Source organism: Rousettus aegyptiacus, unplaced genomic scaffold (genome assembly GCF_014176215.1).
Source record: "Rousettus aegyptiacus isolate mRouAeg1 unplaced genomic scaffold, mRouAeg1.p scaffold_m13_p_1, whole genome shotgun sequence".
In the NCBI taxonomy this organism is placed as follows: Eukaryota; Metazoa; Chordata; class Mammalia; order Chiroptera; family Pteropodidae; genus Rousettus; species Rousettus aegyptiacus.
The window spans coordinates 92,274,593-92,480,900 of record NW_023416284.1 but is presented as its reverse complement, the minus strand read 5'-3'; the positions used below and the strand labels follow the sequence as shown (position 1 = coordinate 92,480,900).

The 206,308-nt window shown below is 40.7% G+C and overlaps 4 protein-coding genes and 6 pseudogenes across 7 annotated transcripts; 7 read left to right on the top strand and 3 right to left on the bottom strand.

Annotated features, from left to right (window-relative positions):
- The first annotated feature begins 12,768 nt into the window (after positions 1-12,768).
- Positions 12,769-18,042, top strand: RPS10 (ribosomal protein S10). Of its 2 annotated transcripts, none has more exons than XM_016146953.2 (6): positions 12,769-12,847; positions 13,648-13,797; positions 14,022-14,193; positions 15,604-15,681; positions 17,135-17,190; positions 17,952-18,042. In XM_016146953.2, exons 2-6 carry the CDS (start codon positions 13,648-13,650, stop codon positions 17,991-17,993), a joined length of 498 nt encoding a protein of 165 aa, XP_016002439.1. In that variant the 5' UTR covers positions 12,769-12,847; the 3' UTR covers positions 17,994-18,042. The 2 variants fall into 2 exon arrangements, with proteins under 2 accessions (XP_016002439.1, XP_016002440.1); XM_016146954.2 differs by lacking the exon at positions 12,769-12,847 and adding an exon at positions 13,285-13,307.
- Positions 18,043-35,182: 17,140 nt separating this feature from the next.
- LOC118606527 lies at positions 35,183-35,301 on the bottom strand (annotated as a pseudogene).
- Positions 35,302-37,962: 2,661 nt separating this feature from the next.
- NUDT3 (nudix hydrolase 3) lies at positions 37,963-137,058 on the top strand. Its single transcript, XM_016146952.2, has 5 exons — positions 37,963-38,348; positions 88,334-88,444; positions 124,529-124,573; positions 125,743-125,827; positions 128,969-137,058. Exons 1-5 carry the CDS (start codon positions 38,250-38,252, stop codon positions 129,145-129,147), a joined length of 519 nt encoding a protein of 172 aa, XP_016002438.1. The 5' UTR covers positions 37,963-38,249; the 3' UTR covers positions 129,148-137,058.
- Positions 75,938-76,056, top strand: LOC118606842 (annotated as a pseudogene).
- LOC118605497 lies at positions 103,191-103,307 on the top strand (annotated as a pseudogene).
- Positions 127,288-127,406, top strand: LOC118605253 (annotated as a pseudogene).
- A 3,890-nt stretch (positions 137,059-140,948) lies between the features above and the next one.
- Positions 140,949-141,064, bottom strand: LOC118605343 (annotated as a pseudogene).
- Positions 141,065-144,198: 3,134 nt separating this feature from the next.
- LOC107511938 lies at positions 144,199-147,154 on the top strand (annotated as a pseudogene).
- Positions 147,155-147,549: 395 nt separating this feature from the next.
- On the top strand, positions 147,550-150,209 carry SMIM29 (small integral membrane protein 29). 2 transcript variants are annotated; one of them, XM_016146963.2, is made up of 5 exons: positions 147,550-147,648; positions 148,704-148,887; positions 149,024-149,049; positions 149,442-149,547; positions 149,744-150,209. In XM_016146963.2, the coding sequence occupies exons 2-5, from the start codon at positions 148,777-148,779 to the stop codon at positions 149,807-149,809; spliced, it is 309 nt and encodes a 102-aa protein (XP_016002449.1). In that variant the 5' UTR covers positions 147,550-147,648; positions 148,704-148,776; the 3' UTR covers positions 149,810-150,209. The 2 variants fall into 2 exon arrangements, with proteins under 2 accessions (XP_016002449.1, XP_016002447.1); XM_016146961.2 differs by lacking the exon at positions 147,550-147,648 and adding an exon at positions 147,655-147,928.
- A 189-nt stretch (positions 150,210-150,398) lies between these two features.
- On the bottom strand, positions 150,399-159,442 carry HMGA1 (high mobility group AT-hook 1). 2 transcript variants are annotated; one of them, XM_016146959.2, is made up of 6 exons: positions 159,312-159,442; positions 158,955-159,071; positions 155,603-155,748; positions 153,776-153,859; positions 153,050-153,100; positions 150,399-151,636 (listed from the first exon to the last, which is right to left on the bottom strand). In XM_016146959.2, exons 3-6 carry the CDS (start codon positions 155,702-155,704, stop codon positions 151,583-151,585), a joined length of 291 nt encoding a protein of 96 aa, XP_016002445.1. In that variant the 5' UTR covers positions 155,705-155,748; positions 158,955-159,071; positions 159,312-159,442; the 3' UTR covers positions 150,399-151,582. The 2 variants fall into 2 exon arrangements, with proteins under 2 accessions (XP_016002445.1, XP_016002443.1); XM_016146957.2 differs by having other exon boundaries at positions 155,570-155,748; positions 159,312-159,441.
- Between the last annotated feature and the right edge of the window lie 46,866 nt (positions 159,443-206,308).

The following is a 206,308-nucleotide window of genomic DNA, read 5'->3' as shown; positions in this document are numbered from 1 at the left end:
AGCTGTTAGAACATGGAAAAATGATGGATGTCACTATCATGTCTATGTTTGTTATAGAAAACTCCATCTTAATAGACTGGAGGGAGAGACTCTCCTACTAGTCTTAAATAAGAAAACAGCCATGCCGTCACATCCTATGGAGAGGGCAAGAAAGTTTGGACAGCTTCTAGAACCCAAGGCATCTTCAAGCAACAGCTGGCAAACATCAAGGGCCCTCAGTTATGCAGCCACATGGAAATGAGCTCTGCCAACAACTTGAATGAACTTAAAAGTGAATTCTTCCCCAGTCAAGCCTCCAGATGAGAAAGCGGCCCACCAAACACCTTAACCACAGAATGTGAGATCCTGAGCAGAGGACCCAGCTCAATCTTTTGACCTATAGATGCTGCGAAGTAATAAATGGTTGTTGTTTTAACCCACTAAATTCGTGATAATTTGTTACGCAGCATAGAAAAACGAATACGGAGAAAGGATCTATAGATTAAAAGAGATTTAAAAGACATATCATGTTTTTCCCCATCATTCTTTTTATTTGTGCCTTGTTTGTGTGTGTGTTACACATAGATAAACCTTGAGGACATTACACGAAGTGAAATAAACCAGCCCAGGAAGACAAATAGTGTATTATTTTACTTAAATGGGGGTACTTAGTCAAAAACATAAAGACAGAAAATAGAATGGCGGTTGCCAGGGGCTGTGGATGGGGGAAATGGGAAGTTAGTGTTTAATGAGTACACGGTTTCAGTTTTGTAAGATGAAAATAGCTGTGCACATGGATGGTGGCAATGGTCGCACAATATAAATATACTTACTATCATTGAACTACACACTTAAAAATGGTTAAGATAGTAAATTTTATGTTATATGTATTTTACCACAATAAATTAATTGGGGGGAGATACCTGCAAAAAAAAAAAAAAAAAGACATGTTGGAGGAGAAAAAAATGGTGTAGATGATAGAGGCTCTGTTCATTCCTCTGGTGACCAAATCAAAGTTGTGATGGAAACGAAGAGCAAACAGCAAGGAAAACTGCTTGGGATCTAGATGAACAAGCCATATAACTAGGGAGAGAACTAAGAAATCACTCTGCAACAGCAGAGGGTAGGACGGGGCGAGGACACGAGGCTACCTGGTGCCCAGCGGCTGAGCAGGAAGGAGGCTGTGGCAGCAGCTACAAACGCCTCTTAAAGGGGCCAAGACCGGACATTCATGGTCCACGGACCTCCTTACTCTGGACACCAGTGCCCAGTTGGCTGCATGGGGAGGGCACCAGGGACTTACAGGGGTACACTGAGTTGTCGGAGTGAGGGCCAGAGGCGAGGGTCTCTCCTGGACAAAAGTGCCCAAGGTATCCATTGTTTCTCTGTTGAGCCCTCCCCCTTCCCAGTGTGCTGACGCAGCACTTCCACAGCTCAAATGGTCATCAAACTGGATAACAGAGGTTGCTCTGCCCAGAGGATTCATTGAAACTGCCTTGCCCAACTTTAGGCGCCACCCAAGCCACATGCAGGTGTATCCTCCACGAGGCAGGTGGTCCTTGCTGAGCAGAGCCAAGATTCACACTAGTGGCAGCTGGCCTCAGTCTCTGGTGTGGCCTTTTGAGGCAACTACAAGCACAACATCTGTGGAGTGCTTGCTGAATCTTAACAGGGGGTCCTGGAGAGGCTTGGGCTAAATTTGGCCTGCAGCTGAACCCCTCTCAGGACTGTGCCACTGGACACCTACCACACAAAGCTATGCTAATAAGACCAGGAATCTTAAGAGCTTTGTTTAATACATAGAAACAGATACAGAAAGGCAGCCAAAATGGGAAGACAAAGAAGCAGAAACCATAAAACAGAACAGAACAGAGATCCAGGAATAATAGAGTCAAGCAATCTAACAAAGGCAGAGTTCAAAATACTGGTTATAAAGATGCTCAATGAACTTAGGGGGAGAGTAGATAAACTCAGTGAAAACTTTAACAAAGAGATAAAAAACATAAAAATGGAAATGGAAATTATAAAAGAGAACCAATCAAAAATGAAGAACACATTATCTGAGATGCAGAGTGTATTAGATGGAAAAAATAGTCGATAAAGAAGAGGATCGAACCACTGATATAGAAGATGGGGAAGCTGAAGACACTCAATCAGAACAAGAAAAAAGAAACCGAGGCTATGACAATAATTAAAAGAGTCTATGGAACACTATTAAATGTAAAAGTAATTGTATCACAGGGGTACCTGAAGGAAAACAAGAAGCAGAAGAGCTATTTGAAGAAATAATGATGGAAAACTTCCCTCGCCTGGTGAAGGAAATAGACATAAATCCCCAGGAAGCTCATAGAGTCCCATAAAAGATGAACCCAAAGAGGCCCACACCAAGACACATCATAATTAAAATGTCAAAGTTTAAATAGAAATAGAGAATCTTAAAAGCAGCAAGAGAAAAGCAGTTAGTTACCTACAAGGAAGCACCTATAAGACTGGCAGCTGATTTCTCAAGAGAAGCTATGCAAGACAGAAGGGCTTGGCAGAAAATATTTGATACGATGAAAACCCAGGATCTACACCAAGAATTCTTTATCCAGCAAAGCTATCATGTAGAGTCAAAGAACAGATAAAGAGCTTCTCACACAAAAATAAGCTAAAAGAATTTATCACCACCAAGCCTGTATTACAGGAAATGTTGGAAGGACTTCTTTAAGAAGAAAAAATACGTGTCGAAAATTGGCAAAAAGAATGGTAATAACTACATTCCTATCCAGTACCTAAAATAGAAAAAAATGAAGTGCTCCAACCAAAAGATAGAGTGGATGAGAATGGATAAGAAAATAAGACCCCTACATATGCCACCTACAAGAGACTCACTTCAGATTAAAAGATACACACTAGAAGGAAGGGGATGGAGAAAGATATTGCCTTGATGGGCCTAAAGGGTATTGCGCTGAATGAAATGGGAAGGATGGATAAATACAAATATCACGCGATTCCATGTATATGTGGAATCTAAAGAACAAATAAATGACAACAACAAAAGCAGTAATAAACTCATAGATACAGAGACTATTTTGAGGGCTACTAGATGAGAGTGGGGTTGGGGGTAGAAAAAAGTCAAAGGGATTAAAAGGTACAAATGGATAGTTGCAGAATAGACATGGAGATGTAGAGTGTAGCATGAGGAAGATGATTAATAATAAAATATGGAAGGGGAAAAAACCTCATTGAATTGTACAACGTAAATATGAGCAACTAATTGTCTATTATATTTCAACAAAGCCAGGAAAAACATATTTTTAAAAAGACATATTATGTTTTTTTAATCTTCTCTCATTCTTTTTTATTTGTGCCTTTTCTTTTTTTCTTTTTAATAGACCTTGTTTTTTAGAGCAGTTTTAGGTTTATAGCAAAATTAGGCAAAAAGTAGAGTTCTGATATACCCGATGCTCCTCTCCCCACACCCTCCTCGACTATCACCATTCCAGAGAGGTACTCCTGTTACAATAAATATTTGTACATTTTTTAAAACTTTATATTTTGAAATAATTTTAGATGCAGGGAAAAGTTTCAAGAACAGTACATAAAGTTTCTTTATATTCTTCGCATTGCTTTCCTTAATGCTAATATCTATATAACCAAAAATAGGAAGTTATCATTGCTCCAATATTATTAATTAAACTACAGATGTTACTTTAATTTCATGAATTTTTCACTAATGTCCCTTTTTGTTTCCAGGATCAAACCTAGGATGTTACATTGCTTTTAATTGTTATTTCTTCTTAGTCTCCTTCAATATGTAAATTTTTCTTGTCTTTTATAACATTTATAAAAAAAAAATTAATGAATAAGCCAAAGCAATTTTTTAAAAAGAATAACAAAGTTGTAAGACTTACACTACCTGATATCAATACTTTCTATAAAGCTACGGTATCAAGAAAGTATAATATTGGCATAAAAATCGACCTATATATCAATGGAAGAGAAAGAGAGTTGAGAAGTAGACCCACAAATTTGTGGTCTACTGATTCTCAACAGAGGTACCAAGGTAATTCAATGTGGAAAACAATAGTCTTTCAACACATGATGCTGGAAGAACTATATATCCATTTGAAAAGAAAAGAATCTCAATTTTTTGCTTACACCATACACAAAATTTAATTTGAAATGTATTATAAGGGTAAGTGTAAAAGTTAAAACTTAGAAACTTCTAAAGGAAAATAGATGGATATCCTTGTGACCCTGGGGTAGGCAAAGGAAAATTTCTCAGGACACAAAAAGCATGGATCATTATAATTTAATAAATTAGAACATTAATAAATAATTAATTTAAAACATCTGGTCTTCAAAAGACACTATTCAGAAAATGAAAAGACAAACCATATCTAGGAGAAAATATTCATAATACATATATCTGAAAAAAGGACTGGTATACTGATTCTATGAAAAACTTCTACAACTCAATAGTAAGAAGAAAAATGATTGTTTTAAAAATGACAAAATATTGACTATACACTTAAAAATGGTTAAGATGATAAATTTTATGGTATGTATCTTTTACCATAATTTAAAATTTTGAAATGGGCAAAATATTTGAAAAGATATTTTTTTAGAAAAAAAGATATCAAAGCAAATATATGTAATGTTTATTTGTCAATCATATCTCAACAAATTTGGGAGGGGAGATGATAACCCTAAAATTTACATAGAACCTCAAAAGACCCCAAATAACCAAAGCAATCTTGAGTAAAATGAATGAGGTTGGAGGTATCATGCTACTTGATATTAAACTATACTACAAGGCTATAGTAATCAAAACAGCATGGTACTGGCATTAAAACAGACACGTGGATCAACAAAATGGAATAGGAGAGCCCAGAAATAAACCCAAGCCTATATGGTCATTTAATCTATGACAGAGGAGGCAAGAATAAACAGTGGTGTAAAGACAGTCTCTTCAATAAATGAAGTTGGGAAAACTGGACAGATACATGCCAAAAATGAAATGAGACCACTTTCTTACACCATATACAAGAATAAACTCGAAATTGATTAAAGACTTAAATGTAAGACCCTAAACCATAAAACTCCTGGAAGAAGACACAGGTAGTAAATTCTTTGACATCACTCTTAGCAATTTTTTGGATATGTCTCCTCAGGCAAGGGAAACAAAAGAAAAAAAAATACACAAATGGAACTACAGCACAGCAAAGGAAACATCAACAAAATGAAAACAAAATGAATAGGAGAAGATATTGGCCAATATCAACCAATAAGGGGTTACCATTCAAAATATATAAAGAATTCATAAAGAATTCATACAACTTAACACACACACACACACACACACACACACAATTCAATTAAAAATGAGCAGAGGACGTGAAAAGCCATTTCACCAAAGAGGACATACAGATGGCCAATAGACACACAGAAAGATTCTCAGCGTCACTAATCATCAGAGAAATCCAAATTAAAAACTACAATGAGCTATCACCTCACACCTATCACAATGGCTATCATCAGTAAATCAATAAACAAGTGTTGGCAAGGATGAGAACAGGAACTCTTAGGCACTACTGGAGGGAATGTAAATTGGTGCAGCCACTGTGGAAACAGTATGGAGGTTCGTCAAAAGATTAAAAATATAAACATTATGTGACCCAGCAATCTCATTTGTGGGTATTTATCCAAAGAAATCCAAAACACTAATTTGAAAAGATATATGCGTCCCTACATTCATTGCAAAATTATTTACAATAGCCAAGATATGGAAGCAACCTAAGTGCCCATCGATAGACAACTGGGTAAAGAGGCGAAATATATGTATATAATGAAATGGTACTCGATTATCAAAAAGATTGAAATCTTGCCATTTGAGACAACGTGGATGGACGTAGAGGGTATTATGATAAGTGAAATAAGTCAGACAGAGAAATACAAATACCATATGATTTCACTTATATGTGGAATCTAAAAATCAACAACAAAAAAAATGAACAAACAAAACAGAAATAAACTCATAGATACAGAGAACAAGCTGATGGTCGCCAGATGGGTGGGAGATTAAGGCTGGGTGAAAAGAATTAAGGGATTAAGAAGTACAAATTGGCAGTTACAAAATAGTTACGGGGATGTAAAGTACAGCATAGGGAATAGAGTCAATAATATTGTAATAAGTATGTATGGGGCCAGGTGGGTAATAGACTTGTTGGGAGGATCACTTTGTAAGTTATATAAATGTCTAACAAGTTCGGTGTACTGAAATTAATACAATATTGAATGTCAACTATACTTGAAAATTTTTTAATTATTTATTTTTTTTAAAGAAAGAAAAAATATGTGAATGGCCAACAAATACATGAAAAGATACTTAACATTATTGGTTATTAAGAAAATGCAAGTTAAAACTATATTTAGACACCACTATATACCTGTCAGTATGGGTAAAAAAAAAAAAAAAACACCTGATTTTTAAAAAGCTCTGATAATTCTAAATGCTAACAAGGACGCAAAGTAACTGGAACTCTCATATATTGCTGATGGGAACATAAAGTTGTGTAGCCACTTTGGCAAACAGTTTGACAGTTTCATATCAATTTTAACATGCACCTCTTATACAACCTAGCAATTCCACTTCTGGTTATTTACCCAAGAGAATGAAAGCATATGTCCATACCAAAATCTAAACACCAATGTTCATAGCAGATTTATTTGTGATAGCCCAAAATTGATAACGACCTAAATGTCCCTCAAAAAAAAAGATGCATGAACAAATTTGATATATTCATTCAATGGAATACTACACAGCAACAAAAAGAAATACTGGTGCAGACTACAACATGGATGAATTTCAAAACCATTAAGCTGTGAAAAGAAACTATTCACAAAAAAAGATTATACCACATGATTACATTTATCGGAAATTTAGAAAAAGGAAATGTAATCTATCGTGATAGAAAGTAGATCAGTGGTTGCCCAGGGGTGATGGAGGAGTGGAGTGTAAAGGAGCACAAAGGAATTTTTGGGGTGATGGAAATGTTCTTATATCATGACTGGTGGTGACATGACTGTCAAAACTCATCGAATTGGATGCTTAAAATTTTCTTCGATGTAAATTATACCTCAGTAAGTTTGATTTTTTTAAATGAGCAGGACTGAATCCTCATCTAGAGATGCACTCATGGGTGGTAACACTTCATGGAAGTGAGTGCTATGAGTCAGGATGGTGGGCACATTTGGAGGGAGCCACGGGCTGCACTTGGAATGGAGCAAGGAGGGACCTGGGGGCCACAGCGAAGTTCTAAAATTCTAGTTCTTAACACTGGTGGTGGTTATAAGGGAATCTGACTTATAAAAATTCATTGTTATACCTTTATTTTCTGTGGTTTCTTGAATCTGATTTTATTTTATAATGAAATGGGAAAAAATTAAGAAATTTAAATATTCATAACTAACATTTCTGGAGCCCTCCCAAGGCACTGCTCCAAACATATCACTTGTATGAATTCTTTGAATCTTCCCCACAACTCCATGAAGTGGGTACTAGTGTTATTTCTAGTGAAGAGATGGGGAAACTGAGGTACAGAAAAGCTCAAAGATTGGCCCAAGGCCCCACAAGTACGAAGTGACAGAAGCGAGTTTTGCAGCAGGCTGTGTCACTTCTGAGTTTGTGCTCTTGACTACAGAGGTAAAGAGAGGCTCTGAGGGGTATGGGAGGGGAAACTCTCCAGAGGGAAGTGTGGCTACCTTGCTTGTCCTGGTGGACTGTGCTGAGGAAGGAGGCTCCATAGGAAGAGGACATTGAGGTAGGAGTTTTAAAACCAAAATGCACCATAGGCTTCATTCATTTCCTTAAGAAATCTTTACTGAGCCCCTCCTGTGTGCCAGACACTGCTTGGGGCCCCTGCCATGAGCACCATGGGCAGAAATCCTTGCCCTCACGGATGTGACATTCCAAACCTTCCAGCTGTGAAATGGGTACTTGAAGATGTAGTTAGGCAGTTAAAAAGAAAACGAGAGTATAAGAGATGCTCAGAGGTTTACAGGTGACAATGGATGAAAACCAGCCCCTGACAGCAGTGCGGATCATCTCTACAGCATCATCAAGAGCAGGGACACAAGGCAACAGATCGAACAGGCTGTAAACACATGGCGGTCCCTGAAATGTCTGCTGTTTTTGCCTCAACACTATTCATTATCAAATAATTCAGGACGATAAACACTGCTGCTCCAGGCAGGTGAGGTCGGAAGAGCTGCCCCAAACAATGACAGCAAAGGAGGTGGCAGTCAGTGAGGGAGAAGTTGTCCATGGCATGGTTTGCCACATGGAGATGGTCAGGCTTCATTTAGGTGAAAATTACACCTTCAGCTCCATGGTGCCAGATGTGGGTGACGTGTGTGTGTGTGTGTGTGTGTGTGTGTGTGTGTGTATGTGTGTGTGTGTGTGTGTGTGTGTGTATCCAGGAATGTATCAGCAGCCATCTACCTACTTATTACAAACTCACATATGCCATGGAGCTAAAAATGAAAATTCATAGCACAGATGGTTCTTTTGAGGAGGTTTCTTCAGGAGTGGGAGGGGGTGATATGTGACAAGAATAGGAAACTATTCTAGATGTGGTGAAGGGAGGCATGTGGAGAGGTGAGGCCCGTGTGCCTCTTGAGGAATGTCTGGTTTCCTGTATGTTATAGCCACTGCATCACCCTTCCTGGGCTATGAAATGGTGCCCTCCACCCTGTTCTCAGAGCCTCAGAAATAGAGGCTACTGTGCGGACCATAGGAGTCACTGCTCCCTAGATCTCTTCCCCCTTGCCCATTCCTGCTGTACTAGATTTTTATTTATTTATTTATTTATTTATTTATTTATTTATTTATTTATTTATTATACCTACAGCACCTGGTCTTCCTAGGTGGTCTCCCATCCAAGTACTAACCAGGCCCAACCCTGCTTAGTTTCCGAGATCAGATGGGATTAGATTTTATTAAAGGTTCTGCCACCTCAAACAGAAAGTAACTGCAATTAAAAAATCTTTATAAGCTATAGTTTACTCATTTCTGACCTGGGAGTACTCTCAGGAATCCCTGGGACCTAGGTCCTGTCTTCCATTTCAGCAGTGGCCCTCAGGAGTTTATAGATTCCTCAAAGTCAGTGGTGTTTTTAAAAAAAAATTTAACAGAGTAAATTTGGAGATCTCATTGGCTTTATTTAGCAATTCAAGAATTGGGTAGCATCTCATATAGCAACTTAAAGGGATTGTATGAAATGAAAGGCTTTTATGGACAGAAAGAAGGTGGGACTAAGAAGTTACCAGTGGATTATTTCAGGCAAAAGCACTCTCCTTTAGGGGAAGGCGGGGATCTTATCAGTCAGATTACCTCACTAGTGTAGGTTTAAAGTTCCACAGCTGAGAAAGGCTGAAACTGCAATTAGATAACATTAAATCTAGGTTCGGTATCATGGGCTTTTAGCATAAGTAACGCCATTTTGGAACTGTTTTTCTCTTTAACAGTGGTTCTCAACGATAGTTGCCTTAGAAACTGCAGCTGCTCAATAGCCATGTGTGTTGCTGCAGATTCACAGTTCCGAGCTAAGGAGTACGAGACTTGAGACTCGGGCAGTTTGAAGAAAATGTGGGGAGCCGTAGGCAACTGCGACATAGCTCTTCATTCCAACAAAGGCACAGCCCGTCTCACAGGGCAGCAGGGTTATCCAGCAAAGTCTCGGCACCCCCTCGCATGGCAGCGGCACCTTTTATACACAGGTTAAACAATAATGGCACACTGCCAGGTAATGGGAACCTGCACAGGCTTCCTGGGCACATGGTTACTTAAGGGGAGAGGTGCTGAGTTAGCTACATGTGTGGGAAGGAAACTAACTACGGTTATCTTTCTTTCTCCACACACTATATCCACCAGAGAACACACTTAGCAGCTGTATTTTTAATAGCCAAACATTAGAAACAACTTAGATGTCCATCAACTGATAAATGGATAAACAAATTGTGGTATATCTATACAATGGAATTCCACTCAGCAACAAAAAAGTAAGAAACACACTGATGCCTGTGACATGGATTCTCACAGACTTAACGAAGCAGGTAGCCAGATACAAACAAATACATACTGTGATGACGTCAGTCAGAACAGTGTGTTCCTGGAAGTGGGAGTGGGGATTGAGTGGAAAGGGAGACTTCTGGGGCATTGGTCATGTTCTGTCTCTAGATCTGGATTACCGTGGATTTACACACATACATAAAAATACACTGAGTTGTAACCTTAAGACCTGTGTACTTTCACTGGCTATATATTACACATCGAGAAAAATGAAAAAGCAAAATATCTGCCCCGCCTCTTCTCCGTATCTGACTTAAGAGATCTGGGGTGTGGCCTGGATGAATGGATTTTTAAAAGCCTCCCAGAGGACTGGGCAAGGATGAGACCAAACTCCAGGAAAGCTGGAGCCCCTCCTCTCACTACTCCTATTCTAGGCTCTGGCTCCCTACCCCTGACTTTGGTTGCTACAAGAAGACCCGTTGCAGAGGAGAAGCCTAAGGCAGTAGGGAAACCTGAAGACTCTGAAGTCAGAATCCAGATCCATCATTTCTTACCTCTGTGACCTTGGGCAAGACACATCTATTTCTCTAAACCTGTTTTACGTGTGTGTGTGCGCGCGTGTGTGTGTGCGTGTGTGTGTGTGTGTGTGAGACATGGCACGTGATATACCTATACTTCATGCGCAGTATAGAGTGGGAGTGGTAAAATTGCGTTGGTACTTATAAAGGTAATCTCTTTAAAATATACATCTGATCCTGTCACTACTGCTTGAAATCTTTTTGTGGCTTTTTATTGCACTTTGAATAAAATTCTAACTCCTTCCTGAGGTACTGTGCCTGTTCAGGTTCACCTTGTTAACCATGTCCTAGCCACGCTGTCTGCCTTTCTGTTCAAGCCCGCCTCTGTAATAAAGCCTTTTATAGGAATTGTCCCTCTAGCCTGTTCTCAGCCCAAGCTTGACTCTTCTATAGGTTTCAGCTGAAATGTTACCTTCTCACTCCCCACTACTCTGTCACCACACCCTGATCATTTTCTTCACAGCTTGCAACACATAACAAAGGTATTTATTGCTTGGTGTGAGAACCATGTGTGTTCCTGCCCCGACTCTTGCCCCACCATCTGGCCCAGTGCCAGGTGCTCAGTGCCTAACAGCTGAATAGAATTCAGCAAACCCAAGGATGCACTGTCATTTGAGAAGTCTTTCATAGTTGTCAGAGGGTATTATTATTCACCCTCCTTCCTTACTCAGTAACCTCTATTCTGCTCTCTATGAGGTTGCTGTTTATTCCTGAAACATTTATTAAGTATACTTAACATGTGTGAAACGTTGTGCTAACTGCTGGAGAGGATACTGAGAGAGAAGAAATTCATGGTCCCTGACCATAAGGCCGCTCCATCCAGGTATGGAGGTGACCACAGGAATACCACCCTAGAATGATGTGGGAAGTGCCATGGAGTCTCTCCTAATCCTCTTTGCACTCCACACCCTCTCCAGGTGATCTCAGATCCTCAAAAGAGTCTTAGATATTTCCCTTACCTAAGTTAACTCAGTTCTCTCAGGACAAATTCTGAGCTCTTTATCTAAAATTATCCTGGGTATTTTCACCAGTGTGTCTCATAGGTATGAATGCCACAAAATCTAAAACTGAATTTATCTCTCATGAACAATGTAGTGTCATTTCAGATAAATAGAAGCATAGCTTATTGAGGAAATGATGTTGAGATACCACTAACCTTTCAGAGAGACATTTTATATCAGAAAACATTCCAGGAAGATAAAAGATTTAAACACAAAAAATTAAGTCACATAAAGACTGAGTATTTTTTTAAGTGAACTGGGGAGTCATTGGAGGATTTTAAGCTGGAGAGTGACATGGTCTGATGTTATAGCAGGACCACTCTAGCTACTGAAAGGTAAGAGACCTGGAAGACTATTCAGCAGATTGCATTCCAGTGTTGTTGCTGGGAAGTGAGCAGTCATACCTTCCTTTTCCTGATGACTACTTTTAAGATTTCCTCTTTGTCTTTGATGTTTTGCAACTTTATTATGATGTGTTTAGGCATGGATCTGTTTTTATTTTTCCAACTTGGGATTCGATGAGCACAATAAATCTGATGTATGCCATCTTCCAATAATTCTGGAAAATATGGACAGTGTCTCTTTCCTAGATTCTCTATTATTTCTTTATGAGACTTCATCTAGACATATATTAGAATTCTTCACACCTCTTATCCTTTCTTTCAAACATTCCCTCTCTTTTACTCTCTGAATTGTATTGTGAATGTTTTCTAAACTTCTATCTTCCATTTAACTGATTTTTCTCTTTAAGTGTGTCAAATCTATAGTTTATTCTTTCTTTGCTTTAAATTGCAATCATTTCAGTTTTCACTTCTATAAGGTTTTTTTGTACTTTTTCAAATCTGCTTGACCAGTCTTTTATTATTGTTATTATTTTTTATGTTCTCTCTTTTCCTGCTCAATGAGCATGTTACTTGCATAACAAGAAGTTAAATTATCGGTGAAAAAGAAGTAGCGTGTTTCTAATTAGCCTGACCAAGCGTAAAGATGACCATTTACTGACAAAGCACGAGAGCGCAGAGGCTCCCACCTGCAGTTCCCACGTGCCCGTGTCCACAGGGGAGTCAGAGCTCGCGGTCGCGGGGAGCCGCCAGTCTTTCAGGCACCGCCAAGGCCAGCCCAGGTAGTGCGCGGGCCCTGGCAGGGGGCGGGGCACGCCAGGCCGGAAGAGACGCCGCGCCGCGCATGCCCCTTCCTTTCTAGCTCCGGCCCCGGACGCAGCAGCAGTCGCGGTGAGTTCCTCTGGAGTACGAGTTCCATCGCCCCCCATCCTGGCCTCCTCTCCTCCGTAGTCGCTACGCTTTCACGGGGTTGAGGCGGGAGGGCCCCTCTCCTGCTGCCCGCACGCCCATTTTTGAGCAGTGAGAGGGGTCGGGGGCGCACTTTGGAGGATGGTTGTTGAAGATAGGCGTCCCGATGGCGGAGGAGGGGAGAATGAAACCCTTGCTCGCGGGATTATCTAGAGAGGCTAGGGAAACTGCACCCCGTTTGCACGCTTTTATTTTTCGGAGAAGAACCCTCTAACCCCCGGCTGCCTCCTTGCTTGGCCCTGGAACTCTACTTTGAGGGAAGAGTGTTAAGTAAGAGATGACGGTGTGAAGGCCTTAGCCCTTTGGGTTTGGGTCGGCCTGTCATAAATCAAAGACTTTTCCTTTGTACCTGACAGTACAGATGGCGCCGTTTCGCACTTAGGTACAGTTGCTAATGCAGGGTCTGCGGCACCCCCCCTCCCGCTATACCTTTGTGGTTGTGAGCGTGAAAGTTTGGAGCGAATATGTACCTCCTCGCCCGTTTTGTTTTAATGCCTTGGCAACTTACCTGAAGTGTTTTTCGGGTCTGGAGGAGGGAGCTGAAAACTGGTGGGTTTCATCTTTGCAGAGTTTGAATTCCTCCTTCCTGCAAGTGTGTTGTTTGTGTTTGAGATTTCAGCCCATTGGAGGGTGATTTTGGGTGGTCGTTTTGGGAGCATGAACTCGGTTACTGGGCCCTGACCACAGTGCTCAAAGTGCTCTTGCTGATTGCTTCCTTGTAGATGTTGATGCCCAAGAAGAACCGGATTGCCATTTATGAACTCCTTTTTAAGGAGGGAGTGATGGTGGCCAAGAAGGATGTTCACATGCCTAAACACCCGGAGCTGGCAGACAAGAATGTGCCCAATCTTCACGTCATGAAGGCCATGCAGGTAGCCGGGGGGCCGCTGGAGTGGGGTGCAGATGGAGGGATTTTCCTCTAATGTTCAAGGGAGATTCCAAGAAGAGGTCAGGAGAGCCAGAGCTGCTTGCTACCTTGAAGGGCTGTGAGGTAGATACACTGAAAACTTGCCTACTAGCAGTTAGTGTCCCCCTGCATCATGATGCCAGCTTCAAACCTCTAGTTATGCCTTAACAGCAGTTTTCTGTCTTACAGTCTCTGAAATCACGAGGTTATGTGAAGGAACAGTTTGCCTGGAGACATTTCTACTGGTACCTTACCAACGAGGGTATCCAGTATCTCCGTGATTACCTCCACCTGCCTCCCGAGATTGTGCCTGCCACTTTGCGCCGCAGCCGGCCTGAGACTGGCAGGCCAAGGCCCAAAGGTATGGTGCCCCAATAAATACTTCCAAGAGCCTTCTGCGGTTGCTCTTTCTTGGGGGAGGGGTATATGTGAAATGATGGGGGTTTTGTGTGTGCATGGAATGGAAGGTGGCAGCGTTAGAGGAACTCTGGCGTGTAAGATCTTGAGTCAAGTTCTGCAACCTTTGTCTCCTGGTATGGGACTTGTAATGGAACGGAATACAGGTCTTCAGGCTAACCTGGGAGATGGCAACATTAAACACAAAATATTAGTCTGTAGCCTGACACATGTGGTAGAGCATTGAATAACTTTTCCAGGAGATGAGGGTGTGCTTATCCCCAAGAAGTCCAGAGCAAAGCTGTTAACCACATGTGAAGGAAATTAAGTTTCATAGGGTTTCTTGGCAATGGGAACAATAATAATCTGAAGTCAAATATGGGAGAAGAGATGTATATGTAATTGTGGTGTGAAAGGATATGCTTCTGTGGGGAAGGATTATCAGTTGACTCAAGATCATTGCTGGTTTGCAGTTGCATTTTTGTCAAGGTCATGGTTTCCTTTTCCTTAGGTTCCAAAAAAAACTTGTTATAGGAACTTTGTAGGAGGAGCAGTTTGTAGGCTTAGATGATGAGATGCAAGATTCCTATACACAGATGAACATCACACTGTCCAGGTTCCCCTGGAGAGAGACTTCATGGAGCTTATAAGTCTGTTTTTTATGAAAGCTCCCTAGGAGATTCTGGTGGTTAAGTGGGGTTATGTAGTTTGGAGGAAAATGCTGCTGTCTTTGCCCCTGTAGATTCCTATTTAGTTGGCCTGTCTGGGACCTGGCATTTATTTTAGCCATTTTAGGTTCTATCTTTTTCCGTCTAACTAAAAAAAGTTCATATTCTAACCATGTGGCCTCTGGGCATAGTCCAAGGTAACTGGATAGAGGGAATATTAGTTTAAAATTCAGTGTTTTTGAGGTAGCTTTTAAAAATCTGTCTTAATATATGTTCCACAGCCTGAAGGAGGTATGTGGAGAAGCCAGAGGGAGGACTGAAGGATTCTTGATGGCCTCTATGTTTATATGCTTACCACTGGAGGTAGGGCTTTCAGCTTATGATGCCTCCTTTTATTTGCACAGGAAGTTTGGCACTTCAGAAATGAATCAAGTGATTGGAAAATGTACAGTTAAGTAGAATAGAAAAAAGCAATCTGTTTGCAGCTGTGTGGAATTTTAATTAAAATATGAGTTTTCCAAGGCCTTTGTGGAACCAAAATAAATGACAAGTTTCTAGCTGGCAGTTCTGAATGTAGAAATTCTGTCCCCATTAACCTGTTAAAACTTTGTTGTCCAGTGAGACCAGGAGAGTGATTCCAGTTTTCTTGGCCTGAAGGGAACAGTTCCATGATGCCCTGCATTCACAGTGTGGTTTACTTTGCATAGGTCTGGAGGGTGAGCGACCTGCGAGGCTCACACGAGGGGAAGCTGACAGAGATACCTACAGACGGAGCGCTGTGCCCCGTGAGTAACACATCATCTGTATCTGGGGTGTTGGGTTAGAATCTTTGGATTCTCTATCAGCCCTGGCTGAGACTCAACCCTGGAAGATTGATCCTTGGTTTTAATATCCAGATCGTCTCCAGCTAAAGTGTTTTGTGCTTGCTTTATGCAAAGATATGATGGATGGGGATTAGGAGGAATACCTTCTGAGCTGGGGACACAGAAGATTTTAGTTGAAGACCTTTAACTAGAGCAAAACTGAAAACTTTTAAGGAAAGCAACATATGCTTTTGTGGCCCACTTCAATTACCTTAGTTTTCTTATTTCAAAAATAGTGTCAAATTTTGTTTTTAAATAGCAAACATTTGCATTGACTTGAAACAACAGATATTGCTTCATTAAACAAATGTATATTGAGTGCCCGTGGTGTGCCAGGCACTGTTTAGGAGCTGGGGAGATAATAGTGTACACCATTATGCATTTTAGTAATAAACAAACAAATATAAGTACATAACACGTCCAGTGGTGTGGGTGGTACAGGGCGGGGGCTGTTGTGATTTTCAATTGGGTTTTCAGGGGAAGTTGAAAAAGTGAGATTTAAGCAAATTTGGAGGTGAACGGGAGCTAGCCACTGGCTGGGGGAAGAGCATTTCAGGCAAGAGATCAGCCATGGACAAAGATACGAAGATACGGACGACAGTGTAGTTTACTGGTCAAAAGGGAACAGGAGTAGGCAGACAAGCCTGTGGTCTGAAATGGTCCAAAAGTAGACTGTTATTTGAACAAGGTTTACTGAAACCATACTTATTGACCCTGTGCCCCTACCCCCACAATAAGAACCATAAAATTTTCTAGTGGCCACACTTAAAGCAAATGGAAATAGTTCACATAAATGTTAAGTTTTTTAACCTACATAAACATGAATGAGAATTTTGTACTTATCCCCCCTAATTTTGCATTCTTTTAACTTGAAATCTGATACATATTTTGTACACATCTCAACATGGACTAGTAACTGCCACATAGGACATGATAGCACTAGCTTTTATATCTTCCTTGATTTTCCATGGTCATGGTAAAGTTGCTTTTTGCTTTTTTGGGTCCTTGTGTCCTTACCTTTTAGTTCTTCCTTCACTGAGCTCCCTTTGTAAGCTAGATGCTAATCTGAAGCGTGTAAGTAACTCAGTGGTGGAAGTGAGGGTACTCTGGGGCCATATAGGAAGGGCACATAGTCCAGACTTCGGTCAAGGCATCCATTTTGGAGGAGGCAATAGTTCGATCTGTGAGTTTTGAAGGATGACTAAAGGAGTGCTGCCCTAGGAGAGGGAGGGGACAGAGAAGGCTCAGAAGGTATTTCCCTTTGCTTGTACTTCGTGGGGTATATTTGCTGACTTGGTTTTTCCCACAAGATTGATTTGGGTGATTTATCTGCAGTGGATCAGATCATGTGATGCATTGGTGTTTCTCATTCCAGCTGGTGCCGACAAGAAAGCCGAGGCCGGGGCTGGGTCAGCAACTGAATTCCAGTTTGTGAGTATTCCCCTGTTCACTTTCCATGAGCAGTCACTGTTCTGGCCTCAGCCCTTTGGGCTCTGCAAATTGTAGGGATGTAGTATAATACAGTGGATCCCTCCCAAAACCACAAATTTCAAATAAGTTTTAATATTAGGACACAGCATGCAAACTTTTGTAAACATGTAAATTACTGAAATGAGTCTCACAAATCAATACTAAATGTAGCATAGTGGTGTTTATTTCATTAGTAATGGTTGAGAACCTGTCACCAGAGATTTACGGGGCTCTAGAACCAAGATGGTCCAGAATCAAATTATCTTCCTTCAGAAGGTACAATCTTGGGCAGGTTCTCGCCTGTGCTCCTGTTTGCTCACCTATAAAATAGGTGATGATTGTAGCTATTTTAAGGTAATCGTGAGATTAGTTAATCCAGGTAAAGTGCCTGCATGGGACCTGGTGTATCACTGCTGGGACAGCAGCTGTCCTTTGGCAGGTCTATGCAGCACAGTGAAGAGGAGGTGTGTATAACAGACACAAGATCGTGTCCTGTGCTAGCTACATGCTTCCGTGTGTGTGTCTGAGCATACTCTTGAGTGGTTATCCATATTCCTGTTTTACAAATGAGGAAACAGGCCTGAGAGGTGAATGTGGTTCTCCAGCCAATAAGGCAAGGCTAGGATTTATGGCCTCCACTCAGACGGAGGACCTTACCAGTGATAGGGAGGCTTACTACTCAGCTTATTGCAAATGCTGATGTTATATGCTTTCTCTTGCAGAGAGGCGGATTTGGTCGTGGACGTGGTCAACCACCTCAGTAAAGTTGGAGGGAGTATTTTGTGTTGAATAAACTTGTGGTCAGAAAAATAATCTTGTGTGCCCCTGTTTTGTTTTGTATTATATAGCCTGAACAGGAATGGTTTAAGGGTCAGAATGTTAATGGGGCAAGACTGAATTGGTTTTGGGAGTTGTCTTACCCAGGGTGACATCATTTGTTGTTTTTAGAACTGTAGTACTTGGCTTTGGCATGGGTTTTCTTTGTTGTAGCAGATGTCTCCCTGCAGAGTCATGTCCAGTGTGGTTACCATTCTGGGAGGTGGTTGGAAAGCTGGGCATCTTTACCAGACCAACCGTGCTAGCTCAGCTGTGTGTGACGGGAAAGTTGCTATTTTATGGGTCTTGGAACTGAGATTCTGCGTCTGCTATTTGGGAATATCTAAGAAGTGCTGAGGAGGTAGGATGTAAGAAAAACCAGAGTTATACTGTTCTTACAGAATCCTTACAGACTAACTTATGGGGAAGAAACTACAGGGTGACCTTAGGTCAACAGTTCTACTAATCTCAACCTTCAAAGCTCAGGGTTTATAAGAATCAAAGAAAACAAGTGTACAGAAACATCTGAGAGGGGCTACTCAGCTATCTGAAGACTTACAGGATTTTTGTCCTTACATAATCAGAATAAAAATTGGAGTTCTTGATATCTCAGGGCTCTTTGCAAAGAAAATGCATTGTTCACTTTTCCTAAAGCCTTTGTGAGTGGTGACAGAATACGACATCAGTAAATGGACAAGAGCAGTGTGTTAAGCATTTTCTGTATGTGGGGCCAAGTGGGGTACAGGTACCAGAGGAAGGTTTGATGGGGTCATTTATGTAGTCCTGTACTAAAAACATGTACCTGGCACAGTGTCGGGAAGGGGCATTGAAAATGCAGTCCAGTGAGTTCAGGCAAAAGCCTGCTGATGAGTTTGCTGGGTGAGATGCTGACTGGCTTGCAGAGCCAACCATGACTATATATGGTTGCAGTAAATAAATGCTTCCTATGCAGGGGTCAAAGTTTTTGAGATAGCTCTGGGCCAGCGGGCAAGATCAGTGGCTAATAGAAGTAGATCTAAAGGGGTGTAGGGACTTGAGGATTATACTTGTGGAGTACTGTGGGCTAAGTATTGTATGGAGATGGACATTATTAGCCAAGTGAGATAAAAATCCTATACAGGTGGTTTTGCTATGGTAGCCACCTATTTCAGTCTTCATAGGCAGGTGTAATTTTGGACCACAAGGTGGCAGCCAATGGCAACTCCAATTGCACTTAAAACTTCATCCTAGGAGGCGTGCTTTGGAATCTGAACCACCAATAAGTAGAAGCTTGCTTTGGCAGAAAGAGGTAGTGTTTGAGGAAGCTATTTCAGTGCTGCCTTGCCAAAGGTTTCTTTTTATCCAATTTTTCTGCTGGCTCAAGTGATGTCAAGTGGTTTGCCTGTGTTCACACGCCTTGTGATTGTTTAACCTGGATTTCACTGTGAAATGTTAGTAGCTCCTGGCCTTTCTGTTTTCTATCCAGGCCAGGGAGCAAGAAGATGGTTTTTCTACATAGCCGTGGTGGTTTTCTGGTGCTGAAACCACTGTTTTTCAATTAGGGCTTTTTGCCAACCCTTTACCTCGTGATTTCAATTTATTCTAGAATGTATTCTCCAAAATCACCCATGGACTAGGAAAACCTGAAGAATCTACAAGAGGCAGAGCATGTGGATAAAAACATGCAGATGGCGGTGGTTCTTGCTGCCTGCCGGTCCCCTCCCCTTGTCTTGGTAGATTGGTCCCAGCAATCAATAATCATTGATTAGCTGCTCGGGGATCAGTGCTAATAAGTGCCCTGGGAAACAAGCATGGAAATTTGCCTTCAAGAACTTCACAGTCTGGTTAAGGAAACAACCAAAAGTAAATGTTGAGTCATAATGTCAAGTGCTATGTCAGTTGTAAATCATTACATCCAGGTTGAATTCTAAGGAAGGGGGTAGGGCAGGGGTGATGAAGGCTTAAGTGACCCAGGTGGTTTTGTGGAGCAGAGAAGTGACCGGGGCGTCTTAAAGAGGTTTTATTGGAAAAGAAAAATGCTACGTGGTGTTGGGTTATGAAACATCAGAAATTAAGGGTTTTTTTTGAATAAAGCTAGGGAAGAAATGTTTACTATTAAAAGTGCCTGAGAAGGTCGCTTGGGTGGTTGGATTATGAGGGGCAGAGGGAAGCCCACCTGGGCACCTGCATGGGCACATAGCTGGACAAAAGTTTTGGGGAAATTTTGGCCCATAGCTCACCAGCTAATCCCCACCACCACTATAAGCAAAAAAGTCTCCAAAAGAATTTTAAAGAGATTTTGGAAGCTGACAGCTAAATTTTCCTAATTTAACAAACTTCCCGGTATGGACACAAATCCCGTTTTCCCTGAAAAATGTAGTCTCCTTACAGGCAGCTTTAGGTCTCTGTGATTCTTGAAGCCCTACTTCTTATTTGATTAATTTAGTAGATCTTCAGAAGCAGCTACATGTATGACTATGTTAGATGCTGGGAGACAAAGATGATTTTGAGAAGCATACATCCTCTAGTCCTGAAGATATGGGGGCCCACTGGAACACTCCTTACATTAGTGCCTGGCATGGGCTTCCAGCAGGGGTTGTGGGCCCACTGAATGGGCTAGGAATTACCCATTCCTACCTTGGTCTCCAAAAGCCAGGCCTGCTAAGTGAGAACTAAAAGGTAGGCCCACCTGTGCCCAAACTGTTCAAAGTTTAGGAATGCAGCCAGTAGTAGCCCCATAGCGATGGGTTCCTGGGCTCCTACCACATCTGCTTTAATGCTGAACCGTTAGAATGGATTTATCAATCCTTTTATTTCTTAGACCTGGGAGAAATGAAATGGGAGAAAGGAGTCTTGCCGATAGCACTAATTAGGACAATTATTTCAAAGCCCATGTTTGAAGGAGACCCTGATGTAATCACTCTGTTTTGGGACAAAGTTTGGCCAAGTTTCCAATGAGCATAAAGCACTCTTGGCTCTCAGAGGCAGGATCAGTTACCTAGGTGAGAGATGGGCTTTTTGGGTAGGCTTTCAGGACAAGGACTTGGTCTTGGGATGCTGTAGCAGGAAGCCAGTGGTCTATAGGCAAGTAGGTGACTAGGCTTGGAGTCCGGGCAGAAGTGTAATGGGTCCTCAACCCTTCCACTCAGTCTTTTCTCATACTATCATTTCTCCAGAAAAAAATGTAGTCCTTAAGAGGTCCCCCACCCTAGCTTTGCCTCACTTCCAACCACTCTCCACACCGCGGCCAAGGTTATTTTTCAGAAATGCAAATATGAATGAGATATTCCTCAGCTTACAGTCAGAAGCTTCATATTGCCTTCTAAAGACTTCTAGAATCTAGACAAATCCCAAACTCCTTTCATGGCCTAACAGGTTCATCAGAACTTTGTATCTGCCTACCAAAACAAGGCTCCAAATTCCAGAATCCAGCTAAACTGACTCATGCTCTTCCTCAGCTTCAGGCTTTTTTGCATGCAGCATTCCTTTTACAGAGCAACTGTCCCACCCCCACCTACCTGGGGCTCTTATTCATTCTTCATTATTCAGATTAAATATCACCACTAAGAAGCCTTTCCTGACAAAACCACTCCTACTTCAGAGTCAGGTTAGTTCCTCCCATCAATGCCCACAGTATCTCTTAGCTCTGTAGGCTGTATTGGAAGTGCATGGACACTTGTCCACTCTCTGTCACTGAACCTCACTCTGGGGACCTAGCTTAGTGCTTCACATGCAGTAGCTTCTTTGTAATTGTTAGCTGCATGAATGGTGTCCCATAAGGAGTTGTCTCTGAGATGCTTTCTGTCCTCTTCTATGGTAAAAACACATGTTAAAAAAAATCTCTGCAGGCCTCAATTGGGAAAGCAAAAGTGACATACATGCTTGCTATGGAGGTTCTGCCAGAACTAAGGAAGGCAGACTTAGAAATATATACTAAGTGGTAGGTGGCCTAGTGGCTATAGCCGAGTTTTATTGGTGGCTTGTGGGAGGAGAGACCAAATATTATCCAGAGGAAGGCCTCCCATAGTAGGTCACTGTGACCATCTGAGCTTAATCTTAACAGTTTGGACTAAAACAACATGAAGCAATAAAGGTGGCTGACCCAGGAGTTTGTATTATTTTTATTTTATTTGTTTTCTCAGCTTTATTGAGACATAATTGATATGTTGTAAAGTTCATATATTGAGCATGTACAATAGGATAAATTTTAACATGTATACATCCGTGAAATCAAGATAATGATACCCGTCACGCCAAAAGTTTCATTCTTTGCTTGTAATCCATCACCCTACCCCCACCACCAGGCAAAAACAATGATTTGTCTTCTGTCAGTATGGATTAGTTTGTACTTTCTAGAGTTTTATAAAAATGGAATTATATAGTATGTACTCTTTACATCCTGGCGTCCTCATTTTGAGCATCGTCATTTTTAGATTCATCAGTGTTGTTGCATGTATCAGGTATTCCTTTTGATTGCTGAGTAGTATTCCATTGTATGGAAATACCACATTTTTACCCATTTACTTATTGGTGGGCTTTTGTGTTGTTTCCCATTTTTGGCTATTGTGACTAATGCTCTTATCAACATTCTTGTATGAGTTTTTGTACGGGCATATATTTTCATTTCTCTTGGGTATATACCTAGGAATGGAGTTGCTGGGTCATATGGTAACTCTATGGTTAACATCTTGAGGAACTGCCAAACTTTTTTCTAAAATGACTATATCATTTTACATTTCCCAACAGCAGTGCATGAGTTTCAGTTGCTTCTCATCTTTACCAGTGGTCTCTTCGGTCTTTATTTTAGCCACTCTAATTGGTACAAAGAGTTTAAATTTTATCCTTTGGATGAGAGCCCATTAACAATATAGAAATGAGGCCTGACATGACTAGTAGTCTGGCTGCTTGGCAAATACTTGAGCACCCACTGCAGGAAATGGTTAACTTGAATTTGGGTCTGTGCAGTGACCACATTGGGTACTGAGTGGTCATGGGTAAACCAGTCAATGGTGACCATAGTACACATTCAGCCTGCTAACGGGAAAAGGAGCGGGGGAAATCCATCATTTGATTGCTCAGTTTCAGAAAGGGAAACTAGGACAGAATGAGGCCATTAAGGGAAAGAAATGAAAGGAATTGTTTAAAAAGTTAGAGCCCATAGAAAGCCTGGAGCCCATTTCTATTTAAAAGTGCTTTATTGGAAGCCCGTGATAAATGCATGGCACAAATCCAAAAGAACAGCCTCTTGAAAAATAAGCCCTGCATGGTTTACTGACATATCAAAGGGGCCATTGTGAGGAAAAAGGCATCTTTAAAAATAAATAGTAAATGGGAGAGGATACCCAAGCTGAAGGAATAGGAGACCTTAAAACAGCAAAATTTGCGGAAGCTACAAATCAAATGATGTTAAAAAAAATTAAAAAGCACTAGCAGAGATGTCAAAGTAAATAGTTCTAGTTTAAGTGCGTGGAAAGCAGGAGGTCAGTTTGAGAATCTAGGGGCATCAGTTCATTAATGTGCAAAAAGTGTACTGATGGGATGAACAGTCAACTCACTGACATCTTTTCCTCTATTAAACAGATTTCTCTTTTCATTAAAATTAAAAAGAAAAACTTTATTATGGAAAATTTCAAACATATATAAAAAACATGAGTATAATAAATCACCATATACTCACCACCAAGCTTCAATAGTCATCAACGTTATGACTCTTATTTGCTACCTACACCCTCTCTCCTCTCACCTTTAACTTGATTGTTTTTTTTTTAAGGTTTATAGAGCTATAATTTACATGCAGTAAAATTCATCCTTTTTAGGAATACAGTTCTAAGTTTTGATAAACAGATATGGTTGTATAATCACCATCACAGAGAAGCTAAGAACCTTTCCATCACCCTAAAGATCTCCATGCTGCCTGCCCCCTGTGGTCAATACCCTGGTAACCACTGTTCTTGGTCTCTATAATTTTGCCTTTTCCAGAATATTAGAAAATGGAATCATATAGTATGACCTCTTTTGTATCTTGTTCCTTTTGCTCAGCATATGTTTTGAGATTAATCCATGTTGTTGCATGTATTGGTAGTTTTTCCCATTTATTGCTGAGTAGTCCATTGTGTGGCTGTACTACCATTTGTTTATTCATTTTGATTTTTTTATGCAGGCATTTTGGGTAAAATTGACATTGAAAAAAATACATATCTTAACTCCACCCTTTGACGAATGGATACAACCATGTAACTCTCACATCCCTGAGAAAGAGAAAAGCAGCCCCTGACCTTCAGGAACTGGCCTGACCCTTACAGCTAGACCTTGGCATGTTTGAAGTTGGCCTGGCACTTACAGAAAGGCCTGTCATTCTCCTATTTGACATAAACAATGTCATCAAACATCAGCATGTCACTTCATGACTGATAAAATAGACAAAAAATCAAGACCACTTTATAATCTTGTCTAAACACTGACAAAAACAAGTTCACTGTGCAAACTACTACTAAAATATAAAGCATCAGCCTCTCTAAGCCAATGTGTGACTGCTGCTTCCCTACCAGTTTTAACTTTAGTCATTATCATCCCTTCCTCCTTCTAACTAAGATTGTTTAAGATATTCAGTCCCAGAATTACCCTGCTTCCTGATAGTATCCAATCCAGAGCAAAGCCCTGCTTCCTTAACACCTCCTCCAAATCACCTAACACAACTCAAATCCTAAAATAAGTCATTCTTAACACCTTACTGAGACTCTGTGCTTCACACTCTTTGCAATGTATTCTTCATTGGAAAGAGCAAAAAACTCAACCTTGTTCAATTGCAAGGTTTTTGGCTGGAGGACATTGACTCCCCTATCAAGATACAGCCTATTTAACTCTTCATAATATTCTTAGCTTTTATCCTGGTTAACCTACCCACTATCACAGATGGACATCTGTGTTGTTTGGCTACTGTGAATAAAGCTGTTCTGAACATTTTATACAAATCTTTTTTTGTGACGTTTTTGTCACTTTTCCTAGGTGTAATATAGTCCTATTGTTGCCATAACAACTTCTTATAGACTTAGTGGTCTAAAACCTCACAAATTTATTATTTTACAGTTCTGATGGTTAGCAGTCCAAAATGGGTTAGCAGGGCTGCGTTGCCCTGGCAGCTTTGAGGAAAATCTATTTTCTTGCCTTTTCTAGAAGCCACCTGCATTCTATGGCTCCTTTCTTCATCTTAAAGCCAGCGGGGTAGCATCTTTAAATCTCTCTCTGAGCTTTACTTCTGTCATCATATCTCTTTCTCTGCCTCTGACCCTCTTTTCCTTATAAGGACCCTTACAATTACATCGGGCCCACCCAGATCATACAGGATAGTAACATACTCATCTCGAGATCCTCGACTTGCATTTTCAAAGACTCTTTCCCCGTGTAAGGTAATATATTCCCAGGTTCTGGGGATTATAATGTGGATATCTTTGGGGAGCCATTATTCTGCCTACCATACTGGGTAAAAACCTGCAAGAGTGAGATTGCTTGGTTATTAGGTAGATATATGTTTAACTGTATTAGACACTGCCAAACAGTTCTCCAAAGTGTACTATTTAATATTCTAAACAGCAATGTATGAGAGTTCCAGTTACTCAGCATCCTCACCAACATTTGATGCTGTCAGTTTTTTTAACTTTAGCCATTCTAATAGAGATGTAGTGGTATCTCATTGTAGTTTTAATTTGCATTTCACTGATTACTAATGATATTGAGCACCTTTTCTTGTGCTTATTGGCCATATTATTGTATATTTTTCTTTGTGAAGTATCTGTGCAATTACATTGCCCAGTTTTAAATTGAGTTGTCTTTTTTATTTTTAAATGTCAGGAGTTATTTATATATACTGGATATGTCATTTATCATTAATACATTTTATGAATAATTCCTCATAGTCTATGGCTTGATTGTCCATTTTATTAAAGGTATCTTGATGCGCAGTTTAAAAATTTTGATGAAGTAGACTTTATCAAATTTTTTTTTATTGTTACTGTTTTCTGGGTTCTGCTAAGAAATCACTGCCTACCCCTAGGTCGAAAAGAAATGTTCTGTGATTTCTTCTAGAAGCTTTATGGTTTTAACTTTTACATTTAGGTTTATGATCCATCTCAAATTGATTTTTGTATATAGTGTAAGGTAGGTGTCAAGATTATTTTTCATATGAATAAGAATATCTAATTGTTCTAGCACTATTCATTGACATATTTTTCTTTCCGCATTGATTTACTCTGTCACTTTTGTTGAAAATCAGTTGATTTTACAAGTGTGGATTGATTCCTGAACCCTATTCTACATAATTCACATCTATCCTGAGATCAAAATCACAGTCTTGATTACTATGACTTTAGAGTGTTAAAGTTAGGTCTTATTTTTTTCTTTATCAGGCTATTTTGGCTATTCTTGGTCTTTTATATTTCTGTGTAAATTTTAGAACCAGATTAGCAACTTCTAAGAAAAGCTCGCCATGGTCATGATTGGGATGGCTTTGAATATAGATCAATTTGGGGAAAATTGACTTCTTAATATCTCTCAATGTTTTATAATAGTGCAAAGTCTTTTGTTAAATTTCTTACTAAATATTCTTATGGTATTTTAACAGGAATTGTTCAATTTTAATTTTATTTTCTAATTGTTTTCTGCTGAAATATTAAAATGATTCATTAGATTTTTTACTTAAAATGTAATGAACATACATCACATTGATCTTAGATATTCAGTTCAGTGAGTTTTGACAATTGCATATTCCTGTGTAACTACTGCCCCAAACAAGAGAAAAAACATTTCATACCCTCAGATCATTTTCTTCTGTCCTTTTCAGCCAATTCTTTCACCAACCCTCTTACAACCACTCATATTTCTATCACCACCCACAGATGAGTTTGGTCTATATTTAGATTTTATATAAATGGATTCATATATTTTTCACATTTCACATTTTTGCGATTATCTGTAGTTTATTGGTAGTTTTTTATTTTATTGTTGAGTAGTATTCCATTATATTCCATTTATTCTACAAATAAACCACTGTTAATCTATTTTCCTTTTGACATTTGGGCTACTTCCAGTTTGGGGGTATTATGAATAGGGCTGCCATAAATATTCCTGTGCAAGTTTTTTGTGAATGTTTGTCTTCACTTCTGTTAGGTAAATACCTAGGAGTAGGATTGCTGGGTCATAACCTGGGCTTATCTTTAACTTAATAAGAATTTTCCAAATAGTTCTTCAGAGTCATTGTTTCATTGTACAACCAGTACAGAACCATTGCATCACTTTCAGTTGTTCCACATCCTAGTTAACATTTGCCGTTATCTTTTTTATTTCATTCATTCTAGGGAATGTGAAGTCATATCTCATTGTAGTTTTAATTTACAGTTACATAATAACTAATGATCTTTTAGCATTTTTAATGTGCTCGTTGGGCATTTTTATGTCTTTTATTTTGTAGAGCATCTGTTCAATTATATTTTCCATTTTTTTAAATGTTTTTTTTTTTATTGTCGGTTTGTATAAATTTTAAAATATATTTTGGATACCAATCACCTGTTATATATATGAGACAAATGTTTTCTAGGCTTCTCTATTCATTTTCTTAATGGTATTTTTTGATGAACAGAGTGTAACTTTGATGAAATCCATTCATCAAGTTTTTCCTTTTATTGTGCTTTTTGTGACCTCTAAAAAATTTTTGCCTACTCTAAGGTCATGAAGATATTCTCTTATACTTTCTTCTAGAAGATTTATGAGTCTTGGTTTTACATTTAGGTCTATGATCCCCTCAGATTAATTTTTGTGTATGGAGTGATATAGAGGTCACGGTTCATTTTTAACCAACATTTTATAAAAATACAGCCATTTATTGTAAAAATCAATAAAGAATTTTATAGTGAACACTTACATTTCCACCACCTAGATTCTAACATTAAAATTTTATTACGCTACTTTATCACTTATTTCTTTACTATCCATCTATCCATTCATCCATATATCCACCTACCAATATACCTTATTTTTAAAATACATGTCCAAACAAATTGTAGACAGTAGTCTTCTACTCCCTAAATACTTCAGCATGGATATTATCAATTTATAGATCAATATTATTTATACACCTGAAATACACAAATCTTAAGTATACTTTCATTGTAGTGTGACATGACCTGTATAATCCAAACCTCTATTAAATTGTAAAATTTTACTATCATTCTAGAAAGTTCCCCATTCTTCCCAGTTAACCCCATCCTCTATACTCATGAAGCAACCATTGTTCTGCACCCCCCAACAATAGATTAGTTCTCCATGTTCTAGTACTTCGTATAACGGAATTATATAGCATGACTCTTTTGTTATAAGGCTTTTTCACTCAGCATAATGTTTTTGAGTTTCATCCATATTAATATATGTGTATCAGTAGTGAGTTCCTTTGGATGGATGAATAATATTCTGTTGTATAAGATATACTACAGTCTGTTTAGGGTCACCTGGGATGTTGACAACGTTATGAACATTCTTATACAAGATTTTTGTGGACATATATTTTAAATTCCCTTGGGTAAATACCTAGAAGTGGAAATGTTGGGTCCTAGGATATTTTTAACTTTTTTAGAAATTGTCAAGAGGTTTTCAAAAGTGGTTGTATCATTTTATATTTCCACCAACAATGTCTGAGAGTTACAGTCCACATTCTCCCAACATCTGATGTGGTCTATCTTTTACATTTCTCTATTTTAAGATTTAGCTCTTCTGGTGTATTTCATGTGGTTTTAATTTGCATTTCCTTGATGAAAAATGATATTGAACACTTTTTAAGGTGCTTATTGGCCATTCCTTATATTTTGTCTGTGAAGTAGCTGTTAAATATTTTGCTCAATTTTTTAAAAGTTGAACTTTAATAATCAATGACACTTCAATAATTTTTAATAAAAAATAAAATAAAAATAAAAGTTAAACTTTTTAATGTCAACTACTTCCACAAAGCTAGAAAAAATAAAACACTAAAAAAAATTAATCATTTAATTTTAAGATATTTGTAGATTTACATGCAGTTGTAAGAAATAATACAGAGAGCTTTTGTATACCTTTTACCCAGTTTCTCTTAACGGTAACTTCTTGCAAAACTGCATCTTTTTTTTTTTTTCTTTTTAAAGACTATAACACCTGGTCTTCCTAGGTGGTCTCCCATCCAAGTACTAACGAGGCCCGACCCTGCTTAGCGAGATCAGACAAGATTGGGCTTGTTCAGAGTGGCATGGCTGTAGATGCAAAACTGCATCTTGAAGATAAAGTCCTACAAAACAATATCACAACCAGGATACTGATATTGACACACTCAAGATATAGACTATTTCATCACCACAAAGATCCCTCAAGTTGCTCTTTTATAGCCACCCCAATACCCTCCTAACCTTTGGCAACCACTAGTCTGTACTCCATTTCTATCGTTTTATTTCATAAATGATATTTAATGGAATCATATAGTACGTAACCTGTTGGGATTAGCTTTTTTTCATGCAGCATAGTTCTCAGAAGATCCATCCAGATTGTTTCATGTTTCAGTAGTTTGTTCCTTTCTATTGCTGAATAGTATTCTTTAGTATGGATGTACCACAATTTATTCAACCATTCATTCATTGAAGGACATCTGAATTGTTGCCATGTTTTGGGTCTCACAAAGATGCTATAAATATTTATGTACAGGTTTTTGAGTTAACATAAATCTTCATTTCTCTGGGATAAATACCCAGTACAATTTCTCAGTTGTATGGTCGTTGCATATTTAGTAGTTTTTTTTTTAAACTGCCCATTTTTCAAACTGACTGTACCATATTACATTCCCACTAACAATGTATGAGTAATCCAGTTTCTCTGCATCTTTGCCAGAATTTAATGTTAGTCCCTATTGTTTATCTATTCATTCTCATAGGTATGTAGTGAGATATTGTGGTTTTAATTTACATTTCCCTAATGGCTACTGATGTTGAACATTTTTTCGTATGCTTATTTGCCATTTGTATATTCTCTATAGTGAAATGTCTTTTGCCAATTTTCTAATTGGATGTTGTTTTATTTTTTGGCTGTTGTGTTTTGAGAATTCTTTATTCTAGATACTAGTTCTTTGCCAGCTATGTGGTTTGCAAATATTTTCTTCCATTCTGTAGCTTGTCTTTTCATCTTTTAAACAGGGCATTTCACAGAGCAAAGTATTTAAATTTTGATGTTTTTGTTAATACTAAGAAGTCTGCCTAGCACCAGGTCTGAAGGTTTTCCCATGTTTTTTCTAAAAGTTTAATAGTTTTATGTGTTACATTTAAATTTGTGATCCACTTTAATTTTATTTTTGTATGAAACTTAGATCGAAATCTGTATTTTCGCTTATGAGTGTCCAATTGTTCTAGCATCATTTGTTGAAAAGGCTATCTTTTTGTCAAGTTTAAAAAATTAGTTTTTTTGTCTTTTTATTATTGACTTGTAGTAGTTCCTTATGTATCCTGGATACTAGTTCTTTGTCAGATGTGTTTTATCAATATTTTCTTCCCATTGATGGCCTATTAACTTTCTTAATAATTTCTTTTGATGAGCAGAAAGTTTTAGTTTTAATGAAATCAAATTTATCTATTTCCATTTACAGTTATTGCTTTCTTAACCTTTCTGCCTTTTAAGTCATGAAGATGTCTTATGTTTCCCACAAAAGTCTTTAGGGTTTTAGTTTTTATGTTAATGTCTATGATCCATCTTGAATTAATCTTTGCATATGGTGTGAGGTAGGGGACATGGTTCATTTTTTTTACATGTGGATATTCATTTATTTCAGCACCATTTGTTAAAAATCTGACCTTTTTCCTTTAGATAACTCTGGTGTCTTTGTTGAAAAGCAAATAATCATAAAAGTGTTGGGTTTATTTCTGGGTTCTCTATCCTCTTCCATCGATCTGTTAATTTGTGCGTACGCCATTATTCTACTGTCCTATTTACGGTCACTTCACAGTAAGTATTGAAATTAGGTAACATAAATTCTCCAATTCTGTTCTTTTTAAAGTTTTTTTGGATATTGTATATATTTTCATTTCCATATATATATATATATATATATATATATATATATATATATATATTAGAATCGCTATGCCAAGGCTAGGTCATAAAAGGCATTTAGTCTTGGAATCTTGTATCATTCCCTCTGGGAGGAATCCAGCCACCTTATCATGAGGATGCTCAAGTATCCCCATAGAGAAGTCCGCATGGACAGGTATTGAGCCTTCTTCCACCTGTCAGCCACATGAGGGAGCCACCTTGGACTGGATTCTCCAGGTCCAGTCAAGCATTCAGATGAGTACAGCCCGAGCCAACACCTGACTGCAACCTTAGAGACACCAAACCAGACAGCCAAGCCACTCCAGGATTCTTAACCCTTAGAAACCATGAGAAGTAATAAATAATTTATGTTCTTAAGCCACTAAGTTTTGGGGATATTTGTTGTGCAGCAATAGGTAGCTAATGCAGAAACAAAGACCAGAAACAAAAGGTGCTCCTGGAGAACTTGACAGGATGGGCAATGTAGTCCTGGGGAGATGGGGAGACTGAGAGGCATGTTAAGGGAGCAGGGTCGAGTAAGGAACCTATTAAAACCAATTTTCTGTATATTATTTGTGATTTTATCCAGGATCAGCCCTAAAAAGTTACTACAGATGATCGCTGAAATGTTGGACTGGGAGAATTCTGTGCGATCTTCATTCAGAAGAGACTTTAGGTGTGTTATATGGGGGTGTTCCTTTAGATAAGTAAGTCTCATTCTATACTGGGCAGGCGATTGAGCTCTATACTGAAGATCAGGTTCTGGAAGGGCAATAGCTGTTCTTTCATTAACAAACTTTTTTTGAGGTGTGTTCTATGTCAGGCCCCAGGGGAAATGCTGAGTGAAATAAGCAAGGATAAATGAGACAGAGACCTTGCCTTCAAGAACTCTGAAACATGAGGAAGAGAAAAAAGTGGCACAGATGATAGAGGCTCTATTCATCCTTCTTACAACCAAATCAAAGTTGTGAGAGAAGGAGCAAACAGCAAGGAAAATCACCTGGGATCTAGATGAGCAAGCCCTACAACTAGGGAGAGAATTAAGAAATTACCCTGCAACAGGAGGAGGTAGGACGGAGCAAGGATGTGAGGCTGCCCAGTCCCCAGTGGCTGAGTGGGACAGAGGCTACAGCAGCAGCAGCAGCAGCTGGCAGCTGCAGATGCCTCTTAAAGGAGCCGTGACTGCGAGCGGACTTTTGCGGTGACAGACCTGCTCACTCTGAGCAGCAGCGCCTGGTCAGCTGCCCAAGGGGCACCAGGGACTTACAGGGGGACACAGTGAGGGCCGGAAGTGAGACTTGCTCTGTACAGAAGGGCTAGCGATATCCATTGTTCCTCTGTCGAGCCCTCCCCCACTCTCAGTGTGCACACACAGTGCTGCCATAGCTGAGATGTCATCAAACTGGATAACAGAGGTTGCTTGCCCAGAGGATTCCCTGAAACTCCACCTTCCCCAACTCATGGCCCCACACAAGCCACATCCAAATATATCCTCTGTGAGTCAGGTGCCCCTTGCCGAGCAGCACCTAGACTCACACTGGTTTCTGGCATGGCCTCTTGAGGCAACTATAAGCACAGCATCTGTGGATTGCTTGCTGCATCTTAACAGGGGGCCCCGGAGGGGCACAGGCTGGGGCTAAACTTGGCCTGCAGCTGAACCCCTCTGAGGACTTTGCCACTGGACACCTACTTCACAAAGCTGCACTAATAAGAACAGAAGACTTAAGAGTTTTGCTTAGTACATAGAAACACAGAAAGGCAGCCAAAATGGGAAGACAAAGGAGAAACCATATGACAGAACAGAACAGAGATCCAGAAATAATGGAGTCAAGCAATCTCACAGATATAGAGTTCAAAATGCTGGTTATAAAGATGCTCAATGAAATTAAGGGAAGTGTAGATGAATTCAGTGAGAACTTTAACAAAGAGATAAAAAAAAAACATAAAAATGGAAGTGGAAATTATAAAAGGGTCGGAAATGAAGAATACATTATTTGAGATGAAAAGTAAATGAAATAAGTAGAGTAAATAAAGAGGAGGATCAAATGACCTATATAGAGGATGGGGAAGCCAAGGACAATCAGAACGGCAAGAAAAAAGAAGCCAACACTATAATATTAATTTAAGAAGCCTATGGGGCACTATTAAATGTAAAAATATTTGTGTGATAGGGGTACCTGAAGGAAAACAAGAAGTTGAAGAGCTATTTGAAGAAATAATTATGGAGAACTTCCCTAACCTGGTGAAGGAAATAGACATAAAACCCCAAGAAGCTCAGAGAGATGAACCTAAAGAGGCCCACGCCAAGACACATTATAATTAAAATGCCAAAGGTTACATACAAAGAAAAAATATTAAAAGCAGCAAGAGAAAAGCAGTTACCTACAAGGGAGCACTTCATAAGACTGGCAGCTGATTTCTCGAAAGAAACTGTGAAGGACAGAAGGGCTTGGCAAAAAATATTTGACATGATGAAAACCCAGGATCTATGACCAAGACTACTTTATCCAGCAAAGCTATCATTTAGAGTTGAATTGCTTCTGAGACAAAAAAAAACTAAAGGAATTTATCACCACCAAGCCAGTATTGCAGGAAATGTTGGAGAGACTTCTTTAAGAAAGAATATGTATCAAAAACAGGAATAAAGAATGGCAATAACTACATTCCTATCAACAAGTACCTCAAATGGAAAAGAATGAAGTGCTTCAATCAAAAGATAGAGCAGCTGAATGAATAAAAAAACAAGACCCCCACATATGCCGCCTACAAGAGACTCACTTCAGATTAAAAGACACACAAACTAAAAGGAAGGAGATGGAAAAAGATATTGCCTTGATGCACCTAGAGAGTATTGTGCTGAATTAAATGGGAAGGATGGAGAAAGACAAATATTGCATGATTTCATGTACTTGTGGAATCTAAACAAAAAACAACAACAACAACAAAAGCAGAAATAAATTCAGATACAGAGAATATTTTGAGGGCCACTAGATGGGAGGAGGGTTGGGGGACAGCAAAAAAAGGCAAAGGAATTAAGAGGTATAAATGGATAATTGCATAATAGACATGGAGATGTAGAATGCAGCATGGGGAAGATGGTTAATGTAATAAAGGGGAACAGGAGTACTAAATTTAGTAGGGTGATCACTTTGCAAGTTATGTGGATCACTGATCACTATGCTATACAACTTAAACTGGTATATTGTATGCCAACTATAATTGGAAAACTCATTGAATTGTTCAATGTAAATACAAGCAACTGATTGTCTATTTCAATAAAGCCAGGGAAAAAAAAGTCTGAAATGTGAGACTGGTAAGAAAACAATGACAACACTATGTGACAACGTGATAAAGTAGGACACACCCAGGTCAATAGAAGGCATGGAGGCAATAGGGAGCGCTTTCAGGAAGCAGTGACTTTTAATCTGAGTTTTGCAAATATAATTTGGCCTGTCTCTGGGTGGGAGGGCAGAGACAATGCAGTGTGTGAGGATCCTGGAAGAAGAGCCCTCCATATAACAGGGAAGCATGTTCAAGACTTGGAACGTTGTTTAGAGGTTCAAGAAACCATAGGTAGTTCAGAATGACTAGACTATAGGGTAAAGTTGGCAGTGGTTAGCTCCTGCAGAGTCTTGTATATCCTGGAAAAATCTGGATTTTAACTTCAAACCACTGAGGAGCAACTGTGGGTTTTAATCAAGGCCATGACCTAGCTCTATATTTGGGAAGGATTCCTCTTGCTGCAGTGGGTGAACGGGGCTGAAGGGAGATCTGGATGGGAGCCAAGAAGAAGTAAGAGGGAAAATTTTAATGAAATAATGGCAGAAGACAAGGAGAGAAGGATCTGGGGTTGAGGATATCAAGAAGGCAGAAGCAATGGAGTTTATTATTAATAGATAGAAGGTAAGAGATACATCAATGACTCCTGGGTTTTTTCTGGCTTAGGCAACTAAAGAGACAGATACCTCTTTACTGTGGTCATAAGGAAACAAGCAACATTTTACATATTAGGTTTTTGTTGCAGGACTTTCAAAGAAGTATTTAACTGGAATAATATATATATCTATTTTTACACCTACAGCATCTGGTATTCCTAGGTGGTCTCCCATCCAAATACTAACCAGTCCCAACCCTGCTTAGCTTCCAAGATCAGATGAGATCAGGCACATTCAGGGTAGCATGGCTGTAGACCACTGGAATAATATTTTAATCAGTACAGGAGTTCCCTCTTGTCTGTGGGAATACATTTCAAGAGCCCCAGTGGATGCCTGAAACCATAGGTGGTACCAAACTCTGTATTCAATGTTTTTGCTATATGGTACATACATACCTTTTTACTTAACGGAAGCACTTTATGGCTTCTCTTAGCATATCCAAATTGCCAGTATGGGTACAGCAAGTCATCCCTTAAAGTTGTTCTATGACTTTAAGCGAAAAGACGTATAACAAAACCATTTTATATAAGCTAGTTGATTTAAACAAGAGTTAAGTTCCTTTCACACCTCAGCAACGTTATAATGAAAAGATGTTATTTGAGGACCTGCTGTATTCTTGCATTTTGGAGTCATTATTAAGTAAAAGAAGGGTTACTTGAACACAAGGACTGCTATACCGTAAGTTGATCTGATAATTCAGACAGCTACTAAGTTACTAACAGAGGGTGGTGAACAAAACATGGAGATAGTGGACAAAGGGATGATTCATGTTCTGGAAGGTGTGCAATTTAAAACATTTATTTTTTGATTTTTCCATTTAATATTTTCTGAATGTAGAAACTGCAGAAAGCAAAACCATGGGTAAGGGAGGACTAATGTGTAATTTTAAAAATGGATTTAAATGTAATGTGGTATTTAACCATTGTCTTCCAGGAAAGGCTGGAATCCCTTGGTTAATGTCTTCTGAACAAGAGGAAATAATTATTCCTACTAAGGCAAGAGATCTGAGACTGATCTGTGGGCTCTTTCGACTAAACAGGCCCATAAAAGCTGGGGAAATAATTAGAAAACAATGAAAAATTCCATCCATTTAATCAGCATTTACTGAGCTCTTATTTTGGACAAGGCCTTGTGTTTGGAGATAGAGACATGAAGGCAAATGACACAAAACTGCCCTCAAGGCAGGTTACAATCTAACCTTCTTATTATCTTTACTCTTATGTACTGAAATCTGAAATGCCATTTGCAATTCTGCTCTCAACCTTAGGAAAGTGGCAGACAGTACAGTGTAGCTCGTCAGCTGCTAGTGTGATTGTATTCCTACAACTTCTCTGTGAAAGCTTTGGTAACAGGCAGCAAGAGCCATAAACATATTCCTACCCCTTGGATCTGCCTCTGGGAATTTATCTTGAATTATGTGAGATACAGAGGATTTATATATAGGGATGTTCACTGCTGTTCTAAAGAAACAGGATACAACATAACCTACCAATGGGAAAATGGTAAAATAATTGATGGTACATCCCTATAATAGACTATTAGGAAGTAATTAGAAGTGGTATTTAAAAAAATGACATGGGGAAAAAGCAGGATACAGATTTCTACAGAATGTGCTCAAAGATATCCATGATTTAGTATTTTTGGGCCCTCTGTATTTTTCAAATTTTTGACAATGTATATTATAGTATTTCTACAATCATAACTTTCATCCCCCCTCCCCCCACAACTTTTAGAGACATAATGGAGAGAAGAAAGCTAGAAAGACAACTAAAATGGCCAAGATTTGGGAATTCTGTTATGAGGACTCACCAAAATTAACTGAGATTCCACATCTCACGTGGTAAGGGTTGAGTGAAATGTCAATAATAGTAATTGCGATGTACTGAGTGCCTGCTATGTGCCAGGTGCCAAGTAGGTTTATTATCTATTTTACAGAGGTAAATAAATGATATAATGGAGATTCCATCCTAGGTTTGTTTGGTTTCAAATCCTGATCTTTTTTGACTATGCCAAATACAAGCAAATTCAAAAAGGGTAATAAGCAATTTACAGACAAATCCTACACAGGATTTTCAACATGTTTAAGGCATCGGCACATTAGATTTGGCCTGGGCTGCTGATTACATTCACAGGTCTTACTCCATTTGTCCTTGCTAGAGAGTGTCTGTCTGGCTGTATATATTTCCCTGGTGAATTTGTTTGACATCCACAATGTATACTCATTTACTACCAGAAATGATGCCTTATGATTTACATTGGCCCTCGTGTTTACCTTAAGAGGACGCAGTTGCTTTATTACACGAATAAAAATTGCAGGATAAACATTTGTTCTTTCTAATGGACTAGATGCCCCGGCGCGTAAGACTTCCAGCGCTTATGGCTGTCTGTGAAACTTGTACCGCCCCCGCTGCGTTCCGGCCTCTCGATCTCCACCTCTGCTCCCATTTCGTTGCAGTGCTTAATACCGGGCATCTCGGGCTGAACTCTGTTGCGTTTAGTTGCATCCCACTTTTTCCTCCAGACCTTCCCCCACTCCCTCCCAGATGGACAGGCAAGGCCAAGGTCCGGGCGGCCTGACCTTGGGTCCCGGCGTGACCTTGCGAATGTCCCCGCTTTCCCTCCAGCCGAGCTGCACAGCTGGATACCCGCGTCTCCATCTGGGCCGGTTCCTCAGCCAGGATGGTCAGCCGTGCTCCTGCATCCCTTTCAACTCCGGCTTCCTCCGTGTACGCCTTACCAACCCCACCCCTACGCTCTTGGCGTAGCGGCCGCCTCCAGTCGCGCGGCTCGCTCATTTCAAGCGCTCGTTTACGCCGCGCGGACTGGGAGGGTTCGATTCCCGAACGCGGTCTGCGCTGCGAGCGCGTGGCCGTCCCGCAGGCCGGCGCGGCTTTACGCCGCTGACGCAGCGCGCCCAAGATGGCGGCGCGGTCGTCGTCGGGGGTGGTAGCGGCAGAGGGGGCGGTGGCAGTGGCGGCATCGGGGACGGCAGCCCTGAGGGCGACGGTGGCGCGGGGCCTAGGACGAGGGGAATGAGGAGGCCGCGGCGGGCCAGCGGCGGAGTTGTGTAGCGGATAAGCGGCTCCCCCTCCCTGCTTCCCTTGGTCGAGTCGGGGGCGCGCGCGCGAGCGCGCGGCCGTCCGGAACGGGCTCCCCACCCTCTACTCCCGCGACCCGCACGGCACCCCCACCCGGGCCCGGAGGATGATGAAGCTCAAGTCGAACCAGACCCGCACTTATGACGGCGACGGCTACAAGAAGCGGGCCGCGTGCTTGTGTTTTCGCAGCGAAAGCGAGGAGGAGGTGAGGCGCCTGGCCTGGGGTTGCCGGGTTTGGCGGTCGCTTGGGGCGAAGGCACGGGGGGCGCTGCCGTCGGGAGACTGTGCGCCGGGGCTCCGGGAAGGGCCGCTCGACTCGGCCCAAATGAAGTTCCGACGGAATTTCCTGCGGTGAAGAAGAGAGGGAAAGGAAAAGGACGGTGGGAGGAAGGGAAATGGGTCTGAGTGTGGTCATTCGGCACCGGCCGGCTCGAGGGTGATGCCAGTCTGCAGCCGGGGCCCTTTAGAGCCAACCGCCTGTCATTGGGGAGAGTGGCTGCGGGGAGAAGGCAATGGATGGGAAAGGCTGGCTTTCAGTCCAGGCCTTCAGCTTTGAATACAGGAAGGGCAGCCCTGCACTTGTCAGCCCAGCACATGTGTGCAGAGGCCGCCGTGCACGAGGCGCTGGCCGCCCCTTTGTGGCAGAGAAATAGACCACTTCATTGGCAGATTTGGGGTTTACCGAGGGATTATGTGAATCTGTGAGCTCAAGGAGGGGGTTCTTAGGAAGATTTAGGGCGTTGTGCAAAACCCAAAGCCAGTTGTTTATTTTACAGTGCTCTGGATAGCCCTTTTGTGTAGCCTGAGAAGAAAGGACGTTTGATAAGATAATCTTTGTGGGCTGAAAAATTTTCTTTTAATTGGTAAGGCCAAAACTGGTATTTAAGATCTTTGCCCTGACATTCCTCCCTTGCCCTATAGGAAAGCCCTTAGGATTAAATGTGATAGCAAAACAGAAATGCTTCGAATCAGTTTCTTTTTGCATAGGGTACTTGAAAAGAAAAAGAAAAAAGAATCTCAGCTTCTCAAAGCCATTCTGTGGTGATAAAGGGAATTCGGAGAAGGAACATGTTTTGTAAGTCCACAATGAATAGCGCTTTGGAAATTCGTAAGATGCCTGTGGGAGCGCATTTCTCTTGTGCATGGTGGTAAAATGGCAGTTAAACTGGAAACAATGAAGGACAGTGAAATTCAATATGTTATAGTTCGGCATTCAGCAATGGGCTATAGTAGAAGGCCTCAAGTACAGTGCATCGTGTTGAAATGGGCGGGGTGGGGGGGGAGGAAATTGACCCGTTAGTTATGAAAAAAAGCTATGATGAAAGAGACAGACGGATTGGCAGGAGCGTCTCTCCAGATATATTTAAGAGGAAGTGGGAATTTAAATTATTGTCTGAAAAAAATTAAGAAAGCACTAATTGTGCTGTTGAGGGATCTGTGTGTTCCCTTTCAGCAAAACAGAAGGAACCAGATTTGGAAATGTATACATCATGTCCTAGCATATGTTGTTAAAGTCCTCAAAACAGATGCATTGTAGTAGGAGTATTAAGCAGAGCCATGCTATAAATTATGTACTGTGTAGGAATATTTATGAGTAAAGTAAAATTATTAGTGGTGTTTACTGCTCCAGAGTCTTTGTTCTCTTCATTATCATATTATGGGAAATCAGATGGGATCACAGGCTGTTAACTGGAGGGATAACCAATTAGTGTCATAACATGTCTTACTACAGTACTATGGTTAAGTCTGTGAGCACCCCAGTTATAAGTAGAAGAGTATATAATTTAGTTGTGAATGATACAAAACTTTTTTAAAAATCTTACTAGACATTGAGGATGTGAGGATTTTGGATAAGTGGAAACCTTTATAAATCATAAGCAAATTAACGAAGACTTGATTTTCCATTTTCTTTTAAAAGTTTTATTACTGATATTAGCAGCATTAATGTTAATACATTTGACTGACCATGGAGTTTCCTCTACTGATTCCTTTTTGAACACTGATTAATGAGTAGAAGATACGTGTAAATCTTTAATTACAGAGTCAGTGGATGTTACCACTAAAGCCTAGGAGGAAAAAGAAAATTAATGAAATGGGCTGATTTTAGATTTGTTCAGTTCAATTAAACAACCGTGTATTAAGACACTACTATGAGTGCAGCCTCCGTAATGTGGGATTTAAAGAAAAATATCCCTCTCTGCCATAGTTTTTGATGTGGCCCCTAATTGGGAGAGATTTTGGACCAGAAATAATCTCTAGGGTGCTGCTCAACTCTCACATTATGTAATTGTGTTGGATGGGAAGGATTTGTTAGTTCCAGGAGAACTCGTATGTTCTCCATAGAAGTGCTAGAAATTGGAAGTATTGCCACATTCTGAGAATGTGAGATTCAAACTCAATAGGACATTTCAACCCAAATGTATTTTTTAATGGACACTAATGGCTTTAGTCAAGTTGGAATAGTTTATTATTAGCATTAATACAGTAGTAATGTAAGTATAAATAGGACCCTGATTTATAAATTTAATTAACCAGTGTCAGAAAACATACATACAATGTAAAGAAAACTAGATGGAAAATATTAGCAGATATTTCAGCCCCAGAAAATTTTATTTATAGGCCTGCAGTGATAGCAGCTGAAATACTGATCCAGATTAGGATGTGTGAACATATTCAGCAAGTTTACCATGCAAGTTTGTTTAGCACTTAGAGTGTCAGGTTCTGTGATACAGTTACAAAGGAGACAGGCATGCAGGAAGCTTAGAGTCTAGTGGGAGAGATAGAAGAGCAAACACCCAACAACATGATGAAAATGGGTTCCCTTTCAAATCTCTGGCTGCTTTTCCTATTGATAAACAAGAAAATTCCCCCACTTAAAAAGTTTTACTAGTTGTGATTGACATTTTGATAAGTTAAAATCTTTTAATTTGGGACATTAATGATAACTTACATTCATTACAGTACTTTGAACCTGATGTACAATGAACATTCTCTTAACCAAACTACACTTTAACCAGTTTGGTGCACTGAACATTTAACAGTGCTAATCACTGGGTCCCATATACCCTGACAATGTGGCTTCTCGACCAATTGTGTGCTTACAAAGAGTCAGTTGTATTAATTTTTGTATCTGTTCATGTTTATGGTACTTGTTATTATAATTATTCAGTGTCATTAAATATGCCGTAAGCCAGTGAAATTTGAGTTTAAAAAGGATGGTGGTGTATTTCAACTTCTTTGGAATGATTCAGTAGTATCAAATCTCTAAAAGAAGTTACTGCTCAATTATATGGGTAAGCAAACTGAAAAAGATGGGGAAAGAGTCTTAAAAGTCTAGCAGGACTCTGCACATAGATCACTTCATGAATGTTTTCAGGTTTTTGTTTTTCTTTATAGAACTGGAAAACAGGTTATGAACATTGAGTGTGGTATATGAAAGAAAGACAACTTGCAATTCAGCAGTAGACCCACAGTCAAGACAGAATCTTGGGCCTACAAAGATTAGCAAATAAATATACATTTATATTTTTAATTTGCCATATCTTCCAATTAATATTTTATCACAAACAATATAGAAGACTGAAATGTATTTCTTGAGTAAGATTTTATTGCACTAGATTGGGTAATATGACATTCATCTTTGTCATGTTATTCAACTTTGGCCCTCCTAAAGCACTTCCAGTGAGATTTTTCCCCTCTTCCCCCACTCCTTTCCGTTTTTGGGACCTCTGATCACAGGAAGTGAGAGACTTGCTTGTACTCTGTACCCGCCACAGAGTGGGGTGAAGGACTGAAGAAGGCATTTATGACAGTTGAACTATCTAGCAGAATGAAATACTAATTTGGAAAGGCCAGTGATACAAACTGTATACCAGATGACATCAGAGTGCCAGTTAAAGCTGGCCCTAAGGGATTTGTTTGTATGCCGAAAAAAATGAGTACTGATAGGATCATCTCAGCTAGCTTTCCACATGCATTAAAACTTTTTAAAAAGAAAGGACGAAACAGCCCTTAAGGGTGTTAGTTTGTTGAGCTATTGCATCAGGAGCCCAGCATCTTTTGGCAGGGGGCTCCCGCTGCTTATTTTCTCAGATCCTCGAGTTCACTAGGTTGAATGGGAAGATGGTTGATATTGAAGGTCCTCAGCGGGCAGAGACTCTGGTGGCCTGAGTGTTTGTCAGTAAGAATGCCACAGAAGAGCAGATGGAAGGACGTCACTGTAGACCACACCTTCCTCCAGGCTCTAGAGAGGAAGGCACAGGTGGCAATCCCAGAGGTGATAAGCATGACAAAGGGCTTCTAACAGATCCCCCGGCTGGTTGGGTAGTTCTTTTGTAACATATCTTGGTCATTCATTGTCCAATATTACATTGCTTTTGTAAAATCACGATAGGTGCACTGATCCAGTCATCTGACTGGACATTTCTACTTCTCATTTCTCTGTTTTTCCTGGAGGCTTTTTTTTGGCATGTGTGCTTTCCCTTGTGCCTACTTAATAATACTGGTTGGTCTGTTAAACATTTCTTCCGTCACCTCCCATTCTACCTGCTTCCTGAGATGTGAATTCTGATCTGGAATTATACTTATAGCAATCTTCATTTTTCTTTTCCATGCCATGCCTTAATGTTATTTGCTTTTGGGTGATTCTCATTTCTCAATATAGTGTTGTGTGTCTACTATGTATGAAGCAATCTGTATTTTTCGTCATAGCCTAGTACAAAGAGGAAGGGCCCTTGTTCAAGAATACATGTGTTTATTCATTCCTTTAGCACACATTATTTTGAGAGCCCTAGAATGGACTGGTCTCTGTGTAAGACCCTGGGAATACACTGATAAATATGACCATGGTCCCTCATAAAGCCAGCCCCTCTGCCTGTTCTGCATTTTTGCCCATCCCCTCCTGCCTACCCAGTGACCTCATTCTTAGAGTTGTCCGGTCTCTTCTGCCTCATCACATTTCTTTCTCCACACTGTCATTCCCAGGGAAACAGGCTATAATATTTAGCATCTTAAAAAATAATGCTTTCTTGACCCCAGATTCCTTCCAGCTACCATCCTTTTTTTTCTCTTTCCTTTCGCAGAAAAACTTTTTTGTACTTGCTATCTCCAGTTCCTCTCTTCCTGTTGTCTCTTAAACTCATTGTAGCTTGGCACCCTTCTATGATTCTGCTGAAACTACTCTTCAAGGTAACCTACAAATTACCAAATCCAGTGGTCAGTTCTCAGTCCTTATGTTACCTAATCATTTGTCTTGAAACACTCTCTTCTTTCTTCCAGGTCATCTCTAGTTCTTCCCTCCCATTCTGGTTGTTCCTTCTTAATACTAGTGTATTCATCCTTATTTTTATGACTTCATTTCATTGCAGTGCATGAGGGCACAATCTTTGAAACCCTCTCCCCACCAGCACACACTCGTACAGTAGGTGATCTTATCCAATCCCATCTTTAAATACCATATTTATACAGATTACTTTCATTTGTCTATTTTTAGCCCTGATTTCTCTCCTGAAATCAAGACTTAAATATCCTGCAATCTATTCAATATTTTCTTCTGGATATCTGAGAGCCATCTCAAACTTAAATGCCCAAACCGAATTCTTGTTTCCATCCATCAAAAACAAACAGCAACAAAAGCCCACTTCTTCCACAGTTATCCTTCTTTCTGTAAATGAAATCTCCATACTATCAGTTGCTTAGGTTAGAAACCTTGAAGTCATCCTTGACTTTGCCCTTGTCCTACCCACATTTAATTTGACAGCAAATCCTGAATAACCTCTCTTCAACCTCTACTGTGCTATTCTAGCCTAACGTATTATTCTCTCTTGCCTGGAATATTGCTGTCTTTTCCTAACTCGTCTGCCTGCGTCTGTCAGTACTCCTCTAGTCTTCTCTACCACAGCTGCTAGAGTAATTCTTCACACACAGAAGTCAGATCATGTCACTCCTCTGCTTCAGTACTGTTTGTCTCAATAAATCCAAAGTCTTAACTATGATCTCTCAGGCTCTGGATGATCTGGTCCCCTGCTATGGCTCTGACCTCATCCTTTATCCCTCTCTCTCTTATCCCTCTCTTCCAGTCACACTGGCCTCTGTGTTCTTTCTTTCCCGTTACCTACATGACTTGCTCCCTCACTTGAGGTCTCTGCTTAATTTTCACCCTATCAGACAGGTCTTTATTGATTACCCTATATAAAGTAAAACTAGTCCATTGTCACTGTGTGTCTCTTATGCTGTTTTTCTTGGCAGCACATAACATTACCAGACATGTATTCATTTGTTTGTTGTCTTTTTCCTCTCACTAGAATGCAAGCTAATCCAAGAGGATAGGGATTTTTGCCTGTTTTATTCACTCCTGTATCCTCAGTGCCAACAATATATGTCAAGCCTAGATTCTAAAGTTTAGTTAATATTAGACTACTTAATTTGAAGATGAAGTTTGACAGAGATGGTCATAAAATTTCCCTGTCATCATCATTTTGTTTGTTCTTTAGGTTAAAGTGAAAGAAACATGATGTAAAGTTTATGAGTGTTGCGTCTTGAAGCATTTGATTTATGGTGGTTAACATATGAAACAGAACAAAAGAACCATCTTAGGGAAAAAAGATAATATGTGGATAAAAGAAAAATAATTTAGTGGTAAAACATACACACCCAAAGTCAACTTTCTGAGTAAAATCCTCTCAGCACCCTATAAAACTTTCCTGAATCCCGCTTCAGAATTTCTATCTCAAAAATTAACATGGAAGCTGCTCAAAATTGTTTGCATTCTTGGATTCCCAGCCTTCCTGAAATCTTTACTTTCTTAATAGAGAAAAATGTTCATTGTTATGTTCATTCTTTCATTTATTCATTCCTTCTACAAACTTGTATTGAGTGCCTGCTTCTAGGTCATACACTGTTCTGGGGACACAGTGGCGAACAAGGCAAAATGGAAGCCCTTACTCTTGTAGAGCATTTGATAGAAATGCAGAGAGACAGTAAATGAACAAAAATATCAGTGAACTTGATGAATTTAGGCAGCAGTAGGTGCTGGTCAGGAAGTAAGTTGTGTAGTATGACAAGGGGGTTCAGGTTGGCAAATTTTGGTTGAAGTGATTCCTAAACGGCAAGGTTGAGGAAAGAGCAGCAATTACAGAGGCCCCAAATGGGGAAATGAGCTTGGCAAGAAGGAAAAGCAGGAAGCAGGTCAGTGTAGCTGGAGGGCTGAGTCAGGGAGAATGGTGGGAGATGTTGGAGAGGTGGAAGGGAACTAGATCCTGTGGGGCCTTGTTTCCTTTCCAGTTTTCCTGATTCTTCTTTAGTCTGTCCTGCCTGTATTACTTAAAGCAAGCCAGCAAACAAACCAGTAACATTTCATGAAACCACCTTCTTTCCTTTGAATGTGAAGAATAGAAGTGAATTGGATGGTGAGAGTGTATTAGACAAAACTTAAGTAATGTACAGGTGGAGATAAAAGAAAATAGTGTAATCTTTTTAAGCTAAGTCTAAAAAGACCAAAGAAAAGACCCTAAAATTTCTTTACACTCTTCTTAGGGTGGTTTAGTCAGAAAGACTACTTTGAATAGCTAATATATGCATACAGTACAAAATTCAAAAGGCACAGAGAATACAGAGTGAAAGGTAAATCTTCCTATATGTCTTCCTTAGCCACCCAGCTCCTAGATTTGCCCTAGATTCTTGAGTGGAGTGAGGGAGGGAGATAGAGAGAAAGAGATAGAGAGCCTAGAGATCAGTTCTTTTGAGGCTGGGTATGTGTTGGTAGGGGGCCACATGTGTGTTAAGAAGAGTGCTATGATATAGAAGCTACTTGACTAATGCCTTAAAGCCCCTGAAAAGCATCTCAGCAGTTTTCTAGGTCAGACTGGATTTATTGATTTCAAACCCATCTCATTGTTTAGACTATTCAGAGTTGACCTTTTAAGCCAAAGTACTTTCCTTCTCAAGGTAATGTATGTGCCTAAACCTGGTAGGAAGCTGTTCACTTTAGCCATATGCTTTTGCCCGCAGCTCTGGAGTGGGGGGCAGGTAGAATTCTGAGTGGAATTGTGGCTTTGCAGCTAGCTCTTCCTGAGGCAGACCATGAATTAAACTTCTTTTCTATCTCATCCCTCCAGTCCCCCAAATGCCAGAGCTGGGTGTGGGAAAACTTGACAGAAAAAGATCATCACAGTGCAACCTCCTTATTTTATTTGAAATAGAAAAAAATTACTAGAATGGTATACCTATATTCAAATGTGAGCACATAAAGTATTTGCAAAGCAAACATATTTTTGTGTTTTTTTTTTTTTTGACATCATTTAAATTGTGTGTACTGTAGCTTCTTAGTTCAGTTAACCAAAAGTGGACTGTTTCTGCAAATTTCCTTACATATCTGAGGCAGGGTAAGATCATGCCTTTTTTGTATGCTTTATCCAAATATACTTAAAAAGAAAAAAAACTTAGACAGTTTAGGATGTTTTAAAACTCATTTTCAAAATGGGAATTTAATAACTTGAGTGTCATAAAACGAGATCTTAAGTCCATATATTTTGTGAGCACTTCTGAAAGGAGATAAAAAGAATGAATGTCTACTTAGTGTAAAAAAATTATCACAAAGAGAGTAAAAATTTAAAACAAGTAGAAACAGAAACAAAGAGAAGGCAAGAATATTATAAACTTAAAAAAGAAATGATCTCATTTCTTTCTTTGTATGTAGTTAGTTGATCTCTGTTCATAAACTAGTAAAGCCCTTTTAAGAACTACCTGAAAAATCTTTTCTGTGATTCAGTTTTTTTAACACTTTTCTGATGTACTTTATAAGAGCAGCTTAGCAGTGATGAACAGAAATGGATAGGAACTCAGACAGACATTGCTTTGACTTCTATTAAAAGGAGGAAGTATAGTAATTTTTCTTCGAATATTTAGGAATCATAATAAATATGCGTTAAGAGAAGTTATGCGCTTTTTGTAAAACACTTTTTAATACATGAGTTACTTGAACTAGTATATTTTAAGTAATTGGAACTTTAATTACTTAACATTTTCATTTGTTGCTTCTTTGCAGAAATGACTCGGTCGCTAGACTTAGATTCAGACATTGACTAAATGTGCTGAGCCCTGACATGGCTTTTACACCTATCACTGCGGTGCTCATTTCTTCCCGGGAGGTTTACAGTTTTATAGATTTTATTTGTAAAATGAAAAATGTAATCCAGAGAGTTTGTGTGTAGTAATTGTATTCCTATGGTATTTTCTTAAGTTCAGCAACTATTTAATAAGGAACTAGCTTGGTAGTATCCTTCTGCCAAGCATTATGAGTGATTTTTCTTTCAAAAAGGAATTAATTTTTTTATTACCTAAGTAATTTTATCCATTAAAAAATACTTCAAATTGAGTTTGAGATGTGTAGAATGCAGAATCAGAGCTCTTAAGGAGCTTTAAACTGTTGGCAAGAAGTAATTTAGAGTGTAAAATAATTAGAGACTTGATGGAGGGGAGTTATAGGAATTTGGAGGAGTCTATGAAGATGAACTGGAGTGTCAGACAATTTTGTGGAATGCAGGGCTTCACCTGGGTGTCTTGGTTGGATTTGTATAGCCGATGAAGAATATTCCATCTGGAAGACATGAGCCAGGTAAGCCATGAAAGTCAGAAGCCTGGATAGATAGCCTTTGGAAGCCTATTAGTCCTAAAATATTGTGAGGACCGCAAACTGATGGTTTACTGCTGTGTTTGGGCAGCAAAATGATTAAAGGATTTTAAAAAATTAGTTGCCAACATTTTAATATAGAAAATTTGCAATAAGAAATATGGACTTTAGGTTTCTCTTGAAAAATCAGAAGATCTGGCAGCTAGGCTAATGTTCCTATGTAATGACTAGCCAGAATTGAGTGGTGGCTGCCCTTTGCACTGTTGTTCACTCCTCAGTTGGCCACAGTTTTACTATTCTCTGTGGTTTCGGTGCTACCAAGGCCCAGTGTCAGCTGCCATTTATTGTGGTGGCTGAGGTGTTATTATTACCTTTTTAAGGTAGAGTTAAGAGGAGGTCAAATACTTCTTATACCCTGCAAATTCCTCTCAAAAGTGGGAATATGAAAGATAAAAAGGGCTACATGTTTTAGGAAAAAGGGGAGAGTGCTTATTTCTTTCTGGAGATGAAAATATAGTCTGACTGACTTGATATACTTATGCTCCACTGTTGGCATTTGCATTTTGATGTGTGCAGTAGTCAAGAGCTTGGACCCTGGAGTCAGAGAGACCTAGGTGGGAGCCTTGGCTCTTATATTTACTAATCTGTTGATCTTGAGCAAATTACATCTTTTTACCCCATTTTCTCACTTGTGAAATGGAGACAATAATAGTAGTTTCTTATTTCATTGTATTGTTGAAGGAGTAAGTGAACACAGTCCAATGCCTGGCATGTGTAAAACATTCAATGTCAGCTATGTAAATAATAAGCTAAGAAAAAGGCAGTTTCTAGCTTCATCGCAACATGGGCTTACAGTAAGGTGGTTATGGAAATTTCTGAGCCCCAGTTGTTTGTGTTTGTTAGTGAACTCGGCTAGTGCTTCTTGAACAGTAGGCACAGTGCTGTGTTCTAATAAACAAGGCAGACATAGTCCCTGCCTTCATGTTGCTTACAGTCTGGCAGTGGCGATAGATCTAAGCTAGCACTTGCAAATACAGTGATACTTGTAGTAGATCTTAAAGTAGACTAGTTCAGTGATTCTTTGGTTTCATCTTTTATGACAATTTTGGTATTAAAGAGAGGTACCAGACAAGGCAGAGTACTTGCCGATGGTGGGCTCTGTTCTAGGAGCATGGAATTATAAGTGGTCTACCATCTATCCTCCTCCTTCCTTCAGGTAATTTATGGAGCACTTACCATCCATTAGGCAGATGTTTGAGGCTGGCAAAAAAAAAGAGTGAAAGAGAAGCTTTTCTTTGGATAAAGAAAGGTCTTGGCCTCTGCCTGCCTCCCACCTCTGCCTCCAGTCTGTGCTGGGAGAAAAGAAATTAAGAGAGTCCAGCCCAAACCAATGTCTGCAAGAGGGATAAAGACACTACTTCTTATCCCCAAGAACTTTAAAATAAGGCCAACAGGGAACCCTACCAGTTTTGAACCTTGCAGCTGCCACTGGGGAAAAGAAAATCCTTCCAAATTTAATCTACTTTTTGTTTTATGATAGTGAAATATGCACTCTTAAAAATTAATGCTTTATTGCATGTCTAAGAAATTATTCTAAATGCATAAAAATGATTTATTTTAACAATTTGTATTTTATTATTTTAAATAATTTTAGTGCATGACTTTTATAATAAAACTTTTTTACTTCATTATTTTTTTTTTACTAGAAATACAGTGCTGTGGGAGCAGGCTTTAACGTTTTTCTTTTTGTGTGTGGTAAAAAATTTTTTCATGCTAAAGTTTATTAAACTGATTTAATAATAATGAAAACAGTCCAGTCAGATTAGAGCAAATGTAACTAATACTGGCCTGAATGAAGGCTTATCTTTTTTATGAAATGCTTACCAGCATCATCAAACTCTCTCACTCTTGATACTTATAGTTTCTCATTTTGGAATTGCCCTAAAGAATATTTGAGGATGTGTGAATTCTTAATATTTTAAACCTGCGGGTGTCAAGGACTAGATAAAAAAAAGTGAATTTTAAAAATGTGAGTTTATGAAAACTGTAGGATGCTTCTTAAAGTACACATCTTGCAGTCTTCAGGTTCTATCTTAGTTAACAGGAATTTATTAAGTCCTTATTAACTCTTCTAGGTACAGTGATGATTTTAAAACTGCTCTTGAGGAAGAATGATTTTCTAAAATGAGTTAAATTTTCTTTAGCCATTTCAGTACAATTTAACAGGTGGCTACTATGTGTCTTATGTGGGCTCATAGAGAAAAATTGAAGAAGCAGAACATAAAGTACATGAAATAGTTAGAAAAATGTATAGAGGCTGTACTTTTCAGGTACTTCATTTTAGAGGCGAAATACTGAAGTACCTAATATTGGGCGTTAAAAAATGGGCACGGTTTAGATAGGAAGGAGGGAAAAGGGTATGCTGGGAGAAGGGGACCCAGCATGATTGAGGGTGGGAATGAGCTTGTTGCCAGAGACTCTGTGAGCACATGAGCCTGGGTTGGGAACAGTGGTATGACAGGACAAGAGGGGAATGGAGATAGAGAGGGGATTTGAGGTTATAGAACCTTGATTTCAGAGGATGAGCAGTTTGAGTTTGATCCCACAGTGGGGAACCACAATTGTCCTTTAAAGGATTGTTGTGAAAAGGCTTGCTTGAGAGTGGAATGCTAGATAAACTTGATGGGCTTTTCGCCAGAAGGAATGGTTGGAATAATGCTATTCTATTCTAGAGTCGAGAGCCATGGCAACAGGGGAATGGAGTGAAGTTGTAAATTAAGAGATGTTGCAATCAAAGGACTGTCAGATTGTGTGACAGATAGTATGACTTTTAAATTTTGATCCTGGGTGACAGAAAAAATGGAAGTTTACAAGAGAGGTTGGGTTTAGAGAGAAGACGGGACTTTGGTTTCTGTCTTGTCAAATTTGAACAAATGAACTGATAATAGTTGGAAATGTGAGACTAGAGGTGAAGTGAGAAATGAGGAGTATAGGTAGAGAGTGTTGAGTATAGGTAGAGAGTGATGGGGAGACTGGAAAGTCAGCTTGAGAGAAAATGCACAAAGAAAAGCCAAGGGCCGGGCTTGAGCTCTGTGTGTCATAATGGACAGAGAGGCAGTATCACACAAGCTGAGGGAGATGAACATTTCAAAAGGAAAGGTGAATGATAGTGTCAGACCTAGAATAGTCAGATATAATGGAGAGGATGGAGCAAGGGAATTAATGATGACTTTAGAAAGAGGTTCCAACAGAATGGTAAGATGGACACATGGATTTCAGTTGAGTAGGAGAGATTTTAGGAAAGAAGCACATTTTCTTCTGAGATTGGGGGGTAGATAAAAGAAAAAACTTAGAGCCTCAATTATATTATGTGAATTTGAGAAAACTTCTAGATGGCCCCATTCTTCTGAGAAGTTAAGTGTATTTACTGAAAGTAGTCTGGTGATAGGAGTTTGAGAGACAAAAAAAAAAAAAATCAGTTGCTGTGGTATCGTTGGAATTGGAATAATAGTTTTGTAAGGTTGGAGGTTGACTGAATGGTGTCTAGCCTCATGAACAATTATGGGCCTACCGCGTATAGAGCCCCACAGAGGATAAACTGAGAAGAGACCATTTTAGAAGTCTGGTATATAATCTAGTGGATTCAAAAGAGAGGATAGAATTTATATAGTGTTTTAAGTTTTATTTTCTTATCCCTTTGCATGTGGAACTGGAGAGGGGAAGGGGACAGCAGAGATGTTCCAAGGTTGGGAACTGACTCAAGAGCATCATATAAAGTCAGAGAAATGAGAAGTTGGCTGAGAGTCAGTGTTTTCATCCATAAAATGGGAATAAATAGTACTTCATTCATAAAGTTGCTATGACTTGAATGAAGAAAGGTAAAGTGCCTCCCATGTACATATTGAGCACTCAGAAATCGTTAGCTATCACAGTGGTTGACAAATAATTATGATATAGTGAGATGTGTTGTAAAAGATCCCTGTCCAGCATGCTTTCGAAATGACGGATTGACTAATGCCGAATTGGGAAGTTGGAAACACTGGGAAAGGAGTAGATCTGGGATTTGAAGGGTGAGTAGTAGTTTGCTTCCACTACATTAACACAGGTCATGTAGGCATTAAAAAATGTTAGATCCTGATCATAACAGCCTAACACGACTGCACAAAGATAGATTTCAGTGTGGCATGTGATCCCAAAGTATAGAAACTGGGAAATAAAAGGAGCTGTGTGAGTTTACTTTGAAAGGGTTTTATGGAAGATCAGATCTGATGTTATAGAATCTTTAAATTTGTAAACCTGAAAATGACCTTAGACATGATCTATCTAGCTACCTCAGTGAGATAAAGGAAATAAAACCCGAAGTGTGTCCAAATCTGTCTGCTGTGATATTTCTGGTAAACTAATGTATACAAAGGCAGAAAGAACACGGATTTCTTCTGACAGATCCACAAAAGGAGGTAAGTAGACTGAAGAAACTTTAATAAAAATATATTTCTAAAACTGACTCCCAGCATTAGCATTAAAACAAAACAAAGCAGGTGGGAAGAGAGGCTGTGATACAATTATAGGAGCATAATCTATACCGACTTTATTGCTCTTGTCACAATTAGCCGAAGCTAGTCACAAATCTTGGAGCTAGTACATATGTGTTGTGGGAAGAAGCTGAATTTATCAAAAACACAGATATTTTTGGCAAAATTTGAATGGGAAAACCAAATATTTTTGAAGGCAGTTTATTAGTCTTGCATTACAAAGATATTTCACAGTCAATATAGCAAATTTGGAAAACAGCCCCACTTTTGAGCCTGCTAGATTGTTACCAGAATTCTAATGTCTCTCTCCATATAGTTGATCCTTCATGGTGCTCTATACATAGGCCCACAATTGTGAGGATAAATTCTTCCTTCAAATAATTTCCTCCAAAACATGTGGAGGAAATTCCTTTCTTTAATTGTAGTATTTAGTTTCTATAGCATTGCGATTGATTTATATACAATTTAATGTTTTTTCATGTATAATATTTTTTCCTAATTTGACCTAGTCATACACATTTTTAAGGGCTATGTGCCCATTGAGCGGATGAAAGAATTTATTTACTGTTGTAAATGACATTGTTAAATCACAGGAGACTATAGTATTGGTGACACAAGTAATTATTGGTTTATCCTTCTCCCGCCTAACAAAGTACACATTTAAAAAAATATTACTACCAACTGTCTTAAAGAGTTACTACCCTCCATTTGCCACTTCCTCCAGCACTCGCTAAGACGAAAGTGTTAGAGATTTAGTGAAAAGAGTGGTAGTATTTTATGTTTTTTAGAAATCTCTTTAATGTCTGGATTAATTGAAGATAGCCAGGTTTTCATATCTGCTAGATTCATTGTCTTGCGATATGTTTTTTTGAAGAATTAAGAAAATTGAGTAGCACACAGATGTGTAGTGAATTATTTTGCAGAATGTCCATTAATTTGGGTTTGATGCTTCTTCATGATTAGATTGAAATTGTGTATTTTTGGCAATACTTCATGGAAGTGTTGTGCATCATATCACAGGGTACATGATGTCAGTATGTCTTATTACTGTTGATGTTAACCTTGATTGCTTCCTTAAGTTAGTGTCTGTCTGGTTTCTCCACTGTAGCATAGTTATAAAATTATTTTTTCTTGTGATGAGAGCTTTTAAGATTTACTCTCTTAACAACTTTCAAATATACAATACAGTATTGTTAAACTGTAGTCATCGTGCTGTATGTTAAATCCCCAGAACTTAATTTATCTTATAACTGGAAGTTTGTACCTTTTGACCTCCCTCACCTACTTCTGGCAACCACTAAAATATTCTGTGTCTGTGAGTTCAGTTTTTTAAAATTCTGCATATAAGTGAGATCAGACAATATTTATCTTTCTCCATTTGACTTATTTCATATAGCATAATGCTGTCAAGGTCCATGCATGTTGTTGCAAATGGCAGAGTTTCCTTTTTTATGGCTGAATAACATTCCTCTGTGTATCCATTCATCAGTCAGTAGACACTAGGTTGTTTCCATGTCTTGGCTATTGTAAATAATGCTGCATTGAACATGAGTGTGTAGATAACTCTTAGAGATTGTAGTTTTGTTTCCTTTGGCTGTATATCCATAAGTGGAATTGCTGGATCATATGGCAGTTTCATTTTGAATTTAATTTAAATTTTTACCATACCATTTTCTGAAGTGGCTGCACCACCAGCGGTACACAAGGGTTTGCTTTTCTTCGCATCCAGCACTTATCTCTTGTCTTTTAAAGACAACCATTCGAACAGGTTTGAACTAATACCTCATTGTGGTTTTAATTTGCATTTCCCTAATGATTAGTGATGTTGAGCTCCTTTTCATTTACTTGTTGACCATTATGCATGTCATCCTTGAAAAAATATTTCATTTCTTCATTTTTCAATTGGATTGATTTTTTGTTGTTTTGCTAATGAGTTATATGAGTTATTTATGTATTTTGAATATTACCCTTTATCAGATATATGATTTGCAAATACTTTCTCCCATTTGGTGTGTCATCTTTTCATTTTGTTGATAGTTTCCTGTGCTTTGCACAAACTTTTTAGTTTGATGTGTTCTGGACACCAAGGAAAGATTGATTCCAGATGGAGTGAATGTTAACCATGACAAAGACTGCTGCTGATGGGTTAAGTGGGGTGAAGACTGAGAATTGACCATTGGATTAGCATTGGGAGGAAATTGGTGACCTTGATGAGGGGATGAAATTCTGTTTGCAGTATATTCAGGAGAGAGTGGGAAAAGAAGAATATAAATCAAGAAGGATAGACAATTTCATTGAATAATTTTGCTATAAAGGGAAACAGTAGATAGAAGAGAGATATGGAGTAAAGAGAGAGTTTTGTTTTATTTTTTTCTTATGAAGAGAAATTTTAGTATGTTTTATGTTAATGGAAATGATCTGATCTGGTAGAGAGTTAAAATGTTATGATGCAGGAGAGAGAGTGGGAGGATTGTTGGAGCAATGTCTTTAAGTAGGGCAGAGAGAAGATCTTGTGCATAAAATGGAGGGGTTGGTTTTCACTCAGGCACAAATAGTTTCTGTACCAGGAGGAGAGGCAAGGTGTATGGGCATGGATACAGGTAGGTAGATGGATGTGTAGATGAAAACACATGAATGTTCTTTTTAGATTGCTGTATTCTCAGCAAAACAAAAACAGAGAGAGAGAGGATGGGGCAATTAAGGGTAATATGCAACATCAAGTATTGCTGTGAAATGGCAAAGAAGCCACAGAAGGACAGTCTGGGGCAATGTAATATAACAGGTTAGGGTATTTGTGAGTTTCACATCTGGTATTGCAAGTGAATTCTAAGATTAACCATTACAGAGCTTCCATTTTGGTTCCAGATTCTCTCTAAATGAGTATACTTATATTTCTTTATTTAAATTTCTTACATCTTAACTTTCATATTAAGGAATATTTTTAAGTGTACTATCTGATTAGGGTTTTTTGTCTTTTATGTGCTCACATGATTAGCTTTCACAGTCTTTTACCTTAGAATTTTTTTTGTTTTAATGGTCACATCGTTCCTTACAATTCTTTTGCAAATAATATACAAAGCATTAGAACAACTTATTAACTGGAAAGTAAAAGGGTAGAAACAGTTAATTGTATCAGGTCTCTTTTATATGCTAATAGCACCAATGAAAACAGCATCCCTCAGTTATGTAAAATGTGTTAATGAACTTTGATATAAGATGCAGATCTGTAAAACCAATAGCCAGCTGGTTTCTAGTGAAGGAAGAAAAGCAAACAAATTCATAAAGCACATTTTTGTCAAGTCATCCATTCCTAGAATTGCTTAAGGACTTTGCCTAATCAGAGTGATTTATTATGTATTTGAAAGTTTGCTGCTTAATATTTGCCCTTTTGTGTGAAACCTAAATTTATCTTCATTATTAAAGTATGTAGTCAAAGCTAGAGCATTATACAGTTAACTTCAGGAGAAGCAACTCTTCTTGTGGGTCACCTCTTAGTGGTAGCACAGTGACTGTGCTTGGACCACTACTCTGTGAAGTGATCAGGCTGTGAGTGTTACAGTTGTTTCCCTGCATGTTAAAACTCTTACGTTTAGTAGTGGGTTGAGTAGTTTTGGTGCGGTTAACTTGCTTCTTTTGCATTCTGGGACGCCGATCAGGAGCTTCTTGATAATAATTGCCTTGGTTGTGTACAGGAAGATCACACAGCCCATTCTGCAGAATTAGCACTTTGTTGTGGACTGACAGTAATCCTGCAGATGGCTTGGGTTAAAGCTCATACTTTAACAGAAAAATCATGTGTACAGCAAAGCTTTTCCCTGGAAGTACAGAACTGGAAGCTGTCGCCTGATTCCATTGTAGCAATATGCTGACAGATAAAGAACTAGCAGACAGATAAAAATATATGCGTTTTGAGAGATTGGTAGGTAAATCGTACAATGAAAATGACACATCAAGTTCTGGACCAAAGGAAAATTCTATGCAACAGTAGCCATGAACAGTCTTCTCAGGGGCCCTGGTACTTGAGGTGGCATAGACACACCGAATGACTTATTAAACATTTGGTCAGTGTCACCTAGGAGCCATATATACTATTAATTGGCAATACAGGTACCATTTTAAATCATCTCCTAGTAACTACCAGATAAAGAGCCACACTTACAGAAGGCAAAAACAGAAGATAGATTACTTAATAAGTGGCCCGATATATATATAACCAGCTTGCTCAACCTCCAGTAAACACCAGAATGAGACTAATGATAACAGAAAGAATTAGTTAAGTACAAGGGCAAACATCTGAGACTAGTGATGATTGACAAATAAACACTGTAATAGGCTATCAAATTCTTTCTTAAAGATAGGCTCCATCTGTCTGAAATTGAAATGTAGTCCTTTTCCTGCAAGTGGAGAATGATCTAATTTTCAGAAGGTCTGCCCTGTAGCCCTGGCTTTATAATTAGCAAATGATAAAGCAGTCTTAAGGACTTTTCTTATTAGACTAGAAGATAAATTCAGTTAAACTTTTTTTCTGGAACTTGGCAAAAAAAAAGTTTCTAAAAAGTGCATGAAGATCTTTGCTCTTATTCAATTTTGAGTATACAGTCGTCTTACTCTTATAATTTCAGTAATTACTTAAAATTTATGAAGAATGGTTGCCCCAGATATTTAAAAAGGAATTTTAAGGTTTATCTATACTCTCCTGCTTTGGTATTAGAGGTCGGTTTTGTGTTTAAAAATATAGTAGGACTTTCTTCCTCTTTTCATATTTCAGGGACCTTCTTAATTCAGATTTATATGCTGGTAATAATGTCAGTTAATAGTCTGAGCTACATATTACGGAGCTTTCTTTATTCATAGATACATATATACATAGGTTTAGACTATTTCCTAGTGAAGGTTCTCACCATCCATCTTTAACTGACAAGAGGTATTTGTAGTTAACATGGATTATTTTCATATAAACAAGTGTTTAAGGATATTTGAAATTACTTGGACTCTACTACTGATTTACTTAGCATGTCACAGAATAAAAGTTAAATTTTTACTTGGCTTCTCAATTTTAAATTTGGATTAATGATGTCTGTATTAACTGGTGAACCCTGTACCAGATGCTTCATACAGTTTTTGGTTTAGATGATATTTTGATGAATTTAGTTTTCTGGCTGGCCATTTATTTCTTAGGGTTCTAAGTACTTAGGGTCTTTAGTCCCAGCCCAGTAGTTCTAAGAAGTATTAAAATTAATGTTCAAGATGTCACTCTGTAGTTATATGAATTGTTAACACTGAATGTTAACATGATAAAATAATCAAAGTTATTTAAGTCAAATTTAATTTCTAGTCTCTTCTGCTTTCTGCCTATCCCCTAAAAGTTTTGATAAAATAAAAAGATAAGCTCATTTAATGTCACTTTGCCACATGATACAAATTAAGTGGCATTGCGATGATGCCTATAACATATTGCAGAAGGAATGTTAGTGGTGATCACAGGGAGTCCAGAATGGAGCGAAGTCCTGGGGCTGAAGCATCTCTAATACAAATCTGCTGGCCAGACATCTGGAGTAGGAACTGAAAGGAAGTTCCTGGGGTCTGGCAGGGGATTTATCCCCAAGTGTCTTCTAGTCCTTTGATGTTGATTTGGGGGAGGGAGGAGGAGAAGCAACTATAAAGAAAAGTGAAAAGAGACCAGGGTGTGTGGATTTATGTGGTTATTTTTGGTTGGTAATCATGATACTTCCATAAGGAATGTTGAGGACTCTAGTATCTCAAAGGAAAGGCTCTTCAAAGGGAATAATTATGAACAGTTTCTCTGTAGCAACTTATTTGAAACTGGGACCAAAATAGCAAAATAATATTTTGAATTTATTATGTGTTTTGTTATAATAATTTGAAAGCAGTTGCTTTGATAGTGTTAGATAGTAATATATCATTCAACAACTAATTTTAAAAGCGATTCTGCCAGGCCCTATGCAAGATATTTGATATTCACTGATAAGCAAAAATATGGACTGTTCTTATGAAGTTTACAGTTAATCACACTCAGAAATATTTGATCACAAACTGAGGTGACATTTAGGAAAAGAACATCAGTCAGTGAGTGCATTTGACAAAAGACCTTGATATGGTCATGGTGGACAGGGTGTCTTAGGGAAGGCTGCCCTAATCAATGAAGGAAGAGTAGGAATTAATTTAGCATTGGGAAGGGCATTCCAGATTGAGAGAACAGCAAACAGTGTAGCAAAAGGGAGTGTCATGTATTTGAAGAACTGAAATTAGGCCAGTGGGATTAGAGGTGCAGAGCACAAGCATGAAGTAAGGTCAGTGTGGCCAGATTGTGGAGGTCCTTGTCAGCCATGGTCTTTGGCATTGGGTCTTTGTTTCTTTGTTTTTTGGTTGTTATTTATTTTTAAGCATTTTATTGTGGAAAATATCAAACATATACAGAAGAGACCAGTATAATCTCAGTATACTCATCATCCAGCTTTAATCCATCCTTGGCCAATCTTATTTTATCTGTATTTTCACCCATTTGATTATAGTTATGATTTTAAAAGTAATAGGAAGTATTTGAAGCATTTTAATAAAAGGAAGGGTGGGTGGAAAATTTGACCATATTTTTGTTTTGAAAGGTAATTTTGGCTGCAGAATGGAGAATAGATTGGAGTGGGGAGAGTACACATATTGAAAGACCAGTCAGGCAATTTACTGTAGTTGTCCTTTCAAGTAAATACCTTGCATCAGGTAGTGGCAGTGGGGCGGAGAGAAGTGGACATATTTCAAAGATGTAGAGACCCCTCGGGCTTGATAACAGGTTGGATACAGGGGTGAAGGAGAGGGAGAAGGTGGCTCTCGTGACTACTAGTTTCTGACTTGAATCCAGGATGATTGGTGGCGATGCAGTGTGAACACCAAACACAAGAAGAAAAGAGGCAAATGATTTTGCCATCTTATCTTCCCCTCAAACTTCCAATTCTTTTCCTTTTTTCCAGATTATAGGACAATGTGGCTCTTCTCAGTAAAGCCAAGGAACTAAGCTGAACTGTGCTCTCCTAACCCTTCTTTGGAGCAAAGGGTACACATGTTGGGTTCAAAGAACACCCTGGAGACATAGAATGGTGCCAAGACGGTAGCAAAACCAAATTTATCCATTAGGGCAGGTGCAAGTTGTCGGAAGTATTCTATGGATAATCTATTTGGATTTTGAGGAGTCACCAGTTCTTAAAAATAAGCCACAAAAAATATGTACACTTTGTAAATATTGTGTTTCAGGGCCTCTTTTAACTGTTTCTTTTCTTTTTACTCTTTCAGGTAATAGAATTATAGTAAACTGCCCCTGGTTAACCTCAGACTTGTCTCCAAGATTATGAGTGTTATGTATTTTAGCACAGGCACCTGTATTAGTCATTTCAGAAAGAAGTCAGGATTAGAGTCTCCCATCTTTGGAGTCTCTCTACCAGCTAGCTGCTTAATACTGCACAAGGTTCCCAAGATGACCCTCTGAGCATCCGCCCAGCTCATAGCTAACGTTAACCTTCTGTAGGAATTTAAAAATTTTTGCCATTCTGAAGTAACATGATAAATAAATGATTTTAAGTAAAAGGAATCACTTTATATCATTATATTGGTTTTTCTCAAAGAGACCTTTACTGGCTCTCTCTTTGATACAGCTCTCCCAAGTCATACACTGTCACATCATGCTCTTTCATTTTCTTTCTAGCAGTTATTAATGCCTGATATCACCTTACTTGACTCCCCTCCTCTCCACTGACTCTTATGAGATCAGTGGTCTTTACTGTCTTGCTCACGAGTGTAGCTCTAAGCTCTAGTTCCTAGACAAGAGTCGGACACATATATATTCCCAAGAAATAGTTTTTGAATCAATAAATGATGTCAGTATATAAATATATTTCTACCTTTCCTTCATTTACCAGATAATTCCTGTTGTTTTAATTTAGTTTAAAATAATCACATAAGTGTGCTTTGTCAACCAGTAAATTATTTAGTAGTTAATGCGTATTAAAATGCACATCGAAGTGTAACTACGCATTATGGTTTATAAAACAGACGTTGCTTACATGGTATTATGTTTAGAAATTTTACTTTTGAATTTTTAAAAACTACTGGTTTTTTCATGTTAGAATAATTTTTTTTCAGAATGATGAAAGACAAGATATCAGGGTGCTTTTTTGCAAATCTCTTTCAGTAAATAACATCGAAGATATGAGTAAACTTTAATTACCACTAATAAAAAGTCAAGATGGAGAGATCATTATATTTTTCTTTGGCTATTAGCTTTTGAGGTGTGGGACTATACTCATGTTATATATAGTGATTTTTATCAGTTGCATGCAACCTGTAAATGTGGTAGAAATCATTTTGCAAGAAATTTGTAGAATTACATTATAAACATATTTCTATACTAAGTTCCCTCTATATCCATTATTCAACTAATGATGTTATAGATTGTGACACAATAATCATTTGTCTTGAGCCTCAAAGAATGGGTAGGATTTATGTATTGATTCCCTGTTGTTTAGTTTTAGTGACTATCATTAAGTTTTTTTGGTTTGTTTTTTTTTTAGAAATTGTTAGTAGTAACAATACAAGTATTTTAAAATACAAATATATATTTTTAAGTTTCTACAGAAAGGAAACAACAGGTGGAACTGCTGTTGGGAATATTGGAAATGATGCGGGAGTTTTTTTCAGTGCTAGAGAACAAAGGAGTTGGGCTTCTGGATGAGAGCAGAACCTTAATAAGTTTATCAAAATCAGTTATATTTGCAGTGATTGACAAATCAGTCAATTTAAGAACTATTACTATGTCCTGTGCCAGTCTTGTTTTCTGACTTTTTATGGTCATGTAAAACATGTTTCTTTATTCTTGATGTCCAACAGAAGTGGATCAAAGCAGACTTTGTAATATAATTTGACAGCAATAGAAGATACCAGCAGAAAAATTCATGATCTAAAACAAGGTGTGGTGAAGTTTAGTTTTACTTGGGAGCTTGACTCAATGTGGTTAGCTAGCAGGTAGCTTCCTTGTTTAGTTTCCCAAGGACGAAGCTGAGAACAGATATTGGGAGACCATCGGGAATCTCTCTGCCACATTTCTCTTCTTCCTTTCCTTCCTGCTTTCCTTCAGCTGCCCCACCATTACACCCACCCACAAATCAAATGTAGATTATAAAGTTACTTTGACCGGAGGCAGGGATGTAGGGTGAGTGAAGTGATAGGAGTGAAAATTAACTGTCAGGGTGGGTTTACAAGGTTATAGGACAGTGGCAGAATCAGTACTGGGCTTTGAATAGGTGTTTATTCCCATTGTGGGGATGATTGTGGGCGTAGGAACGATTTTTATGGCATTTCAAAAGATTGATAGCTAGACTAATTTTGAACTGGACATGTGAATGTTATAAATGTGCAATTACTAAAAATATGTGCTGATCAGAACTCTCACCTAGCCCTGTATACATCTATTTTGGGCCCTCTTTTCCCACTGCCAAGACACTCTAATCTCCCATAACTGCTGAGTTTGCTTCTGACCCTTAAATGACAAGTCTGCTTTCCTCACTCCTTTTAATGGTCTAGGATAACAATTCAGTTATTTTTCAACACTGTGGGTAGGTGAGAAGTTAAGTCTGCTCTTTGTGTTTTTATTTCCCTTTGATTATTTGCCAACTTTGGCTAATTTATTTTGTGTTCCTATCTTCCTCTAGTGGAAGTGAGGAAATGGCCATTACTTGTTAACTTGCAAAGGGACCCAAGTAACTAACTCTTTACTTTCTTGAGGTAAGTATGTGAATCTGGAGGATTTTCCAAGCTATGTTGGCTTAGTGAACACTGGGATGGCTGCTAGCATGTAATGCAGCTCATAAACCAGCTATAAACATCTGTCAGCTTTCGGTTACCCAAAAAAGTAGAGAAGGTGATATTCTTGCTGGTTTGAGTATTGTGATTGTTACTGTATATACGGAGCATGTTTTGCAAATTTAAACCATGTACTATAGAACTAAAGCTACAAGGAGCGTAATTTGCTCTTTATTTAGATACAGACTCCCAAGATTCTCATTATGAGTTTTAGCTAATGGTGGATAGTGCTCTAGCAGTCAAAAAGAGTCAGGGGTGTCATGGAAAGAACATGGTGGTAGAGTCAGGTCTGTAGTTCAGGTCTGAGTTACCCTCTTTAAACCACAGTTTCTTCAAGTGTAAAATGGAAATACGTCCACTAGCTTCGTCTAAATTTTAGCTTTATTATGAGAATTAAGTTAGATTATATTTACATGCATAGCACTTAGGACATTCTAAATTGTTATAGAAATATTAGTTATAACTGTTATTAATAATTCTATGAGCTGAAATTGAGCCTTTAACTGATCCTTTAATCTAGCACACTAGCATTTTAAGATATATCCAGTACCTTTTAAAAATATTTTAATACTTTTTAAAATAGACTATTTTTTAGAGCTATTTTAGGTTTACAGCAAAATTGAATGGAAAGTACCAAGAGTGGCCATATACCCTCTGCCCCACACTATCATATCAGCATTCCCCGCCAGAGTGGTACATGTGTTACAATCAGTGATCCTACATTGGCACATCATTATCACGCAAAGTCCATATTTTACATTAGGATTCAATCTTGGTAGTGTGCATTTTGTGAATTCTGACAAATGTATAATGACATGTATCTACCATTATGGTATCAGAATAGTTTCACTGCTCTAAAAATCCCCTGAGCTCTGCCTATTCATCTCTCCCCACAACCCTTTTAACTATCTCCATAGTTTTGCCTTTTCCATAATGTCATATGGTTGGAATCATACAGTAGTATGAAGCCTTTTCAGATTAGCTTCTTTCACTTAGTAACATATATTTTAGGTCCCTCTTTGTTATTTCATGGCTTGATAGCTCATTTCTTTTTAGTGCGGAATAATATTCCATTGTTTGGATATAGCACAGTTTATTTATCTGTTCACCTACTGAAGGTTGTTTTTAATTTTGGCAATTATGAATAAAGCTGCTATAAACGTTCATGTGAGGTTGTGTGGACATAAGTTTTCGACTCCTTTTGGTAAATACAAGGAGCAGCATGATTGCTGAATCATATGGTATGTTTAGTTTTGTAAGGAACCACCAAGCTGTCTTCTAAAGTGATTGTACCATTTTGCATTCCCACCAGCAATGAATGAGAGTTTGTTTCTCCACATCCTCGCCAGCATTTGATGTCAATGTTCTGAATTTTGACCATTCTAATAGGTGTGTACTGATACCTCTTTGCTGTTTTGATTTGCAATTCCCTAATGACATCACGATTGAGCACCTTTTCATATGCTTATTTGCCATCTGTATATCTACTTTGCTGAGGTGTCTGTTCAGGTCTTTTGCTCGTTTTTAAATTCAGGTGTTCATTTTCTTACTATGAGTTTTAAGAGTTCTTTGTAAGTCCTTTATCAGATATGTCTTTTTTTTATTTATTTAAAAAGTGAAAAATTTTTTTCCATTACAGTTGACATTCAGTCTTGACGTGGCTTTGTTATATCTTTACTTATAGGAGTTCTGTTCAACTATCTTGAGGTGGTTCTCAAGGGTGGTGGTTCTGTAATTTAATTGTAATTTTGATGCGGTCATGGAAGAGGTGAGCACAGTATTTACCTATTCCGCTATCTTGACCTGAACTCCCAGGTATGACTTTTGCAAATGTTTTCTTCCAGTCTGTGGCTTTTCTTCTCATTCTCTTGATATCCAGTACATTTTTACTTAATTTCTGGGAGAAAAAGTCTAGTTAGTTGCGTTTTCTGGGGAGTGTTGAAGGAAGGAAGGAAGGAAGGAAGGAAGGAAGGAAGGAAGGAAGGAAGGAAGGAAGGAAGGAAGGAAGGAAAAGAAATTGGAGTTTAATATTTCTCATTCCTACTGTTGAGGCATTCTGCCTGCCTTTTGAAGTTAGATAATTATTTGGACATTCTTAAAACTAGTTTTAACTCTCTACACCCACTAAGGTGGCTATAATAATAAAAAAAAAAAAGTGGAAAATAACAAGTGTTAGTGAGGACATAGAGAAATTGAATACCTTGTATATTGCTGGTGGGAATATCAAATGGTTCCTGTGGAATCAGCTTGTTGGTTCCTCAAAAAGTTGAACATAGAATTATGTTTTGCCCAACAATTCCGTTTGTAGGTATATACCCAAAAGAATTGAAAACAGGTACTCAAATATTTGTGCACAAATGTTTAACGTTATTCATGATAGCCAAAAATAGAAACAACCAAATGTCCATCAATGAATAAATAGATAAATTGTAGTTTATACATTCAATGGACTATTATTAGCCATAAAAAGTAATGAAGTACGGATACATGTTACAATGTGGAGAATCTCAGAAACGTGAAAGAAGCCAGACATTTTGTTCACATATCATCTAATTCTGTTTGTATGTAATATGCAAAATAGGTAAATCTGTAGATGCAAAAAGATTGATAGTTAGTAGGTGTTAGAGGTGGGGGGCTTGGGATGAGAAGAAACTGCTTAATGGACATGAGGTTTTATTTTGGGACGATAAAAGTGTTTTGGAACTAGAAATGGTGGTTTCACAACATTGTGAATGTACTAAATGCCACTGAATTGTTCACGTTAAAACAGCTATTTTTATGTTGTGTATTTCACCTCATTTTTCTTAAAGCTAGTTTTAAGATTACTGTAATTTTTAAAAAGTATTCTCTCATAAGTTTTCAATTTAGAGTGGCTTGTTATTAAATAGCAAATTATAATTCATTATAATTTCATGGGTAAAAAGGCTTTGTTTTCTACATACTTCATTGGGTGGATGTTCTGAGGTTATTTCATTCTCCAGATGCTCTGAAGTACAGCTGAGAGATAAATTTAGGATCAAATTGCTAACAGCTTTAGAGGCACTGCAAATATGTGGCCAAATTAATTGTTCAGGAAAGATGCTTTTCCAGAGTATAGCAGAGTAATTTTGCCCTCTTAATGGTTCAGAAAAAGGAATGTCAAGAGCAATTTATAATTTTTGTTTACTTTAAGGAAAGAAGTTATGAGATCTTGCATTTAAAATATATGGAACAGATCAGCTAAAAATTTAAAAATTTCAGTGGAAGAGATGTTCCAGGAATGGGCAGTTGGCCACAAAATCTAGCTCTTTTTAAGGGTTAGCTAAAAAGAAAGAGGAAAACGTGATAGGACTAAGGGCTTTTTTTAGTGACTGATAAAAGAACACATATATGTAGTCTAGAAATAGACTGCCTGATATTATGTTTTAAGATACATTTATACAGCAAATTCTCATTTGTAGGGAATTTGAGTAGTATAATGACAATATCTTTATACGTGCTTTGTAGAAGATTCAGAATTGTTCTTTATTTCAGTGAATTCTTAAAATTAGTTGTAGTTTTGAATAGGTAATACATTTACATGGTTCAAAATTCAGAAGGCACAGGTGAGATATAGTCAGAATTCCCCTTCCCATACTCGTCTCCCCAGTCAATCAATTTCCTTTCCTATAGACAACTAGCATTGTCAGCTTCTTATGATTTCTGTAACAGATGTTTGATTATATACGATTTACTTATATTAATTTTCTATAGAGTTGGAATAATTAAAACATCTTGGTCTATAATGAACCATCTCCCGCCACATTTACTTATGTTTATTTTGAATCTTAGAGCAATTGTTTGTCTTCAAGTAAAGAACTCTCAGCAAAGAATTGTCAGTCTTACTAAATGCAGTCGCTACCTAGTTTTCGCTGTGATTTCTAGTGATACTCTCCATCTTCCTAAATAGAGTAAAAGTATAATTTGTAGTAGAATAAAAGTTTTACAGATAGATTTAATTTGCGAAATATAGTACTTGAAATTACATAAAAGTATTTTCCCTATAAAGTACTCTTCCCATCCTAATTTTCTCCTATATAATTAAATATTTGGCTTATTTCTAGTACACCATATATGTTTGGCCCCTTTTTTGTTCTCATTTTTGTAAGAATTATAAGCCAGAGTTCACACAAACATGGTCAGAATTGCAAAAGAACAGTTGTTTGTGACTTGAATGCCCCCTGCTAGTACTACTTCTCTGCCCTTCCCCCGCCCCTTAATGCATGGTTTTCCTGTACATCTATCTGCTTGTGGCTATAGCTGTGATGTAACCTATAATGGTTTATAGAATATTGGTGTAAGTTTAAAATTTCTCTTTTACTTTTGGAATTTCCTCGTAATCATTTGATTGAACTTATGTATGGAATGAATATTATTTTAGTAGTAACCTATAAAAATTTGGTGTGACTAATTTGAAATAATAAGCTGTAGAATAGTTAGGACCTCCGTTATAACAGTAACAAAAAAGAATAAACAGAAATGTGTAAATTTTTAAAATGTTACTGAGAGGACTTAAATAAATGGGAAAATGTACCATATTCTTAGGAAGGTTCAACATCATAAAATGTAAATTCTTGCTAAATTAATCTATAAATTTAACTTGATCCTTGTAGAAATTACAAGTTGTTTTCTTTAAACTACTCAAGCAATTTCTAAAGTTTAAGTAGATAAGCAAACATGAAAGAATAGTCAGATTCTGAAAAAGAAGAGTGAAGGGTAGGAGTGGTGATGTCTAGTCCAATTAAACCATGTTGCAAAGCTATGGTGCTTAAAATAGAATCCTGGTAAACTGGGTCATGAGTAGGCAAGTGAATCAATAGAACAGAATAGATGGTCCAGAAATAGACATCAATGTGTATAGATTTCATCTAGAAAAAAGCATAGTTGGATTCTTTCCTCATGTTTATACCAGATACTTTGCATTGTAGATAGGAAATATAAACATTTGAAAAACAAAACTGTAAAAGAACAAAAATTAGGTAATTTCATTACTATCTTGGATTAGAACATTTGAATTATGCTATCTAATTCAAGTCATAAAATAGATTCGAAGGACCTATGTAAGTGGAAAGTTAAACCTTGTTAATGGATTAGAAGACATTACATTTCTCCCCAAGTTAATGTTAGCTTCATATTACTAATCAAAATCCTAGTAGTTTTTTTTTTAATGGGCTCATTCCAAAAAATATCCGGATGCACAAAGGACTAAAAATAACCAAGACATTAAAAAAAAAAAAACAGACTTTTATTATGAAAAGTTTTAAAGCTGTACAAAAGTAGGCTGGATAGTATAATGAACCTCTTTGCATTCCTCACTCAGTTTCAGTTATCAACACTTGGTCGCTTTTGTTTCATATATATCCCTAACCATTTCTCCAACTCCTGTATTATCTTGGATCAAATCTGAGACGTCATATAGTGATTTCATTCAAAAATTTTCAGCAAATACTTCTAAAAGAGAACACTCTCTTTAAAAAACCACGATATCGTAATCTTGCCCTGAGAAATTGATAAGGGAAAGGTAAAACAAATGATATTTTACCTTCAATTTACCATTATTTTCCAAATAAATGAGTTAATATATATCAAGCATGCTTCAATCTATTAGTTTATATTGATAATCTAAAACAAAACAAAACCGGTAACTAATGAAGGAAGCCAATGAACCAGCTCATTAATTTGGGAATAATGGTAAATCGAGGGAAAAATAGCAGTCATGTACTTGATGATTCAGTCCATTGCAGTTTTTCGTATTGGCCTATTTGACCAGTAGGAGCCAATTCAAGTTGACTTCTTAGCCCTTTCGGTATAACCCTAGAGATTGTTGATAGCTTCCTTAACAGCTGGTATAACAAGTTGTTTCAGATTTGTTTGTACATTTCCTAGCTCAGTCATAAAATTAGCTGTATCAGAAATGAAAGTATAGTATTCCGCAGAAAGAATCAGTTTACATTCTACAGATATTAATAAGGGAATATTATTAACAATTTTAAGACAGTAAGTTGATACTTGAAATGAACAAATTTCTTCAAAGCTAAGAACTACCAGTGCTCACTCAAAAAGATAGATAAACTTGTACTTACTATAGAAATTGAATTTATAGTTAAAAACTTTTCCACAAAGAAAGCTTGAGGCCCAGATGGCTTCATTGATGAATTCTAACTGATATTTAAAAAAGAAATAAAATCCTACACTAACTCTTCTAGAAAATAAAAAAAGAGGTAGCAATTGTCAGACATTACAAGAAAACTCTGGATCATTCTCTTCATGAACATAGTAATCAAAATCCTTAACTAGAGGAGAGAAGAAAATAGTGTAGATGATAAAGACTTTGTTTATCTCTCTGGCAACCAAGTCAAAGTTGTGACGGAAACAAGGAACAGCAGCAAGGAAAAATCCCAGGGATCTAGATGACTAAGCCATACAACTAGGGAGAAATCCATGAAAGCACCCTGCAATGGCAGAATGTAGGATGGGGTAAGGACATGGGGCTGCCCAGTCTTGAGGGGCTGAGTAGGGCAGAGGCTGCGGCAATGGCAGAAACCTCTTAAAGGGGCCACATCCATGAGCGGATTTTTGTGGTGATGGACCTGCTCACTCTGAGCACCAGTGCTCTTTTGGCTTTGCACAGGGAGCACGAGAGACTTACAGGGAGATACTGTCGGAGTCAGGGTCAGGGGGAGACTTGCTCTGTACAAAAGTGCTTGCAGTATTCACTGTTCTTTGTTGAGCCCTCCCCGCTCCCAGTGTGCTGACGCAGCACTTCCACAGCTCAAATGGTCATCAAACTGGGTAACAAGTCACTCCGCCTAGAGGATTCCCTGAAACCCCGCCTAGCCCAACTTGTGGCCCCACCCAAACCACATCCAGGTATATCCTCAGTGAGTCAGGAACACCTTGCTGAGCAGTGCCTAGATTCACACTGGGGGCAGCTGGCCTCGGTTTTTAGTGTGGCCTTTTGAGGCAACTATAAGCACAGCATCTGTGGATTGCTTGCTGAATCTTAACAGGGGGCTCTGGAGGGGTAGAGGCTTGGGCTAAATTTGGCCTGCAGGTGAACCCCTCTTAGGACTGTGCCATTGGACACCTACTTCACAAGTCCACACTAATAAGACCGGGAGACTTAGGAGCTTTGCTTTAGTACATAGAAACAGAAACAGAAAGGCAGCCAAAATGGGAAGACGAAGAAGCAGAAACCATATGAGAGAACAAAACAGAGATCCAGATATAGTGGAGTCAAGTAATCTAACAGATGCAGAGTTCAAAACACTTGTTATAAAAATGCTCAGTGAACTTTTGGGAAGTGTAGAGAACTGCAGCAAAGAGGTAAAAATGAAGGTGGAAATTATGACAGAACCAGTCTGAAATGGAGAACACATTATCTGAGATGAGAAGTATATTAAATGGAATAAACAAAGGAATAAACAAAATGAATAAGGAAGAGGATCACACGCCCTATCTAGAGGACAGGAAAGGCACTCAGGACATTCAAACGGAATGGCAAGAAAAAGGAGGTCAAAACTATAAAGATGATTTAAGGAGGATATGGGACCCTGTTAAGGCTCCAAATATTCGTCTGATCGGTGTAAGTGAAGAAAATCAAGATGTTGAACATCTGTTTGAAGAAATAATGATGGAAACTTTCCTAACCTGGTGAAGGAAATGGCCATAAAACCCCAGGAAGCTTAAGAAAATTCCAAAAATCAGGGATCCAAAGGGGCCCACACCAAGGCACATAATAATTAAAATTCCAAAGGTTAAATACAAAGAAAGAATATCAAAAGCAGCAAGAGAAAAACAAATAATTACATATAAGGGAATACCCATACGACTGGCAGCTGATTTCTCAAGAGAGACTATCAGGACAGAAGGACTTGGCAAAAAATATTCAACAGGATGAAGACCCAGGATCTACAACCAAGAAAAATTTTTCCAGCAAAGCTATCATTTATAGTTGAAGGACAAATAAAGAGCTTCCCAGACAAATAAGCTAAAGGAATTTATCACCACAAGACCGTATTACAGGAAATGTTGGAGGGACTTCCTTAAGAAGAAAAAACATGTATCAAAAACAAATAATGATGATAACTACATTCCTGTCAATACATGCCTTAAATGAAAAAGAGATGGAGTGGCTAAAAGGATAAGGAAACAAGACCCCCTCTTTTGAAAAGGAAGGAAATGGAGAATGATATTGCTGTAATGAACCTAAAAGGTATTTAAGTCAGACAAAGATAAACACTATGTGATTTCACTTCTATGCGGAATCTAAGGAATAAAAAGAACAAAGTAATCAAAAACAGACTCACAAATATAGTGGACAGTTTGGTGACGGACAGAAGGAATGGGTGTTTGGGGGGCTGTGAGAATGGGATGAAGGATTAAAGAAGTATAAATTAGGAGCTGACCGATGGTCACGGAGATGGGAAGTATGGCATAGGAAATGCAGTTAGCATTAATACATTGGTTAGGTGGAGGGTCAGGGGAGGGAAGAGCAATTGGAGGGCTCGTTTTACAAACTATATAGATGTCTAACCAATGTGCCATATACTTGAAACTAATTAAAATTTAGAGAAAAGTTATAATGATGCTCAATGAACATAAATGAAGAATAGATGAACTCAGAACTTTAACAGATTAAAAAAACATAAAACTGGAAATGGAAATTATAAAAAGAAACCACTCAGAAATGAAGACACATTATCTGAGATGAGTATATTAGAGGAAATCGACAGAGTGGATAAAGAAGATGATTGAATCACCTATACAGAGGATGAGGGCGCCAAGGACACTCAATCAGAATGGCAAGAAAAAAGAAGCCAAGACTATAATAATAACTTAAGAAGCCTACGGGACGCAATTAAATGTAAAAATATCTATGTCATAGAGGTACCTAAAGGAAAACAAGAAGCTGAAGAGCTATTTGAAGAAATAATTATGGCGAATTTCCTTCACCTGGTGAAGGAAATAGACATAAAACCCCAGGAAGCTCAGAGAGTCCCAAAAAAGATGAACCCAAAGAGGCCCACACCAAGACACATCATAATTAAAATGCCAGAGGTTAAACAGAATCTTAAAAACAGCAGGAGAAAAGCAGTTAGTTACCTACAAGGGAGCGCCCATAATACTGGCAACTGATTTCTCAAAAGAAACTATGCAGGACATACGGGCTTCGCACAAAATATTAAATGTGATGAAAATTCAGGACCTACAACCAAGAATACTTTATCCAGCAAAGTTATCATTTAGAGTTGAAGGACAGATAAAGAGCTTCCCAGACAAAGATAAGCTAAAGGAATTTATCAACACCAAACCAATATTACAGGAAATGTTGGAGGAACTTACTTTAAGAAGAAAAAACATATATCAAAAACAAAGAATTGTAATAACTACATTCCCATCAACAGCTACTTCAAATGGAAAAGAACTAAGTGCTCCAACAAAAAAGGTGGCGAATGGATAAGAAAACAAGACCGCTACATATGCCTTCTACAAGAGACTCACTTCAGATTAAAAGATACACACTAGAAGGAAGGGGATGGAAAAAGATACTACCTTGATGGACCTAGAGGGTATTGTGCTGAATGAAATAAGTCAGAGAAAGACAAATGTCGCATGATTTCATGTACATGTGGAATCTAAAGAACAACAAAAGTGGGTATAAACTCAGATACAGAAAATATTTTGAGGGCTACTAGATAGGAGTGGTTGGGGTGGTAAGGTGAAAAAGGGCAAAGATATTAAGAAGTACAAATGCATAGTTACAAAATAGATATAGAGATAAAAATGTAGCGTAAGGAAAATAATTCACAATGTTGTAAGGGGGAAGAGGAGTACTAGATATAGTGGGGTGATCACTTTGTGAGTTACAGATCTCTAATCACTATGATGTACAACAAACATTGTATGCCAATTGTAATTGAAAAAATCATTGAATTGTACAATATAAATACGAGCAACTAATTATTATATTTCAATAAAGTGGGAGGAAAACCCTTCACTAAATATTAACAACTTGAAAAATGCAAAAAGAATAATACATCTTGACTAACTGAGTTTATTCTAGAAATGTGAAGCTGATTTAACATTTGAAAAGCAATCATAGTAATTTACCACATTAACAGACTTAGAAAAAGCATGTCCTATCAATAGATTCAGAAGAAGCATATGACAAAATCTAGCATCCATTTATTATAAAAGGCCTTAGTGAATTAGGAATAGAAAGGAACTTCCTCTTCATGGTAAAGGGCATCAACTCAAAGTAGCTAACATATTTATTATTGAAGGAGTAAATACATTCCCCTAAGAATGGGAACAAAATAAGGATGTCTGCTCTCACCACTTCTGTTTAACATTGTTCTTGAAGGCTCAGTAATTCAATTAAGACCAAAAAAAAAGATATATAAATTAGAGCAGAAGTAAAACTGTCTCTTTGCATATGACTTGATCATCTACGTAGAAAATCCTAAGGAATCTATCAAAAAGCTACTAGAACAATTAAGCAAATTTAGTATAGGCTCAGAGTATAAGATCAGTATACAGAAATCATTTGACTTTCTGTATACAGGCAATTAACAGAAATTGAAATTTTAAAAGTATTGTTTAAATAGCATCAAAAGATAGTGGACAGATTGGCAAACGGTGACTCATTTTTGTAAGTAAGTTTTTATTGAAACACAGCCATGTTCATTGGTTTACATATTGTGTTGTCTATGACTGCTTCCATGCTACAGTCGCAGAATGGAATAGTTGCAGCATAGGGTAAAGTACACAAAGATGAAAGTGTTTACTGTCTGACCCTTTACAGAAAGAGTTTGCTGACCCCTAATATACAAGAGCTTTATAACCTCTAGATAGGGGAGGATTTCTTAAACAAGAAACCGAAAACACTAACCATAGGGGAAAAAAATTGTCATCAAAATTAACAACTTATTTTCATCAGAAGATACCCAAGAATGAATGAAACGATCTCAAGAAATAATATATAACAAAAATTATAAACAACTACTACAAATCAGAAAAAGACAACAGAGTAAAAAAAAATGGACCCTAGACTTGTCTGATCAAGCTCTTGATAAAAGATGAAACCCAAATGGCCAGAAACATTTTTTTTTAAGTACTTAACTTTATTAATAATCAAAGAAATGCAAAGTAAGACTTCTAGTCAAGATAGCATAGTAGGTAGACACTGCTCACCTCTTCTCACGGCCACTTCATAATTCAACTAAACTACAGAACAGTCATCATTGGGAGTCTGGTGCTGTGGACATCTGGAGACAGCAATAACAACTCACCACACTACCCACATGGGGAATTGCAGCAATATTTGGTTGCGGATAGAAGGGTGAAATCAGAACCAAGACTTCCTGAATGGGGATGCCAATGCTGCCCCTGACTTTCTGTGGGCATGGAATGGGGCACGTTGGCAGGACGTGAAATAAGGGAGGCCTCCTTCATTATGTTTGTTTCTTTCCTACACACAGTTCATGGAAGCTATGTTTACAAATTCGATCAGATCTTAAGGCTGTACGTACCCTGTTTTCTGGCAGATTTCTGAACTGAGGTTAATCAGAACAAGTGTGCAAGGAGGCAGCCTGTATTACTTATGCTGTTTAAGAGTGATATAGTGAAGCTTTGTCCTCTGCCTGTCTATGCCATGTGATCCAAAACAGGGATGTGTATTAAAATAACAGACAGTAGAGTCTTCCCATTATGATGATGTGAGTTTCAAAAAAAAATGGCATTGAATAACTCATTGGGAGTACAAACACTTACCATTGATATTAACAAAACTAGACTATTAAAAATGGTGTAGCATGCTTTTTTCCAAAAAACTTAGAAAACGAAACTCTATAACTAGAAATCTTTAATGATTACTTTGTTATTGACAGAGAAATCCATGGATAAACAAGCCTTACATGTATTTAATGTTACTTTAATTTTCAGTGTATTACGAAATTATCAGATTAAATGACATAAAAAGTAAAAAAGAAAGAAAGAAAGAAAAACTGCAAAATAAAGCCACAGTGAAATACCATTAAACACCAGAGGAAATGTAAATTGGCACAGCCATTATGGAGAACAGTATGACGATTCCTCAAAACTTTGAACTACCGCATGATCCAGCAATCTCATTTCTGGGTATATTGGAAGGAAATGAAATCAGTACGTCAAAAAGATAATGTTCATTGCAGCATTATTTAATATAACCAATACATAGAAACAACCTAAGTGTCTCTCAGTGGTTGAACTGATAAAATGTGGTATGTGTGGGCACACACACACATAAATATTTTTCACTTATAAAAAAGAAGGAAATCGTGCTATTTTCAACATGATGGATAATCCTTGAGGGCATTATGCTAAGTGAATAAGTCAAACAGAGAAAGACATACTGTATGATCTCACTTCTTTGTAGAATCGAAAAAGTTATACTCAAACAGTAGAATGGTAGTTACCAGAGACTGAGGAGTGGACGAAATGGGGAGATGTTAGTTTTTAAGAGTACACACTTGAGGTTATAAGATGAATAAGTTCTGGAGACCTAACATACATTATGGTGATAGTTTAAATACTGCATTGTATACTTGAAATTAAATGTTCTCACCACACATACAAAAAAATGGCGAATAACCGAGGAAAAAAATGGCATAGGTGATAGAGGCTCTGTTCATCCCTCTGGCGACCAAATCAAAGTTGTGACAGAAACAAGGGGCAATAACAAGGAAAAATCACCTGGGATCTAGATGAACAATCCATACAACTAGGGAGAGATCCACAAAAGCATCCTGCAACAGCAGAAGGAAGGACGGGGCAAGGACATGAGGCTGCTCAGTCGTGAGTGGCTGAGTGAGATGGAGGCTGCAGCAGCGGCATGAGCCTCTTAAAGAGGCTGCATCTGCAAGCGGATTTTCAAGGTGACGGACCTGCTTGCTCTGAGGACCCATGCTAATTTCGGCTGTGCAGCAGGGGGCACCAGGGACTTACAGGGAAGCATTGTCGGAGTGAGGACTTAGGTGAGATTCACTTTGTACAGAAGTGCCAGCAGTATTAACTATTCCCTGTCGAGCCCTCCCCCATACCAGTGCACAGACTCAGTGCCACCATAGCCATGATGTCATCAAACTGGATAACAGAGGTCGCTCCACCCAGAGGATGCCCTAGGTGAGTATAAATCCCCTCCCCCAGCCTGGGCCCCCATGCAAGCCACATCCAGGTGTATACTCAGCAAGTCAGGTGCTTCTTGCTGAGCAGAGCCAAGACTCACACTGGGGTGGGGGGGCGGCTGGCCTCAGTTTCTGATGTGGCCTTTTGCAGCAACAGTAAACAGCATCTGTGAATTGCTTGCTAAATCTTAACAGTTGGCACAGGCTGGAGCTAAGTTTGGCCTGCAACTGAACCCCTCTCATGACTGTGCCACTGGACACCTACTTTACAAATCCACACTAATAAAACCGGTAGACCGAGGAGCTTTGCATAGCACATAGAAACAGACACGGAAAGGCAGACAAAATGGAAAAACAAAGAAGCAGAAACTACATGAGAGAACAGAACAGAGATCCAGATATAATGGAGTCAAGCAATTAAGATGCCCAATCAACTTTTGAGAAGTGTAGATGAATTCAACAAAGAGATAAAAAACATAAAAATGGAAGTTATAAAAGGGAACCAGTCTGAAATGGAGAACATGTTATATGAGATGAGAAGTATATTAAATGGAATAAACAAAGTGAATAAAGAAAAGGATCAAAAGTCTACTGCCGTGCTACCCTGAACAAGTCCGATCCCATTTGATCTCATAAGCTAAGCAGGGTCAGGCCTGGTTAGTACTTAGATGGGAGACCACCTAGGAAAACCAGGTGCTGTAGGCGTAAAAAATAAGGGATTGTAAAGTGTCAAGGTTCTTGCAATCTGTAAGGTCAATCAAGGGTAGCCGCGCCTAGAAAAAAAAAACAAAAAACAAAAAAACTAATGTCCTATTTAGAGGATGAGAAAGCCAAGGACACGCAGTCAGCATGACAAGAGAGAAGAGACCAAGATTATAAAAATAATTTAAGGAGCATATGGAACACTATTAAGGGTCCAAATATCCATTTGATTGGCATAACTGAAGAAAATCAAGATGTTGAATGGCTGTTTGAAGAAATAATGATGGGAAACTTCCGTAACCTGGTGAAGGAGATGGACGTAAAACCCCAGGAAGCTCAGAGAATTCCAAAAATCAAGGATCCAAAGAGGCCCACACCAAGACACCTCATAATTAAATGCCAAAGGTTAAATACAAAGAATATTAAAAGCAGCAGGAGAAAAACAGATAGTTACTTATAAGGGAACACCCATATGACTGGCAGCTGATTTCTCAGGAGAGACTATGCAGGACAGAAGGGTTTGGCAAAAAATATGCAAAAGGATGAAGACCCAGGATCTACAACCAGCAAAGCTATCATTTAGAGCTGCAGGACAAATAAAGAGCTTCCCAACCAAAAATAAGCTAAAGAAATTCATCACCACCAAGCCCCTATTACAGGATATGTTGAGGGGACTTTTTTAAGAAGAAAAAAACATGTATCAAAAACAGGAATAAAGAATGGTAACAACTACATTCCTATCAATAAGTACCTCATATGGAAAAGAGTTAAGTGCTCCAACCAAAAGTGGATGAATGGAAAGGAAAACAAGACCCCTACGTGTTGCCTATAAGAGACTCACTTCAGATTAAAAGACAGACTAAAAGGAAGGGGATGGAAAAACATATTGCTTTGATGGACCTAGAAGGTATTTAAGTCGGATAGAGAAAGATAAACACTATGTGATTTCACTTCTATAAAGAATCTAAGGAATAAAAAGAACAAAGTAATCAAAAACAGACTCACAAATATAGTGGACAATTTGATGATGGAAAGAGGGGAGGGGTGTGTGGGGGGCTGTGAGAATGGGGTGAAGGATTAAAGAAGTACAAATTAGTAGCCGATGTATGGACACAAGGATGGGGGAGTACGGCATAGGTAATGCAGTTAGAATGAATACGTTGGCTAGGTGGAGGGTCAGGGGAGGGACACAGCAACTGGGGGGTGAATTGTTTTACAAACTATATTGATGTCTCACCAATGTACTGTATACTTGAAACTAATTAAAATTAAAAATCTCTCTCTAGACATCAGTTTTCTTAGTTTTAAAATGAGGTGGCCCAAATTATTTCTAAAACCCTACTAACATTAACATTCTATTGTTCTAAATCTACACAGGTGTTATATGTCTAGAATTTTTGGTTAGTAATTCCACTTCTTTTAGAATCTATTTTTTCAATACTACATACTGCACCAGCCTTATCTTCTAGTTCTGTCCTCACAGGAGCTTCTTACAAAGACTAAAGATATTCTAGCATTGAGTATATTCTTTTCTTTCCTCTCTGTTAACCCAAATAGTAAACCATCATACACATTATTCTACCTTACTTTTTCACTTAAATATAGAGATAACTTCATCAGTACATACTGAAGAACCTCCTGTTTTCTTAAAAATGACCATGTGGTTACTTCTTTATTTAGAAAATTCCAAACTTGTACAAAAGTAGAGGGAAAATACAATGAATCTCCAGGTATCTATTACTCAGTTTCGATGATTAACATTTTAAGGCAAATCCCAGATATCAATATATTTCACCATTAAATACTTCAGTTACATATCACTAACAGATAGGGCCTTTTAAAAAATATACCACAATGTTATTACACATGGCAAAATTAATAATTTCTTATAATCATGTAATACTCAGGCCATATTCGAATTTCTCCAATTGTCTCAAAAATGTTATTTTACAATTGGTTTATTTTAATTAAAATTCAAACTAGGTCCATATATTGCATTCGGATTTCTGTTCTGTTCTCTCATATGGTTTCTACTTCTTTGTCTTCCCATTTTGGCTGCCTTTCCATGTCTGTTTCTATGTACTAAGCAAAGCTCCTAAGTTTCCCGGTCTTATTAGTTTGAATTTGGGAAGTAGGTGTCCAGTGGCACAGTCCTAAGAGAGGCCCAGCTGCAGGCCAAATTTAGCTCAAGCCTCTGCTCCTCCGGGGCCCCCTGTTAAGATTCAGCAAGCAATCCACAGATGCTGTGCTTATAGTTGCCTCAAAAGGCCACACCAGAAACTGAGTCCAGCTGTCTCCAGTGTGAGTCTAGGCGCTGCTCAGCAAGGAGTACCTGGCCTACTGAGGATATACCTGGATGTGGCTTGGGTGGGGCTGTGAGTAGGGGGAAGTGAAGTTTCAGGGAATCCTCTGGCGGAGTGACCTCTGTTATCCAGTCTGATGACTTCACAACTCTGGCGGCACTGTGTGGAAGGGGGCACGGCTCAGCAGGGAACAATGGATACTCTAGGCACTTCTGCACAGAGTGAGAAGTGCCCTCACTCCAAGTCTCTGGTGCCCCCTGTTGTGCAGCTGAATCGCCACTGGTGCTCTGAGCAAGCAGGTTCGTCGCCTCGAAAATCCACTTGCAAATGCAGCCCCTTTAAGAGGCACCTGTCTCTGCCATAGCCTCTTTCTCATTCAGCCGCTGAATACTGGGTCTCCCCACGTCCTTGCCTCGTCCTACCTTCTGCCGTTGTACAGTGCTTTCTTGGATTTCTCCCTAGTTGTATGGCTTGTTCATCAAGATCCCCGGCAATTTTTTCTTGCTGCTGCTCCTTGTTTCCATCACAACTTTGGTTGCCAGAGGAATGAACAGAGCCTCTGTCATCTATGGCATTTTGGTTACCTCTCAAGCAAGATTTTTTTTTTTTTTTTGACTGGTCTAAGAAGCAGAATTGTAGTCAAGTCTCCTGACTGTCCTCTTTAAAGAAGACAGTGTACAACTATGGTTTAAATTTTAACATTTAAATTGGATCAAAATGTGAACAATATGTCAATGCTACTTTGGTGACACAGTACCTGTCTTTTTACAGTGTATTCCTATTGTTCTAAGACTGTGTATGGGAAAATGTTGTTTATGGATGTCAGGAATGCTGTCGCTGTGGCTTTGTTTTAACCCCAGGAAACTTGAATGTTCTAAATATTTCATTCACTGCATCTGGCTTTCAGAAATTTCCTAAGGAATAATGCTTGGCATTATTAAAAGTCTTAAATGTTCTAAAGTATTCAAGCTATACACAGGGTTTTAAAGTGAAATGCCTCCTCCTCCGTATGCCACCAATTGTACTGTACAGACCAATCATTGTTTCTTGGGTAAAAGCTTTCCTAGTGGTCATTTAAATTGAAGTTTCCCATCATATTCAGAGAATGTAGGAAGCCTAACTTCTGTACGTACCTCAAACTTTTTTCTTTTCCACTTGATTCCCTCCTGTATTTCTCTCTTGAGAAATAGGTATCTCTTGTCCATTTGTTGACCCCAGGAGAAGCCAGAGCCTCTGCATCCCTTTCATGGCACCATCCTCCCTGATTAAAAATTCTTGTCATTGCTGTATCCTAAATATGACTTGAATCCACTTGCTGCTTCCTATCTCCAGGGATGCTGATTATATCCAGCTCCCTTGTCTTCTCTAGCTGACCTCTCTAGCCCACCTCCAGCCTATCACTCATTCATTCTCCAGATTGAGGCTTCTGAATCACAAGTGAGATTACTGTTTTCCTCAAAACCAAGGATTCCTAGTTGCCGTATCTCTTTGGTGCACTCGCTATGTGAATTTTTTATACTGATCCTAGTCTAATTTATCCAACTCCTCTGTTGCCCTCTTCCTTCTTCCCATCATGTACCCCTACACCATATCAAACTACTTGAATTTTTCAGCATCTTCTGGATGTACTATACCGTTTCCTGCATTTGTGCCTTTGCAATTGCAATGTACCTTGCCTAGAATACCTCCCCTTTCTGGGCTCAGTAAATTTTTTCTCTAGTCCCAGCTCAAATGTTCCCTCTTGAAAAGTGTTCTGGGACCCTCTCAGAACCTTATTTCCTCCATAATATAGTCCTTGTCAACATGATGTTGTAGCTGCTCAGGTCCTTTATTAGATCAGAGCTGGCAAACTTTCTGTAAATGACCAGGTAGTAGATACTTTTGGCTTTGTGGACCATGTGATCCATCCAGTCTGTCAAGATTACTCAGCTTTGTCATTGTAGCTTGAAAGTAGTCATAGACTATAGATAAATGAATGAGCATGGCTGTGTTTCAATAACTTTATTTATGGACACTGGACTTTGAATTCATATAAATTTACATGTCACAAAACATTTTTATTTTGAGTTTTTTCAACCTTTTGAAAATGTAAAGTCAATTTTTAGGTTACAGGCCATGCAGAAACAGGTGGTAGGCTCGATTTGGCTCAGGGGCCACCATTTCCAGTCCTTGAATTAGAGCGTGAGCTGTTCAATGGTAGGCTTTATATATTTTTGTACATCTCTGCCCTCTACACCCACTGTCATGCTTTAGATCATTTCTAACCAAATAATAACAGCAGTTTGTGGAATAAATACTCAAGTTAGGAATTACTTGATATATGGTAGTTTCTAAACAAATGTGAAAAATAATGGAGATAATACTGAGATTAGGGGTCATTTTTTATATTTATTAATAAACATTTTCAGAAAAGAAAGTATAAAAAGGTTGCATAATCTAGAGGAGTATCCCTCTATGTAGAAGATCTGCCAGAAAAGATCTAAGAAATAAGCAAATAGTCTCTGCTTATGGAAGAGAATATTGAAAAGTGCTCCACATCCTCGATTTGAGTCAAAGATTAGATTAAAATGCTTTCTCTATCTTTTCCTTTTCCTTATACCTGTCCTGGAGAAAATCATATTGTGGCTTTTATCTAGTGGCAGTTAAGTTTGCAGAGGTTTGTTTGTTTGTTTGTTTGTTTGTGTTTTATGTGGGTCTGCCTACATTGTGGATGTAGGCAGTGGCCTTGTGGTTTGAATCAGCACATAGACTATGTTTGAGTCCTGGTGCAGCACTGACCCCTCTGCCCTTTGCTTTATCACAAAATCATCTAAGGCTCAGTTTCCTCATTGCTGTAATGGCAAAAGTTACATAATACCTGACTTGCATGAAAAGTAGAGATAATATATTAAAAATGGAATATATAATGCCAGCATCTGGCTTAAAGTGAGCACCAAATAAATACTACCTGCTGTTATTTATTTCCCCTCAATATTAGTCTATTTTTGTTGTTGTCGTTATTTACAAGAGTTGTAGGAGGGGGTTTACAGGAATACCTCGAATATTTCAGTAAGTTATATTCAAACAGTTTAATCCAGCAACTTTCCATCTTTGATTTTATTCTTATATAACCTGCAAATACTGCCAACTTTACTGGTTTCTTTAGTCTCCCTTTTTTTAAAAAAAATTTGTTTTAAAGATTTTTATTAAAATATAGCTAACATACAATAGCGTGTTAGTTTCAGGTGTACACCATAGTTATTCAATGTTTATACCTAAAGAAGTGATCACCATGATAAGTTCAGTAATCATCTGACACCATACGATGCTATAATTTAGTCGTCTTTTTAGAAATAAAAAAGTCCTTGAATACCAGGCAAAAGAAAGTATTATGTGTGATTATCTTAACATTTGAACATTGATTTGGAAAAGGAGGGCAGGGCATTCTTACTTTGAAGTCTATTATCATACTCCATACCCTGGGACTCATAGTTAAGAATGATATGTTTGTATAATACTTTGTGTCTGTGACTTCCTTTTCATATTGTTCTTAAAATACCTTATAGCTCCTATAAAAATTGTCAGAATATCTGTTCACAGCACAATGTGTTGTGTCTTTGGACTAGGCGAGGATTGTCCTCTTTGGTTAAATAAACAACCCGATTAGCTAGATAAAGTGAAAGGATGTTTATAAGGCATTTTATAAACTGACTTTGTATCTACTTATTCCTCCTGTGTAGGAAAAAAAAATTGTTAATGGGTAAAATGGCTTTAAAACTCTAGGAACTGAAACTACTAATGCTTGGCGTTGTGATAATTTACTGATTTAATTTGAACAAGTTATTTTACCTCACATTCAGCTTTTCTTTTAAACAGAGTCATTGCGCACAAGAACTTGTGGCAGCTGTTCTATAAAACATTCTATGAGTAAGCTATTTATTTGGAATCCAAGCAAATGCAGATAATTACTATTATGTTGGTCTTACTTTTAAGAAGGGATACACACTATTAGGATTTGTCTGTAGAAGCAATTCGCAGGGCATATCACAAAGATGATAGGGCGCAGTCCTTGTGCCATCTGGGTTACCATCAGAGCTCTCTGGCAGTAATGGCAGTGCTGAGAGGCTGTCAGATGCTAAGGGAATGAGATCACGTTAGGTGCATTACTGCATGCAGTTTTCTGGAAATTAGTAATATGTCTAAGACACATAGCTTGCTTCAGAATCTCCCATGATGTAGATTATCACCATAGATCATCTAATTTTTTAAGGAAAATATTTCCAGAACTTTAACCTGGGGTACCTGGAATATATCTACCACTACTGTACTCTTGGTGGTGGGAACGGAATCTTGTATGACATCAAGGGGAGTGGAGAGTAGGTAGAGGGAATGGGGATAGCTCCTCTAGCTAGAGCTTGCAAGTGCTCATATTCTCCTTCGGTTAGTCTTATCTTGGCTGGAAGAATCTGAGACTGTTGTTTTCCAAACTTAGTCTCTCCCTCTTCTTAGCCCAGATCCACTTTTATGATTGTCCACCAGAAATATACATTAGACATCTCGTTGAACTCTGAAAATCATATGTTCGAAGGACAACTTCCCTGTAGTTATTTCTTCCATTGACCCTTCCACATTCTCCTTGGAGGGCAGCCCACATCCTGTTAGTCACCTGGGCCTGCAGATTCTTCCTTTTGTATAACTGGAAACCTGTCACTTCCTTCCAACTCCAGTTTCTGTCCCCGTTCTTTCCCAAACTGAATCAACTGCAGAAACATTCTGTTACCAGGCTTGTCCATCTCCAGCCTAAGTTAAAGTGACTTTTCTGAAACCCGCGGTGCAAACCAAACTCTTTATATTGGACTCCTCCCTTTTTTTAACTTCTCTAAGTAACCCCTTCTGTATGTTTTCTGCATTCTTCCCTCCCCTTTAATCCCTTCCCCCACACTACACACACACACTTCTACCCTTGACCTATGGCTGTTGCTGTTTCCCCTTACGAACTGGATCTCTGAAGGTGGGGGTGTCTTCTCCCACATACTCGCGGCATGCACCTGGGGCCTGGTGCACCCGGGGTATGGTCCATGGCTCCACCTGGGGCACAAACCCAGGACCTTCTGTGTGTAAAGCAGACGTGCTAACTGCTACGCTATGGAGCCACCCCTCCATTTTTTTTTAAAGCAATTTTTCATTCAGTTTGGTCCATTCTTTCATTTACTCATCAAACATTTATTGGCAATTTATGTGGGTCAAGCTGTATGCTAGGGGATTGGGTTTAAGGCAGTCAACAGAACAGATCTTAGACATTTCATTGACCTTGCACATGTTAATCAGGATAGACTGGGTTATGCTGCAAGAACAGATTTACCCTAAAATCTCATTGTTTTTACACGAGTTCATTCCTTGTTATGATAGCTATCAGTCATGAGTTTTCAGAAGCTCAGCTCCACATAGGAACTCTCTTCCATGCAGGGACTCAGGTTTATAGCTATACCAAGTAGAACTCACCATGTCCTTGGACACTGTGACAGAGGAAGAGAGAATCTGGATGTGCTTCTCCCTGCCTCAGCCTAGAAGCGACACGTGTCCCTTTTGCTCATATGTCATTTGCCAGAACTAGTCAAATAGCCCCAACTGACAGAAAGGAGGTCTGGATACTGTAGGCAAGAACATGAAATACCTAGTGAGCATTGTGGTCTCTGGCAGAGTCACTGAAATATATTTAGAATATATTTAGTCACCTGACTTCTTGTTGGTTTCATCCACTGGACTTTTAATTTCTCAAAAGCTGAGGTCGTATCTGCCTTGCTATAATGTCCCGAGCACATGATCACACAATAGGTTTCTGATAAGTTTTCTCTTTCTTTCTTTTCTTTTCTTTCTTTCTTTTTTTTTTTTTTTTTAAATAAATGTTCTTGAGCTTGGATTCAACTCAAGTCATTTCCTTTAAGAAACCTTCCCTTACCATCCTTGTACCGCCTCCCTCAGCCTGGGTTAGGTGTCTCTTTCAGTGTCATTGTGGTATCCCGGGAACACCTCAACCAAAGCACTCCTTACTCTGTTGTTGTTTTTTCCCTTTCTTTCTCCACTCAGTTTCTTTCAGTGGCTTTTTAAAATATTCTTTTGAAAATTTACATTAAGTAATGTTAAAGCATTTTTTTAAAAACTAAGAAATAAAACATTACTGTGCCAGTTTAAGTCCTTTATGTAAATCATCTCCCATTAAGTTTATCATTCCCACACATTTCTTTATTCTTTTCCTCACACATGTTCCTAATAATTATAATGATTTTCTTCTGTGTCCATGTGGATAACAGGTTGTTTCAGCAGGACCACCTATATCATGAATCCAAGAGTTCATATATTGGTTGAGTATGTTCTGTGGGTACATTTATCCATCTCTGCATGCACCAATATCACCTGTCTTGATGACAAGAGCGTCATAAAAGATCTGATACCTGGTCAGCTAGTTCTCCACCTTGATCTGCCTCAAAATTGCAGAGGTTTTAATTTCTGGCTCATGATAATGCTTAATGAATGTTTGTTGAATAAATGACAAACTTCTTTTTTTCCTTAGTATGTCATTTTCAGAATCTTTTAGGAGCTTTGCCATTTAATTTTTTTAGATAATTTTATATTTAAAAATGAAGCATCAGAATAAAAGTTTAGTGACCAGAATACTACTTACTATTTTACAAGATAGAGAAGAAGTTAAAGCCTCTGACTAACATAAGGAATATATTCCCCCCCCCCCCTAGTAAATTGTTCATGGGTTGTCAAGGAAACGTACTGAAGAGAACTATTACTGGTAATAGTGTCTGCTTTGAAATGTGACTACAAAGTAATGAGACTTGCTTTCTCCAGCCTCAGTTTTACATATGGTCTTACCTCATATAGTCATGCTTTGAATGTGCAAAGCAATAACACTTCCTAGATTTACTAATTAATATTTCACATTGATTGAAATTTAGAAATTATACCTTATGTTAGAGATTTCTATTGCTTTAGATCTGAAATGCCCCTGTAAAGATCTTTTATTTGGACTATGACCTGATTGGATGGCCCTAATCAGCCTTTGAAGTAAATGCTTAGGTTTACAGTGGCTGGTTAAAAACACTTTGCCAGGAAGTGGGAGAACTCTAAAAAGAAAGACTATATGTTACTTATATAACAAATCAGTGAAAGATTAACCCCCTTTTCTACTCTTTTCTTCTTGAATCTTCCTTGCAGATTAGCTAATGACTTAAATGCCATTGTCTAGAGTTATTTTTGGAGGACCTTTTTTTATTAACTTTTTACTTTGAATTAACAAACATGATTATATCTGGGTTTATTTTTCTTTTGATAAGGAATATTTTTTAATGTGCCATTGGCTACAGTTTTAGAGGAGAATGGGTGCAGCAGTGATCCCCTTTTTTTTTGGAAATAGTGTATTATTTTAGCTTTTTAATTTAATATTATAAAACTAAGGATAACATTCTGGAAGATCACTTGCCTGGAGTGTAGACTTTGAAAAAGAAAGACTCTTTTAGCTTTAAAAAAAAATTACTGTGATCTTAAAACTAGTTTTATTTTATTGCGATGAAGTTCATGTAACATTAACCATTTTAAAGTGAACAAGTCAGTGACATTTAGCAATCACCACTTTTATTTAGTTTCAGAATGCTTATCATTCCAAAATAAAACCCTGTACCTGTTAAGTAGTTACTCTCATTCTTTCCTTCTCCCAGTTCCTGGCAGCCACCAATCTTTCTGTCTCTGTGGACTTACCTATTCTGCATCTTTCATATAAATGGAACCATACATTATGTGGGACTTTTTGAGTCTGGCTTTTACTTAGCATAGTGTTTTCAAAGTTCACCCTCCATGTAGCATAAATCAATACATCATTCATTTTTATGACCGAGTACTGTTCCATGTGTGTATATGCCACGTTTTGTTTATCCTCTCATCCATTGATGGACATTTGAATTATTTCTACTTTTTGGCCATTGTGAATAATGTTGCCTTAACATTTGTGTATAAGTGTTTGAGTACCTGTTTTCAGTTCTTTGGAGTATATATGTGGGAGTGGAATTGATAGATGACATGGTAATTTTATGTTTAACTTTTTGAGAAACCACCAAACTCTTTTCCACAGTGCTTTCATTCCTACCAGCAATGTATGGGAGTTCCAATTTCTCTACATCCTTATCAGTACTTGTTAATTTTAAAACTATAGCCATTCTAATGAGTGTAATGTGGTATCTCATGGTAGTTTTACTTTGTACTTCTCTAGTAACTCATGATGTTGCATCTTTTCGTGTGCCTTTTGTCTATTTGTGTGTTTTCTTTGGTAAAGTGATGTTTGTCTTTTTGTTATTGAGTTGTAAGAGTTCTTTATATATTTTGGATACCACTCTTATCAGAGAGATGATTTGCAAACATTTTTTCCCACTCTGTAGATTATCTTTTTACGTTCTTGATAATGTCCTTTGATGCACATAAGTTTTTAATTTCTATGACGTTCAATTTATCTATATTTTCATTTGTTGCTCATGTTTTTGGAGTGATGTCTAAGAATTTGGCATATCTTGCCAACAAATCCAAGGTCATGAAGATTTACCTGTTTTATGATTTTAGCTCTTACATTGAAGTTGTTGGTCCATTTTGCGTTAATTGTTGTGTATGGTATGAAGTAGGAGTCCAGTGAGGACTCCTATTTAAAAGCAATAGCTCATGAAACCTCCACATTGTAGTTTTAATATTCCTTGATTAAGCATTTTTACATACCAAAAAAAAGCTACCACAGAATTTATATTATTTTAAATTATTTTGCATTGTATTAAAGCAAAACTTACATACATTTAAAAATAGTACTTGCAAGTATAGCATATTTTCTCAGTCCACAGGCTGTGTGTTGGTGATTATATATGAATTCATGGATTTCCTTCTTGTAAATCTGGTCTCCTCTGGGCCTGCAGATCACAGATTTTATAGAGGAGCATCATGAGTCTCTATGATGACAGGAAGAAAAGGGTAGACTTTCCAAGGGCTCACAGTTGTATATACCTCAGGGAGAGAGAAGAGATGACTAGAAGGTAGATAACCAGAAGTCAGTGGTAGAATCTGTAGGGCTAGAAAGGAAGTAATATTTTCAGGGAATAAGAATGACTGCAAAGTAGAAGTTAAGTGCTAGGGGATGAAGGAGGGTGGAGGGTAAGATAAGGAATATAGTTTAGAATAAGGATGGAGGCTTAAAAGACATCATCAGAAATTAATGGTTTAGGGAGCAGTTGAAGATTCCTTTAATTTTGGAAATAATGCCAGCTCAACTTTACCCCCCAATGAGGAGTCCAGCCGTTTAGCATCATCTGTCCTAAAGAGAGGAGTAAGGAAGACGGACTAGGGAAATTCTAGATTTTATTTTAGCCATGACTAGAATGCTGATTAAGTTCGAATTAATAAACTATATCAGTATTTTGTATGTTTGTTTGCTTTGCTTTTTATTCCTTATTAAAATTTCCTACTAAAAATATACCAATTTTATCTCAGCTGAAAGCATGATGAAAAGAACTTTTTCTACTTCTCGTGTAGATAAGAGAATCATGTTTTCAGTGTACACTTAGAGCTTAGGATGGTACATTGTATTGGCCTGTGGCCCTATGATGGAGCAGGAACTAAGACACAGGAAAAAGAACTTGAAGAGAAAGTGATGGAACTATGGTGCCAGCCAGGGCTAAGCACTTCTTCGCTTCTGGCCAGCCCTTAATAACAGTGCTCACAAGCTCATCATAGACAATGTTGCTTGTTTTTTGTTTATTGGGGTTTTTTTGGTTTGTTTGTTGTTTGTTTTGTCTACTTTTTCAAACCGAAATGAAAACTGCCTTACAAGATGTGATTTGGAGAGTTATAAACAAAGGAGTGTTTAGGTACTTTTACTTTTGTGATGTTTAAACACTGAATTTCTATGAATGTATCTGTTTTCAGTTTTTAACTACCCATGTGACCTCTATGACTTTCAGGTGCTACTTGTGAGCAGTAGCCGCCATCCCGACCGATGGATTGTTCCTGGAGGAGGCATGGAGCCTGAGGAGGAGCCAAGTGTGGCAGCAGTCCGTGAAGTCTGTGAGGAGGTATGCACTGAGAAAAAAGATCATGGCCTACCCTGTAATTGTGAATCTGTCATGTCTGTGTAGTTCTTTAATTTATCACCACTCACTGAATAACAAACTCACTGTCATAGAAAGAAGGCATTTAACAGTTACCATGTACCTCCTTGATTAAAGGGGAGATCAGCCTGTATCATGATGTTTCTCAAGCACCACTCTATGTAGGGAGAGGGCTCATAGTAGTGACTGTATCTAATTTCACCAGACCAGCCCCTAGTGATTGCCCATGGATCTCTTCCAACATTGCCTCTGTTACCCATGGCAGAAGATCAAGAAGGAGATAGTTCATCAGTTCAAAGAAATAAAAACAGGCAGTATTGGTATAAATGGCTCATTCTCATTAATTGGATGAGGAGGAGGCAGCCCATGTTCACCTATGGTTCCTGGGTCCTGGCCATCAAGCAGTTACTAAAGCACAGTTTCATTAGGCAGAAGCTGTTAATGGTATAGCTCAAGAAGTACGTTGTTTTTGTTTGTTTGTTTTAAATTTAATCACATGATATTCAACATACATGTGTTGAGTTTCTAGACCATGCCCAGTATATCTTAGTAGATAGTCTAGAATAAGTAGTCTTAGACCCTTAGTTCCCTTACTTCAAGAATTTACAGTTTGGTTGGGAAAATGGAGAAAGAGATTACAATTCAAAACCAGGAAGAAGGAACTACTGTTTCTCCATAGCCTCCTGTGGTGATACCATGTTCTGCTCTGCTTATGTTATCATCTCATTTGGGACTCTTAATCAGTGGTATAAGTTTTATCATCCCCATTTACTTGCCTTTGGCACATGAGTAGTGCTTTTAGGTCTGTTTCTTTGTTCCAGAGGGGATTTAGGACTGATTCTAAGAACATATAAAATAGTGCTTAGAACAAGTCTAAATTCTACATTTGGGCCCAGCCCTTGCTGAAGTCCTCTTAGACCAATCTGACGCTTGGAATACTCAAGGAATTCTTTCCTTGTTCTCAACTCCTACAGACTTACATTGGCTTGTGTCACATTCATTTTATCATACATTTGTTATTGATAACTGAGGATAAAGATTATGTTTCCCATTTTAAATCCTCCTTTCCTGTGCCTAGTACACAGCTTAGATGAACAGAAAGTGATTCATACATGCTTCTGCAACAGACGGAACAGTAGATGGAACAGTAAACGTCCTAAAGAAATGCCCCAAATGGAAATTCTCAGCATTCTTTCTGGAGGATCCCAAAGATTTGACTATTCAAATAAGTGTGATAGAGTCAGTTGATGGACCTAAACTGCATCCTTTTGATTTAAATCCATTTGGTTCCTAGAGGTTCTAAGGCACCTTAGGCAAAAAGTGATGTTTGACAGAGTTACCATGGCATTTGTGGATTCAGACAGGTTATTGGAAGACCTGAAATAAAGTGATGATTCTAGAATAGAGAGAAAGGAAAAAGTTCACAGACCTTTGGCAAAACTTGCTGCTTGGTTTTAGGAGTCGGGGCAGGGGTGAACCTCTGACAGATCTACCTTTGTGGAGGACATTTCGATATGACTGTGTCTTGGGAATGCTTATATTTGTTGTTACAATCTTGTTTTGTTTTTGAGTGTTACGGTTGAATTCTTTCTGGGTTATACAATTGAAGCTAAGATGTAGAAAACTAGATGATTGCCATAGAAAATGCAGCAAGGGAGTACGAAAGGATATAGGGCACATTGCTTACCCTTTTGTTCCCTGGAAATTGCACATCATTATCCTTTCATAGGTAAAAGGGAGAATAGAATGAAGTGGGAATAAAGCGCTTGTGATATGAGAAGGTAAATGATGTAGCACACATAATTAAACTATGCTCATCATATGTTCAGTGTCTTACCTACCTCCTGTCTTGAAGGGAATCCTGAGCTTCAAATTAAACTCAGTCTGCCATTCTGAACCCTGAAGAACCTGCCTAACTTTGAGTGCAGTTTTCCCCTCCAGTCAAGGGAGAGTCATCCCATACCCTGTACTTTATCCCAGCATTGTTGAGAGGATAAAGAAATGTCTGTGGACTGACTGGAACTTTAGAATAAAGTATCAAAAAATGTTTGTACAAACAGTAAAAATTAGAGAAATGTGACATTACAAAAAACAAACATTTCAATGGCTTCCATCAAAATAAAATGGAGAGTGTGACTTTTCTAAATCCTGTCCATCAACAGAGAATAAGACTTGGAATCAGAGAGGATATAGGCTGATGTGTTTTATTGCCTTAGAAGGGTAGCTTTTGTAAGCAGAAATTACTATTCAGATGTTTATTTAGTTTTCTTAATGTTATGACTTTTTTAGTGTGTATTCAAAAACTTAATTCTTTCATAATTCTTACAGATCTGATTGCTCTGTAAGCATAGGAGATTTTATTAGTCACCTTTAAGCGGCCTTTGGATGATACCCAGACCAGTTAATTGAAGACTTTGAGATTGCATTTATAAATTTCATATATTTGATTGCTTTTTAGAGACTTTCAGTTGACTTAAAAAAAGAAAAACGCTATGAAACTCTTTAACAGAAAGTCCTGTGAATCTCACATGTTAAATTTACAAATAAGGTCAGTCTTAGATTCTTTAAATATATATTGTATATATAAACTTAGGATTTTCAACATAAAATCATATGAGAAATAAATTATTTGATTATATTTTCAAAACTGAGGTTATAGTTTAATAGGACACATTCTTTTAAACATTACAAAATCTAGTCTCCTTAACATAGAAATATTTATACTATGCTTGATTCTCTTACACATGTCTATATTTCATTCTAAATATTTCCAGTGTTGAAAAATGCTTACCCACCGAAGAAACCAACCGTCCCTGTTAAATGAGACCAGGACCCTTGGGTGGCGTGATGGGAAATGCTAATCCAGTCACAGCTGTTCTGTTAAGATTCTTACTTCACAAGGCTGGTGGCCATGGAGTCCACATAGGCGGGAATGGGTATTGAGTGAGCAGTCTGCAGTATCTGGCATACCTGGCTAATTTTGTGCCTCAATCTGAAGGTTACTTTCATGGAGTCTTTGTGATTCCACCCTGTAGATTTGTTTTCTTCTTGTGTTTCCATTGCAGTGTGTACTTCTGGCATCATGGTATTTAGCATCTTTTATTAATACTGCTTGTTTGTCTTCTGTGCTAGACTTTACACTCTATGTCATCAGGTACCATTCATTCTTGCTCCCTGTTGAATCCTCAGTGCTTAAGTAAATACTGTTTTTTGTTTTACAATTACTGATGTGACCACTAGAGCAGCCACATAAGTGCAGGTGAAATAAGCCCTTTCAAGTTGTTAGGAGTAAACATACCTACAGATCTCTCAGTTACATGAGGAAGAATATGGCAGTATCACAGCAGCTGCCCAGCCAGGCTGTGCGGAAATGAAAATTTGGTCATAGTACACAGGCAGGCCTTGCTCAAAGCGGGTGAATGAACAAGAGTGGGAATGCAATGTAGCCTGGTCACTGCACCAGTGGCCTAGCCCTTCCCTTCCACTGTGGAGGAGCTGCCTTTCTAATCTCTTCTCAACTTCCTAGCTTCTGCTCACCACTCTTTGTTTTGCATTTTTTCCTCCGTTATGTACCACTCACCTGTCTGTTGACTCTCTGTGCATCACACATTCAGCCTTCCCAAGAGAGAGAATCTGTTTGGTTTTTCCTACTTATAACCTTTGGGAAGAGCTGCCTGGCCACATCATTAGCTTCTGACAGTTTTGAAGATTTTGGCCTTACCTTTGCATCAGTTGCTGATTTCTTATTCCTTTAGTTGTGCTGAGAGTGGCAAGTTCATGTGCTATAAAAGCATAGCAATCTGTGCTTATATATTGCCTGTAGCAGCTTTACCGAGGGTCCTGTTTATGTAGTAAAAAGATGTTTACTAACACAGGAAGTTGTTTTTACCCCATTCCTAAGTGGTGAAAGTGGGTTATAAAATAGTATATGTGAATTAAACCATTTAATTGGGACAAAACGTGTGTAACTAGGTATAGAAAGAATAAGTTACACCGCTTGTATACTTACTATGTGCCAAGCTCTGTTCTAAGCATTTTACATATGTTGCCTCTTTGAATCCTTGCCAGATCCTATGGGATAGGAACTGTTATTATCTACATTTTATAGGAAAGAGAAAAACTGAGGTTCAGTGATATTAAATAATTTGTCCAAACAAATTGTGCCCAGCTAAATGTGCTCAAGTATTCAAGATAAGATTTGAATCCACAATATCCACACTACTCATGCTGTGCTTCTTGAAAAAATGTTCACCCAAATGTTCCACCCAAATGCATGAAATGAGATTATTAAGTAGTTCATCATGGCATTGTCAGGCCTCGGTGCCATTAAACTCAGCTTCTTCTGAAACTTTGTTCAACCCAACTTAAAAATTTCAGCATAGTGGCTGAATTGCAGAAACAGATAAATCTGTAGTACTTGATACATCTGCAGTTACATTTAACGGGATAAAATATTCACTTATATAAACTGGCCTCCATTTTTTAGTTGCTTATAGTCAAAATCCTATTTTAGTAGCCCTCAAAGGGTTAGAGGGAGGAGGCTTTCTCCCAGGGCCAGGCAGGGGCCTTGGTAACAGCATCTGTAGTCCAGGGCAACAAAGGCTTGCGTGTGCCAACCATGTGACACTCTCTCTGTAATAAAAAAGAAAGGCACCTCTTTGTGTGGTTTTCCGAGCTATTCTTACTTATTCAATGGGAAAAGTAAAACTGTTTGGCTGACAGGAAAAAAAGAGAAGCTGGATCTGAAGCTGTTCTGTCTTCTATTCATCTGTTATATTACCATTTCTTTTCCCTGGTCTTACCTCAGCGAAGTCAAGAGCATTATTACAAAGATACAGAACGTCTGAAAACAGAAACAGAAGGAGAAAATTATGTTTGTACCTTCATTGCATTCTCTTCAAGGGTTACAAAGTTGGATATCTTCTGCCTTTAGAGGAATGTAGTCAGTGATGATTATTGAGAATGTGTGGCCAAATGCCAGTTCCTTTTATCTGCTGCTTCATGTCTGGGCAACGCCCATATCCATAGAACAATTTCTAGCAAATAAACTATAAAATAGGTAGCCTGATAATTAACCTGTGACATAGGCCTAGCTTTAAAAAAAATGTAGCTTATTCTCTGACTTCCTCACTTCTGTCCCAATATATCACACTTCTCTGCTACTCCTCTGGCTCTTACCACTTGTTGCATTGCCACATAAACCCACCATCTTGAAAATTAGGTTAGTAGATTTCCCTGTACTTTGATTCCCTCCCTCAATTATTGATAACACCATCATACACGAAGTTAAAATTATATAGCATGCCTGACTTAATTCACCTTCATTTAAGAAAGTTTTTTGAATGTCTGCATGCCTTAATGTATTATCAAGGACTGTGGTTGCCTCAAGAGTTCAGAGCTTTGTAACGATCTCTAGCCTTACTAACTTAGGTTAGCCTATCAAGAATTTATTGTAACCTTGCTTGATCTCATTTGTATTTTCAGATAAGAACATGGAAAATGCCATAGTGAACTTTATTTTGAAAAATCTGTATCTTTTTATTCCAGTTCTTGTACTATGTGTTCCCTGTTCCTGCAAAAAGTGGTCGTACTCTATAATATATGTATCATAGCAACCAGAAGTCTCCACAGGGTATCTCAGAACTGTTTCTAATAGGGAAGCCATTTTTCATGTCTCTTGTTATACATACATAGAACATTTAAAAGGCCTCAGGAATAATTTAAGATAGCGTTTTGTCAATTTTTTTCTTTTTTAGCTCATAAGTGTTTGACTCTATTTGAAATGGAGAAAAAAGTTAAACCTCTGTATGACTGTATTGTATTTTCACCCTTTCTTTTTAGCCCAGTCTTAACAGTTGTGAATGGAAGGTCAGGATAGGATATCACAGAATTAGAAAAGTAACATGATTTTTTTAAAAATCCAGAACTTTAATCATAAAATGTATATCATAATATAATAAAGATATTTTCAGTCATTTCAACATAGGTAAAACAGGAGGAAGTAATGTAGACCAGGAGTCTCCAGCTCATACGCTTGTAGGGAAGGGGATAGGCAGTTGATAGTGAGTATGTATTTGACAGAGTGAGGAGAGCCTGTCCTAGTCGGGAGTCAGTCCCTGTTTAGGTCCAGCCAGTAGTTGTCATGTGGCAGTTAAGACCCACTGCGGCTCTCATGTTTTAAGAGAAACTTGAATGCTGGGTTCTTATGTGAGATTTCCTGATCTTTTAATGTAGGCAACTAATTTTACAAAGTTTGTTAATCAAAATAATACTTCCATATAGATGAAAAGAAACAGCAATAGTAGTAGTACTAAAAGACTCATAATGAAAAACAACCAAAAGATATGTTCTTTATTAGGTAAATGAGTTGTGTTCCACATTTTTACTTTATTTTAAACTGTAAACTAAGTTCCGACTTCTTAGAAGAATATGATTTTATTGTTTTAGTCTCCTAAATGATAAATGACAGCCAGTAAAAGTTTTTAACCTTGGGAATGTTTTACTGTTTAATGGAAATATTCAGAAGAGAAAGTACATTCAGATGTAAGTTACTATAAATCAAAAAAGATCACAAATCAAACCCGTTTGTTGAAAAGCAGGCTTCATTTAGATAGCCTTCTCTGAATTTCCATTATTTAATTTTTAAAGAATTTTAAGTCACATAAATATGAACTATTAGTAATAATGTACATGTATGGCTATATGCACCTATATATTCATAAAAATATATACAAAAATAGAAAAATTTTCTATGTGTTTGAAATTTTTCAAAATAAAAAGTTGGGCAGGAAATAAACATAAATACTTATTTATGTGCCAAACATATTCAAGATCTTGAGGAGGAAACTACGAAGTGCAACAATATGGCGAATGCCACTTTCCCTAAGACAAATTGTGTTTTTGTAAATACCACCATACCATGTCTTTATTTCTACTTGGTAAGAAGACAGATATTTTTAGCTCCTTTGGTGAAGGAGCTAAAAATAAAATGTAAAATTATAAAATGTAAAAATTACCATGTCTCAATACACATGTAATGATTTTATTCTGATGATTTATTCTTTTTACATAATTTAATGGGAAATGTGGTTCAGTAAAAATTTCAAGAAAGTCTTTGTTCACCCAACATGGACGTACGTATTTCTGTGTGTGAAATCATCTTTATGCTGCTCACCTAGGAAAGCATGTACACAAAAAATATAGCAAAAGAAGTTAGGAGCTTTTCCTTAGGAAAAATTATTTTGAACATATAAAATGAACAGAGAAAATATGCCAGGTCTTAGCCTGGAAGCCGGTGTGAGGCCATTTTATGTTAAAGGGCAGAATGAATCCTGCAGATCTCTGGCAAAGGCTCTTAAGTAAATCCGTATTGAATCTCTTGTTTCTGGCAGCTGAGAACTTAGAAAGGGCCTTTCCTCTCAGTTACAGTTCAGGGATGAAAGGAGACCTTGGCAAAGACACTGTCTCCTGTGAAGGGCCTGGCTGTGATAATCCCTGTGCTCAGTTTTTGCTCCGTGCTCACATGGCTGAGAGTGTAATTCAACTCTGACCCCAGAGCTAGGAGGCCTCTTCTTTCAGAGGAGGGCGCCTCTGCTCCAAGGCTGTTATGAAATGGTAAATGGCTACTCCTGGCTTACTTCCATAATTACTTATAGAGTCAGCATCAAATTGAGAATTCTTGGTGACTGTCATTTTGGCGTTTGTAAAAAATACTTAACATACTCTTGGCTTTATAAAAAGTGGTATTCAAAATGTTACTGCATATTTCTTTTAGTGACCATTTTAGTTTAAATATATAGGTGCTTTTGACTAGGTATTTCCATTAGGATTGTTTGTAAAATTTTTAACCTTAAAAATAGAAACAATATAATCTGAACAGAGAGAGCTCTTATTCTGAGGGCTTTTGAGTTTTCCTCCTAGCACGTAGTTTAGCCAACTTGATTATTTGATTAAGTGCTGACTACTATAGCTTACCTTTTTCTGATTATAAAAGTATCCGGAAAGCACAAAAATGACAGTTTATTGCCATAATTCCATGGCTGATTATTTTTTCCCCAACTTTTTCATCATGAAAATTTTCAAACTTGTAAGAAATATTTTAAAATAGTAAATTAAACACATCACCTCTAAATTCTCTTCTTCAGCATGCATCTCTTTGGAATAAGGCCAGTTCCCTAGATAATCCCCTACCATTGTCATGCCTAAGAAAATTCATAATTTCATAATACCATTCAAATATCCCCAATTATGATGAAATGTCTGTTATATCTGTCTGTTTCCTCATCATAGTGTAATCTAGATTCACACATTACAATTGGTACTATGTCTTTATAAGCTATTTTATTTTAGAACCATAATCCCAGCCTTTCTGTATCCCCACTCCCCATGATACTGACTTTTTAAGATAATCCAGGTTAGTTGTCTAACAGAATGTCTCATATTCTGAGTTTGTTTGATTGTGTCTTCTTGACATCCTTTAACTTGTTTCCTTATCCCTTGTATTTCCAGCAACTTAGTCTAGAGCAGTGCTGCTGTCCAGGAGAACTTTCTGAAGTGATAGAAATGTTCCATAGCTGCACCATCCAGTATGGTAGCCATTAGCCATAATGGCCATTTAAAATAATTAAAATTAAACAAAATTTAAATTTAGTTCCTCAGTCACTCTAGCCACATATTAAGTGCTCATTAGCTGCACATGGAAAACGGCCACCATGTAGAACAGCACAGGTCGAGGCTCGATTAAGAGATTTAGGGTGGACATTTTTTGACAGGTTGCTGCATAGGTGATGCCCTGTGCTTCCTAATACTTAACATCAGGAGGCTTATGTCAGGTTGCCATTAGTGATAAAATATTTGATCAGGTAACAACTGACAGAACTCTCCATTATAGAAATACATTTCTCCCTCTGCAGCAAATTGGTAAGTTTATCTATTGAGCAACTCTTCTGCACTGTGAATATCCTGTTTCCCCACAATCATTCAACTAATAGGCATAGAAATAGTAAAACAAATTAGGAAACAACAGCCTAAGAACTTGGTAGGAGGGTTTTGTGTTGCTTCTGTGTAGACCTTTGACTTGCAGGTGTACTTTATAATGTAAGTTGATGAGGATGTTGACATTACATGGTGGGCTCTTGTATGCATAATTAATCATTTTTCTTTTCTCCTACATTGGCAAATGATTACTTAGATCAGTGTGGTTCTCGGCCTTGTCAGGCTTGACACCTCCTTTCTATGATAAATTTATATATTTCTCTAAATATATTTTTATACTTTTTATATGTATGTATATATTTTGTTTTTATAAAAATAATCTCCTGTATTTAACATTCATAGACTAGAAAAGAATTGAGTTCTGGGCTCAGATAGTTAAAACCAGATTTCCCACCCACATAGATGTGTGGCAGGATTTTGAAAAGTCATGCAAACAGTTCTTGGACAAGACTATTATTCTTCCTATTGCAGGATATCTAGCATTCCTGGTCCCTTCCTACTAAGTGCCAGTCATTCTCTCTAATCATCATCACAACTCGAAACACTCATATATTTCCATAGTGTCCCATGGGGCAGTCATGCTTGTGGAAAAACGACTTCGGATGATCTGCGAGTTTCTTTTGTCCCCCAAATTCTAGTTGCTTAGTTACTCATGCTTAAATGGTAACTTATTTGTCAAGTTCCTGCTGTAGGCTCAGTTAGGGTTGGGGGTAGTTTCATGAACATGGCAGATAGTGCAGAGGGAAAGAACAGGTCATGTACAAGAACAAGTACATAGGGATGGTAGGGAGCTTTGTTGGCCTGGCAGAGGAGTATACAGTTGAGTTTTCAGGACCTGGATACATTGATGAGAACGTACCCATTGTATCACTGCTCAGTGACTTGCAAACTCATGGACGGAGAGGGAAAGACAGTGATGGTTGCTGTTCTCTAGGCTTTTCTACTTTTAAGTGGAGAGGAAATGATAAGTAAAAAAAAAAAAAAAAAAAAATCCATCTCACTAGTCATCAGATAAATGCCAATTAAAATAAGCTGGTATCTTGCTCTTATCAAATACACTAAAATTTAAAAAAATAATAATTTTATTGATGATGATGAAGAAGGCAGCCTGTATTAAGAGTCTTAAAAATGTCTAGACTCTCTTGGACACTGTACACATCATTCCATCTGCTTTCCATTCGGGACATTCCACATATCCAATATAATGTATGTGGTTGCCTCCAGCTAGAAAGCCTACCCTATCCTCTTATACAAGCACACCTCTTGTAAGTTTTCAACTCAGTCACGTTTTATGGATGCTTTCATGACTTTCCAGGGTAACGTATAAGTGTTTTTTCCACCATACCATTGTAATGTAAGTTCCAAGTATGTTTTTACTATATATTTTTATTCAATGTGGACATTTTGAAAAACAAAAGTAAAAAGAACAAACTTAAAATTTTCATACTTCCTACTAGTAACATTTTGGTGTATTTCCTGCTGTTTTTGACTGTCAGCCTTCTTACTTGACTGTGGGCTTCTCAACAGTATTCTCAAACATCAGATATGAAAGTGAACTGGGAGGTTTGTAAAAAAAGATAAAATGGAGAAGAGGAGGTGGCAGAAGTTTTCCGACTTTAATCTTTGCTGTTATTTTTTATTATCCCAGCCCTGTTCTCACCACAGGCTTGAGACCTGGACCAAACCTTGTAACTACTATGCTTCTTGATTTGTATTTTGCCCAGCATTTTTATTTCTAAGTCTCTGTAATATGCTTATTCATGGTCACAAAGAAGCATTTATAAGTGGTTCATCACAGCTTTATGTGTAATAGCAGAAATTGGAAACAATCTAAGTATCCATCCATAGGAGAATGATTTCATCAATTATGGCACAGTCATATTACCTATTATCATCCAGCAGTTTAAAAATAATAAAGGAACTCTATAAATCCCAATATGGAGAGTCCTCTAAGACATTTAGTTAAATGAAATGGCGGCTATGATCGATTTGTATAAAATGGCCTAAAATATATTCACATATGTTTATATATATGTAAATGTTTAGAATAGAGTCTGGAAAGAAAAACATGAAACCGAAAAGAGTGATTACCTCTGGAGATGGAAGTGGGACTAGAAGAAAGCCCATGGGAAATTTCGCCTTATCTAAATGTTTTGGTTTTTTTTTTTTTTCACAACCCCATCATATTTTCCAGAGTCTGGGCAGAAATGGGGATCCATCAAGTAGTTGTAAAAGTCAGTATTTAAAGTTCTTAACAGTATAGCCCCAATAACCCAAGGAATTCTAAAGGGATATATTTGCTCTCAGAAAGATTAAAATTAGAATTGCTGATATTCTGTTCTGTATTGTCTTTGCCTTGGCTGCAAGGAAATGAAGGAAGAGCCATCTCTGGGGCAGATGACACAGCTTCAGTTAGGTTTTTGTTTTTTCTTTTGATGCAAGCTTATTTTTAGCTTTGAAACCTGATCTTGCTATTAGAATTTTTATTTTGTAAAATTTAAATTAAAATGATTGGTGAAGATAAGGTACAGTTTACGGTGTTTCCAGATGTCCAGATTACTCTATCAAAGAGTGTGAGTAGAAGTAATCCATGAAGAATCGTCAGATGTGCTAATCAGCCTCACAACTAAAAAGTATTGCTGTCGGATTTATTTATGTTGCTGATGTTGACTGTTATAAGTTTAGAAATAGTATGTTATTTATTGCTGCCTAACAAAACCTAAACCCAGAATAATCCTGTTGTCTCATAGTTTCTGTGAGACATGAATTCAGGCAGGGCACAGCAGGGATGACTTGTTCATGATGTCTGGGGCCTCAGCTGGAAGAATCAAAAGTTGGAAACAGAATATTGTTGGGAAAAAATCTTGAATAACTTTTTCTGCTAGGCTTCCAGGACTCCACACTTTCCTAATTTTTTCTTGCATCTGAGTTATCTTTGCTAATCTTTCCCTTAAGGTTAAATGTCCTCGAGTTCATTTGTCTTTTCTTTCCTTGTCATTGTCTCTTCTAGTCTTTGATGGTCTCACCCAGGCTTAAGGCTTTAAATACAGTGGATGGGTGGTTGGGTTACTGGGTAGGTAGGTAGATGGATGAATAGATGACTCATCATTCATCCCCATCCACAGTTCTCCTTAACCTGCTAATTTGGATGTCCACTAAGCATCTGAAACTTAAAATATATGAAACTAAACCTGGGATTCCACTATCTTCTCCCAAACCTGCTCTTCCAGCAGCCTTCCCCATCTCAGTGAATGGCAACTCCATGCTTTCAGTTGCTTGACTCAAAAAGCTAGTAGTTACCCTTGATTTCTTTTTTTCACATACTCAGTATCTAGTTTATCAACCAATCTTGTTGGCTCTATTTTCAGAATACATATATCCAGAATCCAACCACTTCTCACCATCTGTGTCACTACCACCTTGGTCCATGTTGCCATCACCTCTCACATTGATTCCTCTGCCCACCCCCCTGCACTCTTACCCATTTCGGTCTATTTTCAACATCACAGACAAAATGATCCTATTAAAAGAAACCAAGTTAGATCACATTCTAAGATGAAACCCTTAGAACAGACTATAATCTCGTTCCCTTTGGGACTCATTCTCACTCTCCTCTCTCTTCTTGTTCATGGTGCTCCATACTGGTAGCCAGCACCCTTACTGCTTCTCTAAAGCCAGGCCCTTTCCCTGCTCAGGGCCTTTGTACTTGCTATTCTTTCTTCTTAAATCACCATGGTATTGACACAGTCTTAGACATTGAATTTGGAGGGGAGAGACTTCATCCTGTTGGTTTTTCCTAATGGTTTATATAGTAATTGCTTTTTATTTGTGAAGAAATGCAATGCTATTGAGGATGGGAGATAAACAGTTTCAAAGATAGGTTTAATGTATTTATACTATAAGTAACAGGTACATTTACATCAGTGCCAAACGAAATACTTTTTCATCCATCTACCTACCATTCTTGCTCATTTAGATCTCTCTATACTTAACAGTCCTGTCCTTCAGATAATGTGGCAGTTGTTAGAAGATTCCTTGAATGCCACTAAAATGTTCATTTCATTTGGCTTGTTTTTATTCCTCTTTACTCTGTTTGGGGTTGAGGAATGACTTCAGGACATAAGGGGGCAGTCTGGGGATATCATATGAACAGCCTATTCTGTCAGTTGAGAGACTTGTTAGGTCTCCATATCAGGCCCTAGAACAGATGCAGTTTTGGTTTCAAAATAAGGGCTAGGCTTTTGAAGGGAGTTTTTGGAACGGAGAGTGAAGCAGCTAAAGAAGTGAAGAGTAAGTATTCTCTTCAACCAAGAGCTCCTCCGTGACATGCTTTCACTGAGACTTATGAGAGCTGAAAGAAAGACAATCAGCCGTTTATGGCTGTGTGACCAGCAAAGTCCTGGGTGCAAAACTGAATGAGAAGATCTTTACACTCAAGAAACCTGAGGGGCAGTGTGCCTGTCTATAATAGGGACTATGATTTTAAGTGGAATTAATTTTTATAGGGTCATAAAAAGACATCGTTGAAAAGAAAGCAAGAGGTTATCTAGTTTAAATTTGCACTTTTGGTCAAGCAGATCTAAACATTTACACCATCCAGACCTTCATTTCTTTTGAATATGTATGAAAGGTACTAACTCTTTCTTGTATGTTATCTAAATGAATATTTTTTAAGTGTTTGGTTTTTTAGAAGTTAGCTTTAATGTCATCCAACAATAAGATAACTACACATCTGTTATAAATGCATGATGCTATTCAGCAGCAGTCGAGAGTGAGAAATATAATCGTAGTTTCTTGCTGCTTTCAAATAAACTGTTATCTTGGTGCTTTCAAATAAACTGAGGAATCAAATATATGCTATATTAAATGTTTCAGAAAGAGCAAGATCACCTTAACGATGATATTTGGCAAAATTAAATTTTGTTATTTCGACTGAAATTGCCAGTTCTGCCTTTAAAATAAAAGCTAAATTATTAAGAAAATTGAGGTTCCTATTGGGTAAAGAACATCACAGTCACTGAAGATTGCTAGACTATCTTTTCTTAAGCTTTTGTTGCCCTACCCCCTTTTTAAAGCTGGTCCTTCATGCTGATTTTTTAGATTCTCAAGTGGTCTAGAAGGCATTGGACTCAGACACCTAGTTCAAATTCTGGTAATGCTTAACTACATGGCACTGGCAAATTATTTATTGTCTCTAAGCATCGTTTTTCTTGTTGAGAACATAGGAACCATGATAATACCTGCTTCATAGGTAGACATGTAGTAAGAACTCAAATACTAGTTATAATCAGAAGTAGAAAAGATGAATAATTTGTCCTGAATCACATAACAGAGCATGACATGGCCACTCAGGAGTATCTCTAGAAGCCCTGGGCTCTCATCTCCCCTTCCTACCCTAACCTAGTACCTTCCTCAGGAGGATCCGAGTAAAGTTAATGAACCGTATGTACATTTTAGGTTACTTTAAATATGTGGTTAGGAAAGGAACTTTATTTATATTTTTGGCATTGGGTTTATTTAATTTTTTTTGTTGTTGCTTTTTTAAAATGCTCACGTAATTGTAAAAAAATGCTGTTGCCACCACCTTGCAGTATCTTCTATAGCATATTTTGTGAAGTCTCAAAAATATTGAAGTGGGAAGGGGGAACCTACCTTACTTATTTTTAGGTTCTAAAATGATTTTTTTGCCTAAAAACTTTCAGGATTAAAATTTATTCCTTATGGCCACACCACCCTGAACAAGCCTGATCCTGTCTGATCTTGGAAGCTAAGCAAGGTCAGGCCTGGTTAGTACTTGGATGAGACCACCTGGGAATACCAGGTGCTGTAGGTGTAAAAAAAATAAAAATTAAAAATTAAAAAATAAATTTTCCCCACTATTTTATTACAAAAAATTTTAGACTCTTTGCCACATTGAAAGAATTTTATTGTAAACACCAATATACCTGTGTATTAGTTATTAGTAAAGTGCTAATTGGTTCTACCATTAGCACTTTACTTGCTTTATCATATAATCTATATCTGTTATTGAAACTTTAAGAAATAACTAATACACAGTGAATAAAGTCATTTGTATTTCGATCACCTAAAGTTATCCTTTGTTAACATTTTAGTAATTTCATATACACTTATACATCCATAAATGTGTGTGTGTGTGTATGCACACACATGTGTATTTGAAAGTAATACTGGAATTTAGCCATTTAATTAGCTTATATTGTGAACATCCTTTTAGGGTAATAAATATACATGTGATTATTCTGAAATTATTCTTTGGTCCAAAAGAAAATCAAAACTGTAGTCTCAAATGATTCAGTAAGTAATTCATCATGATGAGAATGATGGAACATGGCCTATAAAATCCTCTTGAGGAATTTATTAAGAAAATCTTTTTGTCAAGTATATTATCAGTTGTTATAAACATTTTATTTTATAACATTCAGAAGTTATATAATCTTTGTTCATATATACAGATAGTTTTTATTGTTCCGTTATTATATATCTGTATTTTGTTGATTTGAGCTATCAAATTCTGAGATGCTATCTTTCTATGTAATTGTGATTTTTGTCTGTTTCTCTTTAAATTTCTAATATATATGTTCTTTGTATTTTTCTTTGTTTATGTAATTCAGCATGTAAAGAATGATGATTGTTTTAGTTCCATAATGGATTACACACAGTGTAATCAGTATAAAATTACCTTATCAGTATAAAATTACCTTCTTTGTCCCATTTATTCTTTTTGCTTTGAATTTTAACCGCCTCTGCTTTTTAAGGGTTGGTGAGGGGCAGCCATTTGCCTGATATGTAATTACTCAGCTCTTTACTTTCCTACCTTTCTCTGTCATTTTGTTTAGGTATGTTTTTATGGCTGTACTTTGTTTTTCACTCAGTCTGAAAGTCTTTGACTTCTGAATAATGAAACCTTAGCTTTACATTGATTATGATAACTTTTTAAAAACATTCCTTCCAGCCTTTTAAACCACACTGCTCTTGCTCAGGCCCGCTTCCACTTCTGGAAGTGTACTTTCCCTTCTTATAAAGCTTTTTTTTCTGCTCTAAAAAAACTAAAAATACATAGATTGTAATTGTAACAATGACAATATTATTGTGATAATAACATGTTATCACCCAAAGTTTATAAATTATATTGGAGTTCACTCTTGGTGTGGTATATGCTGTGGGTTTTCACAAATGTATAATAATAATATGTACCCACCATCACAGTATCATACAGGATAGTTTCACCGCACTAAAATTCCTCTGGGCTCTGCCATTCACCTTCCATCCGCCTTAACCCTTGGCAGCCACTGACCTTTGTACTGTCTCCATAGTTTTGCCTTTTCCAGATGTCATATAGTTAAAATCTTACAGTATGATTACATCTTACTGAAGGACACCTTGGTTCCTTCCAATATGAATGAAGTTACTGTAAATGTTCATGTACAGGTTTTTGTCTGGACGAAGTTTTCAGCTCCTTTTGGTAAATACAGAGAAGCGTGATTGCTGGATCATGTGATAGAGTGTGTTTATTTTTATAAGAAGCCACCAAAGTGGCTACACCATTTTACGTTCCCACCAGCAGTGAATGAGAGTTCCTTTTGCTTGGTATTCTCCCATCATTTGATGTTCTCAGTCTTCTGGATTTTGGTTATTGTAATAGGTATATAGTGGTATCTCATTGTCGTGGGGTTATGGAGGGGTTGGGAGTATGACCTTTATTGAGCTTATCCACTTCGGTGGTAAATAATGTCTGTACAAAAGTAAATGTTTGTTACTATAGCTTCTCCATCACAATTACAGTGTTTTAAAAACCGTCAACTCAGTCAAAGCTCGCTACTTCAGTATAAATAGCTTCTTTGAAGCCACAGTAACACTTAAATATGGTTAAGACTCAAATGTAGAAATGTGGTTAGTTGAAAAGCTAATTAAACTTTCAACTTGCTCAAAATTACTAAAAGACAAAATTGTGTTTTTCACAGAGATACAGTCCACTGGAGTCACTTCCACTGAATAGCTGTTAGAGTATTTAGAGTCCCAGGAATCCAGGCATCCTCTAGACAGTTTTCTGTTATCCCTTCTTTCCAATCAGAGATTTGTGGGTGTGTGGAGTGACAATACCACTAGCAATTGTGGCCTCGAAGGGGGTGTCCTATTCTCCATCTCCACGAATAGCAAGCTGTAAGTGAGGAGGGGGAATATGCTTTACCTTCAAGTCTTTTGATGCTTTCCCTGTTCTTTTTCAATATAGAGTTAATTTATTCTGGGTCTTTTTTCCTCTCCATATGAACTTCAGGATCAGTTTGTAGATGTCCATAAAAAGTTGCTGGGATTTTTATTGGAGTTGCGTCGAATCTATAGATCAAGTTGGTAAGAACTGATAGCTTAACAATATATTCATGAACATGGAATATCTCTCCATTAATTTGGTTCTTTGATTTCTTTCATCAGTTTTATACTTTTCTTTATATATATTGGGTACATATTTTAAATTTATACATAGATATATACTTATACGTAAGTATTTCATTAATGGGGTGCGAATTAATGTATATGGTATTGCGTTTTTGTTTAAAATTCCACTTCTTTATCACTGGAATATAGGAAAGCAATTGGCTTTTGTATATTAAACTTTGTATCCTGCAACCTTACTATAGTCACTTATTAGTTCCAAAAGGATTTTTTTTTTGCCAGTAATTTCTGATTTCCTATAATTATGTCATCTTCAAACAAAGACAGTTTTATTTCTTCCATCCAAGCTATATATTTTATTTCCTTTTTTTGTCTTACTGCATTAATTAGAACTTCCAGTATGGTGTTGAAAAGGCGCGGTGAGAGGGAACATCTTTGCCTTGTACCTGATCTCAATGAGAAAGCTTCGAGTTTCTCACCATAAAGTATGTTAGCTGTAAGTTTTTGTAGATGTTCTTTATCAAGTTGAGGAAGTTCCCCTATATTCCTAGTTTACTAAGAGTTTTTCTCATGAATAGGTGTTGGATTTTGTCAGATGCTTTTTCTGCTTCTGTTAATGGGATCTTGTGGTTTTTCTTTGTTTTAGTTTGTTAATGTGATAGATTACATTAACTGATTTTCAAATGATGAACCAGCCTTGCATACCTGGGATAAATCCCACTTGGTCATGATGTATAATTCTTTCTTAATACATTGTTGGATTCTATTTGCCAATATTCTGTTGAAGATTTTTGCATCAGTGTTCATGAGAGATACTGTCTATAATTTTTTTTTCCTTGTAATGTCTGTCTGATTTGAGTATTAGGATAATGCTGACCTCATAGAATGAATTAGGAAGTATTCTTTCTGCTGAAAGAGATTGTAGAGAATTGGTGTGATATCTGCCTTGAATGTTTGGTAGAATTCACCAGTGAAACCATCTGCGCCTGATAACTTTTTTGGGGAAGGTTATTAATTGTTGATTAAATTTCTTTAATATACATAGGCCTATTTATATTGTCTAGTCTTGTGTAACTTGGCAGATTGTGTTTTTAAAGGCATTGTTTCATTTCACCTGGATTGTTGAATTTGTGGGTAGTATTCATATTGATACATAATGTTCCTTTATTCTTTTGATGTTCATGGAATCTGTAGTGATGTCCTCTTTCATTTCTGATATTAGTAATTCATGTCTTCTTTTATTCTGGTTAGAGACTTTTTATTAATCATTTCAAAGAATCAGATTTTAATTTTGTTTATTCTCTTTTGATTTTATGTTTTGAAATTTATTGACTTCTGTTCTAATTTTCCTTTTGCTTTCTTTGGATTTAATTTGCTCTGCCTTTTCTAGCTTCCTAAGGTAGAAGCTTAGATCTTTCTTATCTAATATGCATTCAGTGCTATAAACTTCCCTTTAAGCACTGCTCTTGCTGCATCTCATAAATTTTAAGTTTCTCATGACATCTCTTCTTTGACCTGTGTTATTTAGAAATATGTTGTTTAACCTCCAGATATTTTGGATTCTCCAGTTATCTTTTCTGTTACTGATTTCGAGCTTATTTCTTTCAAGCAGGTCTACTGGCAACAAATACCCTCAATGTAGGTTTATCTAAAAAAGAGTCTTCATTTCTCCTTCACTTTTAAAGGGCAGTTTTCACAGAATAGAGAAATCTAGGTTGGTGGTTTTCTTCTGAACAAGTTAAATAAATAATTCACTCCATTCTCCTCTTGCTTGTATGGTTTCTGAAAAGTCGTCATATATTCTTAACTTTACCCATCTATAGGTAAAGTCCTCTCTGGCTTTTTTCAGTATTTTTTCCTTACCTTTGATTTTCTGCAGTTAGAATACAACGTCTGTATGTAGTTTTTTGTGTACTTACTCTGCTTGGTGTTCTCTGAGCTTCCTGGATTTGTGGTTTTGTATCTGACATTAATTTGGGGAAAATTCTCAGTCATTGCTTCAATTATTGCTTTTATATCTTTTTCTTCTCCTTGTGATATCCCTGTTACACAATGTTACCCCTTTTATCATTGTCTCACAGTTCTTGGGTGTTCTGTGGGTTTTCGTTGTTGTTTAGCATTTTATTTTATTATTAGTTTCAAAACATACAGTGCATTGGTTAGACATTTATATAGTTTATGAAATGATCCCCCTGATTACTCTGTCTTCCCTATGGCTCTACACATAGCCATTACATTACTGCTGACTGCATTCTGCATCCCCGTGACCAGCTATCAACTACTAATTTGTACTTCTTTAACCCTTTACTGCTTTCTCCCAGTGGCGTTTGGAGAGGTCAGTCTTTTTTTTCTTTGCATTTCAGTTTTGAAAGTTTTATTGATATATCTTAAAGCTCAAGATTCTTTCCTTAGCTGTGTCTAATCTACTAATGAGCCCATCAAAGATTGTTAATAAAGTGTTTGATCTCTACCATTACTTTTTTATTTTTTTCTTAGTTTTCATCTCTCTGCTTAAATTACCCATCAGTTTTTACTTGTTCCATTAGAACTCTTAGCATAGTCATCATAGTTGTTTAAATTCATAATCTGATAATTACAGCATCCTTGCCATATCTGAGTCTGGTTCTCATGCTTGTTTTGTGTCTTCCTTCAGACTGTTTTTTTCCTTTTAGTATGCCTTGTAATTTTTTGTTGAAAGTGAACATGATGTACTAAATGAAAGGAACTCTGGCAAATAGGCCCTTAGTAATGGTAAAGTGTGCAAGGAGGAGAAGCAGTCTATCATCCTATGATTAGGTCTCAGTCTTTTAGAGAGTCTGTGCCCCTGGGCTGTGAACTTCACAGGTGCCTCTCAGTAAGTCCAGCTCCTCTCCCCAGATCCTCCTCACCCCTACTTTAGGTGGGACAGGATGGCAGGAAGAGGCTGGAATTGGATATTACCCTTTCTCTAGGTTGGCCAGGCTCTGATAAAACCCCAATAGGTTAGGCTCTGATAAAGTAGTTTCTCTTGAAGATAAGCTTTTTTAAAAAGTACAGAATGCTCTGGAGTTTTCAGACGGCTCTCTCCTGCATCCACTGAAGCAAGAAGGGACTCTTCTCCAATATTTACTGTGAAACGTGGTGGAACTCCTGTAGGTAAAACACACAAAAGTATGGTGGATTCCCTGAAGTTTTTAACTCTCAGACTTGTCTGCTGAGCCTCCAGCAATTCATCAGTGTAAATTTAGATTTTCCAGCCTGCCTCTCCCTACCCCTGTTTTCTTAGTGGTTTCTCCTCCTTTAAGTTGTGATTCTCTCTGTATCTGCCTTTCTCACTCTACAGTTTTGTGGGCAGCAGTTTGCCGTGCGACTTCACTTTTTTGAAGAATGTAAGAACTGTTAACATTTCAGTTTGTTCAGGTTTTTATTTGTCGTTAAGACAGAGTGGCAATTTCTTAAGCTCCTTACATGCTAGACCAGGAACTAGAAGTCCCTTTTACTTTTGAATAGCATATTTCAACAGGTGTTTCTTTTTCCAGCCAAACAAAAGTTTACTCACATGCACACACTCCCAATCTAAAAGACAAAAATTAGTGTTCCTTTGTTACCCAATTCTTATTTTGTGTAAATTTGTAACTTTAGGTATAGTTTAATCATTTTTAAGGTATTATTTTTGAAAATAGAGAAATTATCATTTGTTTCATTGATAACAACCACATCGACAATAATTATTTAAATTTAAGGCCAATAATTTTTACTGCTTTCATTGATCACAGCTATTTTTCTTTTTGTCGCATCTCACCCTCATGTAATTCCCTTTCTTAGGTGTTTTTTTCCTCATTTGTTATTGGTTAAGTATAGTATATTGAGTAATTATTTTTAAGAAAAGTACAGTGAGTCATATATAATGAATGGTTTGCCTAATTATACACTCCTTGAATATCAATTGTTTTCCTCAGGACTTGACTTCCAGCCTTTGGTACTGTAAAGGAAAAGTCTGGTATCAAAAATTTTTTCTGCTGTATAAACACATTAAAACTTTTCTCTCTATCGAAACTAAAATGTCAATGTAGTATGCCTCATACTTGGTAAGCCCTTTTGATAGGAATGTTTGTATCTTTACTTAGCTTTGGGAAATTTTCTTCTTTTTTCTTAAGTTATTGTCTCACCATCAGTTTTTCTTCTGCTGAAAATCCTTTTACAAATAGATGCTCCTAGATGCTCCTCGACTTAATGATGGGGTCCTGTCCTAATAAACCCATCATAAGTTAAAAACATTATAAGTTACAAGTGCATTCAATACATCTAACCTACTGAACATCATAACTTAGCCTAGCCTAACTTAAATGGGCTCAGAACACTTACTTTAGCCTGCAGTTGGGCAATTATCTTTAGTTTTATCTCAAGAATAATTGAGTTTCACCTCAAGAGTAATTGCCTTCCTCTTTTTCTCACCAGAAGCAGGAGACACAGATTGGCATTTTTTGGACACAATAGGATGCAAAAACACAAAACACAATATCCAAAGAATGCTGGCAGCAGAGTACACTAGAGTATCAGTTGTTTACCCTCACGATTGCGTGGCTGGCTGGGACCTGCAGCTTGCTGCTGCCGCCCAGCATCACAAGAGAGTGTCATACTGCATATCATTAGCCCAGGAAAATGTCAGATTTCAAAGTACAGTTTCTATTAAATGCATATCACTTTTGCACCATTGTAAAGTCAAAACATTTGAAGTCAGACCATCATAAATCAGGGACCATGTGTATATAGTATTCTCTTATCTCTTCTTCTATTTTTGATCTCTGCGTTTTTACTCTGAATGCTGGCAGAATTCTTCAAATTTTGAACTTCTTTATCTCCACTTTTCTGTTGAATTCAGTTAACTGTTCCCTTCTCTCAAGTTATTTTTAATAATGTGATGTTATTTAAGAACTCTTCTGTTTTCACATTGTTCCCTGTTTGTGACAGCTTACCATTGTTTTATAATTATAATGTCTTCTTGAATCTTATTGAATAAGAATTCTTTTATTTCTTGCAATAACCCTGTTTTTTGAATTATTAGATTGATTCTCTTTTTTGAACTATTGACTTTTGACCTTTCTCTGAGTGCTTGTTTTTAGACCGAGGTATAAGTATCTTTAGTAGTTATAACTTAAATACTTCAGTGATTATAGATTTTCTTTAGGGACAGTCTCTTCTTCATGGCTATCTTTGCTTTTCTTCAGCTCATGTGCCTAGGAGTGACCACATTCCACCAGCCTGCTCCTTATAAAGTCATTAGTCTTGTAGGACTTCTGTTCTCCAAACACTGTAAGGTTAGAGTTCTGCTTACTGTTCAGTTCCTGGTTCAGGCCTGCCTAGTGTGTAGTAGGACTCTGTATGTCAGGAGTGATTATGGGAGTGTCAAGGGCTCTGGGGCAGAAGTTCCTTTACTCAGCAGTTCTTGTTTTTGTTGATGCTTCTCCATTCACTCCACTCTTCTCTTCCAAGATTCAAAGTTTCTTGTATGTTGGTTGGTATAGGAGGAAATTTAACCAAGGGAGTCAAATATATATAGGGCATAGGTTTATTCCTCTGGTATATTTCTTTTTTAGGATAGCCTTTTCCCCTGAGTTCTCAAATTGTATCAAAATCATACTTGTGCCCAGTACATCAGTTCAAAAATAAAATAGGACTAGAAGACTTAAAATGAAAAGAAACATGTCTTCATTAATTCCCTAAGGAAAAATACATAGTAGTTAATATCTTACTTCCTGCCTCACACTTTCATTGTCTCTCTGAAAGTTTTACTAAATAGATTTTTTCTAATCAAAAATCACTCTCTCTTAAAATTAAAAGTATAATTATTAAGGTTGCAGAGAGTAAGTCTAATACTAGTTTAGTTATTATTCCCTGGAGATAACCTGTTTTTTACCTTGGTCCATGACTTTTTGAAATTTCTCAGCGATTTGTCTTTAATTTTCATTAGATATTAGACCCTCTAGATTGAGCCTTACTCTTATTCTTTGTTTGGTCATATTTTTCATCTGTTATACACATTTTGATTTTGCAATGCTGAATGGGAGCTCTCTGTAAGTGGGTAGACATATAGAATGACCTGGAGGGAAGTGAAGCTGTTATGCCAGAGGCATGTTAAAAGAATGCCACAATGGGAGTTTATTCTAGGGATGTTTATAGATATATAAGCTACAGTACTTCCAGTTTTTCTGCTTCATTTAGATCCCTCAGAGTTGACTGGGTGATAGGTCCCTGGCTCCAGGCCTTTCTCCTACTATGGGGATAGCTGTTTGGTATTTAGACGTTTGGCTTTCAGGACGCCTTCTCACTTCCACTCTCTGTGTTCTTGCCATATCCTATCCTGGATCCTATCCAGAGTCTGGAAGCTGAGCTAGCTTCTTCTGCTTTTCTTCATCTTTCAACTCTCATTCATCACTTTGCATCTTCTTGGAATTTTTTTGAAATTGCTTCTCTTCCAGTAGCTTCTTCCCAGTCTTATTTCTCTGCTTCCATTTCGATGGGGTCTCAGGATGAAGAGGTAGTATGTTTAGTCAGTGTACTATGCCATTTTTAATTTTTTTTTTTAATTTTTAGAATTACAGTTCCTCTTTTTTCCTTTGACTTTATAAATATTTTTGTTTCTCTAATCATCTAAGATACTAAACGGAATATCTTGCTTTCAGTAGATTAAAATTTTTAAGTAGGTCATATTTTTGTAAATTCAGTCATCTTTATGTGTGATATATCTTAAACACTTAAAGCTTTTTTAAAGAATCATTCTTTAGTCACAGAATTGATATATGTTATTTATTCTTTCTTATTTATTTTAAACTTACTGGAAGGCCCTAATTTAAAGGTTAACTCTCTTTTATTGCAAATAATTACTCCTAAATTACTTTGCAACCATTTTTTTTTTAACTGGAATAAAATTAAAGATATCTTTTACTCAGTTTTATCTGTCTACATTATCACACATAATTGAATGCTACTCATTGATAAAGAGTTAATTCAGTGGCTTAGTGTAGAGATTAGAATCTGCCCTCTTAGAGAATATAGTACTGTATTTGAGCTGGTTTGTGTTGGAACTCCAAATAGAGACTGAATTACTGGGAAAGGAGCCAATTGCCTGCTGCTAAATGAATTGAGTCCAGATGACTCTTCCAAAACAGTTGTATTTGCTTTCCCACCCAGCTCCACATTCCAGGAAAGGCTTTTTAGTCATTAGGAAGTATATCCACAGCTTGCTTTTCCATTGACTTCAATACAGTTCACAGTGGTTTCAGCAAATGGTAAATGCAACCCTCGCCTCTAGAGATTCCACAATTTTTAAACTACGAACAGCCACTGGACCTGGGCAGGTCTAACTTATCTGGATGAGGGCCACTTAACTTCCTCTTAATTCAGTGAATTTGCAAATGCAAACTGCCTAACACAGAACTTGCTACATAGGAAATAAATTTAAGGACTCTGATTTTCTCTCATGTTGAAGAGAGACACCGTGTGGTTCAATGAAAAGCTAAGTTTCAGGTTAAATCACAATAAATGTAATTGATTACACTTAAATTTACTAATAGACATGCACTTGGATTAAAAAAGAAAATAAAACTTGCTAACTGTTTTCAAACACAGTAATACTGAATAACTAAGAATGAAGGGATGGAAAAAGGTGTATCAGGCAAATTCTAACCAAAAGAAAACTGAAACAGTAATTTTAGTATCAGATAAAGTAGAATTTAGGTTAAAAACATTTAAAGGGACAAGAGGGACATTTAGTATTGATAAAAGGAACAATCTACCAAGATGTATATCAGTCCTGAACTTATGTGTACCTATCAAACTCTTGACATAAAGCAAAACTGACAGTTATGGGGAGAAGTTGACAGATCTACAGCCATATTGAAGACTTTAAAACATCTAATTTAGAAACTGAAAGAAAGCAGCAAACAGTAAGAAAAATAGGGTTAACACCATTAACAAGGTTGATCAAATAGCAATTTCGAGGGATAACCTTGCATTCAGCAGAGTATATGATTTCAGGCACATTTAAAAGAATTATAAAAACTAACCATGTATCAAGCCATAAAAGAAGTATTAAAAAATCCCAGTGCATCAATAACATAGACTATTATATATACTGACACAATGCAGTAAAATTAGAAATCATCACTAGAGCCATCTTGACAGAGGGAGAAACATGTATTTGGAAACAGAAAAAAATGTTCTTAATAATCCTTAAGTTAAGGCACAAATCACGATAAAAATTAGTAAGTAACTAGAGCCGATCAATTATGAAAGCAGTCCATATCATAATGTATGGAATGCAGCTCATTCAGTTCTTTGAGCCTTAGAGGCTTTTATTAGAAAGTAAAATAGACATTAAATAAACTAAGCAATCTAAGAAGCTAGGAAAAAAAACTGGATATGCTCAAAGAAAGTGAAAGTATGGAAATAACTAGGAAAAGGGCAAAAATTGAGAGAAAAATAGAAATGATAAAAAAAAAAGTAGGTTATTTTTATTTGTCTAATAAAGTAGGCAAACCTCTAGCAGGACCAATAAAGGAAACTAAGGGAAAGGCAGAAAATAAGGAACAACCACAGGTATACTAGAAACTTTTAAATTAAGAGAGTACTATGAAGAGCTACAAACAACCAAAAATAATTGAAAACTTTGATAAAAGTTTTCTAGAAAGAAACTACCCAAATTTACTTAAGAAAAATTTAAAGACCTGTATACTGATCATTAATGCTTATAGAAATGAAGTTGTAATCACCCTTCTCACAAAGAAAAATGCCAAGATCCGACAGGATGAAATTTACCAAAATTTTCAAAAATATACTTAATGAACTGTGCTCAAAAAGGATAACGACATACCTCTTGTAAGGCTGGTATAATCTCGATCAATAGTCAGCAAACTTTTTTGGTAAAGGGCCAGGTAATAAATATTTTAGACTTTAGAAACCGTATGGTATCTGTCACAGATATTCAGCTCTGCTGTTATAATGTGATTGCACCCATAGACAATACATAAATGAGTGTGGCTATGTTCCAATAAAACTTTATAAAAACAAATGGCAGAACCAATGGGCCATGGGCTATAGTTTGCTGACCCCTGATCTTAATAATCAAAGAGTAGAAAAGAATAATAAATTCTCATTTATGAGCATGGATGCAAAAATTCCAAGTAAAATAAGAGCAAATAGAATCAAAAGCTTTCTCAAAGTATCACACAACTAGATTATCCCTAGAATGCAAGCATAGTTCAGTCTTAGATAACATGTTTATATAATTTACTTTATTTAAAGAGATTAAAGTAGAAAAAATTCTCAGTAAATGAAGAAAAAGGTTTATTAAATTTTAATATCCAGTTATTTTAAAAACTATTAGCAAGCTAAAAATAAAAGGAAATTTCTTAACCTGATAAAGTGTCTAATAAAACCTGTACAAACGACATATTTTTTGAAGTTTTCAAAGTATTTCCTATGGCAGACAGGTAAAAGGCAATTTTGTTTGCTATCATGCTGCCATTTAATATTGAACTGGGGTCCTAGCTACTGCAGTAAAACAAAAATAATTACAAATTATAAAAATTCTAAAGGAAGAAACAAAATTGTCATTATTTGCAGATGCTGTGATTCTAACTTAGAAAACCAAAGGAATACAACAGAAACTAGTAGAACTACTAAGAACATTTGGAAAGGTTATAAAATATAAGATTAATGTACAAAAACCAGAAATATTTCTTTAAACCATCATAATAAATTAGAAAATATGTAACTTTAAAAAAGATATACCATTTACAATAGCAACAAAACTAAAACACCTTACTATAGATTAAAGGAAGAATCTTTACAGTAAAACTTTGATAAAGGAATCAAAAAAGACTTGAGTAAAGGAGAGGTATATAGTCTATTTTTGGATGAGAAGACTAAATATTATAAAGGTGTAATATAAAATTCAATAATAAAAATAAACATCCCAAAGGATTTTTTAAGAGATCCTAAAAACTGATTTCTGAAATTTATGTGGAAGAATAAAGGTACAAAAATGGCTTCACAGTTTTTGAACAAGAAGAGAAAAGGAGACTACTCTTCCAGGTATTAAGATAAAGCTGTATTAGTTAAAACCATGTGATATTAGTACATAACAACTAAATTAGTAAAACAGAATAATATCCATGGGTCTACTCTGGAATCTCTCAACCATTGGCTATTTGGGAATAAATTCCCAAGTTTATTTTGGTGGATCCTCATATAAAACTCTCAAACTATGGAAAAAACATGGGATACTAACTTTATGTCATTTGGGATAGTAATATGTTTCTTTCTTTTTTTTAATATGTCATTTAAAAAATTTTTTCCAGCTTTATTGAAATATAGTAGACATAGCTCATATTTACCTTTTTAAAATTCAGTGAGTTTTTTTCAAATATAGTTGGCATTCAATAATATCTTCATTTCGGTTGTACAGTATAGTGATCAGAGATATATATAACTCACAATGTGATCACCTCCCTTACCTCCCTTACATGTTTATTACAACATTATTAATTATTTTCCTTATGCTACACTTTATATCTCCCTGTCTATTTTCTAACTATCCATTTGCTGGTCCCCTTACCCCCCTCCCATCTAGTAGCCCTCAAAATATTCTCTGTATCTATATTTATTTCCACTTTTGCTATTGTTTATTTTGTTCTTTAGATACCACCTTTATGTAAAGTCATATGATATTTTGTCTTCTCTGACTTATTTCATTCAGCGAAATACCCTCTAGTCCATCAAGGCAATAACTTTTTCTATTTCCTTCCTTTTAGTCTGTGTGTGTCATTTAATCTGAAGTGAGTCTCTTGTAGGCGGCATTTGTAGGGGTCTTGTTTTCTTATTCATTCAGCCACTCTATCTTTTGATTGAAGCACTTCATTCTTTTCCATTTGAGGTACTGGTTGATAGGAATGTAGTTATTACCATTTTTTATTCCCGTTTTTGATACATATTTCTTAAAGAACTTTCCCCAGCATTTTGTAATACTGGCTTGGTGTTGATAAATTCCTTTAGTTTTTTATTTTGTTTTGTTTTGTTTTGTCTGAGAAGCTCTTCAACTAAATGATAGCTTTGCTGGATAAAGTATTCTTGGTCGTAGATTCTGGGTTTTTATCATGTAAATATTTCTTGCCAAGTCCTTCTGTCCTGCATAGTTTCTTTCGAGAAATCAGCTGCCAGTCTTATGAGTGCTCCCTTGTAGGTAACTGCTTTTCTCTTGCTGCTTTTAATATTCTTTCTTTGTATTTCACCTTTGGCATTTTAAGTACGATGTGTCTTGGTGTGGGCCTCTTAGGGTTCATCTTTTTTGGGACTCTGAGCTTCTTGGGGTTTTATGTCTATTTCCTTCACCAGGTTAGGAAAGTTCTCCATTATTTCTTCAAATAGCTCTTCAACTTCTTGTTTTCCTCCAGGTACCCCTATGACACAGATATTTTTACATTTAATAGTGTCCCATAGGCTCATTAAATTATTATTATAGTCTTGGCTTCTTTTTTCTTGCCATTCTGAGTGAGTGTCCTTGGCTTCCTCATCCTCTGTATGGGTGGTTCAATCGTCTTCTTTATCCACTCTGTTGATTCCCTCTAATATACTCATCTCAGATAATGTGTTCTTCATTTATGATTGCTTCCCTTTTGTAATTTCCATTTTTATTTTTTTATCTCTTTATTAAGTTCTCACTGAGTTCATCTATTCTTCCCTTAAGTTCATTGAGCATCTTTATAACCGGTATTTTGAACTCTGCATCTGTTAGATTGCTTGACTCCATTATTCCTGGATCTCTGTTCTATTCTGTCATATGATTTCTGCTTCTTTGTCTTCCCATTTTGGCTGCCTTTCTGTGTCTGTTTCTGTGTATTAAACAAAGCTCCTAAGTCTCCTGGTCTTATTAGTGTGGCTTTGTGTAGTAGGTGTCCAGTGGCGCAGTCCTGAAAAGGGTTCAGCTGGAGTCCAAGATTAGTCCCAGCCTGTGCCTTTCTGGAATCACCTGTTAAGATTCAGCAAGCAATCCACAGATGCTGTGCTTATAGTTGCCTCAAGAGGCCATGCCAGAAACAGAGGACAGCTGCCCCCAGTGCAAGTCTTAGCATTGCTCAGCAAGGAGCACCTGACTCCCTGAGGACACAACTGGATGTGGCTTGGGTCAGGCTGCAATTGGGGGAGGCAAAGTTTCAGGGAATCCTCTGAGAGAAGCGACCTCTATTATCCAGTTTGATGACATCTCAGCTATGGCAGCGCTGTGTGCGCGCGCTGGGAGTGCAGGAGGGCTCAACAGAGGAATAATGAATACCACCAGCACTTCTGCCTGGGAGAGAGCCTCGCCTCTGACCCTCACTTGGACAGCTCAGTGTCCCCCTGTAAGTCCTGCACCCTCCCTAACCCCCTTCCCCACCCCTCCCCATGCAGCCGACCCATCGCTGGTGCTCAGAGCGAGCAGATCCATCACTGCAAAAGGCCACTCGCTGACACGGCCCTTTCAAGAGGCATCTGCAGCTGCCTGCTGCCCCTGCCGCAGCCTCTGTCCCACTCAGCCAGTTGGGACCCAGCAGCCTCACATCTTGGCCCCCTCCTACCTTCCATCGTCGCAGGTTGATTAATTCTCTCCCTAGTCATAGTGTTTCTGTTTGTCTAGATTTCAGATGACTTTGCTTACTGTTTGCTCCATGTTTCTGTCACTACTTTGATTTTATCACAAGACGGGTGAACAAAACCTCTATCATCTACACCATTTTTTTTTCCCCAGAAGCCCAGGAAAAAAGATACTAAACACACAAAAGGAAAGATCAGTAAAATTAGCAATATCTTATAAAACATGTTTGGGAAAGGACATAAAACAAAGATAAAACAGAAGTACCAGGTTAGAAATAAACATTTCCCACATAGGATAAGTAGCAAAAAGATATAAATCATTTCCGGCATTAAGATTATTATAATCATCAACAATCAAATAAGAAAAATGGATATAGAGTATGAATTCCAGAAGAAACATGAATGTTCATTAAACATAGGAAAAAGTGCATAATTTCAGTATAAAAATTACACAGTATAGTTTTATAGTCATTATATTGACCCAAAATAAAAAGGCTGATAGTAAACATCGAGTTAAGAGAAACAAGAGGGATAAGAACTTGCACACCACCTGCGTATTTGGAGAATATATCAGTTATCATTGTATAACAAACTATTTTAAAACTCAGTGGCTTAAAATATTAAGTATCGATTATTTGCTCGCAAGCCCATGGGTCAGCTTCTGGTGTCACCTGGACTGCTTGGATGTCTACAGCCAACTCTGGATCAAGTAGGCAGCTCTGCTGATCTTGGTTAGGTATTTTCACATTTTGGCGGTTGGCTAGCTGTAGGCTGCTTTGTAATATCCACAGCTAAGATAAGTTTTGCATCCTGTAAGAGACTGGCTCACATGGCAAGGCAAAGTTCCGAGAGAGAAAGTGGAGACTGCAAGGCTTCTTAAGTCCTGGGGTCAGAACCGGTATACCATCTCTCTGTACTCTGTTGCCCAAAGCAAGGCACAAGGCCAACCTAGTCCTGGAGTGGGTAAATAGATTCTAGCTCTTGAGAGGAAGAGCTGAAAATTACATTTCAAAGGACATAGATACAGGGAAAGGTGGTGAATTGCAGCCATTTCTGCAGTTGATCTACTTCAGAGAGCAACTCAATATGTGGGAAAATTGGAGGTATTTTTGCCCTATGGTTCAGAAATTTGACTTTTAGAATAGATCTTAAACTCCCACACATGATAGTTAACAAGAATATCTACAAGGAAGTTTTTGTGGGGTTTTTGGTAGTTTTTTGGTTTTTGTTTCTTGTTTTTTGTTTTTAAATAATAGCAGGACTAAATGTCTGCCAGCAAGTGAATAGATTAATAAATTGTGATAGGTTCTTAAAATAGATTACTGGTCAACAATTTAAATGAATTAATTAGAACTACATATATCAATATAGCTAAAACTCTGAGTTTTATTAAGGAGAAGTAGAAGGGGATATAACCATTTTTTTTAACCAAGTTGAAAATGTGCAGAAAATACTATATACCATTAATAGTAGATATATGCCTGTGTTGTAAAAGTATAAAAACATTCAAGAGAATGATAAACACCAAGTTCAAGTGAGTAGTTACCTTTGGCAGGGTTGGGAGTACAGAAGGGGTTTCAGTTGTACTAATAGATTTATTTCTTTAAAAAAATAATAAAGATATAGAATGATACATTACTGTTTGACAAAGCTGGCTGGTAGTGACCTGAATTTATGATTTTCATCACTTTTTTGATGTTTGAAGTATTTCCTTTAAAAACAAAACAAAACAAAAAACCCGGAAAGGGATTTCACTGGACTTAACACTGGCTTCCTATCAAATTCATTCTGTCTTCACTGCGATTCTTCTCTTCTGTAATTGCTAATTTTGGCAGGTACCAGAAAGTTGTGCTCATTGAAGACCATATGTTTTTGTTCGTGTGTTTCCTCATAACCGATACTTACATTAGAGTTGCTCCACTGAGCTCCTTATAGGTCTGGGCTTATTGCCTTAATAAAGGAAGCTTTTATTCTAGTGCTCCCTTGAACGTTCAGAATTTTTGTTTTGGGATAGTCTTTCTCCCTCACAGAGCTACCTTTTAAATCAAGGGAAATGGCAGGAAGCTTTCAGATGCAAGTACCAGAATGCCTGACTAAATGTGGCTTCAGTAGCACCCGTTTTTTTTTCTCATATAAGAAGGTAGAAGTTGGCCGTTGTTGCTTCAACAGCTCAGCAGTGTCAGAGCTTTGGTTTAGCTCCTCACTGATTCTCTTGGCTTTCCCCTTATGGTCACAAAATGACTATAGCAGCTCCAGGTTTCAGGTCCCCACTTGACAAGCAAAGACGTGTAGGGTTTCTTTTTGTGTAACTCTTTTTATTATGGTGGGAAATCTTTCTCAGGAGTCCCTGAGAGACATTTATTTATCCAGAACTGGAATACACGCAGCATCCCTGAACCTGTCACTGCAAAGGGAGGCAGAATTCCATATGCTGCTCCAAGTGTGTCATAGCTCTCACCTGACAGAATCTGAGTCTTCCTGGGAGCAAGGTGGTGAAGGAATGCCTGAGGGCTAGACAGCCATCAGTGTCTGCCAAAATGTCAACCTTAGAGTGAAAATTTGTTTTCAGAAGGTGATGGTCCTCTTTGTACCCATCCAAACTAAACAACAAAGCCAGGATTCTTTGTGGTGGGAGATCATTTTTAGGGGCAGATTCAAAGACCCATCCATCCACATTAGTGCCTCTGCCTGAGCCTCCTTTATATTCAGGAAGGCTGCTAGAGGGAAAGGTGAGATCACTGAAGTCTCCCTGAGTGGTCCAGCTTTTTCCAGATAAATACCTCCAGTATCGGTAAAACACCCTAAAAGGAAAAAAAGCATTTGTGACATTTTCCTTTTAAAAAGTAGGCAGTTGCTCAGATTATTTTCAACTAGACCTAAATTGCTAGAATTAATATTGTTGTGTACTTTGAAGTTCTAGGAAGCACTCACCTATATACGGTTGAATAATAAAGACTAATAGATACTTTATTTGGAATTTTTACTGCCAGCTAAGATGGGCTATTAAATAAAGTCACCTCTGGATTAGGGCCTTTTGATGTATAGAATGAAATTATAACTCCTGTCAAATGCTTTTGAGAAAAACAGGTTCATGCCAGCACCCTGACTGGACCAACAACCTGAATTAAATCTTAACCCCAGTGTCTGAGCCAAATTTCTGTCAGATGTGACCCTGACACCTACTCCATCCTACATGCAAGAATCATGTGAGAGATAAAAATAACTGTCCAATTGCTTGTGGCAGCATCTGAGAAAGAGCTGGGAAATGAAAGTTGGAAAATTATGAAAAAGTAAAGTGGTTTCAGTGAACTCTGTTTTGGGGGACCTTGCTTGTGAGGAATCTTTGTCTTTTTCAGCACTATGACTTTTAAGAACCGAAATCCTATTTCTTACTAAAGGAGAGCCTTCAATGAAAACTTCTCAGTCTCAATTTTAAGAACTAGTGAATATAGGAATATTTCTTTGCTTTTTGCTATAGAATCATTAGTATGATCACCTTAGAATTCTCACAAATAGATCCTCCTCAGTGCGAAAGAAACATTAAGAGACAAATAAAACTATTGTTAGTTTCTACAACTTGAAGATTAATGAGAAGTGAAAATAAATGCCACTAAAATTTCAGTATACAGATGGCAGCATTATTTGATTTATACTAGACTTTATAAGAATGTGCATATTTCATAAAGAAAATTGCTTTTATATTTTTCCCAACTGCCTCCAACACAGAATAAATCATAGATATTGTTTATGTTGACTGCAAAAATTACTATTATTCAACAAGTTTTAAATTATATTGAATTGTCATATAATATTAAGTTGATTTGTGCTCTTAAAATTTGAAGACCATTTTCTTTTCTAAACTTGTTTTCTTAAGATAAAAAAATTGATTGGAGAAAAACTGATAAAGAGAACTGTTTCTCCACTTTGCAGAAAACTGAATGGTGGCCTCTATGAACCTCTTTGAATCTTTCCTCACCCCCTCCAACCCAGCTCAACCTTCGCTCTCCCCAAGCATGACAGCTCTACTCCCAGGGCTGTTAGTGGAGACTTGTGACAGAGGCACAGGTGACACATCTCAGGAGTTAGTCTGAGCATGTTTGGGCTGCCTGGGATCAGAGTACAGAATTGGCTTTCCATACCAGGTTGGCTTACCAGCCTGTCCCACTTGTATTGGCAGCTTCACTAGTTAATTCATGAAGTACAATTTAACTAGTCTTGGTGGTTCTGGAGTGCAGTTATTTCTAAAAGTGTAGAGAAGCAATTTAAGATAAAGTGGACATTTCCATTCAAGTAGACCAAAACCACATGGGGACAGGAATTGGATGGAAAAAAGAATGGGAAAAGAAACAGGCACGTTGGCAAGAGAAAGACATAGAATTCTTTGACAGATAATACACAAAAATTAATTTCAAAATATAGCTCACCCAAGAGTTTAGGCCTTTAAATTGACTTCTATTGTTTCTATTATTAAATATCTCTTAAGAACTTTTAGAGTACTTATTATAAATTTATGTTTATTCTGTACAAACTTATTGATCACCTACCTTGTTTAGAAAGTATTTTTGCCTTAATTTTATGTTTATTATACAAATAACAAGGCTGTAGTAATAGAAAACAAGTTACAGTATTCCCCAGGCATTTCCAGGGGGTCATTTTTCCCTCAGCTTTCATCCTTTCTGATCTTAATGGAGACAGATGTAAAAAACAAACACTAAAAAGAAATAGCCTGGCTCAAAACTAAGGTGGACAACACCTCCATTGATCAGAAACAGAGCAGAAGTGCAGGACAGCACAGAAAAACTACATAACTGGCCTTGGGTGGCTAATGGTTAGACCCCTTGGAGTAAGGGGGAGCCCAAGTGCCCAATAGAAAGGACACTAGGAGCTGAGATTTTCAGAAGATGTGGGCCTAGGAAGGGAGAGGACACACGCAATACAATATAAAGTATGGAGCCACACCACCCTCTGATTTAGTGGCTCTGTCTGCCGTAGTCTCCATATCACTTTGGAGCAGGAGCCTAAAACTGTCACTTTAGGACCTGCCTCTGGAGAGCCTAGTGGAAGCTGCCTTATAAGTAGGCCCTTCACCAACTGGAACATGAATTTACTTCAGATTAAATGAATTTTATAACATGCCCTGATGACAAAGAAATATGTCCAGATGTTCAAAAAGTAAGTAAAGAAATGACTTCTATTTTAAAAAGAACAAAATATGGAAACAAAGATGTACATAATGAAAACAGGTATATATGTAAAGAATAGATAGAAATGAAAAATAGCAAGTAAAAAACAGACTAGGGATACGATAATGCTAGCCTGGATACTGTTTAAAAGAAAATCAATAAATTGGAATAGACTGAAAATTTCACATAGAATGCATCAGAAAGACACAGATCTAAAATAAACACCAAAGGGTTGATGGGAAATACAGAATATATACACAAAGGCCTAATCACTGTGATGGGAGGTTCTCACTCTCCCATCACGGGGTGTCCATCACTATGTTCTGTGCATCTCTCTCAGTACCTGTCCCTGGAAGAATCAACAGTTTAATGGTTTTGTTGACCTATGCTTTACTAAGCTCCTATGGGGTACTGAGGTCTGTATACAGATATCCAACAACAATTCAGATGTGGCTCTCGCTGTTGTGGATCTGCTGTTCTAGCCTATTCATCACTATATCTCTGGTATCTACAATGTTATCTGGCTCAAATTAGGCATTCAGTCTTTTTATTTGTTGTTGAATAAGTGAATAAATGAGTGATGTAATTCATAGCCTTGATTATCTGTTCTGTTTGGCCAGATTTGCAATGGAGAGAGAGAGACTGGGAGTAGATGAGAGGAATTCTCCCTCCCAAAGCACACCCTGCTCTTCTCAGAAAACATTGGTGTGACCGCCACCAAACTGGAGTCTGCCCAACCTGTGTCCTCTTGTTTATTATTTCTATTTTACAAACTGCTCAAGAAGATTCAGCATGAGACCAGTATTATAAACAATATCAATTTGTTAATTTTTTTTTCCTCACTTTTCAGGCTGGAGTAAAGGGGACATTAGGAAGATTAGTCGGAATTTTTGAGGTAAGTCTATTAAAATCTTTGGTGCATTTGCTATCAATAACCAGATACATTTTTGTCCTAGTTCATTCACGTTACTATAACAAAATACCACAAACTAGGTCACTTATAAACAATAGAAATTGTTTTCTCATGCTTCTGGAGGCTTGGAAGTCCAAGCTCGAGGTGTCAGCAGATTCAGTATCTGGTGGAAGACTCACTTTTTCGTTCATAGACAGCTGTTTCCTTCTGTGTTCTCTCATGGTGGCAGAGGGAAGGTTGCTCTCTAGGTCTCTGTTACAGGGAACTGATCCCATTCATGGAGATAAGTCCTCATATTCTAATCACCACCTAAAGCCCCCATTTTGGGATTAGGGTACCATCACATTGGGGATTAGGGTATCAACATGTGAATTTTGGGGAGGACATAAATATTCAGTCCATTGCAGTCTTAATCTAGGAAAGATGCCATCTTTGTTTCACCAAGTTTTCAAAAACAAAGCAGCACCAACAGAGAATAGCTTGCTTTCTTTTTAAAATCCCATAGTTTCCTCCAAATAGCTAAAATATTATTCATAAGTATTATTTATCCCATCCCTTCCTTTCTTCCTTTTCTCCTAAGATATAAAAAAGGGGTACATAAGTGTAGAGAAGAGCAAAAATATAAGATAAATAACTAATGTAAAGGAGAGAGAAACAAGGAAATAGACTGGGGTGGAGATTTGGAGGAAGGGTGAAAGAAGTGAGAAACTAGAGAATAAAGATGAGTGAGATTGGTCGGAAAATGGGCGATGTGAGAGGTAATCAGCTTTCTTGCACTGATCATGCTCATCCACTGCTCTTCCTCCTTCTGGTGTCTCGGCTAGTTAAATTTACTTGGTGCCTTTTTCTTGAGAGGTCATGAACTTCCTCCTTACAGCATTCCCATGAAGTTGCTCTTAGGGGAAGGGGAGGGGACAAGAGAGTAAAGCTTTGCTTTCAGAAATGCAGCCAAAGAACACACCCTCAAATGCACAATTGGCATGTTTTAAATAGGCCATCTGGTACTATTTCGTGCTTGATTGTAGGACAATAAAAAGTCAAAGGAATTCTCGTGTCTAAGTTCCCTAGACATATGTATAAGGGTGTACCTCATTTAAGTAATCTCAGCTCTGTAAAGAAAAACTCTTCTTCTGTTCTGTCTTTGCCCACAGAACCAGGAAAGGAAGCACAGAACATATGTCTATGTGCTCATTGTCACAGAAGTGCTGGAAGACTGGGAAGATTCAGTTAACATTGGTAAGTCATCCCAGACAGTCTCCAGAGAGCTCCCCATAACCAGCCCTTGCCCCACCACAGGTCGTTACTCGAACCAGAAACAAGAGCCTGATAAGAAAAGAAATAATAGGATATGTTTAATAAAACAAGCATGTCCATTTTTGAACTTATGAAAGTTAGTATTTTGAAATATTTACAAGGAAGCTGAAGTTGGGTGCATGGTCAACAAATAAAAACATGGCCCGTAAAAATAAGAAATGTCTCTAAAATCAGACTGGAGTCTTCTCAGCAGATGCTGATCAAGGGCCTCCACAATGCAAGGCCCACTGCTGGCCATGAAACCCCAGGTAAGAGCAGGACCTTGGTGGATCTGGTGAGGCTTACTCTTATTGTTAGAGAAAACTATTGGTTTGGTGGTGTAAGCCCCTCTCCAGAGTCATTTAGTAGATGCAGAGTAGTAAGAGTAGTTCCCAGTTCTAACCATGTTACTCTTCAGGGGCACCTAGCTTTTACCATTTTTATTGATCTCTTAGATCACCGTTGGGCTTGTATCTTTTGAACTAAGAACCGAGGAGATATAATCGTCGGTTCATGCATTAATCTTCTACCTCTGAAGGAAAGCACATTCTCGGAAAGTGCTATATTAATTTAATTTGTTATAAATTGAAACGAACAAAATTCACTTGCCAAAACCTCTCCCTTTATTGTTGGTATGTGCTTTCACCTCATATCCCTCACACTACTGATCTGGGCATTTCATAGCCCTTCAGCATTGAATGGCTTTGTATCTAGTAAGAATGCAGTATGCTTAAATATGTAAATTCAGTAAGGGTTTATTAAAAATAGAGTGCTTGACAGCTGCTGTTGGGGTCTGAAAAGGAGACAGAGGTAATGTGGTGTGGCCCTATCCTCAGAGCACTCTGTCACACGGGAATCACACACGTGGTATGAATTTTTAAGATCTCATTGCTCCATTAGTATCCAAAAAGCCTTTCAACTTGTACTCTCATTTCTGAGAATTGACCCTAATGAAATAATCTAAAACATGAGGAATAAGCTTTGAGCCTTCCTTCAGATGAGCCTTTTTCAGATGAAAAATTGGGTCTTAAATGTACAACTGAGGGAATAAGTGATTTAAGGTACATTCATCTGATGGAATGTTATGCAGCTGTTAAACAGATACTTTGAAAGATACATACCATGGGAAAGTGCTTATGAAAAAGTGTTGATGAATGAAAAAAGCAGGGTATAGAATTACACTAGTTGAAACTACGTTAACATAGGAATATGAAATTTAACAAAAATGTGATATTGGTTTTCACCTAAAGAATTAGCGATGACCAAGAAAAGGTAACATTGCTGGCAGGGGTGTGGTGAGACGAACGTTTTGACACACTCAAGCAGGATTGGAGATTGGTATAGCCTTCTTGGAACGCCATTTGGCACTCTATATTGTGAGTCTCCTAAAGTTCAACTGTTTCATCTACGGCCATGCTACGCTGACCAAGCCCGATCCCGTCTGATCTCAGAAGCTAAGCAAGGTCAGGCTTGGTTAGTACTTGGAATGGAGACCAACTAGGAATACCAGGTGCTGTAGGTGTAAAAAATAAAAAATAAGGATTGTAAGATGACAAGGTCCTTGCAATCTGTGAGGTCAACCAAGGATTGCCTTGCCTAAAAAATAAAAAAATAAAAATAAAGTTCACCTGTTTCATTCTTATACTCTCAATTCTAGGGATCTTTCTCTGGGAGGTTAAAAAAGAGAAAGAGAAAACAGATTTTTTATGTTGTAGCATTTATAATAACTAAAATTGCAGGATATTGATGTTTAATGATAGGGAAATGTTTAAACGAATGATAGTACAGATGTGATGTAATGCACAGCCATTAAGTGTTATATTTTTACAACATAGAAGAATGCTTAAGAAACAGTGTGAAGTAAAAAAGAAACTAACAATAATAGTAATGATAAAAAGCAAACTCTTATAGCACATACTGTATGCCAGGTATTGGTCAAATACTTTACATATTAATCCTCACAACAGACTTTTGAGATAAGTACTATTTATTATCTCTATAGATCAGGAAAATGGGACACAGAGAGGTTCAGTAACTTGCCCAAAGCTGCACAGCTCATTAGAGCCAGTGATGTGTTTGGAGCCCAGCATATTAGCTTCCGTATCCATGTTCCTAAGCATGACACTCTATTTATCAGAGCATTTCAGGATTTGGAGCACCTTAAAGCATGATCCCAGATGCAGTTGTTCAAATAGTGTCTTTTTCAATATGATGAAAGAAAAGCAGACACTAAGGTATTAAGAATTGTCATTTCCGATTTATTAAATTATGGGTAATTATATTCTTTATACTTTCCTCTGTTTTCCCAATTTTAAGCAACAATCTTTCATTATAAGAGAAAAAATGATAAAGGATTTTAGAATATGCATTAAGAGAAGGACCACATATGAGATGGATTGAATTTGTAAATGAAACTATCAGTGTGAGTCTACAGGAACTGAGCAGAGCTGTTGAGGGCAGGACAGTGTGGACATCACTCATTCATAGGATCGATCGCCAGGAGTCAGAGCCAATTCAGTGGCACCTGACACACGTTTTTAAAAAGAAACAGACTTAAAAGTTAATAGTGATTGTGTTGAGATTATTTTTCCTCTTTGTATTTTCTGCTCTATAGCTATATCACTCATAAATTTTTTAAAATAAATAACTGATTACAAACGAGCCATCCAGGTAATTCTGGGAGTTTGATGTTCATGTTGATTTTTGCAGAAAATAGGGATACTGGCTGAATGTTAGACACTTACATGCAAGCCCAGAAAAGCCCAGAGGCTCGGGAGTGCAAGAGGCAACCACTAGCAGTGGTTCTCTCTGGAGGATGGTTTCATACAATTACTGTTGATGCTTGAATTTTCCTATTTCTTGTGTATATTTTGCATTACACATATGTACAGTATTTAAAGCTTATAAAGTGTGCTTGCATTATTCTGAGGAGAAAAAATAAGGAAAATATGTTTATAACGTATTTTTAAAATATTAAAAACCATTACTTTCATTTTTTCTTCTACATTTTCTCAAAAGTTTTAAGATTAGAAACCTTTTGTTGCTTCCCCTTTGTACTGATTTCTTTTTTCTCTGCCTCCACAGGAAGGAAGAGGGAGTGGTTTAAAATAGAAGATGCCATAAAAGTGCTGCAGTATCACAAACCGGTGCAGGCATCGTATTTTGAAACATTGAGGCAAGGCTACTCAGCCAACAATGGCACCCCGGTCGTGACCACCACATACTCAGTTTCTGCTCAGAGCTCTATGCCAGGCATCAGATGACTGAAGACTTCCTGTAAGAGAAATGGAAATTGAAAATTAGACTGAAGTGCAGATCTTCCCTCTCACTCTTGCTCTTTTCACCTCTCTTCACAGGCCTCCTCTTTCAAATAAGGCATGATGGGCAGCAGAGGAAGGGTTTATTGATAATGTTCCTGTTTGGTGTTAAGTGATGGGGCTTTTTCTTCTTGTTTTTTTGAGGTGGGTGGGGGTTGGGTATGTAATTTGTAAGTACTTTTGTGCATGATCTGTCCCTCTCTTTTCATACCCCTACAATTCTCTAAAAAGAGGCAGACAGCCTTCCCTTTGCCTTGGATTCTGAAGTATTCCTCTTTGTCTCATCCCAGCCCTGGCCAGACATTTTTCTTTGATTTTTAATTTTTTTAAATTAAAAGCTACCAATATGAGATGAAACCTTTCAAGAATTTGTTCTGTAATATGCTGTTCAGTCCAGTAGGTTGGTCAGTTTCACTGCAGGATACATTTATCTACACATTATATCCTGGGCATATAATATGTAAATAAATGACTTTTAGAAGAAGAATTTAACAGTTTAAATTTTTTTCAAGTTTTTGTTTTGTTTTTCAAATTTGGGGTGTTTCTGAAATAGAGAGCCTCGCAATTTACTTCTTAATTTTTCTGCTAGTGTCTAGATAAGTCTTCCTGTCCTTTCTCTTTTCTCTAGTCATTGTTGTAGTTATGTAAGGTAAGGGAAGAGTTTAGCTACCTTCCTAGTGCTCCTAGGACTCGTAGCCTTCTCTTCGCAAGCTGTGTTTCCATGCCAAGAAAGACATAGGAAGAAACCTATTTCCTTTTTTATTACCAAGCCAGGAGCAAATGGCCTCAGCTCAGATCTGGAGAAACAGTGATAGCAGTTGAATTCCTCCCCTGCATGTTGACAATAGGGATTTGAACTGGATTCTTGGGATTACTATCTAAAAAACTGGAGCATCAAGCACTGTTTCTATCCTGCTGGTTTGGAATTTTTTCCATAATGCTACTTACTACCGACAACAGCCTCTCTCCTGTGCATACATGCCTTACAGTGTGCCGAACTGGATATTGTCCTTGTGCTCTGAAGCATCTAGCAAGTGCATCTGTACAGCCCTGTCCCCATCCCGGGTAACCTTGTTAAGTTCCTGAAAAGTACACATGAGGAAATTTCAGGTGTTTGCTGATCTTCGTAATGTTATAGCTCTTGTAATTGCACCATGGAGCATGCGCAGAAATACTGAATTTGCCTCCCACTGAGATGTGAAAGGTCCATCTTCTGCTGAGAAGTGATATGGGAGAAGCTTAATCATTTACTAGAACAGCTACATAATGCATTAGCTCACTGCAAACTGTCTTGTTGGTTTTTGGTACAGGTTTCATGTTGGTTTCATTTGCCAATTGAGTTGTTTAGTTGGGAAGTAAGTAGAAAAGGGTATTGAGATCTGGGGCTGTGACTGGGAGTGGGGGAGACACTGATCAATCCCTGGCTTGGGACAGGAGTTTGTTGCTATAACTCTTAGTGGCATCTCCTTTGTCAAAACATAGCCAAGATGTGAAATTAAAATCGTAGTTCTCCTTATTTAAAAATTCTAATAAATACTCAAATTTTGAAAAGCTTTTGCTCTTCCCTCCCACTATAAGAAATGTATGTATCTGGTAGGCTTTTGTCATTTAGTGTTCAACATTTTGGCGGACATCAGTTGGTAAATTTAAATTTTGTTATCTATTCTTAGTTTGCGTCTTCTCTCCCACTCATAAAACACAGAACCAAAACAGTGCTGGCACTTTCCTTAGGATACCATCCTGTCTCTGGGAAAGGAATTCTAGCCCCAAGTAAGGGTCCCAGTGGATAGAAACAGCACCATGGGATTTGAGTCTAAATCTAACTCGCTGTTCACATGTCCTACTTAAAAATGAACACACTGCTGCTTGTTGCCTGTTTAGAGCATTCTAAGGTTCCATTCAAATACATAAGAAGATCAAATAAGTTCTAAGCACTAAGTGGAATCCCAAAAGCACATTCTTCCAAATAAATTCTGCCTTTATGATACAAATTGAAAGTGCTTTGCAGGAAAACAGTCAGTACTCCTGAAACGGGAACTGCAATGTTAATAGTAATTTGTGTACTTTTTAATGATCTGAAGATGTTTTTACTGGGCTGGTGTAACAATATACTACCCTACAAAGTCCAGTTTGGATTGTTGTTGGCATCTTTGAGTCAGGAAAGTGAATGATGCCAAGAAGTATTTTTTAGTGACATGAATGGATCCTATTAATGCAGTTAACTGGAAAGATTATGCTGATGCTTTCTTGACTGACAAAAGGAGGCTTTGTTCAATCCCAGAATTGTTGAAACTGGTGATCTTTTCTGTTAAACTGGGATTCTGATGAACAGGAATTGATGTTTTTCCCTTGTCACCATAAATACCATGGCTACCTTTCCAGATGTATAGTCACAGCCATTGTGTGATAGATTACTTAAACCCAAATTGCAGTAAACTTTATATCTCTCCAGAGAAAACAAGGAGAAATGAAAGCGCAGAAATTACCCTACTTTCAAACTATTTATTTCATTGACACTGATTTACCATTAATTCTGCAAGTATTTATTCAGGCTTGACAAAAACAGGTTCCTGCGTTCAGGGAAAAAAAGTCTCTTTCTCACAGCAAATTTGCACATCTCAGATTCTGGTTATTACTGGAGCATCCATCAAAGTCCACCATCTTCAGGGTAGAGAAAGATAGCAACAGATTTTTTAAAATTAAAATTTGTATATAGTTTATAAATTATAGCCATTGGGGAAACACCGGTGAGTTCATGTCATCTTTTTGGACCAGGACTTTTTCTGTGTGAGAGAGTGGGGAAGAGAGGAGAGAAGACAGATAGGGGTCTGCCCTCAGGAGTAAGTCATTTTAGATTTTTTTGTAGCCCTCCAGAACAGTGCAGCCCATGAAACAGGAATCTTGATTTTTCTTGTAGCAAACATAACACGATGGAAACGTTTAATGAATTGACTGTGTTTTGTTTTTACAAGTATCTGTGGCCCCATCTGTCCTGTATGGAGTGGGCTGTCTCACAGGCTATCTGGAGGGATCAAAAAGTATGAAGGTATTTTACCCACTCTGAGGTCATGGAAAGCCAAGAAGGTGGCCTCCTGCAGGATTTCCACCTTCCGCATCGCAGTGTTGAGTGCTATGGAGTAATGAGGTACTTAAGGCCTTACTGCTCATAAGGCCTCTGGGGACAGAGTGTGTCACTGCCCTCTGGGTGTGTTTTGCAGCAGTTTTGTAGTCACATTGCTACATGGCAAAAAAATATTTTGTTTCGATGTTAAGAGCCGTAAAGTCTCCTAGACTTGCTTAGAAGAAAGAAGTCACCTTTTGTTTTTAGAAGAAAAAAGTTCCATGCAGAACCATTCTTCCTCTTTCTCTTTTCCTTTCTCTTCTCCATGTACAGTGCTCATTAGAGGCACCTTCTAACCCTCTTTAACCAGAAGATCAGTCTTCTGTTGGACCTGGGTGCGTTTCACATGTTGTACTTTACATATTTGTCATTTCCATTAAGTGTTGTATTAATGCCTTTGTTGGTCTCCCTGCCTGATCTTTTTTCACAACAGCTTAGCCCAAGCCACATTTTTGTAGTTCACAAAAAGGATTTAACCACAATGTGATTTTTGCCACAACTGTGATTTTTTAATATTTCCAAAGTGTTTTGTAAGCTTGTCCTAGTTGAGAGTAGATTTAGAATTAGAAGAAATGCCTGGAAAAATCACCACAGTGGCATGAATTTTTGCTTTAAGAGAAATGAAGGTTAGCTATATTGACACTATACCTTCATCCTAGTTCCATCTGCATTTCAGAAAGTAATCCACATTTTTATTTTGTGTGGACACACACCAGACAGTTAATTCATGCAGTTCTGGGGCAAGGAAATTATTTAATAGTGATTGAATAGTGGAGACGGCTCTTCTAGTTCTTATTCTTGAAGATAAAGAGGGCAAACAAGGCTCTGCAGTTCACACCTTCCAGTTGAGGTGGCAGTCGTTTCCTCAGAGCCCCACTGGGGTGGGACCTCTTCCCCAAAGGATGGGGAGGCTTCCAAGCAGTGCCGCTGTTCATCTTCGTGGCCTCAGCCTTGCTCCATCAGGGCACTCACCTTACTCGGAGTAGATGGCAGAGCAGCGAGACATTTGAGATTTTTAGGTAAATGGTAAATTGGGAAGCATTGACTAAAATCCCTAAAAGATACTGTTGGCCTTAACATCAGGTTGACTTGAAATCACACAGGTGCTAGGGTCCTGGAGATTTTAGGCAGACACTCCTTTAGAATCTAGCAGCCTTCCACTCCTTCTACAAGGGCAGTTTCACATTTTGACCACGTTCTTGCATTAGCTCATAACCTTTCAGGAATGTGAGAATCCTAAACAGGACATCTGAGAAAATGATACCCCTCACCTTCAGATTAATCAAATAATGTGTCCTCCTAAGTCCCCTTAAAATTTAATAAATAAAATGAGAATCGCATTTGTTGATTTGGACAGATTCCTTGAGGTTAGCAGTCACATGATTTTATATAGCCCTGCAGTATGAAGATTTCTAAGTAAAAAAGTCATCTCTCTCCCATAAAATTTTGTAGTGATAATTTGGTGAGCTTGAGCTTGTCTTAGAAAACGAGACTGTCCATGGCAAGACGTGCTCAAAGGGAAGCCATACAAACTTAATTCAGCACACCAGGAGGGACTCTGCTAAAGAAGGAAGTGCTTTTGGCTAAAATAAGATTGATATCTAACAGGCAAGGGTCATTGCTTCTGTGCCTCCAGCAATCAGTTGTTTAATTAATTACTCTACGTTTCCTTTGGTTTACATTCCTAGCTCTTAACCCCACACAGGAGCCACTGAAGACCAAAACAGGCATTTAAAACCCTGGAGATAGGCTTTAAAAGATACAAAAACTGCAGCATTGTCATTTTCCAGCTTCATCACCATTTTGATGTGCTACTAATTCTTCTACCACCATTTCAGCCATGCCAGATGTAAAATTTTTATTAACCATTGACTTGAGGAACATAAATTCTGCTTCTGGGACAGTTACTTACTAAATTGCTTACTATCTGCGGGTTGTACCTTTCAGAGAACATCTCGACAGTACAGTAAAATCACTCTTCTAGGCTCGAGGCCCCCATCAAGCATTTAGATCAAATGAGTCTTTGCAACTCCTTAGGAAAAAAGCAAGATGCCTTAGTCCGGATACTAGGCCTTGAGATTGTACTCGCCTCTCTGTAGTATGGGGTGCAGTGTCTCACCTCCAGGAAATCATTTTTCCTATGAGATTTCCTATAAATCCCTACAGAAGTCATACTGATAGGAACTGGTCTTCCTGAGCATTTTTGTGCTGAATTGAAATGTTAACCTAAAGCAGCAGCAGTTCCACGTAGCCTCTTTTACCTCTTTATTGTCCTATTGGGAAAAAATAACTTTTCAGGCTCAATTATAAATGACCAAAGATGACATCTAGTTTTGGTTACTTGATTTCAGCAGGATAACAGATATGAGTTATGCCAAGGAAGATAGAGGCTGATTATGAAGACACCCAGTAACCAGAACAATGGATCTGCTCAACAGAGAGCCTCTACCTGGGGCAGATCTGAAATTAGGTCTTAGAGAGCTTCCCAAGTGCTAAACAGAAGGGAGGGTCTTTGCTCAGGGAGCAGGCAGTGCTGTTGCTCCCAAGAACAGAGGAGTTCTGAAGGAAAAGAGAGGCATCTAAGCCACAGCGCACAGGCACAACCCTGCCCTTTCACCACATGGCTGTGAGCGTTTCTGTTCAGGATTTAAGGGGACTGACCCTTCCACAATCTAATTTGCTTCAGGTGTTTTGTTTAGCCTTTGAGAAGCTCACCCTTTCACTTCCACCTGTGAATGGACGTACATAGGTTTGTTGCTCAGGGCACAGATGCTTGAGTGAGTCCAGGGCCCAGTGACATAGTGTTGCATTTAGTATTTAAACAATTGGTCCATTCTATTGTAAAAGAAATAGTATGTGGTGCAGTTTTGTAAATGTCAGTTCTGTTTTTATTGTTTTGTGGTCTGAAAATATTCAAACTAGTTAATAAAAGATTGATTTGAAAAAGTAAAATTTGAGTTAGTGCATCCAAAGAAAGACAGCTACCAGTTTGCCATGTGCTTAAGGAAGTCAGGAGCATTTGAGGCTGTTGGGAGCTGTTGTAAAAGTTAAAAAAAAAAGTGTCTCTGGCCTACCAAGTGTACTATTCCTCAGAGAGAGAAAGTGGAAGCCCAGTAGTAGCCGTTTTATACTTAACAGCCCAGCTTTTATTTTAAGGACTTCATCTCCCATCCAGTCCAGTAACGTTGGTAGGGGGTGGGCTCATCAGAGTCAGTGAGGCCCCAGCTTTGTTTGTTCAGCTGCAGATTATGGTCTCCAAATGGCATAAGGTTTAAGGTGTTTTCTCCCTATGACCACCTCCACTCCACTCATCTACCACTGGCAGCAGAAAGATTAAAATCATTCCAGTTCTACAACAGAACTGTCACAAGTGTATCGCCCAGATGCAGTCTACCTTTGGCCAAGTCCAACAGATATTTCCAGGGAACCACTTGGATTGAGGCAAAATAGCCAAGATGTATTGAGTTTAACTTTTTCCAAAAGATAGAAGTCCTTCCTCCCTAGTGCTCATACAGTTTAGCTGAGGCTTAAATGGCCAAGTGTAGTAATGTCTTCAGACCTGAGACAGAGAGTCAGGGGCCCACACACCCAGGGATCCCTTGGGGATCACACAGGCGGAAGCTAGACTTCTGTTCCCACCCAGAACTCTGCTGCTGTCCTGTTACGTCAGGATCACTCAGAAAAGCAAACAATTTAGCCTTCCTGTCATAGGTCGCCTAGCTCCTTGACCATTCTATGGAGTGTATGTGTCACCTGCTTAGACAGTGTGTTTCATATTTGTAGGAAGTGTAGAAAATAGAGCAACCAATGGGCTGAGTACTCACATCCTTGGAGAGATTGGCAGAAGTAACCCAGAATGAACAAAACTGGGAACTCGAGGAACAGCACTTATATGAGAAGAAGGATTGGTTATGGTCATTTAATCTCTTGGGACCTGGTGCTGCGGTATGAAATGGGTTTGGAATAGTATTACCCTTACCCTAATCCAAATGCACTCCAGGACTTAAGTTCCACCCTATGGGTACATGGCCTTGTTTCCCTTTTTTTTTTTTTTTTTTTTTTTTTTTTGCTTGTTTCCCTCCAAAACAGCCTTGCTTGGTATTGCATGGAAAATCAAGTTGACCTTCCTACCCACTTGGGCCACCTGCCCAAGCCTGACCTCTTCCCCAGTATCTTCACAGCACTCCCAAGGAAGAGATTCTCAGTGCTTTTAGGCACTGAGGGGAGTGGAACTTAGTCCAGAGAAAGCAGAAGGAAACAGTTTTCAGGTTTCCTTTTCTCAAGAAGGATGTTCAGGCTTCCTTCACACTTCTCTTTCCCATGAATACAGTTGGATTGAGGAGGAGGGCTGAAAAGAAAGGGGAACTGGGTCCAACTCTAGTTTTGAACCCGAGACAGGTGCCTAACAGATATGAGTTCCACTTTCCCCTTTTAATAGCAGGCCAGCTGTATGTAACCATTCCCATTTTTTACTAAAGCATCTGCTTACGTGGTGCCTGCAACAGAGGACAGACAGACCCCTCCCCCATGGTCTAGGTAGAGCTTTGGTACTATCCCTGAAATTCTACCACCCCCACATCCTACTTCTTTTTGTACAAACAAATGCTTAAACCTGTGAGCATGCTATTCCATTCTTTGTGTTAGTTTCCCTCCATTTGAGCTGTGTGGGAGGGAAGGGCTTTGGGATTGTAGGTTGTAATCTTGTGCCAACCAATAAAACCAGTATTTCACACACATTCCTGCTTAGTGTCTGGTCTCTTCTTTCTAGAGGTTTTCCTTGGGTCCTCTGCATCAGACTCAATTTTACTCCCACTCTCTGCTGGGTTCTTGGGAGTTGCCCCAGAAATCATAGGTGGTCCCATGGAAGATTTGCTGTTCAGGGAGTTCGAGTAAGGGGTAAATTAGAGAAGCGTGTGGCAGGCAGTGAAGTGAGAATCAGTGTTTTGTTTTCTCTTGCCATCACTGCTACAAGGTTCCCAAGAAGATCCCTGGGCAGACTGTTAGTGCCCAGTGCTAAGGAGCGGGCCTGCCCTCAGCCAAGGAGGCTTTCCTAGGAGCCCAAAGGAGCATGAGGGGACAGAGGTAAGCACATCCAAGATAACAAGATATCCAAGATAGCAAGAAGTTGCTTTCCTGTGTGGAAGCAGAAGTTGGGCATGGCAGAGTCAAGAGGGCTGGAGTGGCAGTTTGGAGATGTGTAGTGGTAGGACTTGCAAGCAGAGGGTAACAGGCAGGGCATCGTCAGTGAGAGAGCAACATTAAGCGAGCTGTGTTCCCCAGGCCCAAAGATGAAGAGCATTTTGAGCTATAATGAAAAATAAAGCATGATGAGGTTAAATTATAGAAGACCACAAAATTCAGGCCAAGGAGTTTGGCTTCGCACATGTGAAGCATTCTTGAACAAGGCAGTCATACGTCAGCCATATTTGTGGAGGATCCCTCAGGAGAATTGGAGATAGGCAGTCTGAAAGCTTGTGATAACTGTACATGAGGTGATATGGACTCGGTGGACCTGAGGATGAAGAGAGGGGGGATAAAAGTAAGAATAAGCAGCATATCACAATCAGATAAATGTGTTCATCCACTGAGGCAGGCTGGCCTCTGTGGGGCTCTGTTGGCATGGCCAAGTTTTGTAAGCCAAGAAACCCGATGTTGTCAGTGTACGCAGAATGTCACTACTAGGACGAGGCTCGCATGACCCTAATTCCAACTGAGAAGTGTGTGCCTGGGTGACAGCTCATTTATATGATGATGAATGTCAAACCAGATTACCTGGTTAGTGTACCAGCTGTCTGAGTAGTCAAAAATAGGCAGAAAGTTGGTTACTGAACAATAATAGCTTGATGACTTTATTCCACTGCAGGGCAAATTCCCTATCAACTGGTCAGGGTACTCTTTTCCCATAAAATTCTAATTCTGCTGGCCTCCTTTGTCCATATTATGATATTATGATTATCCCTTCTTCCTCTATCGAAAGATTCTTTGGCCGGATTTAGTGTATGTAATGAGGCTATGAGCTTATGAATGTGAATGCAAGTGATAAACTTAGGAAACCAACAAATGGCCACCTCTACTGGGACCTGGGGTTCTGGAAACTATATTCACCCATGTCAGATCATGGTGGGCCATTCTACAGATGGCCCATCAGAGGGAAGGGGGGAGAGGGATTGAGAGAAGCTGAGCATGGGTGACGAGAGAAAATTAGTCCAAAGGACACTATTGCAGTTCTGACATTGCTGGGACCAGCACTGGGGACAGTGTGCCACAACATGCATTGCACTTTCTATGCCCTTTGTTTTGCTGGGTGGCGACTCTGACCATCCAAGCCAGATGTGAGATTCCTGCTCATCCCCCAGTCTGTCACCCATCCTTTCCAGAAACTTGATAATCATGCCCAAGAAAGCTTGGTATTATAAACCATGGACTTGTTTGCTTTCTGGTTTCAGACACACTTGAGGTGTGAAAGGTTTATTTTATCTCCTTGAACTTGTGACACCCAGCTAACATCTCAGCATCTGAGGATGCAGCCATGAGGCTCCATGTTCAATGTCCTGAATACCAGAAATGAGCTAAACCCAGGACACTCAGTCCTGACAGTGGTACCTGCTGGGATGACAAATGGCATAAAATGGGAGAGATGACAGCCTGGGGAGGTGAGCCATCGGAAGCAGGGTGAGAGGATGATGGGGAGAGCTCAAGTAGGAGGATGATGGAAGGGTGTGATGGAGTACAAGATTCAGAAAAGGGAGGAGGAACAGTCATTCATCGAAAGGCCGCTTGCTATAATGGAACCTGTGAGCGTTGGAATTAGACCAGGATTCAGGTCTCAGTTCAGTTGTCAGTAAGCTCTGTGATCTTAGACAAGTCATCATCGCTGTTCCTTCCTATTCAGTGGGAGAGAAGTCTACTCTGGGATTGTTGTGAGTATTCAGTAAAGGAGGGTGTAGGATAGCAGAGTCAGTGTGTGATCATTAAATGGTGGCTGAGAGTGAACATCTGTTTGGGAAATGCTAAGGGCTGTGCTAAGTTCATTAAAACAAGTCACAACAGACACAAATGATCACAAAGTGACAAATGCAATCAACTGAGAGACCATCAGGATTCATGAGGGATGAAGGAATTCTCAGCTAAGGAGACAGCTTGTGCAAGGTCAAGGCGCTGCAACTGGGTAACAGTGAGTTTGCTGGGGCTGGAACATGACAGTGATAGTGAGCAGGGAGATGGAAGAGGCAGGAGGTGCCACAGGAAAGGTCAGCTGGGGTCCAGTGGCTTGGCTGGCTATGTGAACTTTACTCCGCATGACTGGGAAGCCAACAAAGGTTTTAAAACAGAGCAGTGACTGAATCTGGGAATTTGGGGAAGATGATACTACTGTCTACTGAGTGCTTTTTGTGTTCTAGGCCTTTAATGCCAGAAAGTGTGTCCACTGCTTTACATTCAGTCTTTGGAGTTCTGTAACACTGACCTGTGGTCATCATCATTTTGTGGTAAAGGAAATGGAGGCTTAGGAAAGCAAACTACTTTTTAAAGGAATTGGCAAACTAATTTTTAAAACCATAAGGTAAAGTGCCAAAGATGTCTAAGACAATTTTGAAAAACTACAAGGAAAAACACAGGACTAAAAGGGAAGTCCTGTGTTCTATCAGTATCAAGACTTAATATAAAGATACAGTAACTAAAACAACCTGATAAATGGGAATAACTAAATAGAGGAATAAATTAAGAAATAGAACAGAGGAGACCAAGAACCAGACCTACGCATATGTGGGAATATGGTAAGAGACAGAAGAAACATGCACCTGAATGCAGAAAGGATGGGTTATTCAATAAACAGTAGAGGAACAAATGACTAGCAAATGGAAAAAATAAAATTAGATCCCTACCTCAAAACATATATGAAAATAAATTCACAAGTGTGTAAAATGAGTCATAAAACTTTTAGAAGAAAATATAGAAGTTAAGTAATATATCCTAGGTCACACAGGTTATAAACGGAGAAACTATAGTCAAACCTGAGAGTTCTGATACCAGACCTCTTGCGCACTCAGTAGTGCTGTCTCCTGGTCACTTTAGAGTGTAAGATGAACCAGAGCAAATGGAAACTGAAGGTAGGAAGCTGGTGAACAAAGGCTGGATTTGCATCTGGTCCCCAAACACCTCCCATGAAGGGTTGCTGGGGAGGCAGAGGGAGGGACTTACTCATTGTATCACCATAACTCAGTCAACAGGCTGGGCGCTGATGACGTACCAAGACACTACCAGGTGTGTGTGAGAGAGACCAGCAGGACCTCAACAAATATTTACTGAGGGTGTATGGATGGTCATGGCACTTGGATAGGTGTGAAGAGGATAAAAATAAGGCAACAGTAGTGAATCATTGCATGGTGAGAGTAGAAGGATTTTAGGGGTTATTTAATCTAATCCTTTCATTTTACAGACTGGGAAGTAGGCACAATGAGAAGGGACTTCGCCAGTGTTCTGGTTTGGAATCCTGAGGAAAGAATACAGATCTCTGGCCATGCTGGAAATAGCCAGCTCCTCTGTCTCTGTTGACATAAAAATATTTTATTTATTTATTTATTTATTTATTTATTTATTTATTTATTTATTTATTTATTATTCTTTATGCCTACAGCACCTGGTCTTCCTAGGTGGTTTCTCATCCAAGTACTAACCAGGCCCAACCCTGTTTATCTTCCGAGATCAGACATTGGGCTTGTTCAGGGTGGCATGGCCATAGACCATGGATCATGGCTCCACTGAGGCACAAACCCAGGACCCTCTGCATGTAAAGGAGATGCGCTAACTGCTACACTATGGAACCATGTCCAAAATCTTTTTAAATATGGCTATCCCGGCCACCAAACTCTATCCAGCCAGTGCCAGGTCTAACCCCATGTCCATCACTTCATCACTCACTCATCCATCACTCTTTACTCCATGTTTCTTGTCCCCATGTTCTTCCCCTGCAGCCTCCCTTCACAATCCCAATCTTGAATTATTCCATCTATTCCTATCCCCTCCTATGCAAGAGCTGAGCCTACCCAGAGAAAACCATAAGCTGTGGAGTCACCGTAGGTCTGCGCCTCCCCTCCGATGAGCCTCCAGTGCCACCCATCAACGGCCGGTGACTGCAACATTGACAAGTCCGAAGGCTACTTGCCTTATTTGACTTCACTGACCCTTCCCTCCCACCATGGTGTTCCTGACAACACTTCTAATTCTCTTCCTACCCATAGCTTTCAGAGTAAACTTCCAACTCCTTAGATTAGTACCCAATATCTTTTGTGATTTGGCTCCTGCTCACCTCTGCAGACTCATTTCTTGCCACCTGCCTTGCCCTTATTTTCTCTGGCCTCATAGAACTTTTTGCAGTTCAAATGCACTGTACACCATTACACTGCTTCACAATTCACTTGGGCTGCGTCCTCCTTTGGGAAAGATCTCCAAGATCCTCTTCCCTAGGTGGCACCATGTAATTCTTGTACATGCCCCCATTGTGAATGCCCACCTTCTGAAGGCTGCGAGAACCTCTGTTCTTGGTATCCAGCTGAGTGGTTCCAAGCAGGTACCCAGGAAATGTAAGTGGAGGAAGCAAAGCACCAGATGGCATTTGGGGAATGTCTACAGCACAGGGAATGTATACCTAATGTCACCCTGTCCTCTCAAAACTCCCCACCCCAACACCCCCCTACTTTCTCCCAAACCTGGAAGCAAGTATGGGACTGCCTCCAGGGATATAGGGAGGGAGAAGTTTGGAACAGGTGGAGAGGGAGGGGGCACACCATAGTAAGCAGGCTCTTCCCTTTGGGGTCAGGGTGATATTCAACCACCGGGCCACCCATGGATCAATCAGGACAGATACCTGTTGGAAGCCTGTCCTCGGAGGCCCCTTCCCCAGCTTTCTCTTTCTGCCTTGAGTTTGGGAGTGAGAGGGGCAGAAGGGAAGGTGCTTCTTCAGGAAGAAGACCCCTTGGCTCTCAGCCCAGGATCCTGTGAATTTTTCCAGGCCTAGGGGAGAGGCTAACTGCAGGCCTAGGACAGGGTCGCTTCCTGCAGGGCCTGCATCTGAGACTGACATGGGAAGCCAAGTTGGGGGTGAGACTGGAGAAGGGAGGGGCAGTGATAGGGATTTGCAGTTTCGGGGGTGGAGTCAAGGGGAATTTGTTTTACTTGGAGGGAACTTGATCTGAGAAAGTTGATTGGGCCAGTTATAAGAGCTAACATTTGACTAAGGCTTTCCAGTTTCCAAAATACTTTTCTGTCAGTTCAGACAATGCCTTAAACACCTATACTGCCTGTATAGGGCCAGGGGCAGGGCCCTGACCTTTACATCTACTCAGAGATGCAAGTACTTTGATCCCCATCTCATTGTTGAGGGAGCTGAAGTCTGGAGGAGACTGGAGAACAAGGGGAAAAATAGTTTGGGTGTGGGTCAGGTTCAGAAGGTGAAGGAAATGGGATGGAACGGGGTGGGGGGGGGGCTGGGGGAAGGAGTAAATACCTTGTTAGGCCTCCATTTTGTCCAGATTCTCTTGTTGGCATACAGCTGTTCATAGCATTCTCTTAGAATCCTTTAAATTCCGTAAAGGCAATGGTGATGTACCAGCTTCCATTTATGATTTTAGTTATTTGCATCTATTTTTTTTTAGTCTAACTAAAGTTTTGTCAATTTATTATCTTTTCAAAGAACCAAATTTTTGTTTTGTTGATTCTCTCTATTGCTTTGGGTTTTTTCCCCTTCTTTTTCCTCTACCTTTTCTCTAATTTTTATTATTCCTTCTGTTGACTTGAGGGCTAGTTTGCTCTGCTTTTTCTGGTTCCTTAAGGTATAAAGTCAGACTGTTGGTTTGAGATCCTCTATAAATTTCTCACCGAGTACTGCTTTTACTAATCCCATAAGTTTTGGTATGTCTTAATTTGTCTTAAAGTATTTTCTAATTTTCCTAGTGGCTTCTTCTTTGACCCATTAGTTTTTCAAGAGTGTGTAATTTTCCTGTTATAGTTTCTAGCTTCATTCCACTGTGGTCAGAGAAGATACTTTGTATGGTTTCAATCCTTTTAAATTTACTGAGAATCCTTTTATGGCCTAGCATCTATATTAATAAGAGAGATTGACCTGTAGCTTTTTCTTTTATGTCTTTGTCTGGCTCTGGTATTAGAGCAATGGTGAGTTCAAATGAGTTCGAAAGTGTTCCTTTTCAGTTTTTTGGAAGAGTTTGAGAAAGATTGGTGTTAATTCTCCTTTAGACATTTGGTAGAATTCACCAGTGAAGCCATCTGATCCTGGGCTTTTCTTTGTTAGGAGGTTTTTTTAATCTAATAAGATATTTTTTGTGACCTAATGTATGATCTATCCTGGAGAATGTTCCACGTATACTTAAGAGTAATGTATATTCTGTTGTGGGGTGGAGTGTGCTGTATGTCTGCTGGGCCAAATTGGTTTAGAGTGTTTTTCAAGTACTCTATTTCCTTACCCATCTTCTGTATAGGATATTCGATCCATTACTGAAAGTAGGGTATCGAAGTGTCCAACTATTATTGCAGAATTGTCTATTTCTACCTTCAATTCTTTCAATGTTTGTGTCACATATTTTGGGACTCTGCTGATTGGTGAACATGTAATTATTATAGCTTCTTCGTGAATTGACCCTTCTATCAATATCCTCCTTTGTGACTTGTAAGGGTTTTTGACTTAAAATCTATTTTGTCTGATATTAGGATAGCCACTCTAGCTCTCTTGTGGTTACTCTTTGCATGGAACATCTCTTTCATCCTTCACTTTCAACTTATTTGTGTCTTTTGGTCTAAAGTGGGTCTCTTGCAAGCAGCATACACTTGGATTTTTTTTTTAACATTTTAAACCATTTTTAAGTGTACATGTTCAGTGGCATTAACTACTTTGTTGTGTAACCATCACCACCATCCATCTTCAGAACTTTTTTCACTTTCCCAAACTGAAACTCTGTACCTACTGAACAATAACTCTTCATTCTTCTCCACCCTCCAGCCCCTGACAACTACCATTCTACTTTTTAGAATTTGACCTCATAAAAGTAAAATCATATAGTATTTGTCCTTTTGTGACTGGTTTATTTCACTTAGTGTAACATTTTCGAATTTCATTCTTGTTTTATGACCCATAAATGTTCTGTGCATACTTGAGAATATGTATTCTGTTATTGTTAGGTGAAGTATTCTCTAAATGACAATCAGGTCAAGTTGGTTGATTGTGTGGTTCAAGTTTACTATATCCTGGCTGATTTGTCTACTTGTTTTATCAATTACTGAAAGAGTAGTACTAAAATCTCTGACTATAATTGTGACTGTTTTTTCTTGCAGTTCTATCAGTTTTTGTTTCATGTATTTTGAAGCCCTCTTATTGGGCACATGAACATTTAGAAATATTATGTCCTTGATTAATTAACTCCTTTGTTATTATGAACTGAGCTTCTTTATCCCAGGTAATATTCTTTGCTCTGAAATCAACTTTGTCTGATTATCATTACAGCCATCCTAGCTTTCTTTTGACTAGCATAAGCATGGCGTATCTTTTAAAATCTTTTTTACTTTTACCCTATTTGACTTTTTATATGCAAAGTACATTTCTTGTGGGCAGCATATAATTAGGGCTTGCTTTTTTATCCATCCCATCAACCTCTTCCTTTTAATTGGATTTGAATGTGATTTTGATATAGTTAGGTTTCAGTTTATCATCTTGTTTTCTAGTTCTCTCATTTGTTCTGTGTTCCCCCTTTCCTCTTTTTCAGACTCCTTTGGGATTATTTCAGTATTTTTAATTCTATTTTATCTCTTTTGTTGGTTTATTAGCTATAACTCTGTTATTTTACTAGTTGCTTTAGGGTTTATAGTATATATCTTTAACTTACCACAGTCTGCCTCAACATAGGAACAAATCAGGTCTCAAATGCAGCCCTGGAACAGCTGCCAGCACAGAGCTGTCCAGGAAGAAGGACCCACCTGTCAACCCATTCTGCCCCACCCTTGCTGAGCATGCCAAGGGCTTTGGGAAATCATCACACTGCTCAGGGCCTCAGCTTACTCATTTTTAAATTGGGGTTGCCCCACCTGCCCTACCTAGCTCAGAATAGTATTCTGCCCTAGGAGTAAGGGAAATAAAAACATGCCAAATTTCTGACACTGAGACCCCAGCCCTTTCCATACAGTGGTCTAGCCACTGTGACCACTAGGCCTGCTCTTAGGACAAGTAGGCCCTCAAGATATGCGATTGGAAGCCCTGAGGATGGGGAAAAATGTTGGGTGTGTGAGCAGACAAGGGGGCCTGGGTTCTAAAACCTATTACTTGAGTCAGGAAGGCCTTTGGTACTGAGAATAACTACCATGGCTTCCAGAGCTTTAACAAAACCTCAGATGTGGGCCTTCTGGTCAAGTGTCTGTGACTTCATATTTTTGGAGCAGTCACTGTATTCCTGGGAGTTGCAGCTTTCTATAAGTATGCTGTGGCTAAAACAAGAAAGAAGGCATACACAGATTTCTACAGAATTTATGATTTTATGAAAGATTTTGAGGAGATGAAGAAGGCTGATATCTTTCAGAGTGCAAAATGATTTTGGAATGTAAAAAATTTCTTTGGGTTGAATTCCATGGACATTGTCACTGACCTATGAAATGTGAATATTTGGGGTTAGAAACAGTTTCTGCAGATAAATAAATAATTAACAAATACTGTGGGAAAGCAAATAGAAAAAAACGAAACCTATCACTTGATCCCCAATTCCTTGCAAGGTGAAGCAGCCCTGTTCTGGAGAAGTAGCCTCCTCTCTCTGCCCTCAGCTCTGATAAAAGTCTACTCTAAAGACTAAAACGTCTGAGAATACCAGGAAATATACCTTGACACTCCAAACCCAGGTGCTTTTCACTCCTTTCCCTTTATCTGATTCCCCACCACAGTCAGATGGTGGTATCTGGAGGCAAGAGGCCAGAGTTCCCACCCGCTCTGTTTCCAGTTGGGTCATCTCTGTACCAGACCTGCCCTCATCCAACCTTCTCTGGAAGGGCAGGAGGAAACTAAAGTCACACCAGACAAAAAGGTTCAATCATGTCCATGCCATTGGCTGCCTCTGGCAAAAACAGGGTGACCCAGGCCATCCTTGTATCTCCAGTAGCACCTGAGGACGTAGGAGGACATCAGCTTGTTTTGGCTTACCACAACCTTTATGTTCGAAGGTGGTTTCCATTACCTGCCAGTCTGGAGTTTTCCCAACTGCATATGATTCTGAGAGGTAAAAGAGGGTCTATCTAGTACAAAACTACACGTGTGCACACACACACATTTGAGGTAATTGTACATCACCTTCAGTTTTAAGACAGAGACCCCTTGTACACTTTGCCTAGCTCCTCCTAACGACAACTTTTGCAAAACTACAGTATAATATTATAATATCATAATCAGGATATTGACATTGATAAAATCCACCGATTTTATTCAGATTTCTCTAGTGTGTGACATTTCAATTATCAGACCATGAAAGCTTCGACCCAGGCTTACCTACTTAGCAAATTATCTGTAACCCAGGGGACTTCACCCCGCTGCCTCAGCTGTGCCCCCTCCCCAAAAAGAACGGGAAATTTAACATCCAGGGCATGTTGTATGCTGTGCTCGGTACCCATGTTATCGTCTAATCCTCACAGCACTCTGTGTTACAGACATTAAAAATGAGGCACAAAGAATATGGTTGGGTCCAAGCAAGGCTGGGTAGGAGCTAACCCAGTCTGCCTACTCGGTCCTCTGCGCGCAGCCCAGAGGGTCAATGGGCAGTAGGAAGCATGGAGGACTCAACACACACTAATGGGGCAGGGTCCTGCCGTCAGGGACGCGCCGCTAGTCGCCTCACGCCTGCGATAAACATTAGAGCGTGGCTTGGCTCTATACCTGGGCTCCAACCAGACGGGAAGAGGGACAGACACCCGGACTCGCCTAGGAATCCGAATCCCAACCGCGGGTGCACAGCCGGAGTCTGCCTCAGGGCACGCCGGGAAACCATGCGCCCCGCCCCCTCCCCTAGAGCTCTCCACCCCCCGCTGCGCAGCCCTCGGCTGCCCCCTGCTGCCGCGGGATGTACCCTGCAACCTGGGGAGTCTCCGCCTTCGGGCCGCCCACTCCCCGCCTCCGGATTGGTCGCTCCAGAAGTGTCTAGGCCGTCAGCCTTCCGACACCGGATTGGCTGCGCCCGAGAGCTGCAGCTCCGCCCATTTCCCCGGGTCCTTTGATCACGCGCCTACAGGTTCTTCCGGGGCCCTGGAGCAGACCGAGGGCGTTCCTGTCCGGGCTGCAGCGGCGGGAGGTAAGGCAGGCTGGGTTGAATGGGCTGCAGAGCGCTGGCACGGGTCCATGCCTCGGGTTGCCGGGGTTCCAGGACGCCCCGGCCCCTCTGTGCTCCCCCCAGACTCCCTCTCCCCGCCTGAGCATCCCAGAGCCGTGAGACCTACCTCCCGCTCGCCGTTGCTGGTCCGCATCCTAGGAGCGGCCTGACACACCCTCCCCACTTCGACATGTATCCTCGACCATGGGACGGTGTGCGTGCGATTGGGCAAACCCAGTGACCCCCACGGACACCGGGACAGGTAGCTCATATGGAGACCCAGGCAAATCGGGGTTAGGGACCTTGGGGCATCTTTGTGCAGCCGCCCGTGGCAGTCTCCTTACATCTGTCAGTGGGAGCTCACTCTCTCCGCATCTCAGCGCAGGCCTGGAGGGGAAGGACTTGGGCGGAGCCCTGGGTGGGGACCAGAGGGAGGTGACATCACCTTGCAGGTACAGTCCAGCCTTGCCCATTTGTGTCCATCCTGGCAGAAGACAGATGGGGGAGAGGGTGTCCAGGCTATATGTCTGGAGTCACAGCTGGGACAAGGGGGACATAGGGCCTAAAGCCTGAAATACGGGGATTAGATCAGAACTGAGGCTGCGCTCCTTCAAATGCTCCTACTTCACCCCCTATGCCACAGTGCAGGACTCTCAAGTTTTTACCTAATCTCCCCATTTTGCTTCACTGGATAGGAGCTGGCGGCCCCAGGAGGTTGGGGCAGGAGCTGGAAACCTACATCTAACCTTTCCCCAGAAGCTGATATCCGCAAGTGTTTGGCCAACAGCCGGGCCCCACCCTGATTTGGGGATAAGAGCTGGGCAGAATTTAGGCCCTAGGTCTGGGCCTCCCTTAGGTGCCTTTTACACCCAGGGTTTGCTGAGAGTCATTGGAAGAGTAAGCTCATCACATTGACTTGAAGGATCCCTCATCCCAGTGCCTGACCTAAGTTTTCATACATCACCTGCTCTTGAGGAGGGATCCAGAGCCTGATGTCACCCTGGGTGAAATTGATAACCTCCCTTCCTCTTCCCCAGGGAGCCCAGTGGAGGCACCCTCCCGAGGCACTACTGCCCATGCTGACTACCCAGCCCTCCAGCTGCCGATGTCATGAGTAACACCACAGTGCCCACTGACCCCCAAGCCAACAGCGACTCCATGGTGGGCTATGTATTGGGGCCTTTCTTCCTCATCACCCTGGTCGGAGTGGTGGTGGCTGTGGTAAGGAGCTCCCACATTTACACACACCCACACCTTTTTTGAGCAGGGCTGCTGTCCTGGTACAGTGGAGTGGAGGGTGTGGAGGAGGGTGGGCCGTCCTGGGTTCCCAGACACCACAGTGCTCTCTCTTTTACAGGTAATGTATGTCCAGAAGAAAAAGCGGTGAGTGTTGCTGCCCCCAAATGCTTTCCTTTTAGGATTAAAAGGTGGCTGGGAGATGGGGCAGAGCTTTGCCTTTCTATAGGCCCCATCTTTAGCCCTCCCTGACTTGGCTTCACTCTCTACTTAAATTTCTTCCCATAGGATCTGAGTTCTCTGCATACACGTATGATGCCTGTCAGCCATCCTGATACAAATCTGAAATTCCCTACACTCGTTAAGTTAGGCTCAGCTTACCCCTTGGGGAGTAGAATTGGACATGTGTTTAGAGCCAAAGTGTGCCCAGAAAGGCACTCACTAAAGTGCCCTTGCCAGGGGGAATGAAGACAGGGAACTCAGGTATTTAAAAAATAGGGTGGGCCTCCTAGGCTGAGCTCCCCTCCCCTGCTCTCCAGGGTGGACCGGCTTCGCCATCACCTGCTCCCCATGTACAGTTATGACCCCGCTGAAGAGCTACACGAGGCTGAGCAGGAGCTACTCTCTGACATAGGAGACCCCAAGGTGAGCACTCGGGACAGAGAATCGGCAGAGGTGGGTCTACTCTGCTCTCACCCATACTCACCACTGAAACCAGAGCCTAGTTATGACCTCAGCTCTCCCTCTTTGGGCTGAGTAGTGGGGTATATCCTCCAAGGTTGTGCTATGAACTCCTAGTATCCAGAACCCAGTTTTGTGACATGGTATCCTCCTCTCACAGGTGGTACATGGCTGGCAGAGTGGCTACCAACACAAGCGGATGCCCTTGCTAGATGTCAAGACATGACCTGACCCCCTGATCTTCAGAACTTTGGGGCCCCACTGCTTGCTGCTTTCCCCTCCCACTTGTGCTCATCCAGCTCCCCCTGCTGGGTCCTGGGTCTCCATTCCTCCTCCCATCCTGGCAGCACCCATTTTATAAGTTCATGCATAGCAGCCAGCCCCAACACTTCACTTGCCCCTAGGCCTTCAGTCCTTTGTGGGACGAGCCTACTACCCACTCCCAGGCACCAATGGGAACTTTTTCCTTTTAGGATTAAAAGGTGGCTGGGAGATGGGGCAGAGCTTTGCCTTTCTATAGGCCCCATCTTTAGCCCTCCCTGACTTGGCTTTAGAGTTGTTTCTATGGTGACAGGGCCTGATGTACATGCAGTATATATTTTGTAAATAAAATGTTTTGTGGCTAATGGTATGGTTCATTTCTTCAAGAGGGGCTTCAATGACCTCTCCTGGAGCTGATGCCAGCCAGTAGCGTGTTCTCCCTATCCCCAGCCTACGAATTGGGCAGAGGACTTCCAAAGCTCCCCCTGCACCCCCACAATCCTTGGTTTTCACCCTTACCTGCTCCAGGCACCCACCACAGAAAAAGACTCCAGTCCAGAAAAGGATATTTTTTTTTTATTCAAGTAACTGCAAATAGGAAACCAGAGGAGGGGGAGCCCCAGGCTGGGACAAATAATGGCTACCTCCTCCCTGGCAGAACAGGGGGAGAAGGTGGCCCCTACACTTCGACGGTCAACACAGGTTTCCGCCCCCCTGCTCACTCCGCTGCAGCATCCTAGGGGCAGGGCCCCACCTTCCCTGGGACTGGGGTAGTCGGTAACCCAGCCTGCTTTGCTCCAGGCCCCATCCCCTAAGAGTATCTTGGAGGAGGGGAGTGTGGGCAGAACAGGAGGCAATGAGGATGAACATTTGGCGCTGGTAGCAGCAGCAATGACAGATGTCTAAGAATGAAACGTTGAACAAAAAAACAACACAACTGTCCAGAGGTAGTTTGTGAACAGAGGAAAGATGGAACCAGAACCTTGGGGGGTGGGGAGGAGCAGAAGGGTGGGAGTGGGCAAGGCTAGCTCCTTAGTAGTGCCCCATGTGAGGAAAAGGGAAATGAGGCCTAGAGTAGAAGCAGATGGGGTGGGGGGCTCAATCCCTCCTGCCTTCCTTCCTGTGCCCTAAGGGGGCTGCTAACCTAGTGCAGGGACTAGGCAAGGTGGAGAAGGAAGAGAAGTGGGTGTGAGCTGCACCTGGTGAGAGACAGGTTGGTTGGGAGCATCTTGGGGGCAAGCAGCCCTATCCATTGGCCACACCTGCTCCTGCTGCTGCTGCTGCCAGTACAATGGAGTGGGCATGTCAGAATGATGGGGCTTGGGCCCCGTTTAAGGCCAGGGAGCCCTCCCAGGCCCCTTAATGGGATGCCAGAGGGAAGAGTGGGGGAGAAAGGACCCCCCAAACCAAGAGCCCAGCCAGCAATGTCCCTACCACTGAGAGTGGGGATGCAGCAGGTGCAGGGTGCGGCTAAGTAGGAAGTCAGCTTTGGGAGGGTAAGTGTGTGCATGTGGGTGAGGGAGGGGTCGCTGGGATCCAAGACCAAAGGAAAACTGCTCCCCACGTGGGCCACCAGGGCCCTGCAGCGGCTGGTGTGCTGTGTAGTGTGGCGGTACAGGCGCAGGTAGGTGGCGGTGATGTGTGGGCCTGGGGGAAGGGGCGGGGGGCAGTGGGAGCGGAGCTGTCCAGTCCCAGAAGGAAACTGCTCCTCGATGAGGAAGCAGGTGGCACGGCGCGGTCACTGCTCCTCCTCTGAGGACTCCTGCGAGATGCCCTCTTCTTCCTCCTTCTCCTGTGAGGTGGGCAGGGCGTCAGCAGGAGTGCCAAGCCTGGCCCTCCTCCTCCACCCCCATAGCTGTGGGGGAGGGGCACAGGCCAGGCTCCCCCCACACACACCTCCCTGCACTCCCTGGCTCTCCAGAAGGGGGATGAGTCAGGGCTGAGTGTGTGGGTGACTCAGCAACCTCCACAGCCCAGTTTCATTCATAAAAAAGGAAGAATTTAAAGGGAGGGAAAAAAACCACACACATGCTGCTCTCAGAGCCAGGCTTCCTTGCCCCAGGGCCCATGGTGGGGGGACTGGGTAGAGCCCAGTACTGCTCTAAAGCTTGAAAAGCGAGGAAGTGACTAGCTCTTCAGTGGGAGGGGAGGAGGTAGCCAGAAGAGGAAATGGGAAGGGAAGGTGTGGCTGGAGGGTGCATGAGCCCCCCCTGGTGGGTACAGGGGAACCAGGTGGCCTTGGCCCACGGGGGCAGCTGCTGGGCTGCAGAGCAGGGCTGTGCAGTGGCCACAGCCACAGGCTGACCCCAGGCCAGGGTGGGGAGGAAGTGGAAGTGTGTGCCGCCCGCTGGGGCTCACTCACTGGGTGGGAATGTTGGGACACCACACAGGCCCAGCCCCCGTGCCAGGCACAAACTCCAAAACAACTTGTTTCCTGTTACTCACTCCTGGGACTGAGCCAACACCCCCTACTCCCCTTAACCCTGGTGGCAGTGGCTGCTCAGCTCGAGGAATGAATGCCTCGGGGAGTACAGGGAGCACATTGGGGATCGGAAAGGGCCAGGAGGAGGAAGGCTGGGGTGGCTCTACCTACAGAGTAGCCCCGTTGAGGCAGTCTTCTGACCCACCCCACCTAGGTCCCCTGACTATTTGGGGGTCTGGAAATGGAAGAGCCTCCCTGTGAGGAAGTGCCTCCATGTGGGATCATTCCTCAGCTCCCACCCAGCACTGACCCCATCTGAGGGCTGAGAAATTTTGCTGCTGCTTCCTCCCTCCTCAAGATCAGGGTGTTAAGGCCAAACCTCACCCGTTCCCTGTGTAACGTCCCTTCCTCACTCCTATGATGGGGAATGGACTAGATGTCCTCCAAGATCCCCCTGAGAAGTCCTGTGCCTGTTCTAGAAGCAGAGGCAGAGACATCCCCCACTAGTGCAGGGCAGCGGTCTTGTCCGGTTTGTACCCAGGACCCCTCACTTCTCATGGACCCATGGCCCCTTAAAAGCCCTGGACTGGGTGCCAGGAGCCTGACTGGGCCCTGGGCAAATCCCTTCCCTTCTCTGGGCCTGGGTAAAATGTGATACCCCACTATTCCTGGCCCTACAGGTCAGGGAGAACTGTCTTTCCATAATGGGTGTACAGGATCAGGCATCACCCATTTTTTGCACCCTCCTCCAAAGAACCAAGGTACCACCGCCCCTTCACCTACCAGTTTTTTGGGCCTGCCCCTTGGTTTCCTCCCTGGAGTCGTGGTGGTTTTCTAGATGGTCAGAGAAAAGATCCACTGAGTGAAAAATGTCCCTGACAGTGATAACCCAATGACCAGAGCCTGGGATGGTAAAGGAACAGAGGTACAGAACTACCTACCTCTGCTCAGGGCAACCCAGGACTCTCACCCCAGCAGGCCCACCCCAGTCCAGCTGTCGATGACTGGCCAGCCACATTGCCTCCCCCACCCCACCTATACACATGCCCCCCACTCCCTCCTCCACCCATGACTCAGAGGATATGAGTCGTGTCTTAGAAAAAATAAAATAAAAAACAAAATAATTCTCTGAAGGCCTGATGCCACCAGAATCTGGCTTTCCTTGCCTATCCCCAGTCCCTCAGGATCCAGGGAACCCCAGGATAGAAAGTAACATCCTCAGCCCAGGGGCTGATGGGGCTGCCCCTTCACTCCTCCCAACTCACCTTTCTCCAGACCAGAAAGCTATGACTTCGGACTTGACTTCCCCATTGTCCTGGGCAGGACCAAGGCCCCAGAAGTGAGACCTCAGTCATCACCCTGCTTTCCCCAATTAGCAAAACCCATTGCCTACCACTCATATATATACCAGGGAAGACGGAGCTGAATCAGGACAAGCCAGTCCTTTCCCATACTCCCTATGAGGACCCTCCCTCCTTGCACCAGGGGCACCCTCCCACTGAGCCTCACCCGGGTCTTGGCAGCGCCCTTGTTTTTGCTCCCCTTTGGTCGGCCCCGAGGTCTCTTAGGTGTTGGCACTTCACTGGGTTCCTTCTGCAAAGACAGACAGGGTAGTGAAGGACACAGATGCCACCTGTCATACCCCTTTCAGAAAACAGAGCTTTCTGCCCCACCCGAGAGCAGCGTTAAGTCAGCAAGCCATCACCCTGACTCAATGGCAAGGGCAAGCCCTCAGGATTCAGTTCTCAGTTTAACCATCATTTACAAAGCCCCTCCCCTTTCATCCCTGTGACAAAATGACAAGAAGCCAGAAGACCCTCTGGGAAATATGTCATGGGGGCAAACAGGCAACTTATCCACTTCCCAGCTCTGCCACTGACTAGCCCTAAAATTTTGGGGAAGACACTTAATGCTCACGCTTATCTCCACATCTATAAATGATAAGACTTACCTTGTACGATACCATGAAAATTAAACAAAGAATATATTAGTCTTAGACCACAATCATTGCCCACCCTCTCTGATGATACATGCTGCAGACTGGAGGATGCACAAGAGGAGAAAAGAGCCTCCAGCCTCTACCTGCAAACTGACCCTCCGGGATGCCTCCCAGGGAGAAAGAACCCCAGAGATCCTTGCCATTGTTGCCACTAAAACTTTAATAAGCCTGAGACAGAATAAAAAGCTACTGCATAATGCATAGAAACTGGGCAGTAAAGGCATGTCAGGTATGGTTTCCTGGGGTGGCTGCCCATGGGCTGTCTATAAGCATGGTCCAGTAACTCAACACCCCTTCTATGACACCTTTTCTACCCCTAGCCAAGAAGGGAGGAGGGGAGACCAAAGGAACCAGACCAAGAGGACAAGTTCCCCTTCCTCAAAGCACTGGGCTCAGAAAGAGGCAGCTGAATGCCACCACCTAGACTCCTCATGGCTCAGGTCTCCTAGAGTCAGGACAGAGCACTCTCTCTACCTTATAGATGGGGAAGCTGGGGGCCTGATGTGTAAAGGGCAAGGATCAATTCAGTTTCTTCTTCCCCAGGAAAAGGGCAGCAACTGGACTTCACTCACAGCTGCCCCTCATGAGAGAAACCAAGACCTCCACCATTGTCAACAGGTGCCCTGCACAGCCTAACTGGCCATGCTCTACAAGGTGTCCCAGTGTTAGGCTGGCCTTCTAATCCTGTGGAAGGTCAGCACCAGGGTTCCAAGGGTCACTGCAATCAACTCCCCAACATTTTCAACTTCCTGGGCTTAAATTTCCTTTTACGGAGCCAGGGGCAAAGCCTAATCCAGGGGCCCTGGCACTGAGGCCCATGAACAGGTGTGGGCCCACAAACGTTGCTACTGGCCCAGGGTGAGGAAGTATAGAAACTGACAATAAGTATCTAAGAACTTTCACAGTAAATTCATGGAATAATATGCATGATGAATCTCATGATTAAAAATCCCATGCTCATGTATTTTCATTTTCTAGAATTCATCTTTATTGTGCTTAATAAACACACCGGTCCACGATGGACTAGAAAGGGGTGGGTGGTCTACCACAATGTAAGCATTGGCCTTTGTGGCCAGAGGGTCACTTTGGGCTTAGACTTTGTCATGGGCTCAGTCCCCACTTCTCTTCCAAGGTCTCAGAAGAATCTGACCAGGGCTGGTGAGTGCAGGGTACGGGCCTGTGTTGGGAGGACACATACAGACAAGAACAATTCTGCACCTCTCCATTCCTGTTTTCATCTGTCAAGATGGCTGGCACCTCCCTAGCCCAAAGATATAAACCAATGCAAAGATTTGGACACCCACCTGACTCCCTACCAGCGTTGTCCCGGGACTCACCGGAGGCTGCTTACGAGGCCTGCCCCGCCCTCGCTTCTCAGTGCCATCCTTTTCCTGCTTGGAGGCCAAGGGCTGGCTGGACTTCGAACTCGACTCACTCATCTTCGCTTCTCTATGGAGCAGGTGGAGAAGCAATGGCTGGGATGCTGGAGGCAGAAAAAGCAGTTTTAAACAAAACATCTTGTTTCAGCCACCTCCTACCACCTTTACCACTCCTACCCTCCAATCGCACTGCAGCAAACTGCCTGCTCCCAGGGGTACCCAGTATTCCCACCCTGCTGCTACAGGGGGAGGGCTGGGCCTGTTGGTTCTAATTAGCTCCTTATCTCCTTTTCAGAAAGGTTCTTTGTTGTCCTGCCACCCCCACAGGGTCCAGACCCAAGAGGCAAAAGCTGGCTCAGGCAACCCAGACCTGGCTGAGGGTGAGGCTGCCCTAGGCAAAGGTGTGGGTGAGGCGGGGGTCCTTACATGGCTGAGGCCACCTCTCTAGTCAGCTGCTGCCCTTTCTCTTTAAGAGAAAAATCAAGCCTAGGGAGCTCATAGGGAGCAAGGGAGGAAAGGTAAGCAGAGAATGAGCCTTGGACATCTGGCAGCCATGAGCTTCAATCCCCTGGGCACCTTACTCTCACCACACTGCCAAGGCCCAAGGCTCAGGACCAAATGCTAGAAGAGCCAACCCTGATATTCACCAATCACAAGGCCAGGGTTGGTGCCCACCCCATCAACACCCCCCTCTGTTCTCTTCAAGGGTAAAGCCTGATGATTCAAAGATGGGGACATAATTTGGGAAAGGGGAAGATGGCTGAACTGCAACGAATGAGGTGAGAGAAGGAAAAAGGAGACCAAAGCTGAAAGGTGGGTCTCCTCTTGCCCCTCACCCCAACCCTGCCCACCTGGAGTAAATTGAGGTCTTTCACTTTGATGCCTTACAGGAAGGGCATCTCCAACTGAGATGAACCTTTCTAACAGATGCTAACTGGCCCCCTGGAGCCCTGGCAGGGATATCCTAAAAAATTCTTGGTCCGTTTCTAGCCTGCTCCCTCTTCTTAGAAGGCTGTTGAGTCAAATCGGCCCCGCTATGTGAGTTTACCTAAAACCTCCCACTGCCAGGACACCTGCACCCTAGAGTTGGAAGCCTCTTCTTTCCAGTATCTTAAGACAGTGAGAGTCCCCCATATTCCCATCCCTCGTCCTCTCAGTTACTATCCCCAAGTTAGAGACTTGAACTAGGAAATCTATGGCTCCACACATCTGTGGTAACCAACCCCTGACTATATTTGGCAAAGAGTGGGCCCAGTGGCCCCACTTCTGAAAGCCCCTCAATCTGTAAAATGGGGTTAACAGTAAGACATGTGCCTCAACTACCTCTCCAGACTGCTATAAGGATAAAACCAGAGTTTAAAATGCCTAAACAGGAAGTCTTCGCCCCAAACAAAAATGACAAAACATTTGAAAATGACTTCTCTCCCCTTTACATATTTTCAGACAATTTCCAATTTTAACACAATGAGAGGAAAAACCCATTTTTGCAAATGTGACCCTCATCCTTAAGCTTCAGGATGCTCCAGAAAGCGGGACTTTGGTAATTATTCTACTTTATATTTCAGACTTGAGGACCCTTTTAAACAAGGTGGTTGATGATTTATCCTGCTCAGTCATTAGTGGCTTGGCCTGCTCTGTAATTACAGGCAGTGATTAGAATCTTCTATTACACCACAGGTCCCCCTTTCAAACTAAACATCAAAATTAATCAACTAAATGAGTACTGACCTCACATGAGGTCCGCAGGAGGCCCCCTCATAGAGGGGGTTCCAGTTGGATGGAGCTGGTCCTAATTCCAGAGAACCTGGGCCCCACCTGCCAGGATCCTGGCTGGTTTCCCTGAAAGCTTATTGCACCTGGTGCATCCCTCCATCTCTTGCTGTTGAGAACCCTTTAATCCACTCACCCATTCTAAATCCAGGCCTCCATAAACTTAAGGCCCTAGGCCCTCTCTGGTGAGACCAACATATGCTGTCTCTTCCACCTGTTTCTGAACATCAGCGGCCTGGCGCAGAGAAGCCACGTTTAGGGTCCAACTCAATCCTTCAATTTACAGTAAGCCTTTTTGGGTCTTATGCTTACCCCCTCCATAACCATGCATGCAATGTGTGAGCCATAAATGTTTAAGACAATCTGCAGGAAAGACCCCAGGATATCATCGCAGATTTTATTTTACAAAAAAAAGTAACCCAGAAAGCCCTGATGAGTAGCCTAAGGTCACACAGTAAGTTGGCGGGCCGGATGGAGTAGGTTCCTGGTGACTCTCCAGCCCGCCACTTTCCTTACCCTCCTGGAGGCTGGTTAAGTCTCTGTCGTCCCCTGCTCCCTACCCGGCCCCAGGGTGACTCTGCAAGTGTCGGCGCCTGGCCGTTGCAGGTCGGCCGGCGGGACTAGGGGCAAGAGCGCGCGGGGGGAGGGGCGCAGGCCGCTCTTGCAGGCGCGGGAAACCGGTGCACCCCGACCGCATGCACCGCCACGCGGGTGCACCCGGCCCCACTTCCTGCCAGAGGGGGCACCCAAGCTCGCCTTGGGGCAGGAAACCTGGCGCACGCGGGCGCGGGGGAAAGGAAGAAAGCCACCTCCTTCCGCGCCCTCCCCGCAAAATAAAGCCCCAGGAAAATAAATTGAAACGGGGAGTCAAAGGGACTAGTTCCAACAGAGCCCAGCAAAGCAGAGAAACCAGTTTGTGGGGGTGGAGGGCAGGCCTGGCCCTGGGGGCTGAAGAGGCGCGCGGGCCAGGGCCAGAGGTGGGGTCGGGGTGAAGCCCCAAACCCAGGCCTGCTCTTCGGCCTCATCTCCTGAGGGGGCACCCGGAGAAAGGCCGAGCCGGAGGAGTAGGGCCGAATTGTGGGGTTCCTGCCCATCCCCCTCACTTCTAGAACTTCCAAGCTGTAGGAGACAACCGGCCCCCCACTCTCCCGTGGCGCCGCAGCCTGTTCCCCTCCCCGCCCCCCACTCCTCGGCCCGGGCTCGGGCGGGAGCGGCCGCCGCGCGAGGTGCACCGAGCTCCGCCGGGTGCACAACTCGCGCTCGCCGCAGCCGCGCGCCCCCTCCCCCACCGCGCGCCTTTCCCGGGTCCCCGCCCCCCGCAGGGCGCCCGCGCCGCGGGGGAAGCGGTGCGGGCGCCCTCCCCGCGCCGCCGGGCCCCGCCGCTCGCCCCCGCGCCGTGCGGCCCTCCCCCGCCGGCGGCTCGCGCAGCCCCGGCCTGGGAATAAAGCCGAAGGCGCGCGCTGCAGCCCCTGGCGGCTCACAGGAGGGGCGGCGGGGGTGCGGGCGCCCCCCTCCGCCGCGGGCCCCGGGGACGACTCACCGCGAGCTCGGCCGCCGGCCTGCGGTGCGCGCTCCGGGTTGCTGGGAGCGACGGTGCTGGGCGCTGAGGACCGGCCTGGCTCCGCCGCCGCCGCCGCCGCTGGTAGCAAATGCGGATCTGAAACCGGGAGAGAGCAGAGGAGCTCAGAGACTGCCACTGCCGCGTGCTCGCCGCCCAGGCCCCCGCGGGGTATTTATGTGTCACATCCAGGCGGGGGGACAAAAATATTCCCCCTCCCCCGAAGGATGGCGAGGGGCAGGAAGCCAGGCACGGCCCGTGCGCGGCCTCAATAAATAAATAATTTAATTAAATGATAGATACAAAAAAAAGAAGCCACCGGAGGGGCCGCGAACTCACGCCTTCTTGGAGCCGCGCCAGCGCCAGAAATAGCCCGGGCTCGGAGTCCCAATTAGAGGAGCGCAGCCCCGGCTCAGGGGAGCTTAAAAAGAGCGACCCAGGGGCAGGGGGGACGGGCCCGCCCGCGCCAGCCGTGTCACTGAGGTGGGGCGGGGCCATGCAAATGAGCCCGGGGATTTAAAAGGGCGGCCGCCCGCGAGCCGCCACCGCCACTGCTGCCGCCGCCGCGCGGGTGGGTGCCGACTGCTGGGAGGGGCGCGCGGTGCACCGCACCTCGGAGCGGGCCCGCGGAAGGCCAGGGAAGGGAACCCGAGGCTCTGGCCCACTCCCCACTGTCCCGGGCCAGGAGACCTAGGAAGGGACACACAGGAATTGCCAAGGGGGCTTTTTGCAGGGATGTGGCGGGGGGTGTCCTTACTGCCTAGAATGCTAGACCCCGGCAGTCACCCTTGAGGGGCCTTCCGGGTGTTTGGACCTGGTTCCCGCAGGGCAAAGGACGTGGGCGGTGTAGGTCCCTGCGGGGTCCGTGTATGGGAGGGAGGGGCGGAGAGAAACTCGCCGGTTAAGAAATACCGCGGCCTACTCAACGCCCCCTTCGCCCAGATACGCGGCTGGTAGATTTCCCCTGGGCGGACAGGTGTCAGCATGTACGTTTCGGTGCCAACCCGCGTGTGGCTGACTGGTGAAATCCAGGTCTTGTGAAATTCAAACGTGAAACTTGTGAAATCCAGAGTTTTAATTTATTAATGGTCGCGAGTGAACCATCAAGGTGCAACCTTGAAGCGAAACGATTCGCTCGTTTCAGGTAAACCTGAGGGAAGACTAATTCCCTTAGGTGACCTGAATAGTGTTTTAAGAGAAACGTGGTCCCACTTGGTGCTCTGGCCCCCTCCACTGTGACTTTTCAAGAAGTAAAGCGTAAGCCACTGGTCGCCTAGAAGCACTTTGAGGGCAGGGACTGAGTCCACGCACGCCATGCCCGACAGCGCCCGGCTCAACAAAGACTTGTTGCACGACAGAAAAGGAGGCCAAAGTGGGAAGATGGCGGGGAGGGAGGTGGGAGAAGAAAGGGGTGCAGTCAGAGGCGCACCCTGCAGGCCGGGCCCAGAGCCTTCTCCGGCGCACCTCCCCGCCCGTGGTCCCTGAGCGGCCTTCCACACCTCCTGTGATGAAGGGAATTGCAATGCGGAGCAGTGACACACGGCTGTGACTCATGTTTTTCTCCGCTCCCCGTCTTCCTCCCCAGTCAGCCGAGGCCCCGGCCCAGCCCCCTCCTCAGGGGGCGAGCTGGCGGTGGAGGGGGGACGCCTAGAAAACCCTGATCCGGGAGTGGAGGCGGGGTGGGGAACCAGAGGGGCCGGGCCTCCTAGTTTCAGGAATGTTTCAGGAATGTTTCCGGTGGGGGTGGGGATCCGGGGCGGGAGTGGGCCCAGCCCCCACCCGGGGCAGCACGTGCTCGGCCGGGTGGGGGCGGGGCGGCCGGCGGGAAGGCGCTGGGGGCCAACCGAGTCGGTTCAAAGATGAAGGCGCGGGCCCGGGGTTGTCCTAGGCTTGGTGTGGGCGGGGAGCTGCCCTCCGCGCTCCCGCTCCCCGCCCAGAGCCCAGGTGAAACATAGTTCCTGAGAAGTCCGCAGGCTGCCCCTGGAGGGAAGAGGAAGTCACCGAAGGGCGGCCTGAGGGTGGAGGGGAACGCGAGGGAGAGGCTGGGGGAGGGGCAGCTTGCCCCTTTGTCTGGAGCCGGGGTGGGGGTGGGGCGGGGTGGAAGGCGCTCTGCTCCCTCCATCTTTGTGTCCTGTATGCCGAGCGCGCGCTTAGTAGGCCGCGAGTAGACTTGGCCGAAATGGCATTGAGTTGCTAGCTCCAGGACCTTCGCAGCGTTGAGTAGAAGAACGATACTTCAGCGTTTACCCTACCCTCACAGGTCACAGACCCCTGTCAGCAAGTTGGGCTCCCACTCGTGGGCCAAGGGATAACCCTCACAGATCCGCATTTACTTAGACACAGCCCTTCGCAACCCCTCCTAGGCTTCTAGGCCAGGCCTTTGGAGCCGGTGGTCAGGGAGGTGTGGGAGGAGTCTTACATCCCCTCCATGGATGCACCTGGCCTTGTGTGGCCTGTGGGCACCCCTGAGAGGCATGTGGGGAAGAGAAAGGGACTTACGTTTCCAGTGGGCTGTGGGAGAACTTGGCCAACTTTTTGGCCCACTTCTCACCAGCCAACTTGGTCTGATTTTTCCTACTCTTATTTTCCCCTTGTCCTGATTTCCTCAGATTTGTTTTTTTACCTTGTATTATGTGTATTTTTGTAAGCCACCTCAATCCCTCTGTGGAAGGAAGCAGGTATAAATAAATTTGTAGGCAAATATAGTAGCTTGTTCTTCTCCAGTATTACCCACACCCTTGAAATCCAAATAACTACCCACTGACCTCCACCTCCATGCTTTCTGGATTGCAAATGTCTGAAATCACTTCCTTTCTTCTTTCAATAAGTATTTATTAAGCAGAAGGGTGAGTGGTAGGGATAAAAGAAAAACAAATAAGACAGTCCTTCAGCCCTTCAGCGAATTTCATGTCTAGAGGAATCAGAACCAAGAACACATCAGAGAAGGCTAAATAACAATCTCTGAGATGCCATGAGGCAGAAAGCATTCATTCATTCATTCATTTGCCAATTCAATCAGTATTTACTGAGGGCCTACTATGTACCAAGACTTGATCCAAGATCTTGAGGTACAATTAGTGAGAAAGTAAAGTTCCCTGCACTCTTGAAACTCAGACTAGGGGGTCAGGTGCTTATAGAGAAATTTAGTAGGTGCTACAGGAGGAGAGAGGATGTGACCTAGGGGTAGTTAGAGAAGTCTCCTAGAGGACATGGGCTTGAGCAGGTCCGATTAAGATTTAGATAGGTGGGGGACCATGGGGAGCAGGCAGGGAGAGGGAGCCATTTGAGACCTGGGATACCAACCAAGTTGGTCAAGGCCTGAAGGGCCCTAGAGGAATTGGTCATATCAGACCAATTGTCACCTGAAGCATTTTCTTATTGTCAGAGTTGAAACACACAGTTTTTATAAGGACAACCCAGTGAATTTTAATGACCCCAACAAACATATGCAGGAAATGGGGAGTTCAAGTCAACTCTTATTTTTCAGAACAGCTGAAGGTTAAGCTCACTTTTTTTCCCTCGATATGTGTTAGTTCTTTCCCTGTACTGCTAAATGGAGTAGCAGGAGCCTGATAAACTTCCAGTCACAGCTTGGAAATCCAGAGGTTGCGGGAGGTTGGGGGTGTCCTTTAGCATTCCCTGAGGATTCATGTCTCACACCTCTCCAGTGATGTATTTGCTTATTAGTTTACCTTTTGCTTCCGAGTCAACAGCTCTTGGAAGGGTAGTGGTTAGTAGAGGTTTCCTGAAAGATGTGGAAATAAGGTGTGGCAATTTTCTGTGTCCAGCCCAACATGGAAGGTAGATGGGAAGAGGCAGGGAGAAGAAGAATAGGAATTGCCTAACTTATTGTCCAAACAGTATGTCTTTTAAAGTAGACCTTTTACTGATGAAAACTACATACAGAAAATGTACAAATACTGTGTTCAGCTCAATGGATTTTCATAAAGCGAACAACGCCCTTGTGTCACTAGCACCCAGGTCAAGAAACATAACGTTTCCAGCTCCCCTTATGTAACCACCATCCCAGCTTCTAATAGCATCCTTTAGTTTCACCTGTTATATGCATTGAGTGGATGGAATCATGTACTCTCCTAAGTTAGTTTCTTTTGCTCAACATTATGTCACGATTCATCCATGTTATTACATGTAGCTGCAGAATGTTCATTCTCATTTCTGCATTGTTACATGGTATGAATGTACTACAGTTTATATATACACTCTGTTGAAGGGCATTCGGGTAGTTTCTGGTTTGGGGCTAATACAAATAATGCTGCTGTGAGTATTCTATAATATGTGTTGGTGGGTAGATGTGCAAATTTCTGTTGGGTATATGCCTAGGAGAGGATTCCTGGATCATAGAATATGTATGCCCAGTTATTAGATGAGCAGGACACTTCAGAATAAAAGGGAGTACTACTAGTAGTTATGACCAGACAATGGGCATAAACCTGACCTGGCCCATTCCAACTGGGATTGACCCAGGGTCATATCAATCAAGATTGACCCAAGCAAACTGGACATAGGGTTACCCTGGCTTGGTGTTTGACCATTCTCCTGGAGAGTCAACCAGCTACTAGTACATTTGGTCATCTGGCAGGATCATGCCTCTAGGCCCGGCTGACCACAAGCTCTGCTGCCAGGAAGCCTGGCAGGCCTACAGTGGGAGGAGGGCCTCTTCTGCTTCCAACTTTCGAGGGAAAAACTCTCCAATAAATTGGAAGATCTAGGATGCAGGCACCTCTCTCTCCTCTGCTGTGAGCCAGCCACCCACACTGCATGACCCCAGGACGCCATCAACTTTATCAGCCTTCTTCAGAGCTGGAACTCAGGAAAGCCCAGCTCCTCTCCAACTTAAGGAAGAATGAGGAAAAGTGGGGAGTTTATGAGCACCTACTAAATATATAGGTTCTCTCAGATCCCTTAACGCCCCTACTAGGTCAGCAGTCCTATTGCTCCCATTTTACAGGTATTAAAACAGGCTCAGGTAGGTTAGCTTGCGATTCTGCTTCTTTTCCCTCCAATGTGTTTTCTATTGGTCTGGGTGAGCTTGTTGCTTTCTCGCAGCCCAGCCAGATGGAGTCTTCCAGGCACCAAGATCAGCACTGGGGGACCTGGCCTTCAACTAGGTAGCTACAATCCCTATTCTGAAGGGACTTACTCTGGATGGGGTGGGGAAACAGACAAAGGGAGACAAGGGAGACAGCACAGGGCAGGGGCCCAGAGTGTAGGCAGAGCATGGGGGGGGGGGAGAGGGAGGGGAGGCAGTATAACAAGGCACCTGACAGGGGGATGGGCTTGGGGTCCTGATAGACAGGGTGGCTTGGCGTTCAGCACCATTCCCTACGCTCCTTTGAAGCTACAGGTTTGGTTGTGAATTAGGTCTCACCAAAGAAAAGAATGAAATTTGGAAGGAGGAAACAAGGAAAGGGAAATATTGCTGTGTGGGCTGTGGAGACAAAGGATTTTTTGCAGCATCCCTGAGTATCCAGTTACCAGCTTTCTGTGGGTCAAGAGGCAGGTATAAATTATAGCCAATAGGAAAAAAAGAAAAAAAAAAAAGCAAGTATAGTGGCAGAGGGGCATCCTGCCCCTGGATCACAACTCAGTCATTCAGGCCAGGACTCCTGATTCCCCACTCCCCTGCTCAGGGCAGAGGCCAGCAGTTCGGTAGTGTTGTTCCAGGAGGCCCAGCCTAGAGCCATTTCCTCCAGTTCTTCCAATGGTTTTGTAAGCACCTAATTCCCAGTATGAAATCGCTTTCTACCTAAAACATAAGGCATGTTCAAAATCCTCCAGGGTCTCCCATAACATACAGAGCAAAAACAAAGTCCTCACAAAGGCCCACAAGGCCCTGCAACCTGCCCCTCTCCCCAACCTTATCTCCTACCTGTTGCTCTTCTTTAGCTGCACCAGCCTCCCCAGATGTTGCCCAGACCTGCCAGGCATGAACTCACCTCAGGGTCTTTGCACTTGCCATTCCATCTGCCTGACATACTCTTCACCTAAATATCCTCAGGGCTTGCCCTCTCACTGCCTTCAATATTATCTGTCCACATTATTTAAAATTGTACCTCTCCCCCTGCAAATCTCATCTACTTTACCATGCATCCCCTCCATAACACTTGTCAGTGTCTAATATATTATTAATTAACTTTTCTATTGAACTATTATCAATAAAAGTGATATGTATTATGTTTTCTGTCCAGTTCTCCTTACTGAAAGGTCAGCTCCATCAGTGCAGGGAATTTTATCTGTTGTGCTCAGTGGGGTATCCTCAGGGCCTAGCACAGTGTTCAAGCTCAAAAATGTGGTGAATGAAGAATGACTAGCCAAAATGATTTCTGTTATTAGCAAAAGCCAAGTCATAAGGAACTGAGTTGGAGATCTGTCCCCAAACTTCAAGGTAGAGAAAAGGGCAAGTAATCCAGCAGATCATCATGGTAATGACAGAGTGGCCCAGCCTCAGGACTTTTGCATCTTACAGAGACCTTGTTTTTGTCTCACTAGGTTAACACCACTGCCCCATTGTCACATGATCTCCTTTACAGACTCATTTCTAGTAGGCATTACCTTTAGATTTTATAATTTGTCACCAATTGTGGGAAATTGTTTTTTCCCCTTGGTTTCAGGTTTAGTCGTCAGGAGCTGGCAGCCACTTGACAACCATCTTGGCCTTTGGCTAGGGCGAACTAGCTGACTGCTTACTGGTGCCTGGGCAGTGGAGGCAGCTCACCAGAGTGCATTTTAGATAAGTGTAAGATTTATGCTTTGCAAGGAACAAAATAGTTTCCCTTTGGTCTAAGGAGCTATCTGACAATGTCCGCTGCAACAGTCTCTGCAAGCAAGATGCCTCCAAACATGCTGCCTGCTGCCACTCAGGAATGGCTGAAAATACATGCGCTATAAAGTTGTGTAGCCTGTGGAAGCCCCATCCATGTGAGCCAGTGGAAGTGTTAAGGCAATGACTGCGGGCCTGTGACCCTATTTTTTTTTTTCTTTCTGTGACCTTTTTCTCTAGGGGCTGGGCTAAGTTCTGGAGTTTGGCTGGAGGCCCTGGGCTGGTTTGTCTCCCCAGGTCACAGGCCCACCAGGGTTGGAGGTCCATGTCAGCTCATTAACTAGATGTCGGACTTTGGGCCTCAAGTCCTGTGGCTTTTTAGCCACCTGTTCCCACTCATGTCATACCAATTTGGGAACAGGCCCCGAGGTTTCAGGAGATTCTCATATGGTTTTTTATTTGTTTCTCCTGTCTCTATTCCTTGCCTGCTTTCCAAATGGGAATATGTCCTGGACTGGGTAAGGGACACGGTGACCCTTAGGGCCTTCAAAAGTGACTATCCTAGCATTACTAGCTGCAGGAGTCTCCCTCCAAGTATACCGTTGCCCGAGTACAGCCCGGTCCCTTCCGCCTCTGCAGGGGGATGCCCCTCTGATTTCCTGGATCACCAGCACTCTGTCCCCTCCAGGCCACCCTGAACCCTCACCCTGAACTTTTATTAGGGCTGAGAGTGTGGCCTTGGGGGCTCCATACCGGGAATGGACAGGAGAGGGTGCTGCCCGCCTGCTCCCAGAAGCAAAGGGACGCTGGGCTGGACAAAGGACCTACAGGTCCACAGGCCAGGGCCAGAGTCCAGAGAAGGAAAGGCGTGTAGGGTGGAGGTCGAAGAGCCGGGGCCTGGCTGAAAGGAGGTGGGCTGGGGTCGGGGAGGAGCCAACGCCAGGCCAGGGATTGGTCAGAATCCTCCAGGTCTTTGTTTTGTTCTTCTCCACACACCCGAGCCTTGCGCCAGGGCCTAAGGGGGCCTTGGCGCTCAGCAAAAGTTTAATGAATGGATGGATGAATGAGAGCGAAAGGGGCTGGGGGAGGGGCGCAGGAAGTTGGTGACTGGGGGGAGGGGAGAGGAATGGAGTGGGGGAGGGGTGGTGGCTACTGGCGGGAGAGCGAAGGAGCAGGGAGGCGGGCGGAGCAGGGCGAGCCTGCTGGTCTGGAATCTGGCTAGGAGGAGATGGCGGCGGGGAGGGGCCGGCCATCTCTCTTCCCCGCCAACCTTGCTTAAACCTCGTTGTTCCCTGCTCACCCAGCTGCCAGGCCTGTCCCTCACCCCGTAAATCCTGGGGGTCATATATCCTCCAAGGCCTGGTCCTCACTAAATTGAGTGAGCGGCTTCATTCTTTTCTTTCCTACTTTCAGTCACTAGGGGGGTCGGTGGCCTTCTGGGTCTAGAAGTACCTTAGTGGCCCTGGTGAGTGAGCAGTGTCAGATTGAGGGAAAACCTAGACTTGGACATGAGTGTCCCCTGGCAACCCCGCCTTATCCTCGAGGTCTGGATGGCAGGGGAAATAGTACGACTGGGATCTGGGCAGTTTGGAGAGTCAGGGTGGGTCTCTAGGGGCAGAGGGGCTAGCCAGTGAACAGAGAAAACCCAGGGACTTCTGCAGAAAGTAGTAGAGCTCTGTGTAGGCAGTGCCAGGGAGGAGCTGCTGACAGCCAGGTTTCTGGGTCACCATCTAGGGTACCCTGCCAGTTCCCAGGCTTTGGAGGTGAGGTGGGATGAAGGGTGAGGGCAGGTCTGCATTCCAAACCCAAACCCTGCTGCCTCCTTTGGGATTTCTGGGCCTGCTCTCACAGTCCCAATTTTAGTCTTGATGGGACCTTGATGGAACTCCATGGAGTCCACCACAAAGGCCTTGATTGTTGATCCTGAACCTCACTTGGGCTTGTGGGCTTGCCTGCCTACTTGCCCTAGAGGTAGGGTGTATAAATGTGATCCAGAACTCCCAGGGCAACCCCTTGGCTTGGGAGCCCCCTCTCCTCTACCCTTGCTCTGCAGGATCTGTCCACATTTCTTAGGCATCCCTTTTTCTAGCAGTTTTATCCTTGGTGGGAGAAGTCTTTGGGGGCAGGATAGCTTTTTGGGAAGAAATCTTTCTCCTAGTTTCCAAAAAGGGAATTCATCTTCCCATTACTGCATGGTTGTTACCTGGTGCCCCCCCCCCCCATCCACATTGGCATTAGCCTGGGACCAGCTGAAAACAGTGGCTTAGTTCCCCAGAAATTTACAATACTTTTCTTCCAAGAGCTCAAAGTGTCCATTACATAGTCTGTGAAACTGAGGTCCAAAGAGTTTAAGTATCTTGCTGGGGTAGAAATAGATTTTTTAAAAAAAGAGACAGTCAAGGCGGATGGCGTGCTAGGCCGCCATTCGTGGCCATGAGGTGTCCGACTAGAGGGGATGTGACGCTGAGACTGGAAGGCTGTACCCTGGCCGCTGCTACAGACAACTGGAGGGGGTAGGGACAAAAATAACAATGAATAGGTGTTACTCCAATCTACACAGAAGGAATCATGTCCCCATTTCATAGATGAGGAAAACTGAGACTCACCAAGGTCAGGTGATTTGCAAGGCTAGTGGCAGAGCTGGGATTTGGAATATCTGTAGGTCTCACTTCTCTTGTTCCATCCCAACCCCCTCTCCCAATCCCCTTACCCGTTCTGCTTTTTTTATTCCATAGTCCTTACCTGACATCTAGACTGTGCTACCCATTAAGGTTACAGGCACAAGTGGTGACTGAGCACTTGAAATGTGGCGAATCTCAATTGAGATGTGCTGGAAGCATAAAGTCCTCAGTGGATTTTCAAAGCTTGGTACAAAAAAAGTAAAAATATTAACTTTTTATACATTGATTACATGTTGAAATGATAATATTTGGGTATGTTGGATTAAATAAAATTACTATTAAGTTCCTGTGTTTCTTTTTACCATGTCTACCAGAAAATCTAACATTACATATATGCCTTCCATTCTATTTCTATTGGACAGTGCTGGTCTAGATCATATGCTTATTTATTATTGGTTACTGCAACTCCCCCCCCCCCCAGTCTGCTCTTGTGGACATATTCCAAGTTTTCAAAGCTGGCACTGGTCTTTATTATAGGTGTTCAATAAATATTTGTTTAATGGAATCCAGTGATTTGATTGCAAGTCAGTCTCAGAGGGTTAGAAGGAGAGCCCCAGGGAGGGAATCTTTCATCCCTGTGGGACCCCGAGTTGCCTGTCTCCTTCTACCACCCCACAAGGCTCCACAAGGTGACTGAGCTGCCCCGCACTCTGTGTAGGGAAATGGGCCTGGAGTCGGGCTGCAGGTTGAGCGATGCTGGCTGTAGGCCTTTGATAAGCTGGGAGAGGGACTGTCCTGTGGAGGTGCAGGAACAGACTGGGAGAGTTACTGAGACCCTGGATGTCGGCCCCTCGCCCAGCCTCGCCTAGCGTCTTCTGGCCCCCGTGGGAACCCCGGCAGCCGCCAGCGAGCGTGCGGGCCCTCGGCAGCGGTGGGCTGGGGGTGTGCATGTTATTGTCTGTGGGTAGGGTGTCGGGGTGTGTCCAGCCCGGGCTCATACAAGGTCATTGTGTCAAAGGAGCGTTCCGAACACTTTCTCTTTCCCTGCGATTCGATTGCGGCTCCGAAAGCCCCTTCCGTAGGGACTTCCCTCCGCGCCTGACTCACGCTGCCTCATGCGTGTGACTCAGGCCGGGCGCCGCGCCAGCACTCGCTCCCCGCACCTCCTCCCCCCAGGGCTGCCGCAGGGGCGGAGGGACAGGCAGCGACAAGAGGCGGGGCGCGTAGGGACTGGTGCTGGGGCAGAGATGCGGGCACTGTGGAGGCGGAGATGGGAGACTCAGGAGCACAGTCTAGGGAAGAGTTGCCGAGAATCTGAGCTCTGGGGGATGGATGACAAGTCAGAGAGCTGCTGTAGGAGAGACCAGGAGAAAATGGGAGAGAGGTAAAGTGGAGAAGGACAGAGACACAGGAAAGAGAGCCAAAAGCCTCTCAGTCAGAAGGCGAGAGAATGGGACAAGTGAGAGGAAGGGAGGAAAAAGGAGGGAGACAGACCCGTGTGGGTGCTGCTGCCCCGAGTCCTGCTAACACCTGGGAGCTAGGCTGAGGGGCCATGGCCTTTGAGACTTTCTCTCTCCTCTTCCAGCTCCACCTTACTAGCTCTGTGACAGGGGACAAGTTACTACATGTCTCAGAGCCTCAATCTTCTCATCTGCCAAATGGGAGGTGATTATGATGGAGAATAATCTTGTCTCCCTGTGTTTGTTAATTCTCCCTTCATTCACCCCCTTAACCCATCCCATCCAGCCCACTCTGACCCACACTGTGCCTGCAAGGCTGACCACTTGGCCCAAGTCCCTGGGCCCCCTTGCCAGCTGGCTTTCTGTTGGGCAGGACCTACTCACAAGATACCACAGAGGAGAGAAGTTCAGTGCTTCTTCCCCTGCCCTGGCCCTGCTTAGGCCCCTGGTCTGGCTTCGCCATGTCCCTCCATGACTGCAGCTCCGGGCACACGGTGTCTTCTCCTTATCCTTTTAGCCCTGGGAGGCACAATGACTCCCTGCCACCACTCCTCATTGATCCCCTTCACCCTGCCAATACCCTTGTAAAGAGTCCTTCCATTAAAGCTTCTTGAAGGTTCTGGATTAGGTTCCATTTCCTGCCAGGGCCCCAATTGCTATACAGCAGGGGGAGCGCTAAATGAGGTGGCACAGTGCTCAACTCTGGCACCTGGTAAATTGCAGCTCTTATTGTCATCCTGTGTCCTCCTTCCAATGGGGGCGATGGGGCGGGGGGGCGCGGTGATGATAACGCTCAGCAGAGTGATGTACAACATTAAAAAGCATTTGGATACCTATTAGATCTTTAAATCACAGTGAGTATGAAACAGGTGTAGGATTATTTGCTTCATTTAGATCAGAAACATGAGGCCTTTAAGAAGCAACTCAGTGGAATAAGAGTAGTATGTTTCCTACAGGTGATGGGCCAGGTCAGGGAGGGGGCAGCTATGAATAACAATAATAGTAATAGCAGCTAAGATGTATTAACACTACCCAAGTGCCACACACAGTTCTGATAATGCTCTTATTAAGTCATTTAATCTTTACAACAACTCTATGAAAGAGGCTGCTGTTCTTATTGCCATTTTACAGTTGCCTTAACTGAGGCACAGAGAGGTTGAATAACTTTCCCAAGGTCACAGAACAGAGCTGGAAGGCAGGCAGTCTGGTTCTAGATCCACTACTCTAAACTTCTCCTAGGTCCCCCTTGGGTCCTAGGGAAGGGGCAAGCAGGGTGAGCACACCTGTATTCCAGACAGAGTAGAGCACATGGGCAGAGCCTTGGAAGAGAAAGAGCTTTTGTCGTGGGTTTCAGAAATAACTAGCCATGCTGTAGTGCCTGGTATGGTGTGGAAAAAGCAATCAGAGGAATTTGACAATTATGGGAGTAAACAGAAGCTGATATTTTGGAGCCCACCTGTCAGCCAGGGGCATGGACTCTATTCTGAAGGTAATAGGAAGCCATAGACGGAGTAGGACAGGTTGGCATTTTAGAAAGGATTATTTTAAAATGCAAGGGAGTTACTGGTTTTCTCCTATCAGCTAGCAGGAGCTTTAAAACGATCATTCTCAATGCTGACAACGTTTCAGTACACTGAACGCTCTCACGTGTAGCTGATGGGGATGAGTTGGGTTGACCTTTCTGGAAAGCAGCTGAACCATGCGTAGTACTCAAGGAGAGGAGGGTTCAGCCCTTTGACCTGCTAATCCCATTTCTAGGAATCTCTCCTCTGACATAATTAGAAAATTGGGTCAGGAGGGAATAGCAAAACGAATTAAGGTGGAGTATCATGAAGTGTTTTATAACAATTAATATAATTTTTTGAAGAGAGTAAATGCGATCAGTAATGCTAAAGACTCCTAGAACTCTTAGAATAGCTGAGTTCATCATGGCTGTAAGGAACAAGACTACACATAAAAGTGCTTTTTTTGTAGTCACACACAAAAATCGATCATATTTTTATATGCCAGCAATAAACAATTGGAAACAAAAGTACAATACTATTTACAATAACTCCAAAAAGAAAGAAAGAAAAAAGAAATACTTGAGTACAACTCTAACAAAACATGCACAGGGTGTCTATACTGAGAACTGTAACATGTTGATGAAAGAAATCACAGAAATTCTAAATAAATGTACTGCATTCATGGATTAGAAGACTCAACATAGTAGAGATGTCATTTCTTCCCAAACTTTAATTTGTTTTCCTAGGGCTGCTGTAACAAAGTACCACAAACTGTGTGTTTTAAAATTTAACAGCAGAAATTGTCTCATAGTTCTGGACACTGGAAGTCTGAGATCGAGGCGTCGGCAGGGCCGTGCTCTCTCTGCAGGCTCCAGAGGAGGATCCTCCCTGGGCTCTTCCCGCTTCTGGTGGCTTTGCCCGCCGTCCTCGGTGCTCCTTGGTTTGCAGCTGCAGCACTTTCCCACCTGCCTCTGTGGTCACATGGCATTTTCCCTGTGTGTTGGTGTCTCCTTATAGGGACCTCAGTCACATTGGATTAAGGACCCACCCTACTCTACTATGACCTCATCTTAACCGATTACATCTTCAATTACCCTATTTCCAAATAAAGTCACATTCTGAGGGGATGTATCAGGCCCAGGTTAGGACTTCAATACATCTTTTTTGGAGGACAAACTCAACCCATAAAACTGTTCTATCAATGTAACATAATTCCAATCAAATCCCAGCAGGAATTTTTGTAGATATAGACAAGCTGAATCTAAAATTTCTATGGAAAGGCAAATAAACTAGAATAGCTTGAACAATTTTGAAAAAGTTGGAGGAATTATGTTATTTGGTTTTAGGACCAATAACAACAGGACTTGCAACAGTAATCAAAAAAGAGTGTGATGTCAGGAATGGACACATAAATCAATTAAACAGAAGAGAGACCCCCAGAAATAGACCTGCACAAATATGGCAAACTGATTTGGACAAAGGTGCAAAAGCAATTCAATGGACAAGGATAGTCTTTTCCAGCGGTCCCCAACATTTTTGGCACCAGGGACCAGTGCTCCTATGAGAATCTAATGCCTGATGATCTGAGGTTGGAGCTGAGGTGGTGATCCTAGCGCTGGGGAGTGACTACAAATACAGATGAAGGTTTGCTGGCTCACCTGCCGCTCACCTCCTGCTGCGTGGCGTGGGTCCATGGTTTGGCAGTTGATGGCTCCTGGTTTTTCAACAAATGGTACTGGAACAACTGGACACCTATATGCAAAAACAGTAAACCTTGTTCCAAACTTCACATATTATACTAAAATTAACTCAAAATGAATTATAGATCTAAATGTAAAAGCTAAAACTATGAAACGTCTAGAAGAAAACATAGGAGAAAATCTTTATAACCTGGGGTTAGTGAAAGAGTTCTTAAACACGACACTAAAAGTAATAATCCATGAAAAAAAAATTGATAAATTAGACTTTGTCAAAATCGAAAGACAGTATTAAGAGAATGAAAAAGACAGATTATAAGCTGAGACAATATTTACAAATCGCATATTTGACAAAAGACTTATTCCCAGAATACATTAAAAAAAAAAAACTCATGCAAAGATGTTCAACATCATTAGCCATTGGGTAAATGCAAATTACAACTACAGTGACCCAGCAATCCCATCCTAGATCTTTACCCTGGAGAAATGAAACTTACATTCACTCAAACACCTGTACAAGAATGCTGACAGCAGTTCTATTTCTATTGACCAAAAACTGGAAGCAACCCCAATTGGGAGAGTGGATAAGGAAATGTGGCACATCCATACCATGGAGTACTACTCAGTAGCAAGAAGAAATGAACTCTTGCCACACAAAACAACGTGAATGGAAGAAGACAGTCTAAAAAAGTTACACACTGTATGGTTCAGTTTATATGACATTCTAGAAAAGACACAATGGTGATGAGACTGATCAGGGGTTCCCAGGGCTTAGCCATGGGGGAAGGTGTACCTATAGGGGGATGACAAGAGAAAATTTTTTGAGGGTGATGGAAACGACCTGAATCCTGATTGTGGTGGTTACATGCACCAGCGCCTGTGAATTCATAGAACTGCACACCAAAAGAGGTCATTTTTACTGTATGATAACTAAAAAACTAAGTACGTACATCCAGTTGGATAACTGTGATAAATCAAGGATAGTACGCTGTTAATAGGAGAACTTTGGTGGTGGATATGAGTGGTCACCGAACAATTCTTTTCGCTTGGCTGTCCAACAATTTTTACAATAAAATCTTGGAGAAAACTGTATCCAGAATGATCCTGTTTGCTTTTAAAACTTATCTATCTATCTATCTATCTATCTATCTATCTATCTATCTATCATCTATCAACTATCTATGAGTCTAACTCTCTACACATATATGTGTAGAAAGAAGATTGAAGACATCATACTAAAATATTAATAATGGGGATCTCTATGAAGAATAAATTGTAGGTAATTAAAATGGTCTTTTTCTATATTTCTGTATTTTCTATAGTGAGCACTTATTATTTTATTTAAGAAGAGCATAGGCTATATTTTACTTATTTTAAAAGTCTTTAAAAATTATATGTGCAATCAATGCTTATGGTAAAGTTCAAATGGTACAGAAATATACAACTCCAACACTGTTAACATTCTGCCATATATCCTAAAGGATAAATCTTAAATTAAATCTTTAGTTCTTTCATATTATGTCATCTTTAAAAAACTAAGCACCTCAAACATAGTTCATTTTTGTTTCCCATTACTATCACCTAACAGTAACAATTTTATATTTAGAAGGAAGAAAACAGCCTCTATTCTATAAATTCAAGGCAAAGAAAGTGTAATAATTTTTCCTAATTCCAAGAATTGAACCAGGAAAGAATTTGCCTCCTTGAAACATGGGATTACCCTTTATTTGTTATTTTAAGAGCTATAACTATAAATATTTAATTACAAATATAGAAGGTGGGTGGGGTCTACCTCTGACACAGCACTTCTGTGACTCCTCTCTGGGCTTTAGTTTTCTATGCTATCTTATTTTAACATGAAGACTAAATAAACAAAAGTAATAATAAAACCCTATTGCTGGGCAGCAGCATGGAGGATGTTGTCTCACATGCCTGATCTCCCTTTCTTCCTGAGTAATAAACCTCTGTATTTTTATCTGAGCACATGGTGACCCTCAGAATAGACTGTGTTTCCTTGCTTCCGTTATGAAATGTGGTCGGTGGAAAATAAGCAAAATTTATTTAAAGGGAAGAGGTGTTTTTTTCTTTTCTCTAGTTACTCTTTTCTAATGGCTAGATTGTAGACATGATGACCGGAGCACAAGCAGCTATTTTACATGATGAGAAAAACTTGGTAATGAAAGCTGCATACTGTGGAGCAATCAGATTGAAAGAGTCTGAGTTCCTGGCACGGCGGTCCACCATGCTAACCCTGGACTGCCTGATCTGGACCCCTTGAATGAGAGAGAGAAATACACTTCTGTATTTGGGGATTTTGTTATTTGAGGCTTACACAAGGCAGAATCAGTGAGGAAGCTAGCTAGCTGTGTCAGTAACTGCAGGGAGAGATGATGAGAGCCTGAACCGTGGTGGGAAGTGGATTTGAGAGACATTTGTCTGGGACCTGCCAAGTTCCTGTGTCTGAGGGACCTTAATGGGGGCTGCTGAGTGCATTGATCTGGGGTTCAGCAGAAGGATCTGAACTGGAGAAAACATCTGCTCAGAGAGGTAAAAGATGCCCACAGTCAAGCAGCCAAGAGCAATTGGGCACTGAATGGAATGTGTATTAGTTATCTATCAGTGAGTAAGAAATCACCGCAAAACTTGGAGAGTGGGAGTCAGAGGTCTGGGAACTGCTTAGCTGGGTGATTCTAGCTTGGAATCCATTATGAGATTGTAGTTCAGATGCCGGTCAGGGCTGCAGTCAACTGAAGGCTTCACGGGGAATGGAGGAGCCATTTCCAAGGTGGCTGCTGACTGTGTGGAGGGTCTGCCCTTTGCCTGCCCTGTGTTGAAGGTTTTTCTTGAGTAAAGATTGATGCCACTTATGAGGTTGGATGGGAGAGACAGTGTAGCATAATGGTGCCCTCTGATAAGTTCCATTAAGGGCAATTGGGATAAGTAAGAGAAATGCTATCTATAAGACATGTGGCCCACAGTAAGTGCTCACTAAATGTTAGCTCCCAGTGGGTATAGGGTCAGAGAGACTCAAGTTCAAGTTTCAGCTTTGCCACTTGGTAGTTGCAATGCCTCAGACTCCTCAACCATCAAATGAGATGCTAATATCTATCTTATAGGGTCCATGTGAGTATTAAAAGAAGAAATGTGCATAAAATGTCTACGCTAGTGCCTGACACATCATAATTGGCCCAAATAAAACTTTATGATGATTAATTCCCCTCAGAATTCTCCAGGGGCTTCCCCGGGCTGCAGCACTAAGGCCATTCAAGCCTCTTCCATCTAGCCTTGCCAGCTGAATTTCACCGCCCTCCCCCAAGGCCTGGCCTCTGCTTCCTGCACCCCTGTTCCCTCCACCTGACATGCCATCCCCATACCTAACTCCTTCCTTCTGTTTTTCTCTTCCCAAAGTCTTTCCTGGTGAGATCACCCAAATGAGCCTCACCCTCCTCTGTGCCTCTCAGGATGTGCCCTCTGTCTAGTTCCTCTTGCTCGGGTATTGTGCTGGTCACAGCCCAGGGGCTGGGGGAAGGTCCACACTTGAACGGTTTCAGTGGGGGGCAGGTGGCTAACTCAGCTGAGATGGAGGATCTCCGAGGAGGCTAACTTGGCTGACAGGGAGCAGGAGGGTAATCCAGCTGAGAAGGGGAGCAGAGGGGTGGGGTGGAGGCGGGTCAGAATGGTGCAGCTCTGGCAATGTTGCTTGCAAGCCAGAGCTGAGAGATGAATGGTATCCCTTGCCCCCTCCAGGATGTCAAGCCAGCAGTAGGCGGAGATTGTCTTTTTTTTTTTCATCCGTACACTCTAGGTGCTCAATAGTTGCTTTTGAATTTAATTGAGAGGAAGGTCCTTTGAGGATTTGAGGGGTTATAAAATTCCAGCCTCCCCACCTCCACTGCCAGCTTATTCAAAGCCTGAATGAAATTCCCCCTTAAGAATCAAGTTTGTGTTAAAAGCCAGTGTCTCCAGACAGCCCCCGTTTGAATCTGCACCCAGCATGTTCCGTGGGCGAGTAACAGAGCAGCCCATTAGTCCTGATGAACTGATCTGATAAACCATCTGTCACCCACAGCCCCAAGTCACATTGCGAAACCGCTGTGTGTGTCACCTGACTTCGCTCTTTCTCAGGGTCACCTCCAACCTCCAAGTCACCCCCTGGTGGTCTGGACTCCCCTCCGAGTAACTCCATCCCTAAGGTTGTGCAGCCTTCCCTCATTAAAACTTACCCCTCTAAGCACCATCCTCAGGGCCCTGCTGGGGCCTTTTATGGTGGTGAATGCAAGGCAGAATAAGCTCTTATCTGCCGCATCCCTATCCCTGTGTACTACCTCAGTAAAAATGCAGAGGTCTCTTCCTCAAGCCTCGCCCATGGAATGTGGCTGTCCTGGGGTGGAGGGAGGTGGTGTCATATGGCCGCAGAGCTCAGAGCTTGAAGGGATCCTAATAAGCCAATTGGTTTAGTCCTCTGCTGTTAGGCAGGCAAGGTACTATTATGCATGGTTTTGGATTAGGAAAATCTCTCACTGAGCTATTTTACCCCTTACCCCTAGATAAGGCCAACTCTGTCTCTCATGAGGAAGTCCTTCTCACCTGGGCTTTTGCACCACATGGTCTCACAAACACTTCTAGGAGAAAGGGAAGTATGGTGTACTGGAGCAAAATCTAAGATGCCTCAACCTGACACCTGCCTCAAATGGCTTCAACAATGAGGAAATATCTGCTGTCTTGTAACAAGGTGGCCAGAGGTGAAGTGGTTCCAGTGTTGGTTAATTGAGTGGCTCAACAGTGTCATCAAGGACTAAGGCCATTTTCAACCTTCATCTCTGCCATTGCCAACAGTCAGCATGTTTTTCCTCATAGTCACAAAATGGGTGCCTGTCATCAAGCGTCATGTCTAGCTAAATATGACAACGTACAGTGAAAGAAGAAAAGGACTTTCCCAGAAACTGCCAACAATTCATTTTCATGTCACAGTGGTCATAATTACATCACTATACATTCTAAAACCATTGTTAGTGTAATGTTGAAAGAAAATTAATTCTCTATGGGTCTCTCATGTTTCTGCACATTTCTCAAGGAACTTTGTGTAGCCAAAAGCCTCAGAAGATAGTGTTTTCCTCGAGATGAAAGAGAAGATTTGTTTAGCTCCCATTTGAAAAGATTCTGGTTCCCTAAGCTCAGGGTTCTTCTATAACAACTCACTGCAGTCACATGACTATACCTCACAGTAAAGGAGACTGAGAAATGTAGTCTTTAGCTCTTCCAAAATTTCCATTTCTATTAAAAAAGTGAGAACGAATATTGGGACACTTGGCAGTCTCTGCTATAGTTACTCCAATAAAACTGGGGTTCTGTTAGGGAGTTGGAAGAAATGGTGTTGGACAGGTAGCAATAATGCCTGCATAGAAGAGCTGGTGCCTTGGCCCCATTTTACAGATGAGGAATTGAGTTTCAAAGAGGGAAGTGTCAGGGCTGGATCTAGGTTCTCTTCCACTCAAGCTAGTCTCAGTAACTGTTCTACCCTCCAGCCATCAATCTTGTTGTCTTTGATACCTTCCTCTATTTCTCCTTCCACATCTACTTCAGGTTTTCCCATCATTTTCCTGCCCCTTCATCAGTACATGTCAAGTTAAGCCATGGTGAGGGAGGCCTCTTCAAAACACTCAATTTCCTTGGCTTCCATGAGTCTTCTCCCTCCTGTAGTTCATCTGATCTTTGATCTCTCTGTCTGCGTTCCTCCCTTCTCTTCCCAGCCTGTCTTTGCTGGAGTTCCCAGGCTCAGCTTTCTCAGCAGTACTTGTGTGTGTCATCTGGTACAGGACATTAAATACCATCTCCTCATTTTAAGCCCTATACTCATTTGCCTTCTCGATCATTCTCTGTGCTCTGGACATATATTTAACTGCTCGCTGACACCCCCATTTGGGTGTTTTGCAGGCACCTTGGATATCACCAGTCCAAAACTGAACTTATGAGATCACCCACACACACTTGCTTCTCTTCCACTCTAGCTAGTCTCAGTAACTGTCCTACCCTCCAGCCATCAAACTTGTTATCTTTGATACCTTCCTCTATCTCTCCTTCCACATCTACTTCACCTTCATACCACTGTGCCTGGATCATTGCTGGGGCCTCCTCTTGCCTCCATGGAGACACCTTGGCTTGCACCAGCCGTTCCTTGCCATCTTAAAATGGAGGTATGATCACACTATTCTTCTTCTCTTTTTTTTTTTTTTTAAATTAAGTTATTGAGGGTAACATTGGTTAATGTTTATAGGATAAAGCTCACCACTGCTTTTAAGATAAAGACCAAAATTCTTTTTATGGTGTGACAGAGTCACTTGCCCCTCCCCCATTTTCCATTCTTTTCTTCTTTAGAAAAAGAACTCTATCTGTAGCTGGGCAAAAGGTCATTTAAATGAAGACTCCATTTCCCATCCTCCTCGTAGCTAGGTAGGCCATGTGATTAAATCCTGGCCAATTGGATGCAGACAGAAGTTGTGTTCTTATGTGGAGGGTAAGGTGGGGCTTCCTTTGCTCCTTCCTCTCTCCTGCTGGCAAGAATGTAGACATGGTGGCTGACTCTCAAGCAGCCATCTTGTACCACAAGGAAGGAGCTGATGCCGAGGTCCGCAGAGCAACAACACGGAGAAGACCTGGTCCCTGATATGTATTGCACACACCTGCCTACCTTTAGGCTTCTCTTATGGGAAACAAAAATAAATTGTGATCTAGTTTAAGTCAGTTATTTTTGGGTTTTCTCCTGAACTTATGAGAAGCAAGTGTGTGGGTGATCTCATGGCCCCTGCTGCCCTCTGGAGTCTCAGCTTGTGGTCCTTCCCCTTGCTCCCTCTGCTCTAGCTACAATGCTGGTGTTGAGTCTCTCCTATACATCCAGCTCTGCCTTGGCCCAGGGCCTTGGTACTGCTCTCCTCTCTTTTTGGAGCACCCTGTTTTCCTGGTCATCTCCAGCTCTCCCTGCAGGCTTTAGCTGCGACGTAATTTACCCAGGGAAGCCTTCCCCGACTTCAGTGGCATACTTACAGTATTCCATACCAAGAACAGATAGTTTTAAAAAAATACTCCTCCTTTATACATTATTTTCAATAATAATCATGACATGAAAGTAATAGTAGCCAATAAAAAAAAGGAGTGAAGATTTTCTTTTATTGAATTTCATATATATATAATCACCATAGTAAAAAATAAAGTAAAATATTATAGCACTAAATAAAAAGTAATGGACAAATACCTTTTAATTACATTAATAAATTTTTTGACAAAAGGAAAAAATGTATATCTACAATCTATTGCCCTAATGAATAATAACATCATACTGTTTGTTTTCCAAACTTCTGCAAATTTATCAATTCTTCATCAAAATTGTCTTTGCATATTTATGTTTAAGAAATAGCTTAGGCAGATTTGTCAATTTACCTTCGATCATAACTAATCAGACTCTTTTTATTAATTAATTTTTATTTGGAATTTTTTTTCCCCTCACATGAAGCAACTGATACATAAATAGTTAGGGAAAGCATTAAACAAAAGGATAAATTTGGCAGAAGTTCAAAAAAATTCATCCCACAATAAACTCCAGAAATCGCAGTACTATCCATATCTGTTTCTTTGGGATTAATTCTAGCAGCTTTAAAGTATCTTCCCAGTTGAACATTTTTAAACAAATAAAAACTCCACATGGTCACATCAAACTATGCTACCAATGTTTATTTCAAACCCACTGTTCAAAGGGAGGACAGTACAACAGGAATTAGAGACATAGCTTTCCTCCGAAGTGAGCGTGGACAATTCTCCATCCACATGACTTTTGTGTAGCTGGGTCTGTGTGTGGGGAGTGGCTCAATGACTGGGAATTCTCCCAATTAACTTCCAAGTAGAATACAGTGCTTATTAAAGGATATGTAATAAAAATGAGCTAATTTGAAACTTACATGTATATTATTAAAAATTGACAGTAACTGAAACAATTGTTGAGGTCTTAAACCAATAAAAGAATTTGGGATGAGGACTTGTTTAGAATTACTGGTACACAGTGATAATAAGAAACAGATTGACTATTAGTGGGTTCTTATTTAAAAATTTATTGCTGAAGACGCCCCTCTTGCTGCTGGCATCAGGGCTGATGCTCCCAGCAGTCCCCTTCCCCCAGGGTGCTCTCTCCGTGGTACTGACTATGCTTCCCTTTGAGGCATTTACCTCAAATAAAAATGTGTCTGTGTCATGGCTTTGTCATCTGCTCCCCACTAGACAAACATGTGAGCTGTCACAGTCCCATTGGGAGCTCCTGGCAGAGAACCTGGATCTCACTAGGGCTTCAATATATATTTGTTGAGAGAATGTGGGTGAAGAACCTGATGCAGAGTATGCTCTCAATAAAGGTAGCTACAACCACTGTTATCTGCAGCACATTTATAGTCTGGAATGTTATAAATGTTGGAATGGCACCACATTCAACATCAGCAACACGCTGCCTCTTCTTGAAGCCTTTGTACTTCAGTCAAACCACATGTCCCTCTCCCTCTAGACCTTGAAGGGAGAATGCCAATTTTTTTCTCCAGGAGACATTCCTGGACAGCAGTTGGATCTCGTTTATCTCTGGGTTCCCTTGAACCCCAAGAGAGGGCCTGGCACAAAACAGGAGTCATTAAATACTCATTCAGTAGCAGAGTTTATTGAGCATCTATTACACACTGGGAATTTTCTTTGGTGTGTGTGTTTTCTAATAGTTATAGTAACTCAACAAGGTGGGTGTGAGTACTCTCATTTTACAGATGAGAAAAGTGAGACCCAGAATCTTTGGATAACTTGCCCAAGATCACACAGCCAGTAAGTGCAGAACCAGATTTACTCCAGGTCTGTGGGGGCCCCAATGCACTGATCTTTCTATGACACTGGATGTGGGAGAGGTGACTCAAGTTCAGGGATGGGCCTGGATAGGGATGGGAAGCCTGTCTTTGGGACACTGCTTCCTCAGCCTGTAGGAGCCTGCGCCTCAGGTAAAGCATGTGCCAGGTGCCTGGACTGACTCCTGGGCAAGCAGAGTGATTAGAAACTCTGCCTGGTCATAGGGTTAAGGCTCCCAGGTGTGGCTGTAGAGGCCTGGAGTTGGAATTGGGGTTGGGGTGGGGTGGCAGACGTGAGCTCTAAAGCTAGTGAACTCCCATGCTATGGAGACTGGCAGGAGACTGGAGCATCTGGTAAAGATTAGAGATATTGGCTAAGGCTGGCCCAGAGCTGGGCACAGGTAGAGCTGCGAACAGGAGGTGTTCTGCCAATGGCTATGTCTTCTACCATTTCTCTTCCATTCCTTCTCCTTTCCTTTTACAATCCAGGAGGCTCAAGATTCATCCTAATGAGCCCTGCAGGGAGGGCATGCTGCACACCTGATGGGGGCACCTCCAGGACTTCAGGATAATGCTGGTTCCTGCTGTCCAGCCCCTAGGTCGTTCTAGATGGAAGCAATCCCTAGGCTCCTTCCACAAGGATATCCTGGAAGCCGAGTCACCTCCTCCCACCCCTCTCCAGCCCTCTGCCCTCCAGTCTGCTCCCCTGTGAACTATGGCTGCAGTGCGGGCGCAGGTCTGAGTGGGTACTGGGCCTGAGGCAGTGAGCCACTTGGAGAGGCAGAGAAATGTGGCCCGGATGAGTCTGGGTTTGAGTGTCTCAGGCAGTTTTCTAGCGCCACCTCGTGGTCATAGCCGATACTGCCGCATCTGCTCTAAAAGGGGATGCTGGCGCTGGGCACGTGGCTGGGGTGCACTTTGGGCTCTTGGGAAATGACGCTGCGACGAATCCCCAAACCCTGTTCCTATCTTTCGAGGGTAAACCAAGGCTCTGAGGGCCCTCTTTCTGTGGCGAGCTGAAAGGTGGGGAAAGAAATGCTAAAGGGAGTCCAGTCTAGGGAGGTGAGGCAGAGATGGGGTGTGAGGACCCTCCCTGGGGCTCAGGAGGAGAAAAAAACCCCAGTACCCACATGATGGCTCTATTTACCACGAGTTGAATCCCACACCTTTCTAGAGGTTCATCTGTGGCCCAGGCAAGATATCTGGCCTGACGATGGGCTTGAGGCATCTTTCACTCTCTCCTGATCATTGAAGACAAATGAGGAGAGCTGAGGCCACAGTCCAGACCTGACATCCATCCAGGACCCAAACTCTGAGCGTGACCATGGAACTGACACAAGTTCACTTGGCCAGCCCTGCTCACCAGTGGGGCCTCTGGCTCCAAGACAGCTTAGCTGTCAGCAGTGCAGTGTCTGCTTTCCTGAGACACTTCTTGGTCAGGCAGCAAGGGTATTAGGGCAGCAGTGTGGGGGACTCTGGGCCTCCAAGGACTCCCCAGGCTGCTCTATGACCCACAACAGCAGTGCCCAGGGAGAGGGCGGTCCAGAACGGCCCTCAGGAGAGGGTTTGGGCACCTGTTGGTCTGCAAGCTAAGTCCCAGCCCTCCACCTGGTCCAGGTGTCAGCCCTGTAGCCCACCTTGAAGGCTTGACTGCCCGCCTCAGACTTTCCATTTTAGTAGCTCTCATCTGTACTCCTTTGCATATTGGCTTCTGTGACTTCATGCCTTTTGGGTGCATTCTTCTCCCTACTCTTTATTTTCTTCCTCGACCCAAACAAAAACTTTTAAAAAGGCTCGATTTGCATATAAATGGATGAAAAAGTTGGTCAACACAGAAAGTGGGTGGAAGCCAAAGCCCAAGGTTCCCAGAGGAACCACTGAACAGAGCCTCCGGTCACAGTCCTATAGCTTTCTGGAGAGAGGACGAGAGCCTTTTCTGGAGAAGTTGTGGGTAAGGTTGTGAATGAGTCCTGAAAACTTAGGGCTCCCTGTAGGTCCATGGTGAGGCCCGTGTCTGGGTGTCCAGCAAGAATGTGTGCGGGGGAGCAGGTGCTTCTGGATCTCTGCTCCTTAGTTCTCAGTGACCATCTAAGCATAAGGGTCTCCAGTTGACCCAGGCGGCCAAGCATGAGGGGCAGGAGGAACCTTATCAGCAAATGATCAAGTGGAGGTGGGAACTGGGCCAGACTGTCCTTTTTCGTACATTGTATTTTCCATAATCAGCACTTATTTTATATAGGGGAGGATAGACTATACTTATTTTAAAAGACAGCAGACGTGTCTTGCTGGGGCCTGACTGTTCTCTCTGCCCAACGCCTGGCTGTGACCCTGGGCTCTCCTTCTCCACCTTCCAGGAGTCCCTTCCCCTCTTCTGTGGATCCCTCTTTCCTGTACCCCACATCTTCCTTGGTTTACCCCTGTGTTCCTTGGTGGGACACAGCCTCTGATTTTCCGAGAAGGGCTGGTGCCAGGGAAACCTTTCAAGCAGGGCAGGTCCCCACATGTCTTCAGTTCCCCTCACACGTGGTGGTGGTTTGGCTGACTACAGAATACAGGATGGGGAAGCACTTGTCTTCAGAATGTCCAAGTGATGATGCTTTGCACTCTTGTTTATAATGTTGCTGTGGAGCAGACTGAAACCATTCTAGTTCCTGACCCTTTTTAGGAAAATGTGGCCTAGCTTTCCCTCTTCAGAAGCTTGTTGAATGTCCATGTCTGAAATTTCATGATGATGGGCTCTAGTGAGGGTTGATTTTTTACCCATTGTATTGGCATCCGATGGGCGATTTTAGTCTGGAAACTCATGTACCTCTGTTCAGAGAAATGTTCTTGAATTCTTGCTTTTTTAAAAAAACAGCTTTATTGAGATATAATTCACATCCCATCCCATTTACCCATTTAAAGGGTTTGATGGCTTTTAGTAGATTCAGCGTTGTGCAACTATCCCCACAATTAATTTTAAAACATTTTTATTACTCTGAAAAAGAAACCCCATAGCTCTTAGCTGCTAACCCTCCCTAGTTCCTCCATTTGCATCAGCTTTAGGCAACTACTAATCTACTTTATTTCTATAGATTTGCTCATTCATATAAATGGGACTATGCAACATGTGGTTTTTTGTGTCTGGCTTCTTTCGCTTGGCATTACATTTTCAAGGTTCATTCATGTTGTAGTATGGAGCAGCACTCCATTCCTTTTTATGGCTGAATTCTATTCTATTACATGCACATATTACTTTTATTTATCCATTCATCAGTTGATGGACATCAGGTTGTTCTTGCTTTTTGGCTATTATGACTGAATAATTTCTGTCCTGTTTTCTGTTTTTTGTTTTCTGTACTCTCTTTGCACATTCTACAATTTGGTTTTTGACTTTCCTGAATGGATCCTCAATTTCAGCAGGAGGAGAAAAACAAATTGGAGAGGGAAGGCTGGCAGAAAGGAGGGGGAGCCTGCTTTCCACCATTTGACAAAGGCGTGTGTTCACTGTGAATGGACACAGGAGCCCCCTACAGGCAGGGGGACTAGGAAGCAGGAGGAACTGAGGTTGGAAGGAGCCACAGGAGAAGGTATTTCCTCTGTCAGGTGCCAGGTAGTGGGGATACCCAGGAGCACCCTTGAAGAAAGCTCACACGTGCCCCAGGACAGGGTGATGTTCCCTAGGGCATCCCAGTATGGTACACCGTAACTGCACCCCTGGGGAGAAAAAACTTGTCTGTTCGCACCCATTTCTCTTCCCCTGATGTCCTTTTCAAATTCTTTGGGAGAAGGTCACTTGCTGACCATGGAGCCACACCTCCAGAGAATGGGATGCTCCCTAAGCACCCCTCCCAGGCCACCTTGGAGTCCTCCTTGATTGACCTTTGAGGAGGCAGCGGTAGTGGGTAGGGGCCACCAAAAGGGAGAAGCCACAACATTCTCCCTTTGTTTACAAGTCCTGTTCTGCCCACCATCCTCTCACAGAGGCTCCTTGGGGGCGGGGCGGGGGGGGGGCTGGAAGTGATGGGAGCAGAGCTGTTTGCCGTGGGGACAGCTTTGCAACAGAGGGGTACTTAGTCCCTGATTTTCCCAGTTCTGTGGCTTTAGCAACTCCAGGACCACAAGAAAGTCCCTCTTGATAGCCTAGGCCTAGAGCAGGGCTTCTCACATCCCAAAGTGCACACAAATCCCTGGGATCTTGCCTGAGATTCTGTGTCTCGAACAAGAACTAAGCTGGGACCGAGGCTCCTGGTCTGTGGACCACACCTTGAGAAACAAAGTTTAAGATAATGTTGAGTGGAGGGCATTCTGGGAAGAGCAGATATTATCTCAATTAATCCCTAAAATAACAGCGGCTTAAACAAGATGGAATTTTGTTCTCTCAAATGTTACTGAGACCAGAGGTGAGTTGTCCAGGGCTGGTTGGTTAGCTCCGCAATCCTGAGGGACACAGCTTCTTTTACTCCTGTTGTCCTTAAACTCTTAACATGAAGTAAAGTGATATGCTCAGGGTCACATAGCCAAGACATGACAGAACTATTATTTGAACCCAGGTTTTCCAGCTCTAAATCCCATATTCTCTGCTTGACCTGTGTCACTAGTGATGGGTGGGTCTCTGGGATAAGAGTATATGGTGATAGAGGGTGGGTAAGCAGGTAGGTTTTCCAAAAAAGCAGAAAGCCAGGGACAGGTGGCTTCCAGGAATCCAGGCAGTGCCAGCAAGGCCTATGGTCGAATGGGGGCGGCTGAGTTCTTGGGAAACGGTTGGGAGGGAATCTCAGAGAAACTGGAATTCCAGGCAGGAATGGAAAATGAAGCCCTCTCACTACTATTCCACTTGCTTTGCCTGGCCTCACTATGTGAATAGAACTGTTTTTGTTTTGCTTTTCATTGCAAATTTTGAAATATTTGAAACATATAGAAATTACAGAAAATGTTATAACACCTATAACCCTCTGACAAGATTATTTTGTTTAAAATAGTTTGGATCATGTATATATATATGTGTGTGTGTGTATGTATATATATGTGTGTGTGTGTGTGTGTGTATATATATATATATATATATTTCTTTTTGAAAAGAAAAACCATCACAGAAAGAACTAAAACTCATGCTTGGCCTCCCTCTCCTTCCTTTCCCTGAAGTATTTTTTCATTTTTAAACGTGTTTAAAAAATTTACCAAAAAGGTATGTATCCATATTGTTTTATGTTCCGAAATTCTACATAAATGATATCATAATATCACATTTCATTTTGCAAATTGCTTTATTTTAACATTATGCTTTTGAGATCTGTCAGTGCTGATCTACATAAATCTAATCCACTCATTGTAATCTCTGTGTCTTTTCTCTCATGGTAACTGCCATTTATTTACCTTCCTGCTAAGAATAGCTGCTCGTAGTATTTCATGATCATGACCAGTGCTGCAGAGAACCTTCTTGAGTGTGTCTACTTGGGCACACCCAGAAAGTTTCTCTATAGTTGTTAACAGAAGCTGAAAATTCTGGGTTGTCTTCAACTTTACTAAGAATTGTCAAATTGTTCTCCAAAGTGGTAGCACCAATATACACTCCCACAAACACAGGAGACAACTCCTGTTTCTTCACGTGCTCAGATGAAGTATATTAATTTTGGCCAATCTGTTGGGTGTGGGATGGTATTTTATTCTTCTTTTAATTTGTATTTCCCTAATTGATGAGACTAAACAGTTTTTTCATATATATTGGCCATAGACAGCTCTTCTTCTTTGAATGGCCTGTTCTGATCTTTTACCTATTTTTCTTTTAAGTTCTTCTTCTTCTTCTTCTTCTTCTTCTTCTTCTTCTTCTTCTTCTTCTTCTTCTTCTTCTTCTTCTTCTTCTTCTTCTTCTTTTTACTGATGTATAAGAGTTCTGGATGTCTTTTGTCAGTTACACCAATAGCAAACATCATCAGAGCCCTCTTTCCATCTAATCCTGGACAGGGACTGAGGACTAGTGCTGGGATGAATTAATGATGTCTGTCTCAGGTGTGAAAAGGGAAGCCAGCAGGCCTTTGGATTAAAGCTACAGAATGGAGGCCCTGTTTTTAGACTAGAGCCAATAAGAAACTCCATCACAGGAACATAGCTTAGTAATGAGGCTAAGAGCAGGTCTAGGCAAGTCAGTAGGTGAGACACTGTTCACTGAATCCAATCTCAATCTCTCTGAGAGACCTCTGAGAATCTATGGAATTTTGGTTCCCCTAGAGTTTCTCTAATGGGATCAAAGTTTAAGATATGTATATCCTTCAGTAAGGAATATATAGGAAAGAGTCATGATAGGCATATTGCTATATATGTGGAAGGGATATTGTTGAGAATGCTTTCATTACATTATATAATGTTTTCTCAAAGAGGACCAGGGACGCGATCTCCCTCCTATGTTAGCACAGGAATAGGCCAGCTTTCTTTTGAATAACTGTCTTATGTTTATATTATGGATCCTGTGATGTTATAATTTCTCTTTATGCCCTGGCCACCAGGAAACTCATAGCCCAATCCAGAGACCCCTGAAATAACAAGGTGCAAGATTAAGCTGTGTCGTAGATGCTAAACTTATTCCTGGTTTTACTTTTGTCTTTTCTGCTTTTATTTTCTCTTTACCCCAATTTCCCCTATTATTTGATTTTAAAAATCTTGTTTTGTATGTATTCTTTGGGTTACTCAGAATCCTTTCGGGATGGGGTAAAAATGAATAATATTCCCTTCACTGCCAGTATTATCTTGGGGTTAGAATCAGGCAGGGACTTGGAATGGGGCTGAAGGCAAGAGTAAGTAATGGGCCACTGAGAGGGCCTCAGAGAGGCAATAGGAACTGTTTCCAGAACACCTGGGCTTGAGAAGTGTCACATTTTTGTATTTTTCAAAATAAACTTAAAATTGGCTTGTAGCTACTACCTACCTGGCTGGCAGGACAACCAGTAGCAAATGTTATTGTGTCTTTTCCCCCATTACATTGGCTCATGTGAGAATCTGGGGTTCTCTGACCCCCGGAAAATGGGGCTGGAAGCAGGTCCTTGTCTCTTTTCTTGCTACTATGGGGCCTGGTTCTTGACCATCTCACAGGCACTGCTCCTCTGAGAGGTCCCTCACAGGCCTGGTCTTGACTACATAGCTCGTGGCTGTTACTTGTAGTGCCTTGGCCTGTCCTGCCTTTGAGTTTCACGAAACACACACCTTTGTTCTGGACTATCTCTTCAACAATGTTTGTGTATCAAAGAGTCTTGGAAGACAGAGATAGTGTCTCTCTCCAGAACAGAGGGCAGGTTTGTTTATTGTCTACTCTAATGATGTCTTCTTCTAGGACAAAGGTTGGGCAGATTTGCTTGTAGTTCCTTAGAAAAGATTTGAGCTTCTTAAGTTTGGGGCTCCTCAGCTATGATGCAGACCCATTGTAAGCTCGGCAGCTACCTGGGCTGCATCACATCGCTCTCACTGGACTTGGGGGGCAAGAGGGACAGTGCAAACATGAACCTCATGCTGCTTGCTGTGCTTTGAGTAATAAAGAAAGTCTTTTGTCTCTGACCCAGGAGTCTCGTGTACTGCCAACAGTCATGAAACTGTGGCAGGTTAACTTGTTAGCTTGTAAGTAGGATAAAACCTCAGACATTTCACAGCCTTTCCCGGGGTCCTAATTAATACTATCAGTTGTGGCTATTTCACATGACTTGTGGCTGCTTCAGAATTAAAAAGATATTTTTAAACTGTGATACAACAATCCATGTAATATAAAAATCAGCATCTTAACCATTTTCAGTATCTTTTGATCACACTCCTTAAGTTTGCAGAGGCCTGCCTGCACAAGGAAGGAGGAAGAAAATTGCTTTTCTAGTCTCCCTCCCAGCTACAGCACAAACTGTGACCAGGCTCCACCAGTCAGACGCTTGTGAGAGGCTGAGAATTGAAGGAGACCGGTGGGCACGGGGAAGGAGGGTGTTGGCGTCTCTTTCCTGGTGAGGACAGTGGTGAGCTGGACTCTGGCTCTTGGGAGGTGGTTATAAGTGACTGAGGTTCTGATGCTTAGGCTCAGGGTCAGGGGAATGACTTTGGGCACTGAGCTGATCTGGGCTGTCCGGCCCTCCCAAGATTCCACAGGGGCCCACACTTCCTTCAGCCTTTCATCTTCACCACATGGCAGCAGGGCTTCCTAATCATCGCATTCCTAATCGACTTCTCTTTTTTTTGGTCAGTCTCACCGGAGGTTTGCCAATTTAATTGTCTTTTCACAGAGCCAACTTTTGACCTAACTGACTCTCTCTCTTGCATGTTGTTTTCTATCTATTAATTTTTGCCCTTATCTTGTCATTTTCTGACTGCCACTTCTTTTGGATTTATGCAGCTGTTCTCTCTCTAACTTGGACAATAAGTATGTTAATTTTCAGTCTTTCTTCTTTTAATGCTATATATTTCCCTCTACTCTGCTTTCACTGTACCCCCAAAGTTTTGATGTATTTTAATTAATATTTATTTTTAAATATTTAAAAATTACTTTTAATTGTATGACATATGAGTTATTCTGGAGTATTTTTTAAAAGAACTTTTTATTATGGAAAAAATGTAATGCATAAAAGAGAATATATATCAAACCCTCAGGTGCCTACCAACCAGGTTTAATAGCAATTATAAACATATGGCCAGCCTTTTTCATTTATATTCACATACTCCCCCAATTCCTGAACCTGGTTTACTTTGAGAGTGTATTTTAAACATATGGAAAATTTTAATTTATCTTTTCTGTTAACGACTAATGGTGTAGTTACATTGTGATCAGAGACCATGGAGTGCATGATTCTGAATTATTAATATTTCTTGAGACTTGGTCTATGACTAGCATGTGATCATTTTTTGGTGACTATTCCATGTGTCCTTGAGAATAATATCTATTCTTTAATTGTTCAGGCTTCCATGCATGTCTATTAGATCAAGTTTGTTAATTTCATAATTCAAATCTTCTGTATTTCTGCTGACTTTTTTGTCTTCTTGATTTATTAATAATTGGGAAAGGTCTGTTGAAATGTCCTACAGTAATGGTAGATCTTTTAATTTCTCTCTATGATTTTGCCCATTTTTTGCTTCATATATTTGGAAACTGTCTGATTAGGTGTTTAAAGCTGTTATATCTTTGAACCAGTTTGACTTTTATCATTATGTAGTAAATCTCTGTATCCCTGATAATGTTTTTTTAATCTTAAAGCTGATCTTGTCTGATATTAATAAAGGTATGCTTTCATGATAATAAAGGGAATCATTCACCAAGAAGACATAACACTTATTAACATCTATGCTCCTAATCAGGGATCTCCAAAATATGTAAAGCAATTACTAATAGAACTGAAGGGAGAAACTGACCAAAACACTATTGTAGCAGGGGACCTAAATACCCCACTGTCAGATGTGAACAGATCATCCAAATGGAAAATCAATAAGGAAATAACCTCCTTAAATGATACATTAGACAAACTGGACATAATTGACATTTACAGAGACTTTCATCCCAAGACAGCTGCTTATACATTCTTCCCTAGTGCACATGGATCAGTCTCAAGGATTGACCATATACTGGGACACAGAGATAGCCTCAACAAATATAAGAGGGTCGAAATCAAACCAATCATATTCTCTGATCATAATGCCTTGAAACTAGAGATCAACTGTAAAAAGAAAGTGGAAAGAACCACAAATAAATGGAAATTAAACAACATATTATTGAATAACTGGGTCAGAAAAGAAATAAAAGAGAGACAAAGAAATACATAGAAATGAATGATAATGATAGTACAACATATCAAAACTTTTGGGATACAGCAAAATTAGTCATAAGAGGAAAGTTCATATCATTACAAGCATACCTCCAGAAATAAGAACAAGCCCAAATAAACAACCTAATGCTTCATCTTAAAAAGCTAGAATAGGAAGAACAAATGAAGCCTAAAGTCAGCAGAAGGAAAGAAGTAATCAAAATTAGAGCAGAAATAAAGGAAATTGAAAACAACAACAACAAAAAAAACAATAGAAAAAATAAATGTGACGAAGAGCTGGTTCTTTGAAAAGGTTAATAAAATTGACAACCCCCTGGCTAGCTCACTAAAGAAAAAAGAGAAAGGACACAAATAAACAAAATCAGGGGTGAAAGAGGAGAAATTATAGCAGACACTGCAGAAATACAAACGATCATGCAAGAATACTATGAAAAAGTACATAACACCAAATTTAATAACCTAGAAGAAATGAACCAGTACTTAGAAAAATACAACCTTCCTAGACTGAATCAGGAAGAACTGGAAAAATCTAAATAGACCAATCAGCAATATGGAAATTAAAACAATGATCCTATCTCCTCAAACTCTTCCAAAAAATTAAAGAGGAGGCAATACTTTGCATCTCATTTTATGAGGCCAATATTACCCTGATACCAAAACCTGGTAAAGATAACACAAAAAAAGAAAACTACAGACCAATATCTCTCATGAACACAGATGCAAAAATCCTAAATAAGATACTAGCAAACTGAATACAGCAACATATTAAAAAGATTATACACTATGACCAAGTGGGCTTCATCCCAGAGGCATATGAATAGTTCAACATATGCAAATTGATTAATGTGATACACCACATAAACAAATTAAAAAATAGGAATCATATGATCATATCAATAGATGCAGAAAAAGTCTTGGAAGAGATACAGTGCCTATTTATGATCAAAACACTTAACAAAAATTAGTATAGAAGGAAAACACCTTAATATAATAAAGGCCATATATGACAAAACCCTCAGCCAACATTATACTTAATGGTGAAAAACTAAAAACCTTCCCTCTAAGATCAGGAAGAAGGCAAGACTGTTCACTATCGCCACTCTTATTCAATATAATGTTGGAGGTCCTAATGAGTGCAATCAGACAAGAGAAAGATATAAAAGGCATCCAAATAGAAGACGAAGTCAAACTGTCACTATTTGTGGATGACATGATTCTCTATATAGAAACCCCTAAATATTCCACAAGAACACTACTGGAAACAATAAGCAAACACAGTAAAGTCTCTGGATAAAAAAATCAATGTTCAAAAATCCATAGCATTCCTATAGTCTAATAATGAATTGTTAGAAAAAGGAGTCAAAAAAATAATTCCTTTTGCAATTGCAACAAAAAGAATAAAATACCTATGAATAAATCTAATTAAACATGTGAAAGACCTATATAATGAAAACTATAAAACTCTATTAAAAGAAATCCAAGAAGATACAAAGAAATGGGAAGATATTTTGTTCTTGGATTGGAAGAATCAACATAGTTAAAATGTCCTTATTACCTAAAGCATTATACAAATTTAATGCAATCCCCATCAAAAATCCCATTGGTATTTTTTAAAGAAATGGAACAAAAAATCATCAGATTTGTATGGAAGCACAAAAGACCCCGAATTGCCAAAGTCGTCCTGAGAAAAAAGAATGAGGCTGGAGTCATTATTCTGCCTGACTTCAAATTATACTACAAAGTAACAAGAATTTAAATAGCATGGTATTGGCAGAAAAACAGACACATGGACCAGTGGAACATAATTGAGAGTCCAGAAGTAAACTCACATTTATATGGCAAATAATTTTCAACAAAAAAGGCAAAACATACAGTGGAGAAAGGAAAGCCTCTTCAATAAATGGTGCTGGGGAAACTGGAAGGCCACCTGTAAAAGAATGAAACTAGACTGTTGTCTAGCACCACACACCAAAATTAACTTTACATAGATTAAGGACCTGAATATAAGGCCCGAAACAATAAAATACATAGAAGAAAACATAGGAACTAAACTCAAGGACCTTGGACTTAAAGAGGATTTTATGAATTTGACCTCAAAAGCAAGGGAAGTAAATGCTAAAATAAATGAATGGGACTACACCAACCTAAAAAGCTTCTGCTCAGCAAAAGAAATAGTCAACAAGGTAAAGAGATAACCATGTGAATGGGAAAACATCTTTGCAAGCAACGCCTCCAATAAGGGCCTAATATCCAAAATATACAAAGAACTCATACGACTCAACAACAACAACAACAACAACAACAACAAAATCCAATCAAAAAATGGGCAGAGGACCTGAACAGACACTTCTTCCTAGAGGACATACAAATGGGCAACAAATATATGAAAAGATATTCAACATTGCTAGCTATTAGGGAAATGCAAATCAAAACCACAATGAGATACCATCTCACACCTGTTAGAATAGTTGTAATTAACAGGACAAGAAATAACAAATGGTAGAGATGTGGAGGAATAGGAACCTTCATACACTGCTGGTGGGACTGCAAATTGGTACAGCTATTATGAAATACAGTATGGAGGTTCTTCAAAAAAAATAAAAATTGATCTACCATATGGTCCAGCAATCCCTTTACTGGGTATTTACCCCAAAGACTTGAAAATCCATATTCAAAAAGATATTTGCACACCGATGTTCATAGCAGCATTATTCACAGTGGCCAGGACATGGAAGCAACCGAAGTGTCCTACAATAGCTGATTGGCTAAAGAGGCTGTGGTACATATATACAATGGAATATTACTCAGCCATAAGAGGAGATGAAATACTGCCATTTGCAGCAACATAGATGGACCTTGAAATAATCATACTAAGGAAAATAAGCAAGACAGAAAAAGATGAAAGTCACATGATATCACTTATATGTGGGATATAAACCTAAAAGCTACAAATGAACAGGACAAACAGAGACTGATGGACATGGACAATGGACTAGTGGTTATCAGAGGGGAAGAGGGACGGGGAGGTACATGGGGGGAATTTAAATAATTTCTTCAATGAAAACAAACAAACAAACAAACAAACAAATAATAAAAGTATGCTGAGTTTTCTTGGGAGAGCATTAATATTTTCCTAATATATCTTTTCCCACCCTTTTACTTTCAAACTTTCTACGTCTTAGATGTATCTTTTGTAAATGGTTGCAACAGGACTAAAAAAATGCATATGTAGCTTAACAGACTTTGTAATTAAACAATATATTTACCTCCTTCTTGAATAATGCAATAAAGACCTCAGAACACTTTGATGCTGTGTGACTTATTTTTGGTCTGTTTTTAAGTCTGTCCTTTTTGTTTTGCACCCTCAAATTCTACCTTATTATTGTTATTTTATATGACAGAGTTTGTTCGGTTTCCTCACATGCAGACCACCTGACTTGCTCACTATTTCCTCACGCATTTCAGACTCCCCTCCTGGGGCCATTTTCCTTCCTCCTGAAGTGCGTCCTTTAGTGCAGGTCTCAAAGTGGTATGCGCTCCCCAGGGTTGTTTTGTTTTATAATTGTAAACAATTATAAAGTATAATACATGTTTGGAAAGGTGCATAAGACAAAAACTGACAGAATAATTATAAAATGAACCCTAGACCTCCAACATGTTCCTTTTTTATCATCCCTCAGTAACTATCCTTTCATGTTAATCACATAAACATAATCATGTTAATCAAACTTTATAGTTCCACCTATATACATATCTGATGTAATAGAGATTAGTTTTGCCTATTTTTGAATTTTATACAGGTGGAATCATACTGTATGTATTCTTGTGTCTCTCTTAGCTTTATGTTTGTACAGTTCATCTAAGTTGTTTCATGTAGTTGCAATTCACTCATTTTATTGGCATATTGCATTTTATCACATCAAAATGCCATAATTTATTTATCTGGTCTCCTAATGATGGGTGTATGAATTGTTTCCAGCGAGGCTATCATGAGCAAGGGTGCTGTGAGCACTTTCAGCAGGTCTGGGTGTGCGTGCACGCGTGCGTGCGTGTGTGTGTGTGTGTGTGTGTGTGAGAGCACGCACACATGCACTTCTCCAGCCCAGTGTATATACCTGGGAGTGGAATTGCTGGGTGATAGGTTAAGCATATTTTCACTTTCACTAGATAATGGCCAATTTACACTCACATATACTCGGGCACCATTTACATTCCCAACAGATCCCCGACAAACTTGGTCTTGTCTGACTGTAAAACTCTCCCTGTGTTTGTTTATGTGTAAATGATTTTATTTCATCTTGGTTCTTGAATGACAGTGTTTCTGGGCACATAATTCTAACCTGACATTTATTTTCCCATAACATTTTGATGATATTATTCCACTGTCTGCTTATGACTTCTGAGTACAGATGGATTTGTCCTTTTTCTGTGGGTGTTCTAAGATCTCTTTGTCTTTGGTGTTCTGTAGTTTTAATACAACGTATTTAGGCATGGGTTTCTCTTTATTTGGCATCTTGGAATATGTAATTTCTTTGTGAATTTATGTTCATCACTTCTGGACACTGCATAGTTATTATCTCTTATTATATGCATATCTCATCCTTTAAATATTTTATTTCCTCCATTTTAGATATTCTCTTTTTCAGAGATTTTGATAAATGTATGTTAGATTTTCTTATTCTATCTTCCAGATCTCTTAAAGTCTCTTGAAAACTCTTTCTTTCCTTGCCTTTCTGTGCTGTTTGCCGGGTAATTTCTTTGAATATGGCTTCAGCTCACTAATTCTCTCTTCAACTGTGTCTAATATGCCTTCAACAGGTTTTTAATTTCCACCATTACATTTTTCATTTCTTGAAGTTCCATTTCAAAAGCCATCTGTTGTCTTTTGTTGAATGGTTTATTTGTTACTGCATCTGTTATTTCTTTACACATTTCATAAATATATGATCTATATTTTGTATCTGAAAATCCTCCAATCTGCAGTCCTTAGGGATCTAAACCTGCACCTCATTGTTTCTGCTGACTCATAGACATAGTAACTTGTCTCTTCATGTGCTGGTGATCTTTGATTGTGAGTTCATTGTTTGTTTAAAATCAGTAGGAGTCCTGTGAGACTCAGCTGGGGATAGAGGAAGCATTTTTACAGACAGCATTTGCTTTTCTACTTCTGTTGGTACCAGAGGCACCACTGATCTGGGTTTACTTCATCTTACTTTGAACCAGGAACTCTAAGATTCCACTTCTCCATTTTGGGTTGTCTCAAGGCTCAGTTTCCCAGTAACAGAGGGAAATTTATCTGGCCGCCTGCTGACCCAGCCCTGGCCAGGCCCCAGTCCTTTGTCCAGGAGAGCTATCCTTGGAGACATTCCCTTATCTCTTGTCAGTTCAGTTACATCTAAATAAAGATATATTTTCTGTTCTCCTTGGACATGATACCATAGTGCCAGAAGCAAAAGACCCCTTATATTCTCTAGTAATTTCCTTTCTACTTCAACCGTCCTGCACAGGTTCAATTGTTAGCACTAAAGATCAAATATCGTGATTTGTTTCTGTGATATAAAGTGGTCATCTCTTCTTCTATCAGCAGGAAACAGCCCCTCCTTTTGGAAAACTACTTGTTTTGCTTCCAGCCTGATCACATGACTGTTAATCATAAAACTCTGCTTCTCAGGCTACAGGGCTGAGTCACAAGGCCCAAGGTGGCCATTCAGAGTCCTTTCCTGGGAATTTCTGAAATTGAGTGGGAAGAGAAGCTTCCTCCTCTTCATATATCAGAAGGACGTGAGCTCAGTGAGGCTGCAGTCATGCTTCCCACACATGCGAGCATGCCTGCAGAACATTTAGCTATCATTCTGAGAGATGAAAGAAAGTGCAAGAGAGGGCGGCGATTGCCTTACTCCTGTATCGTCTGTGGTCCCATCATGTGAGCCAATACATCCTCCCCTGCTGCTCAGGTTTTCTGTCTTTTACAGACTTGTCTCTTACATGGTGAGATGATGGGTGGTTATTATTTTGTTTTCTGCCTTTCTCTATTTTAAAAATGTTTTATCATCTATATACTTTTAAAAAATAAAAACTATTGCTAAAATGCATTATAAAAATTATTTTTAAAATCCTGCATTCACTTCTTTGTTGAAGCAAATAACCTCACACTTAGTTTTTGTAAAACGAGATATCCACATGTTGATTTGGCTAAAGCAGGGATCCACAGAGTGGGTTTAGAATCACGCATCCATTCACAAAAGCAGTCTGGTCTCAGTTGTGCCAAGTGTGTGATGGCTCTGACTAGGGGACAGTGGTTTGGGGTCTCCGTGCCCTCTGCCAACCTCTGCCTCTGCCTTCCTGGGCTATAACGTTCATCAACTTGGTGTCCTCCGTGTCTGGGACTGAATTAGCAGGAAATGTTTTTATTAGTGACTTATGCCAGACCTCATAGCCTTTAGTTCTGATATTAAGTTGTTTGGTCTTGAGCAAATCAGTTAGCTTCTCTGAGTCTCGACTGCCTCTCCTATAAAATGGGCTCAGTAAATGGTCTTCTGCAAGGTGGTTGTAAGGATTAGACACAATGTACAGTATCAACATTCAATGAATTATGATGATGGAAGAGAAGGAAAAGTTAAATGGCAGGTGTTGATATCTGAAAAAGGGTGCCGAAAGACACTTTTCCTGTTGTCACTTAGGAATCAAAATTGGGACAAAGAAGTGTTTGGGTTCACATTCTAGAGAGAGTAGACACTACTGGGCGGCAGATCCCTCTGCAGGGCCTGTTAGAAAGTGGCTGAACCTCTTCTGCTTCTCCCACCCCTCTGCCAGTTACTAGTAGGAGTGGTGCCTCACTGAACCAAGTCACTATGAGGTTAGTTACCTAATTTCCCTGTACCTCAGCTGCCCCACCTGTAAATGGTACCCACTTCCTAGGGTTGCTGTAGGATTAAATGAGACAATACAGGTAAAAGAAAACAGAGACCAGGATCTACGAGGCAATATATATACCTGCTATTATTGATATTACTCAACTCCTACTTGTGCCCCAACTCCTACCTGGGTCTGTATGAGCAGGAGCCTAAAAAATTTGGAGGAATCGCTCAAGTCAAGGGCCCAGGAGGAAGGGCGCACTATGGGGAGGAACACTAGGGGCTCTTCTCTTAGGCAGTGAGGGTGCCCAGCATCCCATCCCTGGCCAGACACCTACTCCCTCTGTGGCCAGGCTGCTCCTCCCGCATGTCCACTTGAGCAGGTGAAGAGGAGTGTAGACAGAGGGTGGGCAGGGAGGGGCAGCAATGGGCAGGGCCAGGATGAGTAAGTCACCTATGACTGAATGGACCTCAAAGGAAGGTTAGGGCCATTTCACTTGAGGGCTGGCCACTGGGCAGGAGATCAGCAGTAGTGGGGTGGACCCTGGGGTGAGTGCTGAGGGCTGGTAGAAAGGGTATTGCTGGCAGAGGGCACTGAACAGGCAAAGGACCCAGCCAGGTCCCTGCCAGCCCATCATACACACTTCAAGAAGCCCTGTTCTGGACACCAGCCACACAAAGGGAGATGGTGACCCCTAGAGAGGTTATTATAGCAGAGGCCAATGAAGCATAGGGAGGACTAGGTCTCTCCCTCCGCAGGCCCCTCAGCAGGCACTGTGACAGGAAGGAGGAGGGAGTGTCTACTGTGAGGTGGAGTTTAAATGAGCACTAGATGGGACTGTGCTTTTTTTTGTGGGAATGTGCCGAGATGGTGGGAAGGGATGGGAGTGGGAGGCTGAAGGCTGGATTTGGGGGGAAAAATCAAAGTGTTTGTGATAGAGCACCTCAGAGCTGAGCCACCTCAGGAACCAGTGACCAGCGTCCCTGAGGGCACCCATTCTGTACCCCTAGTGTCTGGCTTAGCAGGGGGACCTCAATGGGTGGTGGCCCCAGGACCGGGGTGCAAGTGGCCTCCAGAGTGACGCTGAGCCCCTAGCCTTGCCTGGCATGACATGGTGACAGCTGAAGTCAAAGAGCTCTCCTGGGCTGGCAACCCCATCCAAGAAGTCCTATTCCAGTGGCTGAAGGAGGTGAGGCCACTAGACTGAACCAGTTGGGCGTGCGGCCAGTAAATTCAGTCTAGTGGCCTCCTTCCCGCCCAACCTCCCTCTGCAGGGTCAGGCTCAGCCAGGCTCGGCTGGCAGCAAAGGGTCCATAGAGACCCAGAGGAGTGAAGTCCCTGGACTTGCAGCAGACGCGGGAGGCCCGGCCAGGGCGGACACAAGATGGCGGATCCTCTGGCGACTCTGGGCCCAGGCCTGGCTGAGGGCACCCGGTCAGGGGGTGGCAGTGTGGCTTCCCTTACCTTTTGTAAGATCTTTTAGTTTAAGCTTCCAGTTAGTTAGCTGAGTGAATAAAGGTGGACCCATTTCAGGAGCTGTGTACACCTGATGGGAAATGATTTAAAAAATAACCTTTCTGAGACCCAGTAAATATCATAGGTGTCATCATACTTACCTGAAAGGATTTTTGTGCAGGATAGATGAAATCATGTAAAGGGTCTAGCACAATGCCTGGGACACAGCAGATGATCAGTAAATAGCAGGTTATTATTCTGCTCCCTCCTTTGACACTTGCCCCAGTTTCTAGCACCTTAATAAAGCAGTAATGGGAAGAAAGGAGACATGACAGGGTTGAAGTGACCAAAAGGGGTGCCGGAGCGTCCTCTGCTGGCCAATGGTAGTCAGAGTCCAAGTAGGAAACTATTCCAAGGCTGGACAAGGGGCTGCACCCATCTCTGGAAAGAGTCACTGTCCTCCAGGGCCCAGCGTGGGAGGCCAGATGAGGACAGAACTGTCCCTTCCCTCATAGGTAGAAGGGAGCAGCTCTCATCCCTTTAGGGGATGCCTGTGTCCACTGCAATGGCAGGGACAGCCAGCCTTCAAACCTGACCCTTGCACTGTGAGGCTCTTCTAGCTGCCAACACTTGCTGCAGGTGTGGCTGGAGGTAGGGGTTGTGGGGGGCAAGGGAGGAGGCTCCACACAGGCCTGGAACTCCAAGTAATCCAGTCTCAGTCCTGTGGCTTCCTCTCTCCAGGTCATTTCTTCCCCAGTGGACTAGATGCCCCCCCTCCCGTTTCCCCCTAATCAGACCATAGTTCAGGATTACAGTAGTTGACTTCTGCCTTCCAATCCATCTTCTGCAGCCTGGTAAGAGATCTTCTTTGCCACCTGATAGTTGCTTTTTGGAGAGATGAAGTGACTGGGCCAAGGTCAAGGTTTGTGGTTATGTCTGGGACCCGAGGTCCCAGCTCTGAGTTCCACGTTCTTCACACTGCCTCTTCTGGAGTGCCTCCCCTCTGTGCACTGCCCTCCCTGGATTTAGGCTCTGCCAGAGTTACTCCTCCCAGCTACTCAGCTGTTTTTTTCCCTCTTTGTTTTGCAAATGTGAGGACTTGGGCTAGAAGGAACAGAAGTCGCCTTCAGCTGGCGCAAAGGATATCTGTGATTAGGAGGAGAAAGGGACATGACCCAGCCTCAGGATGGGGGTCACTTCTTCTTCTTTCTTTTCTATGAATGTGCAAATTTTCCTTCCCGCTATGGCCACAGTGCATGAATTGCAGGTCCCGGCACACTACAAGAGTCAGTCTCTCTTTTTCCTCTTGTCTAAGTTCCTGGAAGAAAACATCAATTGGGTGTGAGCCTGCTGCTTGCTATGTGGGGCGGGGGCAGGCCCACTGTAGCAGGCTTCTCTGAGGTCTGGAAGGCCCTGTCACAGGTGTCTGCCTGGGCAGCTCCCACTCCTCCCCATACTCAGCTTCCTCGATGTCACCCATGCCTGAGCCTGGTGCTTCTCCTCTGGGTTTCCAGAATATCCTGGGTTCACCCTGCACAGTAGACAATGTCTTCTGAATCTTCCTTCTCTAGAAATTTTCCCCATCACATGTATAACAGCCATGTTCTTATACTACTTCGAACCCCTTAATTTAAACTCAGAAGCTCTTAGAGGCCGTGAGGGTAGAATAGCTGTGGTTTCTTCCTCATCTTCAGGTGAGGCCTTCCTGTTAGTCTTTTGGGAAATGTTCTTATTCCTGTTGTCAGATAGGACCAACATACAAAGGGTTGGGCCTATCAACTAGGCTGGACCAATTAGATTCTCTCCTGGAGGTTTAGTGCTTGTGCTCATCTGCCCCCATAGCAGGGCCCCAAAGATGGGGATCCCTGAAGCCCTTGCTTCCTGTTCTGTCCTCACTGAGATTTGGTTGATCAATTGTGGTTTTCTTCTTCTTTTTCCTGACTTACAAGCCAGGAGTTTCCAATAAATTCTGCTTTTCTTTCTGTTCTCCAATGCTCCATCACATGTACTGTTTAGCTTGAAAAATTTCAAAAGTTGCAAAGTTGGAAGAATAGTTTAATGAATATTCTTATTCTCTTCAGTAGAATCACCGCCTGGTAATAGTTTGCCACATGTGCTCACATATACACATTCAAACTTTTTTTCTTTCTGAATCATTTATAAGTGACACTTCATCTCTAAATCCTTCAGAAAATCCTCAAGAATAAGGACATCCTCCTCTGTCATCATAATATCATTATCACCTTATTCAGTTACCATTGTTGCACGATGAACCACCTTGAAACTTAGTGGCTAAAAACAACAATGGCAACAACAATTGTTTTAGTACCTATCTTGGTTCTGTGGGTCAACTGGGCTCGGTTAGGTGGCTATAGCCTGGTATCCCTCCTGTGGTTGTAGTCAAATGGTGGCTGGGGCTGCGGCCATCGCAGTTTTCCTCATCCACATGGCTGGTGGTTGAGACTGCCTGTTGCCTGGGACCTCAGCTGGGGCTGTTGGCCAGAACATCCATAGGTGGCCTCTCCAAGTGGCCTGGGCTTCCTTACTGCATGGTAGTTAAGCTTCAAGAGTCAGGGTCCCAAAAGACGGAAAGTGAAATTTGCCGACTTCTTCAGGTATGGTCTAAAACACTGGTCACCATCATTTCTACCATATACTATTAGTCAAGCAGTCATAGAACCCAATTTAGGGACAGGATGGAGCCCCATCTTTAGAGTGGAGAAGTGTCAAAGAATTTGGAGCCTATGTTTTAAAATTACCACATAACCCCATAAATTTAATATTACTTAAAACGGTCTATATTTAAATTTGTCTTAATAATGTATTTTATAACTGTTTTTTTTTAAAGTCTGGGATCCAAGGTTAGGAACTGCATTTAGTTGTCAGGATTCTTTAGTATCCTAGAACAGGGGTCTCCAAACCCCAGGCTGCAGACTGGTACTGGTCTGCGGCATGTTAGGAACCGGCCTGCACAGCGGCAGGCGAACGAGCGAAGCTTCATCTGTATCTGCAGCTGCTCCCCAGTGCTAGCATCACCGCCTCAGCGCCACCTCAGATCATCAGGCATTAGATCCTCATAGCAGCGCCTGTCCCCTGTGCCAAAAAGGTTGAGGAAAGCTGTCCTAGAACACGCTCCATGTATTTTGTCTTTTATGATATTACCATTCTTGAAGAGTCCAGTTGTCCTGTAGAATATCCTACAATCCATATTTGTCTGATGGTTTCCTCATGATTAGATTCAAGTTAAAACATTTTTGACCGTAATATTACCTAGGTGGTCTTATACTTACTGCAGCACATCTGGGGCACGTCAGTCTGCACCTTCATTGATGATGCTGAGCTGGATTACCTGGTTAAGGTGGGGTCCACCAGATTCTTCATGGCAAAGGTACTTTTCCTCTTTTTGTAGGTTTCACTAAGGTTTTTATAAGTTTACTGAAGTCTCAGAGTTGACCACTCCAGACTGACTTTTCTAAGTCTTTGATATGCGTTTTCAATATTTAGATCATGTTGTTTATTTCTAGAAAGTTTTCTCTTTGTGGGGAGTTATACTCTTGTTCACTATTAGTTCTTTTCTATTGTTTTGTTTTTCCTTCTTTAGACACTCCAATTATATGTATGCTGGATCATCTTTTTAAAACTTTGTTATTTATTTTTGTTCTCTTGGCTCTTTTCATTTCTCTTATAAAAATGACTCATTATATATTTAGTTGAATTTAATTTCTCTTGAGCATTTTATAATTTAATCTTCACTTCAAAGATGATTTTGACTTTTTCTTTAATTTCTTTCCTGATTTTTGTTCTCTCTCATATTCTGCTTTCTATTCTTTTGTCCATTTGTTCGATGTTTTAAAATTTCTGACTTAAAGTGCTTTTCATATTTGCAAATGCTTATTTAAGAATATTTACCTCAGGTTAGAATGTTGTGTTAGTTTTCCTCTGCTTGGTGGTGTTTCTCGAGTAGAATTTTCATCAGCTGAAATGTTTTGATTCTCATTTTCTATTTTTTTTCTTATAGTAGACTTGCATGGCTTTTGTCTCTTTTATTTTTGTTCATGTTGGAATATCTTCTATTTACCTTGACCAGCAATAACAGGCCTTTGTAGACAGGGTGAGGTTTGGGCAATTTACGAGATTTCTTAGTTCAAGTTTTAAACAAATTGATGATACATTTTGGGGGGGGGCAGGGGTTGAGGTGTCATTTGATTTGGTAATTCTTATTTCTATAAGACCCAAAAACTCCCATAGTTTACTCTTTTTACTCAGTTTACCAGCAAGCCTCTGAGGGACACCTTTCCCTTCCCAGTTACCCCCTCACTCAGAAGCCGTGCCTCTTCAAGACAGATGCTCTGGTCCTGCACATTCTCAGACACCTTCCTTTCAATTCCCACAGAAGCCAGTGCTCTGATCCTCTGGGTCTCAGACTTGTTTTTAGTATTTTCCTACCAGGGCAGGACTCTCTCTTCCTCTCCCTCCCTCCCTCCCTCTCTCCCTCTGTCTGTCTCTCTGAGCCATTTTATTTGTGTCTCCAAGCGGGCTCTTGCTGCCCTCTCCTCTTTTGCATAGAGTCTCTACCTGATCCTCTACTTCATTGGGTCCAGAGCTGTTCTGTCATTTTCAGATGTTTATTTCTCTATCTAGTTGTAGATTGAAGTTTGCAGTACTCTGTCTCCTGGTTACCCTGAAGGCAGAGTATGACTAGCTTTATTTGATCTCCTTGTTGTTCTGCATGGCTTTGGGAGGATGTGTGGAGATTTGGATTTTGGCAGCTGCCATTATCCTAAGGAACTTGTAAGCCAACTCAGGTCCTCTTAGTGAACCGGCCATGACCACCAGCAGGTTACACATAAGTTTGTCAAGGAAGTTCCTGTAATTTTATTTTAGTTTTGCTTAAGTTGGCAAGAGTCATTTTGTTGTTTGCAACTAAAGAATCCTAGCTGTCACATGTTTCCTGCCGTCTGGCTGGAGCTGGGTTGCAGGGAGAAGCAGATATGAGCTGGAGCTAGAGGCAGAAGAGCCATCCTGAGGCCCTGAGGGCATTTTTGAGAACTGAGCAGCTTCAGAATTCTGTGTATTTATTGAAACTTTTCCTGAGTAAAACACACTTCCACAGAGTGTCTTGAGCATCCAGTTGAAGGACAGAGCATACAAGCTCCCAGAGGCCCCCTCAGGTCCCTTTTTGTCACTATCTTCTTAAAGAATAACCATTGTTTTGACTTCTCTCACAATAGGCTACTTTGACCTGATTTTATACATTGTATGAATAAAATCACACAGGATCACACAGTATGTGTATGTGTGTGTTATTTAGGTTTGGCTTCTTTTATTCCAAATTATGTCTGTGAGTTCCTCCCATGTTGCTGTATAGATTTAGGATATACTTTGGAGGCAGAACTGACAGGACTTGGAGATCCATGAAGGGCCCTCGGGCAAACCACTTCACCTCTCTGAACTCAATCCTTCATCTGTAAAATGGGACTTATATTACTCAGCTGTCGGTGCTGCAGTTCCCACGCTGAGCTCCTTCAAAGGGCCTGGAATAGGGCAGAGCTGCTGGTAGGCCTCTCCCTCACTCTAAGAGTATAGTTGTGACTTCGAACACTTGAGCTCGGGTAGGTCTGTGTGTGAAACACACATCTCACTCCACTCACACACTCCTTGCATTTGCACTTCCAAATTTTGAAACAGAACCCAGTCCCCAGTCCTCAGGCCCCTGGGAAGATGCGGCTGTCCTATTAGTAAAAATATTACATGAATAATGATGTATGCTAGTGAGGACCTCTCTTAGATAGATGGAGCTTTAGTTTGCACAGCATGGCACGGGGGTTTAATCCCAGCTTTCTGTTAAGCTCTTTGAGCCTCTGAAGATGCGGACCATCCTACTTACCTCTCAGGGTTGTGGTGAGGATGACGGGGGTTACACAGTCTGTCACTCTGTGCCCGTGCCTGGCACTGTGGTCTCAGATGTGGTTGCACTTTGCATCACTGGAGATCTTGAAGCCTAGGGCCTCCCACAGATTCCGATATAATTGTTTTGAGGGCTCCTGGACACAGGGAGTTTTAAAAGCTCCCCAGATGACTCTAATGTGCAGTAAGGTTGCCAACCATAGGCCTGGCATATAGTGGGTTACAGTAAATGTTGACATTTGGAGAGAAAGAGGCCTGAGCTGGCTTGGAAGGCTGGAGTGTGCAACTTCCTGTGGCCTGTGTGGCCCCCTTGTTCCCTTACACGCCTCATTTCACCCTAACCCCTTTACTCTGCCTTCCTCCCACCAAGGAATCCTGGACACCCTTCACTTGCCTCCTGTACAGTGTTAACCAGGTCTCTCTGGTTGGCCTGGTC

Coding starts and splice junctions, on each gene's coding strand:
- RPS10 (XM_016146953.2), top strand. CDS start 13,648: ATGTTGATGCCCAAGAAGAACCGGATTGCCATTTATGAACTCCTTTTT. Junction 13,798..14,021: donor ACGTCATGAAGGCCATGCAG/GTAGCCGGGGGG, acceptor TCTGTCTTACAG/TCTCTGAAATCACGAGGTTA. Junction 14,194..15,603: donor TGGCAGGCCAAGGCCCAAAG/GTATGGTGCCCC, acceptor TACTTTGCATAG/GTCTGGAGGGTGAGCGACCT.
- NUDT3 (XM_016146952.2), top strand. CDS start 38,250: ATGATGAAGCTCAAGTCGAACCAGACCCGCACTTATGACGGCGACGGC. Junction 88,445..124,528: donor TCCGTGAAGTCTGTGAGGAG/GTATGCACTGAG, acceptor CTCACTTTTCAG/GCTGGAGTAAAGGGGACATT. Junction 124,574..125,742: donor GATTAGTCGGAATTTTTGAG/GTAAGTCTATTA, acceptor CTTTGCCCACAG/AACCAGGAAAGGAAGCACAG.
- SMIM29 (XM_016146963.2), top strand. CDS start 148,777: ATGAGTAACACCACAGTGCCCACTGACCCCCAAGCCAACAGCGACTCC. Junction 149,050..149,441: donor TATGTCCAGAAGAAAAAGCG/GTGAGTGTTGCT, acceptor CCTGCTCTCCAG/GGTGGACCGGCTTCGCCATC. Junction 149,548..149,743: donor CTGACATAGGAGACCCCAAG/GTGAGCACTCGG, acceptor CTCCTCTCACAG/GTGGTACATGGCTGGCAGAG.
- HMGA1 (XM_016146957.2), bottom strand. CDS start 155,704: ATGAGTGAGTCGAGTTCGAAGTCCAGCCAGCCCTTGGCCTCCAAGCAG. Junction 153,101..153,775: donor AGGGCGCTGCCAAGACCCGG/GTGAGGCTCAGT, acceptor CTGACCATCTAG/AAAACCACCACGACTCCAGG. Junction 151,637..153,049: donor GGGGCAGGCCCAAAAAACTG/GTAGGTGAAGGG, acceptor CCCACCTCACAG/GAGAAGGAGGAAGAAGAGGG.